Raw genomic sequence first — 268,269 nt, forward strand, 5'->3', positions numbered from 1 at the left:
TTTTGGTGCACTTGCCTGAACCTGTCAGGGCACTCTGTGCTTGCAGAAGAGATTTTTTTTGTCAGGGAGAGGCAAGGGGAGGAGAAGTAACGTTCTAGACAGCTCAAATCCATTACTGTGCCACTTCCTGTGCAGCAGGTCCTGTGACAGGATGGGAACTGAGGCTGCTTGAAATTTCAAAGCTAAAGACACCAGCACAAGGTGTCCTTTTGCTTTGTCAAGGAAGTGATTCCCAAATCACACAGCCCCCCCACCATCGTCCCTCCCACCACCACCTGAAAGCCTCTTGATTCTCTTCTCAAAAACACAAGGGACACCTCAGCGTTCAGCAAGTTCTGCCAGTGCAGCCCTCGGTGCCCCCGTCTCCAGGTCTGTCCCCCTTGCTTTCATCCTCAGCCACGTCATTCTTCAGCCGTGGACAGGAAATTGTCCCCACGTCTCCCGTACTTGGCTGGTTACCTTTTCTCTAAGCCGTGCAGGACCCACGAGAGGAGGCTGTGATCCTCTATCGGCTCATGGGCAGCTCTAGAGGTGACACGGGCAGCAGCACTCTGTCGTATCTCCAGAATAGGACTCTGAAACAGAAAATGCAACTTGTTCTTTTACAGCCAAGATCTGATTATCTAAAATAAAATGAGCAATTTGGCTGGTACCCGATCAACTTCCAGCTAAAATGAACACCGCCTGTTCTCAGCAACTCCAGAGAAGGAAAGACATTCTCCCTTCAACGCTTCACACCACAGGTGCTGCTCTTACAAGAAGTATTCAGGTAGCAAGACAATTTTCTCTTTTTGTCCGAGGTTTTGATACCTGAAATCCTCAGGGTGGATGCTCCCAAACCTGAGAGCTCCCGGCAGGCGAGTTTCCCTCCTGCCGAAGCACTGTGCAGGTGACAAACGTGCTGGCTGGGGAATAGAGACCCCAAAAAGAAAAGACCCCGACTGCAGGAGCAAAACCACGGCACCCACGTGAGGCTCCACGATGGCAGGAACCGGTCCCAGTTTCGGGGGATAAGGATGGGACCGGTTTAGACACAACCTAAATTATTTCCCCCTCCACACATCCACAAAACCAACAAGGAACAGATTTTCAAGAGGACCAAGGCAGAATCAGCTGCTCCTTTCTGTTTTGTACTTGAGATCTTGAGGCCATACAAGCTTTTGTGGTTTGGGGTATTTGGGAACTGTTCTTTTTCAATTCTTACCTGGGAGCCCTGGTCACACAAAGGACTGCTGAGAAAGGAAAGAATGACCCGGAAAATCCTCTGGTAGACATAGAGCTCACAGCAATGTTTGTCACGCAGCCCTTCCCCAAGAAATCTGAGGATCCACTCGTGCTGTTTTGTACTGGAAGCCATAAAGAAAAATACCACCGTCAGACATTCAGACATTTCCAAAGGATACATGCTCCTAAGAGCACAAAACCCCGGTTCCCTCTGAGTGCCAGCTCAGGAATTACCACAGCTTCTTCTGGACTTCTCAATTTTCCATTCCTATCAAATTTAATCGCTAACATCCATTGGGAACAGTCAGTCTGCAGCCCAAACATGCAGTGGAAATGGAATTTTAGAAGTTGCTGTTTCTAAAATACTTCAGTTGAACTCAAGTTACTAGCCTAAACTCAAAGAGGAATTGTAGCTAGCCGGGGCAGAACATTCTTTTCTTGTGCTCACAGAGCATACACAGCACAACTCCTTGTGCGCTAGTATTAAGAAGACAACAAAAACCTCACAGAAATAACATTTTGAATTCCTACATGAAACATAAGAAAGACGCTTCTAATTAACTACCCGTGGGAGAATGAGGTTTCATTGTATTTTTGCGGCTGTTTCTAATACATTTCTGAAGAATTACTGGGTACCTAAAATGGGACTCTTACCTCAAAATCAAAACTGTAGAAAAGCTGGAGAAAACCTGGTACCTTCCTCAGGTCCAAATACCGGTGCGACAGAAGGAATCTCTTTACCCTTATGTACACGTGCTCCTCTGTAAAGAGAAAAGGTTGGCATGGTGGAGGAGGACAGCGCTCCCAATCCACAAGCACGGACGACAATTCCTGGAAGCTGCAGTCAGTGAGCGGGCAGCGCTCCGAGCTGGGAGAACAGCCCGGCAACTGCAGAAGGCCTTTGCTCTGAGGCGCATTCCCATTGCTGCCCACCCTCCCCTTCTCTTGCCCAGGAGGAAAAGCTCAGGCAAGAGCGCACGAGCACAGAGCAGGTGAGGGGATCGACACTCCCCAGGGCTCTGCTTTTCACCCCAGCAGTGACACACGCAGCACGTCCCAGTACCTGGCTTCAGGATCTGCTGTGCCACACGAGCAGCGCAGAGGGTGAGGGAGAAGGTGAACCTGAGGCTTGGCTGCCTGATTCCGTTCTGCACGGCATCCAAGAGATACGGCAACGGCAAGGGCCCAGGGAGAGAAGCCTGAAGCACAGCCCAAATGAACACAGCGGGAGCAGGAAGACATCGATCAGCTTCCGGGACATTTCACGGGTCACACAGGTAAGAGCCCCAATTCAGCAAACCTGAGGCTTTGGCGACGTCAGGATCAAAACACCCGGAAACCTGTGAGAAAGAAACCGAACTGCAGCCGGCTAAAAGCCGTCCCTGCCTCAAACTCCTTCAAACAACTTGCTCACGAGGAGGCAGGGATTGATTCAATACTCACCAGCCCATCTGGCCAAGGTCAGAGCTCTGTGCCCACCCAGGACACGGCAGCCAGCAGGGACCCTTCTCCCACTCTCCAGCACGGACCTGTGAAGCCAGGGAGAAGTTTACAGAACAGAAGCAGCCAGAAGATGCTCTCTACTTCCATACGCTCTCTGATCGATCACTCCCAAGGAAAGTCCCCACGGATCGGAAGCAACCACCTCTCATTTCTCCTCCGCAATCATCACTGCCTTGCCTTTCTGTGCGTTTCCTCCCGTGCCCGTCCCCAGAGCACATTAAGTCCATCTTTTGTTCCCAACCGCAGCTCTCCAGCACAAATGCCACTCCTCACACACACAAAGCAAACGGTCATCTGCTTCAGCTTTTGGCTTAGAAAGTAAGAACCTCAGCGCGTCCGGCTACGTGATTAAAACACAGAGACGCACGGGTGGACATAGATGGAAAGCTTTTCAGGAGAGAAAAGAGCTGATTCGCTAGCACGCTTCCATACAGCTTCAGAAAAATCAGAATCCATAGCAACTCCTAAGACCCCTGCTGAGGAACCCAGCCCTCCTGGGGACACCCAATGCAGCAGCTACGGGAAAAGCATGGGAAAAGCCAAACTTGGGGTGAAAAAAAGATGACATCAATACAGCAGCCTGTAAAAAGCCTTCACCCAGCAACAGTGGGAACCAGTCCCATTTGCTCCGTCCCTGCTTTTTGGGATGACACAAACAGGAAATGAAAACACGTGAAACACAAGGCACACCTATAGGGTGTACCAGGTGCTCCTTTTGGCAGCGTGGATGACAAAGGTCTCTCTGCGCACTTACAGGCAGCCCGGTTTCAATCCATCCTTAGCCCAAGCCTTCCTCGCCTCCCATTCGCCAGCGCTCTGCTCTGGCCTTTGGAGCGCTGGCCCCGTCCTCCCGCAGCAGCACGGCACCGGAACACAGCGAGGCAAAGCGTGTGCCGGAGCCGCCCGTGCTGTCAGCGTAGCTGTCAGCTGCCGGCGGTGGGCAACTCCGGCCCTGCGGGCAAGGGGGAGACGGCTCGGGCACCTCCAGCGGCTGCTCTGCCCCGATGCTTTCGCGTTCTCCTGCATTTCCCTGCAGCGGAGGGGGTCCGGGACGGGGGCGGATCGTGTCAGAGTGGAGACGGCGGGGAAGCACGGGGAGGCGGCGGGAACGCGGCGGGACGAGACAGCGACGCGGCGGGACGGGGACGGCTCGCTTGACCTTCCAAAGATGGCGGCAGGAGGGGCGGGGAAAGCCGGGGCCCCGCTCCGCCGCCTGCGCGCCGCCCCGGCGGCATTTTCCGGCACGCGGTCGCTTCCAGCGTCTAGAGAGGGACGCGCGCGGGGATCGGGAAAGGGGAGTGCAGCCCTGTTCCGACGCCGCTCGCCCCCCGCCCGCCGCCCCCGGCCCGTGAGCGCTGCGACCGCGCCTCCGCCGCCCGCCGAAAGCGGCCCCGCCGGGCCGCCCTCGCCGCTGCCGTTCTTCTCGGTCATCGGGTCCCTTTGCTCTCCCGAATCTCCTTCACCCCTCCCCTCTATTTACAGACACCGCCCCGCTTGCCGCTCGCTCCCTCCCGCGCCTCGCCCTTCCCACGCTCGGCAGCCGTCCTTCCCCCCTCAGCCGGCACCCAGCGGCGAGGGGCAGGGCGCTGGCTGGGGGGGGGCTGCAGTACCGCTCTCTGTCCACAAGGCGGCAGCACCGCCGCCGGCCACAGCCGGGGGCTGCCGCTCGCCCGGAGGGAAGGGAGGCAGAAAAGAACAGGGGCGATCCCCTTGGAAAAATCCTGAAAAATAAATGGCCCGAAACCACCCGCACACAAACTAAAACACACTGCCTCTAACCCAATAAAACCCCTCCAAAATCCTTTTCTTTTAAACTCTCTAGAACTATCTTTCATATTTATACTTTTCACATTCCCATTTATCATGTATATTGATGCATGATGTTATTTCGATTCTATATTAAATATCTTCTTCCTATGACTTCTATTTATTTATATTTTATCTTTTTATATATCCAGATATATTAATATACATTTCTATATTTCTATTGCAAAAATAGTTCTGTTCTTTAAAATAAAAGCCCTGCCTGTAACCAAATTCTAGCTCTATGATATTAATATTAACGATCTCTTATTTAAAAGAAAAATGCTGCCTGAAACCCACCCGCCCGCGGCGCAAGTGCGGCAACAGCCCGTGTCCGCAGTACTGGCAAGGCCGCGGGAAATCCCGGCGGGGCGGCCCCTGCGTGGCGCGCGGGCAGTGCAGCACGCGGACCACGATTTTCCCGCGCTTTTTTTTTTTTTTTTTTTTTTTTTTTTCTATCCGCCATATTGAGAAGGTCAAGAGTGTCCCGGCCGCCGCGACACTTTCAAGATGGCGGCCGCGTGAGGCCCTCGGAAGGGAGAGGCGTTTTTGCCGATGCCTGTCGGCGCCCGCTCAAAACCTGACCGCCCGCGCAGCCGCTGAGCTCACAGTCCGTGGCCACGACACGGGAAAAAGCGAAAAAAATCCCGCGGGGCGGCGCCGGCGTCAGGGTGCCGTGCAGGCAGTGCAGTAGACAGACCGAGGTCCTCCTTTTTCCCGCCTTTTTTGCCGCCATATTGGGAAGGTCAAGCGAGTCCGCGACAACCCACTCCCAAGGTGGCGGCCGCGGGAGGACCTCGGGCGAGGGCTGCAGTACTGCACTCTGGCCACAAGGCGGCGGCACTGCCGCCCGCCCTGGGGCTGCAGGCGGGGAAGGCGCGCAAAGAAGAACAGGCGCGACCCCCTTCAAAACATCCTCTGCAATAAATGCCCCTAAACATCCCGCACGAAACCGAAAAACACCGACCAAAAAAAAAAAAAAAAAACCCTGCCTCTAACCCAATAAGAACCAAAATAAAAAATCTTTTCTTTTAAGCTATATTTCAATCTATATTATTTTTATATTTTTTATATTTATATTCACATTTTGATTTAAAATGTATACTGATGTATAATGATAATTTGATAATTTCTTACATTCATTCATATTACTTAAAGTTTATTTTATTTTATATTTTTATGCATGTCTTAATATATTGATTACATATTTCTATATTTAGATTGATATTTCTAAAAGGTTTATATTGTTTATAATAAAACCCCTGCCTCTACCCAAGTCAAAACCTAAAAAAAAAACCCTTTCTTCTAAACTGTGTTTAAATTTATCTATGTTTTTCGCATTTCTATTGAAATTTGCATTGTAAATGTAGATTGATGGATGGTGTTATTTATATTCTATATCTTCCTATTACTTATTTTTATTTACACTTTATATTTTTTATCTATCTTTATACATTGATTATCTATTTCTATTTTTAGAATTATATCAAAATAAAATGTATATTCATATTTTTTAAAATAAATACCCTGCCTCTAACCAAATAAAAACCAAAGAAGCCCTTTCTAATTTATTTTATTTCTATTTTTAATTTTTATAATAAAAGCCCTGCCTACTACCAAATAGAAAATTTTAAAAACCCCTTTATTTTAAACTATATTTGAATATTTTTCTATTTATGCTTTTGATATTTACATTTATAGTTTCTTACATATTCTATTACAGTATATTGATGTACTATATTTAGATATATAAAATATATGACATGTCATGTGGTATAATAAGACATATACAGTATCATATCCATTATGTATTGTATCAATTTCTATGATTTTGTATTTTATATCTATCTACATATATTAATTATACATTTCTAGATTGATATTTTCTATGGATTTGATTTATATGTATAATCTATATTCATATGTACTTATATAAACATACTTTAAAATACTCTATAGAGTATAAAATACTCTATATCAAACATTAGAACATCTTACGGTGATAGATAATATTATTTATGTTACATGTTCTATTTATATGTATTCTATTTATATTTAAAATGGAAGTTTTATATTCCCATTTTTATATTTCTAGATTTGTTTTCTTACATTATAGTTATAGTTATAATTTTGCATTTAAGATCCAATACCTAAAACTAAAATGCCAATACAAACAGCAACAAATTCCCACCCATACCGTCCAAAAATATTAGAATGGCTCCACCAGCCAACCAACTACCAGCAAAAAAAACCCACACTACACTCTTTTCACTAACAATTCTTATCACATCACAAAAATTAAACAAAAATGAAAAAAAACCCCTATACAATCCCACACAGCAAATCACAAAACCCACTAAAAAGAAAAAAAAAATCCAACTAACTTACTAAACTCCAAACCCTAGAACAGACCCTGAACGTTACTAAAAAAACAAAAAAAACAAAACAAAAAAAAAAAACTCTACCTCAACACTAACTCATAAAGAGAACCCAATACGCTATAAAATAAACTTAAAAAACCACCAAACCAATTACCGATATAAAAAAATCTAAACCACTAAGAAACAAAAAAATCACCACCCAAATAAAATAACTACCGAAAAAAAATCCACCATATAAACAACCATGTTCCCAAAAATAAAACGAATAAAAACCAGCAACCAAATACATCAAACTACAAAAAAAAAAAAAAAAAAAACAAAAAAACTTCAATTAACAACAACAAAAAAATGATTCCTAACTCAATAAACCCATAATGCCTCAAACCATAATCAAAACTAAAATACCACCTGGAAATAAACACCAAGCCAAAAGATAAATGGAACCATAAACAATATCTCCCAGATTCTCTGCAACAACAAAACATACACGACAATCAAACATACCAAATGAATAAAACCTCTATAATACAATCAACAATAATGCAATGACCAATATTACAAAAACCTCACTAATTAACTACAGGACACTGCCTCAAACCCACCAAAACGAACACTACATACTCACGCTAATAAAAGCCACCACAATCCAATTAAAAACCTAACCGCTACTTCATGCCACGACCCATAAAAAAACATTGTAAACCTTAAAATATAGAATTTTAAATTATCTTTTTATAATATAAAAATATTATTTAAAAACCCAACCAAAAAAATCAAAACAAATCAAAACAAAAAAAAATCCACCAAATTCCACAAAAATGAAATCCAACAACAAAACTCAATCCAAATAAATCCTTGCCATCAGCACCTGAACCAAGAACCATAACATTCAAGAAGTACACCATGTCCCTTAGCATACACCAAGCACGAACAAAAGAAAACGATACAATCAATTCCTAAGAACCACCTCCAAAGCGCTACACCAAGGACCTTCGGAAAATGAAAAGCCGCGCTGCCGGCACCGGGCGGAGCGCGGCTCCCGGCAGGAAAGCGGCTCCTGCGGCAGGCAGAGGCGGCGCCGCGCCGGGAGCCCCCCGCCCGCTCCCCCTGCCCGGCGGGGCCGGCACCGGGCCCAGGGGGCCCCGGCGGCGCCCGAGCCCCGCGCCCGGAGCGGACGGAGCGGCCGGCACCGGCCGGCACCGGCGCAGCGCCCGCGCCGCCTCTCCCGCCCGCCGGCCCGGCAAAGCTCCCCTCGGCTCCGCACGCCTCGCTCCGGCGCGGCTCCGGCAGTCCCGCGCCAGCCCCGCCGCGCCCAAGTCCCCTTCCACCTCGGCAGCTCCCCGGGCAACGCCAGCAGCTCCCGCGCCACAGCCTTGGCTGCCGGGCCAGGGGCACAAGAAGCGCCCTCCAATGCAGCGGCACAGCCCGATCCCAACCCTTCAAACGCTGCGAGAGCTGCAGCCTCCTTCAATTCAACCCCCGGAACTTACGCCACACTCAGGTGCTCGCCTCACTTCAACAAGGGCAAATAAATGTGTTCTCCCCTTCAGTTTCAGCCCCTGTAAGAGCAGAAAAGAAGGGCTTGTCCTCAAATGAAATGCCTCAAGTTGTGGGAATCTTTCAAACCAGAGGGTTTTGGGAAAGCTGCAAAAGGCAGGCCTCAGAAACAGCAGAACTGCGATTCGAGCTAAGCATAAGATTTGTCAGCAGAAAAATTATATAAGAAGTAGAGGTGAACTACAAATAGAACAATGGGCTGTGTATTGTCGATTCCCTGACACCCCTGGGATACCCCTAACATCCTGGAAAAGGCAGGTTTTCCTTCAATCAATACCCTCAAAACCACACGTGAAAGGGGATCCCCCACCAGTTCAGACACGGTCAATAATGGAAGACAAGTCGCTACCCTCAATTTGAATTTCTTTCCTACTCAAAATACTTTTTTTTATTTTCTTTTTTTTTTTTTTTTTTTTTTCTGGGAGCACCGGGGAGGGATTGGCAAGATGAAATTTAAAAGGGAAAGGAGCAATGTCCCCGCTACAAATGCACATGGGCTCACCTGTTTGGCTGCCGCTACCTGGCACAAAGGTTTGTCCCTCGGCACCTCCTCTGAGCAATGCTCCAGGTATCCAAGTGCGTATCCAGGTGATCCCCCAGACCCTGTCCGAAGCTGTCACCGTCCTTCCAAGGACAGCCCCAGGAGCCGCCCATAAACTCCTCTTCTCCAGCAGCTCCCTGTAAAATCAGCTGAGGCAAAGCCCCTAAAACAGCCGCCGGCAGGAGCCGGCCCCTCCTTATCCTCACAGTTCACACCTGGGGCTGCTCTGGCTTTCTTTCCAAATGAATTTAGAGACAAATTCCTATTTTTACCAATACCTATAAAAACGAAGCACTTGACAGGATGTAGTATTCTACACACCCCCCTCGGGGGGACGGCACCCGGCATGACCCCCCTCATTCGCCACCCACCTGCTCCTCCGCCGCAGCGTGCCTCCCTCTCCTAGGGACCTTAGGGTGCCCCAAATGACACCAGAGCCCCGAGTCTTCACCCCTTTTTCCTGGCCCCCAAAGAAGGCACAGAACGAGTCTTAACTGCCCTGGACAGCAGCCCAGCACTTGCTTCCATCCCTTTCCACATGTACATCCCCCCCGAAAGGGACTCTGCCGCAACAAGAAAAGGGGGCAGCCCCCAGAAGGGTCGAAGCTCCTGCCCAGCCTCGCTGTCACGGGCGAGGGGCAGAGAGAGGGAGCGGCAGAGACGGCGGGGACGCGGCACGGACGGCACGGCACAGAGCGGGGGCCGCTCTCAGCGCGATGCCGGCAAAGCCGCAGGTCCGGCGGGGCCGGGCGGGGTTTGACCGGCACGGGGGGATCCGCCGAGAGCCTCCGGCCCCGTGCGGGGACTCCCGCAAGGGCCCAGGGGCGCCGGGCTCCGGCCCTCTGGGCTTTATTCTCCGGCGCCCCCGGCCCCGCGGCTGCGGGGAAAGAAGGAACGGGGCGACGGGAAGAGAAGAGGGCTAGCAGGGCATGAGAAAGGGTAGGGAGGGAGGTCGGGCTGTGGAGGAAAGCGGGAGGGCAAGGGAAAGGCCGGGAGCGGGGAAGAGGGATGGTGCACAGAGGAGGGAGAGAAGAGGAATAGAACGGAGGAGCGGGATAGGGACAGAGCAGGAAGGAGTGGGGGGGGGGGGGGGGCGCGGGGTGTCGGGTTTGCGAGGGAGAGGAGGGGAGAGGGTCTGCGGACAAAGAACAGGAATACGGGGAGGAGGAAGGAAGGATGGAGGGGGGGACGAGAGGGGAGGCCGAAAAGGGAGAGAAAGGGGTCGGCTTTGGGGAGAGCGGGAAATGGGGGAAAGAGAGAAAGAAGAGGAATACGGGAGGAAGAAGGAGGGGTAGAGAGCGGGACAGGACGGGGAGCCTCAGAGAGCCCCGACTCCACCCGAACCCGCCCCGGCGGCCCGCCCTGCTCGGGATGCTGCGCTCGGCGGAGCTCGGCTCGGTTCGGCCCCGCTCGGCTCCTCGCCTACACTCGGGCTGTTCTCCGCTAGACTCGGCTGGATTCGCCTCTTCGGCGCAGCTCGGCTCGGCTCAACTCGGAGCCGCTCGCTCCGTTCGCCTCCATTCGCCTCGCCTCGGCTCCATTCACCTCCGCTCGGCCCCGCTCGACTCGGCTCGGCTCCGTTCGGCTCCGCTCGGCTCCATTCACCTCCGCTCGGCTCCGCTCGGCTCCCCGCGGCAGCGCGCCTCCCGCGCACGCGCACAGCTCGCCGCTCTCCTGCCGCCGAGCCCCGCGCCCGGCCCGGCCGGCGCACGGAAACCCCCGCGCCACATTAGACCCAGCAGTTTCTGCGCTAAACCCTTTCTGTCCTAGAAGGAGATAACTTCTCTACCTCCTTCGTCTCCTCAGTTTTCTTCTTGGATTTCAAAATCAGAGTTACAAAAACCTACTCACAACTACAAGGTTTAGTAAGTAGCCAATAATGTAGTCCCGTCAATTTCATAACCTACAGAACACGTTATACTTATGTTTCCACAATTTAAAAAAAAAAAAAAAAAAAAAAAATCACACAAGAGTCCTACTCACTGTGTCAAGCCTTATTTAAAACACACCAAAGAAAAAAAAAAAAACAAAAAAACCCAACCCCGAAAGAAATAGTTCCACAACCAAAACAGAACAAACAAGTAACACTTAACTAAAACCCCACGTCCAAATACGCTCTGTTTATCAGTCACCAACCCGAAAAATCTCTTTTCTACGTAGCTCGTTTGTATACCTCCTCACAACTAACCTTATCCTTTCCAAACACTAAATTGCAAATCAAAAAACTTACACGTAACATAAACTCTTCAAATAACATTTATACACTCATACCCCAAATGACAGGTAAACCACCAAAAGTAAAATTACTCAAATCATTACAAACAAATACTTGTACAATATTTAGTTACAAAACAACCCCCAAACCACACCAAACCACAAAGAAGTTACCTCAAAACAGCAAACCTACAATTTAAAACAATTAACCCACTAAGACCAAACATAACAATAATACATATAAAAAAAAAAAACAAACCAAAAAAAAAAAAACAAAAAAAAAACAAACAAAAAAAAAAAAAAAAAAAAAAGAAAAAAACAACAACAAAAGAAAAAAACCCAAAAAAAGAACACCCACCTAAAAATAGCCAATCACTCCAACACAAATTTACTTCTCAGGATCAAAATCGTACAACCTTTTAACAACCTAATTCTATCAGTTCTACATCTCTTTTAACACCTAAAATAACTACAACTCACACTTGAAGCACATCAAATGAACTTACTTATTAACCAACCAAATCAAACAATAACACATGTATAACGTTAAATAAATTACTGCCAAATATGAACATCTTTAAACATACTACCTTACAAAATAAAACAACTGTTCATTTTTTATTATTCACACACAATCATAAATAGAAAACATTTTTAAAAATATATAAATTGATGAAATCACAAGAAATCAATTTACAAAAACATTACTAATTTTTTTTTAAAAATTAATCAATCACACATAAAAAATAACTAAATAATATTTTCAAAAATTAAAACATCGCTGAATAACTTAAATCATTATTAAAAACTAAAATACTCATCTTATTAATAATTACTGCTTTTTATCTCCCCTACCGATTTAAATTTTTACATAGAACTCTACAAAAATCCTTAACAAGTAGATTTATAACTTACATTTTAAAACATATATAGATAAACATACTTAACAGGAGTGATCTACACACCAAACAAGTAAACTAACCAAAAAAAACCCTAATAAAATACTAATATATTCATAACACAAAAACCCAAAATCATTAACATAAAAACCCATACGAACACATGAAAATACCTACAGTAAAAAAAAGACGTACCTTAATGAACAATATTCACACCTTAATAATTCATTATAAACTCTTACCAATTAATGATTAACATGACTTGATACCAATAAAATACAAGAAAATGTTACTTTAGCCAATAAGCAGAATAAAATGTTATACCTAATAACTTAAAATCGCACTTTATTAAAAATAGAAGACAGTAAAGCAACGTATCATAAAAACTCCCATTATTATCACTACACAGATATACAGAGATACGCATATATCTATATACAGGTAGATCATATACCCATCTCAACAGCAGCATCTGGGACCGATTCCTGTTTTCTCTCTTGTCTCCTAAATTTATTAGCCACAAAGGATGGAGGAAGGAAATCATTTTATTTATCACCTGGTTCTCCAGAAACCTGAAAAACAAAATGAAACAGAACAAAAAGAAAAAAAAGAAAAGAAAACCACATTTGAAAGGCAGATCCTCACCAGCAGCTGGTCCATCTCCTACGGGGGACCATATTCTAGGGCACTTTTGGTGCACTTGCCTGAACCTGTCAGGGCACTCTGTGCTTGCAGAAGAGATTTTTTTTGTCAGGGAGAGGCAAGGGGAGGAGAAGTAACGTTCTAGACAGCTCAAATCCATTACTGTGCCACTTCCTGTGCAGCAGGTCCTGTGACAGGATGGGAACTGAGGCTGCTTGAAATTTCAAAGCTAAAGACACCAGCACAAGGTGTCCTTTTGCTTTGTCAAGGAAGTGATTCCCAAATCACACAGCCCCCCCACCATCGTCCCTCCCACCACCACCTGAAAGCCTCTTGATTCTCTTCTCAAAAACACAAGGGACACCTCAGCGTTCAGCAAGTTCTGCCAGTGCAGCCCTCGGTGCCCCCGTCTCCAGGTCTGTCCCCCTTGCTTTCATCCTCAGCCACGTCATTCTTCAGCCGTGGACAGGAAATTGTCCCCATGTCTCCCGTACTTGGCTGGTTACCTTTTCTCTAAGCCGTGCAGGACCCACGAGAGGAGGCTGTGATCCTCTATCGGCTCATGGGCAGCTCTAGAGGTGACACGGGCAGCAGCACTCTGTCGTATCTCCAGAATAGGACTCTGAAACAGAAAATGCAACTTGTTCTTTTACAGCCAAGATCTGATTATCTAAAATAAAATGAGCAATTTGGCTGGTACCCGATCAACTTCCAGCTAAAATGAACACCGCCTGTTCTCAGCAACTCCAGAGAAGGAAAGACATTCTCCCTTCAACGCTTCACACCACAGGTGCTGCTCTTACAAGAAGTATTCAGGTAGCAAGACAATTTTCTCTTTTTGTCCGAGGTTTTGATACCTGAAATCCTCAGGGTGGATGCTCCCAAACCCGAGAGCTCCCGGCAGGCGAGTTTCCCTCCTGCCGAAGCACTGTGCAGGTGACAAACGTGCTGGCTGGGGAATAGAGACCCCAAAAAGAAAAGACCCCGACTGCAGGAGCAAAACCACGGCACCCACGTGAGGCTCCACGATGGCAGGAACCGGTCCCAGTTTCAGGGGATAAGGATGGGACCGGTTTAGACACAACCTAAATTATTTCCCCCTCCACACATCCACAAAACCAACAAGGAACAGATTTTCAAGAGGACCAAGGCAGAATCAGCTGCTCCTTTCTGTTTTGTACTTGAGATCTTGAGGCCATACAAGCTTTTGTGGTTTGGGGTATTTGGGAACTGTTCTTTTTCAATTCTTACCTGGGAGCCCTGGTCACACAAAGGACTGCTGAGAAAGGAAAGAATGACCCGGAAAATCCTCTGGTAGACACAGAGCTCACAGCAATGTTTGTCACGCAGCCCTTCCCCAAGAAATCTGAGGATCCACTCGTGCTGTTTTGTACTGGAAGCCATAAAGAAAAATACCACCGTCAGACATTCAGACATTTCCAAAGGATACATGCTCCTAAGAGCACAAAACCCCGGTTCCCTCTGAGTGCCAGCTCAGGAATTACCACAGCTTCTTCTGGACTTCTCAATTTTCCATTCCTATCAAATTTAATCGCTAACATCCATTGGGAACAGTCAGTCTGCAGCCCAAACATGCAGTGGAAATGGAATTTTAGAAGTTGCTGTTTCTAAAATACTTCAGTTGAACTCAAAGTTACTAGCCTAAACTCAAAGAGGAATTGTAGCTAGCCGGGGCAGAACATTCTTTTCTTGTGCTCACAGAGCATACACAGCACAACTCCTTGTGCGCTACTATTAAGAAGACAACAAAAACCTCACAGAAATAACATTTTGAATTCCTACATGAAACATAAGAAAGACGCTTCTAATTAACTACCCGTGGGAGAATGAGGTTTCATTGTATTTTTGCGGCTGTTTCTAATACATTTCTGAAGAATTACTGGGTACCTAAAATGGGACTCTTACCTCAAAATCAAAACTGTAGAAAAGCTGGAGAAAACCTGGTACCTTCCTCAGGTCCAAATACCGGTGCGACAGAAGGAATCTCTTTACCCTTATGTACACGTGCTCCTCTGTAAAGAGAAAAGGTTGGCATGGTGGAGGAGGACAGCGCTCCCAATCCACAAGCACGGACGACAATTCGTGGAAGCTGCAGTCAGTGAGCGGGCAGCGCTCCGAGCTGGGAGAACAGCCCGGCAACTGCAGAAGGCCTTTGCTCTGAGGCGCATTCCCATTGCTGCCCACCCTCCCCTTCTCTTGCCCAGGAGGAAAAGCTCAGGCAAGAGCGCACGAGCACAGAGCAGGTGAGGGGATCGACACTCCCCAGGGCTCTGCTTTTCACCCCAGCAGTGACACACGCAGCACGTCCCAGTACCTGGCTTCAGGATCTGCTGTGCCACACGAGCAGCGCAGAGGGTGAGGGAGAAGGTGAACCTGAGGCTTGGCTGCCTGATTCCGTTCTGCACGGCATCCAAGAGATACGGCAACGGCAAGGGCCCAGGGAGAGAAGCCTGAAGCACAGCCCAAATGAACACAGCGGGAGCAGGAAGACATCGATCAGCTTCCGGGACATTTCACGGGTCACACAGGTAAGAGCCCCAATTCAGCAAACCTGAGGCTTTGGCGACGTCAGGATCAAAACACCCGGAAACCTGTGAGAAAGAAACCGAACTGCAGCCGGCTAAAAGCCGTCCCTGCCTCAAACTCCTTCAAACAACTTGCTCACGAGGAGGCAGGGATTGATTCAATACTCACCAGCCCATCTGGCCAAGGTCAGAGCTCTGTGCCCACCCAGGACACGGCAGCCAGCAGGGACCCTTCTCCCACTCTCCAGCACGGACCTGTGAAGCCAGGGAGAAGTTTACAGAACAGAAGCAGCCAGAAGATGCTCTCTACTTCCATACGCTCTCTGATCGATCACTCCCAAGGAAAGTCCCCACGGATCGGAAGCAACCACCTCTCATTTCTCCTCCGCAATCATCACTGCCTTGCCTTTCTGTGCGTTTCCTCCCGTGCCCGTCCCCAGAGCACATTAAGTCCATCTTTTGTTCCCAACCGCAGCTCTCCAGCACAAATGCCACTCCTCACACACACAAAGCAAACGGTCATCTGCTTCAGCTTTTGGCTTAGAAAGTAAGAACCTCAGCGCGTCCGGCTACGTGATTAAAACACAGAGACGCACGGGTGGACATAGATGGAAAGCTTTTCAGGAGAGAAAAGAGCTGATTCGCTAGCACACTTCCATACAGCTTCAGAAAAATCAGAATCCATAGCAACTCCTAAGACCCCTGCTGAGGAACCCAGCCCTCCTGGGGACACCCAATGCAGCAGCTACGGGAAAAGCATGGGAAAAGCCAAACTTGGGGTGAAAAAAAGATGACATCAATACAGCAGCCTGTAAAAAGCCTTCACCCAGCAACAGTGGGAACCAGTCCCATTTGCTCCGTCCCTGCTTTTTGGGATGACACAAACAGGAAATGAAAACACGTGAAACACAAGGCACACCTATAGGGTGTACCAGGTGCTCCTTTTGGCAGCGTGGATGACAAAGGTCTCTCTGCGCACTTACAGGCAGCCCGGTTTCAATCCATCCTTAGCCCAAGCCTTCCTCGCCTCCCATTCGCCAGCGCTCTGCTCTGGCCTTTGGAGCGCTGGCCCCGTCCTCCCGCAGCAGCACGGCACCGGAACACAGCGAGGCAAAGCGTGCCGGAGCCGCCCGTGCTGTCAGCGTAGCTGTCAGCTGCCGGCGGTGGGCAACTCCGGCCCTGCGGGCAAGGGGGAGACGGCTCGGGCACCTCCAGCGGCTGCTCTGCCCCGATGCTTTCGCGTTCTCCTGCATTTCCCTGCAGCGGAGGGGGTCCGGGACGGGGGCGGATCGTGTCAGAGTGGAGACGGCGGGGAAGCACGGGGAGGCGGCGGGAACGCGGCGGGACGAGACAGCGACGCGGCGGGACGGGGACGGCTCGCTTGACCTTCCAAAGATGGCGGCAGGAGGGGCGGGGAAAGCCGGGGCCCCGCTCCGCCGCCTGCGCGCCGCCCCGGCGGCATTTTCCGGCACGCGGTCGCTTCCAGCGTCTAGAGAGGGACGCGCGCGGGGATCGGGAAAGGGGAGTGCAGCCCTGTTCCGACGCCGCTCGCCCCCCGCCCGCCGCCCCCGGCCCGTGAGCGCTGCGACCGCGCCTCCGCCGCCCGCCGAAAGCGGCCCCGCCGGGCCGCCCTCGCCGCTGCCGTTCTTCTCGGTCATCGGGTCCCTTTGCTCTCCCGAATCTCCTTCACCCCTCCCCTCTATTTACAGACACCGCCCCGCTTGCCGCTCGCTCCCTCCCGCGCCTCGCCCTTCCCACGCTCGGCAGCCGTCCTTCCCCCCTCAGCCGGCACCCAGCGGCGAGGGGCAGGGCGCTGGCTGGGGGGGGCTGCAGTACCGCTCTCTGTCCACAAGGCGGCAGCACCGCCGCCGGCCACAGCCGGGGGCTGCCGCTCGCCCGGAGGGAAGGGAGGCAGAAAAGAACAGGGGCGATCCCCTTGGAAAAATCCTGAAAAATAAATGGCCCGAAACCACCCGCACACAAACTAAAACACACTGCCTCTAACCCAATAAAACCCCTCCAAAATCCTTTTCTTTTAAACTCTCTAGAACTATCTTTCATATTTATACTTTTCACATTCCCATTTATCATGTATATTGATGCATGATGTTATTTCGATTCTATATTAAATATCTTCTTCCTATGACTTCTATTTATTTATATTTTATCTTTTTATATATCCAGATATATTAATATACATTTCTATATTTCTATTGCAAAAATAGTTCTGTTCTTTAAAATAAAAGCCCTGCCTGTAACCAAATTCTAGCTCTATGATATTAATATTAACGATCTCTTATTTAAAAGAAAAATGCTGCCTGAAACCCACCCGCCCGCGGCGCAAGTGCGGCAACAGCCCGTGTCCGCAGTACTGGCAAGGCCGCGGGAAATCCCGGCGGGGCGGCCCCTGCGTGGCGCGCGGGCAGTGCAGCACGCGGACCACGATTTTCCCGCGCTTTTTTTTTTTTTTTTTTTTTTTTTTTCTATCCGCCATATTGAGAAGGTCAAGAGTGTCCCGGCCGCCGCGACACTTTCAAGATGGCGGCCGCGTGAGGCCCTCGGAAGGGAGAGGCGTTTTTGCCGATGCCTGTCGGCGCCCGCTCAAAACCTGACCGCCCGCGCAGCCGCTGAGCTCACAGTCCGTGGCCACGACACGGGAAAAAGCGAAAAAAATCCCGCGGGGCGGCGCCGGCGTCAGGGTGCCGTGCAGGCAGTGCAGTAGACAGACCGAGGTCCTCCTTTTTCCCGCCTTTTTTGCCGCCATATTGGGAAGGTCAAGCGAGTCCGCGACAACCCACTCCCAAGGTGGCGGCCGCGGGAGGACCTCGGGCGAGGGCTGCAGTACTGCACTCTGGCCACAAGGCGGCGGCACTGCCGCCCGCCCTGGGGCTGCAGGCGGGGAAGGCGCGCAAAGAAGAACAGGCGCGACCCCCTTCAAAACATCCTCTGCAATAAATGCCCCTAAACATCCCGCACGAAACCGAAAAACACCGACCAAAAAAAAAAAAAAAACAAACCCTGCCTCTAACCCAATAAGAACCAAAATAAAAAATCTTTTCTTTTAAGCTATATTTCAATCTATATTATTTTTATATTTTTTATATTTATATTCACATTTTGATTTAAAATGTATACTGATGTATAATGATAATTTGATAATTTCTTACATTCATTCATATTACTTAAAGTTTATTTTATTTTATATTTTTATGCATGTCTTAATATATTGATTACATATTTCTATATTTAGATTGATATTTCTAAAAGGTTTATATTGTTTATAATAAAACCCCTGCCTCTACCCAAGTCAAAACCTAAAAAAAAACCCTTTCTTCTAAACTGTGTTTAAATTTATCTATGTTTTTCGCATTTCTATTGAAATTTGCATTGTAAATGTAGATTGATGGATGGTGTTATTTATATTCTATATCTTCCTATTACTTATTTTTATTTACACTTTATATTTTTTATCTATCTTTATACATTGATTATCTATTTCTATTTTTAGAATTATATCAAAATAAAATGTATATTCATATTTTTTAAAATAAATACCCTGCCTCTAACCAAATAAAAACCAAAGAAGCCCTTTCTAATTTATTTTATTTCTATTTTTAATTTTTATAATAAAAGCCCTGCCTACTACCAAATAGAAAATTTTAAAAACCCCTTTATTTTAAACTATATTTGAATATTTTTCTATTTATGCTTTTGATATTTACATTTATAGTTTCTTACATATTCTATTACAGTATATTGATGTACTATATTTAGATATATAAAATATATGACATGTCATGTGGTATAATAAGACATATACAGTATCATATCCATTATGTATTGTATCAATTTCTATGATTTTGTATTTTATATCTATCTACATATATTAATTATACATTTCTAGATTGATATTTTCTATGGATTTGATTTATATGTATAATCTATATTCATATGTACTTATATAAACATACTTTAAAATACTCTATAGAGTATAAAATACTCTATATCAAACATTAGAACATCTTACGGTGATAGATAATATTATTTATGTTACATGTTCTATTTATATGTATTCTATTTATATTTAAAATGGAAGTTTTATATTCCCATTTTTATATTTCTAGATTTGTTTTCTTACATTATAGTTATAGTTATAATTTTGCATTTAAGATCCAATACCTAAAACTAAAATGCCAATACAAACAGCAACAAATTCCCACCCATACCGTCCAAAAATATTAGAATGGCTCCACCAGCCAACCAACTACCAGCAAAAAAAACCCACACTACACTCTTTTCACTAACAATTCTTATCACATCACAAAAATTAAACAAAAATGAAAAAAAAACCCTATACAATCCCACACAGCAAATCACAAAACCCACTAAAAAGAAAAAAAAAAATCCAACTAACTTACTAAACTCCAAACCCTAGAACAGACCCTGAACGTTACTAAAAAAAACAAAAAAAACAAAACAAAAAAAAAAAACTCTACCTCAACACTAACTCATAAAGAGAACCCAATACGCTATAAAATAAACTTAAAAAACCACCAAACCAATTACCGATATAAAAAAATCTAAACCACTAAGAAACAAAAAAATCACCACCCAAATAAAATAACTACCGAAAAAAAATCCACCATATAAACAACCATGTTCCCAAAAATAAAACGAATAAAAACCAGCAACCAAATACATCAAACTACAAAAAAAAAAAAAACAAAAAACCAAAAAAACTTCAATTAACAACAACAAAAAAATGATTCCTAACTCAATAAACCCATAATGCCTCAAACCATAATCAAAACTAAAATACCACCTGGAAATAAACACCAAGCCAAAAGATAAATGGAACCATAAACAATATCTCCCAGATTCTCTGCAACAACAAAACATACACGACAATCAAACATACCAAATGAATAAAACCTCTATAATACAATCAACAATAATGCAATGACCAATATTACAAAAACCTCACTAATTAACTACAGGACACTGCCTCAAACCCACCAAAACGAACACTACATACTCACGCTAATAAAAGCCACCACAATCCAATTAAAAACCTAACCGCTACTTCATGCCACGACCCATAAAAAAACATTGTAAACCTTAAAATATAGAATTTTAAATTATCTTTTTATAATATAAAAATATTATTTAAAAACCCAACCAAAAAAATCAAAACAAATCAAAACAAAAAAAAATCCACCAAATTCCACAAAAATGAAATCCAACAACAAAACTCAATCCAAATAAATCCTTGCCATCAGCACCTGAACCAAGAACCATAACATTCAAGAAGTACACCATGTCCCTTAGCATACACCAAGCACGAACAAAAGAAAACGATACAATCAATTCCTAAGAACCACCTCCAAAGCGCTACACCAAGGACCTTCGGAAAATGAAAAGCCGCGCTGCCGGCACCGGGCGGAGCGCGGCTCCCGGCAGGAAAGCGGCTCCTGCGGCAGGCAGAGGCGGCGCCGCGCCGGGAGCCCCCCGCCCGCTCCCCCTGCCCGGCGGGGCCGGCACCGGGCCCAGGGGGCCCCGGCGGCGCCCGAGCCCCGCGCCCGGAGCGGACGGAGCGGCCGGCACCGGCCGGCACCGGCGCAGCGCCCGCGCCGCCTCTCCCGCCCGCCGGCCCGGCAAAGCTCCCCTCGGCTCCGCACGCCTCGCTCCGGCGCGGCTCCGGCAGTCCCGCGCCAGCCCGGCCGCGCCCAAGTCCCCTTCCACCTCGGCAGCTCCCCGGGCAACGCCAGCAGCTCCCGCGCCACAGCCTTGGCTGCCGGGCCAGGGGCACAAGAAGCGCCCTCCAATGCAGCGGCACAGCCCGATCCCAACCCTTCAAACGCTGCGAGAGCTGCAGCCTCCTTCAATTCAACCCCCGGAACTTACGCCACACTCAGGTGCTCGCCTCACTTCAACAAGGGCAAATAAATGTGTTCTCCCCTTCAGTTTCAGCCCCTGTAAGAGCAGAAAAGAAGGGCTTGTCCTCAAATGAAATGCCTCAAGTTGTGGGAATCTTTCAAACCAGAGGGTTTTGGGAAAGCTGCAAAAGGCAGGCCTCAGAAACAGCAGAACTGCGATTCGAGCTAAGCATAAGATTTGTCAGCAGAAAAATTATATAAGTAGAAATTAACTACAAATAGAACAATGATGTGTATATTAATGCATGTCTAGAATAACTCCCTAAGCTACAGCGAGATATTAGGAAGTTCTAAGCTTAAGAATGGAGCTCTGTGCTCCATTCTTGTGTTTTAAGGCTTACAAGCAGGTATTGTATTTGAAATAAGCGAGAATGGTTTTAACCAAAGGTACGTGTGCTTATAGTGGTTAGACAGAACTAACGTCAATATGCTTTTGCTTCATGTGACTGGTCAAAAAACTTTAAAGTAAATTCTAACATTAAGTTCTTGGTCTGCTGGCGGGGATGTGAGCTGCTGGCATCTTCCCATTGCCGTAACCATGTAATGAGAGTGATGCAAAAAAATAAAACAGCTCGAGACGCCTTCCTCAGCAGTCCCGTCCCGTTCGTGATTTGTACATAGACCCCCGGCGGCCGACACAAATGATGGGGAAAGAGGGATTTTAACTCAATCCAAACCCTTTAAAAGGAGGAACAACAGGGCTGCTCCCTCAATCTAAACCTTAGGAGGATGAAAATGGGGGGGGGGGGGGGGGGCTACCGTCAAATTAAACCCATCATACAACAACAATATTTTTCCCCTTCCATTTAAAATAGAACGACAGGGATTCCCTGTCACCCCAGTGATATCCCTAACACCCTGGAAAAGGCAGGTTTTCCTTCAATCAATACTCTTAAAACCACAAGTTCAAACACAGACAATAAAAGACAAGAAGTTGCTTCCTTTATTTTGAATTTCTTTTGTCCTCATAACCCGATTTTTTTTTTTTTTTTTTTTTTTTTTTTTTTTTTTTTTTTTTTTTTTTTTTTCCCCTGGGAGCACGGGGGAGGGATTGGCAAGAAGAAATTTGAAAGAGAAAGGAGAAAAATCCCCGCTACAAATCCACCTGGGCTCACCTGTTTGGCTGCTACTTCCCGGCACAAAGGTTTGTCCCTCGGCACCTCCTCTGAGCAATGCTCCAGGTATCCAAGTGCGTATCCAGTTGAACACCCGGACCCTGTCAGAAGCTCTCACCGTCCTTCCGTGAGACAGGCCTGGAAACCCCCCATAAACTCCTCTTCTCCAGCAGCTCCCTGTAAAATCAGCTGAGGCAAACCCCCTAAAACAGCCGCCGGCAGGAGCCGGCCCCTCATCATCCTCACAGTTCACACCTGGGGCTGCTCTGGGTTTCATTCCAAATGAATTTAGCAATGAATTCCTATTCTTTACCAATACCTATAAAAACGAAACACTTGCCAGGTTTTAGTATTCTACACACCCCCCTCCCTGTGCATTTTGGGGCAGCTTTGGGTCCCTCGGGGGGACGGCACCCGGCAGGACCCCCCCTCATTCACCACGCACCTGCTCCTCCGCCGCAGCGTGCCTCCCTCTCCTAGGGACCTTAGGGTGCCCCAAATGACACCAGAGCCCCGAGTCTTCACCCCTTTTTCCTGGCCCCCAAAGAAGGCACAGAACGAGTCTTAACTGCCCTGGACAGCAGCCCAGCACTTGCTTCCATCCCTTTCCACATGTACATTCCCCCCGAAAGGGACTCTGCCGCAACAAGAAAGGGGGACAGCCCCCAGAAGGGTCGAAGCTCCTGCCCAGCCTCGCTGTCACGGGCGAGGGGCAGAGAGAGGGAGCGGCAGAGACGGCGGGGACGCGGCACGGACGGCACGGCACAGAGCGGGCGCTGGGCCGAGGTGGGACGGAGCTGTGCTTTAAACAAATCGAGCCGTGTGCTGAGCGTAGCCAAGCCCAGGTCCCGCTGCGGAATTATTACGAGGAGCAGAACCGAAGGGACCGGCTCAGGAACAGCCGTGCGGACTGAGCCACCCCTGAGCCGCCTCGCTGGGCAAAGGGCTGCGATACTCACAGCCCTCGGGTCGGGGGGGAGCCGTCTGAAGCCGGCGTCTTCCCGGCAGCACTCACGGAATAGAACCGTGGAACATCCCGAGCTGGAAGGGACCCACAAGGATCATCGCATCCAACCCCTGTCCCTGCACAGACACCCCAACCATCCCACCCTGTGCATCCCTGGGAGCGCTATCCAAAGGGTCCCGGAGCTCTGGCAGCCTCAGAGCCATTGCCCTGAGGAGCCTGGGCAGCGTCCAGCACCCTCTGGGGGAATAACTTTTCCTGACACTCAGCCTAACCCTCACTTGACAGAGCTCCAGCCGTTCCCTGGGTGCTATCACTGTTCACAGAAAGCAGAGATCACAGCTGGCCCTCGGGAGGAAGCTTTAGATGTCATCTTTAGATAAATCCTGTATTTCTTTGGGACATAGATAAACTAAGTCTCATGAGGTAGAAAGAGGGAGCAGGGGGTTTTGTGATTTGTTTTTGTTGAACACGTTAAATCCCTAGGAAAGGATATGAGTCAAACCAGCTCTGCGGGAGGTGTCTGGAAGGACAGGGAGGTTTCATTAACATCATCTTGTGTTGGCCAGGGCTGCCCGTGATGGAAGCAAAGTGGCTTTCAGTAAAGGATACCGTGTCTGTCGCAAGCTGGATCCACTTCCCTTCAGTGTGATCGTGGAAACCAGGAACAGAGAAGAATGCCTCATGTTTGAGTCCAGAGCTGTGGCTGTCCTCTGTAAGTCAGTCTGCTGTGATAACTACAATGTTAGAAAGGTGGCAGACTGGACATTGTGTGAGCCGTTCATTCGTGGAATGTAAAGAAACAACTGCTCTGTTTTCCTATTTATTAATGGAGATGCTTCTGATTTAAATAAAAATAGAAAAAGAGACTTTTTTTTTTTCTTCATCTGTTGAGAGAAAATTTTTCACATTTAATTACATCTCATTATGCGTGTATATTTTCATGTGCACTAAATGTTCATATAATATCTTCCAACAATGTCTTATTTCTTTGGTTCTGAACAACCCTGTATTGAATACATGATAACTCATTTACAAGCTAATTCTCTGTGTTGCATTTCACAACAATAAATTCTACATTCTTAAATGATACATCATAATTTGGTTTTATCTTATTTTGTATGAGTTTCGATGGCTTCTTGGTTTTTAGCTTTATTTTGTCCCAGTATTTTTAGCCTGCCTTGAGGCTCTCTGTTGATTCATCTCATAATAAAATGAGTAATATTTGGAGCAAGTTGTCTTGCATTGCAAAGTTACTTTTTACATGTTTTAAGTGAAAGATGGATATTTCACTTAAATTCTTGGCCCTCTCTTTTTTTTTTTTTTTTTTTTTTTTTTAGCTGTATGATGGTCCAGGTGAATAGTGGGTGCTTTTCTCCTATTTTTTAAACTTTTTTGGGAATAAGTGTCCAGTTGTAAAGACAGTGAATAGGTTTAGTGCAAGCCATAAAATATTTTGAAGATTTGTGGAAAAGGTTGTTTTAGCCTGTGTTTAGTAATTACAGAACATGCTTTAGCTACTTAAGGGCCAACAGATGAAAAATTATTTATTCCTGAAAGTTATGCTCAAAAAGAGCAGTAAGTGGCTTCTCATGCTGGGTTACGCTGCAGACACCTGGATAAACAGCCTTCCCTAAAAATTAAAACCCATGTCAAAGTTTCTTGCCCTCTTCTCTGCCTTGTTGATACCAAGCAGAGGAAGCCAGACCTGAAGGAAGTTTGAAAGCCTCTCTCCTCATTACTAATCTGCAAAGCACTGTTCCTGAATTCTAATTGGTAGGTTACATCATAGCAAACGCTCATACTCTGCTGGAAGTAGTCACTGAGTATTGTTTTCAGTAACCTTAATCAGGAAACTGCTTTCTCTCTCTGGTACACAGGCAGAATTTCCCAATGAATATTTAGCAGTGGCATTTTGTTTTAATTCCCTCTATTTTATTTCCATTTAATTCCCTAAATCCTTTAGGTACTGATACTTTTCTTAACCATTGGAAGATCACTGTCTTAAACTGACAACAGAAACAGTCCAGGAGTTCCCTTGCTCAGGGTTTTTTCTTCTCTTTCTCTGCTTGCTGTTTCATTCTGGTATCTGTTCTTCTTAATGCGTATTTAAAGAAGTACAATTATTAGTACTTCGGGAAGATTTGTGAAGTGCTACTTCTCTATCTCACTGGTCATGTCACAGAATCCATCCAGAAGATTCCAGTGTGTAGCTGTACCAAATTCCAGGTATTGGTACAAATAATAGACAAAGTTTATGAAACACTGTCCCTTAGGGAAGATTTGCCATGTTTTTAAAATCTGTGTGAATAGATAGAAAAATGGTCAGATCAAGTGTATATAAATTTAAATCCAGAACTCAGCATCACTTTAAACTGTCAAAAACTTCTCGGTTTTGATGATGATGCTACTGCTTTTTAGACTACAAAAATTTACAATACTGACCTTAAAACTGTTAGACATTTTTCCAAATATTTTAATAAATACTGGAGATTAAATAAGGTGTTTACCCTCAATTTAAACACAGACAGAAACGGAAAATGAGATTTTCTCCTCAATTTAAACCCTTTTCCCCACAAAACCTCAATTTTCTGGGGTCAGTGGGATGGACTGGGGAGGGGTTGGGAAGATGAAATCAAAAGATGAAAGGAAAAAGAACTTCCTGTGCCCCCACCCTGCCCCACCTGCTCAGGTGGGTTAGGGTAGGTGCATTGCTTTCCTCTCCTCTCTGGCGCTGCCCCTTGGCACAGGGCTTGTCCCTGCACACCTTTGAGCAATGCTGCAGGTCCTCCCCAGCCCCTGTGAGATGCTCTCACCACCACTCCTTGAGAGACTTCCTGGAATCCCCTCTCTGGCAGCTCTTGGCAACAGGTACACCCAGGTGACACCCCCCCCCCCCCCCCCCCCCCAGCAGCATCTGCCCCCTCCTCGTCCTCACTGGCCACACCTGAGACTCCCACGGGGCGGGGGGGGGGGGGGATGCTGTGTGAGGGGGTGGCATCACAAACCCAGGACTGGAGCCAAACGTGAGAGGCAGACCCAAAGGGCTCCCCAGGACGTAGCTGCGCAAACAGTTCATAGAATGGAGAAAGCTCAACAGTTTTTGTATTTTACAAACACACTCATGATAAAAGTCACAATTTTTAATAGTTAAAATATCAGTGGAAGTTACTGGCTAGTTATAGCAGTGAGTTTCATACAGCATCCCACCTTTATGGATTTATCAGAAGCAGCAGATTCAGGTTCTTTCATCTCCTCCTAACACTTGGGAAAGCCATTTTTAACCAAACTGGTTGGCAATTTTCTCATCTGAATAAAAGCAAGCACTGGCAACAACCAACAAGTGAAAAGGAAAGCAGAGTATCTTGGAGACACGGTGGCATGGCTCCTATGACTAGAGCACTGGAATGGAAGGGCTTAGACATTTTAGGAAAGGCTAGAAAGAAGAGGAAGGGATGTAGCCCTCTATGGATATGGAACTCTGCCCGGGGAAGTATGAGGAGCCAGCTGAGAGCTTGTGGGTGAAGATTAAGGGGAAGGCAGGGACAGGGATATTAAGGATAACAGGAGACCTGACTGCCCTGCACAAAGAGAAGAGTGATGTTCTCAAGGACTTCTGTGCCTCAGTCTTCAATGGCAAGTGCTCCAGCCATGCTGCCAAGTTGAGAAAGGCAATTGCAGGGACTGGGAGAATGAAGACCCTGAGCCCACTGAGAGGATCAGATTTGAGACTATCTAAGGAACCTGAATGTGCTCAAGTCAATGGGACCTGAAGAGATACATCCCCAGGTCCAGAGGGAACTAGCAGAAGTTGTTAAGCCATTATCCAGAATTTTTTGAAAAATCATGGCAGTTAGGTAAAGTCCCTGATGACTGGAAAAAGGGAAATATAACCCCCATTTTTAAAAAAGGGGAAAGCAGAAGACGTGGGGAACCATTTCTACCCAGAGCAATGGTGACAGTGCTGCACAGCCCCATGGACCTGCTTCTCCCATCTGGCTCTACAAGATCCTCCACTTCCATCACCCTCCTCCTCAATGGTTCCACAGGACAGCTGCTGCCCAGCTCTGGAGACGGATGGACGTTTTGCAGGCATTTCATGGGCAAAGGAGTGGTGAGGATGTGTTGTGATGGTGTGGAACCTGAGCAGGACATACACAACGTGGATTAATAAAGGCTGGAGAACATGCTGAGTTGGGCAGGAAGAGTTCAATTTCTTCCAGTGGGCCTGTGGTTTGGATTTGTGCTGAACAGACTGTTGATAGCCCCAGGATGTTTCAATCAGTGCTGAACATCAAGGCCTTTGCTGCTCCTCACACCATCCTGCCAGCAAACAGGTTGGTGTTGCCAGGAGTTGGGAGGAGATAAACTCTTCAGAAGGGCTCAGCAAGGAAGGAGAAGCAACAGGGTAGTCCTGTCTATGAGGGCATGTTTTGACTGTCTAGGAATTGACAGTGGTGATGAAAGAATTGAGGGTTGATGGGTAAGAACCAGGGGAAGAATCAGCAGATACCAAAGTGGAAATCTCAGACAGAGGGGGAAGGCTGGTAGGCAGATTGGTAGCTCCACGGGTTAAGGGTCCTTCATTCTACCCTTAAAGCAGGGTGCAATGAAGTCTCCTGGATTGTCCACAGCTTTCCTTCTATGACAAAGTGACCTGCTTGGCAGGAGAGAAAAATGCTGGGGATGATGTTTACCTGGGCTTTTATTAAGCCTTTGAGCCCAAAGCATTCTTGTGGAGAAACTGGCTGCCCATGGCTTGGACAGGTCCACTGTTCACTGTAAAAAAGGGTCTGTATGGCCAGACCCGGAGAGTGGTAGGGGACAGCTGAATTCTAGTATCCAGTATCCAGTCACCAGTGGGGCTCCCCTGGGTAGCACTGAGACCAGTCCTGTTTCTTATCAATGACCTGGAGGAGGGGACCCTCAGCCAAATTGTAAAGGATCTGCCAGAGGACAGGAAAACTCTACAGAGGGATCTGTAGAGGCCCAGGGATTGTGCTGTCCCAGGCAGTTCCTGAAGCTCCCTTCTCCCCTACCCCTTCCTGACTACTCATTCTTACTACACCCTTTTTCTCAACTGGGTCCAGCACCGCCGCCACCACTGGGGTTTCAAGCAGATGCTGAAGCACCGGCGGTGCTGACCATGGCGTGTCTGCCAGGCTTCCAGGTATCTCCGAAGGTGAGCGTGAATCTGCCCCAGGAACCTTCCAGCAGCAGTACTGGTGCTGTATTCCAGCTCCATTGAGCTGCTGCTCCTGCTGCTGCTGCTTTCCAATACAATGGGATTCATGATCACCACTAGTCTAGGGAGCAACCTGGCTATCGCCACAGATCTTCTGCGTTGCAGCACCATGGAGCTGTTGCTACTGTGTCGTCTTAAGTTCTTAGGTTTGTTCTCTTCTGTCACCTTGTACATGTCTGGCCTTGCCAACTCCACTCCAAGGCACTGAGGACACTCTTTGGCCCCCAGCAGCCTTGGTGTAACATGCAGATCAGCCTGGACCACCCGGCCACTCCCCCGGCCCCATCGCCACTGGGACAGCTGTGCCTCCAGCTCCTTGCGGTGCTCCTCAAAGAGCGCCTGGGAGTCCTGGCAGCTCCGGATGAACCTTGGGAAACGCCTCCTGGAGCTCATGGAACCGCGTGGGGAGCTGCCATGGGGCAGCTCCATCTCTGCTGATCTCTGTGCCCTGTCCACATTGCTCTGCCCTTCCAGCCGGCCTCTCGCTGCGCTTGCATGCGTTGAGTTCTGATGGATCCTCTGCAAGAACCACAGATGGGTGAGACAAGAACAGCTCCCCAGAATGCCCCACACTGTCCTGCCATGCATGCCACACCAACACACCCCAAGCCCACATGGCCCAGCCCAGCCCAGCCCAGCCAGCAGATCAGAGGCCACCTACCCATAGACGCTTGTCCCGTAGCATGACAATGACCAGGATGAGCTGCAGCACCACCATCGTGACTGCCACCAGCTCACCCAGGGTGAAGATGTTGATGAATTCCATGGCACTGTCTGGCAATCCAGGTCACCAGCACAGGCTGGTGAAGAGGTTCCCCCGTGACCTGCGGAGTCCCAGTGATGGAAATCCAACCCTGGTGGGGTGGCAGAAGCTGAGGCTGTTGTCTGCCAAGACACTGCCAGACTGTTGTGCCCAGCACTGTCTGCTCCTGTGGGGCCCCTTTTATAGCCTGGCAGTCTGGCAGAGTCCCCCTGTGTGACATCATGGGGCAGCCAGAACCCTCTTTGTGACAGCGTGGGGCAGTCAGGAATCCCTTTGTGAGTGCATGGGGCAGCCAGAGCCCTCTGTGTGTCATCCTGGGGCAGTCAGAACCCCCTTTTGGATACCCAGGAGCCCACAGGAGTCCAATGGAGAGCCCTTGCTGCCTTGGGCACAATGGCCATGCATTCCACGTTGCCCCGCTGAAACCTTCAGGATTCTCTAAGTCAGTCAGGTGGTAACAATTTCATTTCACATCATGTATCTGTTTTCATTTGTTGTTGGATCTGTAATTGCTGGGAGCAGGAGGAGGTTAACTGCTTCATAAAATAGATCTCTTTTGAATAGACGATTTGTCTCAGTTTCATGAGCCTCCATAACACAAGGGCAGTCAGTGATCATGCCCCTGTGCTGGGCACTGGTGAAGTTGGACTTCGAATCCTGTGTTCAGTTTTGGGCCTGGCACAACAATAGAGACATTGAGGTTCCTGGAGTGTATCCAGAGAAGGGCAGTGGAGCTGGGGAAGGGTCTTGTGCTTTAACCTCAGCTGGCAATTCAGTAAGGAAAAAAAAGTGAGAAAGAAACTCATAAAATGAGATAATTCAAAAAAATAGAAACAAATTCCAAAAATACTGGATGAGAGAAAAGAAACAGAGAGGAAAAACAAAGTTAATATTAACAATTTCTCTGCACCCAACAACTGATGTGCAGTCAGACACTCATCATGGAATTACAGACTGGTTTGGCTTGGAAGGGACCTTAAAGATCAAGTACCACCACCTTGCCATGGGCAGAGACACCTTCCACTGGACCAAGTTGCTCCAAGCCCCATCCAACCTGGTCTTGGACACTTCCAGACAAAGGGCAGCCACAGCTTCTCCAGGAAACCTGTGCAGGGCCTCACCACCCTCACAGGGAACAGTTCCTTCCCAATACCCCATCTATTCCTGCCCTCTGGCAGAGGGAAGCCATTCCCCTTTGTCCTGGCACTCCAGGCCCTTGTCCAAAGTCTATTTCCACCTCTCTTGAAGTCAGGGGCTCTAAGGTCTCCCTGGAACCTTCTCCTCCCAAGGCTGAACACCTCCAGTTCTCTCAGACTGTCTCCAGAACAGACAGGCTCCAGCCTTTGAGCATCTCTGTGGCCTCCTCTGGACTCATTCTAGCAGCTCCACATCCTGAAGGACCAAATGCCATCCAGAGGGACCTGGACAAGCTCAAGAAGAGGGCTCGTGGGAGCCCATGAGGTTTAACAAGACCAAGTGGTGGTGCTGCATGTGGATCAGGACAACCCCCAGTATCAAACCAGGCTGGGGATGAAAAGATCGAGACAGCCCTGCCCAAGAACTTGGGGATGATGGTGAATGAAAGGCTGGCCATGCCCTGGCCCTGTGTGCTGGGCTGATCCCACAGTGTGAGCAGCAGGGGAAGGGAGGGATTCTTCACTTCTGCCCTGCTCTGGTAAGATCCCATGTGCAGTGCTGCGTGCAGCTCTGGGGTCCCAGCACAGGAAAGACGTGGAGCTGCAGGAGAGAGACCAGAGGAGACCCCAAGATGATCAAAAGGATGGAGCACCTCTTTGCTATGAGGAAAGGCTGAGAGAGTTGGGATTGTTCAGCCTGGAGAAGCTTTGAAGTGACCTAATTGTGGCCTCGCAGCACTTGAAGGGGGCTGAGAAGGATGGAGAGAGACTATTTACAAAGGCCTGGAGTGACTGGACAAGAGAGAACAGCTTCTAAATGAGACAGAGCAGGTTTAGATTGGCTGTTGGGACGACATTCTTCCCTGTGAGGCTGGTGAGGCCAGTGAGGCCCTGGCACAGGTTGCCCCAAAAACTGTTGCTGTCCCATCCATGAAAGTGTCCAAGGCCAGGTTGGATGGGGCTTGGAGTAACCTGGTCTAGTGGAAGATTTCCCTACCCATGGCAGGGAGGTAGAACAGGATGATCTTTACAGTGCCTTCCAACCCAAACCACACTGTTCTTCACCTCTAAGGACTACTGCTGCCAGCTGCTTTTGAGGTACTTATTTACAGCAACACAAAGAGCCGCAAAAATGCAACAGCCAGTGAGATGTGAATCCCTTACTTAAGTCCCTCCTGAGCCCACCTTCACAAATGCATTCTGGATACAAAGCCTTGTGGAAATATTGCCCTACTTTTGGACCTAGAGTGAACAGATGTCTCCCCAGAGTGCAGTAGGAGGGTTCAGCCTTGCTTAGTCCCACTCAGTGACTGGTCAGGATGCTGCTGAGGCTCAGCAAGACAGGCTCTGGGTTCAAGTGTGTCCCAAAGGAGAAGCAGTTTCCACCACCGCCAATAACCAACAGCTTCTTTTCATTTGGCAGAAAGACACTGCTATGATTATGTAGCATTAATGGCCACTCCAGGTGCTCCTGAAAAAGGAAAGGAGATTTTGAACATACAGGACTTCATGTGGTCCACCGTACCACCCCTGAATGTGGGTAAGAACAGATAGCTAGAGAATATAGGAGCAAGTAACCCCTGAGGTGTACTCCTCCACGACACCCACCCACCCACCAACTTGCAGTTCAGTGATTTTTTAATGAGAGAAAATGTCTTTATACTCCCTGAATCTTAATGCTTTTCCTCCCAAGAAGGCAGCCAGCCAGTTTTTGATTCAGTGTATATCTTTTGCCATTCATGGCCTGTGGCAAGGAGTTCCAGAGCTTACCTATGTAACTGGCAGGTTCAAAAGCCTAGAGAGTTTTACCTTAGTCAAAGCAAACAGCTCATAAGCAAAGGAAGACACCAATCCATCTGCATCCACTTATTCAGTGTAATCAAAAAAGTTACATTCTTTTTGATACAACTTTACTATCACTGTACCTATCCTCATTGCTGTCCAACAAGGGCAGTCTATTTTATCTAAAGGATATGAGGCCACTTATAACTTCTGCTACAGACAATAATTGAAAACTAAGCTACAGTTAAGCACATTTCATGCTTACACTCAACAAAATGCTGCAAGGTCAACTGGATGCACACATGCTGTTCACTATAAAAAACTGACTCGTCACAAATGCCAGTTTCACCAACAACAGGTTCCATATGTACAGTTATCAAAAGAAAGTTGTTTCTTTACATAAAAGATAAATAAAAACTTGTCAAGCAAAAGAAATGTTCTTATAGAATCACAGAATGGTTTGGGACAGAAGGACCTTAAAAAATGCCACCTCGCTCCACCCCCCTGCACTGGGCAGGGACAGCTTCCACTAAACCAGGTTGTTCCAAGCCCAATCTAACCTGGCCTCAAACTCTTCCAGGGATGGGCAGCCAAGGCTTTTCTGGGCAGCCTTCATCAGTGCCTCACCATACTCTTCATAAAAAATTTCATCCATATACCTAGTTTGAAGCTACTGTCCTTTAGATGAAAACCACCTCCCCTTGTCCTATCACTACAGGCCCTGCTAAAAAGTCTGTCCCCATCTTTCTTACAAGCCCCCCTTTAAGTACTGGAAGGGGCTCTAAGGTCCCCCCACAGCCCTCTCTCTCTCTCAAGGCTGAACAACCCCAACTCTTTCAGTGCATCCTCACAGATCAACTCCAGCTCTCTGCTGATCTTTGTGGCCCTTCTATGGATTTCATCCAACAGATCTATGTATTTCTTTTACTCAAGGCAGTATTATCTGAGATGAGGGCTATTCAGAGATGTAGACCAAGTTTTGGCCAGAGTATGCCAAAATCCTGCTGTGTGACACCACCTGTATGACTGCTCTTCAGTGATTCATAGAAGAAAGTCACCAAATAGTTAAAGTTGGAAGGGTCCTCCAAGCATCATCCAGTCCAGCCACCCTGTTCAAAGCAGGCTCAACTCAAGCAGGCTTTTCAGTAGCTTGCCCAGTCAGGTTTCAAATATCTTCAATAATGGAAATATGACAACCTCTCTGAGCAATCTGTTCAGGGTCCAATCATCCTTAAAGGAAGCTTTTATGTTCCAGTGGAGTTTCCAGTATTTCTGTGCTGTTGTTGTTTTTTTTTTTTTTTTTTCTCATATTTCAGGCAGCAGCTAGAGCACACTGCAGTTTCCACCAAGAAGTTCTCAATGAAATTATACTACAGACCTTCATAAACACTAACTTAGCCTCTGGTTTATCTGTTCCCTTCCTCCACAGACATCCTAAAGGGACAATGCTTGTGCCCATTTCAGTTCTGCTGCCCCTTGTCTGAAAAAGAGCAGCTCCATGTTCCAGTCTTCTGCATATTCCATCTCTCCCTCTCTTAACCCTGTATGTTCTCTGTGCTGGGTAACAGCACTTTGGAATTAGACCTTACCTCTCCATAAAGTTACCACGTTCCTTCACAGGACACTGCTTACCCTGAAAGAAAAATTTCAGTACTTACCACATTAATCCCATAGTTCAAACAGAGACCAGTCATTAAGTCGATGACAGTGACACCTGGCACAGAGGGTGCATGAAACCACACTCCACCAACGAGCAGAAGCTTTCCTTCATGCACATGTGCAGTATGTGAATACCTGTGAGTTCAAAATGAGATTGAACTCCATTAGCAAGGGAGGCTAGTAGAGACAGGCTGAAGATTCTCTGCTGAATGCTCTGAGCAACCTTCTAGTTGAAGATGCCCCTATCTCATTGCAGGGAGGTTGCACTACTTGGCCTTTAAGAGGTCCCTTTCAAATCAAACTATTTTATGATGCTATGAATGCCTTCTGCTTACCTTGGGACAAGAGGAGGGTGTGTCTCTATTGTCTGCCACTGAAAGCCATGTTCAAGCTCCCTCAGCAGGAAAACTGAACCCAAGGGCTGCTCAGCTGCTCCCAGACCTCCTGCAATCAGCACACCTCCTTCCCAGCTGCAGGCACTGTGAGAGTGGCGGCTTTCTGGGACTGGACCCTCAACAGCAATCTGAAAAAACACAACTCCAAGGCTGAAGTTAGCCAAGCTAAGTGTCTGCTTAATGTCCAGGCTTTTATATGTCTTTTCCTGTGTGGTTGAGTTTTTTGACACCCAACCTTCTCCACATATTTCTCTAGGAACTGCTCTGTGCTTCCATTTACACTGTCTCTGGCCCTCAGTACATTTAATATAATCAGTCTTTAGAGGCTTTATTTTCATACATTTATTAGAGGTAACTTTATCTGCATTCTTGCAGTCTGCTTTCTGCTCAAGATATTCACCTGGGAACTACAAGTTTGCTTAGAAACACATGGACTAATGCAGTGACCAGCAAAGCAGGTGATCAGTTGCTCAAACCACAGAGCGAGTTAAAAGGCTCAACTGCAGGACTAAAATCCAGAAAGAAAACCTTTAGTGCAAGCACTAAAGGAAAAAACCAGGCATTAAAGGAATATCACAGCAAATAAGTGATGTAGAAAAATTTGGAATTTCTCACCTCTTTAGACAGTCTATTGCAGACTCAGCTAGCTTCATGATCAATAGCTTTCCTTAGTGTCCATCTGATTCCCTGTACTACTCAAAGTTAAAATGGAGAAGATTTTTTTTTCTTCTCTGCAGCAGTATTTTAGATATTTATTTATATCTTGAATCTTCTCCAGATTCAATAGCTAGAAGACCTTCAAAACCTTCCACTGTGAGGTATCTGGCCTAGTCACTCTTGCTGCATACTTCTATACAGCTGTTTTACACCCTGTCCACCCCATTTTCAGCTGTCAGTTTTGGGTATTTTACAGGAGTTCTGCTGAGATTAAGAACGCTGTAGAAAATAAAAGAAGCAATTCATGTGTCTACCAGATAACATTCCTGTTACATATCTGAAGACACACTGTAGGCCTCCCACAACAGTGGGATGTTGCTTACTCATGCTTAGCTTGTGACCTCTTGCAATTTTGCATCTCTCACCCTACAATTGTGCTGTGCACAAGGTTGGGCTCAAAGAGTTATAGTATTTAGAGTTACATAGTATGGAGGCCAGTACATAAACAAGGGAGTAAGTCCTCTTCCACTCAATTTCCTTTTATGACACATTCAACAATCTAGTTGACTGAGGCAAATCAGCAGATGTTGTGGAGGTGGTTTTGATTGTAGCAAAGCTTTTTATACAGTCTCTAACAGTATCCTTCCACAAAAATGTCCTGCTCACAGCTAGATAAGTCCATGATGGGAGAGGTGAAAGAAGACAGAGACAATATGTTCTCAGTAGCATCCAGCAAAAGGGCAGGAGGCCATGGGCACAAGCTGACATAGAAAAAAATAAGACACATAAAACTCCCTCATATTGTTCTATCAGGGTGGTCAAGCAGTGGCATAGGTTGCCCAAAGAGATTGTGGAGTCTCCATCTATGGAGATAATCCTTCCTGGACAATATACTGAGCAACCTGCTCTAGTTAGACCGGTTTTAAGCAAGAGTGCTGGACTAGATGACCTCTAGATGTCCCTTCCAACCTCCACTGTTCTGTAGAGATTGTATTTGACTAAAAAGCTGGATGTTCAGAAGTCAGCTTTAATCACCACGGAGTGTATTCTTACCGCAGTGTAGGAGAGTTCTGGAGCGTGCAGGAAATGCCAATCCCCGAGCACAGGCTCCAGAGCAGAGCGGCCACCATACACAAACAGGTACTGCTCACCTAGGGAAACAGGCAGCCAGGAGGTAACAACTTAGAATCTGGTATGCCACAACAGCAAAAATTTCTGATGCATAGAAGGGAAGCTGACAAAAAGGGTGCAATGATACTTTGGGTAGATGTCAAGGACATGCATTTACTGCACTATGCCCTGTCCTTTCACTGATTCAGAATGGACTGTTAACAGTCCATGACACTGATAACACCAGTGCTGGTCACTTTCTTCATCTACAAAGCAATATCAAGGCAAAAGTAAGATGAAACAATACAATCTGACAAAGACAAAACCCAATGTATTATTAATAAAATTTTATTTTCCCATTTAGCATTTGCTTTTTTGATATAAAATTCTGACTGGAAGGCTGAATGCTACAGTGTTAATTAAACACTGCTCCACAAATGGAAAAGTGTGCTCCAGACTAGACTAACAACTGCTTAACAATTCCCCTCTGCTCCCCTTGGAGAGTTCCCTGCCAACTGCAGGAATGGGACACATTAGGAAAGGACAGCTTTCAGCTCCTCAATGCCACTGCTTAAGTTTTTGCCCCTTACAACCAGGATCTTTTAATAGACCAACCTTCAACTTGCTATTGCAGGACCTGATTCTAGAGCTGTTCACAACTACTGAGTGTTTGTCAATTGCTACTAGAAAAGTAACATCTCTTCTGAAGGACTTTGGGATAAAGAGCTAGGGATCCTGTTTCCCAAAAGATATTCATCAGAGAGAGCAAAACTTTTATTTCTGCCGTGATCAAGCATGACTAACTTCAGCCATAAATGATCTCAAAGAATCAGTCTGCCAGAATGGATTACAGTAGATTTCAACCCTACTTGCCACTGGGGATTGTGTAGATAACAAAATAAAAAAATACCATATTTCAAGTGCCAAGAAGAGATCTCAAAGCCTCCTAATTTCTTTACTACTGCCAGGGTTGAGGAATGGTCAATATGAACTTCATAAAGTTCAACAAGGTCAAGTGCAAGATCCTGCATACCTACAGCCATTTCTACTCTTTCCAGGCTTTTTACCTTTGAATGTAATTTCAGTTGTGCTGTGTCTCCAACGCAAAGCTGCTGCTTCAGCAGCAGGCTGCAGGCTTACAAGCTCCACTGCAACGTCATCTGGGCCTGAAGCATCACAGGTTTTGGGGAACTTCAGCCACAACATTCCCAAGCCTGTACTCAATGGAGATGTTCGTCCTCCTACCACCAGAGCCAGAGTGTCCGAGAGACAAGACACAGTATGGTACAACCTCTCACCTGTGGAGATACAAAACATCATGCTTCACACAGGTGATTTTTCCATGAAATTTATAATCATTTAAGTTGGAAAAGACCCTTAAAGATTATCAAGTCCAACCATTCCTCCAGCACTCTCAAGGAAGAAACTAAACCACGTCCCCAAGAGCCACTTTCACATGGCTTTTAAATCCTTCCAGGGATGTGGACTTCACCACCACCCTGGGTAGCCTGTGCCAGGCATGGATGACCCTTTTCTTAAAGACATTTTTCTCAATATCCAACCTAAACCTCCCCTGGCACAGCTTGAAGCCATTTCCTCTTGTCCTGTCCCTTGTCTCCTGGGAGAAAAGGCCAACCTCCACCTGGTTACACCCTCCTTTCAGGTAGTGGTAAAGAATGAGCAGCTTCCTCCTGAGCCTCCTCTTCAGTCTGAGCTCCTGCCCCACCCAGTTCTCTTGGGCACTACTACAATGAGCTTACAGCAGTGGTGGATGAGGGAAGATCAACAGATGTTATCTACCTGGACTTATACAAAGCACTTGACACTGTCCCGCCCAGCACCCAGTGTCTAAACTGTAGAGACCTGGATTTGACAGATGGACCATTCAGTGGATTAGGAATTGGCTGGATGATCTCTCTCCAAGAGCCACAGTCACTGGCTCAGTGTCCATGTGGAGACCAGTGATGAGTGCTGTTCTGCAGGTCTCCATAGGGACCAGCACTATTTAACATCTTTGTTGGTGACATGGACAGCGGGACCGAGGGCACCCAGCACATTTGCCAGTGACAAGAAGGTGTGTGGTGCAGTTATGCGCTGGAGGGAAAGGGAGTGGCAATACAGAGGGAACTGCACAGGAGAGGTGGGACTGTGCCAGCCTCATGGGGTTCAGCAGGACCAAGGGCAAGGTCCTGCACCTGGGCTGGGGCAATCCCAGCACAAATACAGACTGGTCAGAGAATGCATCAAAAGCAGCTCTGGGGAGAAGGACTTGGGGGTGTTTGTGGACATAATGTTCAGTATGACTTGGCAGTATGTGCTCACAGCACAGAATGTCAACCATGTCCCAGGCTGCATTGAACGATGTGTGGCCAGCGGGTTGAGGGAGATGATTCTCACGCCCTATTTCATGCTGCTTTTCTGAGACCCCACCTGGAGTTCTGCATCCAGGTCTGATGCCCCCAGAACAATTAAGACATGTAGCTGTTGGAAAAATTCAGAGTCCACTAGCTTGATCATAGGGTTGAAGCTCCTCTGTTCTGAAGCCAGGCTGAGAGAGTCTGGGCTGTTCAGCCTGGAGAAGTGAAGGCTCCAGACAGACCTTAGCAACCCTTCCAGTGCTTAAAGGGACTCCAAGAGAGCTGGAGAGGGACTTTGGAAAAGGGCCTGCAGTAACAGGACAAGGGAGAACAGCTTCCAACTGCCAGAGCGCAGGGTTAGACGGGATATTGGGAACAAATTCTTCTCTGTGAAAGTGTGGAGGCCCTGGCACAGGTTGTCCAGAGAATTGGCTGCCATTTGTCTGGAAGTGTTCCACACCATGCTGGATGGGACTCTGATTAACCTGGTCTACTGGAATGTGTCCCTGCCCATGGCATACGGTTGGAGCTAGATGATCTTTAAAGTCCCTTCCACCCCAACCCTTCTATGGTTCTATGACTCCAGCTCCTCAATGTCTCTCTTTCTGTTAGAGGCCCAGCACTGGACATGGCACTCAAAGTATCTCTGCAGTGCCCAGCAGAGAGAGACAATCACTGCTCTGGGCCTGTGGCCACACTAGGCTGGTACCAGCCAGGGGCCATTTGACTTCTTGCCCACCTGGGCTCATGTTCAACCACTGTCAAACAGAACCCCCAGGTCCTTTTCCAGCTTTCCAGTCATTGTGCCCCTCAGCCTGGGGCGCTGCATGGGGTTGTGGTGACCAAAGGGCAGGATGGGGCATTTAGCAACCAGACCCATCAGGTGTCTGTGACTGCAAGCATCACTGTGCCATGACAGCACTTTTTCACTAGACTTTCTTTCACTTTTAGCACAAAGGTATCTCCCTTGCATTGCCATCGGTATGGGAACTCACCCCATCTTTTATCAGGAATATTCTGTGCCACACAGACAGCTTCCCAGTGGCCTGCATGCTTACTCAGCACGTGGAAATTTCTCACGCGGCAGTGTTGTCCATCCTCCTCCCCAAAGCCTCCCATGGTGAGAATCACGTTGGGCTTTATAAGAACAGAGTGGTGACCGTAACGTCTCAGGCCAGGAATTCCTGAGAGCCTTGCACACACTGCTGCAGAGACACTCCCTGCCATCCCAACAGGACCAGGAACTGGAAGCCAAAGAGAACCAAAGAACTTAGGCACAAATACAAACCAAGGACTACATCTTGAGATAAAGTAAGAGATTAAGCATGTCACCTTTTCAAAATGATCATTCATCATTTCAAGAAGAAAAAATTGAGAAGTAAGTTGACAGTGCACACAGATAATCTGACATGCCCTAGAAATCAGGACGTAATGGTTAAAACTACTGCTGTACCAACTGTAACTTCTACTCTGCTCACTCAGCTCCTGCAATTCTGAGACTGCTTTCGTGGGATGGACGTAAGATTGGCCAAGCAAGTGCAGTGTCCTAAACTGCTGCAGCAGCAAGATATGAATCACTGCAGTACCTTCAAAAGGAAGACATGTCTGATTAAGGCAATGTTTGGCTACATGAACAGCAAAGAACAGCAGAAAAAGGTCAAACACCTGGAAGCTGATTTCAAAGTTTCTTGCCAGATTTTGATCCTACCTTCAAGAAGCACTGAAATAACATTCTGAAGCATGAGAAGTAATGTATTAATTCTAGTGGTCCTACTATAGGAGAGTATTTCCAGTTACCTAAGTACCTTCTCTCTAAGTATTATATCCCTTAGCACGAAGCAAACTCTCAGCACAGGACTCTGGCTCACCTACACATTGTTTTCTTTTAATTGGTTTGGAATCTGTGTCTTCTTTGTTTTAATCAAGGTCTTTATTCTTGTGTTGTAAGAGATGATGAAGTGGAGGAGGAGCAGCTCGCAGTCCATTTTTTGTATGGCATAATCAGAAAAATTGCCTATACTGATTGTTGCTTTGTACAAGACCCTACTTAATCATTTGATGAAGTAAGAAATTCCATCTCCTTGGGCTTAAATGTCTTTTTACAGACTGATGTTTTAAAGATGGAGGAGTTTTTCCATGTCACAAAATATACTTACCACTATCTCTTTGGCAAATGTAGTACTTGCACTCTCTTGAACTGGGGCCCAAGTCTATCTGAGAGGATAACTGGGGACATTTATTGATATTAGAGACATATCTTTTTCATTCCCAGTAAAATATATCTAAGCATGGACAATTTACGGGACTTTGAAGGCTTTTGCTATCAGTTTTTGAATATAACAGAGACAGCAGCAGAAAGACCCTAATCCTGTCTCTAACAAATCAAATATCTTCACTGTAATAAAGTCCGTTAAGCAAATGTTAGATTTTTTTTTTTCTTAATTTAAGGATAGATACTATGCGTTTAGGAGCCTTCAAGGATTTAACTTAAGGACCAGTGACAATCACACAGTACATTAAATCTCACCCACATTCATTTAGCGTCTATTTCCCAACATCTTCAAATCTAATTGAGACACAACACATGGATTCAGTGGCCTTGTTGGCCTCAGGAATGCCATCCTGCCCTATCCTTTTTCAGCTGCTTTTCTTACTCCCTAGAACACAGATTTCAACTTTCTCTTGAAGCTACAACTACTTGTGGTGCTATACTGTGAACACTAGTGATATAAAACAGGTTAAAAATAACCTTCTGCTTTCTACCCTGAAAAAGGAAGCAATCAATCAAAAACAGGAATTTCTTGGACTGCTATGGCCACCAAATCCTTTTTATCTTGGAAACACAATCTTGGTCTTGGCTTTTCCCCAGCTGTACCACTTCTCTCCCATCTAAAAAAAGTGACATAAAGATTTAAAAGCATTTCAGAAACAGAAATACGGCAGGTACAATTGCACCCACAAGGGATAAGGAAGCAAAGCACAGCTTCATGTCAGGCTCCTGAGTGGTCTGCTGGACAAGGCAGTAAAGAAAACAGAACAATCTTCTGGGAGCTGAAAGAAGAGAACAGTTCAGAGAGCCGTACATGGAGGCGACCAGGAATAAATTCGAAAGGGAAATCCCGAAAACAGGACAAGGAGCAGGGTAGGCTGGCATTGCAGCCATGCACTGGAGGGGCTCATGTATGAACAAATGACAAGCTGATCAGACTGAGAGGTTCAATAAGCTGAAAGAACAGGAGTGATCAGAACCAGTAGCATTAGGCCACAGCCCTGGCCTTGGTTTGGACAGCAGAACTATTGTGGAGGAGCGGAGAAAGCTACCAGACAGCAGCATCCCATCTGCCCCTTCCAGGATTTCAATGTCTCCTAAAACCTCTCAGAGACGCCTAGATGAGATAAAACAGGTGTGTACCTGTTACACTGGGTGACAACGGAGTCCAGGAAGGTTCCATCCCCTTTGATGCAGCCAACACAAAGTAATGAGAACATTTCAGATGCCATTCCTGTAGCAAGCCCGAAGTAAAAACCAAATAAACAAACAAACAAACCAATAAAGGAAGAACCAAATAAAAAATAATCCCCTTCAAAATCTTGGTCAGAATCAGAGGGGTAAAGCTGCATCGGAGAAAGAACTGGTGGGTAAATACCTCTCTCACTCCAACTTTCAAAAATTTACAGTCCAGGGATCTTCTAAGCAAGAAGCTGTGTCTCTGTATTGAACAATCCTTGAAGGATTTTTCATCCATAAATCTACCCAGCTGCTCTTTGAACGTGCATAACTTTTAACATGCCCAACATACATCCCATAGCTTAACTATGTGTTCCACGGAAAAGTTTTTCTTTTGGGAATCAGCTTCCCCTTATGCCTCTAAGTTCTGATCATAAAAAAGAGTGAGGTCTTTATACCAGAGGGATTAAAGTTTCTTAAAGTAAATGGACTATAAGTGATTCCGAAGAAATCACAAATGTTAAAAAGGTGCAACATGCTCTGTGCTGGACTGTAATACATCATTTTCAGTCTGGCCTTAGAAACATTCTGAGGCAGAAGCAGAGGCAAAAGGAATGTACAGGAAGCCAGTAGCAATGAGAATTCACTGTGGCGTTTATGGACATTAGGGAATTGAGTGTGTTCATTCCCATGGGGTGGGATACATTCAGCCAACTATGTGACTAGCAAGCATAAACATGAATTTAAAAGGCACAAGAACTCATTGTATCAGCTTAATTGTCCCAATCCATATTAGAAGTAAAAAGCATCTTTTGAAAAGTGACATCCAGAAATTAATGTAAATACTGAAAATGGAAGAATCCACTATTAATCCCTAAGAAAATTATTCTAAAAATAGTCTCCCTCCACACTGCGTGTCTATTTTACATTTTTTATCTAATTTGACCAAGCTTGTTTACAATAAGACCTTGGATCTTACTTAATCTTTCTCTCAAAGGCTAATTGTAGAGCTCTCTGTTGTCACATCGTTTACTCCTCTGTACACGTTTCCAGCTCAGATTCATGCACATTAACCTCCTTTGTAAGGAAAACAATACTAAGTCTTTACCTTCCCACTGTATGAGCAGTGACCTTGACCTACAATTCCAGTAGATATTTCTAAACCACTTAGCAAATCTGCCACCACTTTCAGTCATCAGTTTTGCATTCATATAGCAGAGCAGATCCCAGCATGCTGGCAAAGTAGATTCAAGCACATTCAACTGTTTTCATACTACAGTTATTAGATTTCTAGAATTATAAACAGAAAACCATAAAATCAAAAGGGAAACTTCTAGTAAGTATTCCACAGGATATTTAGCTCAAAGTTACTCACTATCTTGCACTTATCTTCGCTTCTATACTTCAAAGAGTCAGAAACTTTGCCAGCAGTTAATATCAAAATTAACAAAGAACAGAGTCATTGTTGAATTTCAATTAATGCAGGAATGGCTGTACAAAGTCAGACCAAAAAATATCTGAAATTAGTAACCTGTATCCAACAATGACAAACAATAAAGTAGTCCATGGAAATGGAGGAAAGCAGGAAAAGTGCATCTGCTTTCCCCAAGAATGCTCTCAACCAACTACAGTCAGGAACAGCACATCAGCTGCATATTTAGGTATTCAGTAATCCTTAATGGATTTCTCTTTCATTAAAGTAATTGTCCCTTGAATCCATGCCAACTTTTAGCATGTATAACTTCTTTTATACTACCAGGTAGTTTGCTATGACAAGACTGTCTCCTTGAGAGACTGCTCACAGGAAGGAAGGAACATGCAGCTTTTCTAAGATCAAAGACAGCCTTCTTCCCATGCTGCTTCACCAGGAGCTCCCCATGGCCTCTGTGTTAACGAAGCTGATCCAAGATCCTTTCTGCCTGCATGAACACCTGTGCCTCAGCAGCTCTATACAGAATTACAACCGTAAGAATTTACAAATACCTTATGATATCAAAGCCAGGTCCCTGATCGCCAGAATAATGGAGGGTTACCTCATACTCATCAAAAGGTTCCAGAGTCTGCACTCTTTGCTGCTCATCTTCTGGAATACAACAGGTGAAAAACTCATTCATATCCATGACACTGCACTCAGTCCAGCCCTAAAAGACAAATCCCTTGAAGTTATCACCCCTGGAAGGACAGAAACTCACTTCCCACAGGAAAACAAAGACCCTAAATTAAACACCTGCACGAGCCACTTAGAGTGTTTAGCTAAAGCAAGAGCTTCCCAAAAACTGGTGAAAATAGGTCTTTCATGTGTAAAGTTCTTAAAAATTTAACTTATTACATCAATAGTCTCAGAGGAACCTGTTACTCCCATATGAGGCAGCAGGCTGCAAGCCAGTTGGAAGCACCTTCTAATGACGAGTCATGCTACCAGAGAAGGCAGTAGCTCAGCCTCAGCCCTGTTTGCTTCAGCCATAACTGAGCAAGCACTCAGTGCTCTGATCATCCTCAGATAAATCATGCCTCGTGCACACCCTAGGGCTGCAGGTGCTCACCTTCCCCAGGAAGCGCCTCTGCTGAGCCTTGCAGTCAGGGTACTGTGCCAGTGAGTGCAGTGCAGTGTTCAGCTGCCTGAAATGCTGCTGCATGACGCGTCCAAAGGGGTCCTCTGGGTGCACCTGCTCATACAGCAGGAAGCACGCCCGAGGGAAATGCTCTGCTGCCCACTGAATCAAGGCATCTGACCTGTTGGAAGATTGTGCATAAGAAATCAAATTGAGGGCCCACGCATCATACAACAGATGCGGTGTATCCTTCTGCAACACCATAAAGCTGCTATTAAGGCATCCTGACAAGTGGCAATACACTAATGAGAGTGCTGTGCTGAACATCTCCTCCCCACCTGCACAGACAACTCAGGGGATGAGAAGAACAAAAACCTCAAAACTGTTCATTTGAGATTTTTCTTTTTTTTCCTTCCTTTTAGGGTATCATGTGGACATCAATTACACCATCACAGTTACGATGTAGGGAGCTATTTGGGATGCCACAGAATTCCCAAGGTTTTAGTTTCAAGAGACCAGGTCTCTGAGCCCAAGATGATGCACTCAGAAAGAAGCTTGTTGTTTTCTCTTCACCTCTGGGCAAGAGAGGAGAACCCAGCTGACCTGGTGTTCTCCATGTAGGTGAGCACCACCTCTGCGATGAAGAGGGTGGGGATTTCATTGTTCAGTCCTGCTTCCTCCAGGGTTCTCTCCAGCTCAGACAGCTCTGATAAATCCACTCCCAGTAATTTATAATCATCTCCAGAAAAGGTAATGGCTCCTGGGAAACAAAAATGATGCAACCTCACTATGGTGCTGCTGCAATACTGCGACCAAAGAGACAAACATGAGAATCAAACCCACAGGCAATCACTCACAAGGCTATGTCCATCAACTATATTTCTCTGGAACATGTACAAGAAAATTCCCATCACTACACGACCCATGAAGGGATAGTGCCATGTGATCCATTAACTGCAGGTCTAAAACTCCTGTATTCCTAATGCAAATTTCACCTACAGATTTCTCATAGAATTATTACACTTACTATAACAACAAAACTTTATTATATTTACTTTAAGAGATTTTTTTTAACCACTGTAATTCAAAATCAAATCTAAAGGGCTCTCATTCATACACCTTTCACTTTAGGCTAAGAAAGCATCATTGCTTTGATAGATTTTCAATGGTTCCCCTCACAATCAGAAAACCATTCTCACGTTTTCTAGGCTTTATTGGTTTGTTTGTTAAACAGATTTCATTTCTGTATAATAGCCCTGAAACTGCATATGCTGGCTCTCAGCAAACACCAGGACCTGACTCGCAGATCACCATCCTCAGAACTAAGCTCCAGTTTATGATCTGCAAGCATTATCATACTTCTGTATCCCATCAGAATATCATAAGTTATGGCCTATTTTTGACTTTTTCAGTCAACACCACATCATTAAAAAACCAAACTGTAAAGTACCTTTAGAAATCATCTACGTTGTCTCTGCAGCCCAACAACTCTATCTGTCCTGAGGACAGTTAACCTATCTGAGACCTTCCTTTAAGTTCCTGAAGATTCTTGGTATGGACAGAGTTCCCTGCCAATATTAAAAATGTGAATGGATTCAGGAAGAAAATGAACGAGCTCGTGGAAGAGCTACTCACTAAGACCTGGGAGTCAGGAACTCACACGCTATAGCTGTCTTCCATCTGCATTTAAATTGATCAAGGCCATCTAAATACAGTGGCTTACATATGTCCCTACTGCATTTCATTCCATGTTTGCCAGACCATTCGTGTACTTTGTCAAACTCCTACACTCACTCATCTTATTGCAAGTCCCCATGTTTCCTGCAGGTTTGTGACATTTCATCTTCTATAGCACATCATCTAGAGCATTACTGGAAATGCTGGAGGAAAACAGATGCAGGAGAAACTCTAGTGATCCACATGCTTTACATTCCTCCTTTTGCCCCTCAGCACTCAGCTGACATAAAATTCTGCAGTAGTTTCACAAGGCTCATTTTCTCCTGCCTTGGAGGGCAAAAAAAAAGTCAGGAGACACAACAACTAATGTTTTATTACAGTCAAGACACTTAAGAGTCAAATCTTCTCTCTTACCCATCAAGCCCATAAATCATTGTATAATTTAGGGTAAAGGGACATTTAAAAGTCATCTTGCCCAAATGCTTCCTCAAGGCAATTATTTGTGTCGTGTTGCTCAAAGCTTTGTCCAGTCAAGTTCTGTCTCTGTAGTGGTTTTGGTCCCCAATGCTGGAGATTCCATTGCCTTTTTAAGCAATCTGTTCCCATTTTTAACTACTCATGTGGCACAATCTCCCCACCAACATTTTCATTATACGTCACTGGAATTTCCTTTTTTTTGCCACTTTAACTATCCCTTGACTATTTGCTTTATGCCTCCAAGAAAAGTGTAGCTCTGTCTTTTCTAACCTCTCCCAATAGGAAAGCTGAAGAGTGCTGTAAGACTCACCTCCCTTCCAAACTCCTCCCCACATGGCTGAACAAAACCAATTCTCTCAGCCTCCCCTCCTACAACACCTGCTCCATCACTTCATCATCCTCATAACCTCCCACTGGACACGCTACAGTTTGCCACTGGTTTTGGACCAGTATGCTCCAAGCTGGACACACCCTTTCAGAAATTGCAACAGAAAAAAACTGACCTTGGTTTGATATAATCAGCTCCTGACAAATCCATCCTGGCTTCTTGCTATCTCCCAATGCTTGCAAATTGTTTGTTTCAACATTTTTCATCAAATGAATATCCTTTTCATCTATGATTTCATAGTTCCCCTAATATAATCTCTTGCTTTTTTGAAGGCTGAAGCTGTGTTTATTCCTTCTAAACACTTTGTACAAAAAAAATCTTCCATAAATGCCATACCTAATCCTTCCCCTCCAGTGTCTCCCACCAGTGCTGACAACTCTTTAATTCCTTTGATCAGAGTAGCTTTTTGGCATGCCACATTTGGGAAATCTACCTCATATACCACAGTGTGATGCAGAAGACCCATATCCTTCAAACGGAAGTATAAGGAATCAAAGCCAGCACCTAAAGATAGGATCTGCAGAGAAAGTATCAGAAAAAGTTATACACAATCTAGCAGTATCTTGAGCATCTAGGTGTGAAAAGCATTAAGTATCATCTGTAGAGTGACAAAATCAGGCAACCTCCTGCAAGATGCAGAAGAAATTTGTGTGGATATTGTCCTCCCCCAAATACTTCTGCCAAAGTGACACATGGACAGCCACAGTACTGCCAGTCAGATTTCTGTGCCCTGCTGGGAAAGGATCCCAACAGATGCACTAATGAGTCACTGCCCAGATGCCAGAAAGACTTTACAAACATTTAGTGAGAGATGCCAGAAGTCCCAGAGAAAATGTACCTGTGTCCTGGGTAGGCTTTGTGTCTTCAGCAGGAAGTCCTGAACACAGTGATCTACAGCACGGGCACGGATGTAATAACCCCTGTAGGAAAAAAATCATTGATAATCACTGTCCAGGAACGTGATTTCTCCAGCACTGGCAACTTCAATTTAAAAACAATAAAGATTTTTTTTTTCCTCTAAGCTTCTACCCAACAATTCCCTGTTTACAGACCTGCACTGGGAGATGATAGTCATCTCTAGAGCTCGCTAATAAACACAGATCTCCTGCAATCAGTGTGTGTATTAACCATCAAGACAACAGATAACCCAGAGAAAATGTGCAGCTATCCCAGCTGGACCTGTTCTGTTTTGCATAAGTAAATATTTGCTGAATGAAAATGTACGAATCCACACACTGATGATGCTCCCTGGCAATGCAGATGGCCGATACCTGAGCTCCTGCCCCAAACTATATGCCATAACAACAAAATGAATGTGTGTGCTAATGTAGTGAGAAGGGAACAAAAAAGGGAGGAAAAGCAAAGTCAGGAGAGGAATCCTGTTCTCTGGTTTTTGAATAAATGGAACTAAGTCAGACTAACTCCTGGAAAGCATTTACCATTTCCCTAGTCTGACATGGACTGATGCCTCTTGTTTCTTGGCATTCTCTTTTAGTTAGTTTCATCCTAGATCCACCTGGTTATATTCCAGCTCTTTTCAACCCTTTAACAAGCATGTTATCATCTTCACACCTCACAGAGACCACACAGTCTAAGATGTCCCAAAATTGTTGATAAATGCAATACAGAACTCTTCCTGTGAATTCAGCTTGGCATGCCAATGTTGTGTGACAAGTCACTGCAGGTTTCCTGATGAGCCACACACATCTTCATAGGCCTGCAAGCTTCTAGTGCTCTGCTTGAACACCACTGTTTGATTTTCCCCTGAATGAAGCTCCTTTGGCAATTCACAGTCTTTTGGATTGCATTAAACTATTCTCCTGAAATTATGTAAATTCCACAATGTCATCAGACTAGAGCCCTCTGCAAACACACATTAAAACACTCTTGTGTCTTACAAAGCTCTAGAGAAGTTCTCCTGGTCAGACACCACTGACTCAAAAGATATTGCTTCCCAGAGCCACCAAATACCTTACAGAAATGGTAACAATTCTGGGGAGTTAATGAGAAAACTATTGATGTAATTACATTATTAGTATATTTTCTAATATTACAGTTTTCAGCAGCATTGAACACTGTAGTTAGGAACCAGTCTGGTCGCATATTTTACTCAGGACAAACCATTCAGTATTGGTCCAGAAGCCATGTAACATACTAACAGTCTAACAAGGTTACACTACTGTGAGGCAGGGCACTGCACGTTGCCACTCTGCCACTCTGTTTACTTTACTTAAAATGTGTTTGAGAAGCTGTGCCTTGCCCAAGTGACAGCTCCAAGCATGAGGGTTTGTGGTGGAAGGCACCTTAAGCTGCTCTCGTTCCACCCCTGCCATGGCAGGGACACCTCCCACTGTGCCAGGCTGCTCCCAGCCCCAGTGTCCAACCTGGCCTTGGGCACTGCCAGGGATCCAGGGGCAGCCCCAGCTGCTCTGGGCAACTGGGGAGCCAGGGCCCCGCCACCCTCACAGGGAAGATCTCCCTACTAATACATAACCTAAACCTACTCTCTTTCAACTCAAAGCCATTCCCCCCTGTGCTGTCACTCCTGGCTCTCCGCAGTCCAAGAGGCCGAGATCCCCTCCCACGCCCCGCGGGCACCGGGCTTCAGCAGCCGGAGCAGGTGAAGCTGCTGCCAAGCACTCGCTCCTCACCGGTGGATAAGGGGCGCTCGCCGCCGCCGCCGCCCCGCCAGAAGCCGCAGGAACCGGTCCTGGATGTAGCCCCGCGCTGCCGCCGAGCACTTGCTGACGGCGCTGCTGCCGCCGGTGTCCTGGACCTGCCGGGACAATGACACGGCGCTGCCGCTCCTGACCAGCATCGCCACCCGAGAAACACACGGGCCCCCGGCGCGGGATGGCGGGGCCGGGCAGCCCCAAGAGGAGAGGAGACGGCAGTGCCCGCCGCCGTCGAATCCCCCTCCGTCCAGCCTCCGCTTGCCCTCGCTCTCCGAAGCAGCCGGGCCGAGGCTCCCCGGGCCGCCCTCCGCGGCAGCGGGCCCCCGCGGCCACTCGCAGCCCGGGGGATGCTGACGGCCCGGGGTCACTCGCAGCTCGGGGGACGCTCATAGCCCGGGGTCAATCGCGGCCCGGGGTCACTCACTGCGCCAGGACGCCCGCGGCCCATCCTGCGCACACCGCGCCGACCGGAAGCAGGAGCGCAGCGCCGGACGCAGAGAGCGCGGATCGCGCGCCCCCTCGCGAGGCCGCCCCGGCACTGCCGGTGCCTCCCACCGGTGCGGGGGCCTCGGGCGGCGCCGCTCGTCGGGAGAGAGACGGAACGCACCGGGCACGGAACTCACCGGGCAGCGGGCACCGGGTATGGAACGCACCGGGCACGGAGCTCACCGGGCACGGAACGCACCGGGTATGGAACGCACCGGGCACGGAGCTCACCGGGCACGGAACGCACCGGGCGTGAAACGCACCGGGCACGGAACTCACTGGGCACCGGGCACCGGGTACGGAACGCCCCGCGCACCGGGCATGGAATGCACCGGGCACGGAATGCACCGGGCACCGGGCACGGAATGCACCGGGCACGGAGCTCACCGGGCACCGGGCACGGAATGCATCGGGCACGGAGCTCACAGGGCACGGAACGCACCGGGCGTGAAACGCACCGGGCACGGAGCTCACCGGGCACGGAACGCACTGGGCACCGGGCACCGGGTACGGAACGCCCCGCGCACCGGGCATGGAATGCACCGGGCACGGAGCTCACCGGGCACCGGGCACGGAATGCACCGGGCACGGAGCTCACAGGGCACCGGGCACGGAGCGCCCCGGACACCGGGCGGCCCCGGCGCGGTGAGCGGGCTGCAGGGGCGCAGGGCTCGGTGCAGGGGCACCCTTGGCGGTTTGGCCCGGGCTCTGCCCCTGAGCTGCGCTCGGGGCGGGGTGGCACTGGTGGCTGCACGGCTGTGTTGGGGACCCAGCTGCGTTCCCAGGCAGGTGTGCTGAGGACAGGCGGGCAGAGGCCGTGGTGAGTGTTGCTCTTCGGGATTTTTACTGGGAGTTACAGAGAGCGGTGGTAGTCTGTTGGTAGTGGTAGTAGTACTTTATTCAGTCTATTCAGCCGTTGTTCTATTCAGTGTCTCTACACATTTTGCAACCCACAAATTAGTGTATTTTGCTTTAAATAAATTACAGTCTCAAAGTGTCACTTTTAAAGTGAGTGGTCAGTATGTATATTTATTACTGGGATCATAAGGCTCAGTCCTCAGCGCAGTGCTAGATTTAACCAACGACCACATGGAATAGTTTCTCTGACATGTATTTTATTAGTGTTGCTTTCCAGGTGATTCCTGGTAGATTCTGAGGTAGCCAGCACAGTGGCCACAGTTACAGCACAGGATGCAGAACCTTACGGGATCTCCTATATTTCTGTTTGTATTCTAGATGCGTGTTCTGTTCCTGCAGGTATGAAGGCATCCCTTTCGTTCAAGTTCCCTTTTCCTAACTGTTCATGATTTTGTTGATCTTGTCATAGGAGAGCTATGGATCTGGAAATTATATTTTGCTTTAGTTATGGGTTAAAACTTACAGGGAATGCTAGCCTCTCCTGCTAGTCCTTCAGAACCTGCAGGATTTCCAATTACACTGGCAGCCTGAAATTTGTGATGGAATAAATTGCATGGCAGCAAGTTGGGGAACGGCCACTGAGGTCAGTGCCTCCAGCCATCCCAGAAGTCCTTTCAGTCCTGTGTTTCTATATCCATAACAATATTCTGTGGAAACTGAGCTAACACTGAAACATGAACTGGGCATCTTGGGTTTAACACAGACCCAAATTGTTTTGGGGATGGGGGCGGAGCAGTCTGGGAGATTACTTTCCTTTGGTACCACACACAAGGTACCACATTTGCACTCCAGGAAGGGCGTGTGGGTCAGATTTCCATGTTAAAGGATGAGAAGGCAGTGTGCAGCCCTTCTTGGGTCTGTGAGTGTCTGATCCTTAGCTCTCACAGATACAAAATCCTGTAATCACTCACAACTTTATCAGGCTCTCATTTGAAAGAAGATGGGCCTCCTTTTGTTTCTATGTCCTTCATAGTTTGGAAAGGTGTTTTGTGGCCTGATTGCTGTCATAGGTAAAAATCTCCTCCAGACTTCTTGTTGTGTGTCCCACTCCTCGAAGGATCCCCCCAGGGCTCTGCATGACATTCAAATCATGTGAGGAATGCGCAGCTCACCCCAAATAACAGAAAACATGTAGCAGGGCAGCACGGGGGCCCCATGATGCTCCCACCCGCACTGAGTGCAGAAGGGGAGGTGCACAATGAAAAGCATCTGCTGCAGCAGCTATCTATAGTCCCTTGTGTTTGGAGAGGGCCCTGCACACCTGACCTCAGAGCTGACGTTAGAGAACACCAAAGGAGGAGCAGGGAGACTCCAGAGAGTCACAGCCAGGCTGCCCAGCCTGGCAGGGACATGCCAGCACTGCTCAAGGACAGGGGAGAATGGGTGGTATTGTCCCCACAGATGGGCACTCTGTACCCATAGGGTGAAGGCACTTCAATTCCAGGTGAACCAAGGAAGTCCGAGTCTCTCTACAGGCTGACTCACCAACTCGAGATGTGTACTTCTGATCCTCTATTTTCCCTTTCCTGTTCTGCTTTCTCAACCACTCAGGTGCAAGCTGAAGGTTATCAGTTGATTATCAGCATAGTGTCTGTATGGGCTTGCACCTGGGAAACAGTTACAGATCTGTATTTTCCTAAGCAGGAGGGCTGTGCTATCGAAGCATTGCTACCTAAAATACTTGGTTGTAGCATTATGGATATTGTCCTGTTGTTCCCCATTACTGCAAGAGTAGGGGGCTGGATTCATCTGACAGTCCAGGACAATGTGGTAAGATTTTGATCTGGGAGAACATATGGTTTGAGCCTCGGATCTCAATCATTTTATTGTAATGTAATGTCACAGAGAGGCCTCAGTGATGGGGCAAGACCTTGTCTAGCTAAGGGCAGTAAAATACAGAGCTAAGCAACACAACTTGTGAGTTATGCACATGGAAGTTGTGAGTGTACAGTATAAACACTGCACAAAGTACATCTGTGTCATCAAAAAGGCTGTGAGTAATAAAATAAGATACAGTCACAGAATCACAGAATAATTTAGGTTGGAGGAGACTTTTAAGAATCATCTAGTCCATCCCTCTGACACGGGGTGGACAAGGACATCTGTCATTAGACCCAGTTGCTTAAAACCCCATCCACCTGGCCTTGATCACTGAAAGCAATCACAGGAACTTGGTCACAGGAGACTTGCTTCCTGGTCATTGTTAAGAATGTAAACATCTCCAAAAAAAAGCCATCACTGTCCAGGAAAAAACTGTGATTTTTCTCATTCTTTGATGTTCACTGGAATCTTGTCTCCATCAAAATGAGTGATAGAAAGGAATTTTAGAAGATATCCTTAGATATAATGGCAGTGATGTCAGAAGTGGAGGGAAGAAACAATCATCCTCTGTCTTGTCACAGAAGTTAGGAAGTGCAGGAAACAGTTGTGAGGACTTTCAAGAGTGGTTTGTTTTATTGCCTTGTGGAGACTGCAGTAGAGGAGGAGGAAGTGAGATATGGATGTGCTGGAATGCTAGCCTGGAGGGATAGGTTTTGCACTGGTGGTATAATGACGTAGATTTGTGAATCAGCACTTGAGGAGATGTGGCAAACAAGAATGCTGAAGATGGAGTTTTTGTTTTTCTGTTGTTCGTGTTTTACAGAGAACTTTGACCAGAAGATCCGGGGGAAGTACCAGTGTGCTAATATTTATAGGATGAAAATTACATGTCTTGTGAAATTGTTCAATTCTACAGTATCAGCCCTGGACAGAATAATGGAAGGGTTGGCCACACATTATCAGGGGGAATGATGACTGCCATTAACTCTACAGCCAATGTACATTTCCAAGAAATGTAATTTATGCCTGTTTGGAATACCACCAGTGGAGATACATTGCTATCCCAGGATATTGTGCTTCCCTTTTTAATCTTATGCAATATTGTGGTCTTTAAAATCTATGCGTTAGTAATTTAGAACTTCGTAAAATTGTGTTATCCAGTTCATGTTGAAGGACAAGAGCTTGACTTTAGGCACTGCTGGAATCAGCAATTTTGGAAAAATTACTAGAGTTTTGAAAATTATGTCTTTTTGCAGGAGGACACTCTCAAGCTCCACATCAAGGGATGCCGAGCTCCACCTGCCTTCCTTTTGCTCAGTGGGAGCACTCTTCATCTGCTCAGCTACGACAGAGCTCCTGTGCTACCTGCTGCTTTCCCTATTTTAAGGATACATTACCAAACATATCAGTTGCATTTACATTCAGTGATTCTCTGCGTTTTGTGAATAAACATGGATTGTACCATTAGCATGGTACTCATGGTAAACTGACACTCCATGTGCTGCTGTGTTGCAGGTATGTCTGTGCTGTTCAGAGACCTTGAAACACTGGATCAATTTACTTTTTCTCTCTGTGATGCCTTAAGTTTTAGATTTCATATTTTCCAGATTCTGTACTGCCTTAGTGTATAACACTGAACTTCATATCAATTGTCAGCAAGTTCTCCTCGCAGTTCAGTCACACAAAATAATCCTTTTCCAGCCCCAAAACCAAGGACGCCTCTGCAGCTTCAGCTCCAAAAGGTGTAAGCAGCAGGAAATTGAGGAGAGCAAACTGGGAGGATGGGACCTCATAACTTGGAGCTGTAACTGGACAATTAACCCCAATATGGAAATGGACCAAAACCTATAAAAGTGTGAAAACTTGTGACTCTGAGTCCATCTTGGGTGTAGCCACAGCCAGGCTCTTGTATTGCCCAAGGTGCATCCTTTAAAGTCCTTTTAATAAATGCCTACTTTATTCCTTTGAAGAGTCAAAGAGTCAGCCTCTGTTCTAGGTCTACCTCTCTAGGCATCATCTGTACAGGCCGAACTGCAGTTTGAGTTATTGCACAGCGTGGACATTTTCAAAGACAGAAGCCTTTAACTTCCACTGAGGGAAGCTGAAGTTCCAAAAGTAACCTTTATGCCTGTGTTTAGGGACCTGGTGTTTGGGGTGCTGTTCCTGCAGCTGCTTTGATCAGCAGATTCAAGCCTCTCAGAGCTTCATTTGTATTTAAGAGGTAACGACCCTGCCTTGTTCTTCTCTCCAAATGCACAAGTTACACACTGACTGTTTCACAGTTTCTTTGGTGACTTGAAAGCTTTCAAAAATCTGGCTCTTCCATTGTTTCCTCCTCGCCTCTGTCTCAATTCCCTATCTGTAAAATGGGGATAAGACCAAATTTCATACCTCCAAGGGGAAAAGCATGAAGGAAAAAAAAGGATTTTTTGTCACATTGGAGAAAAGTGATGTCTGTGAGACATTTGTCAGTAGTACATGAAGAGCTGATTAAATGCTGATCAGTGATTAATCAACTTCTCACTTAAACTCTGTTGCTGCTTTTCCAATAGATGATTGTCAGCAGTAGGGCTGTTTCCAGGAGAGTGCCACAGAACACTTCATGGGTACAGATTGGTGTCTGTGTCTTGGAAAGCAGGAATTAAAGGAATTAGTGATTGCATTAGGTGACCGACAAAGCAGAGGTCCCACTTTAATGAGACAGCTAGACCAAAAGGTGTTTTGAAGCATATATGAAAAGTAGAATAGAACAGTTGAAAGAGACCAATATTCATCTAGTTCAACTGCAAGAAGGATTGGCATTACTTACGTTTATTTCATTAAAAATGATTACTGGCAGAATGTCAGTGTTCTGGGATCAGCATTTCAAACCCCTCTTGGTTAGACATTGAAAGGAGTTGTGATTTGAGGTCTCCCCTGTATTCAGAGGTTGAGGGCTCTTCAGTTGTAAAATGGTTGTAAAATTGACTAGTATGGATCTACAACAAGACTTTCAGAAAATGAAATCCAATCTGTATTTGGACTGTGAGCAGATTTTGTCAAGCTCCCAGCCACATGATGCATCTACTCTGCTGGCAATTACATTATTTCTTACCAACTTCCTGATGTTTCAAAGATCACCAATATTGTAATGTTTGTCAGCAGACATAGTACTGCTTTCCCCAAGTTAGAATTCCCCATCCACATGATGTTTAAACCAGAATCACACATACCCATTTATTCCCAGGAGGCTTAGATGGACAGGACTAGAACAGAGTCCTTCTCCAGTGTTCTGGCTCCCAGTTCTGCAACATCTCACAGTTTCATCCTGCTGTTACTGCTGCTTCCAGGATCTCCTAACCTGACACAGACATCTACCCAGTCTCCAGGGAGTCTCTGGTCTAGGAGTTTGGCCTTACAGCATCTGAGCCATAGTGTCATCACTTTGGGGCCCCACACATGGATGGCAAGGGAGGAAACAGTATAAATTGTGCTGGCCCCTGCTTTCTTGTGGTGAGATCTGCAGTTGCCAGAAACTTCCAGTCTTTGTTCTGGGCTGGGAATGGGTTTCATAATGGGGAGGAAGGCACTTTCTATTCTGAGAGGAGAAAGCAGCATCAAGGAAGGTTTTAATTTTCTGCCACCGGTGCAGAGCAGACAGTTCGCTGGCAGCTGCAGGGCTTGATAAACAGTCCTGATCCAGTCTGTCACATGGAGGGGGACTGCAGCAATGGAGCACGTTCTTGTCCTGTGAGAAAGAGTCCTTGCTGGAGTGATGCCTAAAGATTTTTGCTTTTTATACATTTTTCATAAATTTGTAGCTTTATGGACTGTTAATACGTAGTTATAATTTCTAGTACTTTCTCTGCCCTCTCCCATAATTTAACAAACCCTTAGGAATCCATTCTTGAAATTCTATTTAGTCTCAATTTTTGTGCCTTCCCCTGCAATTGGGCATTTTTTCTCTGGTACAGTCGTGCACCCTGAGGTCATACCATGAAAATTGTCTGGTTAGTATTTTTCAAATGTTTTGAGGGAGGGTTCTTGTTTATATACCATTCTTACTTTTTTTATTCCTCCCATCTTGCTGATGCTATTTTTCCATCTTGTTACCCTCATCTGTTAGTGGTTCCCATTGCCTTTGCTAGTTCCTTTCTCTGCCATGTTTTTGTTTTCACATGGTAAGTATAAATTTAAATTCTGCATCCATTTGCAAAAGCTGCTGCTTCCTTCTGTCCCCCTTAATTTGATTCATATTTCCTTCCACCTTTTCTGCCTATTCAACTGATCGTTTTGCTGATTTTAATATCACCTTGCTTTTTCCTGGTGTTTCTGAAATGCACTTTGTAAGAAATGGATCTGTCTCTGGCACCTTCATGGTGTCCCTGTCTACATCCTGAGTCCTTTAGCAGCTTCAATGCGTTTATTTGACATTTCTCAGGTCTAAATTGATACCTTATGTAATTTGAACTGAGTCAGGTGCCAGGGGAGTGCTGTACTGTTGCTTTTCCATTTCTGCCTTTCCCTCTACCCTGCTTCCTTTCATCTTCTCTTCAGAGCAGTGCTGTGTTCAACTTTTTAGTGTTGCTGTCACCAGGTCCACCCTGCCAGCCTTTCTTTTTTCAGTTTCTGGCTCTTTCTCTTTTTCTGCTCAGCCATGGCTCACACTTCTCCACTGACTAATTCTCTTCATGCTCTAATGTTCTCTACCCTTGATTAATTTTTTCCTTCTCTTCCATTACAATCTAAACCCCGAAGATCCTCAGCCTTTAAAGACGTCTAGGATCTCCTTCACCTCTTGCACTGGTTCCTCCCACTTTCACTTTGCTATCTTCCTAAATTAAAATGGGAAGGTTCAAAGTTCGGCTTATTTCCTCGTCCTTCATTTCAGGTGGATTTGACCTGTTTTAGCTCATTCCTCAAACTCTTTCCTCCTCCTGTGCTCAGTTGTTTCTTTGTAAGAGCTCTCTGCTTCCTCCCACAGGAAAGGAACAGGAAATAACCTCTTCTTTCTCTTTGTCTTGTTTCATTTTTCTCTTTCTTCTCCCCATCACTAATGCAGAAATTTCTTACCTATTTTGTTATTGCAATCTCAAGTAACACACTCCAAGGACTTCAAGCTTAGAATTTCAAATAGTTTATGTGACTAATTATTTGCTCTAGAAGGGAAGATGAAGTTTGTAGGTGGTGTTTGTACAACAAGTAGTGACTTTGCAGCATGATGGGCTCTGTATCTCAGTCTCCAAGGCTACAGGCTACAGCAGGAGTGAACATAAAACCTGTGATGCACAAAATCACTCAGGCACAAAGTAAGTGCGGTGAGACATGCTAATTTTCTGTAAACAACACTTAACCCTTACGTTTTACTTCTTTATTTGAGAAATTATCAATTGTACAAATACAACAAAGATCTGCAGTAGTGTGTAATACAGGTGAAGGATAATGTTTCTCACAATCACCCAATTCTAAAAGCTGCATATTGTTCATTGTTTACCATGGCTGTGACAGAGGCTGCTGAAGCCACTGCAGGTCCCAGGGCTCCTCAGGTCAGTGATGTTGGATATGTAGCCTTTCTAAGTGCAGACCTGAACACGGGGTGGAACAGACCTGGGAAGGTGCTAAGAAGAGTCCTTAGACAGTAATGAAACCAGAGGATATTATTCTTATTCTATATTAGAATAGAATAGTTTCACTTGAAAGGGATGTGCAAGGATCATCTAATCCAACTGCTCAACTGCTTCAGGGGTGACCAAAAGTTAAAGCTTTAAGGCATTAAGGGCAATGTTCAAATGCCTTTTAAATAGCCACAGGCCTGGGGCATTGACCATCTCTCTAGAAAGTCTGTTACAGTGTTTGACCAGCTTTTCTGTTAAAGAAATGCTTCCTAATGTCATCTGAACCTCCCTGCTCAGATTAAAAAACAACACAAATTTTTCTGATTCCTCTACTGTTGTGCTCCCTGCTCACGTGATTTTACTTTGAACACTTTTTCAGGTTTGTCAGATCCAGGATGAATGGAGAATGTTCAGTTGCTTAAGATCAGATTTTGCCTTCATTAAAGAACCACAGAACCTGGAGTGGGACAACCACCAGTACCAGTGGAGGCTGGGGATGGAGAGATTGAGGGCAGTCCTGCCAAGACGGGGGATACCTGTGGATGGAACACTGGCTGTGAGCCAGCCGTGTGTGCTGGCAGCCCAGAAAATCCATCAGTTCTGGGGCCAGCTCCAGGGAGGTGATTCTCCCCTCTCTGCCCAGGTAAGACTGCCTCCAGCTCTGGGGACCAGCAGGAAGGACGTGGAGCTGCTGGTGGGAGCCCAGAGGAGGCCACGGAGATGGTCCCAGGCTGGAGGCCCTCTGCTGTGGGGACAGGCTGGGAAGCTGGGGGAGCTCAGCCAGGAGAGGAGGGGGCTCCAAGGACACCTTGTTACAGCTTTTCAATACTTAAAGGGGGCTTATGAGAACAACAAAGATACTTTTTACCAAGGCCTGTAGTGACAGGACATGGAATAATGGTTTTAAACTAAAAGAGGGTAGATTTTGACATAGCAGAGACGTGTTCACATAATTAAGGTTAAGGGTTTTTTGTTTGCAATCCATGATAATGTTTCACTGAATATTCTTATCCTTGAAAAACTCTAATCCTTGAATTTTCTTGACCCTTTTGTTTAATTATGTCTTGAAATCATAAGATCTACAGTCTAAACACACATATAACTGTGGGTTTTATCTTCAGGATTTAAATGACTCAGCGATGCAGTTGCTAGCAGTCACAAATCCCAAACCGACAGAAAGAGTACTGTGAATTGGACAGTCATCTTGTAAAACACATGTCATAGAACTTCACTGAGTAATCTTTTCCTTGATTTAATAACATATATTAGGGGAAAAAAAGAACCCTAACCCACAAACAAAACCCACCAAAACACAAACAAAAAATTAAACCAAAAAGAAACCCAAAGCAAAGCCCCTCACAAGCATGTTTTCACTGAGAAGTTTCCAGTCACCAGAAATTTACAACATTGTTAGTTAAGTTGCTCATATTGTTAATTACTTAGGCTGTTAAATTATGTATCCTGCTTTTGATCTGAATTGGTCTGTTTTATAAGATTGCATCCAGGACAGTTTTGCACTCTGTTACATTCAATCTAAAAGACTGGTAATTGTTCAAAACACTTTTTAAGAAATTTTCCCTAAATATATCTACTGCATTGGATATTTATATTTATATATTTATATACCAAATATTTCTAATATGGTAGAATTGATTAAAAATTGTTTCCATTATCAACTGCTGCAGTTATGCATGCCCATTCTGTCCATTCTGGAATGCAGAGACAATGTAAGAATCAAATTGTTTCCATCAGAAAAATGAGCATTTCCACACCCTCCTTACACCCGTGCTGTTAACAACATGCTTCTGAGGTACAGAAATCAGCCTCTTCATTTCTGTGGATTCTAGGTTTCTCTCTATTACCTTTATCAGGTAGTTCCTCATACAGGGAAGTCTGATGCCTTAGCCAAGGGCAGCAGAGTATTGGGCCTCAGTTCAACAACAGCAACAACTACACAAGCAAAACTGGTTGCAATTTCAGACTGTAAAAATACAGAATGGGAATCAGAGTGTTGATGGGGCCATCAACTGACAAAATAAATTTCTGGCTTGTTTGGTCAGTTATCAGGGTTCAATTCTCTCTGACCTGATTCTTTTAGAAAGACCATGTGAGGAGGATTTATTGTTTGGAAGCAGATCTACTTACTTGAAGATACTTGGCATTATATAATTTGATTTACAGATATGCCTCAGCTTTTACACCTTTCTTACTGTATCCCTCACTTCATGGACACAGCCAGTAGAGCCCGTCAGAGAGGTTTTATAGTATTGCCTGATGAGCTTCTAGAAAATGTTTAGATTTTGTAAGGCAGGCAAGTATAAATGCTATAGACTGGAAATTGTACCTTGTCTGCTTTGTCAGTTTGTGATCCCATGGCAAATTAGTGGCTGCCAAAGACTTCCATCCTGAGTAATAGATAGGACCCTGTTCTTGGTCATCAAATAGAATATCATAGAAGAGTATAACAAACTTTGAAATGTTAAATATAAAATTACACTACCGCTTGTGGAAAAAAAGAAAACTTTGAAGGATAACTAACACCCTGGCTTTAAAATCAGTGACTCTGTGCACTAGCTGTGGGACTGACATTCTCTGCAGTTACCTAAGGTGTCATTCAATTTAAATGAAAGGAGGAAAAATCATCCCATGCAGGTGTTCATAAAGATGACGTGAGAAGGGTTTAACCCATATGGTTACTGGAAGAGTTCAAGGCCAGTTTGGATGGAGCAACGTGGTCTAGTGAAAAGTGCCCCTGTCCATGGCAGGGGGGCTGGAGCTAGATGATTTTTAAGTTCCTTTCAATCCAAATCACTGAGGAATTGTGTCTGTGATTATCCTTCCTGACTAAAGCCTTACTGAAGCTGAGCCACCAACATCTGCTGATCTCCTCTCCTACCCTAAATCATCTCCTTGTAGGAGGCTATTGGGTTATTTGAGCATAATTTTCTCTTTATAAATCACAGAATATTCTTAGCTGGAAAGGACCCACAAGGATCACCAAGTCCACCTCTTAAGTGAATGGTCTGTACAGAGGTTGAACCCACAACCTTGGCATTATTAGCACCATGCTCTCACCAACTAAGCTAAAATCTTTGCTAATTGCTCCCAATCACCTTTGTGCCTTCTTGTGTTTGGAAATGCTTTTCAGGAAGGTTTACTCCGTCACCTTTCTAGGGACAGAGGTGAGGCTGACTGGCCTGTACTGACTGGCCTGTAGTTCCCTGGATCCTCCTTTTTGTTCTTCTGGAAGATAGGAGTGATATTTGCTTTCTTCTGGCTGTCAGGAGCCTCCCTTCATCACAGGCCCTCTCAAAGAAAATCATGAGTGGCCTCACACTGATGTTCCCAGCTCCCTCACCACCCATGGGTGCATCCTTTCAGGTCTCTGGTAGAAGTGGTCCCTATGTCAGTCTGCTACACTGAAGGTATATAGTCCTTGCTGTCTTTGGTCTCAGAGGCCTGCAGTCCCTGGAGGCTGCTGTTCCATGTCCTTCAGCACGGGGGTGCTTGCCCCCTTTGGTCGTGGGTCCATGTTTTCCTTAGTTTTCCTGTTGCTACAGACATAGCTGCAGAAGCCTCTCTTACTGCACTTCGCATCTCTTGCCATATTTGACTCCACGTGGGCTTGGGTTTTCCCTATCCCTTTTCTTCTTGCTTGGATAACACCTCTATATTCCCCCTGAATCACCTGTCCCTTCTCTCATCTCACAGCACGTCTCAGTGGCCCGAGTTATTTCTGGACAATTAAATAATTAAATTGACTCATAAGCCAAATTTTCTTCTTCTGCATTAGTTATGGCCCTTAAGGTTGTGTAAAACAGGATCAGCAAAGTAGTGGTTTGTAGCCTGGTTCTATTGTTGGAGGAGCAACAGGGCTGGGATTTAACCTGGAGGACTGAGTAACTTTTAAAGTGAGTGATAGGCTCATATGTGCACTTTTAACCTAGGGGATGTTTTGGGATTGTGACTTGGATTGGATTATGTGATGTTATGTAATGGTCACACGTTTGTCAGATTATGTGCATCATGGTATCTTAAACTGCAAGGTAGCAATCTGTTATTTTGGTTTTTTTTTAATAGCTCAAACACAATATGTTTAGCAGGCACTGGTCAGTGTCTGGGTCTCACAAGCAATGCTACACCACAGATAACTAATATTCCTGAGATCAGCATTGTGTCCGACAGAAACTCAGAAACTCCCACAAGATGGAGCTGCACCATACCAGTTCATTCTGCCTTGCTCTGGGCTGGCGGTCCTTGTCTCTGTGTGTGTGTGTGTGTGTGTGTGTGTGTGTGTGTGTGTGTGTGTTTGTGTGTGTGTCTGTCTGTCTGTCTGTATGTGTGTGTCTGTATGTGTGTCTGTGTCTGCATGTGTCTGTATGTGTGTGTCTGTGTGTCTGTGTCTGCGTGTGTGTCTGTGTCTGCATGTGTGTGTCCGTGTGTGTGTGTGTGTCTATGTGTCTGTATGTGTGTCTGTGTCTGTGTGTGTCTGTATGTGTGTGTATGTGTGTGTCTGTCTGTGTGTACCTGTGTCTTTGTGTCTCTGTGTCTGTATGTGTGTCTGTGTTTCTTTGTATGTCTGTGTCTCTGTGTCTGTGTGTCTATGTCTGTCTGTGTTTCTGTGTCTCTGTGTGTGTTCATGATCCTCTCCACAGACGACTGCCCATCCTATTTGTGGTATCTGATGCATGCACACAGCACATTCTGCACAGACTGTCTCCTTAGTGTGCCAGTGCTCCCGTTTGCTGTTGGCATCTGCAGTCCAGAGTATTTGTGGGATGTCATTGCATCCCAGTGCGCAACAGTTGTGGATGATAAACATGGTTTGTCACAGGGAAAAAGAAGGTCAGGGAAAAAGAAGGTCAAGCCATCTGCATTGTTTTTCCCTGGAGAAATCATCAGATCTTACTTCAGACCTGCCACTCCATGGCAGACCAGAGCCTGAACCAAAGCCTGAGCACAGATAAATTTGGTGCAAGTGGGCAATTCCTGGACAGTACCCTCACCCCTGCAGAATTCTCCCAAGTCTTTGCTGCTGGGCAGAAGAGTCCAATGGAGTCGGCAGCATGTGGGTGAGATTTGACTCTACTGATCTCAGAGCCTTTCCTTCCTGAACAAACATTTTCCATTCTGAAATAATCACCTCACTATATATAGAAAACTCCTCCAAAGCAAAAGCCATGTTCTTTAGGAAGGGGTAATTCAAAAATTGTTTTGTTCCTTTCACCGGAATCAGCGGGTCCTTTGCTATCAGGCTTGTACCTGTTTGTGAACACCAAAGGCATGTGTCACCTCATGCAGAAATACCCTGGATTTCCCCCGCAGCCCCTGCCCCCTGCCCCCAGCCCGCAGATTCCGAGGCTGTGTCTGTAATCATAGTCCACGGCATTTCGGAAACCACCCCCCCATCTTGCTTCCTCCCAGCTGATTTTCAGGGGAACAGAAGGAGACTTGTTTGCTACCAGGGAGGAAGTCCAGGCCTTAGCAAGCAGCTTTCTAAGAGGCACCGGTGAGAGCGGTGCGCTTCAGTCAGCGCTCAGTGGCAGAACTGCTGCCAAATGAGGTCACCCTGCTGCAAACGTGGATGGAGAGATCTCGGAGGAGGAGAGTGGAAGAAGCCAGTACAGGAAGTAGAGCAGTCAGTAGCATAGGGCTCAGCTCAGTCAGCTCACCCTCTGGAAATGTTGATTTCAGTTTAGTCTTGGCTCACAGATGAACATGTATTAGATGGTTTCTTTCTCATCATTATCTCATTTCCTTTCCTCATACAATGATTCCTTGGTTTGACACAGTTCAGCCATTGCTTTGGGCAGGGTTTCATGGGGCAGGCAGCACTCAGGTTCAAAGGGCAGTTCAGACACCAGGACGGGATGGCACTATCCACGTCCTTTGGGAATCACAAAGATCACAGAAGCTCTGGGACAGACTCTGCCTCTTGAGAAAGGCCACAGACTGCTAGAATTGGAGAATACCAGGTTGGAAGTGATCTCAGGGGTCATGTGGTGCAAGTTTTCTGGGCAAAAGCATGGTCCATAAGAGCTGGCCCAGTACCCTTATTAGCCAAGATGTACAACTTTGCTAGGGATCTGTTATGTCTTTTTCAGGGTTATTCTAGTGATTAATTCCTCCTTCCACTGAACTACTGCTCTTTCCTTTCAGTTTGTATAACTTCCAACAGATCCACAGTATGTCTCCTGTTACACCTTTATTATAAGATTGAAACATTATTATTATTGAAACAACTAAAAATTTTCATTCTTAGAGATCCTTAGAAATCATTACTTTTAAAAATCTTACTAAAGGTGCTCACATGGAAGCTTGTTCCTTGGATCCTGACTCATGACTCTGGCCATTCTGAGTTTTCTACAGTCTTTATAAATATTGAACATTAGGTTTGCATCTTAATGCTGCAGTAACAGAATTTCCTTGTTGCTCTGTGACCTTCTGTTTAGTCAGTTTATATTTCCTTGAAGGTCATTAGTCAAGATACTAAAAACATTGACAGAAATTTAAAATTATTATTATTATTATTCCTTGGTAGGAAGTTTATCTGCTTAATAGGAACAATATACTGTACAGATAGACAGAGAAAAACCGTCTGTACGGTTTGGTTTATAGGCACCTCTAGGTTGAATATTAATCAGCTGAGGGCATATTGTAAAAACAAAGTAACATCATTTGATGTGGTATAAACAGGAATATGACTTGCAGGATGCATGAACTAACATTTCTGGCTCTGCTTTGCTGTGATCAGGCCCACAGCCAGACTGTGTCCAGTACTGTGTGCAGGGCACCCCAGAGAATGTACAAAAATTTGTGAACGTCCAGAGGGAACAATGAGAGGTTCAGAAAATGCCATATGAAAAGATCAAATGCTCTGGGCAATTTAGGTTAGAGAAGAGTGAAAAGATACGATGACCACCTTGATTTGTAAAGCACAGTTGCAAAGAGAACAATCTACTTCCAGTGTTCATGACAGGTAGTACAAGAAATAATGTTTAAATAATAGTAAATAAAATTTAGCACTGAATAGATTGACTGGCAAGTTTATGAAATCTTCATTATGGGTGGACTTTTAGAACTAGCTAGGTGCACATCTGCGAGGTATGGCAGGTGCTCCTGGGTTCAACTGAAGCCTCTTTGAGGTGAGGGAATGAATCCTCTGACAGCCCTAGATCTTTCTTCTTCTGTTTAAAACCTGCCTCTACTATGCTATTTAAAAAATACCTGCCAGAGCTTCACCAAATTTCCAAGAGTATAAACATTCTCATCAACCAATTGAATTCTACCTGCTCTACCTTAAAAGCGTCCATCACATGAAGCCCAGGGAGAGGATCTTACATTCAGGGCTTCAAGAACAGCCCCTATGGCACAGGAAAGTATGCCTGTTGAGAGAACTTTGTGTGACAGGAGTTCTGTGTCCACCTAGACAAGCAGGGAATGCAGAAGAACTCTTCCACTGTGAGGTTCAAAACTCTCTCGTTGGGTTGGATCCAGAAGCAGCTCACAGGAACATTTCCTCTTGTACTGGCTGTGAATACAGAGCTGCACAGTTGAGGTACCAGCTCCATTTGTAGGTGAAATGATCCTGCAGCTCTTTCTCTGTTCATGTATTTAATGGATTCTCTTTCACGGTTTTGAAAGGAAATCTAAATAGCAGAGGCAAACTTGGGATCTCACATGAAAAAGACTTTCTCCTGTCTCAGGGAGAGCTGTCCCCTCACTTTCCCTCCAGCCCCAGCCATGTATGTTACTAGCAGGTGCCTTATTTTATTTTTAACCTCCATTCTGCATGGAGGAAGCCTTTGCTTGCTGCAAACATCCGGGAATCAGAGCCTAAGCACATCCTAGAAGGATTTCCTGTTTGGGACTTGGAGCTAGGCTTCAGCCTGCACAAGCAGAAGCCTCTGAGCCTCAGTTCTGCCATGCCATGGGCCAAGTGGCCACTGCCTGCTTTGGGAGTAAGCTGCCGTCGAGCAAGAAGGTGCCAAACTGCCCAAGCACTTCCCACCTGCTAGGGATGAGGACAGGAACATGCACGGCTGGGTAGGATGTACCTGAGTCAGGGTTCAGGGTTGGTGTGGTGTGGCAAAGCAGCATTGTGAGGGGTGGTATCATGGCATCCCACCATGTTTGCTGCACTCTTGGAGCATGTGGAGAGTGTGTTTTCTGTGCTCATCTCAGCTGAGCTTGGGCTCAGTTTGCTATATTTTATCACCTCCTATTAAATATGATGACCAGTAATGGTCTGCCCTGAGTAGGTGAATAACGTATTTTTGCCCTTGCTTCTGTGTCATAGTTGCTCTCACAAAGCACAGCTCGGCTTAACCTCTTTCTACCGGTCCACATATACATGTCAGAATGGCTGTGGAAGGTCTCTCTGAATGTCCAAGCACGTAATATGGCTCTGTTCTCACCTCTCTTGCAAAGCTGCTCCCAGAATATCTAGTAAACTAGAATTTACTAGAAGACCAAAACGAATCCACTAATGTCTATCTTTGAATAGAGGGAGCACTTGAGAACCAATTGCAAGTCTGAGAGGAGGGTTGTTTGATGATCTGAGGCAATGCCATGGGCTGAGGACTAACAAAATCATTGGTTTTGAAGGAAGGACTGAAGGGAATGACCTAGGAAAATGCAGATTGCTTGCAGTAGTATAAAGGATTCAAAGCAGATTTTAAAGGAAAATGATAATTTGAAAACATGTCCATAATGTGATAGGCTCTGTGCTCTTCAGCATCCTCATAAATTACTTGGATGCAGGAATGGAAGGAATACTGAGCAAGTTGGCTGTTGATATAAAACTGGGAGGAACTGTTGACTCCCTGGAAGGCAGGGAGGCCTTGCAAAGAGACCTGGACAAATTAGAGGATAGGGCAGTCACCAACCAGATGAAGTTTAACATGGGAAAGTGCCAGGTTCTGCATCTGGGATGGGGCATCCTGGATGTACATACAGACTGGGAAATTAGATGCTGGAAAGCAGAGCTGTGGAAGGAGACCTGGGAGTCTTGGTCAGCAGAAAGCTGAATCTGAGACAGCAGTGCCCTGGCAGCCAGGGGGGGACATCCCTGTCCTGGGGGCAGCAGGCCCAGCATGGCCAGCCAAGCCAGGGAGGGATTGTCCCACTCTGCTCTGCACTGGGGAGGCCTCACCTGGAATATTGTATGGAGGTTTGGGCACTGCAGTGTAAGAAAGATGTTAAAGTATTAGAGAACCGCCAAAGGAGGGCAAGAGATGGTGAAGGGCCTTGAGGGGAAGCCATGTGAGGAGCAGCTAAGGGCACTTGGTCTGTTCAGCTGGAGAAGAGAGCTCAAAGCTGTCTACAACTTCCTCATGAGGGGCAGGGGAGGGGCAGACACTGACAGTGACAGAACCCGAGGGAATGGCCTGAAGTTGTGTCAGGAGAGGCTTAGGTTGGATATTAGGAAAAGGTCCTTCAGCCAGAGGGTGATTGGGCACTGGAACCCAGGGCAATGGTCATGGCACCTAGCCTAACAGAGGCTTCACGGAGCATTTGGATAATACTGTCAGGCATATGGTGTGATTCTTGGGATGGTGCTGTGCAAGCCCAGCAGTTGGTCTTGATGGTCCTTGTGGATGCTTTCCAACTCAGAATGTTCTGTGATTCATTTTGCCAAATTATGCCAGAATAGCACATTAGACACCTTGATAAGTGACTCTTTCAGGGCCAGGATCAACCTTTCAGTTGAGCAGACTATCTGAACTGCAGTGCTATAGTAACACGTGAGAAATTATTTACTCAACTGAAGAAGACAGATATTAACATGAAAGCTCTAAAATGTGGAAGACTGGCAAAAAATATTAGTAAATTAGGAGTTTTATGCTTGAGGAAATGCACAGTCTTTTCAAGGCCAGTTTTAGAGCTCCTCTATTTCAATTCTTTTCAGTAAAGATCTCAGAAAAAAAAGTACTTGGATAAGGTAGCTTAGTGACACAAGATCAAGAGGCATTGTGAGTATAGAGGGTGACTGGGACATCATAAAAGCAAGAAGCTATTATTAAGGAGTAGCATAACAGAAATGGAATTCAATTCATCAATTCATAGTAGACAGTCCTGTGGTTGACAGGGGTGCCCAGAATTGCATAATCCAACCTCTTATGTGAAGACAATCAGCAATAATAGATAGATCAGCCTTGGAAACTTGCAAGGGAATGAGATTCACTTCTCTATTAGTATCTTTTCCAGTGCTACACTACTGTCCCAGCGAAAGAAACAGTCTCTAATTTTCACTCTGAATCTCTCAAGGTGTGTGATCATTGTTATTGTGCTACTGTCTGCATTTGGTTCCATCATCTTTGTAACCTGTCCTTGAGGCAGAAGCAGAATGCTGTTAAACAGCCATACTGCTTAAGCATCATCAGACCAAGACAGCCCAGCTTCTTCAGTGTCTTATTATAAATTGATCAGGTGTCCCAGACCACTACCTACCTCCTACAGTTTTTCAGTATCTCTCATGAACAGGGAGAGACAAAAATGTACGGTGAATTCCAGTTATGGCTTCACAATATCCCAGTTCAAGGGGGATGATTGTTTCCCTCAGTCTGCTGCTGACCATTCTCCTAATGTAGTGGAGAAATTGGTTGCCTGATTTGCAATGAGGACATCCTACTGAGTCTTCATTCCATGCTTATCCCTACTCTCATGTTCCTTTCAGCAGGACTGTGACTCAGCCAGATGGTTCCCAACCTGTAGCAATTTTGGGGTTATTCTGACTCAGATGCTGAACTTTGCACTTCTCCTTATTGAACTTCATGAGGTTTCTGCTAATTTCTTTCTGTGAGTTTCTAGATACCTCTTTGGACTAAAAGGCCACCTTTCAGTGACCCTCCTAGTGTCATCTCCTGGATGTCATCTCATGGAGTCTTGTACTCCATTGTCATCACAGAATATCAACAAACACTGAACAATACTGGCACCTAAATCAGTGCTTGGTATATTTTGTTGGCTGCTAGACACCATCTCTGTATTGAGTCACTGATCACTACCTTTACAGCCCAGAGGTGCAACCAGTCTTCAGCCCACCCAATGCTCCATTCACTCAGACCATATGTCCTCAGGTTGTAAACTGAAACTCAGTGGGAGCAGCTGTCAATGTTGTCAAGGCACTTTGCAGCCACTGCTTTCCCTTCATCCACACAGCCAATCATTTGGTCAGAGAAGCTAATTGGGCTGCTCAGGCATGATCTGTGCTTGCTTAATCTGTGCTGACTATTCCTGATTGCCTCTTTGTTCTCCATATGGTCAGAATTGGATTCTGAGACAATGCAGTCCCTGAGTTTTCCAGGTGTGGTGATGACCTTCACAAATTGGTGGTTCTCTGAGTTCCTTATTCCCTTTCTTAAAGGTGAGTGTAATGTTTGAATAATAGAATCATAGCATGGGATGGGTTGGAGGAGCCTTTAAGGGTCACCTACTCCAACCCCCCTGCAATGAGTAGGGACATCTTCTATTGCATCAGGTGACTCAGAGCGCCATTCAACCTGACCTTGAGTGTTTCCCCACCCTCACCATAAAAATTTCTTCCTTATACCTAATCTGAATCTACTGGGTTTTTTTGTTGGTTTTTTTTTTTTTTTTTTTTTTTTTTTTTTTTAACCGTCACGTCCTGTCATTACAGGACCTGCTAAAAAGTCTGTCCCCATCTTTGTCATCATGCTCCTTTAAGTTCTGGAAGGGGCTCTAAGATCTCCCCAGAGCCCACTCTCTCCAGGCTGAAGAACCCCAACCCTTTCAACATGTTCTCACAGAAGTGCTCCAGATCTCTGATCACTTTTGGGGCTCTTCTCTGGATCAATCCAACAGGTCTGTGTCTTTCCTGTACAGAGGACTCCAGAGCTGGGAGCAGTGCTCCAGGTGGGGTCTTTCCAGCGTGGAGTAGAGGGGAGGAATTATTGCCCTAGTCCTGCTGGCTACACTATTGCTGACAGAAGCCAGGTGCCTTTAGCCTTCTTGCCCACCTGGGCACATACTGTCTCATGTTTAGGCACTGTCAACCAGCACCCCCAGGTCCTTTTCCAACTTCCTAGCCACTCTGTTCCCAGCCTGGAATGCTGCCTGAGGTTGTGGTGATTCAAGTCCAGGACCCAGCACTTGGCCTTGTTGAATGTGATACATCAGCTGATCAGCCCATCAATCCAGTCTGTCCAGACGCCTCTGCAGAGCCTTCCTACGCTCCAACAGATCAATGATCCTGCCCAATGTGGCTGAACCCATCAGCCTTCTCCTTGTCCTTTGTTACCAGTTTGCCAGTCATGTTTATCAGCAGACTATAATGTCTTTGACATTTCTTTTCTGGCTGACATTCCTGGAGAAACTCTTCTCATAATTCTTTGTATTTCTCACCAAGTTCAGCTCCAGCCTTCCTCACAATTTCCCTACACAGCTGGGCAAGGTCCTTATACTCCTCTTGGGATACCTGTTCCTGTTTCCACTGCCTGTGTGTTTCCATCTTGCTCTTTAGTTTGACCAGTAGGTCCTGACTCAGCTGTGCCAGTCTCTCACCTTCCTTGCCTGATTTCTTACACATGGGGATTGAGAACTGTTGTACTCTACACAAAATGTCATTAAAGGTCTGTCAGAGAAATAAGAGATATGATAGCTAAGTCAAGGCTGAAGTTATTGAAACTGGAACAGGCACAAGATTGTAAGGACCATCTGACCATCTCAGAGCACACTGAGCCATGGCCTTTAGCAGATGATCTTAGCAACAGACCCTCGTCAACAGCAGTTTCTCCACTGAGAAATCGAAGAAGGTCCAGCAATGGTTACTGGCCCTAGAGGCAGCATGGCTCCAACAGACACACAGACTGCTGAGACCTGTCTGGAGCAGGGAAAAACTGCCCAAGTGGCCAAGCTGAGCTGAGGAGCCAGCTGTTGGTGGGGATGCCTGGACAGTCATCAGTCTTGTTTTTTTTTTTCCCTGGCATAGACTGGTGGAGCCCCAGTCCCTTGTAGCACAGGCACACTGAGTGAGCATCTTCCAGCCTGGACCTTAGGAGCCCTGATGTGAGTCAAGGTGTTGGGAGGTCACAGGTACTTGAGCTCGGGGTTATGTGCTGAAGAAGCAACTGCGGTAGAGAGGAAAGAATGGCCTGTGATCATGTCCCCACATGCTCACAGTGTCGCCCACAGCCTCATTTCATCCCCTGCCCATCCGTCTCCCTGCCCTGTCCCGTCCCACTCCTGCTCTGGCTCCTGCCAACCCCTTCCCATTTTCTCTGGCTCCCGGCACCCACCGCTTCCTTCCATCCTTCTGTACCCCGGGTCCAGCCCTTTCTACCTCTCCGTGTCGATCCTGCTCCCCGACCCCTTGGAGCCCGGCGATACCGACGCACCACCCGCACCTCCGCTCGCCCATCCGGGGCCGCCTCGAGGCCGCGCTCCGCCGGCGCGCTCCGGTGCGGGGCGGGGAGGGGGGCGGTGGAGGGAGCGGGGGGCTGAGGGCGGCGCTGGGTCGGATTTCAGCAGGAGCCTTCGCGCCGAGCCAGCTCCGAGCCAGCGCGGACCCGCCGCCGAGCGCTCCGCGGGGCCACAGCCGCACCGGGGCGGCCGCGGCACCGGGGGAGCACCGGAGCGCTCGGGGCACTGGAGCGGCCGGCGGTACTGGAGAGACCTTGGCGCCGGAGCAGCGGGGAGGCTGCGGGACGTCGTGGCGGGGCCGGACCCTGCGGGATGTGAACGCCGCCGGCACGGGACGGGCAGTGTAAGTCCTAGCGCCGCGGCTCGGCCGCTGCCGGAGCCCCGCACGGTGGCATCGTCGCACGGTGGGACCGGACCGGGACCGGGACCAGGCGCTTTGTTCTGCCTCCGCCGCGGAGACAATGGAGCTGGGGGGGGTGGGGGGGGGCGGGGGAGAACGGGGGGACGCGCCCGAGGCGGCGCAATACCGCGGACCCGCGGCCGGACCGGGCTCGCCGGCGGCCCCGGCGCTGGCGGCTGCCGGGCGGCACGGCACGGCACGGCACGGCACGGCACGGCACGGCACGGCACGGCACGGGACCGGGCGCTCACGGTGCCGCTGCAGGGCAGACCCGCCGAGGGGAGGGCGCTCAGCGGAACCGTGGAGGCGCCGGGCGGGGGCTGCGAGCCCGGGCGGAGCGGGGAGCGGGGCTGGCAGAACGCCGGCACCGAGGCCGCCCGGTGCGGGACGTCCGGGAGCGCCAGGAACGGGGACAGGGAGCAGCAGCGGACGCTGGGCCCGGCGGCAGGGGAGCCCCGGGAGGCCGGAGCTCGGGGGAGAGCGAGCCCCAACAGCCGGGGGCTCCAGTGTACAGGGAGCAGGCGAGGCCCCGCAGCGCCTTGGCGATGGGCACAATCTGGCAGGGGCCGATGCAGCGCGGGGATGTCCCGAGACTGGGACTGTGGGAATTGACTCCAGCGCGGAAATATTTAATTAGACTTTCCTTTGTGGGAGATGCGTTCTGAGAGACAGGAGAGCCCGCGGGGAGCCCCAGTGTGGCACAAAAATGGGATTCACAAGGATGCAGTAGGGACTTAACTGCATCCGCAGAAAAGGAGTGCCACCGCCCCTCTGACTGCCCGGGGCCATATCGGAGGGTCATGGGGCTGTGTGGCCAGGCTGGGAGCGAGCAGAAGGGTGCTGGTCCTGCAGGCCCGGGTGGGAGATGGTAGGAGAGCCAGGAGGCACGGAGGTGGCTGTAGGTAGTGATAGGCTAAGTAGAGGCTGGAAGTGAGTGGTTAGCCCAAGGCTGCACTGCAGGCAAGTCAGGGCTGTGCATGGTTTCGAGGGCAGATGATCTGAAACTAGAGAGAGAGAATCTCTGTGAATATACAGGAGGAAAGCATATTCCAGGTCAGTGACCAGTGCTCAGCAAAGATTAAACAGTCTTCCTCTTCTGGACTGGAGTCTCAAAAACATCATTACACAAGTCATGGCCTCTCATGTCAGAGCTAGGGTATGGCATCAGCAGCATCTGTAGCTTTCATGAAGCCTTTGCAGAGCAAGCACTCTGACATCTGTTTGTGGCATGCACAGTGGGTGCCATGTTTCCAGCTCCTCTACTGGGGCTGCTGGGAGCCCACTTCCTCTTTCTCATGGCTGACAGAAGGCGCAAGCTGCCACTGGCAAGGGTGCACACAGGGTCCCAATGTAATTCCATATCTTTTTTCTTTCAAAATATCGCACATCTGCTACATGTAGGCTGGGCTCTCCTGGTGCCCCAGCCTGTCATCTCTAGGCTTAGATGGATGTTGCAGCTCGCTCCATTTTAGCTGCCCTTCCTGTCAACCTTGTCACCATGGTTCTGGACCTCAAAGACCTATGTGAAGAGATTCTGGCAGTTTCCTTCAGAGACTCCTGCTGCGGTTCTTCACAAGGGATCTCGGTGCCCGGTGGTGGGAGGGACAGAAAGGGAGCAGGGCAGTGTGGCTCACATTACATAGACCGGCCAAGCTAGCCCTGCACTGAGCTCGGCTAACTGAAAGCAGCTGTTCAGATTTTGTGACTCTGCATCCACTGAGGTCACTGCTGTTTCCCTCTGACCCAAACCTGCAGACCTCATTTTAACAGGGGTCTGCTGGTACCAGGGATGGCTGCTACCTCCAACTGGTGCTGTCTAGTAAAGTTCCACCTTCTGCTGAAAGATAGGCTTGCTGTGAAACTACTCAGTTGCATCCAGGGAGGATAGAACTGAAGAAGCTTATATAGGCTTTCATCACCAGTTTTCCAGCCCAGGGACCCTAATTTTTGTTCCCTGGTTGTGCTAGTGCTCTCAGCTGCTCTTCACACTCCCCAGATTCGCTTTTCAAGTCTCTCTTCTCCCCTCTGGCAGTCCATAAAGCCTCACTGGCTTCTCAAGGCAATATTACTAATGGAACCAGGTGGGCTTTTCCCCATGTCTTTGCCCTGATTTCTTCCAGACACCACCCAAGAACTGTTAGCTCTATCCTGTCCTTAGTCACTGAGGTTGCCCCAGGGAATCTTGGCCTTCTACCTGCTTTTCTACACTTTTTTTTGTTTGTTTGTTTAACAAGGCTTTAAACTCTCTGCCCTGGCCCCTCCCATGACCTGAGCATCTGGAGCACCATTGGAATGGTGCAGTCTCATCACAGAAGCTACCTCAGACCCCATTTCTCCAGCACTGCCTTTTCTGGGGGTAGGCAGTTACCCCTCCATCTGGGGAATTAAAACTAGCTCCAACAGAGTGGCAGACCTGTCAAGACCACTGAGTTGGTGCAGATTCCCAAATCGCAGCATGCAAAAGTATTTTCTTTTGACTTAGGGTCCTAGGATATTGTGAGGGTTCTCATCTGCTGGGTGCAAGAAGAGCATGTGGATTTACCTCAGACTGTGTGGATAGGCCTCAGACTGGATGCCCACTGAAGTAAACATTTCTTTATGAGTAGAAAATACTTTTAAATTATTTTGTTTCTGTCACTAACCTAGGATTTACACAGGAAAAAAAAAAATCTAGACAGCTGATCCGAGGTGGGAAAAGGGACCCAAGAATACCATCATATGTGCCCTGGAAAGGGTTAACACCGCCGTGGAGTTCTTTGGTCAAGGGCTGATATTCTTAGTCCCCAAACTAGGCATTGCCAGCCACCTCCATCCCCCAAGACAGGGAGGTTCTTGCTCCTGCATCTGACATGAGCGGCTCCTGAGTGTGGTTATGGGCCCAGCAGCAAACGCTTTCAAGAGAGTCCAAGTGTGAGCTCATGCTGCCGCCATCCCCGCAGACCACGAAGCCTCGTTCGCTGGGGCTGAGCGGGTGTTGGGGTCGGTGTTCCTCGGCAGCTCCTTGGCCGCTGTGTTATTCCGGCTGTTCTCAGGAGGGGAGGGCAGTGCAGGGGCTGGCAGCCTGCGGGCACAGGGCGGGTGTCCGGCGTGTCTGCCGTGTCCGGCTGCGTTGCTGCAGGAGCTGCGGCTGGCTGTGCGTCCCTCCCCCACTGCTGCAATGAAATGCAGTTACGGGGAAAGGGAGGGAAGGAGCCAGAGCCAGCAAGGAGCAGCGAGAAGGAGACAAAGGAGGGGAGTGAGCAGCGGAGGGTGTGGGACGGAGCAGCTGGCAGCTCCGAGGGAGTCGCTGCGTTCCTACGGCACTGCCACCGCCCTCCATGGTACCGGCTTGGGGCACCCACAGATCTCCGTGCCAGCCCAAACAATGAGCATGGTCTGATTTTATCCCGGGCATTCCCAGCTGTGGGCACATCCTTTGCAATACATCCTTTTTGATTTATTGTTCACTGGATGGAAGCCCACTCCAGTTCTGTGCTCCTTCCCAGGGACACCAGATTTGCACTTCATGGGTTTTTGGCACCTATGTCCCCGAGGTCCTGAAAGGCACACTGCTGGGGAGAGAGGGGGGTAGGGGCTAGGATCTCAACCAGTGACTCGCTGAGCTATCTCGTAATTTGAGACCAGCTTTTTTCAGGGTAGAGAGATGCAAGGCTGCTGTTTGCCCAAAAACCTGTGTCCTCCTGCAGACGGCTCTGAACCTCACAGGGAGCATTCAGCTGTTAAAGACACAGGGCATGCTGCTCTGGGGCACCTAATGCCAGTGCTGCCAGTCGGGCAGTCTTTGGAAGAGCACCTGAGGATGTAGAAAGCACCTTTGTGTCAGGGTCCTAGCTGCTCTCCTCGGTGCACTGTCAGGTGTGCGCTGCTGGGCTGACTCCAGGTGCTGTCCCAGGTTTTTGTTCTGGGCAGGCTCTGTCATATTGTCACATTTTCTTCTTGTGAGGGACAGGCGTTACATAGTGATCGGGCAGCAGGTACCTGGCAGGCCTTCCGTCTCCAGGCTGTTTTCTATCCTTCCTTTGCTCTCTCTTAACCAGTATCCTCTGGTCTGCATTCCAGGCAGGATTAAAGCAAACTCTGAAAAGGAGATCAAGCCACCCTCTGCTCTGCTAGTTGCCAGCCATGGAGCAGATGAAGAGGTCAACAATGCTTCTGCTGGAGCTGCTTATTCTTGGGGGCCTGAGAGCAGGGATGGGCTCTGCTGTCCTGGGCACCCTGGATCTACAAATAGATGAGGAGCAGCCGGCTGGCACCATCATTGGGGACATTAGTGCTGGCCTACCCCCTGAAACTAGTGCCTACATGTATTTCATCTCAGCACAGGAGGGCAGTGGCGTCTCCACTGACTTGGGGATAGATGAGAATACTGGGATCATCAAAACAGCTCGTGTCCTGGACCGGGAGACTCGGGACCGCTACAGCTTCATTGCTGTCACCCCAGAGGGCATCACGGTAGAAGTGAACATCCAAGTGAATGACATCAATGACCATGCCCCAGCGTTTCCCAAACAGCACAGCACCTTTCAGATCCCAGAGCACACACCCATTGGCAGCAGGTTTCCCTTGGACCCAGCCTTTGATGCTGACAGTGGCCTCCTGAACACACAAGGCTACATGATTAAGGGAGGGAATGTGGGGCAGGCCTTCCGCCTGGAAACACGTCGAGGACCCAATGGGGTCCTGTATTTGGACCTGGTGGTCAGCAACGTTCTGGATCGGGAGAACCGTTCATCATACTCACTGCTGCTGGAAGCCTACGATGGGGGTTCTCCGCCCCGGAGCACCCAGATGACACTGGATGTGTCCATTCAGGACATCAACGACAATGCCCCCAGCTTCAACCAGAGCCGCTATCATACGCTCATTTCAGAGAATCTGAAACCTGGCAGCAGCATCCTGCAGGTCTTTGCCTCCGACGCAGATGAAGGTGACAATGGGGATGTGATTTATGAGATCAACCGACGGCAGAGCGATCCTGACCAATACTTCACCATTGATGCCCGGACTGGAGTCATCAAGCTCAACAAGGGTCTGGACTATGAAGTGAGGAAGGTGCATGAGCTGGTGGTGCAGGCAAGGGATAAGGCTGTCCATCCTGAGGTCACCACAGCCTTTGTCACTATCCATGTGCGTGACTACAATGACAACCAGCCCACCATGACTATCATCTTTCTGAGTGAGGATGGCTCCCCACAGATCTCCGAGGGAGCCCAGCCTGGACAGTATGTGGCACGCATTTCTGTTTCTGATCCCGACTATGGAGAGTATTCCAATGTCAATGTCACACTGGAGGGAGGAGATGGCAAATTTGCCCTCACTACCAAGGACAATATAATCTATCTGATCTGCGTGGACCAACTTCTGGATCGGGAAGAAAGAGACTCCTATGATCTGCGGGTGACAGCTACTGACTCAGGAACACCCCCGCTCCGGGCAGAATCAGCCTTTGTGCTGCAGGTGATGGATGTTAATGACAATCCCCCGCTCTTTGACCAGCAGGAGTACAAGCAGAGCATCCCTGAGGTGGTGTACCCCGGCAGCTTTGTCCTGCAGGTGACAGCTCGTGACAAGGACCAGGGTCCCAATGGGGAGGTGCGGTACAGCATTCTGCATGGCCGTGACACCCACTCCAGCTGGTTTACCATTGACCCTGCCACTGGCATCATCACCACTGCTGCCCCACTGGATTATGAAAAGGATCCTCAGCCTCAGCTCACCGTGCTGGCCACAGACCGAGGAACTCCTGCCCTCTCTTCCTCAGCTGTGGTGCACGTGGCCTTGCAGGATGTCAATGACAATGAGCCGGTGTTCAAAAGTAACTTCTACAACGTGTCCCTGAAGGAGAACACCCCTGTTGGGACCTGCTTCTTGCAGGTAGGTACAGGTATTGAGGCCAGAGCTCAGCAGGGGCACAGCCAGGGCTGTGAGCAGCCTGGGGTGGGAGACCTGCTAGTGCAGGGTGTTTGCTGCAGGTGTTGTGGCCTTGATGGGCAGCGTTTGCAGCAGGAACGCCCGAGCAGAGATCCCCACCCTTGGTGTGAGTCTGGAATGGGGCCAAGTTGTGTACATCCTTTCTGTGTGCAAGCAGTGGGCAATGCCACTGCCATCGGGCACACCACAAGGCTGCCCATCATGCAGAGCATGGTGTGGGCCTCTCTTGAGGTGGGTCCTGCTGTGCCAGGCCTTGCTTGCATCAGTGTGGAGCTACCTTGCAGCCAGGACACGCAAAATGGGGCTAAGGAAAGTGATACTGCCTCTGGGAAACTGCCTGTACCAGGCTTCAAACTTCCTTCTCCCCCTGCGAGGTCATTAGCCCGAGTTCATCAGTGTTGGTAAGACTAGTTGTGAGCATTAGCATTAATTATCCTAATGAGTTAATGAGCTGAGACTCGTGCTGCTGCACCAGCCTTTATGTAGCAAGAGATTGCAGCTGGGGCTGGAGAGTTTCTGGGCCTTCAAAAGTTCTGTGATGAGCTAGTGATGCCATTTAGATTCTGTGTGTTGTGTTCCCTGTGTTTGGTGTTTCTGCTGCAGCTTAGGCCCTGGAGCTCTGGTTCCTGGGACAGGTGATGCCACCTGCCTGAGTTGGGGTGAGGGCAGGTGTGGGGGTGCAGTGAGGCAGTGCCAACCATGGCAGCATCCAGGCTGTCCATCGGGACAAGCACTGGGGGCACTTCCTTGCTGGAGGTGTGGGGCACGGGGATTTCTAGCTGGGACCATGAGAAGCTCTGGTACCAGGCTGGTGAGAGGGGCCCAAGGGGACAGGAAGAACAGAAATTCTGGGATCCATAAGACAAGGCTGGAGGAGGTCCTGTGATTTGGCCAGGTGACCTCTAGGTCACCCTGGAAATGGCAAGAAAGAATGGTCTATGGGTGCCCTGTGGGTACACTGCAGGGCATAGGGGGTGTGAGTGTGGGCTGGGGAGGATGGATGGGCTGGGCGGGGGGGTGTGCATGCAGGTGACTGATGGCATGGGGTGAGAGTGCTGGAGAGGGGCTTGTTGGGGAGTGAGTGTGGGGGATGGGGTAGGAGTGTGGTGGGAAGGAGGAACTGGATGGGAGCAAGCGCCAGGTGTGAATAGAGAAGGAATGGAGGAAGGCATGTGGAGCAGGGGCAAGTGTAGGATGGCATAGATTAGGGGGCTTGGGGAAGGGTCGAGGTAGGATTAGGGGGAAGAATGGGCAGAAAGAGTGAGTGGAAGATGAGGAGGAAGATGTAGGTCAGGGGAGATCTGGGTTTGGTGTATGCAGGGCAACACTACACACTGTCCCAGTCTGGGGTGGATGGGGATGGGGCAGGGCTGGGGACAGAGATGGGGAAAGGGTCAGGGCCAGGGTCAGAGCAGAGGTGCTGTGTGTCCTGGCGTGAGCATGGCAGCCCCAGGCCTGTGTAGAGCCCCTGCAGGGAGGCCCCCCTCTTTCCTTGTCCGTGCCTTCCTGCTCAGTGCTGCTCGTGTGGGAAGGCGTTCTGGAAATGCAATCGGAGATGGCGGCTGGGTTCCTGACGGCGGGTTGGGGCCGGGCTGGAGGGAGCGCGCCCTACAGAGGAAATGGGGCGTGTGGGCACACCCAGAAGAGTGGCCAGTGCACGGCTACCTGGCTCTGCGCTGTGCAGGGACAGGGCTGGCCTGGCAGCCGGCAGTGACCAAGGCTTGGCCCCATTTCGATGGTTTTGGCTTAGTGCTGGTGTTTCGTTTGGAAGCAGCGCGTCTGGGCTGAGCACAGGTAACTCCCGCGCGGCCTCGGCACAAAGCAAACAGCTCACACATCTGCTGCTGCTTCCTCTGAGCCAGGAAATGTGAGAGGATGGGAAAGGAGGCTGGCCAGGCCCATGGCTTGATCGAGGATGCAGCAGGAGCCAGCCGAGTCTGGGAGCTGGGCAGAGCCAGCTCAGGGAGCCCTGGGCTTGGAGCACAGCTGCCTGGCATGGCCACCCCCTGTTGCCTCAAACAGGAAGGCTTCAGAGGTGCTGCCAGGGCTCATGGTGGCCAGTGCCCAGCACTGTTCCCCACGAAGTTGCCCATGTCAGGTGTGCTGCCCCCACAGCCCTTTTGTGCTATTGCTCCTGCTTGACTCCCTCTCCCTGTGGCTTGCAGGCACTGGGGCTCACCCTGCCTTGGGACAGTAAAGTATGTTTGTCAAAGTCTGGGTTTTGTCCGGACCCACACAATGCTCATGAGTGCTCAGGTCATGGGCAAGCCCTGCCAGATGAGGTACAGGACACAGGACAGTCACCCAGGTCAGCACAGAACTCAGTGGGTTTGCTTCTTTGTCAGTCTGCCCCATTTTTAAGCAGAAAACCCTGGGAGGAGCCTGTTTTTAGACAGTGATGTCTACTCTCTGTGGACAGGACAGAAAGGTGGGGAAGGAAGGAGTCCCTGTGAGTGAGCAGGAGAGACCTGAAGAGTTGCTACAGATGATCTGCTCCCTTGCAGTCTCCATTCTGTCTGCCTGGACAGCCTTTGTGTCTGAGTATGAACAGGGATGAGCAGAGCAGGTTGCTGGCCTGAGCTTCTGAGAAAGAAAAAGGAACTCATAACATCTTCTCTGTTTATTACTCGTGTTTACTATGGGCCAGGTCCCACAGTAGCAGACTGAGCATGAAGCAAAGGAAATAGCAAACTCGCTGTTCAAATCTGAGATGAGAAAGAAACACTGGTGGAGACAGAGCCCAGGGTAGCAGTGAACATGAAACCAGGAGAAAATGGAGTGGGAGACTGTCCCCAGCTGGCTGCCCTGCTCCTCTCTGCTGCCATGAGCTGATGTTGCAGAAGCTTTAGGGCACTGGACCCCGTTCCAATGCTGTGGTCCGTGATGTGAAGCACTGCTCTGGTATAAATTCACCCTGCTGGTTTAAATTTGCTTTAAACATTTGACTGTGTACCAGCACACTGCATGCATGGTCAGATAGTGTTTTTTTGGGACTTTCTGACTTTTCATGCTAAATCAAGTATTGTCTGTGCTCTGGCAGAGAGAACTGTGAACCCCATGTGGTGAGCATGGGCTGATTGGACAGCAACCTGAATGACATGGAGCGGTGGATTATTGATTCTTGCATATATCCAGTATTGATGATTTTGGAACCAGGGTTTACATACTGCCTTTGCACCCATACACAAATGCTGGGAACATCAGAAATCAAAAGCTGACCAGCAATGCACCTAATGTAGAGTCTCTGTGGTTCTGAGGATAAGTCTGATCAGTTTTTGGTTCTGGTTTGTGATCCCATGGGACATTCATGGGCAATGCTACATGCATAGCACTGGGACAGCCCCATGGGCTGTTTTTAGCCCCAGGGAGGAAGATTTGGATGAAGAGCTGTAGGCTACACCAGGCCACATACACTGTATTACCAAAAGAGAGTCTGGAGGGCTGTTCCTGATGCCTTGGCTGTGCAGCAGGAGGGGGCTGTGCAGGGACACAAAGCCATGCATGGACTCTGGGGCAGCACGAGGACTAATGCTCACCAACTGCGGGCAAGGAAAGTGGTAGGAGGGATGGGGGCACTGCTGCCTGCATTTGTGTTCTTAGGGCAAGGGATTTAGTATCAACCTATTTTCAGACCTTTGCACAACACAGAACAGGCCTCCCCCTCCTTAGAAACAAGAAGGCAAGCTTTCCAAAGCAAGATGGGGAGATGCCTGGGAGCGTGCTGGGGGAAAGAACAAGGGGAGGGGGAGTATCACGGTCCTGAGGAGCAGGCTGCCATGTGGGGGGATCTGGGGGTACACAGGACTGTGGGCATGGGGGAGATGCTGGTACATGGGGAGGTTGTGGGGGGAGGTGAGTGCTGTTGTTACCGCCAGAAGAGCTGCATTTGTTCCAAATTCCTGTGAAAGTTATTTCCTTGCGCTGCCAGCAGCCTCCTCCTGGGCTTGGCACAGCAGCCAGCGCCATGATTAATTCAAGTAGCATTTCCCCTGGAGCTGCAGCAGCTTTTCCACTGCAGCTGAGAGGCCCCAGCCCCTCGCGCTCCTCTCCCCCCATCCTCGGCTCCTCCTCCCAACCCCCTTGAACAGCTCCCTCCTTCCTCCGTGCAATCCCCAGCCCCCTCACAGCTGCCCCTTTTCCCTTACCTCTGCTTCTGCTCTAGGCCCCACAGAACTCCTCTTTCTACCACTGCCCTTGCTCACACAGCTCACTCATCCATGTCCACCCACAGCCCCACCCACACACGCTGCCCTCCAAAGGGCCAGTCCTTCTGCCTCCCTCCTGTGGCCCCAGTCACCAGCATACTGTCCCGCTGGACCCCAGTTTCTGCTCCCCCTTGTTCTCCCCACACCCCTCAGTCAGTGCCAGCTGCAGTTGTCTTCTCCCCCAGGACCCTTGCCACTGTGATCCAGGGCAGCTCTCCTCTACCTGCATAGCTCTTGGGACATGCCAGCCTCTCCCTGCTCCCTGTGGAGTCCCAGAATAGTTTCAGGTGGGAAGGGACCTTAAAGATCATCCAGTTCCAACCCCCTGCCATGGGCAGGGGCACCTTCCACTAGACCAGTCCTGGCTTTGGGCACTTTCAGGGATGGAGCAGCCACAGCTGCTCTGGGCACCCTGTGCCAGGACCTCCCCGCCCTGACAGGGATGAACTTCTTCCCAATATGCCATCTAACCTGGTCCTCTGGCTGTGTGAAGCCATTCCCCCTTACCCTGTCACTCCAGACCCTTATCCAAAGTCCCTCTCCATCTCTCTTGGAGCCCCTTTAGGCACTGGAAGGGAGTCTAAGGTTTCCCTGGAGCTTTTTTGAGGTTGAACACCCCCATCTCACCCAGCCTGTCTGCAGAGCAGCTCCGTGTCCTCCTGATGTTGGGGGCCCCATCCCAGCCTTGCTCCCTCGGCTCACCCTGCCTGGCATGCTCAGTCTTGTGCTGACCCCAGCCCAGTCTCTCCTGCACATCTTACTGATCTGTGTCCCATCTTTTTGTATAGACCTTCTCTGAGCACTCTCTGCCTGAGCTCCGTATGGCTGAAACCTAGCCCCACACCCTGGTTTGGGGTCGTTCTCGCTTCAGTGCCCCCCAGGGTCCTGCCATTTCTGCCCTGTGCTGTGTCTGCCCCATTCAAGCCCCCCACCTTGAGCACTCTTCCCAGCCCTGCTCTGCTCCAGGACTCCCTGCCCTTTTCTGCTCCCCAGCTTCCAGGTCCTGTTCAGCTCCTGCACTTTCTATGGGGCTCCCTGTGCCCTCTAGCTCCTGGCTGCAGGTGCCATTTCACTAGCAAGGACACCCGTAACCCAGGTGCAGAACTTCACTCCTTGTCCATCTGTGCCCTGGTTTGTCCCTGTGCTTGGAGGCCCCTGGGCTCCCAGAAGGGTGCTGGGCACTCCCAGGCTCTCTCACCTCTTGCCTAGCCCCACTGTTCACATCCTGCCTCCCTGCCAGTGTCTGTGATTAACCCACTTCCCCTCACCCTCTGAACCGAAGGTTTTACCCCATCTCAGGGCAGCCCCTGCTCCCCATGCCCAGCTACATGTGTTTCTGGCAGCCTGCGTCTGTCATAGAATCACAGAAGGGTGGGAAGGGACCTTAAAGCCCATCTTGTTCCACAGCTGCTCTGGGCAGTGTGGAGGCCTTGGCTGTGTGACCACCAGCCAGACTCCTGCCCGTGTCTGGGGCCTTGGGGACCAGCAGTGCAAGCCAGCAGTGCCGGCAGCTGCGCTGGGGCTCCCTGGACGGGGGGCTCTGGTAGCCATGGGGTCTGACCCTCGCCTTGGCCACGTGTGCTGGACTGTCACTGGGCCAAACCCTGACCCTGCTCCCTCCCCTGAGACCTGAGTGTGCTGGAGGCTGAGACAAAGCCCTGGAGACAGGAACAGTTCCTGAAATAGCTTCGTGGCTGCTCCCTGGCCACTTTTAGCTGGTCAGTGGCTGTGCCAGGGCTGGGAGGGCAGGACGCCTGGCATGCACTCAGGCGCAGGGAGCCATGCGTGGGATCACTGACCACACTGGCGCCAGCCTCCCCTCCTCTCCCACCAAGAGCCGTCACTCAGAGGGGCGGGAGCCCCAGAGCCAGATGTTTGCCAAAGCCACAGCACAACATGTGCGCAGCAGAGCCCCAGCCGTGGCCAGGCTCCAGATGAGTTCCCTGCCTGCTGACTGCGCTGGCTGGAGTGGGGAGGATGGCTGAGGAATGGAGCCTGAGCTGCTGAGCAGTGCTCCATCACTTCACAGTACTGTGGGCTGGGCGAGGGCACAGGTCAGCAGGAGGGCTGTGAAAGCAGGAGATTTGTATGAGGGGCTCTGGTGATGTGCTTGAGATGGGTCTAAGGGAAGGGGCAGCTTTGACTCCCACAGGGTGAGGGACCTTGGTGTGGGGCTGTACTTCTGGGAACTGTACCACCTCTGGGAAATGTAGGAAGTTTGTTGTGCCTTGGCTCCACTTGTTCCTTCTGTCTTGCTGGGGTACTGGGAGGAGGGTGTGAAGTTGCAAGGCCTCGATACCCATCACTGCCCTCCCAGCTCTCCATGCAGTGGGGAGAGGCACGCTTGGCCAGGACCCTACTTCCTTTTCAAAGTCTGGTGCTCTGGTTTCTTGCTGCCTAACCCTGAGTCACCTTGCTGTTCTCCTTTGTTGTCCTCTTCTGCTCCGTGGTGGCCACAGCACTACTGTTGCATGCTCTTCTCACCACACCTGCAGGCAAGGAGGGGCAGGTAGCAGATGCTACTGCCTGGTGTGGTCAAGGCTGCTGTGCAGGGACAGGGAGCAGATCAGCTCTCTTGGAACAATTTGAGCTCAGTGGGGAACTGGGGTGTTCAGGAGGGTCTTTGGCTGGAGATCACAGAATGGCTGAGTTTGGAAAGGACCTCTTGAGAAAGTCTAGTACAACGCCCCCATGCACAAGCAGCACCATCCAGAGTTGGTTGCCCTGGACATCCCCACTTTCCTGGGAAACATCATAAAGGAAAAGTGCTTCCTGATCTTCAGAGGGACTCTCCTGTGTTCCAGTGTGTGCCCATCCCCTCTGATCCTGACACTGGGCACAACTGAGAAGAGCCTGGATCAATCGTCTTGTTGCCCTCTTTCCTGTATGAATGATACCCCTTCTCCAGGCTGAACCATCCCAGCTCCCTCAGTCTTTTGTCACAGGAGAGGTGCTCCAGTCCCTTCATCATCTTTGTGGCCCTTCCCTGGACTCTCTCCAGTATGGCCATCTCTCTCCTGTACTGGGGAGCCAGTACTGTATTGTAGGAGTACTAAGGAGTACTGTACTGTACACAGCTCCAGCCGTGGCCTCACCACTGCTGAGGAGAGGGGCAGGATCCTCTCCTTGACCTGCTGGCCACACTCACCCTGATGCTGCCCAGGACACCATCCTCTCTCCTTGCAGCAAGGGCACGTTGCTGTCTCATCTTCAGCTTGGCACCCATGAGGACCCAGAGGGTCTCTGCTGAGCTGCTCTCCAGTGGTGAGATGCCCCCAGCATCTGCTGGTGCAGGGGATTGTTTCTTCCCCAGGACTGAACTTCGCACGGTCCCTTATGAACTTTAGGAGGTCTCTCGTCCCTCCCTGCAGCCTCTCAAGGTCGCTCCAAATGCAGTATGAGCCTCTTGCAAATCAGCCACTCCTCCCAGTTTGGGGTCATCAGCAAACATGCTCAGGGTACACACTGCACCATCAAACAGGTCATTAATGAAGATGCCAAACAGGACTGGAGACAGGATTGACCCCTGGGGCACACTGCTAGCAACTGGCCTCCAAGTAGATATTGTGCCCCTGACCACCACCCTCTGGATAGGAGGCATTCAGCTGGTTTTCAGCTGGATGAGGATCTCATGGGGGAGAGTGTCAAAGAATTTAGTGCACTTCAGGTTGACAATATCCACTCCTTTTCTGTCATCCACCAGGCCAGTCATTTATCATGTGGATCAAGCATGATTTGTCCTTAGGGGGAGCTGTGCTCACCACTCCTGATCATTTTCTTGTCCTTCCCATGCATAAAAATGGTTTCCAGGAGTAGCTGCTCCATCGGTTTCCCAGGGATCAAGGTGACACTGATTGTTTTATAGTTACCTGGGTCCTCCTTCCTTACTCTTGAAGACAGGAGATATTTACCTTCCCACAGTCTTCAGGCATCTCCCAAACATGACAGCTGAGCAAAGATTATTGTGAAGGGCCTGGCAGTGATGTCTTTCACTCTGTTCTCTGAGACCTGAGGCTCCTGAAGACCCATCTTACTAGTAGAGAGTAAGGGAAGGAGGGTATTAAGTGCCCCTGTCTTTTATATGTCCTTTGTCACCAGGTCCCTAGTCTCCTTCAGCTGTGGGCCTACATTTTACCCAGCCTTCCTTTTGTCACCAATGTACTTATAGAAGCCCTTCTTGTTGAGTTTGAAATCCCTTGCCAGATTCAAATCCAGTTGGGAATTGGATGCCAACAGCTGCATTCCCATGTAATTACACTGATCAGTGAGTGATTTCAGCAGAAGGTAGCCCAGATGTGTTCCCCAAACCCTGCCATGGTAGCAGCCTCTTCTACACCTATCCACGAAGTCTTCAAAACACAGCATCGGGGTCATCCCTGGGTTCCTTAACACATCCTCTGGTCTCAAGGGCATATGCCTTTTCATTTGCATCCATTGTCTGACAGAAAAGATGTATTTCTTCTGTCACTTTCATCCAGACCCTTTTGCTCATTACAGCCCCCAGGCAGAGCATTGCTCATGAACCTCTCCCCAGAGCCTGTCTCCCAAACTGTCTTTCACCCCCTGATTGCCCAGCCCTCCAAACTGTAACATCCTGCCTTGGATATGAGGACAGTGGGAGAGGGTGTCAAAATCCTTCCTAAAGTCAAGGCAATTGTCACCCACAGCTGTCAGCCCTTTGACCTCAGATCCCATCACTCCGCCACAGAGAGCAAACAAGATGGTCAATCCATGATGGCTCTTCCCTTCCAGGATCTTTCATGTGGCCTAAAATATGCTAGAAGACTCACTCCATGATTCTCCCAGGGCCCAAAGTGTGGCTAACGAGAACATAGACCCTCAGATGATCCCTTTGGCCTTTGTTGAAGGTGGGATGTGAGACTTGCATTCCTCCAGGTGTCAGGGATCTCCCCTGGTTTGCCCCCACATGTGACAAGCAACCCTACAAATCCATTTCTTCAGCATCCATTGATGCAGCCTGTTGAGTCCCATGGATTCATATGGATCAGTCTTTTCAAAGAAATACTGACTCTCTCTTCACCCCTCTCTGGAGGCTCTCTGAAGCGTTTTGAACAGCATGGAGGCCTGGGAGGCTGGTGGAGACCGAGGTGGAGGAGGCACTGAGTGTCCCAGTCTTACCTGTGCCTGCTGCTGCTGATTCCATGCTCAGAAATGGGCCCTTCTTCAGGCCTTCACTACCAGCACAGTACAGAGGCTCTTCTTGGCACGCTCAGGCTTGAACTTTGACTTTGCTGACACACTCCTGACATGCCTGGCAATGTTTATAGATTCCTGCTTAAGTGTCTTGCCTCCGTGCCCATCTCAAAGAATTGTGGAATGGTTTGGGTTGGAAGGGACCTTAAATATCATCTCCTTCCACCCCACTGCCATGAGCAAGGACACCTTCCACTGTCCCAGGCTGCTTCAAGCCCCAGTGTCCAGCCTGACCTTGGACACTCCCAGGGATCCAGGGGCAGCCACAGCCTCTCTGGGCACCCTGTGCTAGGGCCTCATCACTCTCACAGGGAATAATTTCTTTCCAATATCCAATCTAAACCTACTTGCAGTCAGTGTGAAGCAGTTCTCCCTTGTCTTGTCTTTTGAGGCCCTTTTAAATAGCCTCTCCATCTCATTGGCTCCCTTCAGGTACCGAAGGGCCCCAGATGGGTCACTCCAGAGCCTTCTCCTCTCCAGGCTGAACAGTCCCAGTTCTCTTAGCCTACACCACCTTTTGCATGGCAGCTTAGCCCAGAGGCCCCTGCTTAGCCCGAGCCATCTGCTGAGGTCTCTGTGTTTTCCTGAGCATTGGGATGGGCTGCTCTGGAGTGTGCTGTCCTGAAGGCTTGCCAGCTTTCCTGAGCTGCCTTGGCCTTCAGTGCTGTCTCCCATGAGATCCCTTCCATCGACCAGCTCCCTGTAAAAGCTGAAGTCTGTCTTGCAATCCAGGGTCTGTACTCTGCTTCTCTTCTTCCTCACTCCCTTTAGGATCCTGAATCTGCTGCTTCATGGTCACTGCAGTCACAGCTACTGCCAACTGCCACATCCCCAGTTAGTAGTCCCTTCTAGGGAACAGCAGATGCAGCTGTGTGCCACCCCTGCTTGGCAGGGACACTGGAATTCTTTGCGAGACCAGGGGTCTGTGATCCTAGCTTCCTCAGGTACTGCTGCTTCCTTGGCAGCTTCAGGTCAGGAATCTGCTGGCAGAGAATTGATGTCTTTGTGCTTAAAGCCTTTAGCGTCTGTGTGGGCTATGTTCAGAAGTCAGAGGTGAGAGGGCAGTGGGGCTGCCATTCAGGCTCAGAGCCCTGGCTCCTACTCCCACATATTCGAGCAGCAGGACTGGCACAGCCCCAGTGGAGAGTTTCCTGGGCAGTTCCACAGGCAGCTTGACCCCGTTTCCCTCTACTTTTCAGGCAAACATCAGGAGTCTCATGAGCTGCAGTAAAACCAGCTGTGGATCCAAGATTTGGGGCGGATGCTAAATACAGAGCCTGGGGCTGCCCTGCATTAACTTCTAGCAAAGTTCCTGGAAAAATGTCCATGCTTGGCTTAAAAATTTCCAGAAGTGGTGAACTCACCACAGGCCTTAATGAGCCCTTTTGGTGGCTAATTGCCCTCACAGCTAAAAATGTGTCCCTGTCTCAAACTACATGTGCTCTGAGTCTGCAGCAGTGCATGCTGGCTGAAATGAGGTGGTTGCCATACCTGGTGGCTGGTGGTCCCTGTGATGTCTCTCAGGAGTCCCCAGGAGGCATCACCCAGCTGCAGGGGGGATCCTGCTGTCCCTGGGTCTCGGGTCAAGCCCTGCTGAGTGTGGGCTGCCCACAGGCAGTCAGCCAGCCCCATCCCATGGGATTCACACATGGGATATCAGCAGTCTGCAGGCAGGGAGCTGGGACTGGGGTGCACCAGCCACAGCCCTCCTCCCTCTGCACACAGTGGCAGAGCGCAGAGCAGTGTCCAGTGGCCCCAACCTCAGCCAACACTGTGACCTGGTCCAGCAGGTGTTTGCTGTTCCTGTAGCTTCTCTCTAGGCACCAGTTTAGCATCACCCATCCAAGGGAGACAAGAACCAGGTGCAGGGCTCCAGTTGTCATTGCACCAGTGATGTGACCTCTCTTAGATGCTGTGTAGGTTCATATTGGGCAGAGTTTTGTGTTGGACCAGCAGTTCACAGATGGTCCCACCACTGGATGGGACAGTGAAGCAGTAGATACGAGGGATACCTTGTCCTGGCTGCACAACCGGGGCTGGTTCTGATACCAGACTGCGGGCTTCACTAGTTATCTTGCTGGAACATGGCTCTGGGTATCAGGAAGCTGCCAAGGAGATGGTGCTGCACTGAACAGTAGTGAGAGCTCATCTATTGCTTCCCTGTTCCTGAAACCTGGCCCAGGTCTTGTGGCAGGAAGCTGGATATTCCCCCTGTGGGTATTCCTAAGGGTGGCACCCATCAGAAGATGGTTACGGTGGGGAAGGGAGACTCTTCTGGAAGCATCAGAGCCCCTGGGCTAAGGAGTCTGAAGCTGCTATCTCACTCTGCAGCAGAGCATGTTGCTGTACAGTGATTAAAGCAGCTGATGTGCATTTTGGATAACCTTCAGAGTGAGAAGTAGTTCATTCTGAAGGAAAGAAAAGTCTTCATTTACCATATAGTACCTATTCCAGTCACCGTGGCAGCTGATTATGCATTTCCATCTGCAGTGGTGGAGAAGGCTGGAAGCTGACCCAAGGAATGGAAGAGGCACACTGGGGTGTGGGTACAGGCTGTATCCCGGGCAGGGCAGAGGCACCCTGGGGTGTGGGTACAGGGCTGTACCCCAGGCATGGCAGAGGCACCCTGGGGTGTGGGTACAGGCTGTATCCCGGGCAGGGCAGAGGCACCCTGGGGTGTGGGTACAGGGCTGTACCCCAGGCATGGCAGAGGCACCCTGGGGTGTGGGTACAGAGCTGTATCCCAGGCATGGCAGAGGCACCCTGGGGTGTGGGTACAGGCTGTATCCCGGACAGGGCAGAGGCACCCTGGGGTGTGGGTACAGGGCTGTATCCCGGGCAGGGCAGAGGCACACCAGGGTGTGGGTACAGGGCTGTACCCAGGCAGGGCAGAGGCACACCGGGGTGTGGGTACAGGGCTGTACCCCTGTGATGACAGGCAGCATGGAGCCACTGTGCTGGTAACCTGCATACAAGCTCCACTGATGTCAGCAGGGTCAGATTTGTGCTCTCTGCTGAGCAGCTCCCCAGGAAGACGGGCTGGGGCAGTAGGGAGGGGGATGGTGAGCTCTAGGTGGGTCCAGTTTCCCACAGTGCCTCCTGACCCAGTTCTGTCACAGCACCTGTGTTTCCAAGTGCTCTGCAGCTGGAGTGGGGAGGGGGGATCCTGTTCCATGGTGCTTCTTCTGGCAGCTGCTGCAGGGTTGGGGAGCAGATCCTCTGCACAGGAGCCTAGTGCTCACTGGAGATGTGGTCTCAATGTCTTCTCAGTTTCTGCCTGCAGGCAGCCCCTCAGACCAAAGGCAGCAGGGCTGCTGGGAGTGTTGCAGGTGCTGCCTAGCCTTCCTGGTGAGGACAGGGTGGTCCCACCCTGCCCATTGACTGTTCCCTGCAGGCCCAGCCATCCTGTGTCCCCTTAGCCTTGTTCCTCCATCCCCGATGACCGGGCTCGCAGCCCCCAGCCGGGCCCTCCGCTTGGCGCGCACGCAGCGTTCCTGCGCTCCTCGTGCGGAGCCGAGGCCCCATGGCTGCTGCGGGGAGGAGCTGTGGCTGACGAGGCCTGAACTCCACTTCACCCGGGCCTGGCCCAGCTGCCTTCCCCCAGCTCTGTCCCCCAGCTTTGTTCTCCATGGAGCTCCCAGCTGGTGGAGGAGCTGTGGGCAGGGATGTGGAGTCAGGAGTTGGTTTCTGCTGACCTGAGCTCTATAGGAGCCCGAAGGGGGAGCTGGGGAGGGCAAGCAGGGAGCAGCATTTCTCCTCCTGCTATGTCTGTCACAGTGGGTGCACTTCTTGTGCTGCAGGCAACGTGAGACTGGACTCTCACAGGGCAGTGCCATCCTCCATCCTCATGCCCCATGTCTGGGGCTGCTAGACTCAGAGCCCTGAGAGCAGGACAGAGCCAGGGCCGTGGTGACAGGGGGTGACTTTCTTCCTGTCCCATCCTGAGTGTCTTTGCAGAAAAGAAGGAATAGAGGTGCAGGGGCTGCTGCTGCTGCAGTGCTGCATGTCCTGCAGAAGAAGCAGTGGCTGGTCTGGGACAAGGACCACAGTTGCTGTCACACTGCGTTGTGATGGCGAGCTCTGAGGGTGGCACGGTGGCTGTGGCCATGGAGCAGAAGGTGGCACTGAGGTGTGGTGGTGGTGCTGGGCCGGGTCTGGCTGGTGGTCTGTTCTGTTCAGGTGGTGCCTTCCCTCACACAGGTGACAGCCACAGACTCAGACAGTGGTGCATTTGGCTCCCTTTCCTACTCCATTGGCTCTGGTATCGGCAGCATCATCCCCACACAGTTCAGCATTGACAAGCACTCAGGGCAGCTGTGCACGGTGCAGCCCCTGGACCGTGATGAGGGCACGTCTGCCTATGACTTCACCATCACTGCTGTGGATGGGGTGAGTGCTACCGAGGCTGTGCATGCAGTGCTGCTGACCCAGCACTGTGCAGGGGGTGCTGCTGTCCTCGCACTGTCTCTGATGTGGTGCCTCCTCAGGGCGGCCTGAACTCCATGGTGTATGTGAAGGTGTTCCTGGAGGACACAAATGACAACCGGCCAGTGTTCTACCCGCTGGAGTACGCTGCCAGTATCAGCACCCAGAGCATGCCGGGGACAGCCGTGCTGCGTGTCACCGCCCATGACAAGGATGAAGGGCTGAATGGGAGGGTGACATACCGCATCATCCTGGGAAATTCGCCCCCGCTCTTCTCCCTCAACAAGGACACAGGTGAGATCTCAGGCAGCCAGAGCAGGCAGCAGTTGGAGCACTGTGATGTGGGAGCTATCAAAACCGGCCTGAGTGTCACTGCTTGGCCACTTCAGCAGTGCAGTCTGTCTCCAGAGTATGTCTGTTTCTGTCCCTGCCACATCTTTCCCTACTAAACTTCCTTAGCCTCTGGTAACCCCTTCCCAGGCTCAGTCCCTGACTTTTTGTTTCTGCTCCCTGTTCTGTTCTTCATTTGTCCTGTCTTCCTTCTTCTCCTCATTCCCCATCTCCAACTCAGTGCGCCCTTCCTCTTGTGTGCTGATCACACAGCCGTATGATCAGCTGTATGATCGATCAGGCTCTATCCTGCTTCCTTTCTTATCCCTGCCAGTCCTCTCTTCTCCAGCTCAGTTAACTCTCCTCTATAACTCTGTCGCTCTTGATCCCACCATTGTCATTGGCTGCATCTGCTCGAAGCCAGAGCATTTTCTGCTGGGGAAGTGGGTGCATGGGTATGTGATGCCAGGGACTCTCAGCAGGACAGAAAGGTGCATTGGGAAATCTGCACACTGGTTCTCAAGTTCCCAGCAGGTGACTGGGAAGGTGACAAGCCCTACCAGCCCTCCTAATGCAGGGCCACCTCTTTTGTAAGGCCTATCAGCTATGGTCCTTCACTTCTATATCCCCTCCCAGATCCTCTCTGCCAGTCCAGGGCCTGCTTGCTGTGTTATGACACTCACCCTGTGCCCCAGATTGGAAGCCCTCTCCCTGCCTTTCACTGTCCCAAGAGCTGCCTTCTGGCTCATGTCCCACAGCCTGTACCACTGCTTAACTCAGAGCTGGGTGTAAGATAAGTGTGGAGGATTTGGGGAGGATTTCCTGGGACAGCTCCACTCATTCACTCCAGCTCCTCAGTGGTGGGCTCCCAGTGTGATGCACATTGTTTCCTACTCCTTCTGGTTTGTCTTTTCCATCTTATGGTTTGGCCTGTCCCCTGGTGCCAGGTGACTGGGGTGCAGCACAATGCCACATCAATTACTTTTTTCCTCAGGTGTCATTTCTCTGTCATGGTCTCTGAGTGGCAAAGCCAACACCCTGGTGCAGCTGGTGATCTCTGCTCAGGATGGGGGGGGCCTTCAGGCACAGCCGAATGCCCGGGTAAACATCAGCATCGTGGAGGGCACAGTCTCACCCCCTGTCTTTGAGCAAGCTCAGTACTTCTTCAGTGTGCCTGAGGACATGCCAGAGGGCACCAGTGTGGGGGCTGTCCAGGCCCAGAACCCACCAGGTATGACCTCGTCCCTTTTGCATGTTGCCACTTTCCCTGTCCCTACACCATCCTTGAGGTCCAGCATCCACCAGACTTCCTCATGGAGTGACCCTGCTCTGAGAGCTCCACACACTCACACCTGAGTGTGCACCTAGCTCAGCACCTGTGCCCACACAAGTGTGTAAGCACACCTGGGTGTCTGTGCACGTGGGCACAGTGCTGCTGCACCCCTTGGACCACAGCTTCCTGACCCTGGGGCTGAGGCAGTAAGCTGGATGACAACTCATTCCTTCTGTCTCCGTCCTCTTGCCCACAGGTCATGCTGATGACATCTTCTATTCCATCTCCTCGGGGGACCCTCATGGCTATTTCTCCATCGACTCAGCCTCGGGGCAGCTCTGCACCAGCCTGCCTCTGGATCATGAGTCCCAGTCAGTTCTCATCCTGGATGTCCAGGCCCGGAGCGGTTCACCCCCTGCCTACAGCAACACGCGTGTGAAGATCTCCGTGTCAGATGTGAACGATAACGTGCCGGCATTCCCAATTCCCTCTGACTCCATCCTGCTGCCAGAGGCCACAGAACCTGGGAGTACAGTCTACACCCTGCAGGCTGAGGACCGTGACAGTGGTGCCAATGGACAGGTGACCTTTGAGCTGGTGTCGGGGGGTGAGGGCACCTTCGTTGTGGAGCGTGCCTCGGGGGCAGTGCGGCTCCTTGGGGCCCTGCAGTACGAGGCCATCTCAGCCTACAGCCTGGCCATCGTGGCCCGGGACAGTGGCATTCCCCAGCTCAGCTCCACCTTCACGCTGCTGGTGCACGTGCAAGCCGAGGACGACAACGGACCCATCTTTGACACTCTCACGTACCGTGTGGAGGTGCAGGAGGGTGTTCCCGTCTCCACCCGCTTCCTTCAGGTGAGGGCCCTGGCACATGATGTGGAATCCGCAGCCCTCACCTACCACCTGCGTGCAGATGGGGATGCTGCCAGCTTCGGCATCGTGCCTGAGAGCGGCTGGCTGTACGTCAAGAGCGCCCTGGACCGGGAGACGCGGGACCTGTACGTGCTGACGGTGCTGGCCTCGGTGGGAGGCACCGGGGCTGCGGCAGACACACGGAAAACCGGCACCAGCACCGTGCGGATCAGCATCACCGACGAGAACGACAACAGCCCTCGGCTGAGCGAGGAGCGCTACTTCTTCACTGTGTCTGAGAACCAGGCTCCTGGCAGCACTGTGGGAAGGGTGATGGCAAGCGACCGGGACGCTGGGCAGAACAGCCGGCTCACCTACCGCCTGCTCCAGCACGACCCCAACTTTCTTATTCACATGCAGACAGGTGAGAGACTCCTGGCCTCCTAGGCAGGGCTGTCTGGTGAGAAAGCCCAGGGCAGGGCAGCTGTGATGGTGGCCAGGCCAATGCAGCAGCACAATATTCACCTTACAGCCCCCACAGTGCTGGGCTCCAGCAACATGCCTGAATAACACAGCTGAGCACAGGCTCTGCTCTAATGCAGCTTGTGGGCTGAGCTGTGTCCCTACTTATCAGAGTTCTCACTTCTTGTGCCTGCCCCATTCCTGGAAGTATTCAAGGCCATGTTGGATAGGGCTTGGAGCAACCTGGGATAGTGGAAGGTGTCCCTGCTCATGGCAGCAGGGTGGAACAAGATGGGCTTGAAGGTCCCTTCCAACCCAAGCCCTTCTGGGATTCTCCCTCACAGGAGAGGTCAGCACCAAGCACAGCTTGGATCGGGAGCAGCAGTCCAACTTCCAGCTCCTGGTGATTGTGCAGGATGGGGGAGCACCACCTCGCAGTGCCACCGGAACCATCTACGTCACTGTCCTGGATGAGAATGACAACGCTCCTGCTTTCCTCCATGTGGGCAGTGGTCAGGAGCTAACTGTGCAGGTAGGTGTGCAGGCTGGAGCACTGATGGTGGCCTCTGGATGTGGGGGCAGGTGGTACTGCTGGGGAAAAGGGAGTGGGTAGGCGGACCCAGGAGAGTTTCAGGGTAGGAGATGAACAGGCATGAGTTGGATCCATTCAGCAGCCAGGACAGTTTGATAAATTTAAGATGTGGCAGGAGGGGCATGTCCTTGGGCAGGGCAGACATCCTGGTGCACAGAGCAGGCAGGGACTGTGGAGGGTTCTGGCACAATCAGGACTGGCCAGCAGAAGCTCTTGGCTCACACGTGCCTGTAGGGAGGGACAGCAAAAGGAGCCCTGAACCTGACACAGGTTCAGAGAAGAGCCAGGGTGAACAGTGGTGAGCAGGGAGATGCACGAGGCTATCACTCTCTAGGTCTGGGGATTTTGGGTACAGCCACTTGTCTTTCCGGGAGGTCAAGAAAACGTTGTCCGGCTGGGCTTGGCATGCACAGGAGTTTTCTGTGAATCTACTGTGTCTGCCAGCCAAGCTTTCCCTGCACACTCTGGTGGCAGCAGTTAGTGGGCACTGCATGTGCTGCAGACCCAGCTGCATGGGTACTGCTCAGGAGAACTGGGTGAGGACCTGCCTCCCTGCGAGGGCTCGTGGGAGCCAGCTGAGGGGCACTGGCAGCAGCAGAGCAGGATGGGCAGCCAGGGCCTTGGCCTCACCTGCTTAGCACAGAGCAGGGGCAGCCCACAGCTGGACGGCCATGCTCTCTCTGCACATCCATTGCTGCTTATCAGGCTGTGTGCTCAAAGCCCCTCCCTCTGAGTGGTTCAGAAACACCACGATGGTGACAGCCACCCTCTGTCACACATCCTGCCCAAGCTGGGCACTCCAGACAGGTCAGAGCAATCTGTGTTGCTAGCCACCTGGGTGACACAAGGTCTGGGGACACTCTGCAGCTCCAGCCAGGCCTTCCCTGTTGTTGCTGCTTCCCTTCCCATCCTAGGATGCAGTCATTCCTTGCCCAGCCATCTTCTTGCATGCTGCTCTGCTGGCAAAGCTGCTGGCAGGGCTTGGCCTGGGTAAGCACATCTCGCAGAGCCTAGAGGAGGCAAAGGGGGTACGGTAAGTCTTGCCCTCTCTCTGAGCAAGGCTCTGGGACCAGAGCAGGCCAGGGACTAGCCAGCCATAGCATGGCTGAGGGAGCACTGGATGGGCATTTCTCACACCTGGCATCTGTTGGAAGCCCTTGTGGGGACACGTGTGACACACCACATGGCAGGATCTGCAGCTGATCCCATGTCTGGGGGCACAAAGTGCTGAAAAGGCCCTGCTGGAGCTTGGCAGGGCTCTGCTCTCACAAAGAGACCATGAAAGCAGATGTGTCCTCCAGGGGACAGGACAAGGCTGAGATGGGTTCAGAGTTCTGAGGGCAGGTAAATGCTGCAGCAGCTCTGAGAAAACACCTGTTTGGGCACTTCGGTTTGCAGGTGCTGAAAACAGAGATAAAAAAGGGTGAAGTACCATAACAGCCCACTGTTAGCCATGTTTTGGATGTAGAAGAGACTTGGAGGAAGAAGTGAAAACTGGATGATAACTCAAAGCTCCATGATTTCTTGCAGACATGCTAGGGCAGCATTCATGTCAGCGTTCCTCAGGCAAAGCAGAGGAGGGTTCTGTGTCGGCACCTGCGAGCACCAGCTGCGGCGTGTCGAGATGAAGCACTTTGGTGATGTGCTGGCAGTACAGGGGCTGTTTGCAAAGGGTCTGCAGTGATGGATCCTCCCAGGGAATGATTGTTAGGAGAGGGGAGAGGGAGCAAAGGGAAGGAAGAGTGCCTGCTTTCACAAAGGGCATGCCCCTGGTGCTGGTGTTTTGCAGCATCCCCTCAGAGATGTGATGGTTGATATCACTGTTCAATGTACAGCATTCAAGGCGAAGGCTCCCTGTGAAGACCTGTAGAAGGATCATGTTCCACTGTTGGGTCAGGGAAGATGATGGGACAGGAAATCACTGCTGCTAAGCAAGTTGCTGGAAAGCAACACAGAGGGGTGTTAGGGGTGGGCTCTGAACTGGCTGCTTCAGTTTGGGGAGAAGCCTGGAGCTCTGTGAATGTGCCACACTAGGCTCAGGGCAGATAAAAAAGCAAATCAAATGCTGAGTTTAATTAGAAAATAAACAGAGAATTAAAGAAAATATCATCACCCACAACTCAGATTCTGCCCACACTTTCTTTCTGGTTCCATTCTCTAAGTGAGCAGAAGTGATAGAAACTGTTTAGAAAAGGATGTTAATGGAATCTCTGGCAGATAATGGTTCCAAGCAGAAATAAAACATCCTTTGGCATGGACAAAGCTGCAGGAATATCACAAAGGTATGCACAGAGTCATGGGGAAATGAGAAGTTGCTTTTTTCATAACAAAAGGCTGGGCAGCTCCATAAGAACTGACCAGGCAGCAGGTTTAAAATAAACACAGGCAGCATTTCTTCATGCAGAATGTAATTAAATTGTGAAATTATTGTCCAGAGTTGCATGGGTTCAAAACTAGATGAATTCATGGAAAGAAAAAAATCCATCAAAGGCTGAGGATCACAAATATGATCTGTGGCTCAGGAAGTGTCTGAGCCACAGTGGGCTGGGAGCCGGGGAAATTCACAGGAGGATTGTTCCATATGTACCATGTTTCTCACATTTCTGTACATCCACTGCCAGCCCCTGCCGGAGCTGTGCTTGTGGCCAGAAGGACTCTGTAAGCCTGAGACCAGGCTGGTGTTTGCAGCAACCTTCAGGGCGGGTGGCCAGACCCAGATGTGCCACTGGCCGCTGGCCAGTGTGCATGGGCAAGCCCACTGCCATTGCTGCTTGTTCCTGTCTGTGTGACTGGACTGGCATTTGTACATGTGGGTGCTGCTCATGTAACTCCTCTGACATGTCTGTTTTTCTCAAAGGGCTCAGATTCCTCATGAAAGGGAGAGTGTCCCTGCCTGCTGAGCAGGAGCCACTCAAGTCTGGGTTGAGGGCAGTGGGGGCAGATGTTGCCCTGGCCTGTGGCAGGGAGAGGTTGGAAGGGGCCTCTGAAGCGTGGCCCCACATCGAGGTGTCCACGCAGACCTTCCTTTCATCAAGGGCCAGGCTATATTTAGGTCTGTGCCTCCATCACTGCTGTGAAAGGCTGTTCCAGATTCCTTGATCTGGTACTAGAAAACATCTCTTCATTTCCAGCCTAAACTAATTTCTGACCATTTTATACTCATTTGTTCTTGTGCCAATATTGTGTTTTTGCTTAAAAAGCTGTCCTCTCTCCCTGGAATTTCCCTCCCTCTCCCAGTGTTTACAGAGCACAGTCCCAGCACTGCCTAGCCTGGCTGACCTAGTCCAGCTCCTCTGGTCTCCCCTCCCAGGGCTTCAGCACAGTGCCAGCAGCTTAGGCAATAGCTCTGACCCTCACCTCCACCTGGAAACTTGCATCCTCTTCTCCAGAGTCGTGCTTGGATTCCACTTGTCCCTTTCCTAAATGCATTAAGTGGCACAGATCACCCTGCACAGCTGGGTCTGGGAGGGTGGTCTTTGCCACAGGATGTGCTGATGGCATGGGAATGTGAGGTCTGTCCCCTTGAGGTGGGAATTTAGCATCTGCTGGGGTGGAAAGAACAGCAGAGCCTGTGCCAAGTGGGAATCCTGTTCCACCAAAGAGTGTGTGCTGGAGGGGGCAGGTCTGCAGCAGGGAGGGGATGTTTGCTGAGGATGATTCCAAAACCTGAGGGAGAGTGATGGGGGTGCATCCAGTTCCATAGCTATCCAGAAAAGGTGTGCAGTGCTGTAATGTGTGGTCTCAGTGGCAAAGGAGGTGGGTCCCCTCAGGACATGAGGTTACCTGAGCATGTGTGATTGATGTCTCAATGGTCTTGTGCTGCACTGGCATAAAATGGGGAATCTAAAGTACCTACAGACAGACAGTGCTACCCAGAAACAAAGGAGAGAAGGGAAAAGCCCCAAGTTGAGGTACCTGAGCCCCAGATCTGCCAGCTGCACTTCCAGAGGTGAGAAACCTCCCTGGCTAAGTGTGGGAACTGAGAAGTTCCCTGTCTGTGGCCAGGGAGGCTGGCACTGGGCTGTCAGGGTTCACACATTGGCATCTCCAGCTGAAGGTGTCTGTTGGGACAGGGAGAACCAGGACTGTTGTGGAGCCCTGCACTTACCTGCCTGCAGAGGTTCTGGGTGTAACATGGGTGAAGCAGTGCCCTCCTCCAGTGTGCCCCCACCCTGCCAGGTGTGCTGTTAAGTGGAACAGAAGGGGAGGAGGGCTGGTGAGACAGAACCTCCCCTGACCAATTGCTGTGGGCTCCTCCATGTTCCCAGCCTCAGGCACAGCTTGTGGGTCCTGTGGGGAGTCTGTGTTGTGGGTAAGGTGTAGTGCTGGTGCAAGATGGTGCAGACTTCATGCCGTGCTTGGGGGGCAATCTGAGAGGTTCCCTGTGCCACTCAACTACTCCCTGGGCCATTCTGCAGGTGCTGGAAGAGAAGCCATCGGGACTCCTGGTCGCCTCCCTGCAGGCCAAGGACCCTGACGAGGGGGAGAATGGGACCATCATCTATTCCCTGATAGGTACGAGCTCCAGAGCTGGCAAATCCGTGCTGCTCTACCTGGCAGCCTTCACCCAGGCGGATGGGTGCCCACTGCTCGGGATCCCCACAGCACACTCCCCTCCTTGGAACCCTCCCCTGCCCTCCCTCTGCCAGGCTTCCCCCAGCCATGTTCCCCTCTCTCTGCAGGAGCCTGGGCAGAGCGTTTCACTCTGCATGTGGCTACTGGAGAGCTGCGGACGGCCACGGTTCTGCGGCGGACGGAGCGGGCCGAGTACCTCTTCACGGTGACAGCCAGCGACCGCGGCACAGCACCTCGCAGCACCTCAGCCATTGTCCGTGTCCAGGTACCCGAGCTCCTCCTGTCCCTGCCTGCCAGCTCCTCTTGTCCCTGTGCCATCTGCCCAACACTTGCCTCTTGGAAGACACATCCAGCTACTCAGTAGCCTTTCTCTGCACCTCCTCATCCCCTACTGCCTTTATCCCTGGGCACCCTCTGCTCCTGCTCAGCTCTTGATCCAACCTTAAAATCCCCAGGAAGAACCTGGACGGGAAGGGATGACCCTGCACCTGTTCTCATGTCCAAAGAACTGCCAATTGCAGTTCTGCCTTCTCCAGGCTTTAGACAGCCGACCCTGTCCTAGATACCCTGGTGCAGGAAAGATGTCAGAGGTTTCCTGCACAGAGACTTCCACTATTCTCAGTGTCTGCTGAAACCAGTGTTCTGACCTGCAGGGTGTTTATTCCGACCTGCAGGGTACCCCTCATGTCTGTGTCACTTTGGTACTCCCTGCCTGGTACTGCCCAGACAGCTACATACTTTCTTTACTGTTAGTAATGAGCTTCCTTTTACAGCCCAGGCTCCGGTTCCCCCCATCAAGGCACTCCCACTGAACATCGTTTCACATCTTCTCGTCCATGTCCTTGTAGTTGCCAAGGCCATTTGACTGTCCTTGCTGTGCCATCTCCAGCCCTGCCCATTGCTCCTGTGAGCCAGCTGGTCTCTCAGTCCTTTGTCACACAGCTATCCCCACTCTGTGCCTGTCCCTCGCTAGTGTGGGAGCTCCAGAGCTGAGTTCTAGCCCAGATGGGTGTGATATACCATGTTCCCTTGAGGAGTGGAGCCTGGTGTTAGCCTGCCACAACTGCCTTCAGCCACCAGAAACGTGTTTTATACAATTTCCTTTTTACACTACGTCTGTAACTGTTCTTGTCATCAGAGCTGTTCTGCAGCCTCCAGAGCACTGAGGCTAGGCTAGCCATCCCTATCATGCTGGTTTGCATCCCTGTAATAGATATTTGCTTACCAGTCACTGGGTTTGATCCCCTCTGGGCTGACAGGTTTGTTGTTACTCCCGTTTTCCTCAGCTCCTTGACAGGAATGTGTTTCTTCAGTGGGTTTTCCCTTCAGGTCATACTGTGGTGGCCTTTACAACATCCTCTCTCCCATCTGCGAGTGCACCTCATGCTCAAAATAACTCCAATATCTTTAATAAAACTAGTGATAGTATTTATTTATCTTGGGGTCATACTAGGTTCTCTTTCTGTTCCTCCCATCAGGATGAGCGTGACCTCTCTTCTTATTCATTCTTGCTTGTGTTTGCAGAATTGTTTCTCCTGCCGTCTGTTGGCTTTGCAGTATTGGATGGATGAATTAGTCACAGAGCCCAAGAGTGGTTGAGGGAAGGTGTCACCTTCTCCAGCCCCCTACTCAGATGGGGTTGTCTGGGTGACTTCTGGCTGTCGCCAAGGCTGGAGACTCCACCACCTGTGGGCAACTTGTGCCAGGGCTCAGGCACCCTCACAGTGAAAAGTGTATTCTGAGGAGCAGAGGGACCCTCCTGTGTTCCAGCATGTGCCCTGGCCCACAGCCCCCTGTGCATGCCACTCACTCCTTCCTCTCCTCACAGGTGTTGCCATCCTCCCGTGTGCTGCCACGGCCTGATGCCACCGTGTTGACCCTGCATCCTCTCGAGGGGGTCAAGCCGGGGTCTGTGATTGGTTCAGTGGCGCCCCTGGACGCCCCTGCACGAGGACAACTGATCTACACGGTGGTAGGAGGTGGTGGGGATGGCACCTTTGTGGTTGATAGTATGACAGGGGAGATTTATGCTGCCCGTGAGCTGGACTATGAAGCTGGGGCACGGCACGTGCTCCAGGTGAGTGCTGAGGACACGCAGCACGGCTATCCCTCCAGCAGGTTGGTGCTGGTCCAGATCCATGTGCAGGACTGCAATGACCAGGCACCCACCTTCCCCGAAGACCCCATTACCATTGTGGTGCCTGAGAATGCCCAGGCTGGCTCCTCCATCTTCACCTTCCAGGCGCTGGATGGGGATGGAGTGGGCCCCAACAGCCAGGTGCGCTATGGTCTGCTGCACCTGGAGCCACCCGGAGCCCCCTTCCACCTCGACGGCCGCTCAGGGCAGCTGAGCCTGCTCCAGGGCCTCGACCGGGAGGCCGCTGCCTCCTTCCTGCTGGTGGTGGAGGCCACAGACCAGGCCCGCAACGTCAGCCAGCGCCGCTCGGCCGCTGTCACAGCCCGCGTGTTTGTCACCGACGAGAACGACAATGCGCCCATCTTCCTCTCCCCGGCCACCGTCAGCGTCATGGAGGACCAGCCCACAGGCTTTGTGGCACTGCACGTGGTGGCCCAGGACAGTGATCTGGGAGAGAACGGACGTGTGAGCTACTCCTTGCGAGCAGGCAACGCTGATGGCCGCTTCCACCTCAACCCCAGCACAGGTGAAGTCTGGGAGGGTGCAGAGGTGGTGGCAGGGATCCTGGAAACACGGAGGCTGAGGAGGGTGCAGGGGTACGTGAGGATGTTGCACAGTGCATGGGAGGAGGGTGTGGGCTGGGGAGCCCAGAGGAGGGAGATTGGGGGTACAGGGAGTCCCAAGCACAGCACCTGGTTGGCACAGTGCTGCTGTCTCCTGAAACCCATCTGTCCTGCAGCCCAGTGCCTGCAGCCATATAGTAGTCCCAAGGCATAAGGCCCAGTGCCACTGGTGCCAGCGTGCCCCTCTCCTGTGCCCACAGGTGCACTCTCCATCGTGCGGGCTCTGAACCGGGAGGAGGTGGCCCAGCACAACCTGACGGTGGTGGCCACAGACCACGGCTTCCCACGCCTCTCGGCCACACAGCTGCTGTCCGTGCTGGTGCTGGACGTCAATGACGAGGCTCCTGTCTTTGAGAAACCTGAGTACGAAGCCCACGTCATGGAGAACCTGCCAGCCGGCAGCCCAGTGCTGCGGGTGCTGGCCACGGACCGGGATCTGGGTGAGGATGCAGGCGAGGGTGAGCTGCCCAGTTCAGTCAGGGCCTGTCTGGAAATGCAGCCCCAGGTCTGGGCATACCCTGCTCCCTCCTGCCAGTCTGGAGAGCCTGGCTGACCAGAGGGAAGGATCAGCACTTGGCCTGGAGGTGGGAGATGGGCTGAATCCTGGGAGAGGATGGGAATGGAACTAGGACTGTGGTTCCCTCTGGTCCCCTAGCCCATGGCCTTTGTTCTGTGGGTTCTCCTTGACCCATCTGGCCTCCTAGCAGCTGGGTTAGGCTGGGACCCTCACACACACCTCTACCACCAGGGAGCAAGGCCACCCTCTCACGCAGCCTGTGAGCCCCGGGTGAGAGCTGGGAGGTGCAGGACTGGTAGCCAAAGGAGGTGCTGGGGCTACTGCTGGGCTGCCTTCAAACCACCTTTGTGCCCACAGGTGCCAATGGACAGGTGTCCTATGGGGGTCTCTCCGGGGGGCCGTTCTCCATCCACCCACAGACAGGGCTCATTGTCACCACGCGTCCCCTGGACCGGGAGGAGCAGGAGCAGCACGTGCTGACCGGTAAGCAAGGGGAGGCAGCAGGCAGGGGGTCAGTGGGGGTACACAGGGACTCCCTGCTGCTGGGGTGGGGAGTGCTGCAGAGAGGGGAGGCCACGGGGAGGGAGGAGGGGTGTGAGGCACAGCAGGGCTGTGGGGTGGTTTGAGGCTGCAGGAATGCTGATGCTCGCATGCCTGGCTGCCCCTGTGGGTGCGTGGGTGTTGGCATACAAACACCATGGCTGTAGCTCCCAGTCAAGGCAGCCTCTGGTGCTCTCACTGTCCTGCAGTCTATGCGCGGGACGCCGGCCTGCCGCCCAGCCTCACCAAGGCCACGGTGTGGGTCACGGTGGGGGATGAGAATGACCATGCACCCCACCTGGAGAGTGAGTCCTGCTCTGTGGAGGTTCCTGAGAACCAGAGTCGTGTGGCACTCTACACCCTGCGGGCCACTGATCCTGATGGTGGGGAGAATGGACGCCTGGAATACCGGGTGGCAGGTGAGATGCACTGGGAGCATGGGAGTGGGCAAGGACTTCTCCCTGGGCTTCCCTGGATCTGGGGGACATCAACTGCAGCAGTCCCATTCCACGTCAGTTCTCTCCTGCTCTAAACTGCACGGCATTGCTGTCGTCTCTCAGCTCTCTGCCCCCAGTGAAGAGCACCCTAAGATCTGGACAGGCTGCACTGCTCATTCTCTGGGCTTGTGTCTAGTTCTCCAGGCTTAGACCAGTTCCACGCCTCTCCTGGCTGCTCTGACCTGTTAATTCACAGGTTGCCAAGTCAGATTTTTGCTGTATCCTGTCACAGGCTGCCTGGCAACTCCCCATGGCAGCAGCACTAGCCTGTGAGTGGTTAGAGTCAGTTCTTCATATGGAGCTAGCCCAAGGAGTTTGCTCCCACTGGGGCTCACTCTACCCACCCTGCCAGGTCCCATGGTGGTGGGCTTCATGCTCTCTGGGGGCCTTTCTCATTCCAGTTACAGGCATGCTCCCCCTCTTCTGTTTTAGGTGGAGACCCTGGGCAGGATTTCAGCCTAGACCCCGTCTCCGGTGTCCTCTCCACTGCACATGCCCTTGACCGAGAGCAAATTGCTTCCTACAGCCTCATTGTAGTGGTGCAGGACCACGGCTCCCCGCCACGCAGTGCCACCATGTCAGTGACTGTGCAGGTGTTGGACCTCAATGACAATGCACCCAACTTTGCTCAGGCCAGCTACACAGTGGAGGTGCCAGAGGACTTGCCAGTCGGTGCCCTGGTGCTGCAGCTGGTAGCTGAAGACCCAGATGAGGGCACCAATGGGCAGGTCTCCTACTACCTGGGCAATGAGTCGCTGGGCACGTTCCAAGTGGAGCCACAGAGCGGGCGCATCCGGAGTGCCCAGGCACTGGACCGGGAGCGCCAGCCCACCTACAGCTTCCTGGCCAAGGCCGTGGACTCCGCACCGTGGGAGCCCAAGAGCGCGGCTGTGCGTGTCACTGTCGTGGTGCGAGATGTCAATGACCACGTTCCGGCCTTCCTGCAGAGCCCGCTCACCGTCAACCTGTCCCGCCACACGCCGCTCAAGCAGGTGGTGGCCACCATGAGGGCCGAGGACAGGGACGCGGGTGCCAATGCCTCCATCCTGTACCGCTTTGCCACCCCCAGCTCCGCCTTCGCAATCAACTCCTACACGGGGGACATCCAGCTGCTGCAGCCCCTTGGCTCCCTCAGCCAGCGCCAGCGGACGCTCTTCGTGCTGGCCATGGACCTGGGGCAGCCAGCACTCTCCTCCACAGGGGTGGTGGTGATCCATGTGCAGGAGGAGCCCTACCGGGGGCTGCGTTTTCCTCGCAGCACCAGTGACGTGGCCCTGGCCGAAAATGCTGCCCCAGGTACCCACTGGCAGTGAGCAGAAAGTGCTGTGATGGAATGGGATAGGGCACAAGGAGAGGTGGGAGCAGCTCTGTGGGGAACTCAGACCAGAGAGCACTGTGGGGTCTGGGGAAGTCCTGTTATGCTTTGGGCAGACCCAAGGAACTGCAGGGTCTGAGTGGTACCCAGGCTGGTCAGGGTGGTGTCCCTGTAGGCTGGCCTGAGTGTTCAGATCACTGTAGGCAGCCAAAGGTGTCCAAATGCTCCCAGAAGGTCTCCAGGTCATAGTGAGACCACTGAGGAGCCATGGATAGGCACCATGACAGCAGGCTCCCAGCCCAACATTAACCTTAGATCTTCAGTCCCCTGTCACAGTGTCCTCAGGCAGAGCAGTGCTCCTGTGGTGCAGCACATGCTGCCCTGCATCACCTAACCCTTTGCCACGTGCTCCCAGGCTCCACTGTCTCTTCATACCCTTTTGCTCTCCCAGGGACTGAGGTGGCGAGTGTCCAGGCCATGCACACGGGGGGCTCCTCGGGGCACATCACCTACAGCATCATCAGTGGCAACGAAAGGAACACCTTCCTGATCCAGCCCAGCTCAGGTACAGCTCCAGGAACACTTGGGGAGCTCTGCTCATGCCTGCTCGGGTGCTCAGGGCCCCCAGGGCACAGGAGCACTGTCCACACTCTATACCAGTTAGGTGAAAGGTGTTAGTACTGGAATGTGGACACTGCCCTGTCACTGGCCAGAGTTAGCACTGCTCTCAGTGCAATTGTGGTCCCCCATAATTAGACCTTTTCCCAAAACCTCAGAGAGCAGGGTTAGATGGGATTTTGGGAAGACATTCTTCCCTGTAAGGGTGGTGAGGCTCTGGCACAGGTTGCCCAGAGAAGCTGTGGCTGCTCCATCCCTGGAAGTGTCTAAGGCCAGGTTGGATGGGGCTTGGAGCAACCTGGGATAATGGAAGGTGTCCCTGTGTGCCCATAGGAATGTTGTCAATTAGTTCAGTATATCCTGCTGGCTGCCCTCCTCCTTCTCAGGTGGGACAGCAGCACCTTGTCACTCCAGCAGCCTAGCTGCCCACGGTTCAGGCTGCTGGCAGTGGGTGTCTGTCCTCAGAGCACTTTGTAAGGCTCTGACTGGACTCAAAGCTGCAGTGAGTTGTCTCTGGCTCGGAGCTGGATGAGCTTATGTCATGGTGGGAACAGCTCTTTCTGCTCCACACTTTCGGGGGGGGTCTCCAGATGGGAGGACTGTCACATGCTGTAATGTCAACAGGAACTGCCTGTCCCCAGCAAGGTTGTGGGTGTTATCACTCAGGGCAGCTCTTGAGAACAATGAGAAGCTGGCAGTGTGGGGAGGGCTTGGAAGAGCTGAGTGTGTCTGTCCTGTCCACCTGAGAAAGGATGGATGGATGGATGGATGGATGGATGGATGGATGGATGGATGGATGGATGGATGGTGCTGGTATGTCACTCCCCCCTTCCCTCCATTCCCCCTCCCAGGTGCCATCTCAGTGCAGGACTCCAGTAGCCTGGATTTTGAGGCCAGCCCCCGGCTGCGCCTGGTGATCCAGGCAGAGACTGCAGCTTCCTTTGGCTTTATGGCCATAAACCTCAACCTCCAGGATGTGAACGACAACCTGCCCCGCTTCCAGCTGCAGAACTATGTGGCATTCATCTGGGAGTCACAGAGCTATGACTCACCTGTCATCCAGGTATGGCGGGGCACAAACCGGGACACCTCAGCCCTGGCCTGGCTGCAATTATGGGACGGGGACTGCATGGGCCTGGTGTTTGCACCAGCACACAAGTCCTGCCTCAGGGGCTCCACAGCTGAATCTCATGTGGCTTTGCAGGTGCTGGCAGATGACCTGGACCAGGGAGTGAATGGGCAGGTGACTTATGCCATCAACCAGTCCCTGCCAATGCCGGGTTTGTACCACATTGACCCTCAGACTGGCACCATTACCACTGCTGCCATCCTGGACAGAGAGATCTGGTCCCAGACCCGGTGAGTGCAGCCAGGCTAGGGGATGCCAGGACAGGGACAGAGCTGTGGAGCACAGCCCTGGGGCATGGGGAACACTGTTATTGGTGCCCCCAAAGCTGTCCCAGCCTGGCTGTGAAATGGCTCTATCAAGCAGCACAGCTGAGGGTCAGTGGGAGTGAAGGACACAGGAGCCAGATGGCCAAGATGAGCCCATGCACAGCTCAGTCGGGTCTCTACAGAGCTGAGGAGATTGTGAGAGGGCCCTAGGTTCATCCATTCCCCTTCCTGCCTCCTTAATCTGCACTGCATCTGCTCAGTTTCTTCCACCTCCAAGCACAGGACCCTTGCACTAGCTCCCACAGATGTCCCCTTGCATCCAGACAGGGATGGGCCCCTCACCATATGTGCACGCTCTGGACATGTCCATCCACACGTATGTGAAATGCTGGCAAACACCCTGCCATGAATCTGAGGCTTCTCCTGCCCTTTCCCACACACCTTGCTCAGATGAGGACCCCTAGTTCATGTTTTCCCCCTCCACATGTGCCCCCATGGCTGTGGGCTCCTCTGCCCTCTTCCCCCGAGGGGGGAGTCTGGGGTATCCCTTCCATACACACACCCCTCACCATTCCAGAGAGGCTCCAAGTGTTCCCCAGCAGCCAGAGAGCCCCCGACACCTGTCTGCACCCTGCAAGGTGCTCTGCCTGCACCCACACACCTTCCAGAGTTCAACACGTGCCTTAGGCGTGCAAAAACCTGCTGCCGTGCCCCACCATGCTCTCCGTGTACCACACCCACTGCCCCACATGTGCTCTCCAAATCATGGAACCATTGAGGTTGGAAAAGACATCTGAGATTATTGAGTCCAGCCTGTGACTGGTCACCATCTTGTCAGCCAGACTAGAGCACTGAGTGCCGCATCCAGTCTTTTCCTAAACACCTCCAGAGGATGCACTGCACAGATCCATCACCCCAGAGTCTGAGCTGCTGCACTTTTCCCCACCATGTGCACACCTGCAGTTCATGTCCCAGGTGTGGTGCAGGTGTGCAGTGCATGTCCCAGGAACTGTACACGGGTGTAGTACTCCCTCACATGTGTGGACACACATCTGACCCTCATGCCTGCCCACAGCTTGGTGGTGACAGCGATGGACCGAGGAACACCACCGCTCATGGGCTCGGCCACGCTGACCGTGGTGGTGATGGACATCAATGACAACAGCCCTACCATCCCGGTCCCCTGGGAGATCCGTGTCCCTGAGAGTGAGTGCCGTAGCACTGAGGGCCAGAGCTGGGGTACGATGGGCACTATGGGATGGGGAGGAGCCCACAGGGAGGCCAGGCCAGTCCCTGTCAGGAGCTGGATCACACTGACCCACTGAAACCCCCTGAGCTCTCCAGCATGACCCTTGTGCTGCTGCTATGTCTTGAGGGAGCAACTCAGCCCTGGCCTCTGCCCCATGTCTGGGACTCTGGCTGCAGACACCTGCCCTGCCTGCTCACAATCCTCAGCCAGTATGCCCTGTGCCCATGCCATAGCTCCACCTGTCCTGCCAAGCCCCCAAGACCTTTGTCTTCCCCCCAGCATCTCCCTCTCCCATGGCATCTTCCCCTCTTCCTGGTGCTCAAGCTCTGGATTGAACTGGTTTCCCAGCAGGTGAGCCAAGTATGCTGGGCAGGGATGGGTCTGCTCACTCACATGTCTGCTCCCCACAGACACACTGCTGGGCACCCAGATAGCCCAGCTGACTGGGAACGATGTGGACTCGGGCCCTGCACTCTCCTACACGCTGTTGCTGGAGGGGGACGTGGCAGACACCTTTGGGGTGCTGCGCTACGGTGGCCACATTGCCCTCACGGGGCCACTGGACCACGAACAGCGCAGCCGCTACACCCTCACCCTGCGTGCCTCTGACACTCGCCACGAGACTGAGGCCAACCTCACTGTCCTTGTGGAGGATGTGAATGACAATGTGCCCACCTTCACCCAGGTTTTCTATCAGGTACATGCACCAGGTGTGCCAGTCAGCAGGGGCCATCCCACGCAAGCCCTCTTGCGCAGCTCCTTCCTGCCCACCTGCCCTTACAAAGCAGAGGATGGGTCTGAGCCCCTTCTGGTCCCACTTTCTGACCCACATCTACATCCTGGCATCGCTCATGTTGTCACTGTGGCATAGAAGGAGTTGAAACCAGGCAGGTGAAACTGGGACCAGCCCCTGCAAGGGACACAGCTGGATGCAGAGGGTCCAGCAGAAATGGATGAGCACAGTGGGGAGGCCAGAGAGGGTGGGAAATGGGCCACAGCTCAGACAAATGTTTGTGGCGAGACCTGGGTAGGTCCCTGTTGGGGGCTGGCTTGGGCAGTGTGTGCTGCAGCACTGGAGCCCAGGCAAGGGGCTAGGGAGCCCCAGGAATGCTTGAAGAGTCTAGGAGCACAAACCCCTTGCATGTGGTTTCCCTGGCCAGTGAGACGCTGGATACCCTTGGCTTTGGCTGCCTGGCCAGCCCCAGACCCCTGTCCCAGGGATGCTGGGGGCTCTGAGCGGGAGGGAACCAGATGGTGACTGGGGTATCCTCCTCTTCCAGGTGCTGCTGCCAGAGCACACACCTGCTGGCAGTGTCATCCTCACTGTGAGTGCTACTGACCCCGACTCAGGGAGCAACGGGGACATCACCTTCCACCTGGCTGTGCCCAGCCCTGATGTTGCCATCGACCCCAGCAATGGTGCGTGGGCTTAGTGCTCTGTGTGCCTCTCTCATGGGTCAATCTAAGGTAGCCTGTGGAGGGGAGTGCCCCCATCCTGCCTCTGTTCAAACCCGCACAAGGTCACTTTCTGGTGTGGCTGGTGAAGCAGACACAGCAGGGTGCCCATCAAATGCTCCTCCAGCTGATACCCTTCCCAGCTCCCACTGGCTCCCATGCTGACCCTGGCTTTGTGCTCCACAGGGACCCTCTTCACCACCCGGCAGGTGGAGTTCAATGCCAGCCAGCCCACCCTGGACCTGGTGGTGGAGGCCCGCGACCATGGCTCCCCCAGCCTCTCATCCTGGGCCACAGTGCAGCTCCAGGTTCTGGATGTTAACGACCACAGCCCCCGCTTCCAGGAGCAATGCTACAACGCCAGCGTTCCCGAGGACCTGCGCCCAGGCACCACTGTGCTAATGCTGGAGGCGGGTGACGCCGACCTCTCCCGGGAGAACGCTGGCTTTGACTACACCATCGTCAGTGGGAACGGCGGCAACGCCTTTCAGGTGGAGAGCCGGGTGGCCCGGGCCGGGGGACAGCTCCGCACGCAGGGAGCCCTGGTGCTTGTGGAGTCCTTGGACTTCGAGGCCATCCCAGTGTACAACTTGACTGTGGCAGCCTCGGACCGGGGCCTGCCGCAGCGCAGTGCCACGGTGCCCGTGCTGATTACTGTGCAGGACGTCAATGACAACCCGCCCGTGTTCAGCCGGGCCGAGTACCGTGCAGCGGTGAGCGAGGCCGCGCTGCCTGGCACCGAGCTGCTGCGTGTGGCAGCCCACGATGCCGACTCGGGGCCGCGCGGCCGCGTTCACTACACCATCAGCTCAGGTGACCAGCACGGGCTGTTCCAGCTTCATGAGAGCACGGGGGCCCTGAGCCTGGCGCGGCCACTGGATCGGGAGGCCCAGGCACTGCACACACTGGTGGTGCGGGCCACGGACACACCAGGCGGGCACTTTGCGCTGGTCCCCGTGGCCATTGAGGTGAAAGACATCAACGACAATAAGCCATACTTCCCGGTGGAGGTGCTGAGCGCCAGCATCCGGGAGAACTTGCCCCCTGGCACACTGGTCACCACGCTGCGTGCTGTTGATGCCGACACCGGCGCCTTTGGGGAGCTGCGGTACGTGGTGCTGGAGCAGGCAGTGGGGGACCCCAGCACTGGGGATGGCCGGGACGCCTTTGCTGTCAATGGGAGCTCTGGGGAGCTGCGCTCCCGCCTCACCTTTGACTATGAGCGAGCCAAAGCCTTCCAGCTCCTGGTTCGAGCCACCGACGCTGGCAATGCCTCGGCCACTGTGACTGTGAGGGTGCTGGTGACAGGGGAAGATGAGTATGATCCCATCTTCCTGAGCCCCTCCTTCAACTTCGAGGTGCCTGAGGGCGCGCGCAAAGGGCAGAGCATTGGGCGGGTCCTGGCCACGGATGAGGATGAGGGGGTTGATGGTGTTGTGCTGTACACCCTGGCAAAGCCCTCACCATACTTTGCCATCAACCAGACCACGGGTTCTATCTACCTGCGTGTGGACAGCCAGCCTCAAGCCGGGGCTGGGCGCGCCAAGAGGGAACCACGGGAGATGAGCCTGGAGGTGCAGGCACGCAGCCCACTGCCTGCTTCCCGTGTGGCCTCTGCGCAGGTCACCATTGACGTCACGCACACCTCCTTTGGCCTGGCACCTGACCTCAACCTCCTGCTGGTGGCCGTGGCCGCCTCGCTGGGTGTTGTGGTGGTGCTGGCTGCCGTGGCCATCGTGCTGGCCCTGGTGCGCTCCCGGCAGCGCCGGGGCCGTAAGAAGGCAGAGGGAGAGGGGACACTGGCCCGTGCACAGAGCGGGTCTTTGCAGAAGCTGGGCCGTGAGGAGCCAGCACTGCCTGGGGCTGAGCACATCTACCACCAGGCGCTGCCAGGGTATGGGACTGAGCCGGCGGGGCCCTACACGCGGGGCGGCTCCCTGGACCCCTCGCATTCCAGTGGCCGTGGCTCTGCTGAAGCTGCTGAGGATGACGAGATACGGATGATCAATGAGTACCCACGCGTGGCCAGCATCACAGCCTCCATGCAGGAGCACATCGCTGCCCGCGGCCCTGACTCTGGCATCCAGCAGGATGCTGACCAGCTCTCCGACATCTCCTGTGAGCCAGCTGCGTTGGAGAGCGCCCAGTGGTTCAAGAGCAAGAAGGGCTCTGGGTTGCTGCTGCCAGGGCCACCCCTGCAGCTGTACCGTGAGGACGGGGGGGGCAGTGCCTTCCTGGGCGTCCGCTGCGGCCTCAGCGTCTCCTCACAGCCCCAGGACTACACCTTCCCAGAGGACGGCAAGCCCTCCGTGGAGGGCTCGCTCACCGCCATTGTGGCCAGCGACGAGGAGCTCCGCGGCAGCTACAACTGGGATTACCTGCTGAACTGGTGTCCCCAGTTCCAGCCACTGGCCAGTGTCTTCACGGAGATCGCCCGCCTCAAGGATGAGAGCTCCCTGCGCAAACCCTTCCCAGCCAAGCCCAAGGCAGAGCCCAAGCCCCGCATCGACCCCCCGCCCCTCATCACCTCAGTGGCCCATCCAGGGGCCAAGTCTGTGCCCCCCAAGCCACCACCAGGCAGGACCTTCCCGCACCCATCCTCCCTGCGCCGCTCGCCTATTAGCCATGAGGGTTCCATTTCATCCTCTGCCATGTCACCCAGCTTCTCCCCATCGCTGTCCCCGCTGGCCGCCCGCTCCCCTGTGGTCTCGCCCTTCGGCATCTCACAGGGGCCATCCACCTCCACCATCAGTGCTGAGCACTCGCTGGAGCCTCCTGAGGAGGCTGAGCTCAGGATTTAGAGCTGTGCCCCTGGACTCCTGTGCCCCAGCCCGCAGCCATGGGGCCGAAGCGGGGCCCAGCCCAGGACTGCTAAAATGGGTGCTCATCCTGCTCCCAGCCTGGCCTGGCCTGGGCCCCTGGGACTCCAGATGCCCTTGGGGGCTGTGGCCCCTGTCCCTCCCCACAGCTTGGCAGACCCTGTGCTGGCTGGTGCCCTATGGACTGCTGACCCCAGTGCTGGCACCCCGGGGTGATGGTCCATGTGCTGCTTGCGGTGGCTCAGATTGGTGCTGGGCAGGATGGTGCTTCACGGTACTTGGTGCTCTGGGAGCAACGGGGAGCTGGCGGGGGGGGGGGGGGCTGGAGGGCCAGACCCTGCCCTACCCTGTGCAGCAGCCTGGGTCCAGGAGGACCCTGAGCCTTCCCTTGTGACCCTAGGAAGTCCCAGGGCAGGGGGACGATGCCCCATGGCTGGGGGTGATGTCCCAGGGCATGTGTGATGCCCCAGGGCACGGACACTGCCTGTGGGAATGAACCTGCCCCCTGGATGAGAGGGGACACTCACCGGGCTAGCTGCAGCAGAAGGCAGCAGTGCTCACAACTTGCTGCATATCTGTGTCTGGGCAGAGACAGGAGAGCCTTTGAGGTCTCTCTTGCCCTTTTGCTACCCACTGCAGGTGACACATCCAGGGAATCTCCTGCCCAGAACTTCAGGATGGTTCCTGTGGTCCTCGGAGGGAGGCGCCTGCCATGCTCAGCATGGGAATCACGTTCCTGGGACCAGGTACCTCTCTGGGCAAGGGTCCCAGGCAGGGACAGTGCCCAGGCACAGGCAGCACAATGGGGCTGGCAGAGCTGTGTGAAGCTGACAGGGACAGCGCAGCCTCAGCAGCAGTGGTGATGCCTGCTGTGACCCGCACCCACCTCAGCCTGCAGCTGCAGGGGCACAGGTGGGAGGTGGTGCCCCAAAAAGCCACATTGCCCAGCATGTTCTCTTACAGCCACAATGGGGACACTGGGCATCTGGCCTTCCCTGGGGCCCTCTTGCATGATTGCTTCCCAGCACTGTCTGGGCCACCTCCAGAAAGTAGTCAAGGTGCCAGAACCCCCTGCTCCTGGCCCCAGCCCCCTCTGCAGGGCTGCTCTGCACCCCCATTATGCATGTTGTGAGCCCGGACGGAGCCCCTGCCATGGGGCCGGTTTCCGTCTCCCCCCAGCACTGCGCATGGCCGGTCACACCCGCAGCACACTGACCCCACCGGAGCTGTCCCTGAGCCCGGCTGCTCACGGGAGCTGCTCCCACATCACGGGCCCTGGGAGTGCGGCCCTGGGCTCTGCCGCTGCAGCCCGGTGCTCCCGGGGCTGTGATCCCCACACGGCCATGGGTGCAGAGCGAGGGCTGGAACAGCACGGGGTGCCCCACAGCAGTCCTGAATGCCCAGTCTGGTCAAGAGTGTGTTTGGTGGTTGGGGGGACACCCTATGCCTGAGCAGAGCTGGGGGGGAGCTCCTTCCAATCACACATTCCCCAGACCCAGGACATCTGCAGTGTGGCTGCAGCCCCAGCCCCACAGGTGTCACAGCAGACAAATGCATCACTTCTGCCTGTCCCCCCATTTCCCATGAAGAGCCATCTGTGGCTGCAGCTCCGTGTGTCACAGTCAGCCTCTCATCCCCCTTGTGCCATGGGGTCCTGGCACATGCCGCTGGGTCCCAGGTGCTGTCCTGGGCACAGGGCGGTGACAGAGGACAGGCATCTGCAACAGTGACAGGGACACCAAGGGGGCCCCACCAAGGGCCATGCCCACTCTTGCCTGGGGACCACAGGGGCCTGAGGTGCCCTGGGAGGGGGAGACGGTTCTGCCTTGGCACAGGGACAGCCCACAGAGGTTCTTGGGGTGGGCACCCTCATCCCCTCTCTGTCCTGCTCACGAGCACTGTGGGGACACATTGTTCTCCCCAGGCTCCGTAGGGGCACTCTGGGGGTATCCTGGTGCTCCCTAGTCCCATGCTGGGGTGCCCCATGCCCCCCAGCCCTGTGCTGCCCAGACAGCCCAGCTCCACTGCACATGTGGGATGGGAACACAGATGGGTCACACTGCACACCACAGGAAGGGCCAGACACATGCACCCTGCTTTGGACTGGGGTCACTGAGCCCCCAGTTATTTATTTTTACACATTGTACTACAATTCCTGTTTTTACTCGTTTGTACCTTTTGTATTGTGTCTTGTGGAGCTGCATGTACCAGCGCTGCCCACGGCCGTGCAGGGGCCACTCGGTGCAGCCTGAACCCAAGTGCCAACGTCTCAAAAAATGCCTTAATAAACCACACGTTTGTACAGACACGGCCCCATCCCTGCTGCCCTGGGCTCGTGCCAGACTGGCACCATGTTCCCAAGGCACTGACCAGAGGGGGGATATTGGACCTGCATGATGGAGGGCTCACGTGGGCCAGGCTCTGGCACCCACATCCATGGCTGCATCCTGCCAAGTCCTTTTCCTGAGAGGCCAGTGGAGCTGCAGCAGGACCGTGGCCTTGGGGCTGTCCAGCAGCGAGGCTGGGTGTGTTTCCATACAGGCATACATGCGAACACAGCTGTGGAAGGCATGTCTCCACACGTGCACACAGCTGGTCCCACATGCCACAGGCATCCCCATCCCATCCCGTACCCTGTCTCTGCCGAGGTCTGTGGGCAGGGCTGTGCAGGCGCCCAGAGCTGCAGCAGCCACGCCTGGACACGTCGTCTGCCCAGCAGGTACCTCACATTCCCGGGATCCCCACTGAGGACACCTGGACACACAAGTTCCCCAAGGCGCAGCCTCATCACAGCCAGCACACACAGACCTGCCCTGGGGATCCCAGTGCTCCAGTGATCCCACCAGTCCCAGTGCTCCAGTGATTCCACCAGTCTGCCCAGTAGCTTTGGCTCTGCTTATCCCTGTTGGGTGACGCAGGCATGCGCAGGGCTCTTTGCTGGTCTCCAGACGCTGTGACCTGACGCCACACTCCTCACCAAACAGTGCCCCCCAAGCCCGGGAAACAGTTACAGAGCTGAAGAACCAGGAGTGGCCGTGCAGCTGTCAGGTGTTGGATGTGGCCAGACCCACGCAGTGACAATCAACCACCTACGTATGATCAGCCATTTCCACCCTGCCTTCACTGCTTTACCTTTTTTTGTTGTTCCCAAACCAACCTGTTTACTCCCAAACCAACCTGTTTACTCCCTGTTCTCAGCTCTCAGGTTCCAACACCCCACAGCGAGTCCTGCACAGCCCCAGCCTATTCTGCACAGCCCCCAAGGCATGCCCAGCCCTGCTGGCAGCGCTCTGGGACCAGGGGGCAGCTCCCGTCCCCCTTCTCCGACAGGGCTCCTCGCCCTGCAGGGGTAAGCACAAGCCTGCACAGCCGGGGTAGAAGGGGAAAGGGCCACCCCGTCCCTGATGATGTCCCTGGGGTTCCCTCTGCTCCTTCCTCCCCCAGCCCGACCCCTTCCAGCTCCCTGCTGGGGCACAGCGGGCATGCTGGCTGCCCTCAGTGCCACCATCCTCCTCAGGTGTTCCTGGCCTCGGGAAAACCCAACTGCCAAGAGCAGGGACTCACTTCACCCCATCTGTGGGAGCAGCACATGAGGGTCCAGAGCGAGGCTCCCGCCAGGGGACACCGAGGCTCCCTGACCTCCCAGGCACGGACCAGCAGCAGATGTTCCTTAACACGATTAGCTCTGCCCAGCTGCCTTAATCCCGGCTGTCCAGACAGAGCCAGACATCATCCCCTGCAAATCCCATCCCACTTAGAGAGTCCATCCCCAAACTGGACATGGGGCGTGCAGCCCCGACAGCACCCAGCCCCTGGCTGCGGCCAGGGCAGCTGGTTCCAACCTCTGTCTGTGGCCAGGAGGAGGCCGGGGCTGCCAGGCCAGGGCAGTCGGTGGGGCTGGAGCAGGGGAGCAGGAAGAGACGCCTCTGGCATTGCTCCAGTGCGGGGGATTGGCAGCCACGGCTGGGCAGGTGGTTTTCCTATTGCCTGTCTCTTCCGGGCCTGGACCCTGCTCTGCAGAAGCAGGAAAGCAGCTGGGAACTGCTGGAGCCGTGGGATGTGCCGTGTGACTGGGTTTGTCACTGAAACTGCAGGAAAACCAAAAAACTCTCCAACAACATTTTTACTGTTAGAGAATCAAGGCATTACTTTATCCTGGCCAGGATGTGCAACAGAAGTTGTTTCATCCACATATGTCCTGGGTTGTGCAGAGAAAAATCATTCCATGACACGTGAATTTTACTAGATTTTCCACATATTTTATACAGTCAAAACACATAGAAATTCATTGGTTCATTGTTCATTGGTCCCAAGTGTCGAAGTTCTCAGTGTTTGGTTTCCTGTTCCAGGGGTGATGTCTGGAGTTGATGTTCGTTAATAGTTGTTATCTATCGTGTATCTCCTGCGCTGCTCGCAGCAGCCCCTCCTGCACGGGACCCCTCCGCCCCCGTCCGGCCCGGACCCGAGCAGGACCCCCAGCCTTTCAAGGGCCTCTCCTCCCGCTCCCAGCAGTCCGCGGCCATCGGTCCTGCACGGACTCTCGTCCTGCCTCCAGCCCAGGACCCCCAGCCCTGCAAGGAGCCCTGCCCTTCGGGAGCCCGGGAGCCCGACACGGGCCCTCGGCCGAACCCCCTGTCCGGGCCGAGAACGTGTCCGCACCGCGCCGGGAGACGGGGCGGGGGCGGCCGGGGGCGGCCAGGGCCGTGCCCGGAGCCCACCCCGCCGCCCAGAGCCCCACGGCCCCGGAGCCCCGCGGCCCCGCCGCTCGCAGCCCGGCCCCGCCGCTCGCAGCCCGGAGCCCCGCGGCCCCGGAGCCCCGCGGCCCCGCCGCTCGCAGCCCGGCCCCGCCACTCGCAGCCCGGAGCCCCGCGGCCCCGGAGCCCCGCGGCCCCAGAGCCCCACGGCCCCGGAGCCCCGCGGCCCCGCCGCTCGCAGCCCGGCCCCGCCACTCGCAGCCCGGAGCCCCGCGGCCCCGGAGCCCCACGGCCCCGGAGCCCCGCGGCCCCGCCGCTCGCAGCCCGGCTCCCCGGCCCCGGAGCCCCACGGCCCCGGAGCCCCGCGGCCCCGCCGCTCGCAGCCCGGCCGCGCCGCCCTGAGGCTCCGCCGGCGCCGAGCCCGCAGCTCCGCCCGTCACGTGACCGCTGTTTTGGTGTCCCCACGTGGCGGGAGTCACGCGCCCGCACACGTGACCGGGCGGCACGGCGGCATGGCGCGGGGGTAACGGGCACCGAGCGGGCACCGAGCGGGGCTCCCCGGCCGCACCGGGACACTCCGCGGTGGGGGCGATGACGGGGCGGGGGCGCCTTCCGGCCCCGGCGGCGACGGGGACCGCAGGGGTCCGACAGGGCTCCCGGATGGCGGTGGGGACGGGGACGGGGACCGGGGGGGGCAGGCGGGGTTCCCTGGTGGTGAGGGCTCGCGGGTCAGGCGGGGCTCCCCAGTGACAGGGCAGCAGGGTCAGACAGGCTCCCCGGTGCTGGGACTCGGGGAGCTCCGGGGGGCTCCCCAGACCCGGGGTAAGGGGTAGTCAGACTGGCTTCGGGCTCAGTCGCCGGTCAGTCCCGGTTCCCCACGGCCGTGCCATTGCCCGTGCTCCCCTGAGCCCATTTCAGGTGTTGGGGGATCCCCGCCGTGCTGGCGCTGTGTGCGGCCGCCTGGAGCTGCGCCCCGGGGCTCGCGCTGGAGCTGGAGCGGGACCAGCCGTTCCGGTAGGTTCGGGGCGGTGGCCGGGCCGGACTGGGCCAGGCTGGGGTGCCGGTGCTGGCCCCGCTCACCACCCACCCTGCAGCGTGCCCCCCGGCTGGGCCCATGCTGGCCGTGTGGATCCCGGGCACCCCGTGCAGCTGACCTTCGCCCTGCGGCAGCGCGGCACCGCCCGCCTCACCCGCCTGGTCGAGGCGGTCTCGGACCCTCAGTCCCCGCGATACGGTAACGGCCGCATCCCTGAGGCCCTAGACCCCCGCGGCCTGGGAGGGGATCTAACCCCTGTGTGCCTCCCAGGGCAGTACCTGTCCCTGGAGCAGGTGAGGGACTTGGTCCAGCCTTCCCCAGCCACACTGATGACAGTTCTGAAGTGGCTGCAAGGCCATGGTGTAGAGGACTGCTGGAGTGTCACCACCCTTGACTTTCTGGAGTGTCACCTGCCTGCAAGGTGAGCTCTAAGGGCTGGAACCGGCTCTGCTAACCCTGTGGTGGCTGTCCCTGTGTCTCACTACTGTCCCATCCTGTGGTGGCTGTTCCTGTGTCCTAGTCCAGTCCCACTCCGTAGTGGCTGTCCCTCTCTCCCAGCCCTCTCCTGGCCTCTGATGGCTGTCCCTGTGTCCTGGTGCTGTCCCGTCCCACAGCAGCTGTCCCTGTGTTGCAGCACGGCCGAGCGCCTGCTCCCCGGGGCCGAGTTCCACCGCTACGTGCAGGGCCAGCTCAGCCTGGTGCGGTCCCCACTGCCCTACACTGTCCCTGCAGAGCTCGCCAAGCACCTGGACTTCGGTATGTCCCACCTGGGGGAGGTGAGGCTGCGGAATGCAGGTGCAGCTGCTGCTGGGGGACAGACCTCCCTCCTGCAGATCGCTGTTCCATGGGATCCAGTGACCATCCCGTGAAAAGTGGAGGGGGTGCCAGGCTGAGGCTGTGGCTGAGCTGTGGGAAGGCTGAGGAAGGCTCAGCCGTGGGAAGGCTGAAGAGGCTCTTCCCCCGGGCCGGGGCTGCAGGGCTGGGCTCTCCAAGCCCTACTGTTGGCCTGCCCATGTAGAAGTGGGGGCAGTGATGGAGAGCCCAAGGGCTCTGTGCTGCCTTCCCAGGGCTCTGTGCCCTGACAGCCTCTCCCATCCCGCGGGGCCCTGCTGCAGTGGGTGGGATGCACCGGTTCCCCACGGAGCGCAAGGCAGTCAGCAGAGCCGGGGCCAGGAAGGACCCACAGCTGGCACGAGCGTTGTTCCACCTGGGCGTGACACCGGCTGTCCTGCGCCAGAGATACAACATGACCGGGGGGGACGTGGGGCTCCTGCCCAACAACAGCCAGGCCTGTGCACAGGTAACCACTGCCCCGTCAGAGGCCCATGTGCTGTGGCAGTCCGAGGGATTGGTGCTGGTCTGGGGGTCTTGGGACAGCTGGGTATCCCTCAGTTGCTGCTGGGAATACCTGGTGTAGCACAGACCCGTGCTGGAGAATTTCCTATGTCAGGATCAAAACATTACCTTGTTTTTTCGAGAGGAGACAACCTGTCGCTCTGTGTCCCACAGTTTCTCGAGCAGTACTTCCACCAAGCTGACCTGGCTGAGTTCATGCAGCTCTTTGGTAGCGGCTTTGCCCACCGCACGCAGGTGGATCGGGTGGTGGGGCACCAGGGCCATGGCAAAGCTGGGCTGGAGGCCAGCCTGGATGTGGAATACATCATGAGCACAGGTGCCAATGTCTCCACCTGGGTCTTCAGCAATGCAGGTACTGGGGAAGAGCCCGGAGGGGCAGAGGGAACACCTGGAGGGGGAAGGAGAGCACCCAGAGGGAGGAGGGGAGTGCCTGGAGCAGGGAAGGGAACACTTGGAGGTGTGAGGGAGGGGGCTGGAATGGGAGAGGGGAGTGCTTGGAGGAGTGAGAGGAGAGCTTGCAGGGCTCTGCAGACAGCTGGCTGTAGTACAGCCCCAGGGGCTTTCCCAGCTGCTGTGGGAGTCGATCCTGTGTGCTCCCCAAGTCAGAGCTGGCACCACATTCCCATCTCCTGGGGACATCACTCCTGCTGTGTGTAGTGACTTTGAACTCTGTGAACCTTCAACGTCCAGAGTATCCTGAAGCAGGGATTTCATTGCTGGCACCATACGGAGCAGCTGCCCCACTCAGCTCCCATGAAGCACAGTCCTCCTCCCGTGGGGTTTTCCAGCTCTGCTGCTGCTGAGCTCCCACCCACGAGTCTCCCAGTGGAGCAGATGAGGGAGAGTGAGGGAATTGGGAAAACAAATTGCCAAACAGCCTGCACAAACACAAACAGGGCACAGTGCTGGGGGCAGTGTCCCTGTCCCAGATGGGGAACTGGTTGAGCAGGTGAGTGCCACAGGGACAGTGGCCCTGTCCCTGATGGTGACAGTGACAGCAGATGAACACTGCCCTTCCCTCCGCCCTCACACAGTTACTGGTGCAGTGACATGGGTGACTGAGAGTGAGTGGGGGTGGCTGGGGCTCTGCTCCCCTCCCAGTGGAGAGGGCTGGAGGGCAGGGAGGGACCTGGGCAGGTGCAGCTGGGATGTGTGGAGGTGGCACACATGCTACTCTGCTGGGACCTGTTGCCAGAGGAGGAGCTGAGGCCCTGCTGGGTCCACAGGTGCCCATGTGGCTGCAGCCCTGGGGCAGTCTTGGAGAGGGGTGTGAGTGTAATCCCCTGTCCTGGGCTAATGATGACTGTCTTGCCAACCCCATGGGCTGAGCTGAGGCTCGGTGCTGTCAATGTGAGGAGCCCCAGGATGAGCTCACGGAGCTCCAGGCTGAATGTGCTGTGACTCCGCGGCCCACAGAAAGGAGCACTTGGGGCTGCACTGCATAGGAAGGTGCTGGTGCTGATGAGGCAGGGCTCCCCATCACTGATGTTGGAGGAGGTGTCCCACGTGTCCCTTCCCTGATGTCCTTGCAGGGCGCCACGAGAGCCAGGAGCCCTTCTTGGCCTGGCTGCTGCTGCTCAGCAACATGTCAGCACTGCCCTGGGTGCACTCGGTGAGCTACGGGGACGACGAGGACAGCCTGTCCTACGCCTACATGGAGCGTGTCAACACCGAGTTCATGAAGGCGGCGGCCCGCGGCCTCACCATCCTGTTTGCCTCAGGTGCGGCCGGGGCCTGCCACGGCCGAGCCCAAGCACCGAGCAGGGCTGGGGAAGGGGTGCCTGGGGCGCCGTGGTCGCCTGTCACCTGTTCCCATGTCGGCAGGTGACGACGGTGCTGGCTGTCGGCGGGAGCACAGCGGGAACCACACGTTCCGGCCCAGCTTCCCGGCTTCCAGGTGGGTGCGAGGGGCCAGCACAGACCTGCGGGGGCACGGCCGGCCCCGGCCCCAGTGGGGTCTGAGCCCCTGGAAGGTCACCTTAGGGTCCTCACCAGCATGCTTACAGACCCCAGCGCTGCAGCCTGTGCAGCTCCGGGGGTTGGTCTAGTTTGTGGGGTGAGGTGGTGGTGGCAGAGGGGGCTGCTGGTGGCTGCTGAGGCCCAGGCAGCCGTGTGCCCACCTGCAGTGTCCCTCTGTTTCCCCAGTCCCTACGTCACCACTGTGGGTGGTACGTCCTTCAAGAACCCCTTCCTGGTGACAGAGGAGGTGACAGATTACATCAGTGGGGGCGGCTTCAGCAACATCTTCCCTATGCCTGAGTACCAGGTGAGGGACGCTGCCGGGCTGGGGGCTGCAGACGGGGCTGCAGCGTTAGGGATGGGGGGACAGTGGCTTTGGGGATGCCCACGGGCCGTGCCGTCCCCAGGCTGCTGCTGTCGGGCGTTTCCTGCGCTCAGCCTCGAAGCTGCCGCCCAGCTCCTACTACAACAGCAGCGGCCGCGCGTACCCGGACCTGGCCGCGCTCTCTGACAACTACTGGGTGGTGACAAACCGCATCCCCCTGCCCTGGGTGTCGGGAACCTCGGTAAGGAGCCCACCCCCTGCTGCCCTCCGGCACTGCAGGGCCCTGGGCTGAGGGGTTGTGCCCACGCAGGCGTCCACACCGGTGGTGGCAGGCATGGTGGCTCTGATCAATGACCGGCGCCTGCAGCGGGGGCTGGCACCCCTTGGCTTCCTCAACCCGGCGCTCTACCAGCTGCAGAAGCAAGGACATGGTGACGCATTCTACGATGTGAGTGGGGCAGGGAATGGGGGCTGGAGGGGCTGTCCTGGGGGCTGAGGGGACTTTGGGTGTCCTGAAATGTTGGGCGGAGGCCTGGGGTGGGCCTTGTCCATGGGGCTGGGAAGGCCATGGGGTTCCAAGGCTGGGCTGGGCGCTGAGCGGGCTGTCCTGGGGCTCATGCTCTCAGAGTTGTGCCTGGGGCAGGGCCAGCAGTGTCCTGCTGCAGGGCAGGAGAGAATCCCTATGGCCTTCCCATGGGAGGAGGTCCTGGGCTTCCCCTTGACCTTTCCTTGGGAGTGGGGTGCTGGGGGTCCCCATGGGCTCCTGTGAGCTTTGTGGGGCAGATCCCCTTGTGTGGCCGGGGCTGCAGAGGTCCCAGGGTCCAGCTGAATGTGCTGTTCCACATTGCCAGTGTCCTGAGGGGACCCTGGGCAGGGGAGGCCCGTGCCATAGGGGGCGTTGTGTGGAGGCCCCGTGTCAGATGTCTGGGGCCGCTGTCCCCGAGATTCCTGTCGCAGGATGGCAGGGACAGCTGTCTCTGGTTCCCGGGGACTGTGGGCAGAGTCCCTGTGTCCATGGTACCCCTGTCCTGGGTGGTCCCTATGCCCCGGGGTCCCTGTCCCAGGGCTGTGTGGGGCTCCTGTGCTCCGGAGGTCGCTGTCCTTGGGGGGTGTCCCCGAGCCCCAGTACTGAGGCTGGTCCCCGCAGGTGATCCAGGGCTGCCACCTGTCCTGCCTGGACGGCACCGTTCAGGGCCAGGGCTTCTGTGCCACCCCCGCCTGGGACCCGGTCACTGGCTGGGGCACCCCCAACTTCCCGAGCCTGCTACGGGCGCTGGGGCCGCGCTGACCGGGACGCCGTGGCCGGACAGCGGGGGCACGGACAGCGGGGGCACGGACAGCGGGGGCACGGACAGCGGGGGCACGGACAGCGGGGCACGGACAGCGGGACCGGACAGCGGGGCACGGACAGCGGGACCGGACAGCGAACGCCGCGGAGCTGGGGGCGGGACGGGGCCGACGGGGGCGGGGCAATAAACAGGCAAAGCCCCGCCCACCGTCTCTGTTTGTGCCCGCGCCTCCGCTAGGGGGCGTGCGGGGCGGTGAGCGTCGGAGAGCTGGACCAATGGGGGGCGGGGCGGGGGCCCCAGTGGGGCGGTGAGAGGGGCGGGGCGGGGGGGCGCGGGGCCAATAGGGCGGCTTGGCGCGCGCAGGCGCGAAGCGGAGGCTGGGGCCGGGACCATGAGCGGCAGCGCCGATCCCGACCCCGCGGCCGCGGCCCCGGCGGCCCCGCCAGGCCCCGCCGAGGGCAGCAAGCCCAGCCCGGCCGCTGTGGGCAGCGCCGGGCCCGGGGCGGCGCCGGCTGCGGGAGGCGGCGCGGCGCGGGCCACCGAGGGCTGTGCGGCCGGCGGGAGGGGGCCCGGTGAGTCGCGATGGGGGGCGGCGGGGGACGGGCCCCGCGCAAGGGTGCCCCGCGGGACGGGGCTTGAGCCGCTGTGGCCGAGGGAGCGGCGTCCGGTGGCCGCGGGTGTCCCGGGTCCCGCTGACCGTGCTAGCCGCATTGCCGGTGCCGGCGGTGCGGGGTTCCTAGCGCTGACCGTGCTGTCCCGTAGTGCCGGTGTCCGCAGCCGTGGCCGCCCCCCCGGACGGGACCATGTCCAACGGCGTGTACGTGCCGCCCGCGGCCAACGGTGACGTGAAGCCCGTGGTGTCCACCACGCCGCTCGTGGACTTCCTCATGCAGCTAGAGGACTACACGCCCACGGTACCGACACACAGGGCGGTTCCTATGGGCCGGGCGGGACGGGACACAGGGCAGGTCCCACGGTACTGGGATACGGGGCGGCTCCTGTGCGACGGGATACAGGATGTGGAAATGCTCCCGCGGGGCCGTGGAGCTGTTCCAACTCTTCCCTTCCCAGATCCCGGACGCCGTCACAGGGTATTACCTGAACCGGGCAGGGTTTGAGGCCTCGGACCCCCGCATGTGAGTGGCCGCAAGGTGGGGGGGAGTGGCAGGAACCCCGCAGGGGTCCGGCAGAGGGGCCCACGGACCCCTGTCACCTCGCTGACACGGTCTCTGTCCCGCAGAATCCGCCTGATCTCGCTGGCGGCACAGAAGTTCATCTCAGACATCGCCAACGACGCGCTGCAGCACTGCAAAATGAAGGGCACGGCCTCGGGCAGCTCCCGCAGCAAGAGCAAGGTGAGGGCTCTGGGGGAAGCGGGGAGCCCGCTCTGGGGATGGGGCTGAGCCTGCAGCCACCGAGTGTAGAAATCCCAAAACCTGCCGGCCCAGGTGGGTCCCTGCAGGTGGGGAGGGGCTGGTGGGGACATGAGGAGATTATGGACACCCTTTGGTGCTCCTCCACCCCAGCAGTGACTGCAGGCCTGGGCTTGGGGAGGAGCTGGAGTGAGGGGTTCTTGGGGACCCTCCGAGTGCCATATCTGGGCTTCAGGGGCTCCGCAAGGCTAATGGGATTTGGTGCTAGTTGTCTGGGGATGTCTGAGGGCAGAACGTGGGGAGCTGGGAATGCCCTAATGCTGCTGAGCAGCTCCTCTGGCACTGGGACACACCTGTCCCTGCACCACGGGGGGTCCCACAGCCCCGGCTGTCCCTGCTGTGACCACCTGCCCCCTGTCCCTCAGGACAAGAAGTACACGCTGACCATGGAGGACCTGACGCCAGCGCTGGCCGAGTACGGCATCAACGTGAAGAAGCCGCATTACTTCACGTAGAGCACGGGGGAGCTTGGGCAGCTTGTAGGGGTCGTGTCGGTGGCATTAAACACCTCACAGGGTTTTGTGGGAAGGCAGCCTTGCTCCTGTGCCTGTGTCCTCAAATGCTGGCCCTGGTCTTCCACGTGCTCACCCCCCTCTGCCGGTCACAGGGGGCTCGGTGCACCCGGCAGTGCCGGAGCAGAGTGGGGTTAGGGGACAGGAACTACCCAGCACTCTTCCTTCTCCTCCTTCCCTAAACTGCCCCTTGTCTCCCACAGGGAATACCCCAGGGTTGCACAGGCAGCACTACAAATTGAGCCAGGGGTGGGACCCTGAGCCCACCCCTCCTGCACCAGGCACCTCCTGAGGGGGCCCTGTGCCCATCTACCCTACCTGTGCTGGGCACCAGAGGGTTGCTGTGGGTGGTGATTCATGCCCAAGGCTCTGTGGGCTGCAGGGCAGCCCCATGTCAATCCATCCCCACCCTCAGGCCTAGACATCCCCTGTGAGTCCCAGCCCCCCAGTCACTTCAGCCCTCCACCCCCAGCCAACTCCCCCCATTCCTCCGCCCTGTACCCCAGCAGCTGGTTCCATACCAAACGTTTATTTGGTTGCCAGAGGCCATTCTGGGGCCAGAGGGAAGTGGCCAGTGAAGCGCAAAGCGGGGGCAGTGCTGGGCACCACAGGTGGCCTCTCCTGGCCTGCCCCTTCCCCCCCAGCCGTGGGGGGCTGAGTCCTGGGTTGGGCTTTGCCCAGCAAGGGGGACAGGGGGCCCCACAGCCCCATCCCCCAGCAGCAGGGCCAAGCCCCACGCCGTGCCCTGGGGTAGGGGGGCTGGCCAGACGCTGGGTTGAAGCTGCCCTGGGCGGGGGTCTGGAGCCTGCAGAGCTCCAGCGCAGGCAGTGCCATCTGTACCGTGTGTCCGTGGCTGGCTCAGGGTGAGGGGTGTCCTCTGCTCCCCCTGGCTCTAGGGCTAAAGGCACTTGGGGGTGGCGGGGGGAGCAAGGCAGCACTGGAGGGGGGAGGTGCCTCTTCTCTACTTCTCCTGCATCTTCTCCAGGATGGGCACGATCATGTCGAACTTGGGGCGCTTGGCTGGGTCCTCGTTCATGCAGATCTTCATCAGTTTGCAGATGTGGGGGGAAATACCAGGGGGGATGGTGGGACGTAGCCCCTCCAGTGCTACCTGCAAGCAAGAAGAGGAGCCAGAGTCAGAACTAGGACCCTGCCCCCACAGGCAGGGACACCTTCCACCTGCCCAGGTGCTTCCATACCCCCTCCAACCTGGCCTTAAACAGTTCCAGGGATGGAGCAGCCAAAGTTCTCTGGGCAACCTGTGCCGGGGCCTCACCACCCTCAATGGCCAGAACTTCTCCCCTAACTCTGACCCAAATCAGTTCCTTTGCCTCTCCACCCCCTCACCTTCATACCGATCTCCATGTTGGACAGGTCAGCGAAGGGCACCTCACGTGTCACCAGCTCCCACAGCAGCACCGCGAAGCTCCACATGTCAGCTGAGCGCCGGTTGATCTCCTCTGGTTTCTTCTGCAGGGCTGGGGGATGGCTGGGGGCTGAGTGGGACTGGGGGTGAGGGGGCCAGTCTGGGGGGGCTGGGAACTGGGCACTCACCTTCGGGAGCCACCCAGGCCGGGGCATACATCCGCCCCGGGCACTGGAAGGAGAACTTGACATCGGCCATGCTGATCCGTGCCGTCATGTCCTCATCGATCTGCGGACGGCAGGCGGTCAGCAGGAGCCTCCCCTGCCCTGAGAGCCCCCCTGGCCTGGGAGAGGGGTTGTGCCCCACTAACCATGACGCTGCGGCTGTTGAGGTGGTGCCGTGGGATGAGGGGCTCCAGCGTATGCAGGAAGGCCATGCCCCGTGCGATATCGAAGGCGAACTTCACTGCTTGCATCTGGTCCACCACAAAATCTGAGAAGGGGGGTGACGGGGTCAACCCACCCAAAGCCCACCGAGGGCTGTGGCTGGAGAGGCCCCCTGCTGCCCCCAAACACACCATCCCCCAGCACTCACTGGTTCCCTCGTGCAGGACGTTGTACAGGGAGCCGTAAGGCATCCAGTGGCTGATGACAATGGGGTGGGGAGCTGGCGGGGCCTGGCAGGCACCCAGCACCGGCAGCACATTGGGGTGAGAAAAGATCCTGCAAGAGAAGTGACAGCCCTAAGAACAGGAAGGGGCTGCCTGCACCCCCTCATCTGCCTTTTGCCATCCCCCAGGGCCTCCCAGCCCTTGGCCACCACCCAGAGCATTCCTGGCCCCACAGAGCTGGGAGGCTCCTGCCTGCCCCATACTCTGAGAGCTGCTGTTGGCCCTGAGAAGGTGCCAGAGTGGCCCTGGTCAAATGCAGGTGGGGATCCCAGGCATGTGCCGGGGTGGCTCCAGGCATGTGCAGCACCCACCGCAGTTTTGGGTACTCCTCGTTGAAGTCCCGGCTCTTCCGTGTCGTCCAGTCCCGGATCTTCAGCATTTTGATCACGATGTCATTGCCCTGCCAGCGCCCCTTCCACAGCTGGAGGAGGAGCAGAGACACAGGCACCGTGAAAGGGGTGCAGAGTCCCCAGCATCCCCAGGCCTCTGTGTGGGGCTCTGGAGCCCATGGGACCAAGGGTCCACAATGAGAAGGGAGCCCCTCGAGCTGGGGACGAGCTCCCTCCCTGCACCCAGCTATGGACTCCAGAACAGTGTGCCCAGCAGGGCCAGGACTCAGTGGTCTGCACAGGCACAGCGCCCACCTGGGGCTGAGAGGGACCCACCTCTCCTGACTGGTTCTCATTCAGTTTGTGGCTCAGGCTCAGCTGTTTGAAGTCAATCCCGGCCAGTTTGTTCAGGGTCCCATTCCCTACAGTGGAAGGGGGATGAATGCCTAATAGCTGCTGGATCCAGGAAGCAGTGCCAGCAGGGCACGGGGGACCCATGGCACCCCCCAGGGGACCCCCAGTCCTTACTGGGCCGGGTGCGGGTTGTGCCCTTCCAGAACGTGTCCTTGTAGGGGATCTTGGTGAGGCTCTGGCCCAGCTTCTCAGCACGCTCTGCAGAGGGAGGAGGAGGAGGGTGGCACCCAGAGCCTGCTGTGGCTGGCTGGAGGCTGTGTCAGTTGTGGGGTCCTGAGGGACCCTCGTACCTTTCAGGACCTCTCGCAGTGGCGTCTTGGCCTTGTCTGTGGGGGTCTCACCATATTTGTTAGCAATGCTGACCAGGGCCCCGCTGCCCACCAGGTCCTGTGAGAGCAGGGAGCAAGGACTGTGGTTTGTGATTTCCCCTCGTCCCCCTCCCACCCCGCCCTCCCTCCTGCCCGTGCTCCCACTCACCTCAGCCACCTGCTCGTGTCCCCAGAAGCAGGCATAGTGCAGCGGTGTGTTCCCGTGTTCATTCACTGCATTGATGTCTGCTTTGAACTGCATCAGCTAGGGACATGGGACAGTCCCTGTGAGCCCAGGACTGTCCCTGTAAGCCCAGGCAAGGTCCCCATGAGCCCAGGACAGCCCTCATCCTCCTTGTGCCTTGCCCTGGGGGATGCAGGGGCAGCATATTGGGAGCTGTACGGAGGGGGCTGAACTGATGTGGGGCTCAGAGGGATTTGGAGGGAGTTTGTGAGGAGTGGGGAGCTCAGGGCTGCTGGGGGGATGCCAGGTGCTCCTGACAGGTGACGAGGGGAGCAAGTCCCACGAGGGTAATGTGGAGGGCTACACAGGGGGTGGGGAAGGGCAGGTGCCGACACAGGGGACAGGTACCTTCTGCACGATGTCCCGGTGGCCGTGGCTGGCGGCCAGGTGCAGTGGGGTGTCATCGCCCCGGTTCATGACGTTGATGCGGGCCCCGCGCATGATGAGCATGTCCACCACGTTGGAGCGGCCCTCGCGGCAGGCCCAGTGCAGGGGGCTGAACCCATGGTCGTCCCTGCAGGATGGGGGGGGCTCTGCTCAGCTGTAGCCCCCTGGCCCAGGCATCACTGGCATCATTCCCAAAACACCAGCAGCAGGGGCAAAGGGACCGGGTGGAACATCCATCCCACTCCCACCCACCCCCACCAGGGCCCCACCAGCCCAGGCCAAATCCTGTCTCCTCCAAGGCTGAATCACAGCTGGATCCTATCCCCATCCCCCCTCTCCATGACCAAGTAAGGGAGGAGGTGGCAGCCAGGCCTTAAATGGAGATCAGGAACTGGCAGAGGGGCTGCTGCAGCCCCAGCTCCCCTCCGGCCCAGGCCTCCCCCAGCCCCAGCCCCCCTCCATCCCCCCGGCACAGCAGACCGCATTTGTCCCCACCACAGCCCTGCAGGCAGGGGCTACCCAGCACAGAACAGTTCTTTGGGCACCTTCTGTGGGTCTGAGAGAGCTCCATGTGCCTGGGACCCCCAGGAGGGGCAGGGAGGCATGATCAAGGGAGGCATTTGTCTGGAGCATGTCCGGAATGCCAGGGCCATGGCCTGGCTGGGGTCATGGTGCGGGGTCATGCTGCGCCAGCTGCACACACTGCAGGCAGATGCTCCAAGCCCCACGCCTGGCCCAAACGTGGCTCCTAAATGGCTGTGAGCACAAGTTGGACCCCACGGTCCTGCACAACCCCTCAAAAGGGAGCAGACCCCTGGGCACACAGAGTGGCCCCCACAACACCCAGCCCCAGTGGTCCCAGCCGTGTGCCCTCACATCTGCCATGGTGCTCCCCAGAGAGGGGATGGCGACACGAGAATAAGGTCAGAGGACACAGCCGCCACCACGGGGACAGGGGAGGCAGCCCCAGCCCAGCTGATCCCCGGCTGTGGCCGTGAGGAAGTGGCCAGAGGATGTTTGGCCTCGTGCCTCAGCGATGCAGTAACTTCCTCCAGCGGGGAGGAGCTGCGTCCTGCCATCTGCCCCCTGCCTTTCCATGGAGACCAGCGGAAACCAGCGCCCAGCACAGCCCCCACAACCCTCACAGCCCCGCTCACCCCTGGTTGAGGTCATTCTCGGTGTTGTCCAGCCACAGCCGCACGGCCACCGCATTGCCCTCCCGGCATTGTGTGAAGATGTCGTCCATGGCAGCTGCGGGAGGGGATGTGGGTAAGGACATGGGGACCCCGATCCCCTTCGGCGGGGAGGCCCCTGGAACAGCAAGTACAGGAGCCTCCTGCCCCATCCCTGACCCCTCCTGCCCCATCCCTGCAGCTCTCCAGGAAGCCGCAGGCAGGCTGAGGCCTGGGCTGAAGCGAGACCGGCAGCCCAAGGGGAAGATCCTGGGTGACTCCAGAGGGGCCGTGGCCACCCACAGGAAGCCAGGCTGGCACCCCCAGGCTTATCACCAGGCACAGCCGCCCCAGTGCCCACAACTCTGGAGGGGGAGTGAGGCTGGGGCAGCTCAGCACCCTCCCTGCAGATCTGGTGGGGGAATGGGGCTGGGGTAGCTCAGCATCCCTGGCATGGGATCCTGCAGCCCCACGACCCTCCTGAGCCACTTGGCCGGGCCAGGCATGGGCCATGCTCAGAAAGCAGAACCCCAAAGCCTCGTGCATGGAAGACCTCGTGGACATGGAGGATCCATGGACATCCCAGCTCAGAGCCAGGCACAGAGCTCCCTCCTGCTCCCCCTGAGGCCTCGGCTGCAAGTTTGGGACCCACTGCCCAGCGGTCTGTGATGCTGAGCAGGGACATGCAGTGAGTCTCACAGTGCGAGGACAGTCAGATTGAATATGACATGCCCCCATTGGGGCTCAAACCTGCTGCTGGAAGATTGGAGGATCCCCCTGGACCTGAAGCCCATCCAGACACATTGGGACCCCCACCAGCTGCCAGCACCTGCAGCTGTTCCCCAGGATCCAGCCTGCACCCCGTGCCCCAGGCAGCTCCAGAGGCGTGGGACGCAGAACCCTGGATTTTTGCTGGGGTCTCGTACACCCTAGAATGGCCCCAGCACACCCACAGCAGCATTGGCCCTGTCCCGGCACCAGAACACCCACACTCCCAGACGAGATTTATCCCCCACCCATTTTGGGGCACCTCATGAAAAGGGGTCCCCAGGACATGCCACACTAGTCCCGGCCCTGTGGGACCTCACACCGCAGTGATGACACCCCAACCTGTCCCCTGCTTGGCCCGGGACTGTGCCCTCCTGTCACCCACCGGCCCCTACCCGGTCCCGCGGGGCTGCCAGGCCCGACCAGCCCCAGCCCTGCCCGGATGGCCAAGTGCCCAGCTCGGCCCTGCTCAGCACCCGGGGCAGGGGACGGGATGTGGAGACACAGTCCCCCCGTGTTACCCCGCACCAGCTGCTAGGGCCCCGCTCTGCCCGCGGCCCCATCAGTCCCTGCCCTTCAGCCCCCAACCCTCCGCTGTACCCCCAACCGTCCCCTGTACCCCCAACTCTCCCCTGTACCCCCAACCCTCCCCTGCACCCCAAATCCCTCCGCTGTACCCCCAACCGTCCCCTGTACCCCCAACCGTCCCCTGCGCCCCCCACCCTTCCCCTGCAGCTCCCGCCCCGGCCCGGCCCCGGCCCTGGCTCCGGCAGGGCTCCGTCCGGCCCTGCTCCCGCTTCGAGTCGCCCGCAGCCGTGCTCGGGGCCTCCCCGACCTGTCCCCGCTCGGCGCCGGTGCCGTCCCGCCGTTACCGGGTGCGTGTCCCGGCGGCTCCGCAGGGCGGCGGCTGCGGCGGGCGCGGGACGGCGCGGGGGCTCCGCCCCGACAGGGCGCCCTCTGCCGGCCGGAACCCGCACCGGCCGCGGCTCCGCCACACGGCACCGGGCGGGGCCGCGGGCGGGGAGCGCGGTCAGGCGGGCTGGAGGCGGGGTTACCGGGCGTGCCGAATTGACCGGGGGCGCGGTTACCCGGCCGGGGGCGGAGCGGGCCGTCCGCGGCACCGCCCGGTCCTCCGGGCCGAGAGGAGGGGCTGTTCCCCCGGCGATCCCCGGGCGGCAGCACGTGCGTCCCGGTACCGACCGAGGGTCCCCGCTCCATGTTCGCGGAGCAGGGCCGGAACGATGCAGCGGAGCCGCTGCCCCGCGGCGCCCCGGAGGGCCCGGGCCGACCGGTAAGCGGGCGATGCGGGGGCGGCGGGCCGGGCCAGTCCCGGGCGCGCGGAAGTTACCGGCCCCCACTGTCCACAGGAGCCCACGAAAGAAGCGGCTGCCCGGGACCGGTGGGGACGGTGAGGCGGCGCGGAAGCGGCCCCGGAAGCGGAAGAAGGCCGGCGGGCCGCGGGCCGCGGCGGGGGAGCTCCCGGCCGGTCCCGACGAGCCCCGGGAGGTTGGGCAGCGGCCGGACACAGGTACCGGGACGGCTCCAGGTCCGGGCGGGCAGGACGGAGCCGCCTCCGCGCCCTGACCCCCCTCTCGATGCCCCCAGACGGCCCGGCCGAGCCGGCGGAACAGTCCGGGAAGCCAGCGGGACTGAGCCATAGGCAGCGGCGGAACCGGCAGAAGCGGCAGCGGCGGCAGGAGCCGCCGGCGGGGTCGGACGCGGAGCGGGGCTCAGGGCCGGGCCCCCCGGACCCGCCGGGCCCCGCGGAGGCTCCGCCGGAGCCCCGCTCGGGCCGCTCGGCCGCGCTCCGCGCGCGGATGGAGGAGCGGCTGCTCGGCGCCCGGTTCCGCTATCTGAACCAGCAGCTCTACACCGGCAGCAGCCGGGACGCGGCGCGGCTCTTTCGCGCCGACCCTGCCGCTTTCCACCTCTACCACCGGGGCTTCGAGCGGCAGGTGCGGCGCTGGCCCGAGCGCCCGGTGCAGCGCATCGTGCGCTACCTGCGCCGCCGGTGAGCGGGACGGCGAGGCCTGGGGGGAGTATGGAGCGGAGGGGTCGTGAGCGGGGCCGGGGGCTGGACGGAGAGCCGGGGGATGGACCGAGGCGGGGCTGGGGGGCGCGGGGCCAGAGGATGGCCGGGGGGGCCGTGAGCGGTGGGGTCCGGCAATGATCGGGGGACCGGGGAGCAGTGGGGGGGATGAGGCGCCGCTCTGAGCCCACTGTCCCTGCCCCAGACCGGCGTCACTAGTGGTGGCGGATTTCGGGTGCGGGGACTGCACGCTGGCCGCCAGTGTCAAGAACCAAGTGCACTGCTTCGACCTGGTGCCGCTGAGCCCGCGGGTCACCGTCTGTGACATGGCCAAGGTAGCGGGGCAGCCCCGGGGCAGGGAGGGCGTGCGGGTGGGGGACCGTGACCCCGAGGGTCCCGGGGGGGGGGGGCAAGCACGGGTGTGTCTGTTCGAAAGCTGGGTGTGTGCCTGGGGCACGGCTGAATCCACAAGCCTGGGGAGTCCCAGCCCCATCAAGATCGCCATCCTCCTCCTCCTGCTCCCGGGGGTGTTCAGAGTGGCTTCCAGGCCAAGTCATCATCCTTCTCCGGGTGTGTCCCGGGATGGGCAGGTGCCACTGGCGGCTGAGTCGGTGGACGTGGCCGTGTTCTGCCTGGCGCTGATGGGCACCAACCTGCAGGAGATCCTAGGAGAGGCCAACCGTGTGCTCAAGCTCGGGTAGGCAGAGGCTGTGGGGCAGTGGGGGAGTGGGGCAGGGATGCTGGGCAGCGTCCTGGAGGGTGCCTGGGCACCTTGCTCAGATTTCAAGTGACTGCAGGGGGACCCTGATGGTGGCCGAGGTGGCCAGCCGCTTTGAGGACACCCGTGCCTTCCTGAGGGCCATGACGCAGCTGGGCTTCAGGAGCGTCTCCAAGGTGTGTCCCCAGGGGTGCCCTCGGCTGTGCCTAGGGCTGGGCACTGGGTGCACCAGGGAGCCCAGGGAAGGGGTCCCAGGAGGTGGTGTACTGCCTGGTGTGGAGCAGACCAGGGGTTGGTGAAAGCAGATGGAGGTGGAAGGGATTGGTGCACGGGGAACGGCAGATGGGGATGTGTACGCACAGGGGTGGAGTCCTGGGAGAAGGTTTGGAGGTCCTGGGGACCATGAGGGCACGCTGTGGTGGTTTGGGATGCAGGCTAGGGCTGGGAAAGGGATGAGGGGGGCCTGGAGCACAGTGGGATTGCAGCGCGGGGCCTGGAGGTGGGCATGTAGCCCAGGAGGGGCTTGGTGGTCCCGGGGCCTGGAGGAATTGTGGTGTGGGGTTGATGATGGGCTTTGGAGACAAGGTCTGGACACAATGCAGGTCTGGAAGGAGGCGGGGGGACCTGGGGTTCTCTGAGGCTGCATTGAGTGGTGCGGGAGGGGCTGGGGGTTCCGGGGCTGTGGTGATGTTGGGGGCTCCGGGGTGCCGATAACAGAGTCGGGTGTCCCCGCGCCCCCAGGACCTCTCCAGCTCCTATTTCTACGTGTTGGAGTTCGCCAAGACGGGCCCGGCGCGGCCCGGCCCCGCTCCCGGGCTGCGCCTGCGGCCGTGCCTGTACAAGCGGCGGTGACCGGACCGGCGGGAGGGGGGCGGGACCGCGGCGCCTGGCCCCGCCCCCCGTGCGATATCACCAATAAAGCCGCTGCTTCCTCACAGCTACGCCTGCGCGTTTGGGGGGCGGGGCCGCGCCTGCGCGTTGCTGTCGGGCCTGCGCGGCGGCAGCGCCCGGAACCGGTACCGGGATGTCGGGGCCGGGCCCCGCCGGGGCCAAGCTCGACATCAACCGCGCCGGCGTGGCCGAGCTGGAGGGTGCCCTCAGCGGCATCGGCCGCCGCCGTGCCCGCGGTATCGTCCGCAAGAGAGAGGTGCGGGGGGGGGGGCAGGGACGGCGCCCCACGCTCAACGACCCGGGCCCGGGACCCCGAGGAGGGGGTGGCCGTGGCGCTGTCCGTCCCGGGATGCGGGCCGCGGGGGCGACAGCGCTGTTTCCGTGCTGGTAGCCGGGGCAGGTGGGGGGCCGAGATCCCCAAGTCTCGCCCCGAGCCCGCGGGGCCGGGCGAGCGGTGCCGCCCCCGGTGCTGCCCTCCCTCCTGCCGGTCCTGGCAGCGCCCCGGGCCCGAGCGGGGCGCCGGGAGAACGGGACTGGGCCTGCGGCCCGACGGCTTCCGAGCGCCGTCACCGCCCATGGTGGGGCGAGACCCTGCGGGAGCAGTGGGGGCGGCACCGCGGGCCGCAGCCCGGCGGGTACGGGCGCGTCAGCGGCAGCCGTGTCCCGATGCTGCAGGGATGGGCAGCGCCGCGGCCGGGCGAGGCAGGGCTGGGAACGCTTGGCATGTCTGGGGCTCGAAAAGGAGCTAGAGGGCTGGATGTCCAAATGCTGTGGACATACGCGCTTGGGAACACCGGGAGGCAGGAGGGTAGAAACCGGTAATGCATAGGGAGGGTAGTTTGGAGCGGGGCCTGTCCCAGGTGGTGCTGCTACTGCAGCCCTTTGTGGGGAGTAAAACGAGCCCTGCCCGGTCAGAAGGGCCAGTCGGACCCTTCCCGAGCCCGTGGGCTGCGCTGCTTGTCTGTGGAGTCCTGCCCCAGGACAGCCCGGCCCCGCCAGGTTCCTCCCACGGCAGGTGCTCCGGGAGCCACGCAGGGAGGCAGCTGATCCCAGGTCAGGGCTGGGATCCTGCACCCGCGGGACCGTGGGTGCCTCACATGTGTGCATCTGCACATATCCAGTTGTTCCCCTGCCCTGGAGCTGCGGCCTTGCTCCCCATTCTGCTCATCTGGGGGGCACAGTGCTCCTACCACAGCTGGCAGCGTTGGGTTGCTGCCCCTCTTTCACAGTGCTGTGTGGGGTCACTTGGGCAGGGGGCTCTGGGAGCAGGAGGGATTCTGTTCTGGGCAGGGCTGACTTCCCTCCGTGCAGGAGCTGAAGGGCTTCACTTGCTTGGATGACCTGCTGCACGTCAAGGGCATCACCACACGCATCCTGGAGCTCAACAGCCAGCGCATGACGTGCCGGCGGTGCCCGGGCCCCGAGGGGCCCCCACGAGCCAGCCCCACTCCCCTGGGGGACAGTGAGGACCACAGGGCACCTGCGGCACAGGTAGGTGCAGAAGGGTTCCTGCTGCCAGGTGCAAGGACAAGGGAGGAGGTCTGGCTCTGGGGGGGCTCAGGGGAAGCTCGTGGCGAGCTGACAGAACTGCACCTGGAGGATTCTGGAGGAGCTCATGGTTGTGCTTGCCCTGCAATCCCCCACAGTGCTGTTGAGTTGAGCCGCTGTGCTGCAGGGCCCTGGCTCTCACTGGCTGCCATCCAGCAGCACTCCCGGCCCCTGCCCTGCTGCTGGTCTCCAGCAGGAGACTGGGGGTCTCTCCAAGGCTGGTGCAGGGTCAGCCCTGCTCCCTGCTTTTTCCCTGCTCAGGTGGTGGCTGAAGAGGAGGAAGATGAGGAGGAGGAGGAGGCGGCGGCGCCAGGGCCCTGGGAGCCGGAGCACCCCTGGAAGGGTACCCCCAGGTCCGGAGCAGACCCTGATGGTTCTGGGGGGCGGGGACCACAGGAGCCCCCCAGGTCCACCAGGGAGGAGGAGGAGGAAGAAGAGGAGGAGGAGGAGGAAGAAGGGAGCTGCTGCAGCGAGGAGGGGGAAGACAGCAGCAACGTATACCTGTACTACACGCTGGGCGAGCGCTGGATCGACTACCTGCAGCGCACTGGGGATGGGGGGCTGCTGCGGCACCTGCGCCCCAAGGTGCCTGGGGGGCCAGGGACTGGAGGCCAGGGACTGCGGGCGCCTGCGGGAGGGTAAATGGGGCTGGGCTTCCGTGCTGCCTGGCTGCTGGGGCTGGGGAAAGAGATACTGCCCCAGTCCCCCATGCAGACCCCTGCCTTGCATGGGGGTCCTTGGTCACAGGGTGGGGGAAGGAGGTGCTACCCTGGTCCCCAGCTCTAGCTGGCCCTGGTGCAAGCCCCCCTGCCCTGCGTGGGGATCCTTTGTTGCTGTATGGACCGTGAAGGGAGAAAGCGAGAGCAGGTGGGGGTCTGCCCCATAGCTCTTGGCAGGGGGCCTGCAGGGGTTGGTTGTGAGTAGGTGGCCTGTAGGGATCCACAAGGATCAGCTGTGGGCAGGGAGTCTTCAGGGGTCTACCTGGGTTTCTCCCAGCCACTCCAATCTGCTGTGTCCCACAGATGAAGCGGAAGTCAGAGAATGGTCCAGATGGCCGGGCCTTGTCCCCCGGGAAGAAGCTGTGCAAGGGCTCTGACTATGGCAGGTGAGGGGTGGGGGGGCTCTGAGTGCAGCTGGTGAAGGGGGTTCTGTGCGCTGGGGCAGCACATAGCTCCTGCTGCCCTCCCCAGGAGGGTGGTGGAGCCACTTGGGTTCAGCAGGGGTCGGCCCAGGTGAGATCCAGCCCTGACCGGTTGCCTCTCTGCTGAGCAGGCTGGGCTGTATGTCTGGGCAAAGGGTCAGCAGGGTGGGGGCAAAGAGAAGGGGTCAGTGGGGTGGAGCTCTCACTGGTGGCAACCAGTTCCAATACCTCTGGAGCACTGTGGCCCGGAGCAGTGCTGGCACATGCCAGCTGTGCCATGGTCTCACCTGTGCCCGGTGTTTCTCCCAGGACACTGGGTCCCTGTACACCTAGCCCCACGACCACCTTTGGGGACCTGCGCAATGCCAAGGTGGGGCAGGCCCGGCGCCGTCGCATCCCCTCGGTGGCTCCCCCACCTGAGCTACAGGACTGGCTCCGCACCTTCCAGGTATGGCTCACCTGGTGGCTCCAGGCAGCCTGGGTATGATGGGAGGGAGCTGACCCTAAGGGATCCCCCACTATGTACAGGGATTGGGCCCATGGTGGGTTTTGGGTAGTTTTGTTTGTGTGGGGAAACACAGAAGAGGTTTCAGACCTGGCCAGGGGTGGTGTCACCTGTCACACAGCACCTGTGACCCACCAAACTTCCACCTGCCTCAGGCTCCTGGCCTGGGACAAGAGGCCTGGCTGCCAGGGCTGTGGCTGGGCTAGCTGGGGACACAGAGCCAGGGGTCACTGGGGGTCCCTCTGCAGCGCTGGAGCGGCCCTGAGAAGCTGCTGGCCCTGGATGAGCTCATTGACCGCTGCGAGCCGGCGCAGATCAAGTACATGATGCAGGTCATCGAGCCCCAGTTCCAGCGGGACTTCATCTCCCTGCTGCCCAAGGAGGTGAGTGAAACTTGGGGACCGGGGGCCTGGCCTGGCCTGGCCTGACTCTCCCCCGGTGACCCCTCTGTGACCTTTGTCCCCCCCATAGCTGGCCCTGTACGTCTTGTCTTTCCTGGAGCCACGGGACCTGCTCCGTGCTGCCCAGACTTGCCGCTACTGGAGAGTCCTGGCTGAGGACAATCTGCTCTGGAGGGAGAAGTGCCGTGAGGAAGGTGAGGGTCCTCCCGGGTGGGGGCTGGGGGGCCACCCCAGGCTTGACCCAGGGGAGGCACTACTGTGTTGTCCCCTGCAGGGATCGAGGAGCCCCTACACCTGCGGAAGCGACGCCTGCTCAGCCCCGGATTCATGTACAGCCCCTGGAAATTCGCCTTCCTGCGCCAGCACCGCATCGACATGAACTGGCGCAGTGGGGAGCTGCGGCCCCCCAAGGTAGGTCTGGGTGTCCCAGCGGGGACAGACTCCAGGGAGCTGTGGTCCCCAAGGTGAGCCTGGGAGTGCCCCTGCCAGGGGTGGAACCTGGAGATCTGATGGGCTGGTGGGAGTCCCTCTGGGGACAGACCTCAGGTCCCTGGCATGGGGAAGCTGGTACAGGATCTGCCATGGGGAGCAGATCTGGCTTGCTCAGAGCAGTGGGGGCAGCAGAAATGAGATGTCCTGGGTCTGGAGAAGGGGGTCCTTTCCTTTGCTCCTTCCCAAGGCCCCATGCAGGGCTGCAGCCAGCCTCAGCACCCAGGGAAGGTGCAGCATCACAGGGCTCAACTGTGTTCTGTGCAGGGTCCCTCCTGCCCCTGGGCAGAGTCCCCACCAGCCCTTCTCTTGCTGCTGGGTTCCTGAGCCTCCTCCTCCCTGTGCTGCTGTAACCCCTGCCCCTGCAGCAGCTGCCAGACACACCACACACCCCAGCTCTGCTGCCCTGCAGAAGCATCAGGGGCTGCAGGTGTTTTGGAGACCCATCTGCCTTTCCTCCCCACAGCTCCTGCTGCCTTCCTACTGCTCATTGTGCTGAGGGGTCCTGCAGGCTGGGAGGGACCACACTGCCCCCCCCACACTCCTGTACTCCCACAGGTACTGAAGGGCCACGACGACCATGTGATCACCTGCCTGCAGTTCTGTGGCAATCGCATAGTAAGCGGCTCTGATGACAACACGCTCAAAGTGTGGTCAGCTGTCACAGGGGAGGTGAGTGTCACTGTCACCAGGCAAGCGAGTGTGGCATTGTCACTGGCGCCACAGGGGTTTGGAGCAGGGACCATCTCCCTGTGCTGGGCACAGGTGGGGATACACCCTGACTGCTGAGATCGGTTTGGGCCCATTATGATAAGGACACGGAGTTGTGCTGCTCCTCTGTGCTGTTTCAGAGGTGGGGAAGTGTGAGAGGCTCACCTGTCCCTCACGTTCTGTTCCCCACAGTGTGTGCAGACACTGGTGGGCCACACTGGGGGGGTTTGGTCCTCCCAGATGAGGGACAGCATTGTCATCAGTGGCTCCACTGACCGCACACTCAAGGTGTGGAACGCTGACAGCGGCGAGTGCGTGCACACGCTGTACGGACACACCTCCACCGTGCGCTGCATGCACCTGCACGGCAACAGGTACGGGACTGCGTGTGCTGTGTGAGGGGGGATATCCACGGGGGTGAGGCTTGTTACCCCCAGGCTGCCCTGGCAGCTGAGCCCCAGATGTCCCCTCACCTGCAGGGTGGTGAGTGGCTCCCGGGATGCCACGCTGCGGCTCTGGGACATTGAGACGGGGCAGTGCCTGCACGTGCTGATGGGCCACGTGGCAGCTGTGCGCTGCGTGCAGTACGACGGCAACAAGGTGGTCAGCGGTGCCTACGATTACACGGTCAAGGTGTGGGACCCCGAGAGCGAGAGCTGCACCCACACGCTGCAGGGGCACACCAACCGTGTCTACTCACTGCAGGTACGGCCCCGCACGCATCCCCTCCTGCTGCTTCCCCCCTCCAGCAACCCTGCCCTCCCCGCTCCCTGCAGCTACAACCTGCCTTCCTGCTGGCTTGCCCTATCTCTCCCCTACCTTCCAGTCATGGGCACAAGCTGTGCCAACGGTCCCGCATGTGCTGTAGGGACAAATAGGCCGTGCCTGTGTCATGCAAAGCCCTGTGAGCTTTGCAGGGACATGTCTGCCCTGAAGGGGGTGTATCTGCCCTGCAAGGACACATGGATCCTGTTTGTGTCCTCTGGGGACAGTCTCTGTCCTCCTGACCCCACTTCCCACACACACATGCTGTGGACACAAACACTACTCCATGCCCCTTCCCTGGAGCATTTCTACAGTCCAAAAAGCCAAAAGATGCGTGAGCAAGCCTATGTCTCAGCTGCTGAACTGGGGTCTCTGGTGCTGGAACTGGGGGTGCTGTATCCCAAACCAGGGGATGCCAGAGCTGTGGTTACCCAAACCAGGGACACTCCTGTCCTCGATACTGAGCTGGACCCCCTTCTCTCTGGCAGTTTGATGGGACACACATCGTGAGCGGGTCCCTGGACACCTCGATCCGCGTGTGGGATGTGGAGAGTGGGAACTGCCTGCACACGCTCATGGGGCACCAGTCACTCACCAGTGGGATGGAGCTGCGTGACAACATCCTCGTCTCTGGCAACGCTGACTCCACTGTCAAAATCTGGGACATCAAGACGGGGCAGTGCCTGCAGACACTGCAGGGTGAGAGGGGATTCCTCGCCCTCGGGGGGCAGTGGGGTGTTCCCTCCATCAGGGGGCTGGGAAGGGGCAGCTCTCCCTTGGAGGGTGGGAGGGAGCTCCTTGCTCTTGGGGCTGGGTTGGCTGCAAGCTGCCAGCTGTGTCTGGACAGAGTGGTGGGTGTCCCTGAGGAGCCAGGCCTGGCTGGCTCTGCGGTGCCAGATGTCACACAGCAGTGGGTGGCCCAGGTGCACGTGGGGCTCACGGGTGCCTCCCCATAGGTCCCAGCAAGCACCAGAGTGCTGTCACCTGCCTGCAGTTCAGCTCCAAGTTCGTGGTGACCAGCTCAGATGACGGGACAGTGAAGCTGTGGGACCTGAAGACAGGGGAGTTTGTGCGAAACCTCGTGGCCCTGGAGAGCGGGGGCTCGGGGGGCGTCGTGTGGCGCATCCGTGCCTCCAACACAAAGCTGGTGTGCGCCGTGGGCAGCCGCAACGGCACCGAGGAGACCAAGCTGCTGGTGCTGGACTTTGACGTGGACCTGAAGTGACCCCGGCCAGCCCGGGGGTCCCGCGGGAGGGGTGGCCCCGGCGCAGGCGCTGGCCCCCGCGGGCAGGACAGAGGGGAGGCCAGGCCGGGCCTTATTTATATGCGCGGGAGTGCCCGGCCGGGCCTGCAGGAGCATGTTTTGTACACAGAATATATCAATTTATTTCTGTACTGGGGCTAGTGCCTACCAGCCCTAAGCCCTGTCCTGGGCCCGCAGCTCACGCCCTCTGCCCAGGGGCTGCAGCAGGGAGAGAAGAGGCCAGGGTCTCCCAGGGACCGTGCACACACATGCCCTTAGCTGGTGGGCATTGGCCTGGCAGTGCCTAACATCTACCCCCCCTTGCCCCCTCATACTGCCCTGAGTGCCTGCTCTGCACCTGCCAGTTGTAGTGAGAATGTTCAGGGCCCCACAGTGTCCTGGTGATCACGGGGGTCCTGCAGGGAGACGTTTGTATCATGTTTAGGTGCAATTCTCTGGATTCCCAGTTGTGCCATGGGCTCCCCCCAGCACACCCAGTAGGGAATAGGGGCCAGGGTTCTGGTGCCCTCCCCACATGTCACACTGAGCCATTACAGTGAAGATGTTTTATTGGTACTCACAATCCACTTCCCAGAAATCCACAACCAGGAGGGCCAGGGGCGCCTTGCCCCTGTTGCTGTGCCCCCCCTCCCTGGTGCCCTGCATAGCCCAGCCGCTGCTCGGGGCTGCCGGGGCCCAGTGCAGATGCTGCTCCAGCCTGGAGCTCCAGCGCAGCAGGGCTGCAGCTGCTGCGGCTGCAACGGGGCCGGGCTGCTGCCAGTCGCGTCCGACGGCCGCGGGGAGCTGCGGCCAGCTGCTGCTACGTGCCGGCAGCGGGAGCGTCTCCCGCGGGGCCCGGGGCCGGCTCAGAGGAGGCCGGCAGTCCGGGTGGCCCCGCTGGAGCCCCGTGCTCGGCTGCGCGGCGCTGCAGCAGCGCCGGCACCAGCCCCACGTAGGCGCCCATCAGGCGGTGGTTGGCGCGGACCAGCCTCGCGGCGCAGCTGTCCAGGCACGACTCCTGCGGGGGGACGGGGATCAGGGGGCGCGGGGACACCCGGCCTGCGGCCCGCGGCCCCCCGTGCCTCGCTCACCTCGCGGCCCGTGAGCAGCCGGTAGTTGAGGTTGCAGACGCAGTGACGGAAGCAGAGCTCGGTCATGCGGTTGTAGACCAGAAGGAAGTCCCGCAGCTGGGGAGCAGGAGCGGGTCACACCGGGCGGAGCCGGTCCGGGACCCCCGAAACCCATCGCGAGTCCCGACGTGCCCCCCGGCCAGCTCGAGACGCCCAGGTCCTTTCCAGGGCCCCACCGGTTCTCCTGCGACCCCGGCACCCCGCGATCCCCCAGCCGGAGCTCTCGGGACACGCCGGGACACGCCACCACACCGACAGCCCCGGGACCCCCCATGAAGGCCTCGCGGGACACGCCGCTCCCCGCCCCCGGCCCACGCGCTCACGCTGCGGAGCTGCTGCCGGTGCTCGGCCGCCGGGTCCATCCCGGGCCGGGCCGGGGCCCGGTCCCTCCGCGCCCGCGGGACCACCCGCCGAACTCCCAGAGACGTCACTTCCGTCCGGCTCAGCGATGACGCCACTTCCGGGCCCTTGACGCCACTTTCGGCGCGTCCGGGCCGATCGGAGCGGGAGCGGCGCGGGGGGGCCCGGCGGGGCCGGGGCGCAGGTGGGGCTGGGGGCGGGCCGGGGAGGCCGGACAGGGTGAGCGGCCGCGGGGCCGGCGGAGCCTGGCTGGGAGAGCCCCGGGGAGCGAGGCTGGGGCCGCCGCCGCCCGCTCGGGCCGGTTCCGCCAGGAGCGGCCACCGGGGGTTCCCTCGGAGGTCGGTCCCGTCCCGGGGCCTTGCCGTGCGTGGCTGCGGAGGGGTCCGTTCCGCCGCTGTCCCCGCCCGCCCCGGAGGGGACTGCGGGGCCGTTCTCCGGCCAGGATGGCCCCGGGCAGTGACGGCCCCTGCCCGCCGGGCTCGACCCTAGAGCCGGGCCGGGCGCTCTCCCCGCCGGGGAGGGGACAGGTCACAGGTAACGGGTTCTCTGAGCCCGCCCCGGGCCCCGCCTGCTTTGGAATGTGCCCGGACCGGTCCGGGCGCAGCGGGCCCCCTCCCGCTCTCCTGCGGACGTGGCTCCCGGCGCCCTCCTGGCCGGGGCCGTGCTGGGCGCTGCCAGCGCCGCTGTCCCGGGGCAGGGTCTGCGGGGATCCCCGGCGGGGTTTGTGAGAGCGAGCACGGAGTGCGGCCCGAGGGGCGGGGGAGCCCGGGAGTCCTGGGCGTGATGGTGTGGGAGCCACAGTGGGGTCGGCGCCTCTGGGATGTGCCACCCTGCGGGTCCGTTCTGGGAGCCAGGGGTGTCCCGAGAGGCGGCCGAGCCGGGCTGGGCAGTGGCTGCAGGAGGCGCGGGGCAGGGGGCAGCCTCTGCTCAGAGCCAGCGGCTGCCGGTGTGGGCCCCTCCCTCCGCGGCGTAGCCTCCTGCTGTCCCGCCACAGCCCCGCGGGCACTGGCTGGTGCCCCCGGCCGGGGGTGGTCCTGGCCCAGCACCACGGCTGTGTCTCTGCAGGCCCTGAGGATGTCGGACGGGATCCTGAGCAAGGCAGCCACCATGGAGATCCCCATCAGCAGCAACGGGGACACCAGCAGCCTGCCCGAGGACGATGGCCTGGAGCAGGTCTGGGGGTCAGGAACCCCGGGGGGTGTTTGGGGCTGAACCAGGGCTGTACCTCTCAGCCCCCTGTGCTCCTCTGCCTCCCAGGACCTGCAGCAGGTGATGGTGTCGGGACCCAACCTGAATGAGACCAGCATTGTGTCAGGCGGCTATGGGGGCACGGCCGAGGGCATCATCCCCACCGGCACCATCAAAGGTACTGGGGCTGGCTTGGGAGGGAATGGGATCATCGTGGGACCAAGGGGCTCAGCTCCCCTCAGTGCCCCTGATTTATGGCACAAGGCTGTGCCACAGCCTAGCCAAGGTGTCTCCTGAGTGGGCTCGGGCTCTGTGCAGGGCCAGCGTGTGGGATGTACTGATGGCAGAGGAGGGGCTGCTGCCCCAGCTCTGCTCTCCCTGGGTTGCTCCCCTGTCACAGGGTGGGGTCTCTGCTGGGAATTTCCATCCCCCTGGTCAGGACATCCCTATGGGATTCCGAGTTCCTGCTCTGGTGGAGGATCCCAGGTCTGTCCTGGTCCACGTGCATCGGGAGCTCTGGAGTGTGCTGGGGATGAGGGGGCAGGCAGGGGGCCCCAAGCCCACACCCTACTGAGCCCTTCTTGCTCTCCTAGTCAGACCGGGCCACAGTGGCACCAGTTGGGCTCTGCACCCTGGGAGAACTGGCACCACTGTCCTTGTTCCATGCAGATCTCTCTCTGAGGGTCCCCCAGAGCTTGAGGAAGGTCTGTGTGGGCAGAGAGGGCGAGTGCACGGGTGTGCGCTTCCCCGGAGCACCGCCGCTGCTGGCCTGGTGTCCCTGTGTCTCTGTGTCCTGGTGTGCCCGTGATGCCAGGCCTGCCCAGCCCTTGGGGTGCAGGGATTCCTGCCCAGGGGCCAGAGGTGGGGGGTTTCCTGGGCTGGGGAGTCCGTCTGTGTGGCTGTGGCCGTGTCTCTGGGTTCCAACACTCACCTGCTGCCGTCGCTCTCCCGCTGCCGCCCGCCCGCGCACTCGTCCCTGTCCCTTGCCCCCCGTCCCCTCTGCCCTGGCTACCCCACTGTGCCATGCCCTGTGCCCCCACCCTGTCCCGCCCCACCCTGCTCGGCTCCCGCAGCCCCCCCATTTCCAGGCTCTCTTGTCCACCCTCACCCCCCCCGAGGACCGTCGGTGCCCCCCAGCGCGCCTGCTGCCCGTAGGATGGCCCGCCCGGCCACGGCTCCCGCAGGTACTGCGCCCCTCACTCCACCCCAGGCCGTCCCTTGGGTCTGGGGGCTCCGGGCCTCCCTAGGGACGTTGGTAAGAGCCCCCGTGGCAGCTGTGTCATGGCCAGAGCCTGGTCCTGGTGCTGATCCTTGTGCTGGGACAGATGACAGCGCTGGTGGGCCCAGGGGGCTCAGAGGTGGGTCCTGGCCAGGGGGGTCCACCCTGCCCCTGGAGCCCACCTGAGGGACTCCCAGTGCTGCTGGGCAGTGTTTCCCCTGTGTCCAGCCTGGTGAGGGTAGTCAGCAGCATGGGGCAGGGCCTGGTGCAAGCAGATATAGCTGGGGTGGGGTCTGTGCCCCTGTGTGGGACCCTCAGTGGGGCTGGCAGGAGCAGGGTCCTCACCACAATGCCTGTGAGCCAGTGCTGGGCATATGCCCAGAGCTGGGCATGCTGCTGTGGTAACAGCAGCTCCAGGACAAGGGCTCTGGAGGCTGGGGCTGCCTGGTCCCCATGGCTGCCACCCTTGTGGAGCTGGTGCCAGGTTCCTATCCCTGTCCCTGTGCCAGGCCCTGGGCTGCACCCACCACCCCCCGGACCCCCACCTGGTGGAGAGGAGGTCGTGCGTGGCATTGCCGTTGAGAAGTTTGACATTGTCAAGAAGTGGGGGATCAACACCTACAAGGTGAGGGGACACCAGCGGGCCTTCCTGCTCCCCTCCCACAAGCAGCTGCTCTCAGAGTGGTCTGGGGGACTCACAGGTGCCTTGGGGTCCCTGGTGTCCCCCTGCTGCAGTGCACCAAGCAGCTGCTCTCGGAGCGCTTCGGCCGGGGGTCCCGCACAGTGGACCTGGAGCTGGAGACCCAGATCGAGCTGCTGCGTGAGACCAAGCGCAAGTACGAGAGCGTCCTGCACCTGGCACGGGCACTCACGGCCCACCTCTACAGCCTCGTACAGACCCAGCACGCCCTGGGGGACGCCTTTGCTGACCTCAGCCAGAAATCCCCTGAGCTCCAGGTGTGCCAGGGCTAGGGGGACACTGGGGTGAGGGCAGGGACACCTGGGCACCAGGGCTGGGGGAGGATGGGGAGTGCGAGGACTTGGAGGGGACACCTGGACACTAGGGCTGGGGGGGCAGGGGTAGCTGGGGCTTGACACTGGGGTTGTGGGGGTCAGGACTTGGGGAGTCACACTTGGACACCAGGGCAGGAACGTGATCTGCACAGGAGTGGCTGTTGTGCTGGTGCTGGCCTCGGTGGTGCTGCGTCATGCTTGGCCTCAGTAGTCTCAGGGGGCATTTCCCCCAGCACCCTTGATGGAGGGGAATGGGGATGTGATCCATGGCCCCCTCACCTGTGCCCCCATCCCTCTGTCCCCAGGAGGAGTTTGGGTACAACGCGGAGACGCAGAAGCTGCTGTGCAAGAACGGGGAGACGCTGCTGGGCGCCGTCAACTTCTTTGTGTCCAGCATCAACACGCTGGTCAACAAGACCATGGAGGACACGCTCATGACAGTGAAGCAGTATGAGACAGCCAGGTGGGACAGGGAGCTCGTGGGGCTCAGGCTTCTGGGGAGGTCTGGAGGCAGGTCAGTGATGCCGGGGGTTCCACGCAGGTTGGAGTATGACGCGTACCGCACGGACCTGGAGGAGCTGAGCATGGGCCCGCGCGACGCCGGCGCCGTGAGCCGCCTGGACGCGGCCCAGAGCCAGTTCCAGAGCCACAAGGACAAGTACGAGAAGCTGCGGGCAGACGTGGCCATCAAGCTCAAATTCTTGGAGGAGAACAAGGTGGGTGCAGGGGTGGGAGGTGTGGGGTGGGGATGGGGGGCACAGGAATGGAAGATGCAAGAGAGAGGTGGGGCATGCAGAGATGGGGCACATGAGGAGGAGGGGTTCGGGACAGGGATGGGAGGGAAGTGCAGGGATAGGAGGCGCAGGGATGTGGTCCCTGCAGGGACTTGACATCCATGTTGGATTTGTCACTCAAGGACACAAATTGGGTGGAAAGGGCAGTGCAGAGGGGGAGTGGTGGCACTCAAGGGGTCTCAGAGGGCTTTCCAAGCCCTTTTCTGTGCTGCTGGGGTGGGCTCAGGCCCCCCCAGTGATGATCCCCTCCCCCCCCAGATCAAGGTGATGCACAAGCAACTGCTGCTCTTCCACAACGCCATCTCTGCGTACTTTGCTGGGAACCAGCAGCAGCTTGAGCAGACCCTCAAGCAGTTCAACATCAAGCTCAAGACCCCCGGCGCCGAGAAGCCCTCCTGGCTGGAGGAGCAGTGAGCTCCCTGTGCCCCCCCCGGATGGAGGAGCACACATGGACCTCAGTTGTGGCCAGGGGCTCATGGGGGCCACAGCCCAGGCCTGGTCTTGGATGGGGGGGGCCACCAGGTGTGGGGAGCTGCCAGTGGGCTGGGTCCCCCCTCATCCCACAGCCGTGCTCAGGGCAGGGTGCAGCAGCTCCTCAGCACAGACCCCACAGAGCAGACAGCTGGAGCCCCCCCCTGCCCCTGACACTCCTAAGGGGACTCGCTGGGCTGCTGCCCCCAGACACCCTACTCACCTTGGGGTGAGCCAGGACCTTCCACTGTCCCCCTCTGCCTCCCTGGGGCAGGATGAGGGTGCACCCCTCCCAGGCCCACTGCCAGCTTCCACCCAGGCAGCCCCCTGCCCTGTGGCACAGTGGAGCTGGGTGGGGGCAGGGCCCCCCTGTGCCAGGGAGAGGCTGCGGGGCCACCCTGCTGCACCTGGCACCCAGGGGAGCTCCCGCTCTACCTGCCAGTGCCAGGGACACCCTGGCCCCCTCCAGGCTGTTCACAGGTGTTTCCAGCCTGGCTGCTCATGCACTCCTGATTCACAGGGGGCTGCACCCCCCCAAAGACCCCCCCTGCTTCCCCGGAGCTGTGGCATCCTGGGCTGGGCTGGTGAGGGGTCCCTGTGCCCTGCTGCTAGTGGCAGGGGGGAGTCGCTGGCCAGGCACAGGTCCACTGGAACCCTGGGAGAGGACAGGGGGGCTCCAAGCAGGGACCAAACGTCAGTGGAGGCACAGGGGGTGCACGCATGTCCATGCGTGTCCGTGTGCGGGCACATGCGTGTCCCGGGACTGGGGCACGTGTGCTGCACACGGGGGGCTGGGGTCCTGGCCAGGGTTCACCCCCAAGCCATGAGGGCCCCCCCACCTACCCCCGCACTTGGGCACTTTCTCCTGAGACAAAACTGTTGGTTTTTCTTGCTCATTAATTTAACTCATAATTTAATGTCGGGATCCGACTTCCCCCTGCCCCGCCCTGGTGACGGTCTGACCCCCCAAACCCCTGACTTCTGTAAAATCTCAAATAAATGGTACAGATCAGTGTGTGCAGAGCTGCAGTGGGACGAGGAGGGGCTGCACCTTGCGGGCTGGGGCTGCCAGCGTGGGTGGGAGACGGGGGCATGAGCCCCACAACGCTGAGGACTCTGATGGAGCCCTAGGGCAAGGGGGACTGGCTGTTCCTTGTTGGGGCCCCAGGCTCGGAAGGGGAATGAGCTGGAGCACGAAAGAGATGGCTCTGGGGGGTGAGCACGGGGCTTGGGGGGACCCTGCTCACTTGTGTCTGGTGAGGGGAGCCACCCCTCGCTCCAGTCCCGGGGCACCAGCATGAACCAGGACCAGGTGGGAGTAAATGGGGCCAGGATGGGGGGTGCTGCAGGGGGAAGCTGGGTGGGATTGGTCTGGGTGGGATTGGTCTGGTTCCTGGCCCCATCACCGCTGTCCCACTGGTGGCACTGAGAGCTCAGGAGTCCCACAGGATAGATTCCCCTTCCCCAGGCCAGGCACTGGGGCTGGTGCCATCTGCTGCCTTCCTCCATCACCCTTCAACCTGTTCCTACTCTGGTTGCTGCTCCCCTGGGGCTCCTGGACACCCCCAGGACACTCCCTTCAGAAGGTCCCCAACCTCCCCTGAACATTCCTCCTGGACACCCTCTCCCTCTGGCCTACCCCCCTGGAACACTGAAACCCTCCCATGGGGTCCTGCCACTCCCCAGACATGGATGTGGGCAATCCCTGAGCTATGGGGGTCGGGTGGGTGTCTGCCCCACAAGGGATGAGGGCTGTTCTCAGACACCTGCTCTGTGCCCCCAGGCCCATCCACAGGGTCCTGTGGGATACTGGGGAAGGACCAGGGGCCTCTGTGGGGAGAAGGAGCCACTGGAGGTGAGGGTGGGGGGCCAGAGGAGGTCCTTGGTGGAGGGGAGCCCACTTGGTCGTCCTGTGCTGCAGATGTCCCAGCACCGATCCCCGCTGTGCTGTAGGTGCCCGTGGGACACACTGAGCCTCAGCACCTTTTGCTGCTTCTGGTGGTGCCTGGCTGGGAGTGGAGGGTGCTGGGGGTGGGTCCCAGCTTCCAGAGCAGGTCACTCCCTATCACCCTCATGATCATCCTTGCTCCTGGGCCACTGGCCATCAGGTGCACAACCAGGTCTGGCCTGGCTGCAGAACCTTCCAGACACTGAGGCCAAGGTGGAGGGTCAGGGGACCATGCTGGGGCCCCCCATGTGGACTGGGACAGATTTATTGGGGGGCTGGTTCATGGCAGAGCTCTGGGTCCATCCTGGAGCTGATGGGTCTCCCTGATGGGTCCCCAGATATGCTGGGCCGGGTCAGCACCTTCCTGTCCCTGTGGCCATCATCCCCCCACGGCCCACTCCGGCAGTGACCTGGCTGGGGATAGGGGCACCTCCTCTGCACCCCTTGAGCTCCAGCTCTGCCAGGATGCCTTGTCTAAAAGTGCCCGCTCGCTGCCCCACCTGCCTCACACGAAGGAGGCAGCCAGGAGCTGCTGGAATTCCCGGGAAACTGCAGCAGGTGGGCTTGATGCCACGTCCTGAACCGAGTGGGGCCCCTGCCCTGGGGGTGGAGGGGTACCAGCTGAGGGGGGGTGATGGTGATGAGGGGAGTCCCACGTGGAGGAGCTATGGCAGCTGGCAGGTGGGAAGAAGTGTGGGCCCCCTACAAACTGAGGGGCTGGGACAGGCCTACTGGCTCTGGTTTTACTCCTATCCCCCCTTTATAGCCCCTTTGCACCCACCTGTACCTGCTTTATACCACCCCTCTATAACCCCTATTTTACCCCTCTTTTTACCTGTGCATCCCCCTCGCCCCCCTTTATATCCACCTGTTCGCCTTGACCTTCCCTTTATTCCCCCATTATCCCCCTTTTATATTCTTCCTACTTCCCAATTTATACCGCCTGTCACCCCACACTCGGTAACCCCCCCGCCCCGCCATGCCCCCACCCACCAGTGTATGCTCACATTCCCCAGTCCTTTTCCCCCTCCAATTTGGGGTCAACCCCCCCAAATTCGGGGTCGGGATGTGGTTGCCGTGGCAACAGCCGGGTACCCCTGGATGCGCGGAGCCCCCCCCCCCCCCCCAGCTGCAGAGCCACAGCCCAGGCGAGACCACTGATGTTGGGGGGGGGGGGGGCTGAGGGGTCACATTACCCACTTTCCCACGGAACCCTCCCCACGAGCCCCCCAGTCGGGGGCGGCAACGCGTCCCGCGGCGACGCCTCGCCTCCGCCAGTGGGGTGTCCCGGGGCGCGGGCTCCGTGAAGCAGGGAGGCGGCGGCACGTTCCCGCTCCCCCTCCGGAGCGCGCTTGGTGCCGCCCGGCCCGGCCGCCTCCCTGTCGCATCCCGGGCCGGGGCCGAGGATGCGCCGTGGGGCCCGCGAGGAGCGAGGAGGGGGCTGCGGGGGGGGTGAGTGCGGCCGGGCCGGCGGGCGGCCCGGGCGGGGCCGGGGGGGCGCCACCTGTGGGGCGCGGGTGCGTAAAGGGCGCGCGGGGCGGGATCGCTGCGGCTGGAGACCCCCGGGGGCCCCGCGGGGTGCGGGACCCCCGGGCCCGCCCGGTGCCGGTGCCGGTGCCGCGGGGGGGGCGGTGCCGCACAATGGCGGCCGGGGCGGGGCCGGGGCCTGGAGCGCGGAGCCGCCGCAGCGCCGTGAGCGGGGCCGGGGCGAGGGACGGAGGGCGAGGGGGGACAGGGGGCTGTGGGGGGGGTCACTGGGGCACAGGGGACAAGGGAGGGGGTGAGGAGTGTCCCGTGGGACAGGGGTGGGGTCGGAGCTGGGGGGCTCGGGAGGAGGGTGGGGGCGTTGGGGTGTGCCCCGTGGGGCGGGAGGGTGGATGCCGTGGGTGCCCTGTGGGGTAGGCGGTGGATGGGGCCGGGCGCCGTGGCGCACGAGGAGAAGGGGCTGTGGGATCAGTGGGTTCCGAGGGGCTGGGGGTAGGTGGGGCAGGGCAGCGCCGTGGGACACGGTGGTGTCTGAGGCTGCGGGTGCCCGAAGCTCATGGGCATGGGGGGGGCCAGGGGGAGTCCCCGTGTGTGCCCCACAAGGTGTCTGTGGGGCCAGGGGCTGTGGGATGCCTTGGAGTGGGTGCTGTGGGTGCCCCGGGGTGCTGAGCCCTCATGTACAGCGTGAGTGTCCGTTGTGGCCCTCTGTGGGGCTGCGGGGTGGGCAGGGGGCTGCAGGGCACTGTGGGCTGCAGGGTGCCATGCAGTGCCTCCCAAGCATTTAAATTCCCTCCATTCTCCGGCTGAGGGTCTGCCGTGACCCACCACGAGCCTGTGGGGTGGGTGGGGGTTGTGTGGGGTTGGGGCTGGGAGTGGCCGTGGGGTGCCGGGGAGCCCCATGGGGTGTTGCAGGGTGCCTGCCCCTCACTGTGGTGTGCCTCCCAGGCTGAGGAGCCACCATGGCCCGCCATGAGCCCGCCAGCCCGGTGGTGCGGCAGATTGACCAGCAGTTCCTGATCTGCAGCATCTGCCTCGACCGCTACTGCAACCCCAAGGTGCTGCCCTGCCTGCACACCTTCTGCGAGAGGTGGGAGCTCCCGAACCCGCCCTGAGCCCCCTGCATCCTCCCAAACCCCATCCCTGCCTGCACGCTTTCTGTGAGAGATGGGACCCCTGAACCCCTCCTGAGTCCCCCTGCACCCCCTGAACCCAATCCTTGCCTGCATACCTTCTGTGAGAGGTGGGGCCCCTCCCTGCACCCCACTGCACCCCCGGTATACCCTCTGTGCCCTGGCATCTACTCTCCATCCCACCCTGTCTCTGAGCACCCCTACACCCCTCCCATGCCCTCTGCATCCCACCAGCATCCCTCCCCAGCACATCCCCACTGTGCCCTGGGCCCCCCTGCACCCCACTGAATCCTGACTGCAGCCCTGTCACTGTGACCTTCCAAATGCACCCCCCATGTCCTTACTGCCCCCCTGCAGCCCCCAGCCTGCTCTGCCCCTACAGCATCCATCCCTTCTGCCCCTCAGTGCACCTAGCCCCCCTCTGCCTTGCTGCATCCCCCTCTGTCCCTGAGCCTGTACCCCAGCAGTACCAGCTGCACCCCCAGTGTGCCCCACTGCACCCCTCCTGCACCCACTAAACCCTCAGTGTGAGCAGAGCCCCCCCCTCAACCCCCACTGGTGGTGAGCCAGGCCCCCCTGCACTCCCTGCCCTCCCCAGTGAGAGATGGGGTCCCCAGAGGTGGGGGCTGGGACCCCCCTGCATTCCACGGCCCACGGCGGTGCTGGGACCCCCCTGCCCTCCACACCCCGCTTGTCTGGGAGGGCTGCACATCCCCTGAGCCCCCCGAGTGTGGCTGCTGGGGGCACCGTGGCTGGGCTCCCCAAGTTGGGGGGTCTTGTTGCTGATGGCCCCCTCTCTCTGTGCTCCCAGAGCCCTCTGGTCCTGCTCCGTCCATCCATCCGCCCATCTCCCCAGGGGCACTGGCACTGCTGCCCCGTGTCCATCCTGTCCATCTGTCTGACTGCCTGCTCCTCTGCCGCTCCCCCACCTGGTGTGACACCACATAGCCCTCCTGTCTGTCTGTCCATCTGTGTCTCCCGTCCTAGTGTGACACCGCGCAGCCCCCCCCATGTGACTGTCCGTCTGTCCTCCTCCTGCACCTCAGTGTGACACTGCAGCCTCACCATCTTGCCCATCTGTCCCCTGGTTTGTCTGTCCCTCCCACCCTGTTCTCACACCCCGGTGTTCCACCACACAGCCCCCATGTCTGTCTGTCCATCTCTCCCCCTGCTCTCTGCCTGCACCCCAACCCTTCAGTCCGTCTCGCTGCCCCCCTCTCCCTGTGTCCCTCATTGCCCCATGTTTCCATCCTGCTCCCACTGTCACTGTGTGCAGCCCCCCTGTCCATCCATCTGTCCCCGTGCTGCTGCCTGTCCCCAGGCCTCTCCACATGCCCTTGTCCTGCACCCTGACCCTCGTGTTCATCTGTCCATCCCACTCTGCCCCCAGCCCTAGGTGGCATGTTCCCCCTTCTGTCCCCCATCAACTTGCCTATCCATTCCCATCTCCCTGTCCATCCATCTGTCCCTTCATCCCCCTGTTCTGCCCCCCACCGCCATCCCACATCACCCATCCCCAGCAGGTCCTGTCCCCCCATCCATCCCCTTGTCTGTCCCCCTGTTGTCCCTATATCTGGTCCCACGTACCCCCTGCGCCCCCACAGCCCCCATTCCTGTCCCTGCCCCTTTCACATCCTGACCCAGAGCCTGTCCCTGTCATGCCCCGTGTGACCCCTGGCCCCGGTGACCCCCGTGACCCCTGTGACCCCAGGTGTCTGCAGAACTACATTCCGGCCCAGAGCCTGTCCCTGTCGTGCCCCGTGTGCCGCCAGACCTCGATCCTGCCCGAGCGGGGGGTCCCGGCGCTGCCCAACAACTTCTTCATCACCAACCTGATGGAGGTGCTGCAGCGGGACCCTGACCCCCGCGGGGCCCCCCCTGCACCCCTGCCCCCCCTGGGCGCCGCCACCGGGCAGCCGCTCTGCTGCCCGAACCACGAGGGAAAGGTGGGGCCCGAGGGGCTGGGGAGGGGCTGGGAGGGCTGTGCTGGACTCCAGGGGCTCAGGGTGTAGAGAGTGGCTGCAGGGACCTGTGGGGCTGCAAGTGTCCAGGGGGGCTGGGGAGGTCCCGAGGGCTGATGTGACTCAGGGGGCTGGGGACCTGCAGGAGCTGGAAAGGCTTTAGGAGGACTGGGATCTGGGGAAGGCTGAGGAGGTCTGTGAGGATCTGGAAGGGCTGTGAGGGTCACGGGGGGTCGGGGGTGATGCAGACCTTGGAGAAAGGGTCCAGAGAGGGTCTGGGGAGGCTGCAGTGGTCCAGGGAGTCTGGGAGAGGCTGTGTGGGCTCAGGAGGTGATTTGGGGTGGGATGCAGGGTCCTGTGGGCTGAGGTGTGGGGCAGCAGGTGAGCGCAGGTGTGGCAGGTGATGGAGTTCTACTGCGAGCCCTGCGAGACGGCCATGTGCCGGGAGTGCACGGAGGGGGAGCGGCGGGAGCACCGGGACCACCGCACCGTGCCACTGCGTGACGTGCTGGAGCAGCACAAGGCAGCCCTGCAGCACCAGCTCGACGCTGTGCGTGCCAGGTACGGGGGGCAGGGGGTTTCTGGGGGTCCCCGTGGCCCCACTCCCACTGGTGGCAGTGCCAGCTTGATGCCACCCACACATGGTAGAGGGGGAGGGGTGGCTGAGGGCATCGGGGGTACTGTGGGGTTTGAGGATTCAGGGAGTGCCCATATCCTCCTGTAGAATACCACAGCTGGATGAGGGTGCTGTGGGGGGCTCGAGGGTTCAGGTGGGGTTGGTGGGGATCTGGGAGTTCAGGGGGTCCCCATGTCTCCCCAGGCTGCCACAGCTGGCGGCAGCTGTGGGGCTGGTAGCCGAGATCAGCCGGCAGCTGGGGCAACGCCGGGCTGAGGCCGAGGCAGAAATTGGGAGCAGCTTCGAGGAGCTGGAGGCAGCGCTGCGCCAGCGGCGGGAGGTGCTGCTGCGCGACCTGGAAGCCACCTGTGCTGCCAAGCAGCAGGTAACACACCTGGGGCTCTGTGCCCTTCACCAGCCGTTCCTGGGAGGGTGTGTGGGTACCCCAGCCATACCCCAGTGCCAGTGGCTCGGCTGGTGCAACGGTTGGGGTCCCAGTGCAGCACCAGCATTGGGGTTGTGGCCATAGCTGCGGTGCAGGTGCGGGTGCAGGAGGAGCACTGGTTAGGGGTGCTGGGTGTGGGGGTCCCACACGGACACCACAGAGATGTGCCATCCCCACAGGATGCGCGGAGGGGCAGCTGGAGTGCTGCAGCAGGGCCAGGATGTGGTTCAAGTGTGGGTGTTGGCACCGGGGTCCCATGTGGTGACACAGGTGATGTCCTGGTCCCACAGGTGCTGGAGGCACAGCTGGAGGTGCTGCGGCAGGGCCAGGAGAGCATCCTGAGCAGCTGCGCGTTCACAGAGCAGGCGCTGCACCACGGTTCAGCCACGGAGGTGCTGCTGGTACAGAAGCAGATGGGCGAGCGGCTGCGGGAGCTGGCGGCGCGGCCCTTCCCCGAGCACCCGCACGAGAACGCGCAGCTCGAGTTCCACGCCGAGCCCGAGGGGCTGCGCCGCTCCATCCAGAACCTGGGCTCGCTGCTGACCACCAGCGCCACGGCACACACCACGGTGGCCACGGGTGAGGGGCTGCGCCAGGCCGTGGTGGGGCAGCCCTGCTCGCTCAGCGTCACCACCAAGGACAAGGACGGCGCGCTGGTGCGCAGCGGCGGCGCCCGCCTGCGCTTCGCCGTGACGGGCCCCGACGGCGCCGCGGCCGAGGCCGAGGTGCAGGACAACCGCAATGGCACCTACGAGCTGGTGTACACGCCGCGCACCGAGGGTGACTTTGTGCTGTCCATCCTGCTGTACGGGCAGCCCGTGCGTGGCTCCCCCTTCCGCGCGCGCGCCCTGCGCCCCAGCGACGTGCCCCCCTCCCCCGAGGAGGCCAAGCGCCGCGTCAAGTCCCCAGGCGGGGGGCACGTGCGGCAGAAGGCCCTGCGCCGCCCCGCCAGCATGTACGGCAGCGCCAAGCGCAAGGAGAACCCCATCGAGGACGAGCTCATCTTTCGCGTCGGTGAGCAGGGCGTGCGGGGGGTCCTGGGCCGGTGGGGGTGTCTTGGGATGATGGGGGGCTCCTTAGGGCTCCCCACAGCTGTAGGGGCTCCCCAGGGCTCCCCAGGACGGTGGGGTCTCTGCACCCTGGGCTCCTCATGGCTCCCTGGGGTGGTGGTGGAGCATCCCAGGGGTGGCAGGGGTTTACTGGGGTGGTGAGTGGTCTCCTGGGGCCCCATGTGCCCCCCTGACTGGTGCCTGCAGGCAGCCGTGGCCGGGAGAAGGGCGAGTTCACCAACCTGCAGGGGATCTCCACATCCAGTGCCGGCCGCATCGTCGTGGCCGACAGCAACAACCAGTGCGTGCAGGTATGGACACCCTTGGGACCTCCAAACCCCCCCAGGACCCCCACTGACTCTTGTTGATCCCCACTGACCCCGACAACAACAACCAGTGCATGCAGGTGTGGACCTCTGGGACCCCCACTGACCCCTCCCCTTCCGTGATCCACGAACTCTCCCAGGACCCCCACTGACTCCCCCTGCTCCCCCGGTCCCCACAGTTGTTCTCCAGTGTGGGGCAGTTTTGGCTGCGTTTCAAGGTGTGGGGGTGTTCCCCCGATTCCCCTGACGCTGCTGCCCTCCCAGGTGTTCAGTAACGAGGGGCAGTTCCGGCTGCGTTTCGGGGTGCGGGGGCGTTCCCCGGGGCAACTCCAGCGCCCCACGGGGGTCTCAGTGGACACCAATGGTGACATCATTGTGGCCGACTACGACAACCGCTGGGTCAGTGTGTTCTCACCTGAGGGCAAGTTCAAGGTGAGTGGAAGCAGGGCTGCAGGGTCTGTGGGGTGGGGGGTCCGTGGCACCTCCTGTCCTGACTGTCTGTCCGCCCCAGACAAAGCTGGGCGCGGGCCGGCTGATGGGCCCCAAGGGCGTTGCCGTGGACCGCAACGGACACATCATCGTGGTGGACAACAAGGCGTGTTGCGTCTTCATCTTCCAGCCCAACGGGAAGCTGGTGGCGCGTTTCGGCTCCCGCGGCACCGCTGAGCGCCAGTTTGCAGGTATCCCTGGGACCCCCCAGCTGTGAGCCCTCGGGCTCCCCAGGGACCAGGGCAGGCAGGACTGTGTGCCCCATGTTGCTGGGGCGGCTGGTGGCACTGGGACCCTCAAGAATGGCCTGAGGCTGGGGGACAGGTCCAGGCTGCGGTTCTAGACTGGCTTTCTGCATCCGGTTCTGGGCTGTGGGTTCAGGTTCTGGGCTCAGGACTTCTTCTGAGCTCTGCTTTGAGTTCTGGGGCTGGACAGGGAGCCAGGATCTGATTCTAGGTCCAGCACCAGGTTCAGTGCTCTGGGCTGGTGATCCAGTTCCAGGTTCTATCTCTGGGTTCTGGTTCAGGACTGAGATCCCAGGCTCTTTGAGTACAGGGTTTGGTTTTGGTTCCCAGGCTGGGATGTGGTTCCAGGTTTTGGGTTTGGGTCTGAGTCCTGAGCTGTGTGTCCTAGACTGGGGCACTGGGTTTGGTTCTGGATACAGATTGTGGGTCTGGGTTCTGGGTTCAGTTCTGGGCTGGGGCCCTGGGCTCAGGTTCTGGCACTGGCTCCATCCTGGGGGCTCTGAGTTCTGGGCTCTGTCCAGATCTCAGGGCTCTGGGTCCATCCTGGTCCTGCTATGGGGCCAGGGCTGAACCCCACCATTCCCCTCAGGGCTGGGACCCCAGTCCTGGGGATGAGTTCCCTGTGACCCATTTGGGCTGAGCCCCTTTGTCTCCTCAGGACCCCATTTTGTGGCTGTCAACAACAAGAACGAGATCGTGGTGACTGACTTCCACAACCACTCTGTGAAGGTGAGCGCAGCCACAGGCAGGTGCTGAGAACCCCCTGGTGCTCTCAGGGCTGGGGGGCTGCAGCGACCCCCCATGACTCCTGCGTGTTGTCCCCCCCGTGCCCACCAGGTGTACAACGCTGAGGGCGAGTTCCTGTTCAAGTTCGGGTCGCACGGGGAGGGCAACGGGCAGTTCAACGCACCCACAGGGGTGGCCGTGGACAGCAATGGCAACATCATCGTGGCTGACTGGGGCAACAGCCGCATCCAGGTACCGCACCTGTGCCTGCACACCTGTGCCTGCACACCTGTGCATGCACGGACACACAGACACCTGTGCCTGCTCAGACACCTGTACCAGTACAGACAGACACCTGTGCGTGCACCTGCATACCTGTACCTGCACACCTGTGCCTGCACAGACACCTGCACACATCCCCCCAGGGGGGCTCAGCACTGTCCCCTCTCCATGCCATCCCTGACCCCCAGCCCAGGTGTGTGCTGTGGGTGCTGTGGGGCACCTGCAGGAACCAGGACACAACTCAGTTTAAGTGAGAGCAACTGGGAAGGGTCTGTGCAGGGTCTGCAGTCAGCTGGGAGGGGTCTAGGGACAACTGTGAGCAACTGGAGACAACTGGGATCAACAAAGAAGGGTCTCTGGTCAACTGGGAATGGTCCATGGGGGCCTAGGATCAACTGGGAGGAACTGGGAAGAGTTTTGCACTGAGAGGAACTGGGATGGACTGGGAAGGGGTGTGGGGTCACCTGGGAGCAACTGAGAAGGGTCTTGAGTTAACTGGAATAGGGGAGGATCCCTATCCTACTAGGAGGGATCGTGACCACATGTCCCCACAGGGAGTGCATCCTGCAGGTCCAGGGGCTATCAGGGCTGGGGGTTCCTGGCCTTAGGGCTACTGGGCACACTGTACACACCTCCTGCAGGTGTTTGACAGCGCGGGCTCATTCCTGTCCTACATCAACACGGCGGCTGACCCGCTGTACGGGCCACAGGGGCTGGCCCTCACCTCCGACGGCCACGTTGTTGTGGCCGACTCGGGCAACCACTGCTTCAAGGCCTATCGCTACCTGCAGTGACGGGCAGGACACGCGGGCACGGCTGCGGGCAGGAGGGACCTGCAGCTGCAGTGCGGCGCGTGGGGTGACGGCTGCCCCACAGCCTCGCCTGCCCCCCAAGCGCCATCCTGGCTTCATGTGCACTTTATCCCAGGGGGCAGCCGGGCCTGGGGGGGGGGTGAGGATGGGTCCCGTGGGGTGGGGGCTGCCTGGGGGTCATGGTCTGGCCCCTCACCCACAGCAGGCCCAGCATCACACTGCCCCTGCTGACAGGGTTCCCAAGGAGTGGGGGGTGTGAGGGGCAGGGGGAGCTGCTAGAAGGGCTTGTGGGGGGCTGTGGGGTGGCCAGTCCAGAGCCCCATGCCCCTTGAGGGCTGCCCCCCACCTCCCCAGCTCCCCTCCCCAGCTGTGGGGTGACTGTGTGTGCCTGCTGCCCCACTGCACTGCTGCTCCACAGCTCTGGGGGGCTCCGGGGGTTGTGGGGCAGCTGCCGCACGCTGACAAAACTGTATGTACAAAATAAAGTATTCTGGAAGTACCCTGGCCCCGTGCTGCCCCATAGCCCTGCCTGTCCTTCACACACCCTGCCCTACAGCCCCCGTGGCCTGTGGGCCCTGCCAGCTGCGCTGGACACCCCCAGACAGTGCCAGGCCAAGCAGGGACAGGAACGGTGCCTGGAGCTCAGTGGCACCATGGGTGTCTGCCTGGCCTGGGCGTTCTGCCAGCACTGACCCATCTGCAGGGCCAGGGAGGGACTGGGAGTGGGGACAGGGTTAGACTGATCTGTGTTGGGTCAGACTAGTCTCTGCTGGCAGCAGGGTTTGGGTTGGACTGGTCCGTACTTATGCTGGGTCAGACTGAGCTATACTGGCATGGAGACTGGGTCAGACTGGTCTGTTCTAGGAGTAGGAACTGGTCCATACTGGTCTGTGTACCTAGGAGAAAGTGGTCAATGACCTGCTGAGCTGCACAGACCCCTGGGGCCAGTGGATCCCCGGGGCTACCACAGGGGCTACCAGGGGTCACGGAGCTGCTCCGCCTGGTCCTCACCAACTCTGGCCATCCGTGGGGGGTTCTGGATGGCAGCAGAGCTCACCCAGACCCTACTCATCATCCCCCACCAGCCCCCTCCCCTGGGGGCTCCCAGGCCCCAGAGGTGGCCAGTGACCCTATTCCCAAGCAGGGCTGGAGGGAGGATCCAGGGACCCACGCCTGTTCCTGGTCCTGATGCTGGGAAGGCCCTAGAACAGATCACCTGTGGGTCCCACAGCATGGGCAGGACAGCCAGGGCATCAGATCCAGCTGGGGCTGGGGAATGGCAGGTCCTGCCTCACCCACTCGGTCTCCTGCTGGGACAGAGTGACCTGGTGGCTGCGGGACAGGTGTGGGTGTGCGTGCTTGAAGCTCAGCAAAGCCTTTGGCACCATCTCTGTCTCCCTGACACCTGACAGAGCACCTGCAGCCTGGCTGGGACAGGTGCTCCTTGCTGGGAGCAGCTAGCTGAGGGCCAGGCCCAGGGAGGGGTGGGAATGGGGTCACATCCAGGGGGGGCAGGCACTGCTGGGCTCCCCAGGGCTCGGTGCTGGGGCCAGCGCTGTCCCACAGAGCTGTCAGTGATCTGGGTGGAGCGTGGAGCGTGTCCTCACTGAGTCCACGGACTGCACACGGTTGGTTGGGATGTGGAGGGCAGGAAGGATCCCAGAGGGGTCTGGCCAGGCTGGACTGATGGGCCAAGGCCAACAGCGTGAGGGTCAACGAGGGCCCGTGCTGGGTCTTCTGCTCGGGTCACCAAAACCCCCGCAACACCCCAGGCTGGGCAGAGGGGCTGGGAAACGGCCCTGGGGGTGCTGGTCACAGTGACTGGACACGAGCCCAGGTGTGCCCAGGTGGGCAAGAGGCCGATGGCACCTGGGCTGTGCCAGCCCCAGGGCAGGGATTGTCCCTCAGGGCAGTGATTGTCCCCTGTGCTGGACACTGGGTGACACCTCGAGGACTGTGTCCAGTTCTGCTCCTGCAGGAGAGACCTGGAGGGGCTGGAGTGTGTCCAGGGTAGGGAAGGGAGGTGGGAAGGGGCTGGAGAATTCCTGAGGGAGCTGGGAAGGGGCTGAGCCTGGAGCAAAGGAGGCTCAGGGGGGACCTTCCCAGGAAACAAGTGACAGGACAAGAGGAAATGGCCACAAGCTGTACTTGGGGAGGTTCAGGTTGGACATCAGGAGGAATTTCTTCATGGAAAGGGCTGCCACATCCTGGAAGGGGCTGTCCAGGGAGGTTTGGAGTGCCCATCCCTGGAGGTGGCACTCAGTGCTCTGGGCTGGGGACAAGGTGGGCATCAGTCACGGGTTGGACTCAGCCTTGGAGGTCCCATCAAACGGAAAGGCTGTGATCGTGCACAGGATCAGACCGGCGCCCGCAGGGTGCTGGCACCCCGAACACCGAGTCACCATCGCTGCTCCCGGCCGGACCCCCGCTCCCCTCCGGGGCTGGTAAAAGCCGGGAGCCTCGAGGCCCTCCCGGTCCAGCCGGGGGTTTGGGGGTTCCGGGGGCACGGCAGCCGCAGGGAGTCCCAGGGCTGCCCCCGGCCCTGTCCGGTGCCGGTGTGAGGGCAGCGGGTCGGAAACCGGCGGTGCCGGCGCCTTGGCGGATGCCGCTAGGCGTAACCGGGGGTTCAGCTGGGCTGAACTGGTCCGTGGCACCGGGGATCCCGCTGCCCGCCCGGAACAGCCGGAACACTGGGGCGGGCACGGGCAGTGTCCGGGTCACCGGCCCCGGGAGTATCACCGGGGGGAAGGTTCCCCGTTCCGCCCGGTTCCCGCTGCCGGCAAGGCCTGGGGCTCCCGGTCCCGGGGGGTACTCGGGGGTATCCGGTGGTGCGTGCCGGGCAGGGTCCGGAGAGGTCCCGGCCGGTGCCGGTGCCGGTGCCGGTGCCGGTGCGGGAGGCGGCGCTGTCCCCCCCGGCCGGAAGCGGAAGTGACGCGGCCCCGAGCCCCCCACCCTCCCCCCCGCGACCCCCGGCAGCGGAGCGGCCGCCGCAGGTACCGGCACCGGGGGCAGAGAACGGGGGGCTCGGGCCGGCCCCGCCGCGCTGCGGGCAGGGACGGGGGCGGGCGGGCCGGGGCCCGTGCAGACCCCCGAGGGCCGGGCCGGGGGCAGCGGGGAGCTCCGTGGGTGCGGGGTCCCGGTGGGATCTCCCCGGGCAGGGCCTTGGGGCGGATGCGGAGGGACCCCGGTCCGCGGGAGTGACGGGGCCGCCCCGGGGGTTGTGCTCGTGGAGGGGACGGCGGGCGGACCCGGGGCCGTGCGGCGGGGGCAGTGCGGGATGCCGGGGCCGAGGGGGATGCCGGTGTCGGGGGAGTCCCCGCGTCCCGGGGTGGGGGGGGCCGTGGGGGGATGCCGGTGCTGCGGAAGGCTGCCCGGGGCCGGGAGAGGGCTGCGGGGGGAGGGTGCCGAGTCCTTGGGAGGACCCAGGGCCGCGGAGCGTCCGCGGCCGGGGGTCCCCGTGCTACCGCCGCTCCCCACAGGCCCGATGGACGCGGAGGCGCCCCGGGGGCTGTAGGACCCCCCCCCCCCCGCCCTCCCCACCCCAGCACCGGCAGCCGCGGCCGGGCCGGGCCGGGCTCCCGCCGTGCCGGGGGTCCCGCCGGTCCCCGCGTCCTCGCGCCATGTCGGGGGCCCTGAGCAAGCGCAGCGACCTGGCCAACGACAACCGGTGCCCGGGGCTGAGCCTGGGGCTGGCGGCGGCCCCCGACCCCCGCACCGGCCCCGGGGGGGCCCCGGCCGAGGAGCTGCCCGGCGCCGGGTGGGCGAAGGCCGGGCAGGACCAGAACCGCAACGAGCTCGAGCCGGGGCCGGGGCCGGGGCGGTCTCCCGGGGCGCACGGGGAGTCCCCCGGAGCCCTCGAGCCGGGGGTCCGGGCCCGCAATGCCCGGAACGCCGCCGGGAACCCGCGGGCTCTGCTGATCGGCGCCTCGGAGGAGGAGGAGGAGGATGAAGATGAGGAGGAGGACGAGGAGGAGGAGGACGGCGCCGGGGTCTCTCCGCCGGCTCTGGGCACGGAGCGGGCCCTGCGGGAGCCCCCGGGGCGCAGCGCCAGCCGCCTCTTCGGGGGGCCCGGCCCCGGCAGCGACGAGGACTCGAGCTGGGCCACGTTGAGCCAGGGCAGCCCCGGCAGCTCCCCCGATGAGCCAGGTGGGCACCGGCGGAGCCCCAGTGACTTATGGCTGCCCTGTGGAGCCCCACGGTGAGCTCTGGCTGTCCCACAGCTGCCCCATGGAGGCTTCTGACTTCTGACAATCTTTGGCTGCCCCACAGAGCCCGATGGCTGCCCCCACCTGCTCTTTCCCGCCGTGCCCCCCTGCTCCTATCAGCTCCACATCTCCCCAGTCCCTGGCTGTGTGCCCACTCCTACACTCCCAGCCCCCGGGTGCCATTCCTGCTCCCCCAGCTCCTGGGCACTGTTCTGTGTCCCCAGCCCCCATTAGTTCCATGCTCCCTTGTCCCTGCGGAGCCCTCCTGGGGCATCCCCATGTCCCTGGGCGGGGGGGCTGTGCGGGGCTGGGGCTGACCCCTCTGGCCCCCTGCCCTGCAGAGTCGCTGTGGCCGTGTGGCGCGGGAGCACACGGGGACCTGCCCCCCGGCTGGCTGCGGGTGCAGGACACCTCGGGCACCTACTACTGGCATGTCCCCACTGGGACCACGCAGTGGGAGCCCCCCGGCGGGCCCCACGAGAGCCCTTCCGATGGCAGCACCCCCACCGAGGGGCCCACCGTGAGTCGGGACTGAGAGGACTGGGCTTGGACTGGGAGGTGGCTGTGGGGCCACGGGAGTGGCTACAGGGCATGGGGTGGCCAGGACATGATGGTGCGGTGGTTGTGGGGGGCGCAGGGCACCCGTGGTGCGGGCTCTTGGGGTTACCATGGGGCTCTCATAGTGTGCTGTGGGGTGACTGGGGGGAACCATGGGGCACTTGTGGGGTGACTGGGGGCTGCCCTATGGAGCACCCTGACCCAGCCCCCTGCAGCTTTCCTGGACGAGCTTTGCCCCGGCCGAGACCTTCAACGATGGGGACTTGTGGAAGGTGAGAGGGGCTAGTGGATGGGAAGGGGTGGGGGGGTCAGTGCCCCCCAACCCCACAGAGCCCTCTTGCCCCTAGGACCCCACAGCTGAGGAGGAGGAGGAGGAGGAAGAGGAAGATGAGGAGCCAGGAGTGTCAGACCTGGAGATGCTGTCACCAGGCCCAGGATCACCAGGAGAGGGGTGCGGTGGGGGGCACAGGGACTGGGGGGACTCATGGGCAGAGCTGTGCCTGGGCCCTGTCGGGATGTGGGACACTGGGTGACAAGCAACAGAACGGAGAGAGGGTGTCCGGTGTGAAGTGGGAGCTGAGGGGGGCAGGGACCCAGGTGTGGGGCAGGGACCCAGGTGTGGGGCAGGGAAATGGGGTCTCAGGATGGGGGTTGGGCTTGAGGGACTCCCAGGATCTCAAGGCAGGGGTTTGGGGGGGAAAGTCTGAGGTACTCGGGGTGCAATGACTCAGGTATAGGATGCGAGGGATCCCAGGGGGCTTGCAGGAACAGGGTTTGGGAGTGAAGAGGCCCGAGCGTCAGGGTGCAGTCACTGATGCCCCTACCCTTCCCCTGCAGCATGGCCCTGAGCGAGGAGGATGTGCTGGACTCCAAGGTAGGGCCAGTCTCTCCTGACCCTCCCAGCCCACAGGGCCCCTTCCCGCTCCCGTGGGGTCTGGTGCACTGCAGGGGGCTGAGGCACCCACCGCAGGGATGCCCCAGGCTGTGTCACTGCATGGCAGGGGCTCGGCCCTGCCCCTCTGTGGGCTCCGCCCTGCCCCGAGGGCCCGGGGCTGTACAGACTGGGGCGCTGCGGGGCCGGGTTACTGCTGGGGGGCTGAGGCTGCACCCCACTGTCCCCCTGCCCCTCGCCATCTCTGCCCCACAGCCCCTGCCCCACACCACCCCTGCCTCATGCTCCGTGCCTTTCCTGCTGCGCGTCACTCCCTTCTCCACTGCCCCCAGCCCGTGCCATCCTTGCCCCACAGCCAGCCCCACACATGCCCCGCTGACTTCCATTCCCCCCTTGCCCCCAGGGCCTCCCGGTGCGCTCTCTGGGCTGGGTACAGCTGCGGGAGGAGGAGCTGGGTCCCGGCCGCAGCAGCAGCGCTGTCAGCGCCTGCATCCGGCAGCTCTCGGGGCCTCGTGAGGGCCCCCCCGGCACCTGGGGGGAGGTGAGTGACCCCAGACCCCCCCGTGCCCCACATCCATCCCACACCCTCCCTGCTGCCCCCCTGGCCCCTGGGGGGAAGTGAGTGACCCCAGACCCACCCCGTGCCCCACATCCATCCCACACCCTCCCCGCTGCCCCCCTGGCCCCTAGGGGAGCAAAATACCCTCCTGACCCTCCCGTGCCCCCAGGCACGGGCGCTGCTGCTGCTGGAGGAGCGCACGCTGAAGCTGGTGGACCCCCAGGACCGGGCCCTGCTGCACGCGCAGCCCGTGGGCGGCATCCGCGTGTGGGGCGTGGGGCGGCACGGCAGCAGGTGGGGGGCACGTGTGGGGCTGGGGCACGGGGATGCCCACGTGTGTGGAGATTGAGGTGGCACTGGTGTCCCGTGTGGACGGCACGGGGTTCTGGGGTCTGCAGGGGACTCGGTACATACAGGGCTGGGGATCCCGTGTACGTGGGCTGCAGGAATGGGGAGATCTGGTGTGTGGGCCCCCCATGGGACTTGGAGGTCCCACACGGTGTGGGCTGGGGGCTCTGGAATCCCATGTATGTGGGGCTGGGGGCCGTGGGGCTGGGGTCCCCACATGGGTGAGGTGTGGGGCTGCGGGGGTCACGTGTGCACAGGGCTGGGAGGTCCCACATGCGGATGTGGTCCCATGGGTTGGGCAGGCAGGGGCCATGGGGTCCCAGCAGTGAGCCCCCCGCAGAGAAGGGAACAGATCTGCTGCTCGGGGGTGTGGGCTGGGTACTGGGGGTGGGGGGGAGGGGGGCCCATGCCCGCCCTGGCACCCCCTAACCCTGCTCTGTCCCGCTGTGCTGCCGGGGACACAGGGAGAGGTATGGCTCCAACCTGCCCCCAGACCCCCAGTACCCCCAGTCCCGGCCCAGACTGGGTGGGGAGGGGACCGAGATGGTCCTGAGCATCCCCCTCCTCCCCCTCAGGGACTTTGCATACGTGGCCCGGGACCCCCTGACGCAGGTGCTGAAGTGCCACGTGTTCCGCTGCGAGGGGCCCGCCAGCGCCATCGCTGCTGGGCTGCACCGGGTCTGTGCTCAGGTGAGAACCCCAGACCTCCCCAGGACCCCTCAAACCGTGGCCTGCACCACGTCTGTGTCTAAGTGAGACCCCCCCCCAAAATTCGCCTGGGACCCCCCACTCTTGCCGGCACTGGTTCTGTGTCCAGGTAAAACCCTCCCAACCCTCTGCTGGGCTTCCCCCCAGACTGCCACCTTGGCCTGAGCTGAGTCTCTGCCTAGATGAGACCCCCAAAAAGCCCCTGAGAACCCCCCACCTGACCTGCACCAGGTCTGGGCCCAGGTGAGACACCCCCAAGACCCCCCAGGCCCAGGTAACCCACTCCAAAATCCCTTCCTTGGTCTGCACCACATCTGTGCCCAGGTGAGACCCCCAGAAACCCGCCAGGACTTGCCCTAGCCTGCACATCTGCACACAGGTGAGACCTCCAGGCCCCTCCAGCCGGCCCCTAGGGGTGAGCCCCTGCCCACCCCAGTGTCCCCACAGACCTGCCACAGGGCCCAGGGATCCCTGGGGGTCCCTGCAGGTGCCCAGGGTGTGACAGCCAGGAGGGCTGGGGGTGCCCCTTGTGTGACATCTGGGGGACTGTGGGTCACCGTGGGGGTCCCTGGAGGTCACTGTGGTGTGACACCTGGGAGGGCCCTGTCCCCCTGTCCCCCAGCTGACGGCGGAGCGGCGAAGTGCCCGGGCAGCAGGCAACGGCCTGGGGACAGACCCCCCCCGGCTGGGGGAGCCTCCCCTGCAGGGTACGGGGTTAGGGGGTACCTGTGAGAGAACTGGGGGGGCTCTGGGAGGGCATCTGGGGGTACCCCGGAGGGCATGGGGAGTCTGGGGGTAACTAGGAAGGGCTGGAGGACTGCTGGGGGATAGGACGACTGCAGGGGAGGGGGCCTGTGGGTCTGGAGGTTGCATTCTCTGGGGGAGGGCAGTTGGAAGGGAGGGTGGCTTTTAGGGAGGTTTGGGGGGTGTCTGACAATGTCCTCCACCACAGTAGGGCTCCTGGCCCCCAAGAGTAAGGCAGTACAATTGAGGGTGTTGGGAGTTCTGGGGGTGCTCTGAGGGAGTGTTGGGGTGCTCTGGGGGGTACTTGAAGGGCTCTGGGGAAGTCTGCCAGCGTCCAAGAGGTCTTGGGGGGTTTGGGTGCTGGGTGAGCACTGAGGGGTGGGAGGGGTTCTGGAGGGATGTTTGGGCTCTGGGGTGTTTTGGGGGGCTCTGGGGGTGTCTGACAGCGCCTCCCCCACAGTGGAGTTCCCAGCCCCCAAGAGTGAGGTGGTTCAGCGCTTCCCCGTGTGTTACCTGGGCTGTGTCCCCGTGGCCAAGCCAGTGGGTGAGTGGGGGACTCGAGGGGAAGGGGGAAGTGTCTCGGGGGGCTCCTCCGGCCCATGTGCAGCAGCTGTGGGGCGAGGGCACCCCCAGGGTTGCCCTGAGCCTCCCTGTGCCCCCCAGGCATGGATGTGATCAACGCGGCACTGGAGGCGGCGCTGGCCCCTGGCTCAGGGGAGCCCCCTGCGCCCACCCCCGTGGTGGTCAGTGTGGCCCCCGCCACCCTCACCATTGCTCACCGCCAGGTGTGTGCCCTCCTCGGACCCCCTGCCCTGGTACCCCCACCCACGCTCACTCTCACCAGGTGCATCCCCAGCTTGGACCACCACCCTGGGGCGACCCTGTCCCCCTCTGGGGAAATCTGTTGACCCCCATCCTCACTGGTGACCCCTTCTTGTTCTGGGGTCTGAGTGACCCTGTCACGTGCCAGAGGGGCTGCAGAGACTCCCCCCTTGTAGCAGGGAGCCACCATGGCTGCTTCCATTGTGTCCCCATCCCTCCACATCCCATGGGGCCTTGGGGAGCCCCCTCCCACCCTGGGGAGTGTGCTGAACCCTCCCCACCCCAGGGATTCACAGTGACCCCCCCCCACCCTTCCTGGTGGGTGCCTTAGTGACACTCCTGTGAGTGCCCTGCTGACCCTGTCCCCATCCTGGGGGTGTCTCGACGCCCCCCTCGCCATCATGTGGGTGCCCTGGTGACCCCTTCCCCTTGCCGTGGGTGCCCCAATGCCCGCTGCTTCTCCTCCTGTGGTGCCCGAGCTGTGGGTGCCCCGGTGACCCCCGTGCCCCCAGACAGAGGCGGTGCTGTGCGAGTGCCGCGTGCGGTTCCTGTCCTTCATGGGGGTGGGACGCGACGTCCGCGCCTTCGCCTTCATCATGGCCAGCGCCCCCGGCACCTTCCGCTGCCACATGGTGTGGTGCGAGCCCAACGCCGCGGGGCTCAGTGAGGCGCTGCAGGCCGCCTGCGTGGTGAGTGGCACCCCCGACCCCCCCCGGGCTGCCCCCGGCCCCGCTGACCCCCTCGCTCCCCACAGCTCCGCTACCAGAAGTGCCTGGACGCGCGGCCCCAGGCCTCCAGCTCCTGCCTGCCGGCCCCTCCGGCCGACTCGGTGGCGCGGCGGGTGGGCTCCTCCGTGCGCCGAGGGGTGCAGACCCTCCTGGGGACCCTCAAACCGCGGCGGGGAGGGGCGCAGACCCCGTGAGTGGGGCGAGGGCATGGGGGGCATGTGGCTGGGCAAGGCAGCGTCGGGGGGCAGGACCACGGACCCAACGCTCCGGGGCACAGAGTTACCCAGGGTGTTGGGTCGGGGGTCCTGTCCGCACCACTGCCCCCGCGGTGGGTCACGCCCCCCCCAAGGTCCCCAATGCATGTGGCGTAACGAGGGTCTGTGTTGTACTAAATCATTAATTAATAAACCCATTCCACCAGCCCGGCTTGGCTGCGTTTGGCCTCACACAGGGAGGAGCAGCAAGAGGAGGAAGGATGAGGGTGTTGGGTCTGGTTTGGGTTTTCTTAAGATGTGACAGAAGAGAGGCAGTGGGGTCTATCCATGCCTTATTAGGGGGGCGAAGGGAGTACAGGGATCACAGGCTGATCCCAATTGTGATCCCAGTGGGTGAGAATCAGGACAAGGAGGCGGGGCTGTGGGGCCCCAGCATCCCTGATTTGGGTCTCCCTAAATTGTTGTGGCTGAGAATTGCAGTAAGGAGGATGAAGGACAGTGTGGTCCATCACACCTATATGGGGGGGGGGTGATGGGAGCATAAGGACTATGTGCTGATCCTGATCCCAGTTCCAGTCCTCGTGGAGAGGATTAGGAGGGGTGGTGGTGTCCATTGTGCCTTTATTGTGTAACTGGTGGGACATGGGGACCACGTGCCAATCCCAGCCTCACTCCCAGTGACCTTGTACCAATCCCGCTCCCAGCCCCACTCCTGGTGTGACCTGTGCTGGCTACAATCCTGCTCCCTGTGTAACCGTGTCCCTGCCCTGCTTCCAGTGAGGCCACTGCTGACCCTGCTCCCAGCGTGACCACGTCCCAGGAGCTCCCGGTGTCACCATGTCCCAGGAGCTCCCGGTGTCACCACGTCCCAGGAGCTCCCGGTGTCACCATGTCCCGGGAGCTCCCGGTGTCACCACGTCCCAGCCCCTACTCCTGCCGGTCCTGGCTCAGCAGAGCCGCCGCTGGTGCCAGAGCTCCTGGATGCGCGGGAAGGGCAGCGCGGGGCGCAAGGGCCGGCAGAGCGCAGGGTCGGCAGCGCGGCCGGAGCGCAGGGCGCAGAGCAGAGCGGCCTTGCAGGGGCTGCCGCAGGGCTCGCGGGGCGGGTGCCCCTTGTGCAGGTGGAACCAGAAGAGCTGGAAGAGCGGCTCGTCGTCCTGCATGCGCCGCACCAGCCGGTCCCAGTCGGCCGGGAAGGCCGCGGGCAGCCCGTAGGCCTCGCGCGCGCCGTAGAGCCGCCGCCAGCGTGGGGCGGTCCCCGGGGGCGCCGCGTTGGCCTCCGTCAGGTTTAGGATGAAGGTCTCGTGGTCCAGGACCGCGTGGGAGCTGCCAGGGTAGGAGCCGGCCACCTCGTACACGCGGTACCCTGCAGCGGGAGGGACGGTCAGCACCGGGGAATCGGGGCGGCTTTGGGGGGACACACGGTGGGGGCTTGGGGCGCACCGGGATTGAGGTTGATGTAGGTGGTGACGCTTGGTGCGATGAAAGCGATGGAGACGGGACGTGACAGCGTCTCCTCATCGTAGAACAACTCGAACTCATCCAGGTGTGTGTGCCCGAAAAACTGCGCCGCGATGGTGCCCTCGAACCTGCCAGGGTGGGTGAGCGGGGGGTGGCATCCCCAGAGCCCCACCCTGGAACCCCAACCCGAGCCTGGCCCTGAGGTCTGGTATGTGGGGTGGGGGTGCAGGATACATGGGGTGGGAGTCTGGCGCATGGGATGGCACACGGAGAGAGAGCCCAGGGTGGCGGGTGAAGTCTGGTGTAGAGGTCCAGCATATGGGGCAGGGGTCTGTTGCGTAGGGCAGGGGGACCACGTGTGGGATGGGAGTTCAGGCTCTGGCTTGTGGGGTGGGGGGTCTGGTGTGGGGGTCGAGGGCACACAGACAGGGGTCTAGCACACGGGGTTGGAGGCCAGGGCATGGAATGGGGGTCTGGCACGTGGGGTGGGGTCTGGGCAGGGGTCAGGCACTGACCTGCTGACGATGCGGTAGTAGTTCCAGCTCCAGCTGTGCAGACAGTGGGCTGGGGGGATGTGCCCGATGATGTGCACCTGTGGGCAGGGAGCCAGGGCTGGGGGTTTGCCCAGGGCCCACTGGGACCCCCCATGTCCCCACAGAACCCCCCCACACCTTCTCCCCATCACGCTCAGCATCTGCCAGGACCCCCATGAGCCACTGGAGCTGCCCTGCAGGGTCAGTGGCGTTGATGAGAAGCCAGAAGTTGGCCTGGGAGCAGAAGTTCATGTTGAGGGAGACGAGGCGCAGCCCAGGCCAGACCTGTGCTGTGTAGAACCCACCAGCCCTGTGTGGAAAAGGGAGGTCAGTGCTGCGTCCCCTGAGACACAGACCCTGCACCCATCCCACAGACCCCCAGCTCTCTGCCACCTGCACTGCCCACCCTCCTACAGCCCCCAGCCTGGAGTTCCTGTTACCCCACAGCCCTCTCTGTATCCCAGCCAGCCATGACGCCCCTCCTTGCACCTCTCCCCGCCACGAAGCTGAGAAATCTGCAGCCGGCCCCAGCTAACCTGGTACCCCCACTGGCCCTCAAACGTGGAGACCGTGCTGTGTCCTGCTAGTCCTGAACCCCCAGTAGCCCAGAGTCCCCTGCTCTGAGCCTCCAGTCTGTGCTACTGCAGCTCCCAGAGCACCTGACAGCCCAGAGCCCCCCCAGTCTGAAGCCTGCCAGCACTGTGTCCCCTGATCCCTGGTACCCCAAATGCCACAGACCCCGGCCCCCAGTAGCCTAGAACGCCCGCCCCTGTGCCCTCCTACCCCCACAAACTGTCCATCCCCAGACCCTGAATGGATGGAGCCCTCCCCCCAGCCTCTTGCCCACCGCAGGGTGTGCAGGGCACCGGGGGGCAGCCAGTGCTGCCAGGCCTCGGCCATGGCGTCGTACAGCCACGCGGCCGAGCGGTTGCCCCGCACGTAGGGCGGCGGGAAGGCGTTCACCGGCGTGGCCTCGTGGTTGCCCACGGCGGGGAAGACGCGCAGCCCCCCGAGGCGGGCGCGCAGCAGGGCCGTCACCGTGCGCAGCGCCCGCAGCTGGTCCCCGCGGCTCTGCTGCCACACGTCGTGCGCGGGGATGTCCCCGGTCCAGTACGCCGCCGCGAAGCCGCCGGTGCCGTTCCCGGTGCTGTTGGGGAGCTGGGCCAGCAGCACGTCGATGGTGCGCAGGGGCAGGTCGCACTTGCTGTAGGAGCCCCAGAAGCCCGCCGCCCCCGGCCCCTCGCGGGGCGCCCCGCGGCAGCACAGCGGGTCGGGGCAGGCGGCAGCGCTGCCCGGCACGTACTGACGGTCCCAGTGCAGGTCCGTGAGGAAGAGGATGCGGGCCGTGGGCGCTCCGGGCGGCGGCGGCGCGGGGGGCCGCACGGGTGGCTTGGGGGCGGCAGGCAGGGACAGGTTCCAGGCGCCCAGGATGTCCCAGTGGCCGCAGCGGGGGCCCAGCAAGAGCCCGCAGGCCTCGGGCGGGCGCAGCACGGAGCGAGCCCAGGCGGCCACCACGTCGCCCTGGAAGAGCTGGACGGCCTGGCGGCACACGGGCGGCCGCGCCAGCCGCAGCTCCTGGCACAGCCGCGACGCCACGCGCCCCACGCGGGCCACGTTCGGCTCCAGCTGCAGGGGGATGGACACCGGCATGGTCCCGGCACCTCCTGCCATCCCCGCTGCCCTCCACCCACCGGCTGCCCAGGACAGACCCTGCACGCTGAACTCAGCTGCTGCCACTGGCCCGTGCCCGTCGGCATCGCCGGGAGGGGAACGGCTACACCGGGAGGGGCACGGCACCGCCCGGGAGGCGCACGGCACCCCAGCTGCCATCACTGTGCCGCACCCAGCGGCTCCCCGGTATGGCCCCCCGGCTCCTGTCACTGTCCCACACCCGCCGGCCACCCCCGCCCACTCAGCTGGATATCCCGAGGCCAGAAGGGACCCACAGGGTCCCCCAGCCCCTCTGCTCCCCAGCCCGGTGCCCTCCTCCCTCCCTTCCCGTCCCCGCCCCAGCCTGTCCCCGCTCCTGTTCCTGTCCCCGCCCGTCCCCGTTCCCCCGAGCGGAGCCGCTGGCACGACCCCGCCCATCTCCGCCTCCGTCCCTGTTGCTCTTTCAGCCGTCCCAGCCTGTCATTCTCCCCGTCCTCGCCCGTCCTGATCCCAACCCGTCCCTGTCCCCATTCCCAACCCGGTCTCGTGCCTGTCACAAGCCCCGACCTGCCCCGGCCCGTCACGAGGGACTGGCCCGGCCTGTCCCTGTCCTGTCCCGTCCCTGTCCTGTGCCTGTCCCTGTTCTGTCCCATCCCTGTCCCGTCCGTCCCTGTCCTGTCCCTGTCCTGTCCCGCCCCGTCCCCTCTGTCCCCGTTCCCGTCCCATTCCTGTCGCCCCCGCTCTTCCCGTCCTGGTGTCCCGGTGTCCACCCATCCATCCCTGTGCCTCGCCCGGTGTTCCGGCGTCCCCCCGGTGCCAGCCGGTGCCCCCTGTGTCCCGGCACTCGCCGGTCCCCCGTGCCCACCTGCAGCGCCAGGTCCAGCGCCCCGAAGAGCACCCGGCAGGCCGGGCACGACACGTTCCGCCAGCCCCAGCGCGGCGCCGCCGCCACCAGCTGCTCCTCGGGCCCGGGCGGCGACCCCGCGGTCACGGGCAGCGCCAGCAGCGCCAGCGCGGCCAGGGCCAGCGGCAGCGGTGGCCGCGGTGGCCGCGGTGGCCGCGGTGGCAGCGGGGCCCGAACCCCGGCGGCCATGGCCGAGCGAGGGGCGGGGCCGGCTCGGGGGCGGGGCCGAGTGCCGCCATTTATGGGTGAGGGGGCGGGGCAAGGACGGAGAAGGGGCGGGGCCAAGGTCAGGCGGGGCGTGGGCCCGCCCCCGGCGCAATGGCCGAGGGGCTGGGGGCGTGGCCATAAAGGGGGCGTGACCAATGCCCGCGGGGCTGGGCGTGGCCACCCGGGGCGGGGAGCCGTATGCAAATGCAGGAGCCGGGCCGACGCAAAGAGCGCGAGGCATGATGGGAGATGGAGTCCTGGGGCCGCCGGCGCTCCCCGGGGTGCCCCTCCGCTGGGGTCCCCTCCTCCGCGCACGGTCCCCCCCCGGGGCGGCACTGGGCGCACCGGGCCCGGGGGTCCATGCCCCCAGCCGCCGCCGCCGGGCTCGGCGGTTCCCGCAGAGGAGGGTCCCAGCCCGCAGCCCCCCGAGCCCCGCGCGGTGCCGCCCCCACGTCCCGCCCGGAGCTGCCCCGCGGAGCCTCCGTGCCGGCGGGGCAGGAGCGCTGGGAGCAGCGGCGTAGGTGGGCACGGGGTCAGTTTATTGTGACCGTAGCCGGGGAGCAGCGCGGGGAGACCCCGGGCTGAGCTGGGCTGGGGGTTCCTCGACCTCCCTCAGCCTCCGACCTGCCCGGCCCCAAGGGTCCTCCGGCGCGCCCCTCGCCCCCACCCAGCCGGGGCTCGGGGCCACTGGGATTGAGCGGGGAGTGGGTGGGCAAGGGTGTCCCGGGAGGGCGGGCGGCTGGGGGGGCACCGGAGGGGGGCACGGAGGTGCTGGCAGGGCAGGGGTTCATGCTCAGGGGCGATCTGCTGGGGGTGTCCAGCTCGGGGGCGGCCAGGCACTGCTGTCAGGGCACCTAAGGGGGGCTAGCTCAGGGGTCCCAGGCTGCTGAGGATGCTGTAGCTGAACTTGGACAGAAAGGTGTTGGCCTTGGGGGCTGGTGGGGGTCCAGCTGGCGTGGGCCCCAGGCACTGGTGTTGGAGGGCTTAGGGGGCTCCAGCTCGGGGGTGCCGGCTCAGGGGGGTCCCAGGCTGCTGACGGTGGTGTAGCTGAACTTGGAGAGCGAGGCGCTGGCCATGGGGGGCTCGTCCTCGGGCGGGCGGCGGGGGCAGGCGCGGCGGCACCCCCAGCCTGCGCAGGTGGCCCCGAAGGCCTTGCGGAAGCGGCGGTTCATGAAGCAGTAGATGAGGGGGTTGGCGCAGGCGGAGGTGTAGGACAGCAGGTGGATGAAGGCGATGGGGGTGCCCGAGAGCGCCCGCTGGGCTGCCCGCGGGGCAAAGGCACGCCAGGTGTTGGCGGCGAAGATGGGCAGCCAGCAGAGGAAGAACATGGCCACGATGACCACCAGCATGCGGATCACGCGCCGCTTGGCCGCCAGCTGGGCCCCCGAGCTGTTGATGCGGGCTCGGTCGTGCTGCGCGGCCGCCCCCAGCGCCCGCAGCTCCAGCGCTGCGCCCGGACGCGACAGCTGCAGGTAGCACCCGTCACCCTCATCGCACGTGGGCGCCGAGTCCCCCCCGATGCCACGCTGGCCTGCGGAGTGAGGAGGCATGGTCACGGCCACGGCACTGCAGGGACACGCTGCATCCCAGCACCGCGGGAGCATCCTCCAGGAGAATGGGATGGGGTGCAGGGGACATGGAAATGGCAATGGCACCGTGGGGACATGCTGCATCCCACGGCTACAAGGAGGTCCCCGGGAAAGGGGGGTGTCCCTGAGGAGCACACTGCTGTGGGGAGCAGGGGTGAGGGCTCAGCCCTGCCTCTCCTGCTAGGGTGGGCACTCTGCCCACACAGGAGTCACGCCGAGCAGGAGTCGCCCCCAGCGTCACCCCCGCCCCTTCCCCTCACCTGCCACCTCCCTCTTGACGTCCAGCTCGAAGTGGATGCCGCGGTAGAGCTCGCGGGAGATGAGCCCGTACGCCACCGTCATCACCACGCCCGGGATGAAGAAGAGCACGAGGAGCAGCAGGACGTACCTGGGACAGGTGGCCCCCGTCACCTGGCGTCCCCTCACGCCCGCGTCCCCCCTCCCTCCCCGGGACTCACCAGACCTGCCGGACGCGCTCGCTGGGCCAGTGGTGCGTGCACTGCGCGGGGGGCGGGCGCGGGGCCGCGGGCCGCGTGGTGCTGTACACGGCGTAGGGCAGCATCAGCAGCGCCGCCAGCGCCCAGGTGCCCGCGATGACGCGGCACGCGTGGGACCGCGTCTGCCAGGCGCGCGACTGCAGCGGGTTGCAGATGGCACTGTAGCGCTCGATGGCGATGGCCACCAGGCTGAAGGTGGACACGGCCACCGAGACCCCTGCGGGTGGCGGGGGGCGTCAGTGGGCATGGCGTGACACTGCGGTCCCCGCCTCCTCCTGAGGCCCCCCCGCTGTATTCCATGCACCCATGAGGCGGGGATAACCCTCCGCGTACCCACGGGGGAGGGACGAGCCCCTCCCTGCGCCCCCAGGTACCGACAAGGCCGGGATGAGGCCCCCCCCGCCGTCCCCACCCCACCCACGAGGGAGGGACAAGCCCCCGCCGTGCCCCACCCTACCCATGAGGTAGGCGACGAGCTTGCAGACGACGTCGCCGAAGATGAAGGCGCCCATGAGGCCGGGCAGCAGGGTGAAGGGCATGCAGCACAGCGCCAGGAGCAGGTCACTCAGGGCCAGGGACAGCAGGAAGCAGTTGGTGACGGTGCGCAGCCGCCGGTTCAGCGCCAGCACGGCCACCACCAGCGCGTTGCCCCCGACGCTCAGCACGAAGATCAGCACGTACAGCACCACGCGCACCGCCACGTCCAGCTCTGCGGGCAGCGGGGCACGGCGCTGCACTGGCACCCCGCGGGCACCCCAGAGGCGCTCCGGGTTCACCCCAGAGGCACTCCGGGTGCACCCCAGAGGCACTGCGGGTTCATCCCAGAGGCACCCCGGTTCACCCCAGAGGCGCTCCGGGTTCACCCCAGAGGCACTCCGGGTGCACCCCAGAGGCACTGCGGGTTCATCCCAGAGGCACCCCGGTTCACCCCAGAGGCACTGCGGGTTCACCCCAGAGGCACTGCGGGTTCACCCCAGAGGCACTGCGGGTTCACCCCAGAGGCACCCCGGTGCACCCCAGAGGCGCCCAGGTGGCACCCCAGAGGCACTCTGAAAGCACTCCCGAGGCCACCACAGAGACTCTCCCACGGCACCCCAAGGGTAGCTCGGTGGCCCCCCAGACACGCTCTGAAGGCACCCCACAGGCGCCCCAGCACAGGCCCGGGCACTGGGACACCGGGGGTCCGACGTGACCAGCGCAAGCTCGCTGGAGACCCATCAGATGAGTGCATCGTTTCCCACCCCCCGTGTGGCAGCCGCCGGGATTTGGGGTGAACCCCACGATCCTCGGCTCAATTCCTTGAGGCTGAGGGACCCTCATCCAGGTGGGTGCCCCCATCCTGCCCACCCTCCGCCTCGGTGCTGAGCTACGGCTCCCCCGCCGGCGCGGGGACCGGGGACGTCCTGCCCGGAGAGCGGAGTGACAAGTCGGAGCAGGGGCCCCAGGCGGGGGCTGGGATGAGGTTCGGGCTCTTGGTTCTGGCGGAGGGTGGGATGTGGGCGTCCCAGTCGAGGGTCCAGCTGGAGGTCCCGGCCCCGGCAGTGGGGAAGGGGTGCGGGGCGGGCGCTGTCTGTGTCCGTGGAGTCCCTGTTGGAGTCCCCTCCGCCCTCCTGCTGCCACCGGCACAGCCCGGCGTGTTCCCCCAGGCAGCGCCGAGATCCGCATCGGAATCCCTGGGCAGTGCCGGGGCCCCCGAGCCCGCGGCCGGGGCGCGGGGATCGGGGATGACGGGTGCGATGGGGGGCACGGCGGGGAACGGGAGCGGCAGCGGTCGGGGACCGGGAGAACCGGAGCGCAGGGCGGCGGGCACCGGGGTGGCACGGCGGGACGAAGCGGGGTGCCGGCGTGCCGGGGGGCACAGGGCCGGGCACGAAGCGGGGGTTCCTTCCCGGGTCCATCCCGCTCCTTCCCCCCGCCCCCGCTCTCACCTCTGGGCGCCGGGGGCCCGCGGAGGCCCCTGCGGAGGAGGTCGCAGACCGAGCCGTTGGTCCCGTTGCCGGTGCCGGGTCCGTTGCCGGTGCCGTTCCCGGAGCGGCAGAGCATCTCCTGCAGCGATTCGTTGAGGGGCCGGGGGTCCATGGCGGGGACCCCCCGCCTTCCCCCGCCCCTCCTCCGGCAGGAGGCACCGGGAAGGATCAGGCACCGGGAGGCTCCGGGAGGGACGAGGCTCCGATCCGCTCGGAGCCGCCGGTGGATAAGCGGGGGCGGCGCCCGGCGCGGGGCGGGCCGGGGGCGGGGGGCGGTGGCGGCGGCGGGGGGAGCCCGGGGGGTGCTGGGGGGCGCGGTGGAGGCGGGAACAGGGGGAGCCCGGGACGGTGGGGGACGGGCGGGGCCATGGAGAGTACCGGGAGCGCGTCTCGGGGAGTACCGGGCTGCAGCCGGAGTCCCGGGCGGGTCGGGCAGCTTCGGGGGGGCTCGCCGGGAGCGCTCGTGAGGCACCGGGCGACGGCGACGGCCGTCACCGCGATGTCTGTCACCGCGTCCCTGCGGCTGCCCCGGGACGGCCCGGCGGGGCTGGGGGTCCCGAGCTGTTCACGGCTCCGAAACTCCGTGACCCTGACCCGTCCCCATCCCGGCTCCTTCCTCGTCCCTGTCCCCGTCCCGCAGCAGCAGCTGTCGGTGTCACCCGACAACAGTGGTCGCTGCTGTGTCCCCCTCCAGGTCACCCCTCAGCACCGTGGAACTAGTCCCGCGGCACCCCCACCCCTCGTGGGACCGCGAGCCCCTGAGCCCCGGAGACATCATGCGCCCCCGTGGATCTCTGTGACCCAGAGGGACCCCGTGCCCTGGGGAGAGCCCGTGCCCTGTGGGGACCATACACGCCGCTGGGACCTCGTGCCCCAGTCTGCCCCTGTGCCCTGAGGGGACCCTGTAACATGGGGGTACCAGGCTTGAGGGGAGCCTGTGCCCCGCTGGGGCCACGCATGCCACGAGGACCCCGTGCCCCAATGTGACCCCGTGCCCTGAGGGGCCCCTGCACCGTGGGGGTATCGTGTGCTTTGGGAGGACCTTGCATGTTGCTGGGCCCTTGTGCTCTATGGGGACTGTGTGCCCTGTGGGGACTCCGTGCCTTGGAGGGGCCCTGCACCCCAGTGGGACCCTGCCCACCTGCAGAACCTGGTTCCTGGGCAGGACCCTCTGCCCTGGGGGCACCCTGCACCTTGGAGGGACCCTGCTCCCCGAGGGGACCGTGTGCCCTGAGGACAGCCTGTGCCTTGGTTGAAGCCTGCTCTCTGGGGGGGCCCTGTCCCCCGGTAGCACCCCGTGGGCTGGCAGGCCGCTGCGGTGAGGCCGTTCCTGCCGTTCCTGCCGCCCCATCCGCCCGCTCTGCTCTGCCCCGCAGCTGCAGCCGTCCCTCGAGGCGCCGGACGCGCAGGGCCATGCGCAGGGCACCGGCCTCCAGCTGTGCCAGCAGCCGTGCTGCCCGCGTCTGGAGCCCCTCCAGGGCCACCTCCAGCCCCTGCAGCCGCTGCTCCGCCTTGGCCTCGGCCGCCAGTGCTGCCGCCTCAGCTCTGGTGTCGAGCTGGCCCATGCGCAGCAGCAGCTCCCGGCCCTTGGCCTCCATGGCAGCACGGGCACAGGGGAACTCGGCCAGCACCTCTGCCAGGTCCTCCTTGCCCAGGCAGAACAGGTCTGAGTACCCGATGCTCAGGATGTTGGCCGTGCGCCGGTTCCCGGCCATGTTGCCTGTGGGGCAGGGGGCCGTGAGCCCGAGGGGGCCACGAGCCCGAGGGGGCCACAGGGCAGCATCAGGGCGCAGTGCGGAGCTCACCCTTGATGTTGATGAGGCTGATCTCCCCGAAGTAGAGCCCCTCGCCCAGCACGGCCAGCTGCGTGACGCCGTCCTCGGCCACCACGGCCAGGCGGCCCTCGCGGATGAAGTACATCTCGCGGCCCACGTCCCCGCGCCGGCACACGAACTCGCCGGGGCAGAAGACCTGCGGCCGCAGGCGCAGCACCAGCTGCCGCAGCACGCCGTGCTCCCAGCTGCGGAACAGCCCCACGCGCCGCAGGGCCGCCAGGTGCACGCCGGCGGCCACCTCGGCCCGCAGGCCCTGCGGCAGGTGCTGCAGCACCTCCCACTCGGCCGGCAGCTTGCGCTGCGCCCGCAGGTGCTGGTGCCAGCGCGCCACGCGTCCCGCCAGCCGCCCGCCCACGCCCCACGCCCGCAGGTAGCGCCGCACCGGCCCCGCGTCGGGGTAGAAGGCGGTGGCGGCTGAGCTGAGGTTGACAATGACGGTGCTGATGCTGCCGGTGATGGTGGCGAAGCCCAGCACGGCCAGGAGGAAGCCGGCGGTGAGGAAGAGGAACTCCTCCTCGCGCTGCGGTGCCGGCGTGTCGCCCACTGTGGCCAGGACCAGCGTGGAGAAGTAGAAGCTGTGCAAGTAGCGGCGCAGCAGTCGGGTGAAGCTGGGGCAGACCCAGGGGTCGACGCCCAGCCCCAGGCGTGCCGACAGCGCGAAGTAGAGGCATCCATGCCAGTGGATGCCCAGCAGCAGGTACAGCATCAGCTTGGCCATGCGGAACACGTTGGGCCGTCCCGTGCGCGTCTCGCACCGGTCGAAGGCCTCCAAGAGTCGCGGCACCCGTAGGCAGCGGTTGGCACGTGCCGCTGGCACCCCCGGGACCCTCGGGACCCCGGGGAGCAGACAGAGCAGCTCGGTGGGCAGCACGGCCATCACATCCCAGGGGAAGGTCCAGGAGCCCAGATAGCGCCGCCGCGTCCGCCTGACGTCCCGCACCAGGATGCCGTCCTCCAGGAAACCTGAGTGGGCAGCCAGGGTAGCCACGGCACTACAGGGCACCCGGCCCTGGAGGGGCAGGGGCTGCTCACCTCCCCGTGCGGGCAGAGGGCTCGCAGCGGGGACCACGCCGGTGCCCAGCATGGGGCACAGGACCCCTGGATGGGCACCCTGCGGGATGTCACTGGCGGCCCCTGCGCTGCCATGGGGCTGAGGGGGTGAGCGGTGGGTGCCGGGACTCCAGACCACCCACCCAGACATCCTCTGGGTAGGGCTGGGTGGTGGCTGTACGGGGTGGGAGTGCACATGTGTGTACGTACCTGTACACACCTGCATGTGTGTGTGTGTGTGCATGTGCACACCTGTACACGTACATGTGTGTGTGTGTGTGTATACATGCTTGCATATGTGTGTATGTGTTTGTACACACCTTCATGTATGTGCATGTACACACCTGCGCGTGTGTGTGTGTATGTATACATCTGCGTGTGTGTTTGTACACATGTGTACGTCTGTGTCTGTGTGTGTGTGTACCTGTGTGTGTGTCTGTGTACACACCTGTGTGTCTGTGTCTGTGTGTGTACACACCTGTGTGTCTGTGTGTACCTGTCTGTCTGTGTGTGTGTGTACCTGTGTGTGTGTCTGTGTACACACCTGTGTGTCTGTGTGTGTACACACCTGTGTGTCTGTGTGTACCTGTCTGTGTGTGTGTGTACCTGTGTGTGTGTCTGTGTACACACCTGTGTCTGTGTGTACCTGTCTGTCTGTGTGTGTGTACCCATGTGTCTGTGTGTGTCTGTGTGTGTACACACCTGTGTGTCTGTGTGTACCTGTCTGTCTGTGTGTGTGTACCCATGTGTCTGTGTGTGTCTGTGTGTGTACACACCTGTGTGTCTGTGTGTACCTGTGTGTCTGCGTGTGTGTACACACCTGTATCTCTGTGTGTGTACACACCTGTGCATCTGTGTGTCTGTATGTACCTGTGTGTCTGTGTGTCTGTGTACACACCTTGTCTCTGTCTCTGTGTGTGTGCACCTGTCTCTCTGTCTGTGTCTGTGTGCACCTGTCTGTCTGTTTGTGTGTGTGTACCTGTGCGTCTGTGTGTCTGTGTACACACCTGTGTGTCTCTGTGTGTGTGTGTCTGTGTCTGTGTGCACCTGTCTGTCTGTTTGTGTGTGTGTACCTGTGCGTCTGTGTGTCTGTGTACACACCTGTGTGTCTCTGTGTGTGTGTGTCTCTGTCTCTGTGCACCTGTCTGTCTGTGTGTGCGTACACACCTGTGTGTCTGTGTCTGTGTGTACCTGAGTGTCTGTGTACACACCTGTGTGTCTCTGTGTGTGTGTCTGTCTGTGTGCACCTGTCTGTCTGTCTGTGTGCGTGTACACACCTGTGTGGAGGCGCACGGCCATGTCCAGCAGGTACAGTGTGTCGCTGAGCCCGTCCAGGGCCTGCCACAGCCCCACGTGTGCCTCCTGCACCTCGGGGAAGCAGCACCTGGGTACGAGTGGCATCATGAGGCATCACTGGGATGGGGCCAGGACACCCCACACCCCCACCCAGCCCTCCTGCCTGGCACCTGAGGATGAGGACGACCCAGTTGTAAAGGATGGGCAGCACCATGAGGCTGATCCACCTGTAGTGCCAGTCCCCGGCGGGGTCCAGGCTCCAGTTCCGGGGGGTGGCAGTGCACCTGGGGGCGCAGGGGGACCCGGGGTCACTCCGTCCTCATGTGGGGTCCCTCTGCCCGCGCTCAGCCCCAGCTGCTGGTGGCCCTAAGGCTCAGCCAGCCCCCCCGGCAGCTGTGGGACTGAGGGGGTCCCTGCGGTGACCCTACCCCCCCCCCCCCCACCCCACCGGCGGCCGCCGTGCCCCGCTCACCCCGTGGAACGTCCGGCGCCGGTGCCAGCCCTGGCTGTGGCCATGGCTCCAGAGGGGCTGCCGGGCTGGAGCCGGCCCAGCGGCAGGACAGGAGGGAGCCGAGGGTCCCGGTGGGATCCTTCACGGCGGGGATCCTGTGCGTCCCGCTAGCCGGGGGTCCTGAGCACCTGAGCACTGCCGGGTGCTGCCTGCCCCGGTGCCAGGCGCGGTGCCTCGAGGGGACGCAGCCGCGCGGCTCCTGCGGCACCGGCCGTGTCCTGGCAACGAGGCGTCCCCGGGGTACCCACCGGCCCCCGGGACGCCTGGGCTGAGACAGCCACCGTGCCAGGTCCACCGGGCGCGCTGGGGCACGGAGCCGTGGCCAGGTGTGCCGGGGCTCAGGTGAGCCTCCAGGAACAGCGGCCGGTGCCAGGCCGTGCCCGTGCAGAGGCGGCGGCAGCTCCCAGCGCCTGGTACGGGGCTGCCTGGCACAGGGTGCTCGGTACAAGGTAATCTGGCACGAGGGTGCCCAGGGCCAGGGAGGGCCCGTTTCTGGGGTTCTGGGGGGTCCCGGTACCGGGGTGCCCGACTCTGAGGTGCTCAGTTCCGGTAGGTGCACTGTGCAGGGGTTGTCCGTTGCAGGGTTACCCGGTACTGGGGTGGCAGATACGAGGGTTCCCAGTACAGGGGCGGCTGGGCCAGCGGGCTGCCCAGTTCCGAGTGGCGCCCGTGCTGGGGCTCTCGGTGCCGGGAGTGCCAGCCCCTGGGTACCCGGTTACGCTGCCCGGCTCAGAGGGTTTCCCGGTTTCTGGGCATGCCCCGCTCCGGGGCGCGCTCGTATAGGGTGTCCGGTGCGGGGCTGTCCGGGTCCCGGGCTGTCCCGGTGCCGGGCTGTCCCGGGCTGTCCCGGGCTGTCCCGGTCCCGGGCTGTCCCGGGCTGTTCCGGTCCCGGGCTGTCCCGGTTCCGCCTGTCCCTGCTCCCGGGCTGTCCCGGGCTGTTCCGGTCCCGGGCTGTCCTGGTTCCGCCTGTCCCTGCTCCCGGGCTGTCCCGGTGCCGGGCTGTCCCGGGCTGTTCCAGTCCCGGGATGTCCCGGTTCCGCCTGTCCCTGCTCCCGGGCTGTCCCGGGCTGTCCCGGTTCCGCCTGTCCCTGCTCCCGGGCTGTCCCGGTGCCGGGCTGTCCCGGTTCCGCCTGTCCCTGCTCCCGGGCTGTCCCGGGCTGTCCCGGTTCCGCCTGTCCCTGCTCCCGGGCTGTCCCGGTCTGTCCCGGTTCTGCCTGTCCCTGCTCCCGGGCTGTCCCGGGCTGTCCCGGTTCCGCCTGTCCCTGCTCCCGGGCTGTCCCGGGCTGTCCCGGTGCCGGGCTGTCCCGGTCCCGGTCTGTCCCGGTTCCGCCTGTCCCTGCTCCCGGGCTGTCCCTGCTCCCGGGCTGTCCCGGTTCCGCCCGTCCCTGCTCCCGGGCTGTCCCGGTGCCGGGCTGTCCCGGTCTGTCCCGGTTCCGCCTGTCCCTGCTCCCGGGCTGTCCCGGTGCCGGGCTGTCCCGGTCTGTCCCGGTTCCGGGCTATCCCGGGCTGTCCCGGGCTGTCCCTGCTCCCGGGCTGTCCCGGGCTGTCCCGGTGCCGGGCTGTCCCGGTCCCGGTCTGTCCCGGTTCCGCCTGTCCCTGCTCCCGGGCTGTTCCGGGCTGTCCCGGTCCCGGTCTGTCCCGGTTCCGCCTGTCCCTGCTCCCGGGCTGTCCCGGTTCCGGGCTGTCCCGGGCTGTCCCTGCTCCCGGGCTGTCCCGGTGCCGGGCTGTCCCGGTCTGTCCCGGTTCCGCCTGTCCCTGCTCCCGGGCTGTCCCGGTGCCGGGCTGTCCCGGTCTGTCCCGGTTCCGCCTGTCCCTGCTCCCGGGCTGTCCCGGTTCCGGGCTGTCCCGGGCTGTCCCTGCTCCCGGGCTGTCCCGGGCTGTTCCGGTGCCGGGCTGTCCCGGTTCCGCCTGTCCCTGCTCCCGGGCTGTCCCGGTGCCGGGCTGTCCCGGTCTGTCCCGGTTCCGCCTGTCCCTGCTCCCGGGCTGTCCCGGTTCCGGGCTGTCCCTGCTCCCGGGCTGTCCCGGGCTGTTCCGGTCCCGGTCTGTCCCGGTTGCGCCTGTCCCTGCTCCCGGGCTGTCCCGGTGCCGGGCTGTCCCGGTCTGTCCCGGTTCCGCCTGTCCCTGCTCCCGGGCTGTCCCGGTGCCGGGCTGTCCCGGTCTGTCCCGGTTCCGCCTGTCCCTGCTCCCGGGCTGTCCCGGGCTGTCCCGGTGCCGGGCTGTCCCGGTCTGTCCCGGTTCCGCCTGTCCCTGCTCCCGGGCTGTCCCGGTCCCCACGCGCCCCGGCCCCGCCCAGCCCCGCCCCACTCACAGCCTAGCCAATGAGCGCTCGGGCTTTCTCGGAGAGGCCACGCCCACCAAGAGGTGTGGGCGTGTCCCTGCGCCGCGGCGGGCGTGGCCCAGCCGGCGGTGGGCGTGGCCAGCGCGCGCGGTGCGTCGGGCGCGGCGGGAAGATGGCGTCGGGAGCGCGGGGCCCGTGGCGGGGGCGGGCGGTGAGCGGCGGCACCGGGGCGGACCGGGAGCGGCCGGGGGGCACCGGAACACCGGCAATGGGGGCCCCGCTAGCGGGGACAGCGGGAGCGGGGGCTGCGGGCAGCGGGGCGGGCCTCGGGGCAGGTCCAGCCGCCCTTCTGCCGCGGTGCCGGGGTGCCCGGGCCGCCGCCCGCCCTTGGCCGCGCGGGGCCGGAGGGACCGGCCCGGCCCGGGCGGTGTCCGGGGTGAGGGGGCCGCGGCGGGGGCGGGTCCGAGCGGGCCGCGGTGCCGTGGGGCGAGGGGCCCAGTCCCGCCGAGGCCCGCGGGGTCCCGGGGGCTTCCCGGCCCCGCGTCCAACGCCGCCTCTGCCCTGCCCAGGTGCGGCGCTGACGGGACGGGACCGCCGCGACCTTGACCCAGGTAGGCGGCCCGGCCCCGCGGCATCCTAGGGTCCCGGTTATGCGTGACCCCGGAGCCTGAGGGCGTCCCGGTCCCGGTGTCTCCGTGGCTCCGGGATTGAGGATGCCCAAGTGAGCAGCAGCCTCCGCGGGCTGGGGGACCGCGGCCCCGGCTGGGGGCAGCCCTGGGCTGTGACCGCCCCTCGCCTCACCCGGACCACCGGCGCCTACCGGCCACCGCCCTGCCGACCCCTCGGTGACCACACGGTGCTTCGGTTCCCGGTTGCATCGGAGGGGCCAGTGCTCATCACCCACGACCTCCTGGCACTGGGTGCCATCCTCTGCCCGTGGTGGCCGTGCCCCGGGGTCCCTGTCCTTGCCCTGATGGCACCTGGTGTCCCTGTGCCCTCGGTGTCCCTGCCTGCAGTGTCCCTTTCCCTGGTCTGGTGGCACCTGTTCCCCCCCCAGTGCTCGGCTACTTGCTGCCCAGGCGGAGGGCGCTCCCCCACCGCAGCCCGTCTGGGTGACACTGGGGTGACACTGGGGTGACACTGGCGTGGTGCTACAGCCCCGTGCTTTGCCCCAGTGGCTGGGTCCTTTGGCATGTGACAGGCACAGCCAGCTTGGGGTGAGGGGGCACTGGTACCAGGACAGAAGTGGTGACAGCTGGTGTCCCTGTCCCACCAGCGTGGCTCTGGCCGTGTGTCACACGGGTCCCTGCCCTAGGTGTCCCGGTGTGCCACACTGTGGCCTTTGGTTCCTGCTGCTGGGGCCGCAGTGCTGGGTGGCAGGGCTGGCACTGCCCCGGCATTCAGTGGCTCTAACTTTAGCAGCCACACGAGCTGGCTGTGGGTGGGATGGGCTGAGCCGGGTATAAATAGACAGGCCCTGCCCCTGCTGTGTCCCACTGCCCCAGCTTCAGCCACTTTCCCTTCCTGCTGCTGTGGTTTGGGGTGTCTTTAATGGCACTTCCACTTCCCCAAGCGCCATGCAAGGGCTGTGGCACTGGCTCTCAAAGCCGCTGCCCTCCCCACATGCTGCTGGGGGACTGGGGGGCCCCTGCGGTGTCTCTTTGTCCCCAGGCACAGCGGTGCTGCCGGCTCTGGGGCCTTAGTGCTCAGTCCCGTGCTGGTGCCTGCAGTGGCAGTGGTGGTGCTAGGGCACGGGGCCCTAAAAATATCCTGGCAGCGCCGTCGTGCTGCACTGGCCGTGGGTGCTGCTGAGCATGGGGGTGGGCAGCTGTCCCAGCTGTCCTGGTGTCCCTGTGGCTGCTGGGTACTCCCCACACCCATGCTGGGCTGGTTCCTGGTGTAAAGTCCAGTACGGGGTGTGAGCAGGGCTGGGATCCAGAGTCCTCCATGCTTGCCCGACCCAGTTCCCACTGCTCTGTCTCTCCTGCCTGCCTTTCCTCTTGATAGCAGTCTCTTCCTCCTGACTTTCTTCCTTCCTGGCTTCCCTCCTCCTTTCCCTTCTGCCTCCCTCCCTGGGGGTCTCTGACGGCCCCTCTCCCTGCAGCCCGCTGGCAGCAGCATGGAGAAAGGACCCTGGCATCCCGCCCGCTGCCCTGTGCCCCCACGGTGGTGCCAGGCCGCCCCCAGGCCGGCTGGGGTGCCCCGGTGCTGTCTGTGACCCCGTGCCGATGGAGAGGATGAGCTGGCTGAGCAAGCTGACCCCACGGGCGGGCGGGCAGCGAGCCCCCCGCAGCGCCAGCCTGCAGCCCCCCGTCACCGCTGACCCCGAGACCTGCCTCATGGTCTTCAAGAACCACTGGGCACAGGTGAGTGGGGCGGGGGGACAGCGAGCGTCCCCCGGCCCTGCAGCCCCCGGCCCCCACTGCCAGGCCCCCTCCCACAGGTGCTGCGGATCCTGGAGCGGCGCGGGAGCAAACCAGCCCCCGATGACCTCAGCGCCGTCCGCAACAACACCTACCAGATGCTGAACCTGCTGGCTGAGGACCGGCCCTGGGGGGACGGGGACAAGGACAGGTCACAGGGGGACGGGGACATGGCCTGCGGGCCCATCCTGGAGTTTGTGGCTGCTGAGAACCTGCTGGAGCGGCTCCTGTGCTGGCATCTGCAGGGCGACTTCACCGAGGAGAGGAAGGTCTGAGTGAGGGGAGCGGAGGGGGTCTCTGGGGGGTTTGTGGGGAGGCTGGGACAGGCTGGAGCCAAAGGGTGAAGGTGCTGGGTTGAGGGTCAGTCAGGCCAAGGGTAGGGCACTGTCCCATGGCATGTTCAGGTTGAACTGGGGTTGAGACTACCCGAGCCATCCTGAAAACTCTGTGACGCTGGAGGAAATTCCTCATGGAAGGAATTTCCTCCAGCCCTGTCACAGATGGCCCAGGGCAGTGCTGGAATCCCCAGCCCCGGGGGGATTTCACGGCCATGTGGATGTGGCACCTGGGGACGGTGGTTGAGTGGGCAGGGTTGTACTGGAGGAACAGCAGGACCGGGTGGTCCCTGTACCTTTCCTCCGTGTCCTCGTTGCCAGGTGGAGCAGCTGAAGCTGTACGAGATGCTGATCAGCCAGGCCCGGCAGCCCCTGCTGCGGCACAAGCCGGTGCTGACGCCGCTGCTGCGCCTGCTGAGCGTGTGCGCCGAGCCCGCCTCGGCCCCGCTGGAGAACAGCCTGGTGCTGCTGCTCAACCAGCTCTGCGTCTCCGTGGCACGCGAGCCGGCCATCCTGGAGCTCTTCTTCCACAGCCACACGGACCAGGGCCCCGCCAACCTCATCATCTTCTCGCTCCTCATCCCCTTCATCCACCACGAGGGCGCACGGGGCCAGCAGGCACGGGACGCGCTGCTGCTCATCATGGCCATGTCGGCCAGCAACCGCGCCGTGGCCCAGTCCATCACCGACAACTCCTACTTCTGCCCGGTACGGATCCCCGCGGGGCATCCCCCTCCTCGGGGCAGCCTTCCTGTCCGCTGTCCACTGGGACAGTGCTGGCACCCTGCACTGCTGGCACAGAGCTGGCCCAGCTGGGGCAAGAGCCGTGGACAGCCCTAGAGGGAGAAGTCCTGCCCTGGCTTGGGGATGGTGGAGGGCAGGGCTGGAGATTATGGGGGGCTTGGGAATGATGGAAGCTAGGCGATGGAGAGGTTGCAAATGATGGAGAGCTTTGGGATAGAGGGCTTGGAGGTGATGGGGAATGTGGGGATGATGGAAGGTCTGCAAGTGATGGGGGTCTTGGAGGTGACAGAGTAGCCTGGAAATGATGGAGAGCTTGGGGATGAGGGGCCTGGGAACAGGGTGCTTGGAGATGGTGAGGGGACTTGGTGATGATGGAGGCTTGGAGGCTTGGAGATGGTGGAGGGCCCAGCGCTGGGCTGGGGATGAGGGGGCCGCTCCCTGGGGTCAGCGGTGGATGCAGGGCCCAGCCCAGCTGCCCTGCCTGCAGCGCTGGAGCGGGGCAGGTTTGTGGGGGGCAGGTTCCTGGGCTTTGGGGAAGGCCAGCTGGGTCCAGCAGCTGGAGGTCCGAGGGGCTGCGGGGCAGCCGAGTACATGTGTTCCCAGGTGCTGGCCACGGGCCTGAGCGCCCTGTACTCCTCCCTGCCCCGCAAGATCGAGGTGCGAGGAGACGACTGGCACTTCCTGCGGCGGGAGGACTGGATCGGCGTCTCCTCCCTCGTCCTCTTCATGAACTCGCTTGAGTTCTGCAATGCTGTCATCCAGGTGGGGCTGAGGGGCTGCGAGGAGCTGTGATGGGCTCCCAGCCCCATAGGGGGCTGCCTGACCCCTCTGCGACCCCTCAGGTCGCCCACCCACTGGTGCAGAAGCAGTTGGTGGATTACGTCCACAACGGGTTCCTTGTGCCCGTCATGGGGCCGGCGCTGCACAAGGTGAGGGACCCCTGGCAGCAGCTGTGGGATGGGGGTCTCTTGGGGGTCTCCTGCCCGTACCACTGCCCGTGCGGGTGGGCAGGGGCCTGTTGTGCCTGTCCCTGTGGCTCCCAGCTGCACGTGCCCCTCCTGCAGACCTCGGTGGAGGAGATGATTGCGAGCACGGCGTACCTGGACCTGTTCCTGCGCAGCGTCAGCGAGACGGCGCTGCTGAAAACCTTCCTGCGCTTCGTGCTGCTGCACCGGCACGACAACACCACCATCCTGGACACACTGGTGGGCCGCATCAACAGCAACTCCCGGGTGAGCCCCGGGGCCCCCACGGCCCCCCAACGTCCCCATCCTCATCTTTGTCCCGTCTCCAGTGTCCCCATCCTTGTCCCGTCCCATTCCCATCCCCTTCCCCTGTCCTGCCATGGGGTGGGTGGCACTGCCCCTGCCCGCTCCGCTGCCCCTCTGATGCCCTGCGCTGTCCCCAGCTGTGCATGGTGTCCCTGAGCCTCTTCCGGACCCTGCTCAGCCTCAACTGTGAGGATGTGATGCTGCAGCTGGTGCTCAGGTGAGGGGGGCCGGGGATCACCTGCTGCTGGCCCACTCTGGGGGCTCCTCTGGGATGGGCCTGGGGAGTTGCTCCCAGGTGGGTGTGTGGATGTGAAGCAGCCACATCATTTGCCCCCCTGTGAAGGGGCTGGGGTCCTGTGGAGGGTCCCTGTCCCCGTGTGTCCCCTGCAGCTGCCCTGTGCCACCCTGCCCGCAGGTACCTGCTGCCCTGCAGCCACGTGATGCTGAGCCAGAAGCGGGCGGTGCGGGACCTGGACATCTACGGCAAGACAGCGGCGAAGTTCCTGTCCCTCATCCCGCGCTGCTGCCGGCCCGAGAGCCCCCCACCACCCCGCGACCGGGACGAGGAGCCCCCCTCCCGGGCCAGGGGTATGCCACTGCGGCCCCTCAGAGCCCCTCCACCTCCCAGCTTGCTGCTGAACCTCACCCCACCATCCCCATGGCCCCTTGGACCCTGTCCCAACACTGAGCCCTCTCCCTGGATCCCCGCAGCCCCTCAGCCTCCTTTCCTACCCTGGCTTGGCACTGAGCTGTCCCACGCTATCCCTGTGGCCCCTTAGGCCCTGTCCCCCTTCTGGCTTGATGTGGAGCCTTCTCCTGGGGTCTCCATGGCCACTTGTAACCCACCCCTGCTCCAAGCTGTTGATGAGTCCCAGCTGTGCCATCCCTGTGGCCCCCTCATGCCTTGGCCCCATCCTGTCCCATTGCTGAGCTCTGCCTTGCTGTCCCCTTGGACCCTGTCCCAGCTCAGCGCTGAGCCCCTGGTGCCATTCCTGTGGCAACCTGAGCCCCATCCCCACCCCACCTGGCACAGTCCCCCGTGCCACATGATCCCCACGTACGTGAGCCCTGTCCTGGCACTGCGCTCCCCCGTGCCATCCCTGCAGCCGCTGGGACCCCGTTCCTCCGCCTGCTCAGTGCTGAGCCTCGTGCCACCATCCGTGGCACCTGGAATTCCCCCAGCCCCGGCTCGCTGCTGAGCCCGGTGCTGAGCCCGGTGCTGCCCCCCTGGTGCTGAGCCCGGTGCTGAGCCCGGTGCTGGGCCCGGTGCTGACCCCCTGGTGCTGGGCCTGGTGCTGAGCCCGGTGCTGACCCCGTGTCCCCTGCAGGCCACGGCAGCCCCGGCGCAGACGCCCCCCCGGCTCCGAAGCCCTCCACGCCGTCCCGCCTCTCCTTCTTCATGCGCCAGGCCAGCGCGGCCCCCGCCGAGGCCGCTGCCCCCCGCTCCCCCGGGCCCCCCGCGGGCAGCCCCCCCCGGCCCGGCCCTCGGGACGAGGTGGCGGAGCTGGACAGGAACTACCTGGAATACCTGCGGGACGCGCGGCGCAGCATCGACCGCTGCGCCTGGGCCTGCCGCGTCTGGTCGGCGCCCTACGACGGCGAGGACCCCCGCGCCCCCGGCCCCACGCCCGACCCCGACAGCCCCTCGGGGCGGCCCCCGGGACCCCCCACCCCACGGACTAAGAAGCGGGGGCTGCCCGAGGAGGGGGCGCGGGAGGCACCGGGGGGACCCCTCGGGGGCGACGAGCCCAGGGCCGGGGGGCCTGGCCCCGAGCCCCGGGATGGGGGGACGCTGGTGAACGGGGCGCACGGGGCGGCTGAGCCAGGGCGGCCGGAGGGGGATGTGGTGGTGAAGAAGGTCCGTCGGAGCCCCCAGGGCGAGGGGGAGGGCAAGGGGGGGGCTCCGAACGGGGCCCCTCGGGCGCAGCCCCCTGGCTGGGAGCCTCTGCCCTCGGTGGACTCGCTCTTGGAGGAGCTGCTGGCCCGCGTGCCCGCCGAGCCCCCTGGGGCCGGTGTCTCCATCGAGACCTTCACCGAGGAGCTGCGTGAGATTGAGGCCGAGATGCAGAACGGGGGCGTGGGGGGAGCCCCAGCCACCCCCACGGAAGCCCCTGAGCCGCCCTTGTCCCACGAGGAGGAGGAGGCCTTTGCCAGCTTCTCTGCATTGCCCGAGGGGGACGCGGGCAGCGGGCGGGCGCCGCCACGGCCCCCAGACCCCCTGGCGCAGGTGGTGGCCAGCCCGCCGCGGGCGGTGGGGCCACCCCCCAGCCAGCCCTTCACAGGTGGGCACGGGGGGACAGGGAGGGTCCCGGCTCGCTGCGGGGCCCTGTCTGACCCCCCCATGTCCCCAGGCCCCTTCGTGTCGGTGCTGTTTGGGAAGCTGGAGAACATGCCCCACAACTCTCTGTATGTCAACTTCCTGCTGACGGGGCTGGTGGCCCAGCTGGCCTGCTACCCCCAGCCTCTGCTCCGCTCCTTCCTGCTCAACACCAACATGGTCTTCCAGCCCAGTGTCAAGTCCCTGCTCCAGGTATGGCCCCTGGGGAACCCCTGCCCTCATGGGAAGCCATTGGAAAGGGTTTTAACCCCAAGACCACTGAGTTCGCCCTGTGCTGCCCAGCGCACCCCTGCCCCATGTCCCAAGTGCCACAGGCACATGGCTGTAACCCCCTCTGGATCCCCCCTTTCCTGTTGGGGTACCCTGTGCTCAGGGGAATACCCCATCTGATTGGGACCCCTGTTCCTCTGGGGACCCCCGTGCTGTGGTCCTGCAGGTGCTGGGCTCGGTGAAGAACAAGATCGAGAGCTTTGCTGCCACTCAAGAGGATTTCCCAGCGCTGCTCTTCAAGGCCAAGAAGTACCTGATTGCTCGGGGGCGGCTGGACTGGGCTGAGGGGCCAGGGGCTGTCCCTGCTCTGCGGCGCACCGACACCCTGGGTGAGGACAGGGCCTTGCCCGGGGGGCTGGGGTCTGCCTGGGGGGCTGGCGGTTCTGCAGGCAGCTGGGAGTGGCACATGGGGCTGGGGGCTGTGTGAAGGGCTGGGGGCTGCATGATGTGTTGAATAAAGAGCTGGGGGCTGCCCTGTGTGTTGCCCAGGGTCTGGGGGCTGGACAGTGTGTTGTGCAGGGGGTGGGGGCTGCCGGGGGGGCTGGGGGCTGCACGGGGGGCTGGGGGCTCTGCAGCAGGCTGCATTGTACAAGGGGCTGGATGTGTGTGGTGGGCTGGGGCTTGCTTTGGGAGTCTGGTGTCTGGGTGGGCTGTGGGGTCTATGCAGGGACTGGGGAGGGGGCCTGGGGGTTGTGTGTTGTGTGATAAGGAGGCTTGGAGATGGTGTGGGGGAGCTGAGGGCTGCACAGAGGCCTGGATGCCATCGCCTGTGCTCGCCACGAGCTGTCCCTTGGGCCCGGGCTGGGGGCTGGGGGCTGCACTGGGGGCTGGGCTGGGGGATGAGCTGGGGGCCAGGGGATGAGCTGGGGGCCGGGGGCTGGGCTGGGGGCTGCACTGGGGGCCGGGTGCCCCCCGTCCTCCCGGCCCCGTGTCCCTGACGCTCCCCGCGTGCCGCAGCCCGCAGCCGGAAGCCGTCCCTGGGGGAGCTGCTGCTGCGCCACGCCAACAGCCCGACCCGCGCGCGGCACGCGGCGCAGCTGGCGCTGCAGGGGCTGCGGGACGGGGGGCTGCACCCCCTGGCCCCCCCGGCGCGGCACGGCGAGGCCCTGCGCGTGCGCAACGCCGTCTACTGCGCCGTCATCTTCAGCGAGTTCCTCAAGGAGCTGGCGGCCATCGCCCAGGCCCACGCCGTCACCTCCCCCTTCCTCACCGAGCCCCCCGAGGAGTGACCCCCGGGCCCCCTTTCTGACCCGGACTCGGACCTTTTTAATTTATTGGGGCGGAGCCGGGCCGAGGCCGGGCCGCACTTCGGACGCGAGCGGCCGCCCTCGCCCCGCGCCCCCCGGGGCAGCAGGGCAGGACCCTGGGGTCCCCGGGGCTGGCGGGGCGGGGGTCGCGGGGCGGGCTGGCTCTGCCCCCCTCGGCCCCCCGGGGGTTCCTGGTGCCCGCCCGGCCGCTCTCTATGCAACCCCCGGGGCGAGGGGCTGGGGGGGCTGTGCATGGGGAGGGGATGTGTGTCTGTGCTGTGTAGAACCCTTGGGAATAAAGGGCCTGATTGAGGGCAGCGCCTCCTCCGTCTGTGCAGCTCTCGGGGTGCGGGGCTGGCCAGGGCAGCCCTGCACGGCCGGGATTGCATCTGCTGCTGCCTGACACACCCCGGCTCTGCTCCCCGCTCAGCTCTGGAGGGCTCCGGGGCTCTGTGGGCAGCCACGGGCCCTGGGGTGCAGCTGTGACTGTCGGGGACAGCAGGCGGCTCGTGGAGCAGGTGCCAGCTTTGGTCCCCCGGGTGTGGGGTGCCCTGGCCCCCAGGTGCCACCACAGTTCCCGTCCAGCACCGACCAGGGACGCCCCCAGGGACTCCCCCAGGACCCTGCTCATGGCCCTCACCTCTGCCGGATCGGGCCGTGTCTCACAAACGGGACAGACCCTGACTGGCTGCAGACTGAGGATTTGTTATCTGGCTGTACCAAACAAGCAAAAAGCAAGAGACTCAGGAACAGCCACATCCATGCAAACACAGATCAGAGACAGCATGGCAGCCCATGCAAAGCATTTTTCTACATATTCTCTGAACCAACAGCGTAAAAGAAAAGGTGTAAAGTCATTTTACTCTAATCAATAAGAAAAGGACCCAGTGGGTTTAACATTAACAAAAGGACTTCTATGAACCTCAAACAATACACAATAATTCATTCTTTAAGATAGAAACTTTTTCTATCTTTGCAAAGCATATATCTAGGACTTTTCACATCTTGAGCTATCAATAAGTTCTTGTTCTTTCCTGTTCCTTATGATAAATATAAATGTATTCACTTGGTTCTTCCTAGCTTCCCGTGAGAAGGTTTAGAAATTTTCCAGCCTTTCTCAGCTTTAGAAAGTGTCTTTTACCTTTTTATATTCCTACACTCACCCAGAGGTTTCCTGCTGCTGCTGGGCTGAGGGTGGAGCTGCAGGTAATTAGGATGGGATGGGATGAGGTTGAAGGGGATGGAGCCCCAGTGCTGGAGATACCCAGTGGTGGTGTCTCCTGGGCTGCTGGGGGTTCTGGGGGCACCGAGCCGTCTGGGCCACGACTCCACTCTCTGTCCCAAGCACCCCCTGGCTCTGTGACCTGCAGGAACAGTGACTGGAGAAGGTCTGGATTTCCTGAGCCAGGAGTTCACGTGTTTATTCCAGTCAGTGTCTTCAGCTTTCCTCCAGCTGCATGAAGCTGACCCCGGTGCAGGTGCAGGAACTCTGGGGAGCAGTGTGGGGTCAGCTGCATTCCAGCCTTGTCCCTAGCAGTGTGCAACGTCAGCCAGCCAGCAAAGGGACCTGGAGCCAGCCCAGGCTGGAACTGGGGGTGCAGCCTGTGTCACCTGCAGTTCCAGCCTTTTTCACAATTGCCGAGTGATCTGTGACCAGCTGCCGCTCCTCTCTTTGGGGTTTTGCCCCAGAGGAGGTCATGTTTGCATCAGAAACGGTGGGGCCGGCAAGGCAGGGAAGTGCTGGCACAGCTGGACCTCGAGGGCTGTGTCCAGTTCTGGGTCTCTCAATTCAGGAAGGACAGGGAGGGGCTCCCAGAGCGTGTCCAGGGCAGGGAAGGGGCTGGAGAATTCCTGAGGGAGCTGGGAAGGGCTGGAGAATCCCTGAGGGAGCTGGGAAGGAGCTGGAGAATTCCTGAGGGAGCTGGGAAGGGGCTGAGCCTGGAGCAAAGGAGGCTCAGGGGGGACCTTGTGGCTCTGCACAGCTCCTGCCAGGAGGGGACAGCCAGGACAGGGCTCAGAAAAAGGGACAGGAGGAGAGGGAACGGCCTCAGGCTGGGCCAGGGCAGGCTCAGCTTGGCCAGCAGCAGGAATTTCCCCATGGAAAGGCTGCTCAGGCCTTGGCAGGGGCTGCCCAGGGAGCTTTGCAGTGCCCATCCCTGCAGGTGTCCCCTGGAGGTGGCACTCAGAGCTCTGGGCTGGGGACAAGGTGGGCACGGGGCACAGCTGGCACTGCCTGGGCTGGGAGCGCAGTTCCGTTCCCGGTTTTGCACGGGGCTGTCCGTTCCCGGTTTTGTGCCGTTCCGTTCCCGGTTTTGCGCCGTTCCGTTCCCGGTTTTGCGCCGTTCCGTTCCCGGTTTTGCGCCGTTCCGTTCCCGGTTTCCTCCGGAATTCCGGAGCCGTTCCCGCTGTTCCGGCCCCTCCCCCCGCTCCGTCACACCGACCGCGTGGCGTCACTTCCTGCCCCTGGCCCCGCCCCTGGGTTAACCCGCGCCCCGCGCGCTCCGCGGTCTCTTTCCGGCCGCGCTCGCCAAGATGGCGGACACGCAGGTGGGCGCCGCGCGGGGCCCGCGGGACGGCCCCGGGACAGCCCCGGGGGGACCCCTGAGGGGGTGATACCGGCCCAGCGGTGGTGGGGGGGCGCGGGGGAGGCGGCCCGGACCCGGGAGAGGCGGTGGGGCGGCGTGCGGGAGGGGCGCGCGGTGCCTTAAGGGAGTGGGGAAGGATGATGAGGGGCGGTGGGGGTGATCTGGGTGTGGGAGGGGAGGCCCGTTCCCCGCGGGGGACCCGTTCCCCGGGGTCGGTGGAGCGAAGGGAGTGCGGCATTTCGGAGGGGGGGGTGTCTCGATTCGCCGGGATATTGGGGAGGGAGCGGCGGGGGCGGCTCTCGGTCCGCCGGGGTTGCGGTGGAGGACAGAGGGTGCCGTGCTCTGAGGCTTTGGGGCAGTGGAAAGCTCGGTGCCCCGGGGTTTTAGTGCTTGCGGGGCGGTGCCGTGTGTCGGGCAGGTGGGAGGAGGGCGCGGGCGGAATCTCGGTGCCGGCAGGCACGGGGGGGGCGAGCGGAGCGTTCCGTGCCCGGAGCTCGGGACGGGCCTCGGTGCCCCGAGGTCTGGGGGAGGGCAGAGGGTCCAGTGTCCAGGGCTGGGGGGAAGGGTCTGGGTGCTCCGGGGCCCTGTGGGGTCTGGGTGCCCGGGGCTTTGCAGGGTCTCGGTGCCCCGGGCCGGGCTCACTCGGTGCTGAGTCGCCCTCGCCGGGGGTCTCGGGGCCCGGCTCCCCCGGTGCCGCGCCCCGCGCTGACCCCCCGCTGTCCCCGCCCCAGACGGAACGCGCCTACCAGAAGCAGCCGACGATCTTCCAGAATAAGAAGCGAGTGCTGCTGGGCGAGGGGGGCAAGGAGAAGTTGCCCCGCTACTACCGCAATGTGGGGCTGGGCTTCAAGACCCCAAAGGAGGTGAGGGGGCGTGGGCTCAGGGCTGGGGGCCCTGGTGGTCCTGGTGTGGATGTGGCACTTTGGGACGGGGTCAGTGCTGGCCTTGGCAGCGCTGCTTGCACTCGAGGCCTCTGGTGGCTTGTCCCCACCTGGGTGTGCGAGCGTTCTCTGGGCTCTGGGGGCTCAGGGGCTGCGTGTGCCTCCTGACGCCCGCCTGTCCCTGCAGGCCATCGAGGGCACCTACATCGACAAGAAGTGTCCCTTCACTGGCAACGTCTCCATCCGGGGCCGCATACTCTCAGGTGAGCTGGAACATCCCCAGAGGGGTCCCGTGGGAGACGTGGGGCAGGTAACCCAGGTAACCAAGCCCCCGAGGCCCCTGTAAGCTGCCCCGGTCCTGGAGCCGCAAATGATGCCAATCTCACGATGGTCTGCCGAGCCCACGCGGGCCTGACGACACTGCCTCACGGCTTTCCTGATGCAGGTGACAGGACCAGGTGTGCTGGGGGTGGGACGGGAGCTGGTGGTGTGGGGGGCGTTAGGAAGTGTGTTGGGAGGGCCCGGAGAAGAGCCGGAATGGGGTTTGTACCAGACACGGGGAGGCCGCGGCTGGCACGGAGCGGCCGGTGAATGAGGAGAGATTCCTGGAGCTGGGCCGTGTTGCTGCCCGGTGCCACAGCGATCCCTGCCAGCCCCTCGGACCCCCCAGCCCCTCGTGTCTCAGGTGCGTGTGCCCTGGTGCAGGTGTGGTGACCAAGATGAAGATGCAGCGCACGATCGTCATCCGGCGCGATTACCTGCACTACATCCGCAAGTACAACCGCTTCGAGAAGCGCCACAAGAACATGTCGGTGCACCTGTCCCCCTGCTTCAGGTGTGTGCCTGCGTCCCTCGGCTGTCCCCGCGCCTGGGCAGGACGTGGCTGGCTGCAAGGCCCGTCCTCGCCTGGAGCCTGCTCACGGGTCATGATGTTCAAACTCACGATGGTCTGCAGAGTCCCCGGCTGCGGGGCTGCTGACAATGCCACTGGCATTACTGAACCACGGGGCAGGTTCCAGGCACGGCCCGTCCCAGCAGGGACAGCCAGGTTGGGCGGCTCTGAGGGACAGGTGAGCCCTAGGAGCGCCCTGATGCCCAGGTGTCATTGCAGGGATGTGCAGATTGGGGACATCGTGACAGTGGGCGAGTGCCGCCCGCTCAGCAAGACCGTGCGCTTCAACGTGCTCAAGGTGACCAAAGCTGCAGGCACCAAGAAACAGTTCCAGAAGTTCTGACACCTGTGGAGCCAGGTGTGGGAGGAATAAATGTTGGGAGAGTGGAGCTCCTTGTGTTGTAGCTGAAATGAGTTGTGTGCAGGGCAGACTGGCACCAGTGACGTGTCAGCTCTGGTGTGTGGTGCTCCGGGCACAGGTAATGGCAGAAGGGGGACACTGCAGCTGCTCTTGTCACCTGCTGTGTCCCAGGTCAGTGTGGTTTGTTCTGGGCTGTGACTGCCTACCCAGTGCTGCTGCAGCAGGTGCTGGGTGTGGGTTTGGTAATAATTCAGACCCTGAAGTCACCTGGTGGTGACAGGGGCAGGTGTGGCCCTGAGGGTCCTTCTCAGCAGGAATGAGTGGTTCAGCACTGGTGGCAGCATCTGGGGCCAGCTCTGGCGGTGTCACCTTCACCTCGAAGTGCCCAAGGCCAGGTTGGATGCCACTTGAAGCACCCTGGTCTAGTGGGAGGTGTCCCTGCCCATGCAGGGGGGTGGAACTGGATGAGCTTTAAAGGTCCCTCAACCCAAACTGATTCCATGACCTCTGGCTGCCTCCACCTGCTCCAGTGAGCCCCGCACCTTTGGCTGTGGGCTGGAGCTGTAGCTCCAGGGTTGAACTGTAGCTGCTCTTTGTGCTCAGACTCCTGAAGGAAAGCTCAGCGTTTGAGGTAAGTTCACACAATTCCAAGTAAATTCAGATTTTTGGGGCATGGTGGCATCCCTGCCTTGGTTCCTGGTCCTGCCAGAACCATGGCACTGTCACATGTTTGCACAGGGAGCAGTGCAGGATGTGGGAGCTGGTGTCCAGGGATAACAACAGGAGAATTTCCAGTTGGCTGGGGGGACCTTAATGGTGTCCAGTGCCAGGAGGTGCTGTGAGTGCACTGGGGTTCATCCATGGAACCACCTGAGTTGGAAGGGACACACGGGGACTGTTGGAGCCCTGTGCCCTACCAGCCACCCTGGTCTTGGGAACAACTCCCAGCTTTAGCCTGGGGTGATGTCACTGCCCTCCAGCTGGGATTAAAGGGGAGCACATGGTGTGGGGGAAAAGGGGACACGAACAGGGCATCCATCAGCCATTCCCTGGGAGCCTGCCTGTGTGAGACCCCCAGCTCCTGAGTGGGGGCAGCTGACTGCCCCCAACACCGCCCTGTGGGCCATGCCAGCACTGAAACCCCCCAGACTGGAGGTGCCACCAGCCCTGTGTGTCCTGCAGCAGGGGACAAGGTCCACACCCAGCTCCTTCCCAAGTCTGTGTGCTCCAGGCCGGGGCAGGGCTGTGGGCAGCAGCAGTGTGCTGCACCTGGGTTACCTGAGCCTGGTGTCCTGGGGGGCTCCAGGAGGGTGCAGGATCCCCCTGCACTGCCCAGCTGCACCCTCGGTCAGCACTGGGGGGGGTTTGGGGGCACTGGCCATGACAGACCCACGTCTATGGTGATTTCTGTGACAGGGCTGTGCCCTGGGCTATGGCAGCTCCTGTGCCCTCCGCACCTTCAGCTGTTCTGGGCTGACCCTTCGTGGGGCCAAATGCCACTGGGACATTTCTCTGGGACATTGGGGGTGCTGGGTCCCTGACTCCAGCCCAGGGACGCCTTTACCTGGCGTCAGAGGCAGGTGAGTGGTGCTCAGGCTGCTCTGTGCAGTCTCGCGTTGGTGGCCCATCCTCACGGTCCCTGTCCCACCTCCCCTCGTTCCCACCTGTCTAGGGCTGCCCTGGTGGTGCTGGGTGTCTCTGGGACAGCTGTGGCAGGGCCAGCGTGTGGCTGAGACTTCCCAAAGCTTCAGTGCCCATTGCCAGGTGGAGCCAGGGTCCGGTGCAGGGGAGCCCCACGGGCCCTGCAGCACTGAGGGTTGTGGTGTTTGCCCCCACAGTTCCCATGGGGAAGGGCCAGGACCAAACCACAGGCTGCTTGGAGCCCACATCCCCCACACCTTAATGCCCAATTATCTGCTCCTTGGGAGATTATCCCAGGTCTTCATCCCGAAGTGATTAGTCCTCCTTCACTCCCCTAAGCAGATTTATTTGGCTAATATGCCTCCCCTATGAATGGTCCCAACAAGCCTGTTTTTAACCCCAAACTGATTTTACTGGCTGTCTGAGCTGGGGGTGGCCTGTGTTCCCCTGCCCTGAGCCCTGCTGGGAGCGGTGGGTCCCGGAGATGACCCTGCTGCACCTGCAGAACTGGCACAGGGACAGCTCATGTTAGAAGCTTTCCCTCTTAATCCCTTCCTAATCCCTCCTAAACCCTCATGACATGCCCAGAGCTGCTGGATTTGGGTTTTTTCGGGGAAGCAGCTCCCAGCAATGGTGAGGGCAGTGATCTGTGTCCCCTTGGGGACTCCCATTTCCCCACTCCTGGGTTTTACCTTCTGCCAAAAGATCACAGAAACTTCTGTGTCAGAGCTGAGGGACCAACCCCCTTCCTGTGGCAGGCGTGGGGCACTTTCTCCTTTTTCTCCTTTGCTCCAGAGCAGGAACTGCTGCCTTTGGGGCTGTGGGGATGGGAGGATGCTCTGGCATAGGGCCAGCCTGGCACAATCCATGTCCCTGGAGCCCTGGCTGGCATGGGAGAGACAGCCTGGCACGATCTATGGCTCCAGAGAGCTTCAGCCTGGCACAGAAGAGCCATCCTGGCATGATCCACGGCCCAGGAGCTGGTGGCTGTGCCCTGGCCGTGGTCCTCAGCCAGCCCCGACTTGCCAGCATGGAACAAAGCCCCCATTCCATTACCTGAGGGTTCACATCATCAGCTCATCTCCAGGCTGGCACATTTTGGAATGAATCCCCCTGCCAGGCAGCTCAATTCCTCTGATTGCTTTTGCTCCCACTGCTGAAGGGGCTCCACATGCTCTCCCTGCCTCAAAGTGGGAATTGGCCACCCTTGGACTGACCTTGGCAACTCTGGGACTGGATGGGCTTTGAGGTCCCTCCCAACCCAAATTGTTCTGTGATTCTGGGATTAGGGCACTTCAGGTCCCACGATGGGAATTGCTAAATGCTTCCCGGGGCAGAGAGGGGACAATACACATCATCTTTTGGGGACAATACTCATCATCTTTTGGGGACAACGTCCATCATCTCCTGGGACCACATCTATCATCCCTCAGCTACTGCTCAAGGCAGCGCAGCAGGGTCGGGTCCTCAAGGGGTTTTTCCTTCATCCCACAGCATCCTGCTCTGCTGCATCTGACAGAGCCTCAGCCCTCGGGATGGGAGGGCACCTGCTGAGGTCCCCTTGAGCTCCTCCCTCACCACCAGGCCATGGGATGGAGCACCTGGCTCCAGCTAAGGCTGTTTCCAGACCCGTGCTCCACTGGATGGACCCGAGGGCAGCACCCGAACCTGTCCCAGCCTGTGTATGCCCAGAGCTGCAGGGTCCCACGGAGAGCTGCTCCCAAGCCCAGCTCCAGGTACTTAATGCCCAGCCTGTGGCAGTGACAATGTGCTGGGCTCCCTCCTGGAGCTGCCTCCTGGCTGGAAATCCCTGTCCCTGCCTGGGCTGTGGCTGTCCAGCCCTGTCCCACACCACATCATGGCCCCATGGCCAGTCAGAGTCTCCATCACTCCCTATTTCCCCAGAATTTCCCCAGAATTTCCGCAGGCTGTTTGTCCTGCTCCATCCCTGCCCTGTGGGGCTGTTTCAGCTCCAGGAGTGCAGGGACCAGGGCTGGCACAGTGCCCGTGTGGGATCAGACACGGAGCGATGGAGACTCCAGCAGAACCTGCCAGGGAAATGAGCCTTTGGGTCCTGACTGGGGCAGGGAGGAGCCTGGGACCCTCAGGGACAGGCACAGGACAGAGCAGGGGTGGCACTGGGCAGCGGAGACACCGGATCCAAAGCTGGGGAGGAGCTGCTGCAGATGTCCTGGCAGATGGACTGATGTGCTGAGGAGATGGCAAATGGACTGAGGAGATGGCCACTGTGCTGAGGAGATCTGTGGCTTTGCAAGAGACACAGCACCAAAAGTGGCAGCTCTGGTGTCACCAGCCGGGCACCAGGAGCACCAGGGGTTGGAGGGTGCTGCCAGGGCTGCTGTGCCCCTCCACGGAGCAGGGCAGGTGAGGAGCTGCGCTCATCCAAAACGAGGATGTGCTTGGACAATTCCCTCATCAGAGAGCGGCACAGGTAAAACCAGTGGGGGGGTCTGTGGCTCCATGGGGCTCCTCAGGGCGTGCCAGCGCCCACCCAGGAGCCCGAGCTCAGGTTTGATGTCCCTGTCCCACGTGCCCTCGGTCAGCTCCAGGGTCTGGCTGTTCCCTGCCTGTGTGAGCCACACTCCTGGGGCACCCCCAGTCCCCGGTGGATTGTTTTGATGGGGCAGAGCAGACCTGGCCCCATTTTCACCCAATGCTGAGCTCCTCTGCCCAGCTGGAGGGTCCCTGTGCCAGGCAGGAGCTCCCTCCCAGGTGCAGGCTGCCCAGCCCAGAGCCGGGGGAGTTTCCTGGGTGGAATTGCTGTTTTTGGAGCTCTGGGGAGCTGCTGCCCAGCCCTGTGCCAGGCAGAGCAGGACAGCTGTCACTGCAGCGTGAGTCAGGAGGGTAATTACATGTCATCATCTGCAATTATGTGTAATTTCATGTCATTCCATGCAATTCTTTGCCATTTTGGTGACAATATTCGCTGTGCTGAGTCAGCCTTTCCCCAGCCAGGGACTTTCCCATTGGAATTCCTTCCCTTGCTGTGGCTGGACCTGGAGACCTTCAGGTCCCCCTCACCCCCTTTATGTGTGTGACCCCTGGGGACACGGTCCATGGTGGCCCTGGCAGTGCTGGGGCAGCAGCTGGGCTCAGTGCTCTCACAGGGGGTGACCAAAGGTTGGACTTGGTGACTGAGAAGGTCTTTTCCACCCTCGGAGGTCCTGGGGGGTTCAGAGTGGTGGGGTCTGGTGGGGTCTTGGGGTCTGGGTGTTGGGATGACCCCAAGATTGTAAAAGTCCTTTTTCTCCCAGCCCAAGCAGCCAAAGAAGTCTGAATGCGTAGGATCAGCTTCTCAAGGTTGTTTATTTCTCCTTATCTATATGTTCTCTCTCTGACCTGCTGAGCTCTGGCTAGCAGGGAGGCCATGGCAGTCTGACCTCGAGCCTTGGGTGGCTCCCACCTTATATACTCAAAACTACGTGTGCATGTTTACAATTTGTTACCAATTCCCATCACCCGTGTTAGACTGTGAATCTCTACCCTGAACCAAGAGAAAAGTGCCACCATCACACCAAGACATGGAGGACAAGACGAGCGAAAAGAAGGCCAGGACACGCCCAGATTACTCCATCTTGTACCCCTGAATCACATTCTAAAATCCCCCAAATTCTGCTTTTCCACCCTGTGTTAGTTCAAATATCACACCACTCAAACCCTTGTGCCTTGTAATTCCTCACACAGAGTTGACAGATTTTTCCACGGGCTAAAATCGAAGCCACAGGTGGTTTTGACTTCTTGCCAAGGTCCCTGAGCCCCTGCCAGGGTCTGGAGCCAGCCAGGGCAGCCAGAGGGGTGTCCTGGACCCCGACACACCTCTGGGGCTCCATCCTTGTGCCAGGCTGGACCCGGGGTCCTTTTGCACCCCCTGAAGGGCGCTGCTGCGGGCTGGGATGTGGCTCACGGTGGGCAGGGCTGTGCAGGGTGTCTCTGGGCCACTCTGGGGTGTTCGGGGCAGGGAGGAGCTGAAGCCAGCCCGGGGGGAAGAGCCTGTGGCAGGAAGGGAGCCCGGAGCTCCTTGTGCGAGCCCTGCGCTGGCGGCACAGCAGCAGCACGTTCTGCTCCACAGAATGACAGAATCACCAAGCTTGGAGAAAACCCCCTGCAAAAAACGCCAATCACTTGATTTTAGAATTTTTAGAAGTTTAATAATAATAAAATGGTTATAAAAATAGTAACACAAATAGAGTAATGAAAATTTAGAGTTAGGACAATTACAAGACAATAAAAAGCAAATAATTTCGGATGTCCGGATGTTTTTGGGCACTAAGCTGCCGAAACCATGCCTTGTGAACAAAGGAATAACCCTTAAAAGCAACAGCCTGCTGCATATTCATACATCTCATACATGATGCATAAATTCCTTGCAAATTAAGAATTTTCCTGGTTTTTGTCAACTTCTTCCTCTTAATCCTGGTGGTTCTATAAAGACGGAGAGGAGGTGGAAGGATGTTTGTCTTTTTTGATAAGGAGGCAGTAACTCTTTATGTGCCCTGTCGCTGTTATCTCTGGGTGAAGAGTTTCTTCATTATCTTATCCCTTTTCTTAAGTTAGCAAAAGATATCTTACATTGCAGAGTTCCTATTTTAACATTATGTTATAACCTAAAACTATATTTAACACACTACTTAAGAGAATTAACACAGCATAACTTTCTAACATTACACATATAGTATTCATTGTAATATTTGCGAAAAGCCAATCATAAAGTATGAATTTTTCACATCTCCCGAGTCATCAGCCTTGAACCGACAGATTTCCTGTGCAACTCCTGCCCTGCCGCACGCCGAGGCTGGTGCTGGCAGCGGGGCTGGGCACGGCTCTGCCGCAGGAGGAGCCAGCCCGCCCTGGAGGGAGCCCAGCTCCAGCTCCAGCCCCGGACAGCTCACGGCATCACCCAAACCCTTCCTGGAGCCAGGGGAATCCAATCCAAGTGCTGCATTTCAAGATGCATGAGGCAGCAGAGGAGAGACAACACCAATATCTGTAATTGCGAGGCTCCTGTTGATCGTTTCCACAGCAGCTGCAGGAGTGATGGTGCCTTGTCAGAGCCTTTCCTGGATCCAGGATCCCTCTGCAGGACCAGAACCTCCCGCTCCTCGATGCTCCAGGAGCTGTGTCTTTGGGGGAGGAGGGAGATGTGTCCCAGGGTGAAGGAGGGATGGGGAAGGAGGGGTTGGGACTGAGTCGCTGGGTGGGGCAGGACGCTCAGTATTGACTTTCTGACAATACTTTTTGTACTTGATGGTCCTAGAGGTCACAGAATCACAGAATCTCAACTGGGTTGGGATGGGAGGGACCTCAAATCCCACCCAGTGCCACCCCTGCCATGGCAGGGACACCTCCCACTGTGCCAGGCTGCTCCAGCCCCAGTGTCCAGCCTGGCCTTGGGCACTGCCAGGGATCCAGGGGCAGCCACAGCTGCTCTGGGCACCCTGTGCCAGGGCCTGCCCACCCTGCCAGGGAACAATTCCTTCCTAATGATGATTTTGTAGATTGTTGATTTGATCAATGATCCTCACGATAATTACAATGACCACGGTAGATCACTGCCCATGGGCTGGGGTTGGGTGGCAGAGGGGAGCTGGCAGCTGGAGGGGACCAGCTGTGGAATGGGAGGTTCCAGCAGTGGAATGAGACAATTTTCACCCGCTGCGGATAAAACTCTCGGACATCCATGATGCTCTGGATCCCAGGAGTGCTCAGGCTGTGCCCATCTCCTGCTCAGCTCTTCACCTGCCCGGCCCAGGGTCCGGCGCTGCAGGGAGAGAGGAAAATCACTTGCAATGCAAATGCTGGAAAAGCAGGAAATGCCTCACCCGGGAGTGTTAACTGCTGTTAATGGTTAATGCACCGGCGATTTAAACCTCCCCAGGTGCAAGGACTGATGCTTCTTCTGAGGTGTGGAGGGGGAAGGATCGATATCACCTGCCCTGGCAGCACAGGGGGCTTTGGGCTCCCCCCACGCGGGGCTGCGGTTCCTTTTCCCAGTGCGGGGCTGGCCCTTGGTGAGTCATTTTCTGTCAAACGCTGGGGTTTGGGGCAGTGATTCTGTTGAAAAGACTGAAGGGAAGCACAGTGGTGTGTGAGAGGAATAGATTTCCATATTTCTGGGAAGTGGAGGTGGAAAGCCTTGCTGAGCTGCTTTGTAGCCCACACACAGTAGCACTGGCTGGTGTTGGAGCCTGGGAATGCTCCCAGGCAGATTTAATCCCCTGCTCTAGACCCATCCTGGCTTGATTCACCTGGGTGATGTGGGTCTGCAAGTGGAAGAGGCGACTGGACAAATATTTGCGATGAGCTGAAGGTCTTTTCTGTCCTGAGCCATATTTTAACTGCGGACTTTTGGTTCAGGGAGCTGAGAGTCCTTAATGGAAGCACTTAGAAATGCAAACACGTCTGGCTTGGGTACCTGCTGTTTGCAACAAATCAGGCTGTGAGCAGGGAAGGTTTATCTTTGGTCCGAATCCAACTGCTTTTCCTCCATCCCAGCCCTGGCCTGGAGCTTTCCTAATGTATGATGGAGTCTACACAGGGAATGGGAGCTGGGGGTAAGATGGGGGAAGCACACAAACCCAGCAGTCCTGCAGTGCTCCTTCTCCTCAAAGCCTTCTCATGGCAAAGCTTTTGTGGAGGATTTGCAGCTTGGCTGGCTTGCACTGTTCAAATCTTCACAGATCCCCTCAGGCCGATCAGTCATGGGACGGTGCTCCCAGCTCAGGCTGCCCCAGCACTTCAGGAACAACGGGGAAAACTGAGCTCAGAGGCTGGAACAGTGCCAGGGCCCAGCATCAGTGCAGAACTCTGCATTTGGGCTGTCTCTCTGGGGTATTTCTGCTTTGGGCCACAATTTCTTTGTCCAAGGATCACTCTGTGCAGTCCACCAGGTCTTTGCCCCTCTTAAAGAAGGAGTAGAAAAGGAATGAGGCAAAAGGCAGGAAAAGAAAGGGCTCCCTCTGCTCTAGAGTCAGGCTGGAGAACAGAAGGCACCAAGGTGACCTTGGAGCCCCTTCCAGTGCCTGCAGGGGTTCCAAGTGAGAAATGTGATGGGTGGCCACAGCCCTCAGATGCCAGCTGGATGTCAGTCACACCCCAGACACTGCCCAGCATCGATACTGGGGAAGGATTTATTCCTATATTTGGGATTTTACAAGGAACTTTGGTCTGAGCAGGGTGAGAAACTGGGTCATTTCACCTCCCTGGAGGAACGTGGAGTCCCAGCACAGACACAGCTCTGTGTGTGTGCTCACAGATGGAGCCACTGACTGTGACAAGGCTGAGGGTGACTTTATGACTATTTCTATGACTTTTACAAGGTTTTTGTGGCAGTGGATAAAACAGAGCTGGAAAAAGGCCTGACCTGTCTGGCAGTGGCAGTGGGAGAACAGAGATCTTTTCCTTCCAGACACACTTTGTAAGACTGGCAGAACAAACAGGGTCCTTTGTACAAAACACAGTGAGGGAACCCCTGGGGGTGGAAGGCAGGAGCCTTGTCACTTGTGTCCTGATTTGCAGCATCTGTCAGGTGTCACGGGCAACTGCAGGCTCACAGGGGTGGTTTATCCCTTCTCCTTCCTGCACAGAGCTGAGTCAGGCCGACCCCGAGCACGGGAGCACCATGTACGAGCTCAACGAGAGCAGCTTCGACCCCATCACCTTTGTCCTGACGGGCATCCCGGGCATGGAGGAGTCCCACATCTGGATCTCCGTCCCCTTCTGCCTGATGTACCTCACCGCCGTGCTCGGCAACCTGCTGCTTCTCTTGGCCATCGCCACGGACCGCAGCCTCCACGAGCCCATGTACCTCTTCCTGGCCATGCTGGCCCTCTCTGACCTCCTGCTGTCCACCACCACCGTGCCCAAAATGCTGGCGATCTTCTGGTTCAGCGCCAGGGAGATTTCCTTCGACGCCTGCGTCACACAGATGTTCTTCACCCATTTCAGCTTCATCGTGGAGTCCTCGGTGCTGCTGGCCATGGCCTTCGACCGCTACGTGGCCGTGTGCGACCCCCTGCGCTACGCGTCCATCCTGACCCCCTCGGCCATCGGCAAGATCGCCGCGGCCGCCGTGGCCCGCGGCTTCTGCATCATGTTCCCGCCCATCTTCCTCCTGAAGCGGCTGCCCTACTGCGGGCACAACGTGATGCCCCACACCTACTGCGAGCACATGGGCATCGCCCGCCTGGCCTGCGCCGACATCAGGGCCAACGTCTGGTACGGGCTGACCACGGCGCTGCTCTCCTCGGGCCTGGACGTCGTGCTCATCGCCGTCTCCTACGCGCTGATCCTCAGGGCGGTGTTCCGCCTCCCGTCTCCCGAGGCTCGCCTCAAAACCCTCAGCACCTGCGGCTCCCACCTCTGCGTGATCCTCATGTTCTACGTGCCGGCCTTCTTCTCCTTCCTCACGCATCGCTTCGGCCACCAAATCCCCAGCCACGTCCACATCCTGCTGGCCAACCTCTACGTCGTGGTGCCGCCCATGCTCAACCCCATTGTCTACGGGGTGAGGACCAGGCAGATCCGGGAGCGTGTCACCCGCCTCCTCTGCCCCACGGGGGAGTGTCCCTGCCCCAGCGGGGGGGGCAGGTGCTGAGCAGGGCAGGGGGATGCGGGATGGGCTCCAGAGAGCAGCACTGAAGGCTGCAGCGCTTCTTGGCCTGGAGGAACCGCTTTGCCCAAGGGCTTCAAGGGAAGCTGAAGGTGGTGTGATTTCTGGAAACGTGGGCTTGGCTCATCAGCATCTTCACTGCTGCTGGTTTCTCCTGGAGCTGCTTCCCCTGAGCTTCCTTCATTGGCAGAGACCGGGTAGGTTCAGCTGAGAAGCAACAAGGCACTTACACCTGCTGACTCACTGTCACCTGCTACAGCTCATGTTTGCTGTCCTACAGCTTCATTTCTGCCTGTTCCTTCACCTTTCCAGCAGTGTCCAGACCACGAACACCTTGCTGGTTGCCAGACTGAAGCATGGCACACCAAGCACGGCTGCGTGGGCACCACGCTGCTCACCATGGCACAGAGGGGTACGTCCTCCTGCTCTCATTGCTGAGGGACCCTGGCACTGCCTGCTGCTGAAGGAGTTTCCCTGCTGAAGTGCCCTGAGAGCCTGGGAAAGGCTTTATTGCCCTGTGTTTGAGGGAAACATTTCCCTTGAACCATGACTCCCAAATGCAATTCCAGCCTTTAGAGTGGTGTGCAAAGGGACAGTGGTTTCCTACACCCACCACATCCCACAGGGATGCTTTCTGTCTTGGCCAGTACAGCTCTGCCTCATCCAGGCAGCAGCCAGGGTTTTGGCTGTGGTGGTTAGGGAGCCCTTTCTGGAAGCTCCACACAGCAATGCCAGGAGTGGGGTGGTCTGCCCTGTGTCACCTGTGAGGCCCCACGAAGGGTCCGGTGTGCTCCTGATGTTACTCCTGACATGGAGTAGGTCAGCCATGTCTGCAGAATGTCCCTTTGCCCTGGCTGTGAGGGCAGCCAGCACTTGCCAATCCCACAGCCTGCCTGGGCTGCAAAGCTCTCTCAGACTGCCCAGGGCGGGGAAAGCACTGCTGCACACCTGGACCTCGCAGGTGTCTCACTGGGAGGGGGTGGTGACCCCTGGGAACGGCTCTGCCAGGGTCTGAGCTCCAGGAAATGCTCCATGAAGTGCTGTACCCTGCATCAGGGCGGGAGCTGTGGGACCATCCTGCTTGGGGCTGATCAACCCCACGTTCCTGATGGAGGGCAGGAGCCGAGGGCACACCGGGTGTGCTCAGACCTGAATGCACAGGAGCTGAGACCAACCCAGCAACCCAACCAGCCAACCCTGCTCCAGCCACACCAGTAATGCTACCACGACTTCAAAAGAGAAGGGGAAGAGACGGATTCATGATTTCAGATCAAACCCCCCAAAAGTTTTTCACTTTTGCAACACAAGTCTTCTTTTCTTTATTTTCCTCTGATTTGATCAAAGGTGGCACCCTGCGACAGGCACAGGGGAAATGAAAGTCTGTTCATTAAAGGCTGTTTGTCTACCAGCGGAGATAACGGAGCTGGTACAAAAGCTGCTCGTGTCGCTGGGCTTTTTAATGTCCTCAGAGCGTTCGTGTTTGCGTTGGCTTTCTTAGCAAAAAGAAAAAAAGAGTGTTTGTGCAGAGCAGCCATGTAATTTTCGATAGGAGATGGAGCTGTGAGAAGGAAAATGTGTCAGGAGAGCACGTTGCTGTGGGCAGCTCAAAGAACAATTGAGCTGCTGCCTGGATTTGTCAATATGTGGGGCTTGGAGCAGCCTGGGACAGTGGAAGGTGACTCTGCCACGGCAGGGGTGGGATGAGATGGGATTTAAGGTCCTTTCCAGCCCAAACTGTTCTGTGACTCCATGGCTCTGTGGATCTGTCTGCTCCTGGGGGTTTCCCAGAATGGTGTTACACGGTGGAGGAGGCAGGTTTGAACTCTCTGCTCTGCTCCTTGGCTGGATGTGGTGGCCAGGTCAGGAGCAAACTGCCCAGGGAAATGTCCCCAAGTCAATGAATCACCAGCTGGGCCATTCCTGGCCAGGGGCCCGTGCCTAATGGGGCATTAGCCAGCCGAGCAGGGAGATTTATATTTCAAGGTGGTTAAAATGTCAGCTTAATAACTCACACAGGGTGGGAACCACAGCTCCTTCACTTCATATTTTTTTTCAAATCTGGAGACACCCATTGTGTTTTTAGCTCAGTTCATGGCTTTTGTAAGTGTGTTTGGATTCCAGGGATCTTTGCCTGGTAGGAAGCAGGGGAAGGAGGAAGGCTCCCTGCCTGTGGCACAGAGTTAGAACGAGGTGAGCTTTAAGGTCCCTCCCCAACCATCCCACCATCCCATTATTCTATAAATTCAACTGGTGTTTTTCCCAGATAGCACATGAAGGAAGTAAATGGGATCTCAGAATTCTTTGGGAAATAAGTGCAAGTCACCGAGAAACCCTCCTGTGCCCTCGGTGAATGTTTCTGTAGGTGGAGAAGGAGCTGAGCCTGCAGCTGGAGTGGAGATGGAGCCTGGGCTGTGTGAGTCAGGCTCTTGTGTGTCTGAAAGGAAACGCTCTCCGGGCGGGATTGCTGTGCTGCAGGGACAGGGACAGGGATAGGGACAAGGACAGGGGCAGGGGCAGGGATAGGGACAGGGGCAGGGATAGGGACAGGGACATGGGCAGGGATAGGGACAGGGGCAGGGACAGGGACAAGGACAGAGGCAGGGACAGGGATAGGGACAAGGACAGGGATAGGGACAGGGGCAGTGACAGGGATAGGGACAGGGACAAGGACAGGGGCAGGGACAAGGGCAGGGGCAGGGATAGGGACAGGGGCAGTGACAGGGATAGGGACAGGGACAAGGACAGAGGCAGGGACAGGGATAGGGACAAGGATAGGGACAGGGGCAGTGACAGGGATAGGGACAGGGACAAGGACAGAGGCAGGGACAGGGATAGGGACAAGGACAGGGGCAGGGACAGGGGCAGGGATAGGGACAGGGGCAGTGACAGGGATAGGGACAGGGACAAGGACAGAGACAGGGGCAGGACAGGGACAAGGACAGGGATAGGGACAGGGGCAGTGACAGGGATAGGGACAGGGACAAGGACAGAGGCAGGGGCAGGACAGGGACAAGGACAGGGATAGGGACAGGCTCGGCTTTCAGCATGGGCACAGCTCGGCGTGTGCCAGGCTCAGGTGCCTCATTTCCACTCAGCTTTATTGCTCTGCACAGACAATGGTGCTTGGAAACTGTCCTTCATTCAGAGCAGCCAAGCTCCGTGGTTCGAGTTCTCCCTCTTCTCTCATCGCTGTCCTGGCAAAGGGCAGGACAGAGGCTCCTGGGAAAGGATGGATGGGCAGAGGGGAGGGTCTCCTCAGTGCCAGCGAGCAGCTGGGGGCGTGGAGCCCACCTGGGATGGGTGAGGAGCCGACTGGGAGCTCTCAGGTCAGCATGCCCATCCCTGGAAGTGCTCCAGGCCAGGCTGGATGGAGCTTGGAGCAGCCTGGTCTAGTGAAAGGTGTCCCTGCCCATGGCAGGGGGAGAACCAGGATGATTCCATCATTCTGTGAAATGTTAATTTATTAACATTAAATGTTAATAAACATTAAATGTTATATTTATTATATATAATAATAAAATCATATGGGAATGAATCACACGGACTCCATTTCCTTCATGGTGGAAAAAACCTCTTTATTCAAAGCAACTTGCTTTTATATAATTTTTACAGACCTCGTGGGTGACTCCAGTTGGTCAGTAGCTTCTTTGCCAATTACTTTATTGGTTAATAACAAGTTGTTATTCTGTATTGATTGGTCATTCAACCCCCGGTGTGTACGTGCAGGGACAGTTGTTTGTGAGAGAGAGTTTTCATTTTTCTATCTGACAGTGTAAAAACAGTTTATACAAGTGCTGGTTGTTTTTCACCCAGGAACAGATTGTTATGCTAACGAACTGCTCACACCAGGATTGCTTCCACATGGGAGCTTGCAAAGGGCTGGCTTTGACGAGGCCAGCCACTGATTCCAGGAGAGCAGGCTTGGTTCTATGAAGCCTTTCTTTATGATTTTTCTACCTTACTGCAACAAAACCCCACTTCACAGACAGGCAGATAACAAACAGCACCACCTCCTTGCCTGAAATGAGACGGTAGCTCAGCCTTCGGGGGGAAGTTTTGGGTGACTGGTTTGATCTCATGGATTAGAGATTCCTGCTGGTCCCAAAGGTCCCTAACAGCTCCCTGAAGGGTCGTGGCAGTCAGGAAGCTGCTGACTGCAATTTCCCTGCTGAGGCTCTCTGCAGGTTTCTAGGAGGTCCGATTCTAGTGGTCCAAAACATCAGAAATGGGGACGAAATCACCTAAGAGGTTTTTAGCAGGAATGTCTGCTGATGTCCAGCTCAGAGCTCCCAGTTTCCTCTCCACTGTGGTTCCCAAAAAGTTAAAACAGTTCTGTGTCCTAAAGCACTTCGAGCCTGGGGCAAGAGCAGGGGTGTCACCAGATGACACAAGCGAAAACAACTCACCACAGCTATGGTCATGATGAGGAGCCTAATTTACTTCCTCTGACTCCAATCATTTATAGTTCTCAAAAGGTGCCAGTGGATTGGAGGGTGAACGTGCCACTTCTCCAACAACACTGGACAAACTACCTGTACATCAAATTTCTCCGCCTCTATGAAGGAATGCAAAACAATAGGTTGTTTACAGAAAGTTGTGTGAGAAAGTTTTCTACAAGAATGTAAAATCAGAAGGCTTTAGAAAACTCTTGATAACCAGGGCGACACAGGGGCAGAGCTCACCCCTGCTGGGCAGGTCCCTGCCAGCCCAGGCTGGCACGGGCACAGCCCTGGGCACCTCTGTGTGATCCAGGGGCAGGCAATGAATGGTGCAGGAGTGGCTGTGGCACAGGACCGTGAGCCATGGGTGGTGAGGCCTCACTGAGCTTCCTCTGGGGCCGCCCGAGGGTCTGCAGGGCTCCTGCAGTCAGTGCAGGTCATTAGTGCAGTTGTAGGAAATTTCCAGGGGAAGGTGAGATCCCTGTGCCCCTCGCCGCAGCTCAGGTGTGAGCACAGCCCCCTCCCCACCCTGAGTGCCCCGGGGCACTCCTGGGCTGGCTACAAACACGGGCTGGGTCAGCGGCTGGGGGACAGAACCGGGCTGGCACCTGGCACTGCTGCTTCAGCCTTTTCAGGCTTTTAATTTTGCCTCCTTGCAAATCCAGAGTGGATCTACTGGAGCGTGTCCAGGGCAGGGAAGGGAGCTGGGAAGGGGCTGGAGAATCCCTGAGGGAGCTGGGAAGGGGCTGAGCCTGGAGCAAAGGAGGCTCAGGGGGGACCTCGTGGCTCTGCACAGCTCCTGCCAGGAGGCGACAGCCAGGGGGGTCAGGCTCTGCTCCAGGGAACAGGGACAGGAGGAGAGGGAACGGCCTCAGGCTGGGCCAGGGCAGGGGCAGGGTGGATTTTGGGACAGTTCCTTCCCAGAAGTGCTGTCCAGCCCTGGGACAGAGGTGGAGTTCCCATCCCTGGAGGGATTTCACAGCCCTGTGGATGTGGCACTTGGGGACACGGGTCGCTGGTGGCCTTGGCACTGCTGGTGAATGGTTGGACCCTGTGGGCTGAGAGGCTTTTCCAGCCTCAGTGGCTCTGATTCTGGGCTTTGCTCTGGCTCCAGCAGCTGCAGGCAGGAGATGCTCCTGTCTCAAAGGCTGCAGCAGCAGAAATGCCAGTCCCAGCCAGGATGAAGGAGCCAGGACAGTGGCGGGGCACCCTGATAAAGCAAACTGCCCACTATTTACTATTCCCAGTTAAAAGGTGTCCCAGGAGTTCAGGTGTCTGTGCCAGGAGCAATGCTGGCCGTGAACCACCTGCCCTGAGCCAGCCCTGGGCTCATTCAGCTGCTCCTGAGCCTTTTCCTCACACCCTCACCTGGCACAGGCTGCCCAGAGAGCCTCTGGACTCGCCAGCCCTGGCAGTGCCCAGGGCCAGGCTGGATGGGGCTTGGAGCAGCCTGGGACAGTGGAAGGTGTCCCTGCCATGGCAGGGGGTGCAATGAAATATGCTCTAAGGTCCCCCCCAGCCCAAACCCCGTGTAATTCTGTGATTCTGTGATTCCCCAGCTCCTGCAGCTGAGGAATGCTGTGCTGTGCTGCATGGGGACACGCCAGCAGCCAGCCAGGCAGGATGCCAGCCCTGCCCTCCACCCTGGGGGGATACCTGGGCTGGAGAGGGCTCTCCATGCTGGTCCGTGTTGGGTGCACTGCTGGGAGCTGGGTCCTGCTGCTCGCTGCAGGGAGGGAGGGCAGCCCCCAGCCCCTTTCCCTGCACCCTGCCACTGCCCCAAACCCCTGGTGTTCTCTGCTCTCTGCCCACCCTCTTCTCTTTCACTGTTTGCCTGGTGCAGATGCCAAGCAAGCCTTCCTCAGGTATCTCTGGCTCAGCCAAACTAGGTGAAAAGGGAAAAAGAAAAAAGTTTCTGACTTAAGTCAGGAAAACCATAAGTTCATGTGCTTAAATTTAACAGAGAAATGGGATTATCAGAGAAATCTGAAACAGCTTCATTTGCCTTTAGATTCAAATAAAATAATAGCAAAGTGAATATGAGACTTGATCAATAAAGTGAAAAAGGGCAGGAATGTAATTAACAGCAATCAGTGCTTGTTTGGGCATTCAGCTTCCGTGGAGACATGGAATTCCATTTTCTGATGCATCCACATGGGCCGATAAAGTTACCCCAAGCCTGAAAAAAGTTACCCCAAGGCTTGATGCAACCTGAGTATATGTATATTCACAACATTGTGATATAGAGCTCATTATGCCATACAAACAAATTAATAAATCTTAAGTAAAGCAGCTGCTGGTGGACTTTGGCCAACTGCAAAACCTCTCTCCAATATAGGTCTCATTTTCTGTGTGCTCCTGGAGAGGGCCTGCAGGGATTGGCCAGATGCTGCATCTGATGTCGTGTGATTGGTATCAGTTGTGTAAACACAAGTACAAAATCATTGCTAATGAGGTTTCTGGCTGATGCAGAGACACTCGTTTGCTAATTTAATCGAGGGGAGTGCAGTCCCCCCAGGAGGGGCCCAGCCCCAGCCCCAGCCCCAGTGAGGGGAGCTCAGGGCTCTGAGGGAAGGAGGTGGGGGCTCCTGGGGGATGCTTGGCCCCAGCGAGGGTCCCTGCAGCCAGCGAGGGGCACGGTGGCAGCACGGGGCAGTGTCCCTGGGCTGGCTCCCAAACTCTTCACCGGCCCCCAGGGCGGCAGGTCTGGATGTGGGTGGGGACCAGCAGGGCTGGAGCTGTGCTGGCCTCCAGGAGAGGTCTGCTCCTGTTCTCCAGGAGAGCTGTGCTCCTGTCCTCCAGGAGAGGTCTGCTCATGGCTCCAGGAGAGCTTTGCTCCTGTTCTCCAGGAGAGCTTTGCTCCTGTTCTCCAGGAGAGGTCTGCTCATGGCACCAGGAGAGCTTTGCTCCTGTTCTCCAGGAGAGCTGTGCTCCTGTTCTCCAGGAGAGCTTTGCTCCTGTTCTCCAGGAGAGGTCTGCTCCTGTTCTCCAGGAGAGCTTTGCTCCTGTTCTCCAGGAGAGGTCTGCTCCTGTTCTCCAGGAGAGGTCTGCTCATGGCACCAGGAGAGCTTTGCTCCTGTTCTCCAGGAGAGCTGTGCTCCTGTTCTCCAGGAGAGCTTTGCTCCTGTTCTCCAGGAGAGCTGTGCTCCTGTTCTCCAGGAGAGCTTTGCTCCTGTTCTCCAGGAGAGCTGTGCTCCTGTTCTCCAGGAGAGCTTTGCTCCTGTTCTCCAGGAGAGGTTTGCTCATGGCTCCAGGAGAGGTTTGCTCCTGTTCTCCAGGAGAGGTCTGCTCCTGTTCTCCAGGAGAGCTGTGCTCCTGTTCTCCAGGAGAGCTGTGCTCCTGTTCTCCAGGAGAGCTTTGCTCCTGTTCTCCAGGAGAGCTGTGCTCCTGTTCTCCAGGAGAGCTTTGCTCCTGTTCTCCAGGAGAGCTGTGCTCCTGTTCTCCAGGAGAGCTTTGCTCCTGTTCTCCAGGAGAGGTTTGCTCATGGCTCCAGGAGAGGTTTGCTCCTGTTCTCCAGGAGAGGTCTGCTCCTGTTCTCCAGGAGAGGTCTGTTCCTGTTCTCCAGGAGAGCTTTGCTCCTGTTCTCTAGGAGAGCTTTCTCCTGTTCTCCAGGAGAGGTCTGCTCATGGCTCCAGGAGAGGTTTGCTCCTGTGCTCCAGGAGAGCTTTGCTCCTGTTCTCCAGGAGAGGTCTGCTCCTGGCTCCAGGAGAGGTTTGCTCCTGTTCTCCAGGAGAGGTCTGCTCCTGTGCTCCAGGAGAGCTGTGCTCCTGTGTCCAGGAGAGGTTTGCTCCTGGCTCCAGAAGAGGTTTGCTCCTGCCCAGCAGATTCCAGCCCTGCCTGGTCCCTGTGGGCCACCTCTTGCTGTCCTGTCTGGGCTCCCCAGCCCCTCTGAACAGAACTGAGAGCAAAGCCCCTTGCAGAAGCTTCTTGGTGTCACACAGCAGCAGAACTGGGTGGTCCCACAAGTCCCTTGTGAAAAATGAGACTTTGGTCCCAGAACTGCTGGAAATCAGGACAAGCTCCTTGAGCATCTGCTGGGGGGATGGGAGGCCACCGGGTGACTTCAGGTGAGCCGTGGGTGCTGCCCTGACCTAAGCAGGGTGGCCTTGCCCCCGGGCTGGGGTAGGAAGTGGGGAGCTTTCTCCTGAGATCTATTTCAGCATTCATTCATTTATTTATTTTATTCAGCATTAAATACCCTTCTGCCCCCAGCCCTTCCCTGTGGCTGCTGAGGCAAGGAGAGCAAAGCCCTGCTTTGAGTCCCAGACATCTCTGGATTGTGAGCAGCATCTGGAGAGTTCTCTGGCATCAGAGCAAAGGAGGAGTCTGAAGCACCTGCCTGGAATCCCAGCTCTCTCTGGACAGTGTAAATTACCAGCTGCAACGGGAACAAAGCATCAATTTTCTGTTTCTTCAGTCAATGCTTACATTTTGAAATGGTGTGGGGATGGAGGGAGGCAAATTGAGCTGGGGAGAAGAGGAAAACAGGCTCTTATTAGACATTTACTGTTAGATATTTACTGTTATTAGATATTTACCTAGTATTAGATGTTTATTTACTGTTAGATATTTATCTGTTATTGGATGGTTATTATTAGATGTTTATATTGGTAGTTGCTTACTTTCTTAGATACTTGTCTGTTATTAAATACCTATTAGTAGTAGATATTTAGAATAGAGACTTGGCAAGGTAAACGCCTTGTTGAGCCTCCAAAGGGGGGAAATGATGCCTCAGGTTTGGCTTTTCTATTTTTCAGGTTCTGTGCTGCTTTAGTGTGCGGGTCTGGGCTTCGTATCAGGGGATGGTGAGCTCTGTGCACAGAGCAGGGAGACAAAACAATTCCTGCTCCAGCTGGGCACCAAGGACAAATGATCCAAAGCTCAGGCCCAGGAGCACAAACAGCGTGGGCTGGAGAGAGAAAAACAAGCAGGATGGGAGTGCCTGGGCTAAAGCTGGAATGGGACAATGAACTGCAAGGTGCAAATGGAGCAGAGCTGATCCCAGTGAGAGCCCCCGGGAGCGCTTGTGCATTTTGGGACCATTTTGGTTCCTCTTGGGTGCAGCCCTGGCTGGGCTCTGCTGCTGCCCAGGGTGGATCCATGGAGGAGATCCTTTCCATAAATCCCTGTTTATTCTGTGATTCTGCCCAGCCCCTGCTCTAGGGCATCTTTCCAAGGCTCACCCCTGTTGAGGTGAGGAGGGGGTGCCCTGCTCCCACCTCCAGTGCATCCACACATCCCTTGGGGGGGTAGGGCTGGCACAGGGCTGTCTGATTCCCTGCCCCAGAGCAGGGTCCTGGAGAGCTCGAGTGTTCCCTCCTTGGAGACAGCTGAGCCCCAGCCCTTGGCTGACACTGCACAACTTTCAGGCCCGGGACACCCCTGGCTGCTGTCCAGCCCCACAGCTCTGTGCTGGGAGCTGTTGCTGTGGGCCAGGCTGTGCCACGCGTGTCCAAGACATCTGACACTGAACTTTTGTCCTTTTTTAGTCACAGGAGGTGCAAGGAGCAGGCAGTCCTGGCAGCTGGCAATGGCACTGCCCCCCTGCTGTCACCTGTGTCCCCTCTGGCATGGGGGAGCCTCATCGCTGGGCCCCCAGCCCCTTGCAGAGCCAGCAGTTGTGGCTGTTGGACTGGGGAGGTTTCTCTACAGCTCCTCAAGGACTGGGGATGTTCTGGCTTAGAATCATGGAATGGTTTGGATTGGAAGGGACCTTAAATCCCACCCAGTGCCAGCCCTGCCATGGCAGGGACACCTCCCACTGTGCCAGGCTGCTCCAGCCCCAGTGTCCAGCCTGGCCTTGGGCACTGCCAGGGATCCAGGGGCAGCCCCAGCTGCTCTGGGCACCTGTGCCAGGGCCTGCCCATCCTGCCAGGGAACAATTCCCAATTCCCAAGATCCCATCTAAATCTTCTCTATTTTAGTTTAAAACTTTCTCCTTATGCCATCCCATCACTTCTCACAGATGTGGAGGCAGAGCTCAGGCCGGCAGTGATGGGAGGCTGGTGGGGACAGTGCCACTGCTGTCCCCAGCAGCAGCAGGGCTGTTGGTGGCAGCGAGGGGGACACAGTGGCAGTTGTGGGGACAGGGAGGGACCTGGCATCAGTGTCCTGTCCTGGGTGTGCATGGCAGGGGCTCTGCCCAGCGCGGAGCAGCTCTGGGGCTGCAAACAGGACCTGGGCTTTGGGGCACCGGCCCCTGGCGTGCTCAGGGCACGGCCACCAGCCACGGCCCTCGGGAGCCGTCTGGGCCACGAGTCAGAGACACGAGCCAGGCTCTCTGGGAACCGATCAGGAGATTTCTGATGGAAAGAAAACTTTTGTAATTTAGAAAATTGACGTCAGCACCAAATATCCTTAGAGCTGTGAGGATGCCTGAACAAAGGGAGCAGTTTGCCTCTGCAGCTGGGTTTCTCTGGTCCCTCTGTGAGCGTTGGTTTGTGGATTTTGCAGATGAAATTGAGCAGTGACCTGGGGACTGTGGGGACTTCTTTCCAGGCAGCACACAAACAAGAAATGAACCATGGGTTGCTGAGACACATTTGCTTCCTTTTGGTTTTCTTTTGAAACAAACACACTTTTTCTCAGCTGGGTCAATATTTGTTCTGCTGATGGTGCTGGACGGTGTCTGCTCTGGGAGCAGGGGAATTGAACATGGATGCTGCCAAAATATGCCATTGCTGGGAGCCCGTGAGAGGAGAGGGGCTGAGCCCAGGTGTGGGGACGCAGGGCTGGCAGCAGAACCCCGGGAGGACCCAAAGGCTGGCTGGGGTGTGAAGTGCCAGGGTGTTTTACATCCCCGAAGCAAACAACAGGATGGGGGGGGGCGGGGTTTACTGAACCAGGAAAGAAGGGTCTGGAGCAGGAAGGGAGGGTCCCTGAGGCTTTTCAGGGGACTTGGCCAGGGCAGATTGCAAGTGGCTGGGTGAGGTGACTGTCCCAAGTGGAAATGGTCCTGGAGTCCCCTGAGCCCCCATCTCCCATGTCATGGTTCTGCTCTCCCCACAGATGAGGTGACCTGGGAGCCAACCTTTGCCATCTGTTCCTTTGTGCAGTGGCTGGGCTTCAGTGTCCACCCACATTCCCTGGCATGGGCAGCAGCCTTGGACACTTCCAGGCACACGTTTCTAGCCTGGCCAGGACAGCAGATACCCTCTGCCCACAGTTCCCCCTGGAGAGCACTAACTGCTCGCTGATCCTGCTGCAGCAGCGAAGCTGCAGCTCCCTGGGCCCTCTGTGCCAGCCCTGAGTGCCACAGAGGACAGGCATCACCTGAATTTTGGATTTACTTGGATTAGCAGTCCAAGTGGAGAGTGATTTTTTTTACCGGAGCAGAGAGTGATGGGACACAGGGAATGGTTTACACCAAGGGATGTCAGATGCTGTCACCTGGCAGGGCGGGCAGGCCCTGGCACAGGGTGCCCAGAGCAGCTGGGGCTGCCCCTGGATCCCTGGCAGTGCCCAAGGCCAGGTTGGACATTGGGCTTGGAGCAGCCTGGGACAGTGGGAGGTGTCAGGAGGTTGGAAAGAGATGAACTTGAAGGTCCCTTCCAGCCCAGCGTGCTCCATGGTTTTGTGATGCTGCGATTCCATGATTCCTGCAGTACCTGCAGGCCTCACCAAGACTTAGCAGGGTGGCACTCCTGCCTCGGGGCTTTAGGGCTGTTGGATGCTCAGTGGCACCGCTGCTCTTGTGCAGTTATTGGCTTTATTATGGTCAAAACCTGCCTGTGTTTCTCCCGTGGGGGTGAGAGCCCCACTGCTGATGGCTGGAGCGCTGGAAGGACCCAGCCTGCAGATCTGTCTGCAGAGGGGTGGGTTCCGACACCGGAACGGGGGCATCCCTGGGGGCTGCAGGGAGGGGTGGCCACCCGCCGACCCAGGCTGCGGGTCCAGGCATTAACGGGATCGAGTCGCAGAGCGGCCTGGGTTTGGGAGGCGCCCTAAAGGGCGTTTCAGCCCTGCCATGGGCAGGATGCCACCCCGCTCCGTCAATCCCGGGAACGATCCCGAGCCCCGAACTCTTCATCCCATCCCCTGGAGCGGCCGAGCCCACAGACCTCCCCCCGCATTCCCACGGGGAAACTCTTCCAAATTCCTTCTACCCAATTAATCACCAAGAGCGATCTGCATAACAATAATTATTCAAATCGGGGGCTGCTATTTATAGAGGCGCGCTGCTGTTCGCAGAACGCATCCCGAGCGCGCCCGGCTGCTCGGCGCCCCCCGTGGCAGAGCGGCTGGCAGCGCTCCTCACGCCCGCCCGTTTTCCCGAAGCCCGGTCGCGTTTGCCATCGCCCGGGCTCCGCCCGTCGGTGCCGGAGGGTCCCGAGGACGGGGGGGCCCTCGGTGGGCTGGGAGCACACGGAGCCGTCAGAAGCCGCAGCGAGCGGCAGCTCCCGCTGTGCGGGGCGGGTGAGGCACCGGGGAAGCACCGGGGATTCACCCCGGAGCAGCCGGGGCTGCCGAGCGGGACCGGAGCGTCCCCAGCCGCTGGCACCCGCGGAGGGACCGCTGCTCCCTTCCATCCCCGGAGCCGCGGCGCTGCTCGCGCTGGGGATTCGGGGCCGGGGGGATCTCCGCGGCGCTGAGAGGCTGGCGCAGAGCTGCCGAATTCCCCTGAACGGGAAACAGGGGCAGAGCCCTCCGTGCTGAGCGGGGAGAGCCGCCGCGCCGCGACGGGGACAGGGACAGAGCGTCCCTGACAGCCGCGGCCACCGGGCTGCCGGTGACCGGGCAGAGGGACCCGCGCGCGGGCGATGCTCGGGGGCCGATGCCGGCTGGGCTGGACCACCGGCCCAGCACTGCACGCTCGCCCACGCCCGGAGCCGCGGACGCGCCCTCCGTGCAAAAGAAACGCGCCTGCGGTTTCCTTCCGTCCTAAAGGAGAGCCGGGATCCGCGGGAACCCCCGGGATCCGCGGGGACCCCCGGAATCCGGGTCCCCCGGTCCCCGCCGCCGCTCCGCTGCCCTGGCCTCCTCCCCAAGGCCGGGACCCGGGGGAGGCGGCCCCTCTCAGCCCCTCTCAGCCCCTCTCGGCCCCTCTCAGCCCCTCTCAGCCCCTCTCAGCCCCTCTCAGCCCCTCTCAGCCCCTCTCTCTCAGCTCGGCCCCTCTCAGCCCCTCTCAGCCCCTCTCAGCCCCTCTCAGCCCCTCTGCCCCTCTCAGCCCCTCTCAGCCCCTCTCAGCCCCTCTCAGCCCCTCTCTGCCCCTCTCTGCCCCTCTCAGCCCCTCCCCGTCCCGTCCGCAGCACAAACCCTCCCGCGGCGATCCCCCGAGCCCTCAGAGCTTCCCGTCATCCCGGGGCAGATGGAGCTCGTGTTTTAGGTAACTGCTTCGAGCTTAAAGTAAAAGGAAAAGATTTTAGGGAAGAAGAATCCACGGAGCGGCTTGGGCAAAGCTGTGCGAGCTGCATCCTTGGAGCTGCACGGAAAAGTGTATTAATAGAGTTTACAGTGAGGCTGGACCTGGGGAAAGGACCTGGTACATCGTGGAGGAAGGGGTCTGATAGATTTGGAAGAAGGGGTCTAAAGCTGAGGGACTCCTTTGGTGCAGAGCTCCTGGGTGCACTGAGATTCCCGCTGGATCCCTGTTTATTTGCAGTTTAATATTTGCATTTTGCCACAGAAGCTGAGCTGTTGGCATGGCAGCACAGCTGCCAGCTCCCAGCATTAGTAATATCTTTTCTGTTAACACCTCACATCTGCTTTTGTTTGATGCAATATTTATACTGAATCTCTTTTTAAAATTATGAAATTTGTTGTAATTATTAGAGAATAGTAGTTTTTGTTATATAATAGTTATTATTATTATTATTACTATTATTTATTAGTAGTAGTTGTATTATCATAGAATCAGGTATGATTTTGATTAATTTTATTTTTAAAGATGATCCACTGCCATATTGTGTTTCCCTGGACACTTTCTTGGTTCAGGATATTTTAGATATGAAATTGAGTGTGCGCAGAGAATCCAGTCTGCTGTTGAAAATACAGCTGCTTTTTCATAGACAGAGTCAATATTTTGGTGTGCAACAACATCACAGCTTTTCAGCACTTACCCCACTTCCTCCTGCGTTATGGATAATTCCTTATGGTTTGAGTTTTGAGATTTAAGACCTGCGTGTTAATGCAGAAGTTGCTGAAAACAGTCACATTCCATCTTAATTTGTGTGACTGGGTCTGATTCAGCCTCTGGGGCTCTTCAGGGCTCTCCGGGGCAGCAGCACCTCCCTTCCTTTGGCTGGAGGGAGGATTCCCTCTCCCACAGGCTTTTTCCTCTGACACAAAGGTCTTCCCAACTGCCTGGTTAAATTTTAGTGCTGCTAGATTTGCTCTGAAAAATGCCGCGAAGCAAATTGAGCTGAAAGGGGAGGGAAAGAGAAGGTTGGAGATAAGGAACATGGGCAGCCAACTCCAAACCTGGAGTTAATTTTGTTCTCTACCCTAGCTGAGCCCAGGGGCCCTAGAACTTCCCACTCCCAGTGCCTGAGAACATCTTGCTCACCCCTGCAAACACTTGACCGTTCCTCTCTCATTGCCCGACTTCTTCCTTCTCCTCTGGACTTAGAACACAGAAATATCCCAGTATTCATGCAACAGGAGCTGGTTCTGTCTCCAGTCACTGCTCAAAGTGGAAGCCCTTGGAAGAAAAATGTGTAACTGTTGTGTTAAAACCAAGTGAGGAGGAGATCTGGACGCTGGTTTTCACACGAGCGGGGTGTAAGCACAGTGCAGATCACGGGGTTTGCAGCCTGGGTTTGTGCCTCTGGCTGGGGCTCTCTGCAGACCACAGCAGGTGACACGAGGCATTTGGTGCTGCTGGAGGAGCTCAAGCACCCCAAATAACGTTCTGCAGTGTCTTCTGCCTTTGCTTTCAGGTGAACATGCCCCCGTCCAACCTGAGCAGCCTGACCCCAGACACATTCATCCTGACGGGGATCCCTGGCATGGAGCAGCTGCACGTCTGGATCTCCATCCCGTTCTGCTTCATGTACGTGGCCGCGCTGCTGGGCAATGGTGTCCTGCTGCTCACCATCTGGAGGGAGCGCGGCCTCCACCAGCCCATGTACCTCTTCCTGGCCATGCTGGCCGTCGCCGACCTCACGCTCTCCACCACGGCAGTGCCCAAGATGCTGGCCCTGTTCTGGTTCCGAGCCAGGGAGATTTCCTTCAGCGCCTGCCTGACCCAGATGTTCTTCCTGCACTTCACCACCATGGCGGAGTCGAAGATCCTGCTGGCCATGGCCTTCGACCGCTTTGTGGCCATCTGCTTCCCGCTGCGGTACGGCGCAGCGCTGACCCTGTCCGCCGTGGCCAAGACGGGGCTGGCAGCTCTGCTGAGGAGTTCCTGCGTCATTTTCCCCTGCGTCTTCCCGCTGAGGCGGCTGCCGTTCTGCGGGCACACCGTCATCGCGCACACCTACTGCGAGCACATGGGCGTCGCCCGCCTGGCCTGCGCCGACATCGCCAACGTCTGGTACGGGCTCGCCGTGCCTTTCAGCGTGGGCCTGCTGGACCTGGCCCTCATCGCCGTCTCCTACGGCTTCATCCTCCTGGCGCTGTCCAGGCTCCCGTCCCGCCCCGCGCGCCGCAAGGCCCTGCACACCTGCGGCTCCCACCTCTGCGTGCTGCTGCTGTTCCACGCGCCCGCCGTCTCCAGCGCCCTGACGCAGCGCTTCGGCCGCAGCATCCCCCCCGAGCTCCACATCCTGCTGGCCAACCTGTACGTGCTGCTGCCCCCGCTGCTGAACCCCGTTGTGTACGGCGTGAGAACGCGGCAGATCAGGGACAGGGTTCTGAAGGTGTTCGTCCGCCCCCGGAGCCGCCTGCCCAGACGAGATCGAAGGTGATGGACGCCTAAACGGGACTCCAGCTCCCCACCCCAAATTCCCTTTCAGCTCTTTCAGGCAACGCCCCGAGTCTGCTACCCCAGGCAAACACAGGGCACCCGACACGCTCACATCACCATCCCCAGGTTTGTGCAAAATGCAAGATAAAGGCAAAAATCAGGATGGCAGATTGGCAGTGGAAGGAGAGTGATCAAAGAAATGAGAACCTAACCCAGGCATGTCACCTTTGGGAAATCCCAGAACCCCAGACTCATGGAGTAGCTGGGGTGGGAAGGGAGCTCCAGAGATCAGCTCACCTGCTCACGCAGGTTCATCCAGAGCGGGCTACACAGGATCACAGCCAGGTGGGCTTTGGCCATCTCCAGAGAAGGAGTCCCCACGACCTCCTGGGCAGCTGTTCCAGTGCTCGATCGCCCACGCAGCAAAAGGATTTTCCCTCATGTTCCTTCACTTCAGCTGGAAGTTCCCATGTAAATCCCCTACAAGGAGGAGGTAGGTGGAATTCCACTGTGGTGTGACAATAAATCTGGACTCAGGTGGAAAGACATATAATGAATGTGTTCTTCTGAATGACACATGTGTAATGAAATTCATCTTAGCGATTTAGTCTTCATTAAAATTCATAGTATTTAAATATTTCCTATAGGAGTAATACAGAAATAAAACCAAGTGCTGCACTTCAGCATTCATGGGGTGTTTTTATTCCTTAACTGCATCATTTGATCTTACTTTGAGTAAACACGTCAGTGAAAAATCATTCTCAGAAGAATCACAGAGTGGCATTGAAACAAATTGTTGTTATCAAATCCTAGAAATGCTCTTGCTGCAGAGTAGCTGCCTTCCTGAAGCTTAAAAATCTCCTGGGCATCAGTTTGGAACAGCAACGGGAGGCATCAGAGCAACGTCCCCCAGAGCAGAGCTGCAGCTCTGGTGCAGTGAGCCATGTGACTGAGCACGTTACTCTCTCTAAAAATAGCCAAAAAAAAAAAAAAAAAAAAATCTAATGCCATTCTGAGATGGAACACAAGAATTTTCTTTCAGTAGCTCGACTTCATTTCTTGTTGCTTGGAGGTTACATATGGCATTGTTATTTTGTGAAGAAATGATAATTAAAGGGTGACTCGGGGTGCCTGTTCCAGGCTGGCTGTGAGACACCCGCAGGCTGACTCTGCCTTCCAAGGCCTTCAGCCAGGGCCAGTTCCAGGGTAGCCACATGTGCAACCCATTGTTTTCTCTACAGCAACGTGTATTTGATTTGTTATCAATTTATCACTAATGGCAGCAACCTAATGTTCCAGGCAGAATTCACCCACACAGTCACCCAACAGGACACCCAGAGGCTTTGCAGAGTGCCCAGACCTGCCAGTTTAGGAAGGCAGAGGGACAGAGGCAGTATTTATTCCCATTTTGAGTGGTATTTATTCTCATTCTGAGCAGCAAAAATGAGTTCAGTGATTTGCCTAAGGTGTATCAAGCCTCATCTTAGAAGCTAAATGGATTAAGGTTTTTTTTATGGTAAAAGTCTCATTTTCTAGACCCTCAGTTGCAATCTGAGACCTCAGCAGGTTCACCCCTCTGGCTCAGTGCCTCATTTTGTTCATGATGTGCCTCATTTTCACCCCCAAAATAAAAGGGTTAAAGACAGGGGAATTGCTGGTGCAGTCGTGTCCATGGTGGGGACCACTGTGACCAAAACGGTGCCTTGAAAATGAGAAAGGTGCTGGAGTGCAAAGCAAGAAAGCAGAGAGAGATTCCTTGTCTTGTTACATATTGCAGATTTCAAAACAAACCCAACTATCTCAGGTCCAAAACCTGTCAAGTTTCAGTTGGCTCTTGACCTTGACAGATTTCTGTGCAAAGGCTCCAGCACAGCAGAAAAGCTGCCAGGGAGAAGGAGGCTGGTGCTGCAACACTCTAACCCAGCACATTTACAGCATTTCACCATTTCCCTGCAAAGCAGAGCCGTTGCATTTCTTTTTGCCAGGAATCACTGATTCTGTAGAGTTCTGAGGTAAGGAACAAACCTAAGTTTTGCTTTGGTTTCCAGTCTTTGAGCTGCATTAGGTCAGAGAGGATCTCTATGGTCCCTTCCAACCCCAACCATTCTCTGGTTCTATAAACCATCCATTTGGGTTTAATTTGCACTGGAACTCTTCTCTCTGCCCATGAAGTGCAATAACTCTTTGTGTGTGTGTGTCAAACCCGGGCTGATGTTTTGCTGCAGCTCTGCCTTAGGGAAGTGTGCCCTGTGATGAGCATTGCTCCTTTAGAGAAGAAAGGAGTGATTTTCTGGGTGTGGGGAATTGAGTGAACAGCACCTTGCTGATCAGTAAACCCTTTAAATCCAGCTGGTGCTCTCACTGCCAGCACAGCACGTGCCTGGCCAAGCAGCCTGCCCCGGAGAGCTCGGCAGGAATTGTCCTGGGCACGGGCATGGCCTGCAGGGTGTCCCCAGAGGGGCCCATGAAATGTCACTGGGGTCCCTGGGTCACTCACCAGGGCGGCTGCAGCAGATTAATGCCAATCTCATTAATGCAGATTAATTCCCGTCTCATCCGGGGCTGGATTGAGAGCGATCAGGACTGAGGGGAAATCAAATCCTCAGCCCTGGTTTGGTCTGTGGATGCCTGAAGGGATGGCAGCCCCAGCCCCTCAGCCCGTGGCCTTCCTGTGGGGGGGCAATCCTGCTCCACAGGGGCAGGTCCTGAGCACGAACACAAGCCACAGACACCCTGTTTTACTCAGGCCTTAAATATTTCCTGTAGTAGTTTAGTAGAAATATTTTCTGCAGTTGTTTAGTAGAAATCTCTTCTGTAGTAGTTTAGTAGAAATATTTCCTGTAGTAGTTTAGTAGAAATATTTTCTGCAGTTGTTTAGTAGAAATATTTCCTGTAGTAGTTCCCAAGCTGTAGCTGTGCTTCAGTTCACTCGTGTGGTGCAGCCTGTGAGCATCTTGCTCCCAGCTCTGGGCCAGGTCTAACCAAAGCCAGGTTTGCATCAGCCTGTGGCAATCAGAGTTTGGGGTCCCTGCCCCAGCCCAGTTCCCCTTCCAGGGCACGCACAGGACAGGCAACGTGAGAACAGCTTCTCAAGGGGCTGCTCCCTGCTCCCAGGGAACGAGGACGAGAGCCAAGAGCCACAGGTTGTGTCAGAGGAGGCTTAGGCTGGGTGTTAGGGACAATTTCATCACTGAATGGGCTGCTCAGCCCTGGCACAGGCTGGAGTCACAGCCCTGGAGGGCTTTCACAGCCCTGTGCAGGTGGCACCTGGGGACACGGTCAGCAGTGGCCTTGGCAGTGATGGGGAAGGGCTGGACTCGATGGTGTTGGATATTCTGACATCTGTTGCCCTGATTTTTAGAAGTGTTTTCTTTTATAGTTCTTTTGAAAGTTTTAAAGTTCTCATAAAACTTCTTTAGCCGTCTGATAATGTTTACTGTTAATGTTTAATGTTAATAAAACATTAATGTTTAATGTTAATATTTCTACTGGAGTTCTACTGGAGTTCTCACGCACTGTTCATGTCAATAATGATTGTTTTGCATTCTTCTTTGTGGGAGGAGAGAATTGATGGACTGTTGGTTTGACCAGTGTGGTTGAAGAGGTGCCAATTTCATCCTCTAATCCACTGTCACCTCTGGAATTCTATATATTGCGAGGTCAGAAATAAAATTGGCTCTTTTTCTCTCTTGAACTCACCAAGCTTCTGTGTACTCATTTCATGTCCAACAGCGACAGGCAGCACTAAATAACTCCACGATTCTGTGGTGCAGTGGTGCCTCAGTCTGACGGAGAAGGTTTCACTCCTGACCCCACAGAGGCCGTGCAAGGGAAGCAGCCACGTGTCCTTCATTTCAGCACCAATTTAGCTGAGCTGGAAGCAAGAGCTTGAGAGGTTTCCCCTTCGAGCTGGAGCTCACCAGTTAAGGATGTGCTGGATTTCGCATTTCAGACAGGGATTTTCAGTGGTGTTTGATGGACTTTAGGGGCCAAGCCTTTCATTCCACTGGCTTCCACGGAATGGGCCTCGCTGAACCTCCCAGTCCAGGTGCAGAGAGAGTGAACACACATTGAAACAGACCCTGTTGCATTCTTTTGAGGCAACACAGAATGCCAGGATGCTTTGGGTTAGGAGGGACCCTAAATCCCACCCAGTGCCACCCCTGCCATGGCAGGGACACCTCCCACTGCCCCAGGCTGCTCCAGCCCCAGTGTCCAACCTGGCCTTGGGCACTGCCAGGGATCCAGGGGCAGCCCCAGCTGCTCTGGGAATTCCATCCCAGCCCCTGCCCACCCTGCCAGGGAACAATTCCTAATTCCCAGTAGCCCACCCAAATCTCTGCTCTCAGATTGACACTGTTGCCCCTTGTCCCGGCACTCCAGGTCTATGTAAAAAGACACTCTCCTGCTTTTTAATGAGCCCCCTTTTCATGGCAGCAATAAAAAATCATCTTATGCTAATGAACCGTTTCTTCCAGAATTAAGAGTTGCTCATCTGTGTACCAAGTGTGAGTCATGGTGACTCAGACGTGTCTGAGACACCTGGAACAGCCTCTGCTCGCAGAGCAGCTGCCAAACCCCGCCAGCCCCAGGGTCTGGGATGGGGACACCGAGCCCCGCGGGCTTTGGGGCTGCCCCAGCTGCTGCGGGTTCTGCCCCAGGTTCTGCCCCAGGTTCTGCCCCAGCTCCTGCAGGTTCTGCCCCAGGTTCTGCCCCAGGTTCTGCCCCAGCTCCTGCGGGTTCTGCCCCAGGTTCTGCCCCAGGTTCTGCCCCAGGTTCTGTCCCAGGTCTCCCCCAGCTCCTGCAGGTTCCTCCTGGGCAGAGCAGCCCCTGCCCTGGGAGCAGCTGGAAGGGCCTGGAGGAGGACGTGGCTCCTCGGGGTGTCCCAGGTGGCCACAGGGCTATGGGACAGGGCCACCCCCAGCTCCGGGGAGGAGGTGTGACCTCGGCCAGCGGGGCTGCCGTCTCTCCGAGGCTGTGTCCGGCTGCACCTGCCGGCTGTGCAGAGGGGAAGGGTGTGAGCACGGGAGGCTGAGCTGGGCTTGTGGCCAGCAGAACAGCAGCCAGAAGCAGTGTCCAACCGAGTGTCTCAATTCCAGACAGAGAATCCAGGGGGAAAACGGAGCCAGACTCATCTGGGGTGAAAAGACAAGAGGGTGGGTGGAAAAGTTGCAGTAGGGCAAAATTCTGTTGGAAAATAAAGGAAAAAATTCTTCCTCGCGTGGGTGGGACCTCGGTCCTCAGAAATGCAAAACTTGGATACACACAGAGCTCCTTTTTCAGGCTGGAAGCTGTTTGCTTGCAAGGACACGACAGGTGTACAAGTACAAAAACTTGTTTTCCATTTTGAATTTCTATCCCTGACAATCCTGACTGGGACCTGCCCAGTACAACCTTCTCAACCCTCAGAAAACCCGTGTGCTGCCCCAAAGCAGAGAGCAGATGTACACACACCTCTATATTTTATTACTTCCATCATATTTTATTTCATAAAGTGCCCAAGTCCACAGCAGTGGATAATGAACACTCCACTGGCTCTTTTCACTGGTGTCTCTGGGATAAAATATCCATGAAGAGACAAATTTAGGCAAAAACTTTAAGGAATTTGTCAACTTATCAGCTGCCTCAATATTTAGAAGTTTCCCCCAGCAATGTTTGTCTTTTTCTTTTCAAAATACAACAATTTTAGAGCCATAATTAAAGCCCATGTGTCCATCCAGCAGTGAGTTTGAATTTCCCAGTTCCTCTGATCCAGATTTTGTCTTGGGCAGGTGAATGACTCAGAATGACTCTACTGAGGATGTTTTGGGGTTTTTTTTTTCACAGTAATTGTGAAAGTTCTGATCCAAAGAACTTATAACTATTCATCTGATAGATAAGGATTGAATAAAATCTTGAGAAAAAATTGAAAAAAAAAAAGAAAATAAAATAAAAATAAAAAAGAATATGAAAAAAGAAGAATGCAAATTTCACCTAAGATACCAGCAGAGAGAAAGAAAGTCCAGGGAGAGACCTGACTTATTTAGTTCAGACAATGTGAGAGTTAAAAGAAAAGCTGAATTGATCTGAAACTTGTCCCCAGTCTCGTGTGGTGGCTGTGATGACTCCCCAGCACCACCCCAAGCCTAACATCACACAGTTACACAAGAATGGGATGAATGAGGCACTGCTGCTTTGCAAATCTGAAAGTGAAAAAAGACAGATGGCAAATTCTTTGTCTTTGGGGAGCCTGAAGCTGAGGACAGAAGCTCTTCTGCCTTTCCCGAAGCCCATTGCAGGGGTTTGGTGGGTAAATGGGTCATGAAATGCCTCTGGAAATGCAGCACAGGATGTCAGACCAGATCACAGTGATCCCTTCCAGATCTAATATTCTGTAACTCTGCTGTAGCCAGGAACAAACCCCACATGAATTAACACATTCATTAGAACGGGGAGCAGGGACTAAACGCTCTTTCCATGCTTTGCCCTTGAGTCCCATCAGCGAAACCTCTCAGCAGTGACATCAGGCTCTGCAAGTGCCCCCTGAGTGACAAAACCTCCTGGCACTGCCCTGGTGCTGTGGAAATGTCCCAATTGGGAGCTCCATGGTCTCTGCCCTGGTGCTGTGGAAATGCCCCAGTTGGGAGCTCCTGGCACTGCCCTGGTGCTGTGGAAATGCCCCAATTGGGAGCTCCATGGTCTCTGCCCTGGTGCTTTGGAAATGTCCCAATTGGGAGCTCCGTGGTCTCTGCCCTGGTGCTGTGGAAATGTCCCAAAGCCTGCCAGGCTGAGGCTGTTTGGGCTGTGGAGAGGAAGGCCAAGCCTGGCTGAGCGAGACACAAGCAGCCACAAGTGGTCAGGGGGAGTGCTGAGGGCTGGCTTTGGTGTGGGTGGAAGGGTGGCTGCAGCTGGGTGATGCTCTTGGTACTGCGTGCTGGGAGCTGAACCTGGCGTGGGCAGAACTCAGAGCTGTCCCTGTCCCTGTCCCTGTCCCTGTCCCTGTCCCTGTCCCGGGCGTTTCGTGGCATTTAGAGTCCATCGCTGTGTTGTGGCCAGCTGAGGCGCGTGTGTAGAACTGCTCTGATCAGCTACAGGGCTGGAATTTCTTCATGGAAAGGGTTGTCCAGCCCTGGCACAGCTGCCCAGCACAGTGGTGGGGTCACATCCCTGGAAGTGTTCAAAAGAACCTGGATGTGGCACTTGGGGGCACACGGTGGTGGCCGTGGCGGCAGAGCTGGTGGATGGTTGGGCTGCAGAGATCTTTCCCAGCCCCTGGTCCTGTGATTCCCCAGGAGCTGCATCCCAGCACAGCCTGGGGCTCCCAGCACAGCTTGGGGCTCCCAGCATCTGGAAGGACATCGGGTTGTCTGTACTGCTCTCTCATTTTTTTGGGTTTTATATCTAATAAACAGCATTTTGAATGAATCTCCACAGGGCCTGGGTGCCTTCTGGCACCGGAGCCACCACGGAGCAGCAGCTTCCGAGGCAGAACTCCCTCCTGCCCGGGGGGAGGCTGCAGCAGCTCCGGAGTGGTTTCACCGTGGTTGGGTGAAGATGATGGTGAAGGAGTCCCCCCCTCCTGGCCCCATGGGCTCCCATCTCCTGTCCTCTCACACCAGGGTGCTCCACAGGTCTGGGGCCCCTCCAGGAGCCTCTCTGTCTGTACTGGCTCTGGGATGGAGCTGGGGTCACCCCGGCGTGCTGAAGAGCCCCCGGGGAGCCCTGTGCTCCCTTGGCTGGCTGTGCTGTGCCCTGGCAGTGCTCAGGTAGGAAAAAGCACCTGGAGAGCACAGGGGCATCGCTGCTCTGCCAGCCTCCATCCATCCGAGCCTCTGCTGCTTCCTGAGCCAGGAGATCTGCTTTGTGGGGATATTCTTTAATGGATGTGTTTTTCCTGAGGATTTCTCCCACCACTTGGTGAAGCCTCTGTGGATTTTGGTGTTTGCTGTTTGCTCTGACAGAATGTTCCAAAGATTAATCCTGCTGAGGCAAAAAGGCCTCCTGTAACTGGTTTTAAATTTGCCACCTGCTATTTTATTTAATGCAGCTTAGTGCTTGCATTAAGGGAGAGCAAGCAATTAGACCCGAGTGACCTCCTCCAGCCACCCAGGGCACCACAGAGCCCTTCTCCACCCTCCAGCTCCCCTTCCAGGCTGGAGACTCTGGGTTCACCCACATCTTCCTCTGTGGAAATTATTTTACGCTTCTTGGTTGTGTTTGTTGCCTGCTCCCAAAATCCTTCTACCCCTCCAAGAGGACAAGTGGAAGGTGAGAGCATTTGCTTCATCGAGCTTTCAGGTCAAGACTTTTGTGGCTTAAAGGAAAGGGAAAGTAACTGCGAGGGATGCAACACAACTCTGGTACAATAGCAGAGCCTAAAACTCTTCAGCCACTCACTGATGGACGATTAGGAAACTCCAGCTCAGCTTTGGAGAGGGGCAGCCTGGCCTTTATGGCTGAGACAAAGCAGGACATGAGGCGAGGATCCAGGATGTCTGAGTCCCGTGGGACTCTGCAGAGCCCTCAGAGAGCCTCGGGGGGGGCGCAGCGGTGGGAGAGGGGTGTTGGGAGGCCAGAGGTGGGGGAGATCCAGGGGTGAGGTACCCAAAGGGCCGATTGCAGCCACGGGGAGGTCAAATGCTGGAGCAGACTGTGGGATCCAGCCTGCCCTGCATTCAGCAGCCCAGCTGGAGCTGGTGGCAGCATCTGGAGCTGGTGGCAGCAGCAGTCCAGTGATGCCTCAGGTTTGGCTTTTCTATTTTCCACATCCTGTGCTGCTTTAGTGTGTGGGTCTGGGCTTCACGTGAGGGGATGGTGAGCTCTGTGCACAGAGCAGGGAGAAAAAACAATTCCTGCTCCAGCTGGGCACCAAGGACAAAAGATCCAAAGCTCAGGCCCAGGAGCACAAACAGCGTGGGCTGGAGAGAGAAAAACAAGCAGGATGGGAGTGCCTGGGCTAAAGCTGGAATGGGACAATGAACTGCAAGGTGCAAATGGAGCAGAGCTGATCCCAGTGAGAGCCCCCGGGAGCGCTCGGGCATTTTGGGACCATTTTGGTTCCTCTTGGCTGCAGCCCTGGCTGGGCTCTGGTGCTGCCCAAGGTGGATCCATGGAGGAGATCCTTTCCATAAATCCCTGCTTTATTCTTTAGCTCTGCCCAGCCTCTGCTCCAGGCCAGCCTTCCCAAGGCGTCACCACCAGCAGCGGGGACAGCTCGGTGGCTGCGGGGGGCAGCGGTGACCCCCTGGCTGCTGGGCAGTGCTGTCTGTGGCCTGCAGGCTGCAGGGGCCGTGGCAAGAGGGCCGGGGTCTGAGCTGGGTCCCCCCAGCTCGCTGGCTGCTGGCCCAGCACGTCCAAGGATGTGCTCGTCCATGTGCACCTCCCCTCCGTGCTGCCAGTGTCCCCCAGCTCCAGCAGCTTCCCAAGCCACGGCTGATCCCAAAGCATCACTGACCCCAAACCACGGCTGACCCCAAACCATCACTCCTGTGCCAGCCCCCCCGTGCTGGACGCACACCTGCAGAGCTCCCCCCTCGCAGGCCCCGTGTCACCAGGGTGCTGCCGTGACCTGCAGGGCCCCGTGCGGGGCCGGAGCCGGTGCCTGCTCACATCTCATGCCCAGCTCTGTGCCACAGCTCCCTTTCCCTGTCCCGGGCTGCCCTGGGTGCCAGGCACGCAGGACAGGCAGGACGGGGGTCTGAGGAGGTGCTGAGCCCCCTCGGGGTCCCTGTCACCTGCAGAGAGAGAAGAATGTGCCTGCCACATGAGAAGCACAGAGAGAGAAGAAGAAGGGAAAGCAATCTTTCTCTCTGCTCCTTTGTTTTCCCCATGTGGAATGTGGTGTGGAGATTGTTCACCTGCAGTGGTTGCTGGGCTGGGTTCTGGTGAAGGTTGTTTGGGGTCAGTGCCCAGTGGGGTCCAGCTGTGCTGGGCTCTCAGCAGAGTCACAGTTTGAGTTAGTTAGAGAGGGGAGTAAGAAGTGAGTATGTAGATTAGGATAGCCTCTCTTTAAATAGTATATTAATGTAATATAGTATAGTTTTAATAAATAATAAATAGTTTTAATAAAGCTTTCCTTCAGCCTTCTGATCTGGAGCAGACATCAGCACCTCTTCCCTGAGCCAGGTCTGCTGTGTTTTTACTGTATCAGTGGATGGGAAGGTCTGTGCTAAGAGCAGGGTGAGGTCCCTGCAGCACTCCTTGGGTATAAAACCCAGCTTCTGGGCACTTTCACTGCTGAACTGCTTCTTTTTGCTCCTCCTTTCCGCTGCAACAACATCCAGGTGAAGGATGATCTGTGCCCAGTGGTCAGCTTTATGGGGGTTTTCATTATCCAAGTTATCTCATAATAGCACAAATTCTGGGAATGAAAGCCTCGTGGGGTGACATTCATCGCTGACCTCTGCAGGGGCCCGGACACCGAGAGCCTTCGGATCAAGGTGACTCACCCTGGGAAGCAGGGCAGTAATTATTTCATCCTCACTCATCACAGGGATGTGGTTTTGCTGTGGGGAGTGATGGATTCAGGGTTAGAAAATGGTTCCGGATAAATTTTGGAAAAGCAAATAATTTTAATGCTGGGCCACTTTTCCCTCCAGCAAACAGCCGCAATTAATGATGCATTTTTCTGAAAACTGGGATTTTATCAGATGCCTGACCCTGCATTTTGTATTTTTATTTTTCAGGAGAGATAATTTCTTTCATTAGCCCAAAGGCTGGAGCTGGGAGATAAATCTTGCAGAAGAGCCTTCTTTCTATAAAATGTGCTGATGAAAAAACAGCCTCCGGTCACACGTAGCTCTCTCTTTGATCAGCTATGCTTTTAGGGATCCTTGTGGCCCACAGGAGAGTCAGGAGGGGAAACCCTGTCTACATGGAGAGCTCTGAAGGGAAAATCCATGTGCAGCCAGCAATCAGAGAATCCCCAAATCCCTGGGGCTGGAAAAGCTCTCCAAGACCATAAAGTCCAACCTGTGACCACTCCCTGCCTTGTCCCCAGCCCAGAGCTCTGAGTGCCACCTCCAGGGGACACCTGCAGGGATGGGCACTGCAAAGCTCCCTGGGCAGCCCCTGCCAAGGCCTGAGCAGCCTTTCCATGGGGAAATTCCTGCTGCTGGCCAAGCTGAGCCTGCCCTGGCCCAGCCTGAGGCCGTTCCCTCTCCTCCTGTCCCTGTTCCCTGGAGCAGAGCCCGACCCCCCCGGCTGTCCCCTCCTGGCAGGAGCTGTGCAGAGCCACAAGGTCCCCCCTGAGCCTCCTTTGCTCCAGGCTCAGCCCCTTCCCAGCTCCCTCAGGGATTCTCCAGCCCCTTCCCAGCTCCCTCAGCCCCTCCTCATGGACTGACTTTCTAATAACACTCAGCATTCCTGCAGTGACATCTTTGCTCAAAGTCAGGTCCCCAGACTAAGTCTGGATGAGACTCAGAGAGTGCAAAGTCTGGCTTAAACCCAGGATGCTCAAGAAAAACAAACACACCTCCCCCTCAGCTTTAGGTAAGCATTTATTTTTTTTTTAAAGCTGAGAAACCCAACCAGCCCTTGGGATTTGCTGATGAGAATACAGGAAGGGTTGGTGGCTCCTCACCAAGACCCAGCTCTTTATTATCACTGACATAACACCCACTTCTGGTGGAAGGGGTCCCTGCCCATGCTGGGGGGTGGAACAAGATGATCTTTAAGGTCTCTTCCAACCCAAAACCTGCTGGGATTCTGTGACTCCAGACCCCCTGTCACTGGTAGTGAAGATCAGCCCATCACCAGGAGGAGAAGCTGCCCTCACAAGGAACCTCAAAGTGCACAAACAGCAGGGCAGGGGTGGAAAATAAACATCTAACGTGAAATTCTTGATGGAAGTACGCAAAGGAGGAATACAGGGAACCTTGAGGGATTGCGTAGTCCACCTGCCCCCTGGAAAGACAACAGCTCACCCAAACCAGCCCAGAAGGGTGCTCAGGAAATCTGCTCCAACATTCCTGGATGGCACCTCCACAAAACCCTTGTGCCCGAAAGGAGCCTGATGGTTTGTGTTCTCCTCGAGCCACTCTTCTGAGCTCTCAGAGAACCTATCACACCCGAGATAGCCCAGCTACCTCGAATGGCATAAAATTAGCAGGATGGCTTCTGAGGCAGTATTGGAAACAGAAAAAGTTTTAATAAAAGGCAAAATAACAAAGCTCTTACAGAGAAAAACCCGAGCCAGGGGCAAGAGGTTCTTGCTCCTGCTAAAACACTCCACAAAAGCAATTATTTCCTTTGTTCTCTTCTTTTTCTATTGGATTACTTAGGTAGGACCTTTTGGCCTCTGTCCAGTTGGCAGCCCCAGGTCTGAGGTGAAGTCCCCAAGGTCCTATGAGGTGTCTTTTTAGCAAACTGAGGAGAGAAACTTCTGGGCTTTTTTCCTTTTTAAGCAGACCAAGAATAATTTGGTCACTCTGTCAACAGGGGGCACATTCCTACACCAGCCCTTGTGCTTCACATCCTGTGGAACTTCAACTATTTTGTTGCTAATGGGTCCTTGTGTTCCCTCATGGAAGGTGCCTCCATGGTTTGGTGCTGTCAGGGGAGGGAGGCTGGAGTTAACACCAAGCACTGGGAGCAGTCAGGCAGCACAACACACACTGGGGCTGGTGCACTCACATGGAATACGTGGGTTAAAGGGTTAAAGGCCAGATCTCCCAGGGCAGATCAGATCTGTGTCCCCAGCCTGTGGCAACAGCAGCATTCACCCCAAAAACGGCTGCTTCCCAAAGAGCTCACTGGTGGGAGCAGTCTGTAACGTCAGACCACGTCCTCATCTTCGGCAACGAGTAACTGATGGCTCCATTCTTCAGATGAGCCCTGTCCTCCCTTTTGTGGTGCTTTCATCCAGGCCCCTCTCTGCTCTCTTGTTCCCGAAGGTGCTGTGTGAGCCGTGCCCCAGCTGTGCCCCAGCCATCCCCCAGCTGTCCCAGGTGTGCCCCAGCCATGTCACAGCTGTCCCAGGTGTGCCCCAGCCGTGTCCCAGCTGTCCCAGCCATGTCCCAGCCATGCCCCAGCCGTGCCACAGCTGTCCCAGGTGTGCCCCAGCTGTCCCCCAGCCATGTCCCAGCTGTCCCAGCCATCCCCCAGCTGTGTCCCAGCTGTCCCAGCCATGCCCCAGCCGTGCCACAGCTGTCCCAGCTGTGTCCCAGCCCCATTCCCAGGCTGTGCCCTGCCAGCCTGACGTGCTGCCCCACTGCAGGAGGAATTGCAGCACTTTGGCACAATTTGCTCCTCAGAAATCCGCAGTTGTGCTGCCACGCTGCTCCGGAAGGACTGGGCTTCTCTGACTCACGGTTTTCCAGGAACTGAATGTCAATCCCGTTGGTTCTTTGCCCTTTTCCACGTCTCCTGTTGCCTCACTCTGCGCTGGTTTTCATTCCCATTTATTGTCTGTTCATGCTCCAAGGTCTCTGCCAGCAGCCCTTGGACTGCCCCTGCTTCTCTGTAAGTGCTCCCAGGGGAATTGTCACCCTGCCCTTACCCTGCCCTGATAATTTTAAACCATCTGTTTGATTAGCTTTTAATTTCCCCCCTATTCGCCCTGATTTCTTACTTTGCTGCTGATATTAGATACTTCAGGAAAAATAATTTATAACAAAGAAGCAAGTCCCTGCCATGCCTGGTCACACCATCCACCACTGCCTGTGCTTCCCCACCATCTGAACAACAGAGCAGCTTGTGCTTTAATCTGCCTCTTGCTGAGTGCAAATCACTTCTTGTGTCCCATCCTTCTCTTTCCTTTCCATGCTTGTGCCATTTCCTTCTGTAAATCATCACTTCTGGTTTGTCCTCATGCCAGGGATCACCTCAAAGGTGGGAATTTTTGCCTGGTGCCCTTCTAGTGCCCTTCCTGCCTAACATTGCATTGGTGAGGTTTGGGGGAAAAAAAAATTGCTATTTTGATTCCATCTCTAACGAACCCCAGGGGTTCCTGAAATGTCACCTCCTGGGCATTGTCCTTGTGCAAGGTGACAATTCTGGAGTGGTTGGGGTGGGAGGGACCTCAGAGCCCACCCAGTGCCACCCCTGCCATGGCAGGGACACCTCCCACTGTGCCAGGCTGCTCCAGCCCCAGTGTCCAACCTGGCCTGGGACATCCCAGGGATGGGACAAGGAGATATCTCTACCTCAGTATCCCCAAGCCCACCTTGCTGAGGTCCAGTGCTTTCAGCTACAAAACCCAGACAAGCAAAAGCAAATAAAACACCCCACAGAACGAAGATCTGCAGCAGTGCAGGTCCTGCTCAGTGGCATTTCTTCTCTTCTTGAAATAATCACCACAGACACCTCGGGGAATGTCATATTCCTGCATATTCCTGTTTGGGAAACCCATGAGACAGACAACAGTCAGATATCCCAGGGGGTAGAAAGGATTTTGGGACAGGGTGAGACTGAACAGTAAATCTTCCTCTTCCTCCCAGGTGCTGCCTCTGTGCCTGCAGTGCCTCCCCAGCTCTGCATCCCCTCGTGCTCCGGCCCAGCCTCTGCCGACCCTGCCCAGGCCCCCTCCCCTCGGTGCTGCCAGTGTCCCTCGGACCCCACTCCCTGGTCACCTCCCCCGGAGCAGCCCCCAGCTCCTCCCTGAGCCCTGCTTCCCGCTCCACCTTCCTCAGCCTGGCACACTTTCCTGGCCAAGCTGCACAAAGCCACTTTTCTGGGGGAAGCCAGGAACTGCTGAGAGCACTCAGCCCTTGGAGGGGAGCTGGGGGTGCCTCAGGAGGAGCTGGCTGCAGCACCCCTTGGAGCTCGCCCCAAAGCCACTTCACAGGAAAAAAACACCAGTGGGTGGAAGGCAGAGGTCAGATCTCCTTAAAGACAGGGTGCCCCTGTGGGTTTGGGACAGGAGCAGATCCCCCTGCTCCTCTGCAGGACCCCAACAAATTCTGAGAGACAAGGACCTGCAGATCTGCCAGGCCCAGCAGCAGAGCTGAGCAGAACCCTCACACACAGCAGGTCCACAGGCAGCAGGGGCTGCCCAGAGCAGACCCCCCTCCACCCGAGCAGCTCTGCCTTCTGAGCTGGTTTTGGGAGCTTTTGCTCCCAGTGCTCCCTCTTCCCTGTCCCTCCCTGGGGCAGGCAGGGCAAACCTCACCCCCCACACAGGGGCCAGAAAACATTTCTAAGCCCTGGTCAGCTGTGGGCCCCACCTTTGGATTTTGGAGACAAGAGAGTATATTTAGAGCAATTAGATTAAATGCATCATATTTAAGTTAGAGAGGGAAAGTGCTTCTCTGTTTCATGTAAAGGCACGGAATTAGTGATCTGCTGTGGCAGAGGCTACATCATTAGGAACGTTTTAAAATAAAAATGCGCCAGAAAAGCTTCTGGAAACAGCTGCTCTGATCTAAAAACTCCTGAAAATATTTGAAGTACTACAAAGCTCTGTAGCCTGGACTTGGCCTGGCCCAGACAGCCCTGGCCTTGCCCCATGGGCACAGTGGGAGACAAAGCTTGCCATGAGATCCTCCCACTGAGTCCTGAGGAGCAGAAAGGACCCCCAACACTCCCCACAGACCCCCAAACCACCACCCCACCCCAGCTGGACTCCGTGGCCTCCTGAACTCCTCGCAGAGGGGACTCTGGGTGAGGCTGGGTCCAAGCCCAGCCCCAGACCTGGTCAATGGCTGCTGTCTAAAGCATTGCACAGCTGTGATTGAACCTTTACCTCCGGGACTGAGGATGGGAACCCAAACACATTTCCATAAATAAATGATTCATTATGATTGTGATTAGACCAAGAGATTAATCAGCATTATTTACTGCACAGCACAGGTAGCTGCAACTACCAGTATGATATTTGAAACAAGATTGAAGCAGTTGTGTTGAAGCCAGCAAGCCCCATTGCTGAGCAGAGGTTGATGTCACTCACCCAGACCAAGGCCCCTGGGCAAATCTCCTTGGCCCAGCCTCGAGACGTGACCTCGAGGGGCAGCCCTAGGAGGCACTCAGGCAAAGGGGGTGTTAGAAGATGCCCAGACAAAAAAGCTGGGGCTGGGCTTTTATAGGCTAAAGCCCCTGGAGTGGCAGCCAGGTGTCTCTGGGCTGTGCCAGCCCAGCAGCTTTAGGGAAGGGATCAGTGGGATCACCTGGGGGTTCCTTTCTCAGGAGCTTCCCCTGCCCTGCCACGCCTTCGCCTCAGTCAGGGTGTGGAGCCAGGCTGGTTCCTGCTTTGTCCCACCCCAAAAGCAGCAGGGTCCCTCTCTCCCCAGGCAGGGCACCCAGCTCTTCTCCTCCCCGTGTCTCCCTGCAGGACGTTGCTGAAGTTCTGCTGAAGTTTCTGCCTCAGAGGAAATAAAACCCCAAACAAGAAGAGCAGCAAGTCTCTGCCCAGGTCCTGCAGGTCTGGGAACCTTCACCTTTAGCCCAAGGCAGGTGTGGGCAGGGCTGAGCCAGCTCACCTGGGCTGCAGCCCCTGCCAGGGGCACAGCAGGGACACTTCTGCTGCTCTGCCCCAACCCTGGGGCCAGCACAGCCAGGACCTGGAGCTGCTGGAGAGAGCCCAGAGGAGCCACGGGGCTGGAGCCAGGCTGGGAGAGCTGGGGGTGCTCACCTGGAGAGGAGAAGCTCCAGGGAGAGCTCAGAGCCCCTGGCAGGGCCTGAAGGGGCTCCAGGAGAGCTGCAGAGGGACTGGGGACAAGGGATGGAGGGACAGGAGCCAGGGAATGGCTCCCAGTGCCAGAGGGCAGGGCTGGATGGGAGATTGGGAATTGGGAATTGTTCCCTGGCAGGGTGGGCAGGGGCTGGGATGGAATTGCCAGAGCAGCTGGGGCTGCCCCTGGATCCCTGGCAGTGCCCAAGGCCAGGTTGGACACTGGGGCTGGAGCAGCCTGGCACAGTGGGAGGTGTCCCTGCCGTGGCAGGGGAGTGGAAAGAAATGAGATTTGACATCTCTTCCAATCCAAACCATTTATCATTTTATGATCTTTCCTCCCCCCAGGCCAATTCCTACATTTACAGACCCCACACTCACCGCCACCCCCAGACACCTCAGGCGTATTTCACATCAGTACAACAAGGCTGATCCAGAGCCAGACTTTATTGTCAAAGCCACCCTTCAGGGAGTCACAGCAGCCCAGACACCAGGGCTCAGCCAGGCCAGCACACGGCCGTGGGGGGGAACTGATGTGCAGGAGCTCCCACATCAGAGCAGAGCTTGCACTGCTCTTCCCCCAGAGGCAAGAAAATCCCTGCTCTGGTCAGCAGCCAAGAGGGGGTGCCAAGGTCAGCAGCACAGCTTCTGCTGCTGGGACAGACAGACAGACAGACAGACACAGAGAGAGAGTTACTTGTTCGGTTCCTCTTGCAGGGCAGCTGGAGCAGCCCAGGCCGTGCCCCTCACAGAGGGGTCGCAGGGAGCCCCGAGCCCCCGGGGAGCAGCACGAGGGCCAGGGGCAGCAGGAGCAGCTCGGAGCAGGGCAGCGCCCGCGCGGCCCGGCCGCTCCCGGGAGCCGGGGAGGATCTCTTTCTCCAGGCGTAGAACTTGGCCACAGCCACGTTGGGGTTGCCCTGGGCAGGGTCGAACCACATCTGGATGCAGCGCCCGCTGCCCCGGGGCTCGCGGCTGTATTGGAAGGAGCTGGACCAGATCTTCTCACACAGGTCCTTGGGGCGGGGGAAGAGCTGGCTGAAGGGTCTGCACATGGAGCCCCAGGGACAGCGGTTGGTTCCTGGAGGAATAGGAAAAGGTAAAAGACTTTAGAAAGTGCAAAAAAGCCCCAGGAAGTAGACATTAAAGCTGAGAAAGGCTGGGAAATTTCTAAACCTTCTCATGGGAAGCTAGGAAGTTAAGAACCAAGTGAATACATTTATATTTATCATAAGGAACAGGAAAGAACAAGAACTTATTGATAGCTCAAGATGTGAAAAGTCCTAGATATATGCTTTGCAAAGATAGAAAAAGTTTCTATCTTAAAGAATGAATTATTGTGTATTGTTTGAGGTTCATAGAAGTCCTTTTGTTAATGTTAAACCCACTGGGGTCCTTTTCTTATTGGTTAGAGTACAATGACTTTACACCTTTTCTTTTACGCTGTTGGTTCAGAGAATATGTAGAAAAATGCTTTGCATGGGCTGCCATGCTGTCTCTGATCTGTGTTTGCATGGATGTGGCTGTTCCTAAGTCTCTTGCTTTTTGCTTGTTTGGTACAGCCAGATAACAAATCCTCAGTCTGCAGCCAGTCAGGGTCTGTCCCGTTTGTGAGACACGGCCCGATCCGGCAGAGGTTCCTGGGGGCAGAGCAGCGTGGCACAAAACCCGGGGAGGGCACAGCCCTCCCCTCCTGTCCTTCCCCTGCGAGGTCACCTGCCCACGGCCGCACCTGAGCCTGGAGAGGACAGAGGTGTCCTGGCAGCAGTGACACTGCCAGGGACCTGCCTGGGGGGTGAGGAAAGGCTCCCAGAGCCCACCCACCTGTAGCCCAGTTCCAGCCCTTGTGCCAGTTCTCCTTGCAGGTGAGGGCGTCCTTGCAGTCCTGCCACCACTCCTCGCAGTCCTCCCTGCAGAGGGGCACGTGGAGGATCCTCTCCCGACGCCAGCTGCTGTCAGCCTGCAGGACACAGGACCCAGGACACAGCCTGCTGTCACCCGAGTCATGCTGGGGAGGGCCCTTGGGGGTCAAGGGCGAGATCTGCCACATCCCAGATCCCCCAGCCCCTCACGGGGAGCCACAGCTGATCCCAGAGGAGTCTCAGCCCCAGCAGAGATGTGGATTCCTTGACACAAGGAATTCTTCCATCAGTCAGAGGCCAGAAAAGCCCTTGGAATCTTTCTAGCCTGTGGGAAAAGCTGAGACACCCTAGGATATTGAAGAGAAATCCTTCCCTGGCAGGGTGGGCAGGCCCTGGCACAGGGTGCCCAGAGCAGCTGGGGCTGCCCCTGGATCCCTGGCAGTGCCCAAGGCCAGGCTGGACACTGGGGCTGGAGCAGCCTGGCACAGTGGGAGGTGTCCCTGCCATGGCAGGAGTGGAACAGGACGAGTTTTAATGTCCCTTCCAACCCAAAGAGTTCCACGATTCCTTGATCTGCTCCTACCTGCTCAATCCAGGGCCCCAGGTTGGGGGAGCACTCGTACAAGCACATGTCCTGGATGAAGTGGCGCTTGCATTTGGGTGGCATCACCCCACAGTGGTTCCAGTTGAAGTTGTAGAGGTAGGACTGGTCCTTGTGGGCTTCCAGAGTGGTGTTGGCTGTGCAGCAGGCGTTGTCCTTCCAGGGGGAGCACTGCAACACAGGGACGGGCAGCAGCTCCAGCGGGGCACAGCCACTGCAAGGAGCCCGCAGCAACCACAGCATCTTGTCTTCCCCAGCAAACTCTCGGTCACTTTGGCTTCAGGAGCTGGGCACTGCAGCAAGGCGGAGCTGGAGGGGCAGGAGATCAGCTCCGCAGGAATTGTGCCAGCCCAAGGGACAGAAACAAACCCTCCTTCCTCTGCCGAGGGGCTGGGGCACAGCAAGGAGACTGTCCCACCCTGCGAGGGAGCAGGGGAGAGCCCTTCCTCCTCTTCCTCTCCTTCCTCCTCTTCCTCCCCTTCCTCCCCTTCCTCCCCTTCCTCTCCTTCCTCCCCTTCCTCCCCTTCCTCCCCTTCCTCCCCTTCCTCCCCTTCCTCCCCTTCCTCTCCTTCCTCCCCTTCCTCCCCTTCCTCCCCGTCCTTTCCCTGCTGTGCTCTGGGCTACCCGAGCTTCACGGGGGTTAGAGAGGGTGGCGCTGAGCTGGCAAAGTCCCCGCCACTGTCCCTGCTCGGCCACCTGCTGCAAGAAGGGTCAGACGGACGGGTCTCACAGCCAGCGCAGGCTTCAGCCCTCGGGCGAGCGCTGGCCGAGCCCGCAGAGCCCGCGGGGTGCGGGAGGCGGGCGCGGGGCCCGGGCAGTGCCAGCCCAGCCCAGCCCAGCTCCTACCTGCTCGAACAGCCTCCCCTCGGGGCCCGGCTCGCTCTTGTGGTGTTTGGCGTCCATGCAGACGTTCAGCAGCGGCTCCTTCACCGCCTCGGCAGCCAGCAGCACCAGAGCCACCGCCAGAGGCACGGCCAGCGCCGCTGCCATCCCGGGAACGGGCTGCGAGAGAGGGGACAGCGCTGGGCGAGAGGGGACAGGGATGTGAGAGAGGGGACAGGGATGTGAGAGAGGGGGCAGCGCTGGGCGAGAGGGGACAGCGCTGCGAGAGAGGGGACAGCGCTGCGAGAGAGGGGACAGGGATGTGAGAGAGGGGACAGGGATGTGAGAGAGGGGACAGGGATGTGAGAGGGGGCAGCGCTGGGCGAGAGGGGACAGCGCTGCGAGAGAGGGGACAGGGATGTGAGAGAGGGGACAGGGATGTGAGAGAGGGGACAGGGATGTGAGAGGGGGCAGCGCTGGGCGAGAGGGGACAGGGATGTGAGAGAGGGGACAGCGCTGCGAGAGAGGGGACAGGGATGTGAGAGAGGGGACAGGGCTCTGAGAGAAGGGACAGGGATGTGAGAGAGGGGACAGCGCTGCGAGAGAGGGGACCGGGCTCTGAGAGAGGGGACAGAGCTGGGCACAGAGGGGACAGCCCAGGAGAGGGGACAGGGCTGGGCAGAGAGGGGACAGCCCAGGAGAGGGTTTGGCACGGGCAGCAGCGAGGGAGGTGCTGTGGCACTCCTGAGGAGCTGGCAGCAGCTGGTGGCACCAAGGACACAGCGCAGCCCCCCCGAGGCTGGCTGCAAGGTCAGGCACCGTTCTCATCGGGACAGCCCCAGAGCGGGACAAACAGCCCCGGGAGAGCTGGGGCTGATCACTCCATCAGCCCTGAGCGAGGAGTGAGACCCACTCACTTTGGGGCCCTTTTGCCACCCCACTGCTTCAGAGAGAAGCTCCCAGCCCCCAAACCTTCCACACCCCTTCAGACGTGGGGAGCTCAGGGATGACTCTCCTGAGTGTTCACAGGAGCAGGGAACGCACCAAACACAGCACCCTGTGTGGGCCAGGAGCTGCAGGACTCTGCTAATTCAGGAAAACATTTTCTTTATCTGCATCTGAGACTTGGGAACCCTCTCCCGAGGTCTCCAGCAGAGAGCTGAATCACCAAAGAATCACGGGAGGGTTTGGGCTGGAAGGAATCTTAAAGCCCATCTCATTCCAGCCTGCCATGGGCAGGGTCACCTCCCACCATCCCAGGGTGCTCCAGCCTGGTCTGATTTGAGCAATAAAAGACATTTCACACATCCTTGGCCTCCTCTGCCTGCATAGAGGCTGGGACCAATTTTATAGTCAATTTTTAAAAAAAAAGCCCAAAAACCAACTCCACACCAATCAACCAACATCAAGACTTAACCAAGAAAATTCCTTCCCATTCCTTGTTGACATGGCACAAGGGTCTGAAGCAGATGCATTTTAAGAAGAATTTTGTAAAACACAGAAGCAAGACAAAGTATTTACATCATTAAAATAGCACAAAACACCCCAGAAAAAGCAGCTACAGGCCTGAGGAGGCACACAGAAACGTGAGAGCCAGGAAGCAGCTAACCAGCATTACAACTGCATTTATGCTCCCAAATCAGTGTCAGCCTTACCAGCCCAAAAGGCCTCTCGCCTCTCCACACCACTCACAAGCGCTCAGCTCAGCAGCTTCCCGGGGCAGCTGCAACAGCAGAGCTGCTGGCACAGGTGCTGCCACTGGGGAGGAACTTTCCCCGCTCTTTGAGGGGCTGTGGCTGGTGCCAGTGTTTGTCAGCACAGGGGACAATGTTTGGGTGACAGCCGGCTGTTCCAGTCTTCCGCAAGCAGCAGCTCCTGCCTGGGAGAAACCCAGTGTTTCCTTCCCAAAGCAGGCGTCTGCTCAGCCCTGGGCTTCACCACAAACCCCATTTCCTCCCCTCACCCCGCACCAGGCACTGGGATCTGCCCATGGCACGAGGCAGGGGAGCCCAGGACGGACTGACCCAGGGCTCTGGGTATGGAACAAATCATGGACTAAATGCAAAAGGCAGCAAATGACACGCAGGCTGCTGCCTCCGAAGGAAAAGAACAACTCCCACCACAAAGCAGAAATGCAGGTGCTGAGGGGGAGCAATGCACCTCCTTGTAACACCTGAGCACATCCACTGGAGCTGGAAGCTTCACCAGAGCCCGTGGAAAGCCCTTGCCTCAGCAGGGGGGCAGAGTCTTCCTCTTGGAGCAGGTCTGGGGGCTGATTTGCTCTTTTCTTCACTCACATCGCTGCTGTTTCAGTGATGAATCACTTGCCTGAGGAGCAATCCTTCTAAACTTCATGTGTGAGCACTTTAGGCTGTGGGTGACCCTGCTCTGGTGATCACAGAATCCTGAGGTTGGAAGAGACCTCCCCACCTTGTCCCCAGCCCAGAGCTCTGAGTGCCACCTCCAGGGGACACCTGCAGGGATGGGCACTGCAAAGCTCCCTGGGCAGCCCCTGCCAAGGCCTGAGCAGCCTTTCCATGGGGAAATTCCTGCTGCTGGCCAAGCTGAGCCTGCCCTGGCCCAGCCTGAGGCCGTTCCCTCTCCTCCTGTCCCTGTTCCCTGGAGCAGAGCCCGACCCCCCGGCTGTCCCCTCCTGGCAGGTAGAAAACAACTCTGTGCTTCTACCCCCTCACGCTGGAGATGTCACTGAGCAGATCTCCCCCACCCACCTCGGACCCTTTGCCACCTCTGCTGCCTCCACCAGAAGAGTTTTGCCCCTCGAGGCTCAGGACTGTGGCAGTTTCAGATGCCCTGCACTGTCCTGGCCACGTTTCCTGCTCCTTGCCAGGGAATTTCTGATATCTGGTTTGTTTTTGGAACTGCTGATCACTGAACTGTGTTGTAACATTGTCAGAGCAGTGACAGCTTGTTCCTGAGAGATAATTGTCAGCCACCAGCCTGTCATCTTCCATCTGACGTGTTCTCCCCAGTGCATCACTGTGTGTTCCTCTCAGCTGCTTTTTCTTTGAAATCTGTTGTTTTGTTGTTCGGTGACTCAGTCATACCAGGTGTCACGTCCCACTCTTGTGTAGAAGGGACCACCCAAGAGTCATAGGTGCCCATGGTCACAGAGGAATGGCAAAAGGGTCCCAAAAACCAAGCTCAAAAACCAGGTTTTATTGGCCAGCTCCACACTCAGCGTGGAAATCGACACATGTTTTGCCCCTACGTTGTAACAGTGAGAGAAATAAAAGAGTAAAATGAAAGAGGGAGGCAGGAAAGTGTGAAAGAGAGATTGGATAGGAAAGGAGATCACCAGTCCTGGCTGCAGCACTGATCCAAGCAGGGTGGTCCTGGGGCACTGCCCGGCTTTGGGGGCACTTTTTGTAGGAAAGTTTCCCCACCCTGGCATCGGGCTGCCTGCTCTTCATGTGAGCACACGCAGTCTGTTCTTCTGGGCCTTTCTGGAAATGGTTCCAGGGGCTTTGGGGGTCTCTTGGTAAATCCCTCTCCACTGGATCAACTCTCAGCCAGCAGCTGATGCCCACTCCTGGCCCCAGGGCTGCCCTGGAGCTGTTCTTTGTGTTGTTTGGTCACCACGGACCAGAACAGGGAAGTTGGCCCCAAAACGGGGCTGCCCCACAAGGGCACTGCCCCTTCCCAGGCACATCCTGCTCTAATCCTGCTTTAACTTTCTTGCTCCTGTGGGCATCAGGAACTTGAGGCACAGCAATGCTTTTACTCCTTCCTGCCCAGGCTTCTGCACCAGGGACTTCTGCAGATTTTTACAGCTGGTCCTGGAGCCATTTGGTGTCACCAGACACTTGGATGACTTGATGTTTACCCAGACAAAATTTGTTGAGAAGCAGAAATCATAGAATCAAAGGAGTGTTTGGTTGGGAGGGACAGTAAAGCTCATCCAGTTCCAGCCCCTGCATGGGCATGCACAGCTTCCACTGTCCCAGCTTGCTCCCAGCCCTGTCCAGGCTGGCCTGGAACACTTCCAGGGACGGGGCTTGTCCATTTACCTGTGGTTCAGCCCTGAATTACATTTCCTGTGACCTTTCCCTGGACAGACACCGTGTTCTGGGTGTGTAGATCCCCCCATCTCTCCAAAAAACCTTTCAGGTTGTCACATGTGAATGTCTAGACCTTGTCCTTGTAGGGGGAACTTGTGCATGGGATGATGCAGAGCACTGCACCATCTCCCTGTTGTCCTGCCTGTATCCCTGTACACCCCCTTACCTAAATATGCTGCATTTTTCCACACCAGATGCTCGTTCTTTGCTCTCTTTGTCACCTCCAAACCATTTGTGTCCCTCTCTGAGCTTGTATTTCCTTAACTGAGCATTCCAGAGCTGTTTGTAGCCATGAGGTCTCCAGCAGCAGCCCGTGCCCATCCCTCACTGCCTTGTGCCCCTCTGTACCACAGCCTGGTCCCCTCCCCTGGAGGCTCTGCCATCCTGGTGTGCATTCTCTGCACTACCTCAGTGTGTGGGAGCCTTGAATCTCTCCCCCCAGCACAGTTTTGCTGTTCTCTGCACCCCCTCAAAGGCATGTTGGCAGCACGCAGTGAGGAGCAGCAGGGCCACTGCCATGGTCTGAAGGAAAGCTGGTGAGAACAAACCACAGGACAAGTCCTCAGACAGCGAAGCTGGCAGGGCTCAGTTCCCTGAGACCCTGCAAACGCAGTCCAAAGCCCCTGGCCAGCAGTGGCCACGCTCTGGGCTACGGCTTCAGGAGCTGTGTCACAGCTCTCAGCCAGGCTGCGCACAGAATCGGGGAAAGACAGAAGGGTGTCAAGTTGTGAGTGGGTCTTGAGTCTTCAAAGAGACAGGAGCAGTGGTTGGTTGTTGTAAAGTTGTTTATTGCATGAATACATCAACCTTGAAGGCGAAGAGTTCAGAGTATTACAGTCCAGGCTAAAAAAAGCCAAAAGCTTTCTGGCACAGGGTGTTGGTGTTCTGAGCAGAGGCAGCAGAAGCAGCAGCAGCTAGCAGCAGCTACTGCCACCTCTTTTGCCCCCTAATACAGGGGAATTTTACTCATAAATCATCTAATCAGCTATGAACACTATTCTAAAACATTCTTCTTACACCTATCCGAGCTTAATTCTAATGTGCAAAAGCAGTGTTTGTTCTTACCCAAACCTACACATATAGTTCTGTCTGCTCACACAAATGTTCTATCTGTTCTATCTAGAAATGCAAGCAGTGGTCTGCTATGTTTTCATGTTGTCTGGAACGAAGTTAATTTTGTGAAAGGTATCACTACTGAACTTTAAACTAGGCTTTGGGGCCTTTTACTGCTAACCCAGTCTCTTAAGATATATTTCTACTTACTTAAAACTAAAACTTACACTCCTGCTTCATGTCTGTGTGGCTTAATATACTTCAGTTTCTCTAAAGGTTCCAGTTCAATCCCTGCATTCCTTTCTCCCCCTGAGGGGCTTAGAGAGACTTTTATTTCATGATTCTAACAGAAGGGTTTGGGCTGGGAGGGACCTTAAAACCCATCCAGTTTCACCCCTGCCACAGGCAGGGACACCTTCCACTAGGAGAAAATAAAGTTCCAGAGAAGAAACAAATCTCTTTGGTCTCTGTGCCAGAGGGACGCCCAGCTGGCAGGGGGAGGATGTTTCCCTGAGGATTTTGCTGATGGTAGTTCCCCGTGGGAGGCTGCAGTGGCCTCAAGGCTGTCAGAGGGGGCTGAGGGTGGGACTGCAGCCTGGGACAGCTGGGCACTGATCACCTCCCTGCCACGGACACGGGTCCTGAGCTCCAGATGGGAGGGTGCTCGGAAAGTCAATCCCACAGAATTCAAACACCCAGCTGAGCCACAACAGCTCCTTGTTATCATTAACCAAAATTAGCAGGAATAAACCAGTGCCTGGGGACAGACTGTGCTGTTGCTTTGGGCCTGAGCAAACCTGTCCCACGGATTTTGGGTTAAATTTCATTACAATCGGTGCTTTTATTCCAGATGAGGACTATCTGGCCAGAAAGGAGAACTGGAAAAGGGCCTGGGGTCCTGGTGGGTGCCAGCGAGCCCAAGGTCACCAGGAGACCTTGCAGGAAGGTGGCTGGTGCTGACCTCTGGGGGAGCTGGGGCTCTCAGGCTGGGCAGGACTGGATCCCAGCAGCTCCACACTGGTCAGCCCATGTCCAGGACTGGGGCTGGGTGTCCCAGTCCAGCAGACAGTGGTGGGCTGCAGGTGCTGCACGGGCTGTGGGGGTTTTATTTCCAATCCCCCTGCTTTAGCTTTGACAGGATGTATTGCATGTACACTTTCTCCACCACTGAGACCAGGGCCTTGGACACCTGCACCTCCCACACCTGTGCTGTGCTGACCCCCAGTATTGCAGTGATCAGCCTGTCCAAGATTCACAAATCTGTGAAAAATTCTTCTCCCACTGCTGACATTCTCATGGCCAACACCTGCTGCTGGTCCCACCGTGGTGACTCCAGCTGTGTACACAGCAAAAATCAGGTCAGTCCTGGACCACCGGAAAGCTGCAGGAAGCCAAATGGGACCCCAAAGTCATGGCATGAGCTGGGCTGGAGCTGGGGGTCTGTGCTGGAGCCTCACAGGGCTGGTGGGGTCACACAGCTCAGAAAGACAGCAGAAATTATGTTAAAAATTGAAGGGCAAACTCATCACCTGGTGCCAACTGGAATTACGGCACAGACTTGGGTGATGAAATTCCACCTGAGAGTTGTGAATTCTCACGATGCTCCGAGCCTCAGGCTGGGCCAGGGCAGGCTCAGCTTGGCCAGCAGCAGGAATTTCCCCATGGAAAGGCTGCTCAGGCCTTGGCAGGGGCTGCCCAGGGAGCTTTGCAGTGCCCATCCCTGCAGGTGTCCCCTGGAGGTGGCACTCAGAGCTCTGGGCTGGGGACAAGGTGGGGAGTGGTCACAGGTTGGACTTTATGGTCTTGGAGGGCTTTTCCAGCCCCAATGATTCTATTCTACGATTCTCTGATCCTGTGGTCTTTAAGGTCCCTTCCAGTCCAAACCATTCCATGATTCCATGACTCTGTGTGTGCCATTTTTATGGTCAGATGTGGCTTTGTGCTTTGCACACTTCATGTGGTTAATTTGGAGAAATGCCCGTACCCTGAGTGATGTCACAGCATAAATATTTGAAGCAAACATAATTTCCTCTATTGATTTCCCTCCCACAAAAACGTCTAATGGAGAATGAGGCTGTGCCTGCTTTCTTTGCTAAAAAAAGAATGAATAAATACTCAGTAAAGTATAAAGTTCTATAGCAGAGTACTGGATATCCACGCTATTGTGCCAGGGATATCAGCAATTTCCATCAGTTAATTAGGAAGCAGAGCCACAGGGATCACAGGGATCGGGCAGGGGTTATCAGTGAGAACAGTTATTCTTGTGGGCACAAAGGGGAGTTAAAGATTAACCAGAAAAGCAAATGCAGATCCCAGAGATAGGCAGCTTTAAGGACCAGCTCTGCGGGTCTGCAGAGGGGCTGACAAGGGAGGGAGGTCCCCCCTCGAGGGGGGATTCCTGCCTGATGCATCCCCCCAGACAGACTGTGAGCTGTGAGACCCACCACGGGGTGGGTTTGCCACAGATGGGGCTCCCAGACGAAAAGGCATACCAGAGAATCATGGAATCAGGAAGTGGTTTAGGTGGCAAGGGACAATTAAGGATCACCTCCTTCCATCCCTGCCATGGCAGGGGCACCTCCCACTGTGCCAGGCTGCTCCAGCCCCAGTGTCCAAGCTGGCCTTGGGCACTGCCAGGGATCCAGGGGCAGCCCCAGCTGCTCTGGCAATTCCATCCCAGCCCCTGCCCACCCTGCCAGGGAACAATTCCCAATTCCCAATCTCCCATCCAGCCCTGCCCTCTGGCACTGGGAGCCATTCCCTGGCTCCTGTCCCTCCAGGCTCTTGTAAATAGTTTCTCTCCATCTTGGAGGTCTATTGCCACTTGAATGATTCCGTGATCCCTGGGGCAGGGAGGTGGTGACAGTTCTATCCCCCAGACCTCCCCAGGACACGTGGGTCCTGTCTCTGAGGTTCCTCTGCAGAAGCTTTCAGGTGAAGTTTCTCTGCAGAGGCCGTGCAGGAGAGCAGCCTCTCACAGGGACTCCACTTCTGGGCTGTCTCCCTACTCCAGGAAAAGGAGGAATGTGACAAAAAGAAGAAGAATGGAAGAAAAAACCTTTCTGTGAAGGTCATGACATGGCACCAAGAGCCTCTGGGTGCATCTGGCATGGGGCAGCCTGTGTGACTCTGTGGAGATGGTTCTTATCCGTGGTTACCTGGGGGGCCCCCAGTGCAGGCTGAGGCCACAGGGTGATGGGGCAGCAGGGACTGGAGCATCCCTCATCCACATCCACACCTGCATCTCACCTCCCTCATCCTGCATCCCCATCCACACCTGCATCTCACCTCCCTCATCCTGCATCCACATCCACATCTGCATCTCACCTCCCTCACCCTGCATCCACACTCATCTCCTGCATTTGCATTTTCCACATCCCCCACCTGCCCCTTGCATCCTGCATCTGCCTCCTACCTCTGGATTCTGCATCTCATCCCATCTCCTGCCTCTACATCTGCCTCCCTCACCCTGCATCCACATCCCGCATCCCACATCCCGCATCCCACATCCCATATCCCACATCCCATATCCCACATCTACATCCCACATCCCATATCCCACATCCTACATCCCACATCCTACATCCCACATCCCGCATCCCACATCCCATATCCCACATCCCATATCCCACAGCTACATCCCACATCCCATATCCCACATCCTACATCCCACATCCTACATCCCACATCCCGCATCCCATATCCCATGTCCCGCATCCCGTGCCCACATCCCATATCCCACATCCCGCATCCTGCAGCCACATCCCTCATCCCATATCCTACATTCCACATCCCACATCCGCATCCCACACCCTGACCCGCACCCCACACCCTGACCTCCATCCCACACCCTGACCCGCACCCCACACCCCGCTCCGCACCCCACACCCTGACCCGCACCCCACACCCTGACCTCCATCCCACACCCTGACCCGCACCCCACACCCCGCTCCGCACCCCACACCCTGACCCGCACCCCACACCCCATCCCACACCCCGCTCCGCACCCCACACCCTGACCCGCACCCCACACCCCATCCCACACCCCGCTCCGCACCCCGGGCCGCCCCGCTCCGGCCGCAGCCCCGGCAGAGGGAAGCATCGAGCCGCGCTCCGCCGCTCGCCCGCGCTGGGGCAGTCCCGGAAGAGAAGGGGGATTTGCGGGATCCCGGCCCCGCACCTTCCCTCTCAGGGGCAGGACGGCACCCGGCTCTGGCCGTGCGGGTGTCCCCGGGCTCCCCGGTTACCTTCGGGGCTCCCAGTTACCTTCGGGGCTCCCAGTTACCCTCGGGGCTCCCCAGTTACCCTCGGGGCTCCCAGTTACCCTCGGGGCTCCCCAGTTACCCTCGGGGCTCCCAGTTACCCTCGGGGCTCCCAGTTACCCTCGGGGCTCCCAGTTACCCTCGGGGCTCCCAGTTACTCTCCAGGCTCCCAGTTACTCTCCAGGCTCCCAGTTACCCTCTGGGCTCCCAGTTACCCTCCAGGATCCCAGTTGCACTGGGAGGGCTCACGCCGAGGCAGAGGGGCTCAGCCGAGTCTCCGGAGCACCAGCACGGGAGATGTCGCTCCAGGCGCTCCCGTCCCAGCCTGGCCACGCGCAGATCCCTGCGGAGGGGTTTGGGTACCAGGAAAACCCACAGTGCCAGACCCAGGGGCTGGTTGGGAACCCAGGGGCTGGTTGGGAACCCAGGGGCTCTCCTGTGGGTTTGTCTCGCTCCGTTTTGAGCCTGGGGAAGCCTCTGCCACCCATGGTGTGTCCCAAAGCTCCTTCCCAGGGGCCGGGGTCTGAGGACAGCTCTGAGGGCTAGGACAGGGGGTCTCACCTGTGGACAGGGCTCTGCCAGGATCTCCGGGCAAAGATTGAGAAGTGGCACTTGGGGACATGGCACTGGCAGTGCAGGGGCTTGGGATGAGATGGCCTTTAAGGTCCCTTCCAGCCCAAACCTGTCTGCTATTCTGTGATCCCAAGTCTAAATGGGCCAGCTGAGGAGGCTGAGCTGCAGCATCCCCTGGAAGCTCCAGCAGCCTAATTAGTGCCTGCTAATTGTGGAATGGCCGTTGTTTCCAGCAGGCTGGCGGTGCAGCCTGAGCCAGGCACAACGCTCCAGGTGAAGCACAGACAAAGCAGGGAGGACAGAACTTGTGTAATTTTAAAGAGAAACCACCTGGTTTCTGGTTTCTGGCTGAGCCCAAAGCCACGGGTCCGTAAAGGTCCCTCGGCAAACCCGGGAGCTGCTCCTGTGTCAGCTCCTGTTGGGGACCCCACCGAGATGTGCAGGGGGACCCTGCCAGGCCCAGAGCCCTCTCCTGCTGGTGACCCCCATCCAGCCCCTCACACACACGGGACCAAGCCCGGGTGGCCGGGGCCCAGCTTGGACTGCCTGGGGCCTGGTGGCCAAAGGACATCCCCGAGAGCTGTGCCTGTCCCCAGAGCTGCCACAGCAGCAGCGCTCGCGTGGGCATGGCCAGCAGCACCCAGCCCTGCTCCTCCTCAGGGAGGGTCAGGGCAGGACACGACCCTCGCCCGCTTGGTTCCATTCACTGTGGGCACTCTGAAGCCCCAGAGCAGACCAGGAGCCTGTCCAGAGCCATGCCCAGACCCTGGGCCCCACTGCCCACTGCCCAGCTCCAGAACTGGGGCTTTCCAGGCTCTGCGCCCCTCCTAGCCATCAGCTGCTCCACGGGCTGAGCCAGAGCTGCACAGAGCTGCTGGCTGTGACGTGAGAGAAGGCTCTCCACTCCTCGAGAAGCTCTCCAGTAACCATCCCCACAGCACATAGAGTGGAAGGAGGAGGAGAAAGTCACCTTCAGGCAGCAGCACCTGATGTGGCCAGTGAAAGCAGCACAACGCCAGCTCAGTGTCCATCCCGAGAGACGGGAGCTGCCAGAGGTCATCCCTGAGCACCCCAAACCTCTGCTGTGCCCCATCCCTGTCCTCCTGGGTCCCAGCTTTGCACAGCCCTTGCTGGCTGCTGCAGGGGGGCTGGGGATGTGCCTCATCTCAGCACCTTTTGTGCCACCAGCAGCTCCCCAGCTCCCCCCCGCAGCCGGGGCAGGGCTGGGGCACTGCTGGGCCAGGCAGAGCAGCGCTGGGGCCGGCGGGTGCACCTCAAATCACAGAGTTCTTTCCTGCCTGCCTAGCAGGGCTGGACAAACCGGGCAGCGAGGAGGCTCCCCGGGACACTGGGGCTGGGACAGTGCACAACAAGGAGATTTGGGGCAGGGGTTTTCGGGGACAGGGGTGCAGGTGCTTCCCACACCTGGAAGCTGCAAACCCTGGGGAGCAGCTGCCCCATGGCTCCAGCCTCGTGTCTGGGACACCTCTGGAACTGAGTGGGGTAAACTGAGCCTTGTAGGGTAGGGGCAGCTCACCCCCCGGCTCTGCTCTGCTCCCTCTGTCTCTCAACAGCAGGACCCCACCCAGGTTTTACCTCTGAGGGTGGAGAAATCCCGAATCAGCAGAGCTCTGCACCAAAGCCGGCCTGGTGGAAAACCCACAGCCAAGACTAGGGATGGGCTTGGAGCAGCCAAACCCCAACACCTCTGCTGGAAACCCATCACTGATGGGAGCAGCAGGGTCTCAGGGCAGGTGGGGGGTCCTGGGAGAACAAACCGGGTCTGCTCCAGTCACTCCTGCAGCTCTTCCCTCCCTGCTTTAATCCATGCCTCAGTTTCCTTGCCTGAAAAAGTGGATTTGCTGCTGTTTGTGTCAACAAAAAAATTGGTTGGTCCTTTAGCCTCATCCCGAGGGTCTTTTGGTCCTTTTGCATCCCCCAAAGGTTTGTGGTCCCCTGAGCATGAACCAGCAGACGTTGCCCCGGGAAGCTGCCACATTCCAAGCAGAAAGGAAAAGGCCTTTCCCGAGGCAGTGCTGGTGCCTCCAGACCCCCACTCAGGGCCTGTTTGGAAGGGACTTGTGAAATAACAAGTTCCTGGGGTCACGGGAGATCCTGGGTGAATTTTGTGCCTTTGAATCCATGGAGCTCAGTCTGGACAGCTTCGTGCTCCCCAACACAGTCACTTTGTGCTGTGGATCACCCTAAACCACATGGACCCAAAAGCTCCCCAGTCCCAGAGGAAGAAGCTGGGCTGGGAGCACAGGAGGAGCTTGGCTGGAGCACACCTGGCTCAGCACCCACCTCCCTGACCTGGGGCTGGGCTGGTCAAGGGGACACTGCACCCCCACCCCCAAACTGGCTGGGCAGCACTGTCCAGTCAGAGCATGGGTAAAAGCCTGGCTAAGGCCAGGCTGGACAGGGCTTGGGGCAGCCTGGCACAGTGGAAGGTGTCCCTGCCATGGCAGGGGGGTAGAAATGGGTGGGCTTTAAGGTCCCTTCCAACCCAAACCACTTTGGGATGCCATGATGCTAAGATTCTAAGGAAAGAATTCTAAACATTTTAAGGAATTCCATTCATTCTGAGGAAGGCTTTATCTTGCTGTGTCCCTGGCTAGGAGCAGGACATGGGACAGCAAACATGCCCCTGTCCTGAAGGGGATCTGCCCCTGCCATGGGCATTCTCTGTCATTTCCGGAGAGCAGCCACTCTGCTTTGTGCCTCAGTTTCCCCAGGGGAGCCCTGCCTGTGGCCAGCACAGGGGGAGCAGGGGAGAAGGAGGACAAGGTGTGAAATTCCCTCTCTTAGGGTAACAGGAAAGTTTTCAACAGCAGCTGGCACCTTCCACACAGCCTGCCCCCAGACTTGCAGCAGGGCAGCAGAAGGGGGACGGAGCAGAGGGGCTGGATCTCAGGACGTGTCCCACCATCCCTTTGGGAACGTAGAGCTCCTGAGCCTGCCACAGGCTCTGCCCCACAGACAGAGGAGGGTCCTGAGCCCCTCACTGACACAGGAGTCAGCAGCCCGCGCTGGGGACTCCAGAGCTGCCCTCCTGGTTCTGCTAAGAAAAATAAATAATAAATTTAAAAAGCTGGCTGTTTCCCCCCTCTGGCTCAGCAGAAATGTTTTCTGCTGTGTCAGAGTCTGACTCAGCAGAAAGGGGACACTGCCCTGGGGCCAGGGGCTGCCTTATCACTGCCCACAAGGCTCCTGTTTGTGCCACCCCAGTTATCACCCCTGAGCACGGCCAGGCTGGGGCCGGCACCGTGACTCAGCACCCTGAGCCTGTGCAAACTCATCCCCCCAGTCTGTGACAGGAGAGCCCATAAACATCCCATAAACTGCAGAGAACGGGCTCCAGTCCTGGGCATGGGGGTGAGACCCCTCACCTTGACCCCAACTCTGACCCTGGTCCTGGTCCTGGTCCTGGTCCTGGTCCTAGTCCTGGTCCTGGTCCTGGTCCTGGTCCTGGTCCTGACCTGACCCTGGTCCTGGTCCTGACCTGGTCCTGGTCCTGGTCCTGGTCCTGGTCCTGACCTGACCCTGGTCCTGGTCCTGGTCCTGACCCTGAACCCTGGTCCTGGTCCTGGTCCTGGTCCTGGTCCTGACCTGACCCTGGTCCTGGTCCTGACCTGGTCCTGGTCCTGGTCCTGACCTGACCCTGGTCCTGGTCCTGACCTGGTCCTGGTCCTGGTCCTGACCTGACCCTGGTTCTGGTCCTGACCTGGTCCTGGTCCTGGTCCTGGTCCTGGTCCTGGTCCTGACCTGACCCTGGTCCTGGTCCTGACCTGGTCCTGGTCCTGGTCCTGGTCCTGGTCCTGACCTGACCCTGGTCCTGGTCCTGGTCCTGACCCTGAACCCTGGTCCTGGTCCTGGTCCTGGTCCTGGTCCTGACCTGACCCTGGTCCTGGTCCTGACCCTGAACCCTGGTCCTGGTCCTGGTCCTGGTCCTGGTCCTGACCCTGCTCTCAGAGCTCCCTTTCTGCCTGGCTGTGTGAAGAGGAGCCCCAGACAGAAGCGTGCCCTGGCCTGGGGTGTAAGGGGGTCTGTGGGACGTGCCCTGAGCCCACCCCAGCTCAGCTGTTGTTTGGGGCTCCCTGGCTCTGCCCAGTGCTGGTGCTGGGCAGAGCTGGGCAGAAGGAGTGATGGAGCTCAGGCCAGTCCCCCACTCACTCACAGCCCTGGGACCCCTGAGGTGCCGGGAGGAGCCCGTGGTCTCTGTCTGGGCCATGGGAGAGGCTCTGCCAAGGGCTGCCCCAAGGACCAGGTCCAGTGCCTCACCTGGGGCAGGGGGGAGCTTCCCTCCAGCCCCAAACAACCCCTCAGCCTCTGCAGAGGGAGCTCCCCCGGTTCCACCCCATCTTCAGAGCCCCTTTTGCTACTTGAATAAGAGCCCGGTGGCAGGTTGGGGTCAGATGTGGAGTCAGGGCAGGTCTGCCCTCCCAAAACCAGCCCCAACACGAGAACAGGTCTGGCTCTGTCCATTGCCAGCTTTAAAGGCTGGAAAGGCAGAACAAGACCCATAAAACATGTCCTGACCCAGCTGGTGCCATGCCATGAGGACAAAAGGCCTTGCCTGACCTGGAGCCATCCTGGCACACAGAAAACCTTTTGTTACCAAGTGCCCCAGGACTGGGAGGTCCAGGACAGCTCTCGTGGCTCCCAGACAAGCTGGGGCTTTTTGTGGAGGTCTGTGAGGAAGGGAACCTTCTGCAAGGCAGCGAGAGGCAGAGCCAGCTCGGCCTGTGGCAGCTGCAGTGCTGGGAGCACTGGTGAGACCCCTGGGAGCTCACCTGGCCTGGCACAAAGGCTGCTGGAGCCTGCTGAGGGACAGCAAGGGACAGCAAGGGACAGCAAGGGACAGCAAGGCCCTTCTCTGAGGGGTCTGGGGCTACCTGGTGAGGGGTACCTGCTCTGCACCCCCTGCAGCCAGCACACCCAGCCAGGCGTCCTTCAGCTGCTTTTCCTGCAGCAGGGCTTGGCTCAGCATGTCCATGGAGCCCTGGGCTCCCACAGGACCCATGGGGAACGGGAGCTCTGGAGATGGGGGAGCAGCCCCACGGCTACAGGAGCAGAGGAGGAGCTGAAGATTCCTGTCCCATCCTCCTGGTCTGTGTGAATCCTGCCTGGGGGCACCCGGCAGGGATGAAGGAGACCCTGAACCCCCGTCCTGGAACAGCTCTCACCTGCCCTGAGAGGAAAACAGGATAGGAAAATTCAGTGTACCCCATGGGCAGGAGGGGAGAAGCTCCAGGGAGAGCTCAGAGCCCCTGGCAGGGCCTGAAGGGGCTCCAGGAGAGCTGCAGAGGGACTGGGGACAAGGCCTGGAGGGACAGGAGCCAGGGAATGGCTCCCAGTGCCAGAGGGCAGGGCTGGATGGGAGATTGGGAATTGGGAATTGTTCCCTGGCAGGGTGGGCAGGGGCTGGGATGGAATTGCCAGAGCAGCTGGGGCTGCCCCTGGATCCCTGGCAGTGCCCAAGGCCAGCTTGGACACTGGGGCTGGAGCAGCCTGGCACAGTGGGAGGTGTCCCTGCCATGGCAGGGGTGGGAATGGGTGGGATTTAGGGTCCCTCCCAACCCAAACCAGTCTGGCATTCCATAGCAGAGCTGCACCTGGTGAGGTGCTGTGTGGATGGAGATCTGTCTGTCCGTCTGTCCAGCCCCTGTGCTGACCCTGCCCATTCCCAAGCAGCCCGGGCCGGGCTTATCTGGGGCTGCAGCCCGGGGCTATCGGGACCGGCTCTGGGGAGGGGCTCTGGGCTGCCCGGGCCGATACGGGGGAGCTGGGCCCGGCCCGGGCGGGGGTCCCAGCTGATAGCCCGGGATGGGCCAGCAGCCCGAGCCCGGGGGCCAGCACAGCTCCATGGTGGGCACGGGGCTGGGCTGGGCCACGGGCACAGTCTGGCTCCCTCGGCCCTCCCTTCGCAGCCCACGCACCGTGTCCCTCCCTCAGTGTCCCCTCAGTGTCCCCTCAGTGTCCCCTCAGTGTCCCCTGCAGCCCGGGTCCCTCCTGTGTTGAGGGATGGAGCCCAGCAAGGCCAGGGCAGAGCAAACCTCCAGGAAAACCTCTGCCCTCAGCGAGCCTGTCCTGAGGCAGCCTGCCTGCAGTGAGGATCTGCTTTCACCCATGTCTCGATGGTTTTGCCCGAGTTCTTGCACTGAGGGATAACTCCGAAGCAGATTCACTCAAATTTAGCTTTCCCCCAGACATCCTGGCCCTTAGGCCTCACCTTGTGCCTCTCACCTGTCACCTGTCACCGTCACCACCCTCTGGAGCAGCTCTGGACCCTCGAGCCCGTGGCACTGGGGTGGCTCCAGTGCCACATCCTGCTAGGTGCCTTTGCAGGGACACAGGGACAGGGACGGACAGACAGGGTCAGGGCAGGTCTGCTGTGCCCAGCAGGTTCTTGGGCATTTCTGCTGCATCCAGCCCCCAGCAGGGTCACCAGGACGCACATTCCAGACCCAGGAGATTTCCTATAAAATTAAAGCAATCCCATGAAAGGTTCCAAGTAAATTAAAACACGTTTGTATGAGAAGTGAGGCACACGTTGGGATTCCTGGGGTGGTCCTGTGCAGGGCCAGAAGCTGGACACAACGATCCTTGTAGGTCCTTTTTCAGGAGGAATTTCCCCATGGAAAGGCTGCTCAGGCCTTGGCAGGGGCTGCCCAGGGAGCTTTGCAGTGCCCATCCCTGCAGGTGTCCCCTGGAGGTGGCACTCAGAGCTCTGGGCTGGGGACAAGGTGGGCACGGGGCACAGCTGGGACTGCATGGGCTGGGAGGGCTTTTCCAGCCCCAGGGATCTGGGGATTCTGTCCCTTTCAGCTCAGGATATCCCATGTTTCTATAATTATAGAAATTACATGGCATGAAGGTCAAGCTGGAGCAGTCAGAGCAAGGGGTGCTCCACACCTCTTGGAGTCAGACCTAAAAGATTCCAAGGGTTAAATCTGGATCCTGAAATGAGAGAACTTTGTTAGGGGCAGAGAGGAATTCATTTAACCTCCACTGCATTTTCCCTGGTTGTTACAGCAGAGAAACAAATAGAATGTCTTTGTGCTGAGAGCAGAGTGCCTGGGGCTGAAGGAGACATCTCCTGGTGGGGATGGCATCCCGCTCTGCTCTGCAATTCCAGCCTGCCTGGGGTCTCCACTCTGGAGCCCCCACACCTCTGCTGCCTGTGGTGTTTCCCAGTATCCCTCTCCCTTCTCAGGAAAAAAAATGCATTTCCAGAAATTCTTTTCCACCGTGTTCAGGCAAGAACCAATCCCAGCCAGGGGCAGTTGTGCAACTTGTGCTGAGTCAGACACACTCATTCTGTATTTCCCTGGATTCATCACTGACCCATCCTGCATGGGCTTCGAGCACCTGCTCTGCCCCTTTCCCTAAAGTCTGGCAGCATCTGGCTTTGCTCTGCTGCCCTGGGCACCCTGTGCCAGGGCCTGCCCACCCTGCCAGGGAGCAATTCCTAATTCCCAAGATCCCATCCATCGCTGCCCTCTGGACACATTCCCTGTGTCCTGTCCCTCCAGCCCTTGTCCCCAGCCCCTCTCAATTTTCCAGGGGTTCCTGATATCCCCTGCTGCCCCGAGCTCCATTCTGAAGCCAGCCCTTACTGGGAGCCTGCAGCAGCAGTGGTGGGAAATCACCTCTGCCCTCCAAGCCAGTCCAGAGTGGCCACAGCCAAACGGGCCAGTGGCCCTGTGGGGCAGGATGGGCTGGAGCTGGTGTGAACATTTACAGAGTGGCTGCAAAAGGCCATTGCCATGACAGACAGTCCCCAGGCACAGGAACAAGACCCTAATCCGATTAAGTGGCTGATTCACCTGCTGTTATTCCTTTGCTGTTGTGCCCATCTGAAGGGATTTAGAGGTTAAAGAGCTGCTGTGGGGATAAAACCAGCCATTAGAGGGATCAGTGCAGGAGAGCAGCATGGAGTGGGCCTGTCTGAATGGAAATTACTTCGGCCTCTCTTCCTCCTGTTTCCTCTGCCTTCCTCCTTCCCCTCAGCTCTTTATGGCCATCATTACATCCATGAAAAGTCACCTTGCTCCCACACCAGTAAAGCCAGGCCCTGATGGGTCACAGGTGGGTCCAGGCCTGCAGGCTTCTCACCACAAGCCGTGTCTCTGCCTGTTTCAACAGGCTTCAGAAACCCAGCATTTATTAACCACATTTAAAAAATAATATTAATGCTGCAGCCAAGACTCCCCTCCAGCCTCTGTGTTTGACGTTGTCCTGCCTGTCCCAGGCTCACCCTCCTGCTGCCCCTCCCTGAGCTTTTCCCTGCTGCTGGTTCAGATGCAGCAGAAAAGCATCATTATCTTTTCCCTTTTAAAGCTTGGCCTTGCAGAGCTGAAAATGAATCTCCTATCAGAGACGAGGCGAGTGCATTGCTAAGAACAGACGCAGATGCAGCCTGGGTTTTAATTTCAATGCCAGGGAATTCAGGCTGCAGAGAAGTAATAAATGCAGAGGCCACCGAGGCCATTTATTGTCATCCCCAGCTGGGCGAGCAGCTGCTGGCTCAGGGATGGGAATGCCTGCCTGGAAATTCAGGGCTGCACGTATCCCATCGCACTCCTGGAGCTGTGTAGGGTGAATTTGGACAACTTCTGGAGTCCCCAGATCTCCTGAGCAGCACGGGCGTGTCGTGTGTGGGCTGTGCAGGTGAGGAGCTCGGGCCTGCCGATACCTTTATCTGCCCCACACAGCCCCACTGCCCGGGCTATCAGAGCCTGCCTGGGGCTGCTCAAAGGGCCTCTCCCACGGCCCCAGAATGGAAAAAAATAATAATGTCCCACAGACCCTGTGATGAGGAGTTACAGCGTGACTGCAGATGTGAATGGCCAAGGGGATCACGGTGATGGGCCCGTGCCACTGTGTCTCCAGTGAGATCACACAATGCCAGCCTGGTGCAGCTTGGGAGGGACCTTAAACCTCACCAGTGCCACCCCTGCCATGGGGACACCTCCCACTGCCCCAGGCTGCTCCAGCCCCAGTGTCCAACCTGGCCTTGGGCACTGCCAGGGATCCAGGGGCAGCCCCAGCTGCTCTGGCAATTCCATCCCAGCCCCTGCCCACCCTGCCAGGGAACAATTCCCAATTCCCAATCTCCCATCCAGCCCTGCCCTCTGGCACTGGGAAGCCATTTCCTCTTGTCTTATTTCTGGCCCCCATGTAAGAAGTCCCTCTCCAGCCTTCCCAGATCAATGGACCAGTATCAGTCTGTAACTGGAAGATTTCGGAGGTCTGGATGAGACTTCTTAAACCGCCCAGAGCCAGACCCAAAGCCTCAGGTTCGATGAGTCCAGGAATAGTTTGGGTTGGATAATCTCCCAGTTCCAGCTCCCTGCACTGGGCAGGGACACATTCTACCAGAGCAGTGCTCCAAGCCCCATCCTGCCTGGCCTGGAACAATTCCATGTCCCTGGTTGTGTCTGGATGCCTGACACCTCCAGCGTCCTGGCTTTGCCTTTCTGAGCACAGGGACACAGCTGCACTGGAGGCCTGGAAACCAGGAAAGCACCTGTGCAGGTGCCAGCCAGAGTCAGACAAAAGCCTGTAGCCAGACCTCGGCCTGGTGGAAGTGGATGCTGCTGATGGGGCTGTGACAGGGCAGGGTCCTGCTGTCCTTGTGCAAGGCCTTCATTCCCAGCAGGGAAAGACCCGTGAAGGGCTCACACCGGACACACGTGGGCAGAGCGGAGGAGCCTGTTCACAGCTGCAGCCCACCCTGGCATCCCACACAGGTACCTGGAGCTGAGGAGGTGACCTCTGCTTCACCAACACCATCCCTGCAAGTGTCCCAGGCCAGGCTGGACAGGGCTTGCAGCAACCTGGGATACTGGCAGGTGTCCTTGCCATGGCAGGGGATGGAACAAAAAGAGCTTTAAAGTCCTTTCCAACCCAGACAATTCTGTGATTCTAAAGCACCTCTCTGAGGGGTCTGTGCCTGTTCAGGGAGGGGTGGAATGTCCATGCCTGTGATGAACAGGCAGCCAGGGCTGAAGGAGAGAGAGATAAGAGGGTCCTGTGTCCTGGCCTGGCCAGTTAAGGGACTCACAGGGCTTTTCTTGATGACCACACCTCACTGCAGAGTGACCACAGCACGGGGACCCCCGGCGGGGACCCCCGCCCGCCCCAGCCAATGGCCCCGCTGGAGGGGCCGGGCAGGGGCTGGCCCAGGGGATAAAACCCGGCCCAGGCTCTGGGCTCAGCTCAGCTCCGTGCCCTCCTGCAGCCCAGCAGAGCCTCGGCATCGTTCAGGGAAGCTTGGGCAACCCCTCTGCCGACACCATGGTGCACTGGACAGCCGAGGAGAAGCAGCTCATCACCGGCCTCTGGGGCAAGGTCAACGTGGAGGAGTGCGGCGCCGAGGCCCTGGCCAGGTGGGTGCAGCTCCAGGGCCTGCCCGTGGCACCTGCGGGGGAAAGCGCTGCCCTCAGGGAGCTCTCACTGTCTCTGTCTCTCCCCAGGCTGCTGATCGTCTACCCCTGGACCCAGAGGTTCTTCTCTGACTTCGGGAACCTGTCCAGCCCCACGGCCATCATCGGCAACCCCAAGGTGCGTGCCCACGGCAAGAAAGTGCTCACCTCCTTCGGGGAAGCCATCAAGAACCTGGACAACCTCAAGGGCACCTACTCCAAGCTGTCCGAGCTGCACTGCGACAAGCTGCACGTGGACCCCGAGAACTTCAGGGTGAGCTGTCCTTGGAGCTTTACCCTCTGCCCCTTCTTCCTCAGAGCATCTCAGTGCCTGGGGGATTTCCAACGGGCATCAGCAACTTGTATTTGAGTTACCAAACAGGACATGGCTGACTGGAGTGGGAGCTGGGGGACAGGCCAAGGCTGGGAATTCAATAATGCAGGGCAACACTAGGCTCTGGGTTGCAAGGACAAAGCTGGTGACAAACATAAGGAGATTCTCTAAAAGTCTGGGGGCTTGTGCAGGCATGGCTGGAGAAAAGGAGCAGGATGTTTGCCTCTGCTTCAGCCTCTGTTTAAGCCTGGCTTTGGGGATGTAGAAGGTGGACCTCTCACTGACCCTGAGCTGAAGTAGGTGTGGGATTTCACAGCAGAAAAAGGAAAGGCAGAAAAATGCCTAGCAGCTGGAAAATGTGAGAGGGAGCAGAGATGGGGCAGGTGGGCACTCAAGCCCACGGCCAGCACGGGGCTCTTGTCCTGCAGCTGGCAGCCCTTCCCTGGGCCACAGCCCCAGCGCCCACTGGGGAGCTGGGGTCCCTGGTCCCGGGGTGCTGTGCAGGGCACAGAGGGGGTGCCCAGCACTCTGCTGACCTGATTTCCCTCTTGCCTTCCCCTCTGCAGCTCCTGGGTGACATCCTGGTCATCGTCCTGGCCGCCCACTTCACCAAGGACTTCACCCCTGCCTGCCAAGCCACGTGGCAGAAGCTGGTCGGGCTGGTGGCCCACGCCCTGGCCCGCAAGTACCACTGAGGCCTCGGGAGGCACCTGTGTCTGTAATGGGCAATAAAAACCGCCTTTCCTGAATTCTTGGTGTTCTGTGTCTCTGTGGCTGCCTGTGGGCCCTGGGCCTCTCCTGCTGGGATATTTGCAAGGATATAAATTCGTAGAGATTCACTGATTAGGCAGAAATTTACTCCTCCATAGTTTGCTGCTGATGTATTAAGTTGATCAAAAGCATTTTCTGCATCAGTGATGAAAACTGGTGCATCTTGGTCAGAGTTTGATATCTGAAATGTGTGAGATCCCAAGAGCAGGGGATGAAGGCAGCTCTCACACAGGATGGGTTAGAGCCTTTTTTTACTCATTTTGGCTTAATGGAAGCACATCTTTTCACTGGAGTTGAAAGATTCTATGTAAGCATCTTAGTTTCAGCAATGTTTTTCCAGGAACAGCCTAAAAAGCAACAAGGAGAGACATGCTGGTGTCTCAGAATGATGAAACCCTTGTTTTGCATGATTTAGGAACAAATATTCTGCCTTTCTCCTGATAGAGCAGGGATGTGCACTTCACCCTTCTGTCCTGCACAGCCAGGCAGGCAAAGGCCCAGCCCTGCCAGCAGCACCGAGGGGCTGGGGGAAAAGGATTAGGGGAAAAAAGCCCAAAATATGAATCCAGCTCCCCTGCAGCACAGCTTCTCCTTTCACCCAGCAAAGGGCATTTCAGCAGGACTGCAGGAGGTGAGAGCACTCTCCACGTCCTGTTCCAGCCCAGAGCCATGGAACTTTCCAGCACACAAGGCTGGATGGGGGGTGCAGCCAGCAGCACCCCAGGCCTGGGGGTGTCCAGGGCTGGGTGAGCACCCAGGGCAGTGGCTGGGGACCTCAGCAGGGACTTTCCATCTCAATGAACGATCTCATAGTGATCATTCTGCTGCTCCTCTCCTCTGGACACGTCCCAGTGGTGACGTGGAGCACGTCCTGCTCTCTGACCAGCGCCTGGACAGTCCTGTTGTCCAGGGACAGGGACAGGGACAGGGACAGGGACAGGGACAGGGACAGGGACAAGGGTGTGGTGCCTGTGTCACAGAGCCAGCGTGTCCCACTCTCCCAGTGACAGCTGTCCCTCTCTGGGGTGACAGAGCAAAGTCACAGCTACCACCAGCCCGCCTGACCCAAAAACAGGTCAGGAGAGTACAGGAGAGCCCTGGATGCAGGATGCCCCTGGATCCCTGGCAGTGCCCAAGGCCAGGCTGGACACTGGGGCTGGAGCAGCCTGGCACAGTGGGAGGTGTCCCTGCCATGGCAGGGGTGGCACTGGGTGGGCTGTGAGGTCCCTCCCAATGCAAACCTTCTGGGATTTTAAAATAGGAGCAAAGACACCCTCGGGAGCTGCTGGCTTAGGACACGAGGCCCTGCACTCTCTGGAGGAGCGTGGAGGCTGGCCTGGCTCCAGAGCAGAGCCTGGGCACAGATGCCACTGCTGCTGATAAGGGCTCTGTAAAGCTTGGCGGGGACACTGCTGCAATCTGGGACCAGGGAACTCTGCTTGGGGCAGGAGGGCCCTCACTGGAGCTGCCTTGGCCCTCGTTGGGATGGTTTGGCTCTAAAGGGAAGGTTCTTGTCCATGGAAGGGGGCAAGTGTGTGGCCAAGACCTGGGCCAGTGGAAGGTTCCCTGCCTATGGCAGGGGGGGTGGAATGAGATGTCCTGAAGATCTCTTCCAACCTTAACCATTCCATGATCCTGTGATTCCCGGAGTTCAGAGATTTTTCCACCCACACCAAAGGGAACAGCCCTGGAAGGATGCTAGAGGGAAGGGTCCTGAGCATAGTGAAATCCATCCCAGGCTGAGAGCAGAGCTGGTTTTCTGTCTGGGGACAGCTGG

General features: G+C 57.3%; 21 protein-coding genes, 1 long non-coding RNA gene and 2 other non-coding genes across 55 annotated transcripts in view; 16 read left to right on the top strand and 8 right to left on the bottom strand.

The window, feature by feature from the left end:
- LOC128783534 (uncharacterized) overlaps nucleotides 1-9,693 on the bottom strand; it is a 10,671-nt gene extending 978 nt beyond the window's left edge. The window contains exons 1-8 of one of the 10 annotated variants that reach the window (XR_008429192.1): nucleotides 8,971-9,693; nucleotides 8,402-8,470; nucleotides 3,482-3,757; nucleotides 2,668-2,753; nucleotides 2,347-2,564; nucleotides 1,879-1,985; nucleotides 1,205-1,346; nucleotides 1-575 (exon numbers count right to left, since the gene is read on the bottom strand). The exon at nucleotides 1-575 is cut by the window's left edge and continues 102 nt beyond it. Coding sequence is in view for 3 of the 10 variants with exons in the window: in XM_053934335.1 (XP_053790310.1) it covers nucleotides 1,296-1,346; nucleotides 1,879-1,985; nucleotides 2,288-2,423; nucleotides 2,525-2,583; nucleotides 2,668-2,753; nucleotides 3,482-4,158 (1,116 nt within the window). In the remaining 7 variants the exon portion in view is untranslated. The other 9 variants (XR_008429190.1, XR_008429186.1, XM_053934335.1 and 6 more) reach the window with 9 other exon arrangements.
- A 20,312-nt stretch (nucleotides 9,694-30,005) lies between these two features.
- Nucleotides 30,006-50,120, bottom strand: LCMT2 (leucine carboxyl methyltransferase 2). Of its 5 annotated transcripts, none has more exons than XM_053934168.1 (14): nucleotides 50,071-50,120; nucleotides 49,623-49,747; nucleotides 47,810-47,891; nucleotides 47,308-47,488; nucleotides 45,003-45,189; nucleotides 44,421-44,610; nucleotides 43,911-44,018; nucleotides 41,842-41,932; nucleotides 39,425-39,673; nucleotides 37,140-37,370; nucleotides 36,016-36,113; nucleotides 34,246-34,433; nucleotides 33,910-34,045; nucleotides 30,006-31,940 (listed from the first exon to the last, which is right to left on the bottom strand). In XM_053934168.1, exons 1-14 carry the CDS (start codon nucleotides 50,092-50,094, stop codon nucleotides 31,773-31,775), a joined length of 2,058 nt encoding a protein of 685 aa, XP_053790143.1. In that variant the 5' UTR covers nucleotides 50,095-50,120; the 3' UTR covers nucleotides 30,006-31,772. The 5 variants fall into 5 exon arrangements, 4 of the variants coding, with proteins under 4 accessions (XP_053790143.1, XP_053790144.1, XP_053790145.1 ...); XR_008429169.1 differs by having other exon boundaries at nucleotides 30,009-30,097; nucleotides 31,678-31,940; nucleotides 49,623-50,117; XM_053934169.1 differs by having other exon boundaries at nucleotides 45,033-45,189; nucleotides 49,623-50,117.
- Nucleotides 50,121-50,179: 59 nt separating this feature from the next.
- Nucleotides 50,180-54,840, top strand: LOC128783459 (uncharacterized). Of its 2 annotated transcripts, none has more exons than XR_008429170.1 (2): nucleotides 50,180-50,428; nucleotides 54,128-54,840. It is a non-coding gene; the product is annotated as an uncharacterized LOC128783459 (long non-coding RNA). The 2 variants fall into 2 exon arrangements; XR_008429171.1 differs by having other exon boundaries at nucleotides 50,180-50,334.
- A 21,530-nt stretch (nucleotides 54,841-76,370) lies between these two features.
- On the top strand, nucleotides 76,371-115,578 carry DCHS1 (dachsous cadherin-related 1). The gene is made up of 21 exons (XM_053935469.1): nucleotides 76,371-78,122; nucleotides 91,799-91,987; nucleotides 92,086-92,317; nucleotides 93,348-93,584; nucleotides 93,883-94,902; nucleotides 95,285-95,472; nucleotides 99,951-100,047; nucleotides 100,215-100,372; nucleotides 101,936-102,770; nucleotides 103,068-103,307; nucleotides 103,742-103,867; nucleotides 104,134-104,343; nucleotides 104,854-105,717; nucleotides 106,188-106,301; nucleotides 107,206-107,417; nucleotides 107,559-107,713; nucleotides 108,825-108,955; nucleotides 109,409-109,695; nucleotides 110,279-110,417; nucleotides 110,640-113,546; nucleotides 113,912-115,578. Exons 1-20 carry the CDS (start codon nucleotides 76,371-76,373, stop codon nucleotides 113,252-113,254), a joined length of 9,801 nt encoding a protein of 3,266 aa, XP_053791444.1. The 3' UTR covers nucleotides 113,255-113,546; nucleotides 113,912-115,578.
- Nucleotides 115,579-118,441: 2,863 nt separating this feature from the next.
- TPP1 (tripeptidyl peptidase 1) lies at nucleotides 118,442-124,072 on the top strand. The gene is made up of 13 exons (XM_053935799.1): nucleotides 118,442-118,489; nucleotides 118,885-118,980; nucleotides 119,061-119,200; nucleotides 119,273-119,423; nucleotides 119,637-119,758; nucleotides 120,118-120,302; nucleotides 120,512-120,710; nucleotides 121,891-122,079; nucleotides 122,183-122,255; nucleotides 122,504-122,624; nucleotides 122,725-122,883; nucleotides 122,953-123,090; nucleotides 123,790-124,072. Exons 1-13 carry the CDS (start codon nucleotides 118,479-118,481, stop codon nucleotides 123,928-123,930), a joined length of 1,725 nt encoding a protein of 574 aa, XP_053791774.1. The 5' UTR covers nucleotides 118,442-118,478; the 3' UTR covers nucleotides 123,931-124,072.
- Nucleotides 124,073-124,306: 234 nt separating this feature from the next.
- Nucleotides 124,307-125,892, top strand: TAF10 (TATA-box binding protein associated factor 10). Its single transcript, XM_053935172.1, has 5 exons — nucleotides 124,307-124,503; nucleotides 124,694-124,845; nucleotides 125,003-125,067; nucleotides 125,172-125,286; nucleotides 125,730-125,892. The coding sequence occupies exons 1-5, from the start codon at nucleotides 124,323-124,325 to the stop codon at nucleotides 125,817-125,819; spliced, it is 603 nt and encodes a 200-aa protein (XP_053791147.1). The 5' UTR covers nucleotides 124,307-124,322; the 3' UTR covers nucleotides 125,820-125,892.
- A 494-nt stretch (nucleotides 125,893-126,386) lies between these two features.
- Nucleotides 126,387-132,752, bottom strand: ILK (integrin linked kinase). Of its 4 annotated transcripts, none has more exons than XM_053968475.1 (13): nucleotides 132,623-132,752; nucleotides 130,752-130,845; nucleotides 129,556-129,721; nucleotides 129,133-129,228; nucleotides 128,946-129,042; nucleotides 128,770-128,853; nucleotides 128,578-128,663; nucleotides 128,224-128,333; nucleotides 127,837-127,964; nucleotides 127,613-127,734; nucleotides 127,431-127,530; nucleotides 127,224-127,354; nucleotides 126,387-126,987 (listed from the first exon to the last, which is right to left on the bottom strand). In XM_053968475.1, exons 1-13 carry the CDS (start codon nucleotides 132,750-132,752, stop codon nucleotides 126,838-126,840), a joined length of 1,494 nt encoding a protein of 497 aa, XP_053824450.1. In that variant the 3' UTR covers nucleotides 126,387-126,837. The 4 variants fall into 4 exon arrangements, with proteins under 4 accessions (XP_053824450.1, XP_053824439.1, XP_053824458.1 ...); XM_053968464.1 differs by having other exon boundaries at nucleotides 132,407-132,752; XM_053968483.1 differs by lacking the exon at nucleotides 132,623-132,752 and adding an exon at nucleotides 132,370-132,435.
- RRP8 (ribosomal RNA processing 8) lies at nucleotides 132,742-135,218 on the top strand. Its single transcript, XM_053968496.1, has 7 exons — nucleotides 132,742-132,825; nucleotides 132,902-133,062; nucleotides 133,140-133,545; nucleotides 133,769-133,898; nucleotides 134,154-134,260; nucleotides 134,361-134,457; nucleotides 135,023-135,218. Exons 1-7 carry the CDS (start codon nucleotides 132,776-132,778, stop codon nucleotides 135,131-135,133), a joined length of 1,062 nt encoding a protein of 353 aa, XP_053824471.1. The 5' UTR covers nucleotides 132,742-132,775; the 3' UTR covers nucleotides 135,134-135,218.
- A 112-nt stretch (nucleotides 135,219-135,330) lies between these two features.
- Nucleotides 135,331-142,127, top strand: LOC128802237 (F-box/WD repeat-containing protein 7-like). The gene is made up of 13 exons (XM_053968506.1): nucleotides 135,331-135,408; nucleotides 136,484-136,663; nucleotides 136,982-137,305; nucleotides 137,743-137,825; nucleotides 138,171-138,309; nucleotides 138,615-138,749; nucleotides 138,838-138,961; nucleotides 139,042-139,178; nucleotides 139,815-139,928; nucleotides 140,160-140,341; nucleotides 140,447-140,672; nucleotides 141,221-141,431; nucleotides 141,689-142,127. The coding sequence occupies exons 2-13, from the start codon at nucleotides 136,568-136,570 to the stop codon at nucleotides 141,955-141,957; spliced, it is 2,040 nt and encodes a 679-aa protein (XP_053824481.1). The 5' UTR covers nucleotides 135,331-135,408; nucleotides 136,484-136,567; the 3' UTR covers nucleotides 141,958-142,127.
- Nucleotides 142,128-142,526: 399 nt separating this feature from the next.
- TIMM10B (translocase of inner mitochondrial membrane 10B) lies at nucleotides 142,527-143,611 on the bottom strand. The gene is made up of 3 exons (XM_053968557.1): nucleotides 143,429-143,611; nucleotides 143,067-143,162; nucleotides 142,527-142,993 (listed from the first exon to the last, which is right to left on the bottom strand). The coding sequence occupies exons 1-3, from the start codon at nucleotides 143,465-143,467 to the stop codon at nucleotides 142,796-142,798; spliced, it is 333 nt and encodes a 110-aa protein (XP_053824532.1). The 5' UTR covers nucleotides 143,468-143,611; the 3' UTR covers nucleotides 142,527-142,795.
- On the top strand, nucleotides 143,564-149,163 carry ARFIP2 (ADP ribosylation factor interacting protein 2). 4 transcript variants are annotated; one of them, XM_053968527.1, is made up of 9 exons: nucleotides 143,564-143,649; nucleotides 144,531-144,638; nucleotides 144,723-144,831; nucleotides 145,727-145,837; nucleotides 146,382-146,497; nucleotides 146,608-146,829; nucleotides 147,192-147,349; nucleotides 147,428-147,602; nucleotides 147,939-149,163. In XM_053968527.1, the coding sequence occupies exons 2-9, from the start codon at nucleotides 144,540-144,542 to the stop codon at nucleotides 148,092-148,094; spliced, it is 1,146 nt and encodes a 381-aa protein (XP_053824502.1). In that variant the 5' UTR covers nucleotides 143,564-143,649; nucleotides 144,531-144,539; the 3' UTR covers nucleotides 148,095-149,163. The 4 variants fall into 4 exon arrangements, with proteins under 4 accessions (XP_053824502.1, XP_053824493.1, XP_053824511.1 ...); XM_053968518.1 differs by lacking the exon at nucleotides 143,564-143,649 and adding an exon at nucleotides 143,684-143,999; XM_053968536.1 differs by lacking the exons at nucleotides 143,564-143,649; nucleotides 145,727-145,837 and adding an exon at nucleotides 143,687-143,999.
- Nucleotides 149,164-151,439: 2,276 nt separating this feature from the next.
- TRIM3 (tripartite motif containing 3) lies at nucleotides 151,440-160,187 on the top strand. Of its 3 annotated transcripts, none has more exons than XM_053935873.1 (12): nucleotides 151,440-151,551; nucleotides 152,530-152,671; nucleotides 154,426-154,660; nucleotides 155,076-155,236; nucleotides 155,496-155,676; nucleotides 156,027-156,750; nucleotides 156,993-157,096; nucleotides 157,376-157,543; nucleotides 157,623-157,791; nucleotides 158,504-158,574; nucleotides 158,683-158,823; nucleotides 159,495-160,187. In XM_053935873.1, the coding sequence occupies exons 2-12, from the start codon at nucleotides 152,544-152,546 to the stop codon at nucleotides 159,645-159,647; spliced, it is 2,235 nt and encodes a 744-aa protein (XP_053791848.1). In that variant the 5' UTR covers nucleotides 151,440-151,551; nucleotides 152,530-152,543; the 3' UTR covers nucleotides 159,648-160,187. The 3 variants fall into 3 exon arrangements, with proteins under 3 accessions (XP_053791848.1, XP_053791850.1, XP_053791849.1); XM_053935875.1 differs by lacking the exon at nucleotides 151,440-151,551 and adding an exon at nucleotides 151,725-151,791; XM_053935874.1 differs by lacking the exon at nucleotides 151,440-151,551 and adding an exon at nucleotides 152,209-152,268.
- A 2,377-nt stretch (nucleotides 160,188-162,564) lies between these two features.
- On the top strand, nucleotides 162,565-169,649 carry APBB1 (amyloid beta precursor protein binding family B member 1). Of its 2 annotated transcripts, XM_053934216.1 has the most exons (14): nucleotides 162,587-162,658; nucleotides 163,145-163,811; nucleotides 164,212-164,390; nucleotides 164,644-164,700; nucleotides 164,776-164,879; nucleotides 165,266-165,302; nucleotides 165,724-165,861; nucleotides 166,049-166,173; nucleotides 166,803-166,917; nucleotides 167,558-167,642; nucleotides 168,140-168,223; nucleotides 168,343-168,464; nucleotides 169,014-169,190; nucleotides 169,256-169,649. In XM_053934216.1, exons 2-14 carry the CDS (start codon nucleotides 163,286-163,288, stop codon nucleotides 169,421-169,423), a joined length of 1,917 nt encoding a protein of 638 aa, XP_053790191.1. In that variant the 5' UTR covers nucleotides 162,587-162,658; nucleotides 163,145-163,285; the 3' UTR covers nucleotides 169,424-169,649. The 2 variants fall into 2 exon arrangements, with proteins under 2 accessions (XP_053790192.1, XP_053790191.1); XM_053934217.1 differs by lacking the exon at nucleotides 165,724-165,861 and having other exon boundaries at nucleotides 162,565-162,658.
- A 399-nt stretch (nucleotides 169,650-170,048) lies between these two features.
- SMPD1 (sphingomyelin phosphodiesterase 1) lies at nucleotides 170,049-174,178 on the bottom strand. The gene is made up of 6 exons (XM_053931977.1): nucleotides 173,951-174,178; nucleotides 172,283-173,061; nucleotides 171,574-171,745; nucleotides 171,418-171,494; nucleotides 170,885-171,030; nucleotides 170,049-170,807 (listed from the first exon to the last, which is right to left on the bottom strand). Exons 1-6 carry the CDS (start codon nucleotides 174,176-174,178, stop codon nucleotides 170,392-170,394), a joined length of 1,818 nt encoding a protein of 605 aa, XP_053787952.1. The 3' UTR covers nucleotides 170,049-170,391.
- Nucleotides 174,179-174,714: 536 nt separating this feature from the next.
- CCKBR (cholecystokinin B receptor) lies at nucleotides 174,715-178,684 on the bottom strand. Of its 2 annotated transcripts, XM_053934222.1 has the most exons (6): nucleotides 178,628-178,684; nucleotides 178,211-178,328; nucleotides 176,740-176,991; nucleotides 176,244-176,499; nucleotides 176,046-176,173; nucleotides 174,715-175,727 (listed from the first exon to the last, which is right to left on the bottom strand). In XM_053934222.1, the coding sequence occupies exons 2-6, from the start codon at nucleotides 178,323-178,325 to the stop codon at nucleotides 175,210-175,212; spliced, it is 1,269 nt and encodes a 422-aa protein (XP_053790197.1). In that variant the 5' UTR covers nucleotides 178,326-178,328; nucleotides 178,628-178,684; the 3' UTR covers nucleotides 174,715-175,209. The 2 variants fall into 2 exon arrangements, with proteins under 2 accessions (XP_053790197.1, XP_053790195.1); XM_053934220.1 differs by lacking the exon at nucleotides 178,628-178,684 and having other exon boundaries at nucleotides 178,211-178,467.
- A 272-nt stretch (nucleotides 178,685-178,956) lies between these two features.
- CNGA4 (cyclic nucleotide gated channel subunit alpha 4) lies at nucleotides 178,957-183,152 on the bottom strand. Its single transcript, XM_053934215.1, has 5 exons — nucleotides 182,903-183,152; nucleotides 182,601-182,714; nucleotides 182,412-182,518; nucleotides 180,055-181,047; nucleotides 178,957-179,969 (listed from the first exon to the last, which is right to left on the bottom strand). Exons 1-5 carry the CDS (start codon nucleotides 182,944-182,946, stop codon nucleotides 178,966-178,968), a joined length of 2,262 nt encoding a protein of 753 aa, XP_053790190.1. The 5' UTR covers nucleotides 182,947-183,152; the 3' UTR covers nucleotides 178,957-178,965.
- Nucleotides 183,146-194,164, top strand: FHIP1B (FHF complex subunit HOOK interacting protein 1B). Of its 7 annotated transcripts, none has more exons than XM_053934199.1 (14): nucleotides 183,212-183,283; nucleotides 185,789-185,830; nucleotides 187,324-187,585; nucleotides 187,663-187,911; nucleotides 188,299-188,685; nucleotides 189,325-189,483; nucleotides 189,564-189,650; nucleotides 189,786-189,953; nucleotides 190,130-190,209; nucleotides 190,408-190,580; nucleotides 191,321-192,274; nucleotides 192,344-192,522; nucleotides 192,767-192,929; nucleotides 193,558-194,164. In XM_053934199.1, exons 3-14 carry the CDS (start codon nucleotides 187,448-187,450, stop codon nucleotides 193,827-193,829), a joined length of 3,009 nt encoding a protein of 1,002 aa, XP_053790174.1. In that variant the 5' UTR covers nucleotides 183,212-183,283; nucleotides 185,789-185,830; nucleotides 187,324-187,447; the 3' UTR covers nucleotides 193,830-194,164. The 7 variants fall into 7 exon arrangements, with proteins under 7 accessions (XP_053790178.1, XP_053790177.1, XP_053790174.1 ...); XM_053934197.1 differs by lacking the exon at nucleotides 183,212-183,283 and adding an exon at nucleotides 183,302-183,390; XM_053934201.1 differs by lacking the exon at nucleotides 183,212-183,283 and adding an exon at nucleotides 183,302-183,390 and having other exon boundaries at nucleotides 189,373-189,483.
- Nucleotides 194,165-196,286: 2,122 nt separating this feature from the next.
- Nucleotides 196,287-198,594, top strand: RPS11 (ribosomal protein S11). Its single transcript, XM_053934235.1, has 5 exons — nucleotides 196,287-196,394; nucleotides 197,164-197,295; nucleotides 197,501-197,576; nucleotides 198,019-198,148; nucleotides 198,425-198,594. Exons 1-5 carry the CDS (start codon nucleotides 196,380-196,382, stop codon nucleotides 198,546-198,548), a joined length of 477 nt encoding a protein of 158 aa, XP_053790210.1. The 5' UTR covers nucleotides 196,287-196,379; the 3' UTR covers nucleotides 198,549-198,594.
- LOC128784844 (small nucleolar RNA SNORD35) lies at nucleotides 197,679-197,762 on the top strand. The gene has a single exon (XR_008429646.1). It is a non-coding gene; the product is annotated as a small nucleolar RNA SNORD35 (small nucleolar RNA).
- On the top strand, nucleotides 198,235-198,322 carry LOC128784843 (small nucleolar RNA SNORD35). The gene has a single exon (XR_008429645.1). It is a non-coding gene; the product is annotated as a small nucleolar RNA SNORD35 (small nucleolar RNA).
- Nucleotides 198,595-207,811: 9,217 nt separating the features above from the next.
- Nucleotides 207,812-210,507, top strand: LOC128783481 (olfactory receptor 52B2-like). Its single transcript, XM_053934223.1, has one exon. The coding sequence runs from the start codon at nucleotides 207,847-207,849 to the stop codon at nucleotides 208,819-208,821; it is 975 nt and encodes a 324-aa protein (XP_053790198.1). The 5' UTR covers nucleotides 207,812-207,846; the 3' UTR covers nucleotides 208,822-210,507.
- Nucleotides 210,508-224,158: 13,651 nt separating this feature from the next.
- LOC128783484 (olfactory receptor 52B2-like) lies at nucleotides 224,159-225,232 on the top strand. The gene has a single exon (XM_053934227.1). It carries the CDS (start codon nucleotides 224,159-224,161, stop codon nucleotides 225,122-225,124), a length of 966 nt encoding a protein of 321 aa, XP_053790202.1. The 3' UTR covers nucleotides 225,125-225,232.
- Nucleotides 225,233-242,137: 16,905 nt separating this feature from the next.
- On the bottom strand, nucleotides 242,138-248,041 carry LOC128783482 (folate receptor gamma-like). Of its 2 annotated transcripts, none has more exons than XM_053934224.1 (5): nucleotides 247,720-248,041; nucleotides 245,015-245,170; nucleotides 244,151-244,339; nucleotides 243,530-243,665; nucleotides 242,138-242,786 (listed from the first exon to the last, which is right to left on the bottom strand). In XM_053934224.1, the coding sequence occupies exons 1-5, from the start codon at nucleotides 247,960-247,962 to the stop codon at nucleotides 242,455-242,457; spliced, it is 1,056 nt and encodes a 351-aa protein (XP_053790199.1). In that variant the 5' UTR covers nucleotides 247,963-248,041; the 3' UTR covers nucleotides 242,138-242,454. The 2 variants fall into 2 exon arrangements, with proteins under 2 accessions (XP_053790199.1, XP_053790200.1); XM_053934225.1 differs by lacking the exon at nucleotides 247,720-248,041 and adding an exon at nucleotides 246,646-246,983.
- Nucleotides 248,042-265,150: 17,109 nt separating this feature from the next.
- LOC128783493 (hemoglobin subunit beta-like) lies at nucleotides 265,151-266,470 on the top strand. The gene is made up of 3 exons (XM_053934237.1): nucleotides 265,151-265,351; nucleotides 265,439-265,661; nucleotides 266,288-266,470. Exons 1-3 carry the CDS (start codon nucleotides 265,260-265,262, stop codon nucleotides 266,414-266,416), a joined length of 444 nt encoding a protein of 147 aa, XP_053790212.1. The 5' UTR covers nucleotides 265,151-265,259; the 3' UTR covers nucleotides 266,417-266,470.
- Nucleotides 266,471-268,269: the final 1,799 nt, after the last annotated feature.

The sequence above is a fragment of the Vidua chalybeata genome, chromosome 2 (assembly GCF_026979565.1).
Source record: "Vidua chalybeata isolate OUT-0048 chromosome 2, bVidCha1 merged haplotype, whole genome shotgun sequence".
Lineage (NCBI taxonomy): Eukaryota > Metazoa > Chordata > Aves > Passeriformes > Viduidae > Vidua > Vidua chalybeata.

Excerpts from the sequence above, each read along its gene's own strand:
- LCMT2 (XM_053934167.1), bottom strand. The coding sequence starts at position 49,789 with ATGCTGGTCAGGAGCGGCAGCGCCGTGTCATTGTCCCGGCAGGTCCAG. Across the intron at positions 47,892-49,622 it reads CGAGCGCCCCTTATCCACCG|GGGTTATTACATCCGTGCCC; the intron begins GTGAGGAGCGAG and ends TTTTTCCTACAG. Across the intron at positions 37,371-39,424 it reads TATTCCTGATAAAAGATGGG|GTGAGAGGTTGTACCATACT; the intron begins GTGAGTTCCCAT and ends GTATCTCCACAG.
- DCHS1 (XM_053935469.1), top strand. The coding sequence starts at position 76,371 with ATGGAGCAGATGAAGAGGTCAACAATGCTTCTGCTGGAGCTGCTTATT. Across the intron at positions 105,718-106,187 it reads GGCCGAAAATGCTGCCCCAG|GGACTGAGGTGGCGAGTGTC; the intron begins GTACCCACTGGC and ends TTGCTCTCCCAG. Across the intron at positions 108,956-109,408 it reads GGAGATCCGTGTCCCTGAGA|ACACACTGCTGGGCACCCAG; the intron begins GTGAGTGCCGTA and ends TGCTCCCCACAG.
- TPP1 (XM_053935799.1), top strand. Across the intron at positions 122,080-122,182 it reads CACCATCCTGTTTGCCTCAG|GTGACGACGGTGCTGGCTGT; the intron begins GTGCGGCCGGGG and ends CCATGTCGGCAG. Across the intron at positions 123,091-123,789 it reads ATGGTGACGCATTCTACGAT|GTGATCCAGGGCTGCCACCT; the intron begins GTGAGTGGGGCA and ends TGGTCCCCGCAG.
- TAF10 (XM_053935172.1), top strand. The coding sequence starts at position 124,323 with ATGAGCGGCAGCGCCGATCCCGACCCCGCGGCCGCGGCCCCGGCGGCC. Across the intron at positions 124,504-124,693 it reads GGCCGGCGGGAGGGGGCCCG|TGCCGGTGTCCGCAGCCGTG; the intron begins GTGAGTCGCGAT and ends GCTGTCCCGTAG. Across the intron at positions 125,068-125,171 it reads GAGGCCTCGGACCCCCGCAT|AATCCGCCTGATCTCGCTGG; the intron begins GTGAGTGGCCGC and ends TCTGTCCCGCAG.
- ILK (XM_053968464.1), bottom strand. The coding sequence starts at position 132,752 with ATGGAGCGGGGACCCTCGGTCGGTACCGGGACGCACGTGCTGCCGCCC. Across the intron at positions 129,722-130,751 it reads GAGAATGACCTCAACCAGGG|GGACGACCATGGGTTCAGCC; the intron begins GTGAGCGGGGCT and ends CCCATCCTGCAG. Across the intron at positions 127,965-128,223 it reads GAGGAGTACCCAAAACTGCG|GATCTTTTCTCACCCCAATG; the intron begins GTGGGTGCTGCA and ends CTTCTCTTGCAG.
- RRP8 (XM_053968496.1), top strand. The coding sequence starts at position 132,776 with ATGCAGCGGAGCCGCTGCCCCGCGGCGCCCCGGAGGGCCCGGGCCGAC. Across the intron at positions 132,826-132,901 it reads CGGAGGGCCCGGGCCGACCG|GAGCCCACGAAAGAAGCGGC; the intron begins GTAAGCGGGCGA and ends CACTGTCCACAG. Across the intron at positions 133,546-133,768 it reads GTGCGCTACCTGCGCCGCCG|ACCGGCGTCACTAGTGGTGG; the intron begins GTGAGCGGGACG and ends TCCCTGCCCCAG.
- LOC128802237 (XM_053968506.1), top strand. The coding sequence starts at position 136,568 with ATGACGTGCCGGCGGTGCCCGGGCCCCGAGGGGCCCCCACGAGCCAGC. Across the intron at positions 137,826-138,170 it reads AAGGGCTCTGACTATGGCAG|GACACTGGGTCCCTGTACAC; the intron begins GTGAGGGGTGGG and ends TGTTTCTCCCAG. Across the intron at positions 138,962-139,041 it reads GGAGAAGTGCCGTGAGGAAG|GGATCGAGGAGCCCCTACAC; the intron begins GTGAGGGTCCTC and ends TGTCCCCTGCAG.
- TIMM10B (XM_053968557.1), bottom strand. The coding sequence starts at position 143,467 with ATGGACCCGGCGGCCGAGCACCGGCAGCAGCTCCGCAGC. Across the intron at positions 143,163-143,428 it reads ACCGGCAGCAGCTCCGCAGC|CTGCGGGACTTCCTTCTGGT; the intron begins GTGAGCGCGTGG and ends CCTGCTCCCCAG. Across the intron at positions 142,994-143,066 it reads GGCTGCTCACGGGCCGCGAG|GAGTCGTGCCTGGACAGCTG; the intron begins GTGAGCGAGGCA and ends GTCCCCCCGCAG.
- ARFIP2 (XM_053968527.1), top strand. The coding sequence starts at position 144,540 with ATGTCGGACGGGATCCTGAGCAAGGCAGCCACCATGGAGATCCCCATC. Across the intron at positions 146,498-146,607 it reads GGGGGATCAACACCTACAAG|TGCACCAAGCAGCTGCTCTC; the intron begins GTGAGGGGACAC and ends CCCCTGCTGCAG. Across the intron at positions 147,603-147,938 it reads AATTCTTGGAGGAGAACAAG|ATCAAGGTGATGCACAAGCA; the intron begins GTGGGTGCAGGG and ends CTCCCCCCCCAG.
- TRIM3 (XM_053935873.1), top strand. The coding sequence starts at position 152,544 with ATGGCCCGCCATGAGCCCGCCAGCCCGGTGGTGCGGCAGATTGACCAG. Across the intron at positions 152,672-154,425 it reads CTGCACACCTTCTGCGAGAG|GTGTCTGCAGAACTACATTC; the intron begins GTGGGAGCTCCC and ends CTGTGACCCCAG. Across the intron at positions 155,237-155,495 it reads CTCGACGCTGTGCGTGCCAG|GCTGCCACAGCTGGCGGCAG; the intron begins GTACGGGGGGCA and ends ATGTCTCCCCAG.
- APBB1 (XM_053934216.1), top strand. The coding sequence starts at position 163,286 with ATGTCGGGGGCCCTGAGCAAGCGCAGCGACCTGGCCAACGACAACCGG. Across the intron at positions 164,880-165,265 it reads CCAGGATCACCAGGAGAGGG|CATGGCCCTGAGCGAGGAGG; the intron begins GTGCGGTGGGGG and ends CTTCCCCTGCAG. Across the intron at positions 166,918-167,557 it reads TGCACCGGGTCTGTGCTCAG|CTGACGGCGGAGCGGCGAAG; the intron begins GTGAGAACCCCA and ends CCTGTCCCCCAG.
- SMPD1 (XM_053931977.1), bottom strand. The coding sequence starts at position 174,178 with ATGGCCGCCGGGGTTCGGGCCCCGCTGCCACCGCGGCCACCGCGGCCA. Across the intron at positions 173,062-173,950 it reads CGCTGGACCTGGCGCTGCAG|CTGGAGCCGAACGTGGCCCG; the intron begins GTGGGCACGGGG and ends ATCCCCCTGCAG. Across the intron at positions 171,031-171,417 it reads TACTACCGCATCGTCAGCAG|GTTCGAGGGCACCATCGCGG; the intron begins GTCAGTGCCTGA and ends CCACCCTGGCAG.
- CCKBR (XM_053934220.1), bottom strand. The coding sequence starts at position 178,361 with ATGGACCCCCGGCCCCTCAACGAATCGCTGCAGGAGATGCTCTGCCGC. Across the intron at positions 176,992-178,210 it reads CGGGCCCCCGGCGCCCAGAG|AGCTGGACGTGGCGGTGCGC; the intron begins GTGAGAGCGGGG and ends CGCTGCCCGCAG. Across the intron at positions 176,500-176,739 it reads GCTCGTCGCCTACCTCATGG|GGGTCTCGGTGGCCGTGTCC; the intron begins GTAGGGTGGGGC and ends CGCCACCCGCAG.
- CNGA4 (XM_053934215.1), bottom strand. The coding sequence starts at position 182,946 with ATGGCCACAGCCAGGGCTGGCACCGGCGCCGGACGTTCCACGGG. Across the intron at positions 181,048-182,411 it reads GGCCGTGCGCCTCCACACAG|GTTTCCTGGAGGACGGCATC; the intron begins GTGTGTACACGC and ends CTGCCCACTCAG. Across the intron at positions 179,970-180,054 it reads CAGCCTCATCAACATCAAGG|GCAACATGGCCGGGAACCGG; the intron begins GTGAGCTCCGCA and ends CCTGCCCCACAG.
- FHIP1B (XM_053934203.1), top strand. The coding sequence starts at position 187,448 with ATGGAGAGGATGAGCTGGCTGAGCAAGCTGACCCCACGGGCGGGCGGG. Across the intron at positions 189,954-190,129 it reads GCATCAACAGCAACTCCCGG|CTGTGCATGGTGTCCCTGAG; the intron begins GTGAGCCCCGGG and ends CGCTGTCCCCAG. Across the intron at positions 192,275-192,343 it reads CCCCAGCCAGCCCTTCACAG|GCCCCTTCGTGTCGGTGCTG; the intron begins GTGGGCACGGGG and ends CCATGTCCCCAG.
- RPS11 (XM_053934235.1), top strand. Across the intron at positions 197,296-197,500 it reads GCTTCAAGACCCCAAAGGAG|GCCATCGAGGGCACCTACAT; the intron begins GTGAGGGGGCGT and ends CTGTCCCTGCAG. Across the intron at positions 197,577-198,018 it reads CCGGGGCCGCATACTCTCAG|GTGTGGTGACCAAGATGAAG; the intron begins GTGAGCTGGAAC and ends GCCCTGGTGCAG.
- LOC128783481 (XM_053934223.1), top strand. The coding sequence starts at position 207,847 with ATGTACGAGCTCAACGAGAGCAGCTTCGACCCCATCACCTTTGTCCTG.
- LOC128783484 (XM_053934227.1), top strand. The coding sequence starts at position 224,159 with ATGCCCCCGTCCAACCTGAGCAGCCTGACCCCAGACACATTCATCCTG.
- LOC128783482 (XM_053934224.1), bottom strand. The coding sequence starts at position 247,962 with ATGGAAGATGACAGGCTGGTGGCTGACAATTATCTCTCAGGAACAAGC. Across the intron at positions 244,340-245,014 it reads AGGGGAGGCTGTTCGAGCAG|TGCTCCCCCTGGAAGGACAA; the intron begins GTAGGAGCTGGG and ends CCTGTGTTGCAG. Across the intron at positions 243,666-244,150 it reads TGGGGCCCTGGATTGAGCAG|GCTGACAGCAGCTGGCGTCG; the intron begins GTAGGAGCAGAT and ends TGTGTCCTGCAG.
- LOC128783493 (XM_053934237.1), top strand. The coding sequence starts at position 265,260 with ATGGTGCACTGGACAGCCGAGGAGAAGCAGCTCATCACCGGCCTCTGG. Across the intron at positions 265,352-265,438 it reads GGCGCCGAGGCCCTGGCCAG|GCTGCTGATCGTCTACCCCT; the intron begins GTGGGTGCAGCT and ends GTCTCTCCCCAG. Across the intron at positions 265,662-266,287 it reads TGGACCCCGAGAACTTCAGG|CTCCTGGGTGACATCCTGGT; the intron begins GTGAGCTGTCCT and ends TCCCCTCTGCAG.